Here is a 288,358-nt window from a genome sequence, read left to right on the forward strand (position 1 = left end):
ATGGAGGATACCTTACAACTTTATTTCCTAATGATCCTACAAACTACAAAATCATATTAAAATAAAAGGAGAAGGGGTTACCTCCTCAATTGAAGAATTTTTTCAAGATAAGGCCATTAACAGGGAGAGAATCTCTCAAACCTGATAAATCTTGAAAAATAAAGGTCGAATGGCCTACCTTCTCGCAGATCTGAAATGGTCCAAGCCACATCTTCTGAAACTTGGTGTGTTTTCCCTTGTCCTCATGGGCTTTGTCCCATTTCAGAACTAAATCACCGACTTGAAATTGTTTTGAACCGGATGAGAATGAATCAAAAGCTACCTTGATGATTTGCTGATGTTTGGCATGAGTAACCCTGGCTTTTTCTCTTTCCTCTTCTAGTTTTAGAATTTGATCATGTCTAAGCTGAATAGAAGAAGAAGGACTTTCCTCAATGAACTGAACTAGGGCTAAAGAAGGAAGAACAAGATTTGTGGGTAGTACTGCTTCTTTTCCATACACAAGGTTGAACGGAGAAGATCCTATAGAAGCTTTCTGTGTTACCCTATCAGCCCATAATGAAAACATTAAAGATTTGTGCCAGTTTTTATGATTCTGTTCGATAGTTCGCTTAATGATTTTGATCAGATTTTTATTAGTAGACTCTGCTAAACCATTACCCTGGGGATAGTAATTAGCAGAAAATTTAAATTTAAATCCTCTTTTAATAGCGAAATCCAACATAGCATTACCTGAAAAGTAAGATGCATTATAAAAAACAAGAGCATTTGGGACACCAAACCTGGTAATGATGAATTGATCTATGAATTCAATGATTGCTTTAGAATTTGCTGTCTTCAAAGGAATTGCTTCAACCCACTTAGTAAAATAATCTGTAGTAGTAAGGATATACTTATGCTCTTTGGAAGAAGGTGGAGTAATTTCCCCAATGATATCGAAACCCCATTGCTCAAATGGTTGTTCAATGTTGACTGGTTGCAGTGGGAAAGCTGGTTTTCATTGTCCTCCACTAGAAGTTTGACAACTGCGGCATTTCCTTACATACTCGTGGGCATCTCTAAACATAGTAGGCCAATAGTATCCAACATGAATAATTTTGTGAGCTGTTGTGTCAGCTCCAAAATGTCCTCCTGCTGGTCCATCATGTAACTCCTGCAAAACCTTTCGTGCTTAAAGTTTCTCAAGGCATCTTAATAATATTGAATCATAATTCTGCTTGAAAAGCACATCATCAAAAATTGTAAAATTCTTCGCTTTTAACCTAATGGCCCTTTTGTTTTTATAAGACAGGTTAGGAGGTGCATAACCATTTTTCAAATAAAAGATTAAATATGCATATCGAGACTCAGAATCAGTAACACTTATCTGGTTGATTTCTTCGGTTTGATCTGTATCACCTGGTTCTGATATGTTGGATGCTCCTACCAATAACCTGCAAAAACCTTAGCCTCTAACAATCTTTGCTGGCTTAATTTCTAGGTCATATTCTTGAAGTGCTGTGACCCAGTTTGCCCTTTTTTCACCCAGTTCTCTTTGGATTAATAGTAGCCTAACCTCAGGGAAAGGAACTACAACTTTTGTGTGGGTTTAAAAAGGAAGGGTCTATAATGTTTGACCACTTTGAATACAGCAAAGGCTTGTTTTTCTACTTCAGAGTAATTCAACTCAGCACCCTGAAGATTTGAACTAAAAAATGAAATGGGTGCTTCCAAATTGTGATCGTTGAGCTGCGTGAGTACTGCTGCATAAGAGGAAGTGGATGTGATAGTGTATAATGTAAAATGATTAGAAAAATTGGGAGTATTTAAGGCTGGGGCATTGATTATTGATTTCTTGATTAAATCAAAGGCTTCTTTTTCTGCTGATCCCCACTTAAAGACTGAATTTTTCTTGATCATAGTTTGAAGTGGCAAAATAATTTGAGAAAAAACTGGAACAAATCTTTTAACAAAATTTATCTGGCCTAAAAATGACTGCATGGATTTCTTATTATGTGGAAAAGGGATTTCAAAGATTTCTTTGATCCGATCAGGATCAATATAAATGTCATCTTTAGACACGATAAAGCCTAAGAGCTTCCCTTGGTAAAGCGCAAAGAAATATTTTTAGGATTAAGAGAAATACCATATCTTTTGCAGCGTTGAAAGATTTGATTTAGGTCATGCAAATGATTGGACCTCTCTTTAGAGAATACAGTAATATCGTCTAGATAGACGACTATTGTTCTATTAATCATCCCTTTAAAAGTTGTATCCATTGCTCTTTGGAATGTCGCTCCTGCATTAATAAGTCCGAAAGGCATTTTCTGATATGCATATGTTCCCCATTTTGTCTTGAATGTGGTTTTAAGCTGGTCATCAGGATGAACCAGAACTTGGTTATATCCTGAGAAACCGTCTAGAAAGGACATTAATTTAGAGCCTGCTACTGCTTGGAGTATTTGCTCCATGGTAGGTAATGGGAAATTATCTTTTAAGCTTCCTTTGTTTAAATCTCTGAAATCAATACAAATCTGAATGTCGCCATTTTTCTTTCTGACTGGCACCATATTGGAGACCCAGTTTGAGTGTCGGACTGGAAAAATAATCTTGGCTTTCAAGAGTTTGTTAAGTTCAATCTTTATTTGACTCTCTAAACTTGGATGTATTTTTCTTAACTTCTGCTGAATTGGTTTCTGATCGGGAAGCACTGGAATGGTATGCCTGATAATAGATGTATCATATGTCTTCAAATCATCATATTTCCAAGCAAAAACCTGTTTATTTTTCCTTAACAGTTTAATGAATGCCTCTTTTTCTTCCAAGGAAAGTCCTAATCCTAAATTAATGTTTTGAGGAGTTTGCTTAGTGCCAAGATTTATCAACTCAAACCTTAGGGTAGAACTTTGGAGCTTTGTATTAGTCACAGGTTTAAACCTATCTTTAATATCATAAAGATCCTCCAGCTTTACCACAGGTTTAGGGATTGAATTTTCCTGAGGTGTTTCTCTCATTTGAAAGTCATGCTCATTTTCCTCAATAATTTGATTATCATAGGACTTTTCAGAAGTTAAGAATTGTAAAATATCCTCATCATGGTTAAATACTCTCCAATTAGTGATATTGTCAGGAATTGATGGCCTAAAAAGCATTTCTACTGAAAATCTATCTGCGCTGTAGTCTTCAGAAGGTAGGAGCTTGGAAGCTACATTGGCTAGCAGATCGGCTGTTGAGTTTTGAGACCTCGGGATGGAGGAAATATTGAATGCCCAAAAGTGTGAGGTGAGTTGTTCTACTAGCGATTGATAATGTTTAAGATGGTTTGAAAGACAATGAATTGTATTTCTCACCTGCTTGATAATAATTTCAGAATTGTCGAATACTTTTAAATATTGCACTTTAAGACCGATTTCTTTATACAGTCCTTGGATTAAGGCTTCATATTCGGCTGTATTGTTAGTGCATTCAAATTCTAGCCTACAAGACAGCATTGTTTTTTCTCCTAGTGGGCTAATCAAAATACATCCTGCTCCTGAGCCCTCACTAGATTTGGACCCATCGAAATATAATGACCAAAATAAAGAAGTATTAACAATTTTATTTACAGATTTCTCAGTATCATTGAAACATCTAGACCTATCTGTCTGTGAAAAATTCTCAATCTGAGATGTAAAATGGTTTACTGAGAAAGGGGATGGCTGGGCAGTAAAGTTGCCAAAGAATGACTCAGATGAGTAATTTCCCAAAATGTTATTATTAAATGCTACCGATTAGTTTTCTTGCTCAAATTTAGTAACTGTATGGGTCATATGTTTTTCTCGATCAATCCTTATTTGATTTGGCTTACCCTTATAGGGAAGCCACATATGTGACCAATCAGTAGAAATATACCCATGTAGTTTTTCAGACGAATCCCTACTCAAGATTAAACCGTAAAATTCAGGTATATCGGCTATTATGATATCAATTCTTTGTACTACTTTGGGGTCAGCAGATAACCTGCTAGTTACGGAATTAATCTCTCCCATAACCTATACTTTGGTCCTGTCCAACTGTACAATATGAATAGGAGACTTCTGGGGTTCAATGTTCAGTTTGGAACAAACTGAAGCTGGAATTATGTTAGAAGATGCCCCTAAGTCAATCAAACAGTTGTGCAGGTTTCTGTTGTAGATCTCATAAGTTAGAAGGAAAGGTGGAGTATGAGAGTTTGATCTATCTCCAATCAAAACTGCATCGGTAGCTTCAACCATACCGGGAGGAGGTTGCCCTGAATCATTAGCAGCTTTAGCACTGGGAAGAGGTGAAGAAGGAACATCATTCAATTCTTTGAGAAGCAATTTCTGTTGATGTTTTAATTTACTAATTTCAAACATAGTAATGTTTTCTTCAGTTGTCTTCATGTCATCAACAATATTGTACTCCATTGAATCGGATACCACTAATGTTTTAGAGGTTGAAGGAATATTAGAAGTTGACGGCTGGCCTTGGAGAACTGTTGCAGGTGATTTCTTTGCAGGTATTTTTTCCTTTGTTGTAGCAGCTCCTGCACTCCTTTTCTTTGATGTTGCCTGAACAGGTTCGGAAGTACTTTTACTCCTAGTAGTGATCGGGAATGCTTCTTCTTCATTATCGGTATCGGAATTGGGGAGTATAAAATCCCACATTCCATGACATTCAACTACTTCTTCTTCATCATCAGTTGGTGAGATTGTTTCCTCTTCCTCTTCTTCTTGCTCTGAATCTGCATTAGATATGACATTGGGTGGCTTTGATTCGGTTTTATTATAAGTCCTAAAGGGTCATTTGGTTGAAGCTTCGGCTACCTGTTTCTTTATTTCAACCATCTCATTTGACAAAGTTTTTAGGACTTTTTGCAAAACCCTCCATGTCATATGGGTCTTTTGGGGTTTTCTTCCTTGAGTCATCTTTAAAAGAGATTTTTTTGGCTTTTCTGTCTTCCAGAGCGGCTTTTTTTTCTAGAGCATTGATACGTTTCTCCACAACAGGTACTTCTCTCATGTTTTCAGCTAAGGTAGGTTTCCCAGTCCTATCTACAGAAATGGCTATATTGGCAGGTAGGGCGTTTATATACCATTCGCTTCGAATCTGTTCACTTGGTTTGGAGGCCGTCGAGATTTTATTCAGGAGTTTATTAAATCGAGCATTAAATTCCTTAATTGGTTCCCTATGCTCTATCCTAAGATTGGAGAGATCGTTTATTAGGGTAGCCAAAGACCTATCATCTCCATATTTGGCAAGAAACTGCTCTTGGCAAGTGTTCCAACTCGTAATGGAACCAGAGGGTAAAGAAAAATACCAGGATCCTGCTGATCCTTGCAAGGTGTAAGGGAAAAGTCTAACAACAACATCTTGTTCTGTTACTCCTTTCAAGTTGACTGCCTACATGAAATTATTAATGTGTTCCTTAGCCTGGGTCCCATCATCTGGGTTAAACTTGGGTAGCCATTTTTCAGGAGCATCTGGTAATGGATGCAATGGCGCACGCATGTTGACTGCACCAGGCCTGGTCCATGAATCTGCCATTATAATAACAGTAGTAGTTGATACTACTGTTGGAATTCCAGATGTCTGGGAAGGAAATAATGTTTAGGAGTGAACAGGTTGGGATGTTACAATACCTAATCCCTGATGAACAACAATATGTAATGGGGGAGTGGATGGTTGACTTTGCAGAGAGGAAGATGCAATGGAGGATGTGGATGAAAGGTCTTCACTATCAGATCCTTCAGTATATTTCTTCGCCTTTTTCCTTTTGGGTAAAGGGAACTCAGTGGGTTCAATACCGAGCTTTTCGCTCTGAAGTCTAGTGATAGGGTGAGGTAAATTGAACTGCGAAGTCGCACTGCTTTGTGATACCTCAGATTTCTGTGGTGAAATCGAGAAGCTCTGAAGTTTGTGGATAATAGACTGGACTTCAGGGGATTCAAGACTTAATTGTTCTGGAGTATGATGGGTTTCAGCAGTTGTAGTTGATTCCTCTTCTTCTTGTTTGGATACTGGAGAACCAGCATGCAAATGGGAAGTTCGAGGGGATACATAGGGAGAATTACTCTTAGAATGGCTTGCAGATTTTGGTTTGTGTGCCATTCACAGTTGAGGCCCTCCTTCTAGCGCCAAAAATGTTGATGCCTCGAAAATCATTGAAACAAAATTGGGGGATAACCACCCGGTCCGGACCTTAGTACAACTCCTTTTCCGTTTGGAATGGAGGCTCCGACTGGGGATAATGGGACCAGTTTCCCAGCAATGAACAAACAGGATGAATGGATAATTGATTAACTAATCTAATGACAGGCAAATAGGTAAATCTACCATCAAAATAAAAGAACTATTATTTATCCCGGGAACTTATTGAGCTTTGAAGCGTAGCGCTTGATGGTCTGTGTTTATAGACAGGCATATAGATGACTCCATCTAACAGACATGGACATTATTCCATTCAGGATTACTGTGCTTAAATATTTAAGCAAAGCGATTAAAGAGATATTACTACACTTATCATTTATATCATCGACACATACATGATTAAAAGAAAAGCACACCATAAACATCCAATAGTGGAAGGAATATAGAACTACTGTTAAAGCATATGCATATAATCGATAATAGCAAGGATAATCAAATAACAATTCATATGAAAGGAATGGATTCAGACATAGATAGAAGTACCATATGAGCTGCTTAACACTCCCAATATATCAATCGCTACTTGTGATTCTTCCTTCAACCCAGAAACACTTTCAAACAAAGACAATAGTGCACAGTTGCATAAAAAGCTTCCTTGTCAAATTTAGAATAACTGGTCCAGTTTCATAAAAGAATATGGCTGAAGCACAATAGTGCAACTTCAGTCTTTAAGTCAGGTACAAAACTTTACGACCCTTTCCAAAACAATGAAAGGGTCTATAAATACTTAATTAATCTAACTATCTAAAAACTAAAATCCTACTTAATTGGTATCAATAAATTTTGATCCTATTTTCTTCAACAATCTTGCAGTCGGCGGCATGAATCATCAAGTAGGCTCCTTGCTTTTGAATCTGAGCTGACTTATCGCAAGCATCGGCTCCACTTCAGGTGGTTTGTTGAGGCGCAAGCTGAGCTAGGCAGCATAGGTGGCATCCTGAATATCAGGGATAATATACCCAATCGCATCCATAAGGCACTTGAGGGTGACTCTCTGTGTGTGCGGCTTTACCAAGAAGAACCAATAGGTGTCCCAGGTTAAACTGTTAATCCCAACGATTAATCTCCCCTTTTCCTCCAGATCTGGATAACATGATTGCTCCAATGTTTTCATTGTTGTTAATTTTCCTCGTGTACATTGGGAGATCATGTTTGATAAGTAGAGAGTGTTATTGACTAATTCAACTAAATTGCTCGAAGTTGATTTGCATCTTGACACTGCCCTCTCTGCTTTCATTAACTGGGACTGCCATTCTGTAAAGAGTATATCTTTATGTGACTCTAAGATTCTTGGTAAATTTGCCAATTGTCCTTGATCAGAATCTTGCCAGTCGAGAAATGCAGCTATTGTTTCTGCAACCTGATCCAATTCAGTCCTAGCCTTGTCTACATTATTAGTTATGGATGCCGCTAATTCGCACAGTGGCTTTGCTTGGGTGATTTGTTGGCATAGAAGCTTAATTTGGGCTAGCAATGCAGTATTTATCTGTAACGCTTCTACTCTGAATTCAGCTACTTGTGGAACGCCCTTTGTTTTCTCGAGCTGTGATGATAATTGAGCAATTTGCTCATCTTTTGTTTTCACCATTTTCTCATTCGCTGCCTTCAATTGTGCCAATGCCTCTGATAATTCTTTCTGCTTCTGGATTGCGCTTTGGTCAATCCTTTGTTTTTTTGCCTGCAATTGTTGAGTTAGTTGACTGTTTAATTGCTGTTGCGTTTACAATTGCTACTCTACCTGCTCTGCCTTCTGCTTTGCTTCAGTTAGTTGTGCCTGTAACGCGAAAATCTCATGATCCTTTGTTTTCAGTAAAAGGCTTACCTCTGATGCCTTATCTAGTGTCGCTGTTGAATAAGCTCCACCATATTGTGACAGTTTTGTCAGGTCATCGGAGGGGTCAAATTCCTCCTTCCAAACCACATTGCCCATGACTGTCTGTTCTAGGAAAAGGGGACGTTGATCAGTCCTTCTTCTTTTCCTTTGTCGTTTAACTACAGCTTTATGCCTTGGGCTGTAGAAGAGATCCAGGGGAGGAATCTCTTCTACCTGCAAAATGATTTGGTCGGAGGGGTCCTTTGGTATTATCTCTACCTCTTTAGAAATGGGTGGGCCGGTGGTTCCACTTAGAACCCGTGATGAAGTGGTTTACTGTGTGTCTGTTGCCTTTGAAGTGTCAGTGTCCTTTGAACATTCCAGACCACTGATAATTGAATCAAATTGCTTCCATTCCTGGAGCAATTTAGGATCGATATGAGTATCCACATTGACTTCAGTGGTGGTCTGTTTTTCTTTTTCAGTTTGGGTCTCTTCCCGCATTTTTTCTTGTTCTTTCCTCTGCTGATTCTCAGGCTCCTTCTTCTGATTTTCCTCCTGTGGCTTCTCTGGTTCTTTTTTTGTAACTAGAAGTTCCTTTGACTATTGCCGATCAGGCTCGCTTGACGATGTCACAGGGGTTGTTGCTAATAGATTTAGAGGCAGAGTTTGCAACCTCTGTTCTCTAAGTTTATTAAATTCAGTCAATCCTTCATCATGATATTTCATTTTGGCCAATGCTTTAACCTGCATTATTGTCTCAGCTGAGGAGAACAGGTCGTCAAACATATCTTCTTTATGATCAAATTTTGACAATTTGGCCTGTTCTAGTGCATTATAGGCAACTTTATTTGGATCAAATTGCCTATTTGGAAGAGTTGCTAGAGTTAATGATTTAATCTTTGTAGCTTCTTTTTCTGCATGTTTGAGATCATGCAAGGTATAGACACCGCATCTCAAAGGAAAAGAGGGCCAGCCCTGCTTCTTATTTTTCTTGAGAGTCTGTGTAACACTCTCAGCAAGAATCTGGTAAGAGATTTCCCTTGCCATCAGTTTATTAGGTATGTATAAAGGGAGGACATGGGGTTCGGCTTGGCTACCGAAAACTCTTATATAAGTGAACTTCTCTTCTCCAAACCATCTTCCTACCGCTGTTAAGTCGATCCCATCTTGGTAGGAAACCTTGGGAATGGGTTTATCAAAAATAGAATAATAATTAGGCAACACAAAGCCATTGCAGACTTGGTACAGATGGTGTTTGTAAGAGGATTTCCACAGTTTTTGATGGTATATGTGGATAGCCGTGGGGTCTTGTGGCGTCCACCTCCAGCCGAGCACGGGAAATTCAGAATTGAAACACAAGGTATCTAAAATATAGGCACTGTAATAGAATGGGGGAATTATCCTTTCAGAGATGCGAGTCTTATTCCTAAACTCAAGGACAGCTTTAGCTAGTTTATCTGAGAGAATAGTGGCCCAATCCATTATTATACTATTGCATGCCGCTTCCATTAAGGGGGCCATTTCTATAGTAAAATTAGAAGAGTCGTGCAATCCCCACAATCTACACATCATTATTCTAGCATAGCAATAAGGAGAAGCCAGGGAATCAACCGAGTACTTACCGGAAGACTCATGTTTGTGCTTTGCCGGATTTTGTCCCTAATCCCGGATGGGTTCGGATTCAACTTCGTTCTCGTTTGAGAACTTTTCCAGGAACGCCTTATTGTATATCTTCTCTGGCTCAGGCAAATGATACATTTTCCTCAGATCATCAGCTTTGAATGACCCGAAAATTCTCCCGTCTCTGGTGCTGAAGGTTCTATCCAGGATTGGGATTTCCTCAATTGCCCACCGCACTACATCTGTGTATGGGAGAATTTGTTCCCTGGCTGCTATCCGGTGAAGGAAGGAGTCAGCTAAGTCCTTAAGAGTACCATCAGATTTCTGAGTTGAATCTGCAGTAGCTTCTATTGTTGTCACTTTAGGTTCTTCGATTTCGATGAAGTTGTAGCTACTTTTCCAAGTAGTTCTGCCGAGACCAGAACATGTAGTATCCGAGATCAATCCTTTCTTTTTGCTTGAAGGATCAGTGACAGCTTATCCTGTGGCTAGCGCAACGGAAGCACCTGTTGTCTTCTTATATTTCTTCCCCATTTTGCTTGAGTTTTCTTCTTTGGATGAATTCTGCACAGAAGCGAAAATAAACGTAACACAGAGAATTGGCAATGAAACTTCAATGTGATGAGATATATTGACCAATGCATGTTAAGAGATTAACTTTTAAAATGGCCGCGGATACAATCCATGGGAGGATTTCAGGACTTACAATTTCATTAAATGGCCGTTTAAAACCTGCCAATCCTTAAATGCCCATTATATCATTAATCGACCGAATGATTCATTTAAGCGTGCAGTATATGTTTTGACGGTTGAGCGCAGGCGAATCATTCTTGGACAGATTAAGATTTTAATATGAATTGATCGTAATATCCCTCCATTTAAATGGCTTTCTTGAAATTCGTGCTTTATTGCAATCGGCCATCGGGGAAAGCTTGACCTCTTATATTAACACTTCTTGAAACCCCGATCGCCGATAGCGATATCGCATCGCATCGGGAGTATTCGCACTACATGAGACATGAATGGTAAATCACCGATCACCGATAGCGATATTGCATCGCATCGGGGCGAATGGCATGGGGACGCTTTAAAAATGCGCATAGAGTATTGCCGATAGCCGATAGCGATATCGCATCGGCGGAAACCAATGTGCCACTTATTTATGTACCTTATGTCATTGCGATATGCGATCTTGCGATCGCTTTATCGTAATGATAAAGATTTATTTATTTGATGAAAATGGGTTTTTCAAAAGGGTTTTTAATAATGTTTTCATTTGTTTTTCGGACCTTTTTTTCTAAACAATACGATATTGGTACCAATTAAAATCTAAAGGGACCCATTTCATAGGATAGTTTTGGGAATAAAAATGATATGAAATGGGGGGTTGTTGTAAGCACAACAATTGGCAATTCGCTGGAAGAAACAATTATCTCTGAAAAGTATAGAAATACTTAAACTTTTTCAAAATAGAGATCCAATCAAAGGGGAAAAGTCTAATATATCTAGGTATATATGCATTCCGAGTAAAATGAAACTATTTTACTAACTTCCTCTCTCTTTTTTTTTTTAAGAAAATAGATACATTCTATGTTTTAAATAGGCCTTTATTGGTTTATAATGATAAAACAGAAAACCTTTCCAAATTAGCTTTAATAGTGAACTCATCTGTCATAGGCAGAGCCTCTGCTGCCAGCAAACATTCATAGTTTCGACAGGGATACCTTTTAACCATGTTATTGTCCATTCTCCCATCCAACTTAAGAGTGTGATTAACAGAATGAATTCAGAATATGTTTTCATATTTTGTATTTCTTTCTTTTGCTGTTATTGATAATATAAAAAGCCATTGTCCTGGTTTGGTAGCCAGCTATTGATAATGCCATTCACTGGTAATAATCTAATCGAACAAGCTGGCTCGTGATGAGACCCCTTGTCTTATAATTCTTAAGCCATTACCCTGTTATGGTATGCAGTATTGGTAATGTCGGTTAAACTATTTTCCTATGATCATGGTAAGCAGGCTTGTAATAAGACCTCTTATCTTTTATATCAAAATTTTAGAATTACACTCTGAGTAATCATACACTTTGGTGAATGGGATGGACAATTTTCTCCTTAAGAGTAGATGGATGACAGGTTAAGAGTTCAGGATGCTGAAGTTGGATTAGCTTCTACCTTGATATTGATAACCTTTTATGACCAATTTGAAAACAGAAAATGATTTACAATACTTTTAAACTTTGAGAGGGGTTCACAAAACTTGAAGTGTGGTTTCAGAATACAATGATACCTAGTTTCCTAGAAATTATCCCTTTGGTTAATACTTCTATTATTTTAAAAGCAAATAATATATTACTTCTGTGGATCAAGTTTCCAAACATAGCAAAGGTCAATGGAGGATACCTTACAACTTTATTTCCTAATGATCCTACAAACTACAAAATCATATTAAAATAAAAGGAGAAGGGGTTACCTCCTCAATTGAAGAATTTTTTCAAGATAAGGCCATTAACAGGGAGAGAATCTCTCAAACCTGATAAATCTTGAAAAATAAAGGTCGAATGGCCTACCTTCTCGCAGATCTGAAATGGTCCAAGCCACATCTTCTGAAACTTGGTTTGTTTTCCCTTGTCCTCATGGGCTTTGTCCCATTTCAGAACTAAATCACCGACTTGAAATTGTTTTGAACCGGATGAGACTGAATCAAAAGCTGCCTTGATGATTTGCTAATGTTTGGCATGAGTAACCCTGGCTTTTTCTCTTTCCTCTTCTAGTTTTAGAATTTGATCATGTCTAAGCTGAATAGAAGAAGAAGGACTTTCCTCAATGAACTGAACTAGGGCTAAAGAAGGAAGAACAAGATTTGTGGGTAGTACTGCTTCTTTTCCATACACAAGGTTGAACGGAGAAGATCCTATAGAAGCTTTCTGTGTTACCCTATCAGCCCATAATGAAAACATTAAAGATTTGTGCCAGTTTTTATGATTCTGTTCGATAGTTCGCTTAATGATTTTGATCAGATTTTTATTAGTAGACTCTGCTAAACCATTACCCTGGGGATAGTAATTAGCAGAAAATTTCAATTTAATTCCTCTTTTAATAGCGAAATCAAACATAGCATTACCTGAAAAGTAAGATGCATTATAAAAAACAAGAGCATTTGGGACACCAAACCTGGTAATGATGAATTGATCTATGAATTCAATGATTGCTTTAGAATTTGCTGTCTTCAAAGGAATTGCTTCAACCCACTTAGTAAAATAATCTGTAGCAGTAAGGATATACTTATGCTGTTTGGAAGAAGGTGGAGTAATTTCCCCAATGATATCGAATCCCCATTGCTCAAATGGTTGTTCAATGTTGACTGGTTGCAGTGGGAAAGCTGGTTTTCGTTGTCTTCCACTAGAAGTTTGACAACTGTGGCATTTCCTTACATACTCGTGGGCATCTCTAAACATAGTAGGCCAATAGTATCCAACATGAATAATTTTGTGAGCTGTTGTGTCAGCTCCAAAATGTCCTCCTGCTGGTCCATCATGTAACTCCTGCAAAACCTTTCGTGCTTAAAGTTTCTCAAGGCATCTTAATAAGATTGAATCATAATTCTGCCTGAAAAGCACATCATCAATAATTGTAAAATTCTTCGCTTTTAACCTAATGGCCCTTTTGTTTTTATAAGACAGGTTAGGAGGTGCATAACCATTTTTCAAATAAAAGATTAAATCTGCATATCGAGACTCAGAATCAGTAACACTTATCTGGTTGATTTCTTCAGTTTGATCTGTATCACCGGGTTCTGGTATGTTGGATGCTCCTACCAATAACCTGCAAAAACCTTAGCCTCTAACAATCTTTGCTGGCTTAATTTCTAGGTCATATTCTTGAAGTGCTGTGACCCAGTTTGCCCTTTTTTCACCCAGTTCTCTTTGGATTAATAGTAGCCTAACCTCAGGGAAAGGAACTACAACTTTTGTGTGGGTTTAAAAAGGAAGGGTCTATAATGTTTGACCACTTTGAATACAACAAAGGCTTGTTTTTCTACTTCAGAGTAATTCAACTCAGCACCGTGAAGATTTGAACTAAAAAATGAAATGGGTGCTTCCAAATTGTGATCGTTGAGTTGCGTGATTACTGCTGCATAAGAGGAAGTGGATGCGATATTGTATAATGTAAAATGATTAGAAAAATTGGGAGTATTTAAGGCTGGGGCATTGATTATTGATTGCTTGATTAAATCAAAGGCTTCTTTTTCTGCTGATCCCCACTTAAAGACTGAATTTTTCTTGATCATAGTTTGAAGTGGCAAAATAATTTGAGAAAAATCTGGAACAAATCTTTTAACAAAATTTATCTGGCCTAAAAATGACTGCATGGATTTCTTATTATGTGGAAAAGGGATTTCAGAGATTTCTTTGATCCGATCAGGATCAATATAAATGTCATCTTTAGACACGATAAAGCCTAAGAGCTTCCCTTGGTCAAGAGCAAAGAAATATTTTTAGGATTAAGAGAAATACCATATCTTTTGCAGCGTTGAAAGATTTGATTTAGGTCATGCAAATGATTGGACCTCTCTTTAGAGAATACAGTAATATCGTCTAGATAGACGACTACTGTTCTATTAATCATCCCTTTAAAAGTTGTATCCATTGCTCTTTGGAATGTCGCTCCTGCATTAATAAGTCCGAAAGGCATTTTCTGATATGCATATGTTCCCCATTTTGTCCTGAATGTGGTTTTAAGCTGGTCATCAGGATGAACCAGAACTTGGTTATATCCTGAGAAACCGTCTAGAAAGGACATTAATTCAGAGCCTGCTACTGCTTGGAGTATTTGCTCCATGGTAGGTAATGGGAAATTATCTTTTAAGCTTCCTTTGTTTAAATCTCTGAAATCAATACAAATCCGAATGTCGCCATTTTTCTTTCTGACTGGCACCATATTGGAGACCCAGTTTGAGTGTCGGACTGGAAAAATAATCTTGGCTTTCAAGAGTTTGTTAAGTTCAGTCTTTATTTGACTCTCTAAACTTGGATGTATTTTTCTTAACTTCTGCTGAATTGGTTTCTGATCGAGAAGCACTGGAATGGTATGCCTGATAATAGATGTATCATATGTCTTCAAATCATCATATTTCCAAGCAAAAACCTGTTTATTTTTCCTTAACAGTTTAATGAATGCCTCTTTTTCTTCCAAGGAAAGTCCTAATCCTAAATTAATGTTTTGAGGAGTTTGCTTAGTGCCAAGATTTATCAACTCAAACCTTAGGGTAGAACTTTGGAGCTTTGTATTAGTCACAGGTTTAAACCTATCTTTAATATCATAAAGATCCTCCAGCTTTACCACAGGTTTAGGGATTGAATTTTCCTGAGGTGTTTCTCTCATTTGAAAGTCATGCTCATTTTCCTCAATAATTTGATTATCATAGGACTTTTCAGAAGTTAAGAATTGTAAAATATCCTCATCATGGTTAAATACTCTCCAATTAGTGATATTGTCAGGAATTGATGGCCTAAAAAGCATTTCTACTAAAAATCTATCTGCGATGTAGTCTTCAGAAGGTAGGAGCTTGGAAGCTACATTGGCTAGCAGATCGGCTGTCGAGTTTTGAGACCTCGGGATGGAGGAAATATTAAATGCCCAAAAGTGTGAGGTGAGTTCTTCTACTAGCGATTGATAATGTTTAAGATGGTTTGAAAGACAATGAATTGTATTTCTCACCTGCTTGATAATAATTTTAGAATTGTCGAATACTTTTAAATATTGCACTTTAAGACCGATTGCTTTATACAGTCCTTGGATTAAGGCTTCATATTCGGCTGTATTGTTAGTGCATTCAAATTCCAGCCTACAAGACAACATTGTTTTTTCTCCTAGTGGGCTAATCAAAATACATCTTGCTCCTGAGCCCTCACTAGATTTGGACCCATCGAAATATAATGACCAAAATAAAGAAGTATTAACAATTTTATTTACAGATTTCTCAGTATCATTGAAACATCTAGACCTATCTGTCTGTGAAAAATTCTCAATCTGAGATGTAAAATGGTTTACTGAGAAAGGGGATGGCTGGGCAGTAAAGTTGCCAAAGAATGACTCAGATGAGTAATTTCCCAAAATGTTATTATTGAATGCTACCAGTTGGTTTTCTTGCTCAAATTCAGTAATTGTATGGGTCATATGTTTTTCTCGATCAATCCTTATTTGATTTGGCTTACCCTTATAGGGAAGCCACATATGTGACCAATCAGTAGAAATATACCCATGTAGTTTTTCAGACCAATCCCTACTCAAGAATAAACCGTAAAATTCAGGTATATCGGCTATTAGGATATCAATTCTTTGTACTACTCTAGGGTCACCATATAACCTGATAGTTACAGAATTAATCTCTCCCATAACCTGTACTTTGGTCCTGTCCAACTGTACAATATGAATAGCAGACTTCTGGGGTTCAATGTTCAGTTTGGAACAAACTGAAGCTGGCATTATGTTAGAAGATGCCCCTGAGTCAATCAAACAGTTGTGCAGGTTTCTGTTGTAGATCTCATAGGTTAGAAGGAAAGGTGGAGTATGAGAGTTTGATCTATCTCCAATCAAAACTGCATCGGTAGCTTCAACCATGCCGGGAGGAGGTTGCCCTGAATCATTAGCAGCTTTAGCACTGGGAAGAGGTGAAGAAGGAACAACATTCAATTCTTTGAGAAGCAATTTCTGCTGATGTTTTAATTTACTAAGTACAAACATAGTAATGTTTGCTTTAGTTTTCTTCATGTCATCAACAATATTGTACTCCATTGAATCGGATACCACTAATGTTTTAGATGTTGACGGAGTATTAGAAGTTGAGGGTTGGTCTTGGGGAACTGCTGCAGGTGATTTCTTTGCAGGTATTTTTTCCTTTGTTGTAGCAGCTCCTGCACAGGTTCGGAAGTACTTCTACTCCTAGTAGTGACTGGGAATGCTTCTTCTTCATTATCGGTATCGGAATTGGGGAGTATAAAATCCCACATTCCATGACATTCAACTACTTCTTCTTCATCATCAATTGGTGAGCTTGTTTCCTCTTCCTCTTCTTCTTGCTCTGAATCTGCATTAGATATGACATTGGGTGGCTTTCATTTGGTTTTCTTATAAGTCCTAAAGGGTCTTTTGGCTGAAGTTTCGGCTACCTGTTTCTTTATTTCAACCATCTCATTTGACAAAGTTTTTAGGACTTTTTGCAAACCGTCCATGTCATATGGGTCTTTTGGGGTTTTATTCCTTGAGTCATCTCTAAAAGAGACTTTTTTGGCTTTTCTGTCTTACAGAGCGGATTTTTTTTCTAGAGCATTGATACGTTTCTCCACATCAAGTACTTCTCTCATGTTTTTGGCTAAGGTAGGTTTCCCAACCCTATCTACAAAAATGGCTATATTGGCAGGTAGGGCGGTTATATACCATTCGCTTCGAATCTGTTCACTTGGTTTGGAGGTCGTCGGGATTTTATTCAGGAGTTTATTAAATCGAGCATTAGATTCCTTAATTGGTTCCCTATGCTCTATCCTAAGATTGGAGAGATTGTTTATTAGGGTAGCCAAAGACCTATCATCTCCATATTTTGTAAGAAACTACTCTTGGCAAGTGTTCCAACTGGTAATGGAACCAGAGGGTAAAGAAAAATACCAGGATCCTGCTGATCTTTGCAAGGTGTAAGGGGAAATTCTAACAACAACATCTTGTTCTGTTACTCCTTTCAAGTTGACTGCCAACATGAAATTATTAATGTGTTCCTCAGCCTGGATCCCATCATCTGGGGTAAACGTGGGTAGCCATTTTCCAGGAGCATCTGGTAATGGATGCAATGGTGCAGGCATGTTGACTGCACCAGGCCTGGTCCATGGATCTGCCATTATAATAGCAGTAGTAGTTGATACTACTATTGGAATTCCAGATGTCTTGGAAGGAAATAATGTTGAGGAGTGAACAGGTTGGGATGTTACAGTACCTAATCCCTGATGAACAACAATATGTAATGGGGGAGTGGATGGTTGACTTTGCAGAGAGGAAGATGCAATGGAGGATGTGGATGAAAGGTCTTCACTATCAGATCCTTCAGTATATTTCTTCGCCGTTTTCCTTTTAGGTAAAGGGAACTCAGTGGGTTTAATACCGAGCTTTTCGCTCTGAAGTCTAGTGAGAGGGTGAGGTAAATTGAACTATGAAGTCGCACTGCTTTGTGATACCTCAGATTTCTGTGGTGAAATCGAGAAGCTCTGAAGTTTGTGGAGAATAGACTGGACTTGAGGGGATTCAAGACTTAATTGTTCTGGAGTATGATGGGTTTGAGCAGTGGTAGTTGATTCCTCTTCTTCTTGTTTGGATACTGGAGAACCAACATGCAAATGGGAAGTTCGAGGGGATACGGAGGGAGAATTACTCTTAGAATGGCTTGCAGATTTTGGTTTGTGTGCCATTCACAGTTGAGGCCGTCCTTCTAGCGCCAAAAATGTTGATGCATCGAAAATCATTGCAACAACATTGGGGGATAACCACCCGGTCCGGACCTTAGTACAACTCCTTTTTCGTTTGGAATGGTGGCTCCGACTGGGGATAATGGGACCAGTTTCCCAGCAATGAACAAACAGGATGAATGGATAATTGATTAACTAATCTAATGACAGGCAAATAGCTAAATCTACCAGCAAAATAAAAGAACTATTATTTATCCCGGGAACTTATTGAGCTTTGAAGCGTAGCGCTTGATGGTCTGTGTCCATAGATAGGCATATATATGACTCCATCTAACAGACATGGACATTATTTCATTCAGGATTACTGTGCTTAAATAGTTAAGCAAAGTGATTAAAGCAATATTACTACACTTATCATTTATATCATTGACACATACATGATTAAAAAAAAATCACACCATAAACATCCAATAGTGGAAGGAATACAGAACTGTTGTTAAAGCATATGCATATAATCGATAATAGCAAGGATAATCAAATAACAATTCATATTAAAGGAATGAATTCAGACATAGATAGAAGTACCATATGAGCTACTTAACACTCCCAATATATCAATCGCTACTTGTGATTCTTCCTTGAATGTAGAAACACTTTCAAACAAAGACAATAGTGCACAGTTGCATAAAAAGCTTCCTTGTCAAATTTAGAATAACTGGTCCAGTTTCATAAAAGAATATGGCTGAAGCACAATAGTGCAACTTCAGTCTTTAAGTCATGTACAAAAATTTACGACCCTTTCCAAAACAATGAAAGGGTCTATAAATACTTAATTAATCTAACTATCTAAAAACTAAAATCCTACTTAATTGGTATCAATAAATTTTGATCCTATTTTCTTCAGCAATCTGGCAGTCGGTGGCATGAATCATCAAGTAGGCTACTTGCCTTTGAATCTGAGCTGACTTATCGCAAGCATCAGCTCCACTTCAGGTGCTTTGTTGAGGCGCGAGTTGAGCTGGGCGGCATAGGTGGCATCTTGAATATCGGGGATAATATACCCAATTGCATCCGTAAGGCACTTGAGGGCGGCTCTCTGTGTGTGCGGCTTTACCAAGAAGAACCAATAGGTGTCCCAGGTTAAACCGTTAATCCCAACGATTAATCTCCCTTTTCCTCCAGATCTGGATAACATGATTGCTTCAATGTTTTCATTGTTGTTAATTTTCCTCGTGTACATTGGGAGATCATGTTTGATAAGTAGAGAGTGTTATTGACTAATTCAACTAAATTGCTCGAAGTTGATTTGCATCTTGACACTGCCCTCTCTGCTTTCATTAACTGGGACTGCCATTCTGTAAAGAGTATATCTTTATGTGACTCTAAGATTCTTGGTAAATTTGCCGATTGTCCTTGATCAGAATCTTGCCAGTCGAGAAATGCAGCTATTGTTTCTTCATCCTGATCCAATTCAGTCCTAGCCTTGTCTACTTTATTACTTATGGATGCCGCTAATTCGCACAGTGGTTCTGCTTGGGTGATTTGTTGGCATAGAAGCTTAATTCGGGCTAGCAATGCAGTATTTATCTATAGCGCTTCTGCTCTGAATTCAGCTACTTGTGGAACGCCCTTTGTTTTCTCGAGCTGTGATGATAATTGAGCAATTTGCTCATCTTTTGTTTTCACCATTTGCTCATTCGCTGCCTTCAATTGTGCCAATGTCTCTGATAATTCTTTCTGCTTCTGGATTGCGCTTTGGTCAATCCTTTGTTTTTCTGCCTGCAATTGTTGAGTTAGTTGACTGTTTAATTGCTGTTGCGTCAACAATTGTTGCTCTGCCTGCTCTGGTTTCTGCTTTGCTTTAGTTAGTTGTGCCTGTAACGAGAAAATCTCCTGATCCTTTGTTTTCAGTAAAAGGCTTAGCTCCGATGCCTTATCTATTGTCGCTTCCGAATAAGCTCCAGCATATTGTGACAGTTTTGTTAGGTCATCGGAGGGGTCAAATTCCTCCTTCCAAACCACATTGCCCGTGAGTGTCTGTTCTGGGAAAAGGGGAGATTGATCGGTCCTCCCTCTTTTCCTTTGTCGTTTAACTACAGCTTTATGCCTTGGGCTGTAGAAGACATCCAGGGGAGGAATCTCTTCTACCTGCAAAATGATTTGGTCGGAGGGGTCCTTTGGTATTATCTCTACCTCTTTAGAAATGCGTGGGCCGCTGGTTCCACTTAGAACCTGTGATGAAGTGGTTTCGTGTGTGTCTGTTGCCTTTGAAGTGTCAGTGTCCTTTGAACATTATAGACCACTGATAATTGAATCAAATTGCTTCCATTCCTGGAGCAATTTAGGATCGATATGAGTATCCACATTGACTTCAGTGGTGGTCTGTTTTTCCTTTTCAGTTTGGGTCTCTTCCCACACTATTTCTTGTTCTTTCGTCTACTGATTCTCATGCTCTTTCTTCTGATTTTCCTCCTGTGGCTTCTCTGGTTATTTTGTTGTGACTGGAGGTTCCTTTGATTGTTGCCGATCAGGCTCACTTGACGATGTCGCAGGGGTTGTTGCTAATAGATCTAGAGGCAGAGTTTGCAGCCTCTGTTCTCTAAGTTTATTAAATTCAGTCAACCCTTCATCATGATATTTCATTTTGGCCAATGCTTTAACCTGCATTATTGTCTCAACTGAAGAGAACAGGTCGTCAAACATATCTTCTTTATGATCAAATTTTGACAATTTGGCCTGTTCTAGTGCATTATAAGAAACTTTATTTGGATCAAATTTCCTATTTGGAAGAGTTGCTAGAGTTAATGATTTAATCTTTGTAGCTTCTTTTTCTGCATGTTTGAGATCATGCAAGGTATAGACACCGCATCTCAAATGAAAAGAGGGCCAGCGCTGCTTCTTATTTTTCTTGAGAGTCTCTGTAACACTCTCAGCAATAATCTGGTAAGAGATTTCCCTTGCCAGCAGTTTATCAGGTATGTATAAAGGGAGGACATGGGGTTCGGCTTGGCTACTGAAAACTCTTATATACGTGAACTTCTCTTCTCCAAACCATCTTCCTACTGCTGTTAAGTCAATCCCAGCTTGGTAGGAAATCTTGGGAATGGGTTTATCAAAAATAGAATAATAAATAGGCAACATAAAGCCATTGCAGACTTGGTACAGATGGTGCTTGTAAGAGGATTTCCACAATTTCTGATGGTATATGTGGATAGCCGTGGGGTCTTGTGGCGTCCACCTCCAGCCGAGCACGGGAAATTTAGAATTGAAACATAAGGTATCTAAAATATAGGCACTATAATAGAATGGGGGAATTATCCTTTCAGAGATGTGAGTCTTATTCCTAAACTCAAGGACATCTTTAGCTAGTTTATCTGAGAGAATAGTGGCCCAATCCATTATTATACTGCTGCATGCCGCTTCCATTAAGGGGACCATTTCTATAGTAAAATTAGAAGAGTCGTGCAATCCCCACAATCTACACATCATTATTTTAGCGTAGCAATAAGGAGAAGCTAGGGAATCAACTGAGTACTTACCGGAAGACTCATGTTTGTGCTTTGCTGGATTTTGTCTCCAATCTCGGATGGGTTTGGATTCAACTTCGTTCTCGTTTGAGAACTTTTCCAGGAACGTCTTATTGTATATCTTCTCTGGCTCAAGAAAATGATACATTTGCCTCAGATCATCAGCTTTGAATGACCCGAAAATTCTCCCGTCTCTGGTGCTGAAGGTTCTATCCAGGATTAGGATTTCCTCAATTGCCCACCGCACTACATTTGTGTATGGGAGAATTTGTTCCCTAGCTGCTATCCGGTGAAGGAAGGAGTCAGCTAAGTCCTTAAGAGTACCATCATATTTCCAAGTTGAATCTGCAGTAGCTTCTATTGTTGTCACTTTAGGTTCTTCGATTTCGATCAAGTTGTAGGTACTTTGCCAAGTAGTTCTGCCGAGACCAGAACATGTAGTATCTGAGATCAATCCTTTCTTTTTGCTTGAAGGATCAGTGACAACTTGTCCTATGGCTGGCGCAACGGAAGCACCTGTTGTCTTCTTAGATTTCTTCCCCATTTTGCTTGAGTTTTCTTCTTTGGATGAATTATGCACAGAAGCGAAAATAAACGTAACACAGAGAATTGGCAATGAAACTTCAATGTGATGATATATATTGACCGATGCGTGTTAAGAGATTAACTTTTAAAATGGTCGCGGATACAATCCATGGGAAGATTTCAGGACTTACAATTTCATTAAATGGCTGTTTAAAACCTGCCAATCCTTGAATGCCCATTATATCATTAATCGGCCGAATGATTCATTTAAGCGTGCAGTAGATGTTTTGACGGTTGAGTGCAGGCGAATCATTGTTGGACAGATTAAGCTTATAATATGAATTGATCGTAATATCCCTCCATTTAAACGGCTTTCTTGAAATTTGCGCTTTATCGCAATCGGCCATCGGGGAAATCTTGACCTCTTATATTAACACTTCTTGAAACCCCGATCGCCGATAGCGATATCACATCGCATCGGGAGTATTGGCACTACATGAGACTTGAATGGTAAATCGCCGATCGCCGATAGCGATATCGCATCGCATCGGGGTGAATGGCATGAGGACGCTTTAAAAATGTGCATAGATTATTGCTGATAGCCGATAGTGATATCGCATCGGCGGAAACCGATGTGCCACTTATTTATGTACCTTATGTCACTGCGATATGCGATCTTGCGATCGCTTTATTGCAATGATAAAGATTGATTTATTTGATGAAAATGGGTTTTTTAAAAAGGTTTTTAATAATGTTTTCATTTGTTTTTCGGACCTTTTTTTTTAAACAATACGATATTGATACCAATTAAAATCTAAAGGGACCCATTTCATAGGATAGTTTTGGGAATAAAAATGATATGAAATGGGGGGTTGTTGTAGAGCACAACAGTACCCAGATCTACCACGATCCGCTTATCTTTATCCACCAATAGATCCTCCATCTTAAGTTTCCACAACTCAAAACTCTAACCATTAAATTTCTCAATCTATATCTTTCCACTGCTCACCATCTTCTTTTGCCACCAGAATTGATCTCGCAGATCTCCCATCGAATAGGATCTATCACAGGCCTGAGTGAAACCCCTCAGCAATAAAGGCATCCCCTTGAAGAGAAAACATCTTTGATACCAAATGTAGGTTTTAATCCCGTACAAAAATTACCTGCATACGAATTCTAAAACATAGAAAGTAAACAATCTGAGAGAATAACACATAAAACACACATACACAGAGCTTTTCCCCTAGATCCCAAAATCAGGATTACCAACTTGATTTTTCATTATTTTCCTTTCAATGTTACAATACATATTTATACATGCTGAAGCATCTAATACCATCGACAGAAAACCATCGCATCCAAAACCATGGACCAAAAACCATCGCATCCAGAACAATGTATGAAAATCATGCACAAAACCATATGTATGTCCGCCCAACCTAACATAGGGTCAAAAACCAAAATTTCTTGGGGCGCTACCCCAGACCTCATAGAGTGGGGTTACTTGCAACCCTCAAACACCCTATGACTTGCCCCGTTACGAAATTGGTGCAACGATGGAGGCGCTCTGCCACCCTTCTAACCCACTAGTTAACTACATGGGCTAGTCGCGGAAAGAATATAACACAACCCAACATTGATGTCAAAGGGGGAGAGTATTTTGGTGTTGCTTGATATCTCTAATGGTTTCTACAGCTTGCAGTAATCAGCACCAATATGGTTGCCATCAAGTCCAAAGGGGTAGATTGTTGGCATTATGATACAGGTGTTGTCCTTGATGGAAACTCACTCACAGGTGACCTCAGATTTGATAAAAGGAAACTCAGAGTGTAATAAGTTAATTCAGAGTTCACAGGGCATTGGTATAGAAGAACACGAACTTGGAATAAAGGTCTACTGATCAGAATCAAGAAGTTGAAGGAAAAGGATGTTCTTAGATTTTTTAAGTTGTATACAAAGGTTCATATTGAAAAAGTGGCGTATACACGTTGTTTCATGGAACAAAAAGAGCATATACATATGCACACACTTTCAAAAGAGGAAAAGCCTCTATGGGTTGGAAAATCAAGAAAATTCAAGGCTAAGGAATACTAAGGATCAGACCATGGTATTAGCCTACAAGTTTGAGTGAAGTAATGACTATTTGATCCCATCCAAGAATACCATAGGTTCTATGTGTTTTTTCTCTGAGGTACTGAGAAAGGATAAAAATATACAAAGTGGAGAAGATAAAATGGCCAGGAGTGAAAGTGAAAAGGGTATCCTAGGAATACTTCAATCTGAATTATATTTTATGTTGCAGGGGTTATGATTATGATATAATTTGAAATATTTTGTGCACCTTGTATACAATGTTGGATCACGATCATGAGACTTGAAATGACTTATCATTGCATGATCAGATATTGGTTGGGCTAGATATAATTACTTCCACATGTTTTATTCTTTAAATATCATGATCTGGGTGTGTCTGAAGTCTGGAATAGCAGTGAAATTTTAAGTTAATATTTTCATATATATACATTAGTTCTCCTTGGTAAAGGTGCGTATACACACAGGTTTGACACTTCCAAGTAGCGTATGCAAAAGAAAATCCTCTTGTTTAGAAATGATTGATCTATCGGATCAGTGTTATTGTTTTACTATTTTCTGTCCATGAAGTCTTCTTAGATCTAAAGGTAAAACTGAATGCATAAGTAGTTTGTGTCTGATTGATTGATTGATTAGGTGAGAAGGTTTATCTTTGTTGCTGACTCACTAGATCTTTGTAAATTTATAGTATTTGTTTAGAATATTACTGGCTAGTACAGATCTGATTCATAAGTTTTTATGATTTAGTATTTTTAGAGGTATACGTAGGTTTTTTTGTAGGATTAGCGTATACAAGCAGGTTGTGGTCATTAAAGTAGCGTATACATTCTGATGTATGCTTCTTAAGGTTGTAGCTAGTTTTGAAGGATGATGCAGGTTTCTGGGTTCAACATAGTGTTCTAGTGAAAATGATCTGACTACTTAGATTAACTGATTATTGGTCAATGCAGTTTGAGCTTCTAAGCTTCTGATGGGTCCAGTGTCAAAATTTGATTAAACAAGGCCTTCATATTGTATTGTTGTGTACGAAGCATCCAGTGTCAAAATTAATGAAAAGTTGTCCCTGGAGGAAGAGAGAAGGTCATAAAGGTCTCTAGGATGACGCCTATGTACTAGTAAACATATCGGCTAGTACAAGAGCTAGGGTGTTGTAGCTCCCTTCCAGTAGAAAATGGAAAATGAAAGAAGGTTGTAGCCTTCTGAAGGTGGGCGCCTGCATATTGGTATGAGTCTGCACTAGTACAAGATTGTAAACATATTTTCCTTATATTAAAAGAAGACAGAAATGACACCAAAACGTGGATTTTCTCTCACATTAGATTTCCACCTTAAATCTTGTTGTTCATGTCTGTTTCTTATGTGTCATGGTTTATTATGTTATTACTGCACATAGCTACTATATAGTAAATTACTGATGCACTCATTAAAAATAAACACATGATAAATTGACTATATCATAAATTCCATGGGTATATGCTGGTTTCTCTAATCACAGTAGCGTGCACATGCAAGTTCACTTCATTGAAGTAGCATATATAAATATGTTTTGGAAATGAAAAATTATTGAATTGCAAATACTGATTCACCCCCCCAAGTATTGTTTCCAAAATTGGTTGGTTTTATTATGAGTATCACATTCATGATTGGAATATGACATGGGGGTGATTGGTTGAAAGAAAGATTTGGTTCATCTGAATCTATGGTCAGGTGGTACGTGGAGGTCCCTCACTTGGTTGAATTTTTCGTATGTTAATAAGAAGTTTTTTTACTCTTATATTTCATGAGTAGTTAAACTTATTATTATGTGGATTTGATGGTTGTTCTATCATGCTTGTTATTCTGGTTATATGTTGGTTATAGGTGTGGTTTCATAATAAGTTCTAGCTATGACTCTCTATATGTTTGATTTTTTTATGAATGGTCGCATTCATAGAACTAGGTGAAACATATTATAGTCACTCTCTTACATGCTTATGCATGTGATTGCAGGGATGTAGGCACATGGATGTAGGCTTATGCATGTTACTAGTAACCTAAGCCAATGAAAAAGTAGTCTATCTTATGGTTTGGGCACCTAGAGTGGTTCTTTAGCTCTTGGGGGTCTTGTAGCTCCTAAGAAAGGTTAGTAAAGTTTTAGTTTGTTGATTCCACTTCCTTAATTTTACTTAATAGGTTGATTCATGTCATAGTATCACTCAAATCATGTTTACCCTAGTATGTTAGTGAAAGTGGGTAGATATGGGAGGGGTGGTTACATTTCAACATTTTTCTTCTCATCATTGAGGTAAGCCACATACCTCAATAAATCCATGAACATGGTCATGTACTCCATTCCTCTCATATATCACATCTTCAACTCATAGAAATCCTTGGACTTTCTTCCATAATAACTATTATAAAAGTACTTCTTTCTGAAGAGTAATTTGAACCCATGCGAACTCAACTCTTTTATCATCATATCTCTGGCACACTTCACATAGTCCCACCAAATGTACACTTTCCCTCTAAGACTAAACGTAATTACCCTAGCTTTCATATTATCTGTAAAATCATGCATCTCAAATAACTTCTTTATTCCAAGAAACCATGTTTCTACATCTTTCGATTTGTTCAAGTCTTCATCGAATGTAGGGGGCTTGTATTTCTTCAACTCATCCGTCAAGTATCCCCTCTAACTCCTCCTATAAGGATGATAAATATGATGACCATGATACCTATCTCACCCAAAGCTAGAATAGAACGTATAGCCACTGCCTCCCATGTTAAGTGTATCCAAGAACCCATTATATATTACTATGTCATCAATGTTTGACATGTACCCTCACTACAATATGCTACCATATGCCCCATTAGTCATGTCCTCCTATCCATATCTGATTCCTAGTTGTCCCTATCTCTAGAAATTTTAAAAAATCTAAAGGATAACTATATTGACTTTTTCTTCCTTTTCTTATGCCCTCGCAAGTATTTTTTACAACTCGATGATTATGTCATTTTCCACCTTGCAACTTCGAATTCCCCCCTTTACACTTCTTAAGGTATCTTCCATGTTAGGACAATACTCATCTCTTGGTTACTCATCTGGTATATAAGGAGGGTTACATGAATTTTAATCCACCATTATGATAGTCATCTCTCGTCCTCTTCTTCTTCCTACAAGCATATGATGTTGAATAAGAAAATATAAATATAATCAACATACCTCAGTGAAGCTTAGAGGAGGCTATCTCATGTGAAAAATCAATCTATATTAACATGATACATATATATACATGACCATATCAATATATCAGCATCATGCATGATAAGGCTAAGTGCATAAAATGACCTCATGCATGATAACCATAACCATGACATTGCATGCATAACAACATGCAACTAGCCCATCAATTCCAAGTATTTTAACCATGCACTTAAACCACCTCTACCCTAAGGATACCATGATCTCACCAAAACTGGTTAAGAGATCACAAAGCCCAAAAAATGTTTGGATGCCTCAGAGTTTCTTCACCATTTCCTTCAGGAATTTTCCTATCTCCACCCACCTATTGAGGGCTTCCTAAATATTAAACCTCCTCCATCCCCAACCCTTAATAATTTTCATGAGAGCACCTCACTTGCTTTTAAAACCTTCTCGCAATCCAAAATTCAATAAAAAAATAATCTTGTCACAACATGGCTATCTCGAAATGGGAATGCAAGGCTAAACCCACTATGAAACCTCATAAAACCCATTCCAATGACAACAAATTAACCAAATACACAAATGCATGTACCATGCATTCACAAATGAACTAGGATATCACACATGCAACCGGTTACCTACAAAGTCCTCTTGTTGAAGCTACTTGATCCAACCTTCCTTTCTTTCCTATTATTCTCCTTCTCCTTCCTTTTCTTTCCTAGTTCTTCTTTTGCTTTCCTTTTTCCAATGATAGAGTGCTCCAAGAGTGTTCTATGTGTGCAAAAGTATGAGAGAATAGAGACAAATCCAAAATTAAACTCACAAAAAATTGTGAACTAATCTGCATAAACATTTTTATCATTGACGCTTCTATTTTCTCCATTTTCTTCTATTTTCATTAAAATTTCCACTCATGCAAATGTGTGACCCTTCATCTCCCTACTGATTTCCTTTATTTTCATAAATAAATGTCAATTAATACTTATTTTTCTTTGCTAATGCCTCTCCTAATTTCCTTAGCCATAATAAACATAAAGTTATACCAACTACTATGTTTTTGCCCAACATTTAACTTGTTCCTTTACTAACTTTATTATATGAACATTATGATTTGGCAAAAAAAAAAAATATGAAAATGATTTCAATTACAAAAAATTAACCTCCAAAATTTAGAAATTTAAAACCACATGAATGTGTCATTCAAAAGCCATATTTATCATGTCATGTTAATTACCATGGAAGTGTACTTTCTGCATGTTTCTCTATCCCTTCCATGCATTTATTCTTTCACCTTTCTTATTTATTCTTCTAGGATGACCATGTATATGAAAGAAACTCATGTTGCAAAATATTTTTTTTAAGTCAACTTTGTACGCAAACAAATTAAAATCTCAGTTAACTTTTACTTATGCAAGAATGAATTCAAAATCTATGGGCAACTATTATTTGTCCATGAATGCTTAGAACTATTGTGCATATTAACCAAGTGCCATGATCATAAATTCTAAAATATATGTACAAATAAAACGTGAAATGCCCAATATTATAACTATATGCAAAATGTCATGCTCTACGTTGGTTTCAATCGATGTATGTGTAACATATACCAAACAACACAATTTGGGTCAATATTATAATGCAAGTTTGCGACAAATCATTAGAACATCATACATTATGAATGAAAATATCAAACACATTTAAAAAATACATGGGAAATTTATAACTTTTACATAGAAGGATGAGTTATGAGGGCTGTCTTCATATTTTATAAACTCTTTCACATATAAAACTAGGTCATTATGTGAATGAGTGTTCGAGGAAGAAGAATAAGGGAGAGGCGTCTGACTCCAAGTAAGCACCAGCGAAGGCGGAAAAAGAGGTAGAGGCAGATGATGATAGTGCCATGACTGATCATGTACATCTAGAAAAGAGGTGGGGAGACATCAAGTTGTAGTCAAAAAGACTATAGGCGATGAGGGGCAGGATCCTTGAGGTACCCAACCTCTTCGAATATACCTTGCTATGGGAGCCCTGAAGAGAGAGTAGCAAGACTGGCGGATGTTGGTAGAAATAGATGTGGATGAAGCAACGAAGAGCCGTACAATGAAATACTCCTTGGTAGTGTAGAGCTAGCAAGCCGCAAAAGGGTGAGAGGCACAAAGAGGGTTTCAATAGTGCAGGATGGCGCAAAGAGGTTTTCAGCGGTGCAAAAGGCACAAAGTTGTTGCAATAGCACAAAGGTAGTAGAGGGAGCACTTGATAGCAGCACAGTTTTCTTCAGCATCAGGAGTGCTTTTAGCCTAATAGCGGTGTAAGTAGTTATTTGGATCAGCTATTTAATTCTTAGTAACTTATTTGCAGTGCAATAGTAGTTAGCAATAGCACAATGCATCATGATGGGAGGCGGTTGCACTACAGATGCAGTGTTGGGAGAAAGGACCAACAATAGCACAGATGCAGAGGGAGTTCTTGTACAGATGCAATAGTGACAGTGGTAGAGCCATGGGTATCAATACACTATGCAATAGTGCAAAGGATGTTGGGTGGGGAGGCCTAGCATCAACACAGGTATTGATGTCATATAATTATAGTGATGATCAGTGTGGAGTATTACTAGAGCACAATCCTTGCTAAGAGGGAGTGTTGATTTTGGGTAGCATATGATGCGCTATAGCAATGAAAAGTGGTGGAGAGGTTAAAGCACTTGAGATATCCGAGAGCCATAAATGGTTTTGGTAGATTCTACTTGGTTTGGGAGATATTAAAATAATTAATATGTTTAATGGAGTTCTGAAGTCTAAAGTTCGGAAAAAAAATATTAATGTGTATTAATATAAAAATGGGTTAGAAGGTTCCAAAAGAAATGGATCAAGCCAAATCTAATCTTAGTCATTAACTAGAGATGTAATCTCAGTCTTCAAAGGACCAACAGGAAAAGTATAAGAGGAGGCTTGAGGGTCAGTTGGAGAACACGCCAGAGTGATCAATTATTCGATTTTCTAAAGCGGGGCTTGCTAAGAAAAGTCAAATCAGTGATCATTTTATAGCAAGGTCAATGAGTACTTGATAGAGACGCAATCTATTGTCGAGAGACCAACGAAGAAGCAGAGAGAGCCACAGAGAGCAAGAAGGGACTGTGCAGAGGCCATAAGGGTCGACGTCATCCACACAGAGGGTAGCGGGAGTGACGCAGAGTGACGTAGATGATGCAGAATGCCTTAGAGGGACGTATAGACTATAGAGTGCCTTGAAGTGATGATTGTGAGGCTAGGTGGGCTGACACTGAGTTTCAGAACTTGCTGGAGAGGGTTTCGTGGGGAATATTTTCTAAATATCTACTTCTGAATAGAGAGGTATTACTACCAAATTATGTTATCTATCGGGTGAGTTGGTTTGGCACCCAATTGTACTCAAGGATGGATTGCATCATAAAATAACCCTCAGAATTGTTGCACTAGTTTTCCCAAGTCAGGTTTTTTTGAGGACCAGTCATCCAAAAATAACTATGTCACTTGTGTGTTTTCTATTTCTTTTAGTTGTTGATCTATAGATGGTTGAGAGTCTATTGTGTTTATTTCAATGTTTATATGTTTAAATAACTTGTTCATAATTCACAAGTAGGAGAAATAAACGAGAGGAATACAGATAAGATTTCTAATGGCATAGGAATTTCCTTAGATGTTCGAGAATTATATAGGAATGCAACAGAATATATATAAAAACATAAACATTGAGATGCAGTACAAATAAAAGTTCATTTCATTAATATCAAAGAACTAAAATATGCTTACATACAAAGTGGAAATAAATTAGAACAAGTGGTGGTAGCTTATCTCTAAGAAGAGCTGTGGTGGCCACATGCCTCTAAATTGTGTTATAATGAGGTTCAGTGGCCTTTTTATCATTGAGAAATAATGAGAAATCCTAAACATCCAAAAACCTAATCCTAGGAGATGAATAGGAAAAATCTTGTGGGCCTCATTGGGGTAAGTTGGAATGTCAACTTCCTAGGGTTGTAACATTGGCATATGATCTCCATTTGGATATCATAATACCTCATTTTGAAGGTCTCATAGACAAGATCAAAAAAGAAGAGGCAAACTAGATTAACACTTTTATGATATCTTTGTGTTGTCCTAAAAGTGTCTTTTAGTTCCTAAAAACAACTTCAGAAGTTTAGGACCTGAAAGACTGCCAAAAATAATATGTTCTTCTACAGTTAAGGGAATCGAAAAGAAGCAATGGTGGGGGTCCAAGTAGAATATGCGGGTGGCCAACAATAACCACTTGAATCATTCACCCCATCTTACGAAGAAATGGTACCCATTGTGTTGACTGCCTCCATGATATGGGAAAACTTCTGATGAACTTGGTTCCTGGTGAGGCACTTGCTTTGGTGTAGGAGTATTCCAGCTTTGACAACCCGATACAGTTGGATCTTCTACTAGTGAGTGTTCTTGATCTACGTGTCGATGATTCTATTAGTTGTTTCCCTTTCCATTTAGTTTGAGTTTAGCTCTGTTGGTGTGGGTTGTTTTGCAATGTTTGATGCATCCAACACTGGTGGAAAGTATGACCAAATGCGGTGCACATTGAACACTGGGTGCAAAGTAAGGAACATGGGAATGCCGACCTTAAGAGATTTGTATGCCACAACCTTAGGGATGGTGTAAGGCCCATATCAGAGGAGGTGGAGCTATTATTGGGGCCTAACAAGATGCTCATTTTGCAAATGTAACTAAACTTTTCCACCCAACTAGAACATGGGTGGCACTCGATGTTCATCATGATGTTTCTTGTACTTAGCATTGGATCTATCTCATATGTCATGGACCTACTGGTAGATGTGATGAATGTACTCAATGAAGTTATTAGCCCTGTCATATTTGGCATAGACATGAGTTGAATCTGCCTTAGTAGCTAAAAATAATATGGCCACATCATTGGGACATAGTGGTCGAAAATCTAATCCCACATGAAAGGGGTTTTGGCTAGTTGATCTAGAGAGAGATCCGTTGTAACTGTACTAGACATAGGGCATGCTTTCATCCCATGTGTATCGATGCTTCGATTTGTACATGTGTAGAATGTGCATGATCATCTTATTGACAACCTCTGTTTGGAAATCAGTTTGAGGGTGTAAGACCACACAATTAATGAGCTTGGTATCCAACATCGACTAGACTTTTTTGGGTCAATTTTATGAATGGTATATCACCACAGATTATATTATCAACCAAGGATTTGTAATCAGTAGAGATAATAAACTATATGTGCTGATAACGAATAAGTTCCTATGCCATATGAGAATAGCCTAGATAAGGAGCATCCAAAACCAATACTTCATGTTACAAGTTTCAATCTAACTTCCTCACACAATTTATAGATCAGAAAACAAAAATCAGAAATAAAATCTCAACAATAATGTGATCTGTTAATTCTTTCCTAAGGTAATAATTTTGTCCATTTATAGGCTCATGAAATAAAAATATGGATCCAACTCTATTTTCCTATAGAAACAAGCTAAAATCAACTTATTTAACTTAAATATCAAGCAAACAAATAATTCCTCATTTAACTAGTTCTTAAGGAAATCACGCATTATTATATAAGAAATATTAGGTATGACAATAGTCTTCAGTTAACAACACGTGCAGGTGAATGGTGATATCCCTTATCTTAACTCTTCCTATTCTTCAAAATAGAAACCAACAATTAAACCTTCATCCTGAGAAATAAAGTTTGCATTCATAAAACCAAGGAATTATCACTCAAAAACTAACATCTCCATACTTACATCACTCACTCTCAAAAGAATTACTTGCATAGAATCAAAACTAAAATCATATCGAAAGCTCTAAATTTGGATTATGTCACTAAGTTACTTTTCACACATAAACCAAACTAAGTTCACAATAAATGGAATAAAAACATGCCTTGATGGGTTTGGTGGGTGCTTACCGAGCTACCAAGGAAAGGTGATAGAACTTACAGAACTAAAGAATGTATTAACACATCAAAATTATCAATAGGTTCTCATATTATTGACCTAAAAAGGAAAAGTTTACAAAACCTATCCAGCATAACAAAAACAATGTTTATCTCTCTTTCACTATGTTTGTAACTCTTTATTCGTGTGTAAGTTCCAAATAACTTCACTAACTCATATCATCTATGAGCCTTCTCTTATAGAGCAATGGTCATTACATACGAGACTTAGAAGATATTAACAAATGACTGTAAAAAAATATTACAACTCGCTTTTATTTACATATTTAGCTTCGTCATCATGACATACAATGCATGAGTGATGAAGGATATCTCGATTTTCTATAACGTAAGGCATTATGTCATCAATTCCCTCGGTATCAATGGATGTAGTTCACTCAAACCATCAATGCTTACGATTCGGGTGTGGTATTAGATGAACGCAGTCAATGCAGGACGGATGTAGGTACCGGACAAGCACAGGAACATGGGTACTGGATGAGTGTAGGTAGCAGATAAACATATGTGCACGGGTACTAGATGAGGCCAAGTATCAGATGAATGCAGTGATCAACATCGGATGAACATAGGAACACGACTATTGGATCAACAGAAACATCAGTACTAGATGGGAAACGTTGGTACTCGATAGATAATACTAGTGTCAGATGAGCATGAACATGATCTAAAAATATATGTGAGCCAATTAAAATAGTTAGAGAGTATAAAGAATCAATTTTTCTATTTCTACTAAGAAGAAATCATAAAAAATCAATCTTTGAATATAAATTATCTCATGGATACACAAGGATACTAAAATTTATGTTCTTGAAGAAGGTGGGCAAGTGGTGAGTAGGTTTCTAGGTAAAACATGTCAAACATAGAGGACAATATGGGGTATTAAAGACGTCAAAAAGGAGACCCAACATTGCCCCATGCCTAAGTCATTGCATGTATTCATGCAAAAAGTCTTGAACCATTCCTCAAAATTTTAAAAATGGTGTCTTCATATAACTTGCCTAAGCATCAACTGTTTGGGTCTAAGGTATTCACACTTGATGCCTCTTCTTTGAGTTCCCTTCTAATAACCCTAGTATAATGTATGAGGTGAAGGACCTTCTGAAGCTTGGTGGGGACCTCATCATACTCATCTTGCAACCTCTATCTATTCTCCTTTAATTGCTCATTCTCTTTCTTGATGTACCTATCCAACAACATATATTCCTTCACTTGTTCCTTGAATTTTTCATTTTCTATTTGAAGTCTCATTTTATTTTTTCACTAGTTATAAAAATAGCGGATTCAATTTTTGCATGTTTAGTGGTTTCATTATTAGCTTCATTGTATTTTTCACTGGCCTTAACTTCTTTTTCACTAGACTTAACTTATTTCCTTAATTGTTTCAATGGTGTTTATAGTTAATTCCTCTATTTCAGTAAGAATTTCAGCCTGTGCATGTTCCTTTTAAGGTGAAGTAGATCGATCTATTTTAATTTTTGGAAGAGAAGGAACATGAGTGGCCATTACTTGTTGTACCATGCTCTTGATAGTTTGTTCTGTAGGTGTTGCTAACTCACCAGATTTATTGTGAGGAGTTAGGATACATCCTTGAAACAATCTCATCTTCTTCCTTTACGTCTGTGACATGGACTCTGATATTACTCCCTTCTGTGTAGGTTTCTCCTTTCTCTTAGAAGTTTGTGCTATGTCACCATTTTCACGTGTTCTTAGATTTTTCATCTTTTTAACCCTCAACTTAGGAGTGTCTTCCTAAGGAAACTCAACATATACCTTTGAAATAGTACCTATGAGTTCTCCTCCATCACTATCACCTCGCTTCCTTTTCTTCTTGTTACTCTTTTGGGTTTTACTTTGAGTGGTTGAATCAAGAGAAGGGATTTTTCCCTTTAATTATCACCTTGTTGGTGCATGAGATTCCTCCCCCTCTATCATTTTACTACTCTCCTTCCTGCTATCTAGGTCCTTATTACTGTCTCCTGGCTTGTTTTTTTCTACCAATTTGGAACTTTCTTCAAGAGAAAAATGTTGTGTACGTATTTCTTTCCAACTGCTACCCTTGTTAGAAAATTATATATTATAGAGTAATGGAACACAAAAATATTGCAAAAATATAAACAAAGAAAACACATAAAACAAGAGAGACATAGATATACGTGGTTCGCCCAATTTGGGCTACATTCATAGACAAACAACGAGACCTTCCTTTTATATTATCCAGCAGAATGAACAGATACAACCTATAGTATATCCGATGTAATTCCCTCTTCAATCTCACACAATCTCCTCCCTCTTCCAGCTCATAATACACCTCTACATAGCCACAATACAATACCCTCATATATAGTTTGGCATTTCCTTCTAGTGCAAAACACCCTAAATTAAGCATAACTTCTACCCTTAGATTTCCACCTAATGAACAACCCAGTTTGACTACAAAATTACAACATTTTACAAGGAACCCCACTTGGACCCCCTTGGCGACAGACGAAAGCAGCAACGTTGCCACCACATTATGAAATGGGGTCCAATGTAGAAATAACTCTAAATAAAGAAAATAATCAGGCTCCACACCCAACAATCTCCAACTTGGAGACTGGTTATAGCAACTCCATCACTACTTAATTTGTTGGACAATGACTCCACTTTGGACCTAGTTGTTTCTCATCTTCATCATCATACTTGAAGACCAATTAAAACCAAGAAAATTCTTAGTTTCTCCATGGTTACAACTTTTGTTAACATATCTGCAGGATTCTGGCTAGTGTGTATCTTTTTGAGCTTCAACTATCCATCTTCCAACACTGATCGTATGAAATGGTACTTGAGATATATATGTTTACGGTTGGAATGAAATGCATACTTCTTTGCAAGATTTATGGAACTCTGGTTGTCACTATATAACCTTCCCAACTCATGCTTCTTAGCTAATTCATCTAGAAACCTTTGTAATGAAATGATTTCTTTACTAGCCTCTATAGCAGCTGATGAGCCCCAAAAATGTACAATTATTTGGGCTGATTCAACCTCCTAATTTGACTTAGTCCACCATTCTCATTTGTTTATTGCATGTTTTTGATTATTTTTATGTTAATAGAGTGAATTTGGTTAGTCATTATGCCAACAAGTCTAATGGGTGCTTTGTGTAGCCTTTTTGGTCAACTTGGAGACAAATTTGAAGGTCTTAATGAGCACTTGGAAGCCAAATTCGTGGGAGAACAAGCTAGAGGATTTGTAGGAAGGTGTCCCCCTCATTTATGGGCCCTTACCTTGAATTCTCCACCATCAGCTCAGAGTTCAAGGGCCACCGAATCAATCAGCTCAAGGGCAGCCAAGCAAGTCAAGTTGGACTGCTGTTAACTACAAGTCTTGGGCAGCCAAGTCCCTAAATTTTAGGAGGATTGTTGGGTCTTCAAATTGTATAAATAAGAGGGCTCAAGACCTCATTTCAGTTAGTCATTTTGGTTAGCTAGTTGGTGGTCATTTTGTAGCTAGTGGTTAGTCAATTTGTGTAGCTAGTAGTTGGCCAGTAGGTAGTCATGTTTTAATTCGATTTGTAAGCCAGTTTTGGCATGACATTAGATTTTTGATTATGAATAAAGGCAAGCAGATTTGGATCTAATTCTGAGTTTTTAAGGGAGCTATAGCTCTCAGGTTAGGGCCCAACCTGAGAGCAATAGACCTCCTCTTCTTTGTATTGCTATTGTCTTTCTTTTCCAGCACTTTGTTTCTTTACCTTGACATGCAATTCGAAAATACAGTCTGCTGATTTAGTCATTTTAATGAGATTAAGTAGGATTAACTTATGGTTACTTTGCTTTCAGTTGCTTAGATTCGATAGGAGGTTTGTAATACACAGGAGCTCCAAGAAAAAGGTTGTTAGAGATCACTGCCATCTATGTTTAGGGATTGGAGTGCAGTCCATATCAACCACCAAAAAGAAACACAGTCTTTTACTTCCATGCAAGCTGCAACATAGTCATTGAAGATCCATCCATGCACTGTTGATATTGAACCATACTTCTACATTTTCCACTCCATGCACAGTTTCTTTTCTCGGTTTTACCTTGCTGTTCATAGGTTTAATGGCACAGGTATCATAGGTTAATAAATTCTCGTTTTTGGTGCAAGACATAAGTCATTTGTTTCATTTACACTGCTCCATATCATTCCACTTCCTTCCTCTTTTTCTTGACCTCTCCTCAAGCCCTACTTGGCCTCTTTCCAGCTCGTTTACCCTACAACTCATCCATTGCCACGTATCTTCATCTTTTTGACCTTTCGTGCTGTCATCCTTCTATCCACCAACCAACTTCATGCACTCATTCTCTGTCCTATTTCTCTGCCCCTGAGCCATCACAAGTTCCATCTCCACCTCACCTATCCACCCAAAACCATTCCATCCCTTCACCATCACCAAACTTCCACTTACAGCACATCCTGTAGAATTGCACAGACTTCCTGTAGAATCCTTGAGTTTCCTGTAGGATCCCCTGCAGACTTCCTATAGAAGCCTGTAAACTCGGTTGCTAAGCATCCGAACGTGGTAGACTTCTGTGGGCTGATGCTAGAGACCCTTTGGGACCTCCCCTAGCCATCCTGACCTTTCCCATGCTTCCCTTCCATTCCAACCGCTCCTGCACAACCAAACCCTAATCAAAAGCATCATTACAATAAATCCAACCACTTAATGAAAAAATACAAAAACATGTCTTTTCAGATGCAAGTAGCTTAGATGCATGGAGTTCAGCTCACTACAAGTAATGGCATTAGTGGTAGTAGTTTCATTCACAATTTTGCATTGTAAGGGTCTAGCTAGTCAAATTAGGGTTTACTAGGGTTTTCATGCTTTATTGGCTTTCAGTTGCTTTCTGCAATTAGACTAGTCTCCTTTGAGTTAGCTTTCGTCCATCATTCATAAAGCTTCTTCTGTGAGCATATAGAAGTTGGCTTGAGCCCTAGCGGACTTGTGCCAGCTGACCAAGTGACAGCTGCGACAAGAGCTAGTACTTGTGCATACAGCACCGTCGCTTCCAAGTTTGTACGAACTACCAGGTTGATAAAATTAGAGATAGGAAGCTCCAGGAGTTGTAGCATTATTGCTACAATACTGGAGCCCACCATCTTTTTGGCGCCGTTGCCGGGGAAGCAACAGAGTATTGGTGATTGTTGCTATTCTTCTATTTTCTACTACAACCTTCTGCTAAGTAGCTTATTTCATTTCCATTGTGCAAAAGTAGGATAGACATTTCCTGCTTTCATAGATTAGCATTTCCTGCTTTCATAGATTAGCATTTCAATTCCGCAATTTCATTTCTGCAAGTGTAGATTAGCATTTCAATTCCGCAAGCGTAGACTAGCATTTCATTCCTGCAATTTCATTTGAGCAAAATAGATTAGTCCTTTCCTGCTTTCATTTCAATTCCACATTTTCATTTTAGCAAGATAGTTAGTTGCAGTCCAATCTATTTCAGTTTTGCAAGTAGAAGTAGAAAAAAGCAAAAATCAACCAAAAAGATTTCATTTCATGCCTTGTAGGAGTAGAGATAAGTTAGAAAAATGATTGCACAACACCCCCATTGCTTCACACGGCCAAGATTCTCTCTTCTTCGATGGCTGTGATTGAAGAACCCCTGGGTGGACATCAAGACATATCTGAAGAACCTCTAGGGGAGAAGAAGAAGAAAACATTCCTCTAGAGCAAATGGCTACAAGTAGAAATGTTGGGAGCAACATCTTGTCCAGAGATGAATTTGAAAATCAGATCAAAGATTTGAAGAGTGATATGAGGCAGTTTCTTGCCATGCAACTGGATACCCTGCGGATCCAAAAGAAGCAAGAAGGAGCCAAGAGGGCTTTGGCCATTTTTTGTCCTAGGTGCACTAGAAAGCATCCTAGGAACGAATGTCCAATGCACTCTCTAGAAGTGTGTTTCATCTGTGAAGAATACCATCCTACAGATCAGTGCCCTTCCTTGCCCAGAATCAAAGCTACATATCAAAGAGCCAAGGGAGCCACTGAATCACTCTATTACATGAACCAAAGTTGGCCGCATGGACCTAGATCTTATCAGCAGGAACTGCAAGGGACACTTGAGACCTATTATGACCCCTATCAAGCCACTTTCATGCCTTCTTGGGGTCCCCCTGCTCATCCTTCCTGGTCTACACCTCCTCCTTGGTCATATCCTCCTTGTTCCTTCACAGATCCATATCATGCCCAACCAGTTGCTCATTCATTTCACTCTTATGCTCAGCCACAGCCTCAGTGGAATGCACCTTATCAGGAGTGGAGGCCCCAGTACAACTGTCATCCCGATCATTTTCCTCCACCACCTGCTCATCCACAACCATCGCCTCCTCCTCCACCAAGGCAACCCCAAATGCCTACCCAACCACAATGCCATCCACTCCCATCTCAATCACACCCCTCCACTCAGTTACCCGTAGCACCATTTCCAAAACCATGCAATGGAGCAGCTCAACCAAATTGCAAAGCTGAGGCACAACATGTGCAAATGACTCCTTTTGAGCTCAATGATGTTCACCAAAGCTCAGGAAGAGTGTTACAAAACAAAGATTATATTGACAACATTGAAGGACCAAAGGAAAAAGAAGATTCAGAAGAGGAAATCAAAGAACCATGGGTTGCACTTGATCAAGTGAAGAGATTAGAATCAAAGATCAAGAAAGCTCCTTCATGGTTACCATCAAACCCTCCATGTAGTCAAGAGAAAGATCAGCAAAAAGAGGAAGAAGAGAAAGTCATGTTGGAAGGTGACATGAAACATGATTCAGATCAGCAAAAGGACCAAGGATATCAAAGCTATATTGAGATATGGTTTCAGAAGGTCACTAAGTTGTAGCAGTACTCTCCTCCTCAGCTATGTTTTGTACTTTCAAAGTCAGATCATTTTGTCTCTGAAAGTTGGATAGTTTTCAAAGCATGCATTCCGAGCCTTTACATCATCTTGTCTCTAATCTCGATGTGCACATGGCTCCATTGGAAGTATTCTTATAATTGAAAATGATTTTGTTTTTCAAGTAGGGTAGGGTAGAGAAAAAAAAAAGAAAAAAGAAAAAAAAAAGCAAAAAGAAAAAGAAAAAAAATGAAAAAAGGAAAATAGAAATCTAAGGTGAAAACCTCCTTGGAGGCACCTTAGATTGGCTCATTGGTTGAAAACCTCCATGAGGCGGTCAATGGGTTGGGAAAAAAAGAGAAAATAAAAATGGAATAAGATCCCTGGGTGAAAACCTTCCTTGGAGGCACTCAGGGCAGGCAATTAGGGTGAAAACCTCCATGAGGCGCCCTAGTTGTTTTTCAAAAAAAAAAAAGAAAAAGAGAGAAAAAGAAAAATAAAAATAAAGCTAATTTCCATTGAATAATTTCATGTTGCAGCAATGACATTGCAGGTCAGGAGGAGCACTCAAATCAAGGTCAAAGTAATTGTTCTTGTGCCTTCTACAGGAAGCTCTGTATTTCTACAGGAAACATCCTGTAGAACCTTTGGACGAGCCAAATCCAATTTCAAAAGTGAATCTGATGGTGGGAATCTGTTGATTAGGCCTACAAGCACTTGTGTGTCCAACCCTTGCCTTTCTCCATCATTTTTTCACCTCCTTGTGCTTCTCGTTGTGCTTCTACAGGAACTTCCTGTAGAAATTGTGGGAAACTAGGCATGCATTTCAAAAAGTGGTTTGGCAAGCATGGTAGCTTCCTCAAAGGTTCAGATGTCCTCCTGCAATCTTCCAACTCCTCCTCCATCATCTCCATACCTGTATCACAGCCAAAATTCATTTTGTCATACCATGCAACCAAAATGCAAAATGCCCTGAAGCAAAAACACATAGAGCAGAATTTGTTTAGGCCATAACTTGAAAACCATGCATCCATTTGACAAACCGTTTTATGGGGAATTGTACAAGGTTGATGAAAACATGCCTGAGCAGTTTCATGCAATTCCGGTGCACGGTTTCCAAGAAATCAGCCTCCATCACCATCAGCCATTTTTGCATTTTCTCCATATCCGTGCATCCATTTTAAAACATGTTTCATGGGGAGATGCACATGGGTGATAGTAGCCTACCCAAGTAGTTTCAGCCGCTTCCGATGCACGGTTTCCGAGAAATCGACCTTTGAAAGCTTCAGCCATTTTCCATTTTTCTCGAAATCCGTCCATCCATTGATCATGAATTTGCTATGGGAGATGCATAATGATGGTAGGAACATGCTCAACGAGTTTTAGATCAGTCCGATCTACCGTTTGGGAGAAATGGAAAAAAGAAGTTTTGGTTTGTGACCATGCAACAGCAGCAGCCTGAACGGGCAGAGTTGAACGTGGAAACGATTGCATGCAGCTCAGATCCGGCCAGAGGACACTTGCACAAGGGAAAGCAATCAAAAATCATTAGCCAAGCCTCATGCAATCAAAGGATCAGAGCATGCAGCAGCAAGAAGCTTCACAGGCAGCCGTTTGACTTCAGGTACGTGACTAAACCTTGTTCATCTGTTTGCATAGATCTAATCTAAAGCATTGCATGAATGAATGAGATGGTGAGATTCAGTTAGAAAGGTAGCAAGTATGATTGCACTCATCCAGGGATCATCAACGCAGCATGCATGGATCGGTCATTTATGTGGAAGTTGGAAACCACAGTTAATGGTATATGCGTTGAACTCCAGTGAACAGGATGTCAATTAATTAACAGAGAGAAGAAGACATGTATCACTGCAGTTTGAAAAATCTAGCGCACATGTTTTTGCCACCACATCAAAAATCACGGAGAAATTAAAGACGGCTTGGCTGAAACTCATGAACTGCTGTTCATCTGCACTCTCCACGTCCTCAACTAAAGTGTGCACAATTAGTTAATTGGTTCTCTATCATCAACTCATTTGATGATTGTTTTATTTCTCCCCGAAATTGTTGCAATGATCATGATGCGAGCATTGAGCCGTGGAAGTTTAATGACAGCTATGCTACCATTATGGGTGTTTATGGGTTTCCTTGCAAGGTATGCATTGTCACGTCTATCTAAGATGTTCAAGAGCACAGAACAGAGGAGGAACACGCTGAAACCACATTCCTTTTTCCAGGCATTGCCTTTTGCATTTTCTTTATTCTCAATGCACCGCTATGGGGAAAGAATCAGCTGGTGTAGTTCCTTTTGATACTATGTTTGCCTCAGTCCTTTTATGGTTTGGAATTTCTGTGCCAGTAGTTACTTTGGCTACAATGAGCCTACAATTGAAGATCCAGTGACAACCAATCAAACCCCCAGGCAGATTCTAGAGCAAGCTTGGTATATGCAGCCCATTTTTTTCAATACCAATTGGAGGCATGCTGCCTTTTGGAGCTGTATTCATTGGACTGTTCTTCAGATTAACTTCAACATGGCTGCATCATTTCTACTGTATATTTGGGTTCCTGTTCATTGTCTTTGTGATCCTCATTGTTACATATGTAGAGATCACCATTATCTTGTGCTACTTCGAATTGTGCAGTAAGAATTACAACTCGTGGTGGAGATCTTATTTGACTGCAGGCTCCTCAGCATTTTACTTGTTTCTCTATGCCACATTCTATTTCTTCACCAAGCTGGAGATGACAAAACTTGTTTCTAGAATTTCATATTTTGGCTACATGCCCATCATGTCATACTCATTTTTTGTTCTGACTGGTATAATAGATTTCTATGCATGCCTTTGGTTTGTGCGGACAATATACTTATCAGTGAAGATTGACTGAGGCTCTGCATGCAGCTACCATTTTTCAGAGGGGCCATTTAAATTTCAAGGTTTGGACATAATTTGATCATGGTTCAGCCTTCTACAGGAATATACTTGTGAACTCATAACAAGGCTGAGGATTCACTAAGAAAAGCAGCAGATAGTAAGGAAGACGAGCAGAAAGGAGGAGAAGATGAAGGCTGCCACAGCCCAGCAAGCAGGATACAGTGGTGTTGTCTGTTTCTACAGGAAGACAGAGACTGTTTCTACAGGAATACAGCGAACTGTTTCTACAGGAAAGTTTGAAAAGAGGGAAGCCAAAGGAGAAATCGGCCGAGATGATTAGCCAAGGAAGCCACCAGGGCTATCAAAGACGAGGAGGGAGATTGGTTGCTCAGAGGATGAGCAACACTTTCAGTAGGGGGGTGATGATGAGCCCCAAAAATGTACAATTATTTGGGCTCATTCAACCTCATAATTTGACTTAGTCCACCATTCTCATTTGTTTATTGCATGTTTTTGATTATTTTTATGTTAATAGAGTGAATTTGGTTAGTCATTATGCCATCAAGTCTAATGGGTACTTTGTGTAGCCTTTTTGGTCAACTTGGAGACAAATTTGAAGGTCTTAATGAGCACTTGGCAGCCAAATTCGTGGGAGAACAAGCTAGAGGATTTGTAGGAAGGTGTCCCCCTCATTTATGGGCCCTTACCTCGAATTCTCCACCATCAGCTCGGAGTTCAAGGGCCACCGAATCAATCAGCTCAAGGGCAGCCAAGCAAGTCAAGTTGGACTGCTGTTAACTACAAGTCTTGGGCAGCCAAGTCCCTAAATTTTAGGAGGACTGTTGGGTCCTCAAATTGTATAAATAAGAGGGCTCAAGACCTCATTTCAGTTAGTCATTTTGGTTAGCTAGTTGGTAGTCATTTTGTAGCTAGTGGTTAGTCAATTTTTGTAGCTAGTAGTTGGCCAGTAGGTAGTCATGTTGTAATTCGATTTGTAAGCCAGTTTTGGCATGACATTAGATTTTTGATTATGAATAAAGGCAAGCAGATTTGGATCTAATTCTGAGTTTTTAAGGGAGCTATAGCTCTCAGGTTAGGGCCCAACTTGAGAGCAATAGACCTCCTCTTCTTTGTATTGCTATTGTCTTTCTTTTCCAGCACTTTGTTTCTTTACCTTGACATGCAATTCGAAAATACAGTCTGCTGATTTAGTATTTTTAATGAGATTAAGTAGGATTAGCTTATGGTTACTTTGCTTTCAGTTGCTTAGATTTGATAGGAGGTTTGTAATACACGGGAGCTCCAAGAAAAAGGTTGTTAGAGATCACTGCCATCTCTGTTTAGGGATTGGAGTGCAGTCCATATCAACCACCAAAAAGAAACACAGTCTTTTACTTCCATGCAAGCTGCAACATAGTCATTGAAGATCCATCCATGCACTGTTGATATTGAACCATACTTCTACATTTTCCATTCCATGCATGGTTTCTTTTCTCGGTTTTACATTGCTGTTCATAGGTTTAATGGCACAGGTATCATAGGTTAATAAATTCTCGTTTTTGGTGCAAGACATAAGTCATTTGTTTCATTTACACTGCTCCATATCATTCCACTTCCTTCCTCTTTTTCTTGACCTCTCATCAAGCCCTACTCAACCTCTGTCCAGTTCGTTTACCCTCCAACTCATCCATTGCCACATATCTTCATCTTTTTGACCTTTCGTGCTGCCATCCTTCTATCCACCAACCAACTTCGTGCACTCATTCTCTGTCCTATTTCTCTGCCCCTGAGCCATCACAAGTTCCATCTCCACCTCACCTATCCACCCAAAACCATTCCATCCCTTCACCATCACCAAACTTCCACTTACAACACATCCTGTAGAATTGCACAGACTTCCTGTAGAATCCCTGAGTTTCCTGTAGGATCCCCTGCAGACTTCCTGTAGAAGCCTGCAAACTCGGTTGCTGAGCATCCGAACGTGGTAGACTTCTGTGGGCTGATGCTAGAGACCCTCTGGGACCTCCCCTAGCCATCCTGACCTTTCCCATGCTTCCCTTCCATTCCAACCGCTCCTGCACAACCAAACCCTAATCAAAAGCATCATTACAATAATTCCAACCACTTAATGAAAAAATACAAAAACATGTCTTTTCAGATCCAAGTAGCTTAGATGCATGGATTTCAGCTCACTACAAGTAATGGCATTAGTGGTAGTAGTTTCATTCACAATTTTGCATTGTAAGGGTCTAGCTAGTCAAATTAGGGTTTACTAGGGTTTTCATGCTTTATTGGCTTTCAGTTGCTTTCTGCAATTAGACTAGTCTCCTTTGAGTTAGCTTTCGTCCATCATTCATAAAGCTTCTTCTGTGAGCATATAGAAGTTGGCTTGAGCCCTAGAGGACTTGTGCCAGCTGACCAAGTGACAGCTGCGACAAGAGCTAGTACTTGTGCATACAACACTGTCGCTTCCAAGTTTGTACGAACTACCGGGTTGATAAAATTAGAGATAGGAAGCTCCAGGAGTTGTAGCATTATTGCTACAATACTGGAGCCCACCAGCAGCAACATACTATGTGTCCCTTGTTGAGAGCGCAAAAACACTTTGTAGTTTTGAAACCAACCTGACAGTTGTTCCACCTATAGTAAACACATACCCTATGGTGATCCTCCTGCTATCTCTATCACCCACCGTCATGCCCCCTAGACCCCCCTTGTGAAGCACATAAATGGGCAGTGTTGCCTCCACATTACGAAATGGGGTCCAATGCGGTGATACCTCTGAATAAAGAAGATAATCATGCTCCACACCCAAAAACACTACTTCCTTATCTCATGAGTAAGTAATAGTTTTATCAATCCATGATGATAAATACTAGTCTCAACCTTCATTGAAATTGTTTTAACCCCTCTTACGATCTTGTTCAAACTCATTCATAGGAAATAAGGAAATTTTATTTGTGGTCCTCCTTAAAAATGTAACAAAAGTATTAAATGATAAATAAAAGTAATTGCATACCTTCCTTCACATGTTAAAAATATTTGCAAGTTATTCATCATGAACCTATATTCTTATTTGATCCCATTTCTAGGAATACGCTTCAACTAGTCAAGGTTCAAATGTTCAGGTTCTAAGAAATTTTGAGAGAGCTCTTTGTTAATATTTACACCTTTGAAGTATTTCTTCCCCAGATTCGGTAGCCTTATAGCCTCTGCTCTGGTAGTTTATGTGATCTACAATTGGAGACCTCCTAGCTAAACATATTCACCATCATGGTATCCCCTAAACTTTCTTAGGAACAAAATCCAAACAACTTGCTCGAATTTTTCTTTGCACAATTGATACTCCTCCATTTCTTGATAATCCAAGAACATTGGTTCATGTCAGTTTACCCCTGTGCTAGATTTAAGAATATGTCTCACAACATACAGGGTACTCAAAGTGACAGAGTACCAGAAATTGAGTTATGGCAGTAATGCGATGGAGCTAGCGCTGGATGGCTGAATAGAATGAAGGTCGAATGGTGTGCAAGAGAAATGACACTTATGTGGATGGTGAAAGCATGCGGAAGAGAATTTATAATTTGAAATGGGATGGTAACGGTCAAATGGTTTCCATAATCACAAGGTGAGTGCATACATGATGATGGTGATAAGTCATATGAAGAGATTATTTAAACATTCATCTCCTATGATGATGTCACATTTCATTCAAATGTAGGTTAGACAAGATGGATAGATTTTCGTTGATTGTATGAGTACATCACTATAGGACAGTCAATGTCATGGTTTTGTGAATCGTTCATCACAATCATTCAGCTTATGATTATGGAGTAGTGGTAAAACCATTGTTTAAACAACCCACAAATATAGAGCTCTATCATGAGATATGAAACCTATAATTCATTTTCCGAAATTATGATTGGCATCTATCCAATCACACCCATGATTAACCCATTCAATCATATGATAAAAATGATTTTTTTCTTAGAAAAATAGGGGAATAAAGGTCAGTACTTTAGGATTTAAGATAGGGGTTTAACAACCGATGGTAATACATGTTTATCAGAGAAATATATTCATTACATGATTAATTATGAATCTTAATAGAAGAAAATAAAATAGTGATCTCATACCTCCATTACAAGATCAATACAAAAGAGTTTTTTTTTTTTTTTTTTTTTTTTTTTTTTTTTTTGTACTGGATGAATACAGGAAGTTTGTATGTAGTGCCAGATGAAATTTTGATAAGGTATCGAATACATAGTCTTCAAATTTGAATCTTCTAGGCTTCTCTTTGTATCTCCGTATGTTCTAAAGGTCAATCTACAAAAAGTTCTAGTGATTGATGATGTTGCATGTGAATTTGTTCTACTAGAAGCATTACATTGAAAAAAATACAAACAACAAACTAGTATAGGAATTTTTAAATTGCACTAAAAGTGTCAGTTAATGAGGCCAAACAATTCAATGATCGGGACCGAAGATCTGTAACAGGAAGACATTATGTAGCTCGAAAACCTAGTCTTTTTGGAACCAAACTAACCACTGATTATGCGGCCACTTACATTTTATTGGCAAATAAACCTAAATACTATTGTTCTGTGGATTTTTCTCAAGCCTAGATGAGTTAATGCTTGGCAATATTTTCAATTTTTATGAGTATGAAAAACTTAAAGAAAACTCCATTTTACTTACCCATGGATTTTTATTGAGCCCATGCTAGTTAGTTCTCTCTAATGTTTTTAATTTTTAGGAGTCCAAAAAAATTAAAGAAAACTCCATAGGTTCCTTTTCCGTAAATAATTTACCAAGGTTGGTTAAAGGAATAAACTTACACTTGGTAAATGTCCTTATTTATTGTCTATCTACAGGGAAGGAAACACAATTAGTAATACCAAAATCATTATCCAACAACACACCTATATACATATATGTAGAAAGCTTAATTAAATTATACAACAAAACTTACAGTGGTGGATCAACAACAGGAGAAATCTCCTTTATAACCAACTGCATTTTAGAATTTTGAAGAAAAGTTTTGGTAAAAGCCTCTTTAGATAGTGGCTTATGATAAAATTTCTATTGATGTCCATTCATGACAAAAGACGTCTAATATACATCGATAGTTTTTATCTTCACCAAGACATTATGATATACTGTATCTACCTCATAAGGTCCAAGCCACTGTTTTGTCAATTTTCCTTTCAAATCCCTAAACCTGTTGTCATACAACAAAGCCCTGTCACCTGGATGAAAATGTTTCTTCTTAATAAAATTATCATTCCAATTCGTTATGTGATCCTGAACAAGCATCGTCCTTTGAAGATTCCCTTGTCTAATCTTATCCAATGCATTTAATTCCATTAGCCTTTGTTTATGTGCCTCATATAATTCCATTCCTAGGTGCATGGAAGTTATGAAGGTTCTACCTTGGAATACTATAGGAAGAAGTACCTATTTCTCGTAAACCAAATCATAAGGAGAATGTCCTTTTGTGTTTCTATAGGTTTTCCTATAGGCCTACAAAGCCTCTAGTAACCTATCATCCCAATATTTATGATGCAGTTGTATTGTCTTGGTGAAAAATGGCCTTGATTACTTTATTGGTAGATTCTACCTGTCCATTCGCTGGGGGTTGGTAAGGTGTATATTTCTAGTGTCTGATTTTATACTGCTTTGTAATAGATTTAACCAATTTGGAAGTGAATTGACTACCTTGAATAGTTACTATTTCCATTGTTACACCAAAACGGGTAAATATCTCTTTAAATAAGAAATCAACAATAGATTGTTATGTAGTAGAATATAGTGATTTTTCCTCTACCCACTTGGTTACATAATCTCTACATACCATAATATATTTTTTCTTTCTGGAAATAAATCTAATTCCCATTTATCAAAAGGATTGATGACTACCTCTGCTTGAAGAAGCATTTCATTTGCTAGGATAGGTTTCCCCATCCTTTGAAAATCACAGTTGGCCACATATTTCTTTGCATCCCTAAAGATGGTGGGCCAATAATACCCAGATTGTAAAACTTCATATGCAATTCTTTTGTTGGAAAATTTTCTACCACACAGGTCATTATGGAAAGATTTTAGAATGTATTCAATCTGATCTCCTCATACACATATTAATATTACTAGACATGGTCTAGTGCAGTTTAAACAATCCTTATGCCACATATAATTAGCACTAAGTTGTATGATTCTATGTTTTTCCCTTGAAGACAATTTTTGTGGAAACTTTGTTGTAACCAGGTAATGAGCTATATCTTCATACCAAGGAGTATAAGTAGAAATAGAAAATAAATTCTCATACGGAAAATCATTAGTAACTCGTGCACTATCACCTGTGTGGACCAGCTTAGACATAAAACTTTTGACAAGATTATATTTTCCTGATCTATCAATTAGAGTAATATTAAATTCTTGTAGTATTAACAACCATATAGTAATACGGGCATTGGTGATAGGTTTATTCATTAAAAATATAATAGTTGAATGATCTATGTGTACGAAAACTTCATTCTCGGTTATATAATGTCTAAATTTATTAATGGCATGAACTACCAATAAGAGTTCTCTTTCAGTGATTGCGTAATTTAGTCCTATAGGAGAGAGATTTTTTCTAACAAAATAGATGGCATAGGGAATTTGATTCTCTCTTTGGAACAAAACAGCTACCAAAGTTGTGTCTATGGCATAAGCGTAGATGTCAAAAGGGAGGACCCAATTTGGTCCTCTTAGAATTGGAGGAGTTGAGATTTTCTATTTAAGAGTTTCAAGTGCAATTTGACACTAAGAATCCCACTGGAATTCCACATCTTTGGTTAAAATTTTTAACATAGTAGAGGGTATTGTTGTAAATCTTTGAAAAAATATTCTATAATATCTCACACACCGTAGAAAAATTTTGACTTCTTTCTGGGAGCTGGGAGTTTTCATCTGAGTGATTACTTCAAACTTAGTAGAATCTACTCTTATCCTAGTCCCAGAAATATGATGGCCTAACATAATTCCCTCTAGAAGAACCATTCTATATTTTTCATTGCTAAGGGCAAGTTTGGTCTCTTGCAATCTAATTAAAACATTCTCTAGGTTGTCTAATGCTTGTGAAAATTTTCCCCATATATTGTAAAGTCGTCCATATAGACTTCCACATAGCCTTGGGTTAGATAAAAAAAAATAGCAAGGACATCCTTTTGAAAGGTGGAAGGGGCATTGTATAACCCAAAAGGAAGCACCTTGTAGGCACAAGTACCCCATGGACAGGTTAATGTAGTCTTTTCTTGGTCTTCGAGTGCAATTTCAATCTGATTATAACAACTAAATCCATCCAAGAAAGGGAAATACTTCTTCCTGGACAAAGAATCTAATACATTATTAATGAAAAGCAAGGGAAAGTAGTCTCTAAAGGTAGCCTTATTGAGTTTTATAAAATCCACACAAATCCTCCATTTAAAGTTTTTCTTAGGTACAATGACTAGTGGTGATACCCACTTACTATCAGAAAAATAGTAAATGAAGTTAGCATTTAAGAGCTTTTGAAGTTCTTATTTTACTATATCTTCTAAGGTTGGGTTCATCTTTCTTTGATGCTGCCTTATGAGTCTACTTTCATCATTTGTATAGATGTGATGCATGCAGATGTCGAGGTGGATCCCTTTCATATGAAATTAATCCCTTACAAAAGCACCACATTGTCTTTTAATCATTTGAATCCATCATTCTTGTTGCTCTTGTTCCAGACTAAAGTTAACATATAGGCATTTCCTAGGGTTAATTTCAACAACATGCACAAAGGACTCTTTACCTTCACCTTTTTCTATTATGGAAAAGAATGTCGAGGTAGAGGAATGACATGCTTCCTAAAATTGAGAACTGAAAATGTTCTCATAATCTTGAAAGTATTGTGGATATTACATACATCTCATTGTATTTAAGAACAAGTTCAAAACATGATATTTTGTTTATTCTTGAAGACTCTTAGATTTTTCAATCGTTAAAAATGGTGCAATACATTGCTCCTCTCCATATGTGCTCTCTATCCATAAGGAGATTTCTGTAGCAAGTTGAGCAGGAGGAAATAAGGTAACTTTTTGGATTTGAAATCCATTGGAAATTGTCATCTCTCTAGTCCTGTACCCAATAAAGGCATCATCAATGGTTACCCAAGGTCGGCGCAATACTATTGCATGTCTAAGTTTGGAGGATTTTGGATGGATCATAAAGAAGTGTACAGGATATTGCAAGGAAGCTAGTACGACTCTTATGTCATCCAACCTTCGTACATGTTTAGGAATGGATTTGTATGCTAACTCCAATAGTGTCTGGGTTGGTCTCAAGCCTTCTAACTAAATCTTTTGCATAATATCCATATTCACGAAATTTATTGTTGCACCCAGGTCGAAAAGAATTTGTGGTAGAGATATACCGTTCATTTGTATCGTCACTCTTGGATTTCGAGGATGAGTGTATTTCAAAGGCATCTCTCACATGGTTTTTTGATAATTGGCCAACTACTTTTATAATAGGGGGATCTCCCTCTCTCTTCCTGAATTTTTAATTCAAATATCTTTTACAATATTGGCATAGATCGGAACATCTTTGATAGCTTTAAGCATGGTTATATTTACACAAATATTTCGTAGTTCAACCTTTAAATCATATTCTAGCGGGACCTCAAGATTTTTGACAAGAAATATTTCTTGATAGGGTGGTTCGGTGGCCACCTCAGATGGTTTAGGTTGTATGGTAGAATTGATTGGTTCTTAGGGAGAGTTTTCCTCTTCATCAGGAGGAGAATCTTCCTCTTGGCTACATATTTTCTTGTCTTCAAGAGGTGATTATGTTGGTTGTCCTTCTTGAATGATTGCTATTGGTCTTGTTTTATTTAAGATGTTATCAGATCTTAGTCAAATTTAACTGATTGGAACTGAAGTGATAATGTAGGTAGGGAAGGTTTTTAGCTCTATATTCTTTACAGATTAACCTAACATACTATCATATTGAAATTTCGTAAGAAGTTACAAAAAGAGGACGAACTTTTTTTTTTCTGTGTTTTTTTCAGATGTGAAGGTAGAAATAGTGACACATGGCACTTCATACAAGTTCTCTCTTCTGGAAAGGTATATAATTAGGTCATCTATGGAGATTGTGCATATATCTTTCTTGGAGAATCCAATTTCAATTAGACTAGTGTCATTGAAAAGAGGACAGAGAGGGCTACTACTCGTCGTGATTTCGGAACTGGGAGATCTGAAATTACAGAGTTATGGTCGTTTCAAGATTGAAGTCCTAAAATCGAGAAAGGGCGATATGAGGTAGTTTGATGGCAAGGATCTAGTACATTGAATACTACATATGGAGAAATATTTTAATATACATGAGGTGAAACTGTTAGAAATGGTATGTATTGCATCTTCATATATAGAACCGGATCAATTTTTATGGTATAAAGGGATTTTTTCTCATAAACCACTTATTACGTGGTGAATTTTCATGGAGGAAATGATAGCATGTTATGAGGATACAAAGAGAAACACCTTCTTTATGCAATTGATAAATATCAAACAAAAGTGTTCAATGGCAGAGCACATTGAGGACTTTAAAAAATTGAATATAAGGGAAATTGATATTCCACAGAACCATAGAATTGATGTATCCATAGGGACTTTAAAGGATAACATTCAATATGAGGTTCATATTCAGGAACCTGATTCATTGGAGAAGGCATTCAGGTTGGCAAGAAAAGTGAAAAAAAAAATTATGGTGACAAGGAAGTCTACCACTCACAACTATAAAGACATAAGTGTTGTTTCTCGTAACCTTCCACAACCTACAAGGTTGACACCACAACAATTGGAAGAAAAAAGAGAAAAAGGGCTTTGTTACAATTGTGATGACAAGTCCATTAACAGTCATAAGTGTGTTGAGAATAAATTATTTTACATTGATTGTGAAGAGGAGGAAGAAAATGATCAAGGAATGTCAAAAGAAGAGGATATAGACTAGGAACCAACCAGAGAGAAAGAATAAATGAATCTGACCATATCTTGTAAATAATTTTCAACAATCACTACTCCTCAAAATCTCAATATATATATCAAGAAGAAAAAGGTTCAAGAAATAAAATATCATATCGAGAAAGAAGAAATCAATCCGATCATATCTTTTAATGCATTGGACAGAATTACCACTCCTCAAACTATCAAGATAGAAGGACATATCGAGAAAAAAAATGTTCAAGAAGTGAATGATCACATCGAGCATCAAGAATTGAATCCGACCATATCATGTAATGCATTGGAAGAAATTACCACTCCTAAAACTCTCAATATAGAAGGGCATATCAAGAAGAAAAAGATTCAAGCACTGAAATATCACATTGAGCATCAACAACAATCTCTCCAACTTTTAAAGGATAACTCCATTTTGTTCTAGAATTAAATGAAACAACAGGCATATCAACGTTGCAATGAAAGAAGTTTTGATGTAGGTGATTGGGTATTTTTACAGATACATCTCAAGCAAGCTATTTATGAGAAGGAAATGTTGGCGACACTACATGCACTTAAGAAATCTCTACCTTACCTAATGGAAAGAAACTTCAAGGTTAAAATGGATCAGGTTAGCCTTAAATACTTTTTCGAACAAAGATTACATTTAGATGAACAAAAAAAAATTGTCACAAATATGTTGGGTTATGACTTTGAAATCATACACAAAAAAAGGGAAGAAAAATGGTTTTGAAGATGCAGTCTCAGGAAAGGATGAGGATGTGGAAGCATTGTTTTGTTCTATTTCTATTATCCAACCAAATTGAATAAATGAAGCCAGGGATGAGTGGAAGAAGGATGAAGAAGTGTGGCCACTCATTCAAAAGTTGCAGAAGATCCAAGTTCAAACAATATTTCTAGAACTTGACGAGGAAGAGAAAAATCATATTGGAACTTAGAGGAGTCACAGAAGCAAGAACCTGACAGCTACAAAATCGATCAATTTCATAGTATCTCATCAAGTGGAAGAACTTACCCGCTAAATATTCCACATGGGATGACGAGAATTTTATACAGAAGCATCAAGAAATACTCAAGCGTTGAGGACAACACTTTTTGAAGGATGGGAGCATGTTAGGTCCTTATACTACTAGTGTAACCCCTTATTGTTATTAGTACAACCCCCTTATTATATTGTTGTGCCCATGTAGTCCCTATATTGTTATTATTGTGCCCGATAGAATCCCACTATTGTTATTATTGTGCCCTTACATTATTATTGTTATGTCAGCTTTGATTATATTATGACCCCTTAGGCTCCTATATATAGAAAGGAGACCTTTTCATTTGTATCATCCAAGAATTTTTCATTTGTGTAATGTAAAGGAGGTTTCCCCTGAAGAGGCTTATTTCTAAGGGGTTGATCTATCTTTTATATATTTTCTGAGCTGGTTTCATAACATAGTGCATGCATGTATGGTATGTTGGCAGCCAAATAAATGGGACAACTAGGCATGGTGCTTGGTGCAACAAATAGTAGGACAAAAAGCAATCAGAGAAGCAATAATGGATGGCTAACATGGCAGCAAATGCATAATTGGAATAGCTTCAATTATGGTAGCAAAACTACAATTGGGAGAGCAGCTAGGACATGGTAGCAAAGGCACAATTGGAATAGCTACAATTGTGGTAGAAAGGCTACAATTTTGAAAACAGCTAAGACATGGCAACAATTGCACAATATGACAACAACTATGACATGGTAGCAAAGGATGCAATAGGACAACAACTAAGGCATGGTGCTGCAACTCATTGGATAGTAGCAAGGTGCATTTATGGCACATGGGACAACTGTGGTAGCATGGTGCATCTATGACACATGGGATAACTATGGTAGCATGGTGCATCTATGGCACATGGGATAGTTTCTGTAGCATGGTGCAACAATGGCACATGGGACAACAGTGGAAGAATAAGGTTCAACAATATGATGAGTGCAGCATGGCCATGAGGTTCAACATTGTCATTATGGTTGTAGCATGGTGCAACAAGGTGAGGTGCATCATGATGATGAGATGAAACACAATGATAGGTGAAGGAGTCACCTTGGAAAATCAGTTGAATCACCATATCTTCAACTCATGTCATGTATCATCTTCTTAGAGATGATCTATGCTCTTATCTAGATAAGTCAAAGTTTTGAATTTTGTTGTAAATTTACTCTCTCTATCTCTCTCTTTTTGTCGAACTATTGAAGAACATCTAAGAAGAATTGATCAAGGGTTTCCCCACATTGGGGTTTGTCCCTCGCTAGCACCACGTCTTATGTCCTCTTGTCTTGGCTTTCCTTCTTCTATTTATGTTTATGTTCTATCTACAGTTTACTTGAATACTAATGTGATTTCTAATCTGGAAAAGGTATTGAGCTAACTGTGAAAATTGAAATAAACTGTGCTAAGCATAGAGCATACCTAAAATTAACATGGTATCAGAGCTGAGGTGAAGACAAAATCCAAGAAGGAGTGAAAGAGCAATCATCAAAGATAGTTGGGAAATGATAAAAGGATCAATGGATCCCTCATCCCTCTTCAAATGCACCAAGGGTGAAGTCGAAGCACAAAATGTTATCAAAATGACGCAGTGGAAGGTTGTGATAGACTACGTAAAGATCACTTCATTGGGACGTCCGAATTTAAGGACGGAAGGAAAGGAAGATGTCTTGGTTGTAATAAGTCCTATCATTATACGAAGGAGTGTCCGAATGGAGGGACACATCACTTGATGATAACAATCATTCTACAAAGATCTTCAATGATCAAAGGAACGACATGTAATGCAGGTCATCAACGAAATGACTAAATCTTAAAGAAAGCAAGGAACCCCAGGTATGAAGAATCAAATGTTGTTTCTGATATGATAAAGAAGAGTTATCTTGTATTGACCATCTCCTTTAAACTCTTTGGTAATCTGGCTTATTGATTGTAGTTATTCAAGGCACCTCAACAGATGGAAGGGTGGACTCTCTAATTTGGTGGAGATGGAAACAATCGTGGGATTATACTTGGAGTTAATGCCCATTATCCTGGAAAGGGTGTAGGGAGTGTTACCCCTTAATTGAATGAGGGTAAATCAATTCATTTACAAGAATCTCTTTTATGTACCTAATTTCAAGAAGAACCTCGTGTCCATTCCAGCAATGGAAATCAAAGGTTTCTTTGTGGAATTCATAAATGGAAAGGTACTTTCCTGAAAATAGAATTTTCAAAGATGCTTTTACTCATGGGCTTAAGATTGGTAGTTTGTATCAAGTTGCAAGATGGTCCATTGGGGAACATGTGAGTTCACATCTCATCTATAGCACCAGAGGTCTACTTTATGGGGCCGCACTCGATGCGAGTGAGATGGTGACAAGGATGCCTGAATTCAAGAAGAGCATGAAGGTAAATGTGTGAGATGTACCGAAGGAAAATCTTACAAGGGGACCATTCCCCTCATGTAGCGGGTCCACACGTTTGGAACAACTCGAGGGGTTTGGGATTCAATATCGGGAATCTCATGTATGTAGGTGGAAGAAACTCCTCTATGGGTTGAAGCTATCACCTCGATCTTAATATCAGAGGATTGTTAGTTGTCTAATGAAGCTGAAATTCACTAGGAGTGAAGTCAATCCAAACCATTTCTTGAAGGTTGTGGATGACAGACCTCTCATATTGGCACCTTATGAGGACGGTCTCTTTCTGATAGGTGGAAAGCCTCCCATTTTCAAAAATAAGAGGGAGTTAGATTCCGTATTTGGAATGTAGTGAACTGTAAGCCTGTGACTACCTCGATCGAGATTAGGTTTCAAAAGTTATGTGGTAGTGATGCCAGACTAGATTTGGGAAATGCCTCTCGGTTCCATAAACTCATTCACATTGATTTTCCTCATGAATGTTTGTTAAGCTATACTTTTTGCAGTTAGCATGTTGGGATCATATTTTGGTTGAGCCTTAATAGATTGGTACCAAGAATTTTCTCAAATATCTTTGAGGAACAATCTCTCATGGATTGAGATACACTTCCAGAAATATGAAGCTGCATGATTATTCAAATGATGACTCGGGAGGCAATGTGGAGAACATTTCTGAGTGCTAATTCTCTTTGGGTTTTTCTCAATATCCCGGATGAGCAGGAAGAAGAAGATGATTTCTTTGAGCACCACTGATACCGAATATATAGCTACGAGTGTGATCTCGTGTGAAGCTACCTAGTTGTGGAAGCTCTTCAATGAGCTATTTATACACATGATGGATACCACCATGATCTTCTGCGTCAAACAGGGGGGGATTCAATTGTTGAGGAATCTCATATTCTATTATTTCTCTAGTATATAGACATTAGCTATTACTTTATTTGGGATATGATACGTCGATCAGTGAGGAGGCTCTATTACATTGATATTGATGTACAGGTTGTAGACATTTTATCAAAGCCCCCGGCTAAGGTCAAATTTGTGACCTTCTTGAACGACTTGGAGTCATTGAGAGGCCTTCGTATGAGGCTCTTGCATGATGCATGCATTAAGCTTTGGGAGCTCCAGGGGGCTTGACGTACTTCTTGGAGCAACAAGTGACCATAGGGCAACTCACCGTCCCCTAATGGTGTGATGTGTATAAGGTAAATGGCTTAGTCTCCTTTTTGATACCCCGTGGTGACTTAGGGACACGATGAATGATTCTCCTGTCGAGGCATCCCACCCATGCAGTTAGGGATTCATTGGGAATACGTCTCATCTGGCCAATGAGAAGGGAAATGGGGTTAGGGACCATAGTATTACTATCGATGGATGCATCATTGTATCTACCATACTCCCTATGCTTGGATGACCTCCATTAATCTGGGATCAATATGAGTGGTTTGAGACACTCTCTTGTGATATTGATCTAGGATCAATCAAATTGACTTTTGGTGAGTAAGAGTAATATGACTCACTCTCTTGGAACTGATCTAGGATAAGTAAGAGTGGTATGACACACTCTCTTCATATGGAACTGACTTCAGGTCAATAGAGAATGGTATGATACATTCTTTATCAGTTATTCTTTTTCATGGTTCAACAAAGCAAAGCATAGCAGAGCTTAGTGGAGCAGAGTAGAGCAAAGCAGTACATAGCGCTGATGGCAGAGATAGTACAGTCGGACAAATAGATCATCGGATGGAGTTCTCCCTAGTTGAGAGGGAGTGTTAAAATTTCCAAATAGGGCCAAACTCCATGTGGGTCATCTTATTTATGGTAGCTGATATTTTTCTTGTATCCCTCTCATTAAGAGGTGTACAATTGATCTTAATTTCATCCGATTCCAATAAGTATTCATGGAGTTATGAATTTATTTGTGTTAATAGACAATTCATCAAGGTCAGCCAACAACCAAAAAAACCACACATGTGCTCAACATTTTAGTATAAAAGGAGGTGACTTGATAGTCATTTCCACACATACCTCTCTCTTGATTTCTCTCCACTTGTCTTGGGTTTTAGTGGAAGATAGATCTAGTCTAGAAGGAGACCTATAGCCCTATACGATGGTCCCTAGTGAGATATAGTCAAGGAGGATAACAAATTGCCCTAGACACAACATAAGGAGTCTGGAACAACGTGGAATAGGAGGATTTATTTTGGGTTTTGGTTACCCTAATGGAGGCTAAGAATGTGATGTGTTAAGCCAAGCCCTTAAGGGCTAAACACTGTTAGTTTAGGTCTTATTTCAGGGTGAAGAAGGTCCATGTTCCCTTGCTGGAAGAGCCACAGTCATAGGACTGATTTGAGGGTACTTTGGAAGGGTGGAGATCCATGGAAGGGCAACTCCAACCCTACACAGTATTTTTGTAGGGTTCCATTGTAATTATAGGCAGGTTGAAGTTGGCAAAGAAGCTTAGACTAACCAAAACCACAAAAATAAGAGTCAACCTCCTAACAAAGGGAAACCACACTTCTTAATAGCATATCTAGGTAGAATTGAAGGTAGGATATGGGACTGTAATGATGCCCTAACGAGGCCTACGTGGCAGCATAGGAGTGGACCTTGAACAATGAACCAGTACATATGTGTGTGGTATGTTGGAAGCTAGATAAGTGGGACAACTAAGCATGCTTCTTGGTACAACAATCAGTGCGACATCAAGCAATCAGAGAGCAACAATGGATCGCTGACATGGTAGAAGAGGCACAATTGGAATAGACGCAATTGTGGGAGCAAGGCTACAATTGGGAAAACACCTAAGACATGGTAGCAAAGGCACAATTGGAACAACTGCAATTGTGGCAGCAAGGCTACAAGTACAACATCAACTAAGACATGGCAGCAAAGGCACAGTAGGACAATAGCTATGACATGGAAGCAAATGATACAATAGGAAAACAATAAAGTCATTGTTCTGCAAACTCATTGGACAATAACAAGGTGCGAATATGACACATGAAACAACTATGGTAGAATGGTGCTTCTATGTCACACGAGATAGTTGTGGTAGCATGGTGCAGCAATGCAACATTTGACAACACTCTCAGCTTGAGGTACATCTATATGATGAGTGTAGCATGGTCATGAGGTCCAGCATTGTGATGATGGCTGCAGCATGGTGCACGACAGTGAGGTGCAACATGATTACAAGATGCAGCACAATGATAGGTGAAGGAGTCACCTTGGAGAATAAGTTGAAGCAACATGTCTTCAACTAATATCATGTATCATCTTCGTAGAGATGATCTATGCTCTTATCTAGATAATTTAAATTGTTGACTTATGTTGTAAATTTATTATCTCTCTCTCCCTCTCTCTCTCTATTGAACTATTGAAGAACATATAAGAAGAATTGATTAAGGGTTTCGCCACATTGGGGTTTGTCCCTCACTAACGCCACATTTTGTGTCCTCTTGTCTTGGCTTGTTTTCTATGATTTATGTTTATATTCTATCTGTAGTTTACTTTAATATTGATGTGATTGCTAATCTAGAAAAGATATTGATCTAAATATGAAAATTGAAAAAAATTGCTCTAAGCATAAAACATAACTAAAATTAAAAACTTTTGTATATATGTAGCATCATTTGCCTATTTAACTTCAACTTGAGTTTTAACATAAATCATTTAACCCTCAATATCAAGACTCAAAGTCCTAGTTCTACATGTCCTCCTAAACCCAACACTCACACAACTAATTTGACAAACTTTAACCCTATATACACCTCTCTAATCCATGAATAAGCTATTAAAAGGCTATTAAGAGAGGATAAACCTCTATTTCTAGAAGTCCACCTTTATAATTATTAATAATGATTATGTTTACTCTATTTTATTATTAAAACTTATTATTATTATTATTATCATCATCATCATCAATAATTTATATGTAATTAAATTTTACTAATGTAATTGGATTTTGAAGGGTATTTTTTGCTATGTGAAGTAAGGTTGGGTAAAATTAATTTTTATGTATGAATTTTTAATTACAATTAATTTTATAGAGTACTGTTTAAGGGCAACCTTGTGGAAAATTTTCCCGCTTATTTTCTAATATAATTTGTCTACATCCAATAGCTATTCATTGAAATCACAAGTTTGATAGGTGAACTCTTCACCTTTGAAGTGTCTCGAGGGTTTTTGGGGTGATGAATACATATATGCAGTCCAAAATCTAGTTTAAACAACACAAATCAAGATTTGGCCACAATTGTTTTGCCAGATAGATAAATCTATCCAAAACTCCAAAAAATCACACTTAAACCTACTCCTAATTTTATTAATTAAAAAAACAATAATCTACATCTGTAAATAGGAACAATAACTATAATTTGTTGTATCTTATTAATAAAAGCTATTAATTATTTTTCAATTATAAATAATAAAATGTAATTTGTAAATATTTAGGTGCAATAATTTTTATTTTTGTTTACTAACTAGTTTTTTTTTTTAAAGTATTTCACATTTTGATATATCTTCATACATGTTAGTAGACTTCTATAATCATGGAAACTTTTATCTCATCATACATTTCACATTGTCAAAAATAAAAGACAAGTACAAAAATTAACTAAAACATAACTTTATTTTAAATTATTATTATTCTTAATCATGGGGATTGACCAAAACTTTACCATGTAAATCCTTAATTTGTAAATGGGCTTTGTTATAATGCCATGGGCCAATTCCATGGCTTAGTAATGTCAAACATTTATGTCATGATACATTTCACATTGTCAAGAAAAACAAGGATAAAAAATAACTACATTATAACTATATTTTAAATTATTATTATTCTTAACAATGGGGATTGACAAACACTTTACCATCTAAATCCTTAATTTGTGAATAGACATTGTTATAATGTCATGGGCCAATTCCATGGCTTATGATCACTTTACTATGAAACACATAATTTGTAAACAGTGTTTATTACAATAACATAGACTACTATAATGACTTAGTAATACCACATACCTAAAAAACCAAAACTAATATTCACACTACATTTTTTAATTAATTAATTTAATTAAAAAGGAATAATTATATTTAAAATAATTATCATGAATCATTAAACTAATATTCTAAAAACAATTTTTCAATTACCATGAAAAATCGATGTTGATCACCAGATTCAGCATGGCCATCCATTTTTCTTTGTAATTGACGCCTCTAGCATTAGCGGCTCTAATGCTTCCTGCACCACGGGCAAACCTGCAGGTATCAGGATTAAAGATTAGAAATCGAATGGGCAAACCTGCAGGTATCAGGATTAAAGATTTGGCTCATTGCAAAATTAATACTTATTTTTATATATGGATACTTATTTTTATATAGAGTAATCGGAATTTTTTTTCTTTATTTTTTCATTTTTTTTTGTTGGATTGCATTTTTTTATTCAGTGGTTTTAATAATAAAAGAAATAAATTATTCTATTAATTTACTTATGTAATTTAGAGATATAAAACACAAATATCTAAATAATTTTCATAGTAAAACTTGATATTCATAAATTTTATTATTATTATTATTATTTCTAAAAATTATGTAAAAATATAAAAACCAAAATTATATAATTTATATTTAATTTAAAATATGAAATAAAAACATTTTTTAATATTATATAAAAATTTTCACTATGAAATTATATGAATTAATAATTTAGAAATACTTTATATTATAAATTATTTTACATCTAAAAATCCAGTAGGCATCAAGGTTAATTAGATATTTATATATTCTAAAAAGGTATTTTTATGATATTATAATTTGAGATCATTGAAATTTCAAATAGATGTTTTTATCTTAAATTCAATCAAAAGTTTGTAAATCTTTATGAGATGTCTTTATTATTAAAACTTCAATATATTCAAGGTTTTTATTTCTAAAATCTTTTTATTATACTTGTGATGTGATTAATATATTTTGATATTAATTTTGAAATTAATATTATAGTCATTGAAAAACATAAATTAAATTATAAAAAATAAATAATTATAATTACTTGATACTATAAAAAATAAATTAGAATTTTAAAAATATTATTAACTATTCTTTAAAATGCTATTAGAAATCTTTAAAAAGTTATTAATACTTGAAAATATCAGATCAACTCTTTGTGAAATCTTCTTTGCTTTAAATATGATATTTATATATTTAACTTAAAGATTAGTAATTATAAATATATTGAACTTTGTTAACCTAGAATCAGTTTCTATTGATCAAGGAATATATGCCTAGTATTGAAATAAATGGAAACTAAAATCAGATGAACTCTTTGTAAAATCATCTCTGCTTTAAGTATGATATTTATATATTTAACATAAAGATTAGTAATTATAAATATAAAAAAGTTTGTTAACATAGAATCAGCTTCTATTGATTAAGACATATATGCCTAACATTGAAATAAATACTGATAAATATACAAAATTTATATTAATAATAAATTACCATAAAAAAAAATACAAACTATAACTCAATTAAATAAAAAATAAAAAATAACAATAATGTGAAAAATAAAAAATAACAATAATATAAAAAAATGCACATCAACCACATTTCTTTTTCAACGGAAGAAACCAGGTTGGGAGTAACTAACAAGCAAATATCTAAACTATAATAACCGTGGCATCTACCACATCTTTGAGACTTAAACAGATCAGCCAAATCAGGTTATGGGTGAGCCTCGAGCGAGATGTGGTCCGGGCCAAGTATTATTGGGTTCATCGGACTATCAAGTCGGATGGTCGCAGTGCAGTATACGCGCACTATGACAGATGGCTGCCATTCAGGTGGGGGCTTTAACGGTTTGAAAGGTAGAATGATCGATTATGCTTTCGATGTGAGCAGAATACTGAGGAAAGTTAAAACGATTAGCAGATGAGTCTCCTTTCAGGAGCAGGACGACTGAAAGGAGCAGGACGACTGCGACAAACGCAATTGCAGCCATCTCTGCTGTGGGAAACGTTCCAAGATGGGGCCGGTTTTTCAACCCGGCAGGATTTCTTTTATTACATACCGGCGCCATCCACTTGCTACCAATACTCGTTACACCTATGTATTTCCTTAATCCTCCTCTCATAATGTTGGCACTAGGATCTTCAACACTGTTATATATATCTCATCATATGTGAGACTAGCTATAACCTTACAGTCGTCCTCTTCAGTTGAGGACCCTCTGCTCAATCATTCTGGTCCACATAGAAGCTACTTTCCTTACATCAATGATCCTCGGATTCTTGTGACTGTTGCATTATCCAAGTCTTCCACTTCGCGTACATATACCCTGTTGTCTATTTTCTAGGTTTTTCTGCTTCACAGGTTTTGTACGCTCTAGGTTCATGGATAACTAGCGCAGAGATTCGAACCTCGCTTAGTAGATATGCCGCATAACATTTTGAAATCTGCCGGTGGAGATATGCCGCATAACATTTTGAAATCTGCCTGTGGAGAGATATGCCGCATAGTGGTAATAACGGAGGTTCATGTGTTGAACACACAAACACTGAAGAAACCCAGTGGCTATTGATTGTGGTGGGAGCTCTCTTATTCCACAGGCTTATCACACAGCAGGTCGTCACGACACGACCTTCTGTGTGACAGGCCTGTGGAATAAAAGAGGACTTGCTGTGTGACAGGCCTGTGGAATAAGAGAGCTCCCACCACAATGAACAGCCGTAGGGTGTCTTCGTTCTTCAGTGTTTGTGGGTTCAATACCTGATCCTCCGTTATTACTTCTATGCGGCATATCTGAGTTCAAAATGTTATGTATCTACGAAGCAAGGTTCGAATTTCTGGGCTAGTTATCTAGAGTGTATAAAACCTGTGAAACAGAAAAACCTAGAAAAGAGACAACAAGGTATATGGAGGCAAAAGGGAAGACATAGATATGCAAGAGTCACAAGAATCCCTGGACCAGAATGATTGAGAAGAGGGTCCTCAACTAAAAAGGACTATAGCTAGTCTCACATAGGATTATTTATATATATATATATTAGGAACCTAGGTTTCCATCAACAGTTTTCATTTTCCTGGTTTTTGGGATTAAAGATCCATATAAAATGGAGGAGTGAGAACAAGGACTCTAAATACCAGCCTGGCGAGTTAGAGGATCCATGCTATGGATATGGAGCGTTTCATTTAAGAGGGGTCATTGAAAAGAAGGATTTAAATATTGGGTCCCGAGCTGAATGTTTAGGTTTAACATAGTTGACTGTTGTTATTAGTTTGACCTAGGAAGTAATGTAAATGATTCCATTTCATGTTCCTTAATTAATGATGAAGTAACCGGTCATATTTTTTTATTAATAATTAGTTAAGAGTTATAATTATAGTTTTTAATGGTTAAGTTTGTCCTAGGAAGTAATGTAAATGATTCCATTTCATGTTCCTTAATTAATGATGAAGTAACCAGTCATATTTTTTTATTAATAATTCGTTAAGAGTTATAATTATAGTTTTTAATTAACGATTAAGGAACTACTCTTTTTATTAATAGCTTGTTAAGAGTTATAATTATAGTTACTACTCTTTTTTATTAATAGCTTGTTAAGAGTTATAATTATAGTTTTTTTAACGTTATACTAGATTTAAGGGATTGATCTTTAATTTAAAAATAAGTGATAATAAAAAATATTGATTTTTTGAAAGTAAGATAAAGGTTTTTATTTATTTTATCTAGTAATTAGTTAATTAATCAGGTGTTTTTATTTTGGAATGGGGTTTTTACAATTTTAGTTTAGTTATGACTGATTATTAAGTAGATGACTTTCAATGATATTCTAAAACATATTTTATAGTATTCACAAATAAAAGGTTGAGATTTATTTTAAAAGTAATTATTTCATTTTAATTAAATTAATTAATTTACAAAAATTAATCTCAAAATCAATTATGGTTTTTCAGTGTGGTATTACTAAGTTATGGTAGTTCTTTATGTTATTGTAATAAATATTGTTTACAAATTAAGAATTTCATAGTAAAGTGAGGTGAATATTGTTATAGATCAACTGGTCACATTTATTTTAAATGTAATTGTGCCCTTTATATCTTTTTAATTAAATATATTTTTTTCAAAAAAATGTCATGTGCACAAGAGTTATGGTTTCTTGGACATGTGGCATTACTAATCCATGACATTGACCTATGATATTGTAACAAACAACTATTCACAAATTAAGGGTTTACACGATAAAGTGTTGGTCAATCCCCATGGTTAAGAATAATAATAATTTCAAATTGACTTGTTTGTAGTTAGAATTTCTCTAAGCTTTTCTAGTGTGTTTTTCATGTATACTTTCTCTAAAATCCCATGGAATTTATTGAACTCACAAGCTTGATGGGTAATCCTTGCACCACTTTAAATAACACAAATCAAGATTTCGTGAAAATCCAAAAAATCCCTCTAAAGACAAGTACATTTAAAATAAAATTATGATTTAGTCAATGTGAAATTTATCATGAGATAAATGTTTCCATTCTTATCAAAATCTACCAACATGCCTAATATATTTGAAAATTTGAAATACTTAAGATTTGAAAATTGCAATTTATTACTTATGATTGAAGAATAATTAATATATTTTATTCATAAGGTACAACAAATTATCATTATAGTTATTTCTATTTATAAATTATAGAATAATTTTAACCCAACCTTAACTAATGTACAAGTTAGCCTAATTGCACAAGTTCCCATTGCTGAGTACCTCTATTTGGATGTCACATTCAATTCTGTGTGATGCCCTCATTGTTAGGCTTTGCTAATTTAGCACTTGTCTTGGGATGTGATCCAATGGGGAGGAAAATAAAAGTAAAAAAATACTTTATTTTAACAATGAAAAACATCAAAATCAAATTAAATTGATAAAGTTTAATTAAAGATAAATTATTGATAGTAAAAGTAAAAATAACGATATTTTTCATTAATAGAATAAAAAAATTATACTTAATAATTATCAAGGTAGAATGTGAGGAATATATATTTAGTTTTTTTTAAAAGCTTATTCATGGGTTAGAAAGGTGTATATAGAGTTAACGTTTTTCAACTTATTAGTGTGAGTGTTGAATTTAGGACGATATGAAAAACTAGGATTTTGAGTCCCGAAATAGAGGGTTAAATGCTTTATGTTAAAATTAAGGTTCAACTTATTATGGAACTTATTAATAGTTTCAATGAAACATACTCCCTTCTATTGTCGCCAGCAACAACCCCCCTTCTTATTTAGTGTTATTCCTAATACTAAAGAAGTGGGGACCCTTAGCTAAAATTTTAAAAATCAATTAGTGCTTAAAATTCCTTTCCGAATAAAAGCTTACCAACATAAACTTAGGAAACTCCCTTGAAAAATCTAAAAAATCTAACTTTTATGATAAGGTAACACAAAATCTTTCCTTAGGAAATATCGCATCGAGAAAAGATGACACGATACCACTTTACATGCCGAATTCCAACATTGCGAGATCGCGATACGCGATAATAAACAAATATCACATCGCATACATCAAGCACAACTTACATTGAAACACCAAATATCACATCGCATACATCAAGCACAACTTACATTGAAACACTTTAATTTGCCGATATGTAATGACGTGGATCGCAAATCACATTTAGCAGAAAACAGGTTAACAAAGATTATCATATATTACATTCCTGCGATGTGTGATATTGTGATATTGAGATTTCACGATACAGGGAAAATGTGATAATGCGAAGTCACGAGCCATCAACTCTGTGATGTTACGATTCTACGACATTGTGATTTCCCGATATTGCGATCTGTGATATTGCGAAGCAAATCGTAAAATCACTTCATAGTAGATCTTTGAGGCTCGTTACTCAAAAAAAAGTATTTTCCATAAACTCACACCTCATTATGTGCTTTAATGCTAATAAATGAGTTAGTTTCCAGTTATTAATGGAATATGGTTTTGCACTTATCGAAAAATAATCTCACTTAAGGTGGTATATTTGATGCGTCTTCGGCCTTTAAAACTTTCCCATCACCCTGCCTTACCATTATTTTTACTTCTCTTGTGAATTGTAGGAACGGACAATAGAAAATGATACAAAGCAATACGCAAGATATTATGAGAAAGAAAAGTAAAGCTCCGAGCTTTGAAGAAAAAGAAATGGCGCCCTTGTATATAGACACGGCCTGTAAGAGAGACGCAGGAATTGCTACATGAGAAGGCATGTATAATCTGCTTGAAGAAGAAAATCGTAGGGTACTGGAAGTTACTGCTACTCCAGGCTCACATAGTTCTTCTGAGGCATCCATCACAGAGCTAGCTTGCTCATTCTTGCATCGGATAGTAGCAAGGCCCAAAATTCTCCCATATACGAACATGGTGAAGTGGATACCGGACAGCGTTGATATTAGAAATAGATAGTTTAAGACTTAGGGTCAAGAGCTTACAGAATCATTATTTTCACAAAATTTGAACTTTATATCACCTAAAAGGAAAAAGCGCAAAAGGTGAAAAATGCATCAAGGAAACCCAGATCAAGAAACGGAGGCAGTTTCCGATGTGCGATCGCGGTAGGCTGAGAAAAATTTCTCGAAATGGAAAGCTTCTTATTTCTCAGTCACCTGCAAGCTACGAAAATTGCAAGAAAGCAATGATATAGACAAACTGGAAACAAAAAGCTCAAGAAAAGGCAGAAGCAATCCAAGGGTTAACCAAGTTGAATTGGGATTATTACTAGCCATACTTAGTAAAGCCAGATAGCCAATGGATGACTCCCAAGTGCATCATCAATTCTGCCGAGAAGATCGCGCCACCTCTCACCAATTCTGTTTTCTCAGCTCAGCTAAAGTCAGAAGTCGGCCAACCAACTCTTCTCAAACAAATGTTGAATGCATGCAATTTTACGGAGCAGATATAGAAGTAGTTTTAATTTTAGATTTAATTTTAGTTTTAATTTTGTTTTATTTTTCTTGAAATGAGGACGGTAATTTAAACCGCATCCTATATTTTTGTGATAATTTATTTTTAGATTTAGTTAGAAGTATTTAAACCCTTCTCATGCATTTAGAGAAGGGTCCTAAAATTTGTCAAAAACTTATCCCCGGAACATGCACTTCTATACCCTCTTAGGAGGTTTCGATGAATGAATGGAACATGATATATTGATATTTTCATTTGATATCTACTACTGATGTTGCACTTTTGTACTCTTAGTGGATGTTAGATCAAGAAGAGATAAATCATTATCGTTGGAATCTCATGAGTAGGACTAGTTATAAATGGTACTTCTATCTCTTAACTATTTCTGTCTTTTGTGTTAAAGTGATTTTCATGTTCAGTTGTTTATATATTGATGTATGAATGCGTCAGTTATCATTTGGCACTTTTGTATGGTGATAGCTATTTATTTATGCTTAATGTATGAATAGCTTATTAGGCGATATGTTTTTCACAACTCTTTCGTCTAACTTGTTATACGAAGTGGTTCATCTTTATTGAATTCTTTTCTCATAATAGTTGAATGATCTTTATTACGAGTTTTTATTTGAAATCATTTTAGATCGCATAAAAGAAATATTACACTCCGGGTTAGTGTAGACTTAGATATTTTTTCTTATTAGAATACAATTTCTATATTATTAGATTAGAGTTAGAGTATAAGTATTCCATTTAGAAACTGTTAGAAAGAGAAATATCCGTCCATCACACACACATACACAAATTGGGAAACTGGTCCCATATCCCTAGTCGGACCCACCATACCAAATGGAAAAGGAGCTGCCAACCAATGTCCGGACTGGGTGGGTATCCCCCTTGTTGTAGACCCATTTTTCGGGGCTTCAACATATTTGGCGCTAGAAGGAGGGCCTCAAACGGGGAATGACAAGTAAATCTAAATCTAAATACAATTCTAAGAGTAAATCGCCCTCACCATCTCCCCTGAATTCTCTGTTGCATTTAAATCTAGAGTGAGAAGTTGCTGGAGTAACAGTCGCTGCTACAAACCCTGACATTTTAGAACAATCTACTATTGAACCTCCTGAAGTTGAATCTTTGATTCACAAACTTCAGCGATTTTCTATATCTCATCAACAATCTGATAAATCTCAAGGCAACGTGACTTCACAATATAACCCCACTCATCCTTTTACTAGGTTAAAAAGTGAAAAGTTTGGCGTTCAGCCAACCGAATTACCTCTACCTACTACGAAGAGAGCAATAAAGTCTCCTAACAGATCTGATAGCGAGACTCTTTCATCATCATTATCCATCTCCACCTCTTCACCGCGAAGTCAACCATCCATGCCTCCACTTCAGATCATTGTCCATCAGCCTACTAGAACTTCCACAACTACTTCTCAACCATCCGGAGTGATAATATCCTCGTCTTCTCAACCGCAGGGATCATCTTCTGCACTTTCCTTTGTTAGTAGTTCAGCGATGGCCCAATCTCCATGGAATAGCCCAGGGGCAGTCTTAATTCCTGCACCCTTGAGTCAGTTACCAGCCCATCGTGAAAAATGGCTGCCTAAGTTTAATCCCGAGGCAGGCATGCTAGCGGAAGAACATATAAATAACTTTATGCTATCCATAAATATCAATGTAGTTGTTAACGAAGATGTTGTTGTTCGACTTTTTCCTTATACTCTGCAAGGAACAACCAGATCATGGTATTTCTCATTACCATCTAGATCTATTACTCGTTGGGACATCTTCCAAGAACAATTCCTGACCAAGTTTGGTGATGACAGGTCTACAGCGACACTAATCAATGACTTGTCTTACCTTAAGGCCGAGTCAAGAGACCCTATCAAAGATTTCAATTTACGTTTCAATAAAATCTTAAACAAAATTCCTACTGCTTCTCAGCCTAATGAAGAAGTGTGAAGTGAATGGTACATTACTACTTTACCATCAAACTTAGCAGTCTTTGTTGATAGGGCTAACAAAACAACATTAGTTGAAAATATGAAAGAAGCAATAGTAGTAGAGAAACATATTATGGCCCTAGAAAAGAAAAACACGATAGAGGAAAGAAAATCTACGAAGGTTTCTTTCAAAGAAGATCCCAAGAAAAAACAATCGAAAAATCCACTCGATTTAGAAGGATTACAAAAAGTTTTCAAGACCATGTCTAACGAGATGGTCGACATTAAGAAACAAGTGGCAGAAGCTTCTTCTAACAAGCCATACAGGCCTCCTAAAGGAAATTCTTCAATTGATTCCAAAACCCCTAACGCTATTACAAATGCTGAATCAGAAGAAGAAGAAGAGGAAAACGCTACTGAAGAACATACCGATGAAGAAGAAGTTGTAGAGTTACAAGGTATGTGGGATTTCATCCTCCCCGATGAAGAGGATCAAGAGGCATTCCTCGTTAGTAGTCGCAACAGAAATCAACTTGATCCTCCTCAACCTACACCTAAGCCAAAGAGTGCAAGCTCGAATACTAAGGATAAAGTTGCATCCAAGAAAACATCACCTAAAGAAACTCAAACCAGCCCAGTCCAAACAGACACATTAACTCCATCTAAAACGCTAATCATTTCGGATGAAATGGAGTATAAAATTATAGAAGACATGAAAAATACTAGGGCCAATATTACTCTTTTTGAATTGAGCAAATTAAAACACCAGCAAAAAGTACTTTTGAAAGAATTACATGATATACCAGTTGCACCTTTACCAGCCACTGTAATCTCTCAAGCTTCCCATGATATGGACAGACCTCCAACTAATGAGATTAATAAAGTTGATCCAAATGATATCGCATTAATTGGAGGAAGACCAAGATCGCATACTCCCCCATTTCTCCTTAGTTATGAAATTTTCAATAAAAACGTGCATAATTTCTTAGTGGATTTTGGAGCTTCATCGAATATTTTAACAAGATCAATATGTGCAAAATTGAACGTTCAACAACAAAAATCCATTGTGCGCATAGTTCAGCTACATCAATCACAAGTCAAAGTGATTGGCGAATTAAATCAGGTTACCATAAGGCTGTCATCCAACCTAAAGGTATGTCAAGTTATTGAAATTTTAGTTGCTAATATTCCAGAATTTGATGGCTTAATTCTTAGCCGAGATTGGTAAGAAAAACTCCATGGATACTTTGCAACTGATTGGTCGCACATGTGGCTCCCTTACAATGGTAAACCAAATCAGATAAAAGTTGAACGGAAAAAACATCAAAAATACATAGTAACAGAACTTGAGGGAGAAAATGAACTAGTAGCATATAATTCTAACATCATTGGCAACTATTCAATAGATTCTTTCCAAGGAAATTTTAATGCTCATACTTCACCTTACTTAGAACATTCTGTTTTATCTCAAGTAGAAAATTTCTCTCAAACAGATAGTTGTAAACGCATTAATTTTATAGATAGTCCTGTAAATAAATCTTTGTTTTGGAAACTATTCTTTGATGGTTATAAGTCTAATGAAGGAGTAGGAGCAGGATGTGTGTTAGTGAGCCCAGAGGGAGATAAAACCATGCTAACTTGCAGACTCGAATTTGAGTGCACCAACAATACCACAGAATATGAGGCTCTAATCCAAGGGTTATGCAAAGCAATCAGATTAGACGTCAAATACCTGCAAGTTTTCGGAGATTCTGAAATTGTAATCAGATAGGTACGTAATATTATACATTTTTTATCAGGTCACTTAAAGCATTACTGATCTTTAGTTCAATATCTGACTGAACACTTTATAGCATTTAATATTTCATCAATTCGTAGACTCCGGAATGCTAGCACAGACCTCTTAGCCAACGTAGCTTCCAAGCTCATCCCTTCAGAAGATTTTAGCCCTCACCGATTTTGAATTGAGTTAATTTTTAGACCATCTATTCCTTATAACATTACAAATTGGAGGATTTTCAATGATGATCCTCATATCGTGAGTTTCCTCACATCTGAAGGATCCTACACCAATCAAATAATTGACGAAGACCAACATGACCAACAATTGCAACCGGTTAGTACTAACAATGTTATACCTAAATCAGTAGTCAAATTAGAAGACCTTTATGATTTGAAAGATCGATTCAAAAGATCTACCAATTCAAAACTCCAAAGTTCAACTTTGAATTATGAATTAGTAAATCTAGGAACTGATGCCAAACCACAGAATATCAACCTAGGCCTTGGCCTGGCCCTTGAAGAAAAATTAGCATATTTCCGTCTCTTGAAACAATAAAAAAGTGTCTTTGCTTGGAATTACGATGAACTCAAAATATACGACACCTCCATTATCCAACATACTATCCCAATGATTGATAATGAAAAACCTATCCAAAAAAAGTTGAGAAAAATCCATCCAAATTTAGAAAATCAGATTAAAACTGAACTCAATAAGTTATTGAAATCCAAAATAATCTTTCCCATTAGAAATTCTAAATGGGTCTCCAATATGGCACCTGTTAGATAGAAAACCGGAGATATTAGAATCTACATTGACTTTCAAAACCTTAACAAGGCCTTCCAAAAGGAAAATTTTCCTTTGCCCCCCATGGAACAAATACTGCAGGTAGTTGCGGGCTCAGAATTAATGTCACTCTTGGATGGATTCTCAGGATACAATCAAGTGTTGGTACATCCTCACGATCAATTAAAAACTACATTCAGAACTAAATGGGGCACATACGCATATCAAAAGATGCCATTTGGTTTGATTAATGCATGTGCCACATTTTAGAGAGCCATGGACATCACATTCAATGGGTTAGTTAATAAATCAGTGGTAATCTATTTGGATGATATAACTGTTTATTCCAAGAAATGAAACAACCATCTCAGAGATTTAAAACAAATCTTCCAACGTTGTTTAAGGTATGGGATTATCCTTAACCAAAAAAAATCCTTGTCCACATTAAGTGAAGGAAAACTTCTAAGATTCATAGTGTCAAAATCTGGAATTCACATAGATCCTGACAGAATCAAGGAAATTTCCGCAGCACCCCTACCTCACAATAAAAAGCCATCAAGTCTTTCCTTGGCCAGATTAACTTTGTAAACAGATTTGTTCGAGACATTTCAAGAATCGTATCTCCTTTACAAGTAATGATTAAAAAGAATGCAAATTTTAAATGGGGCCAAGACGAACATGAGGCATTCAATCTAATCAAACAAGCAATTATCAATGCTCCATCTTTACCAACTCAAAATTTTTCTGATCCTTTTATATTGTATACATTTTCGTCGGATAGATCATATGCTGCTATACTCACTCAAGAAAATCAAGAAAAAGTGGAAGCCCCAAGTGCTTTTTTCAATTCCAATTTACAAGGAGCTGAATTGAGTTATTCAGATGTGGAGAAACAAGCTTATGTTGCTTTCAAAGCAATTAAATATTTCAGACCTTTTTTACTCAAAACACATATCAAGATCATAGTACCCTTTCCAGCAGTAAGAAATCTTCTAGTACAGAAGGATGTGGGTGAGAAAAGGGCTAATTGGGTTACTGCCTTACAGGAATATGATGTAGAAATTAAACCAGCAAATATTGTAAAAGGTCAAGGCTTTTGCAAAATGATGGCCGGAGCATCGCTAATGTCCGGAAATCCATCTGCAGAGGTACATGTGTATGAGGTAAGCTTAAATGATGTTGAGTCATTATACGCTGGTATTATTTTTTATCTAAAGAATGGATATGCTTCGTCAAACCTCGATCATACCAAGAAAAGAGCTCTAAGGTTAAAAGCCAAACAATATCAGCACATGAATGATGTTCTTTTTAGAATAAATTATGATTATGTTCTCCTTAGATGTCTTGAGAAAGCTGAAGCTAAAAAAGTCTTGCAGGAACTCCATGATGGGCTAGCAGGCGGACACTACGCTCGAGATGCTACTACTCATAAAATTTTATGCGCATGCTATTACTGGCCCACATTATTCAAAGACTCACATACCTACGTAAGGAAATGTCAAGTCTGTCAAACCGCTGGTGGGAGACAAAAGAAACCATCCTTGCCATTGCAACGAGTTACCATTGAACAACCTTTCGATGAGTGGGGATTGGAAATAATAGGTGAGATCGTTCCTCACTCTTCTAAATAGCATAGATATATCCTTACTGCGACATATTACTTTACTAAATGGGTAGAAGTGGTTCCACTCAAGAGGGTTAATGCTAAAAATATCATCGAATTCATAGATCAGTTCATAATCACGAGGTTTGGGTTGCCTTCCGCTTTAATGTTTGATAATGCATCATATTTCTCTAGTAATGCAATGATTGAATTTGCACTCAAAAGGGGTTTCAAGCTTAAATACTCTACCAATTATTACCCACAAGGGAATGGGTTAGCTGAATTTATAAATAAGAACTTAATCAGAATCATTAAGTGAACCATTGACCAAAATCATAAAAATTGGCATAAGTCTTTAATATATGCTTTATAGGCAGATCGAATAATGCAGAAAGCCTCTATCGGCACTTCTCCCTTTAATTTAGTTTATGGGAAAGATGTGGTTCTTCCAACACATCTCGCAATTCCCTATTTAGCCTTGGTTCAATATATTGATGAAGCACCAAATTCTTCCCTACAACTAAGGCAGATGGAATTAATTAAGTTAGAAGAACAATGAGAGCATGCTAAGATTACTCATGCTCATCATCGAGCATTGGTGAAAGCCTCTTTTGATTCCAATATGATATCCAAAAAAGATTTTCAGATGGGAGATCTAGTTTTAAAATGCGACAAGGCTCATGAGGAAAAAGGGAAACATAGAAAATTTCAAAGAATGTGGCTTGGTCCTTTTCAAGTCATAGAAGTCATAGGTCCTTCTACTTTCATGTTACAAGATTTAACAGGGAAAATAGATTCTTTACCTATTAATGGTCAGATCCTTAAAAAATATTTTCCATAGAAGATCATTCTTCTATTTTTGTAGAAGTAATTGTTTTTCTTTTCCATAATAAAACCGGTTGTATATGGTTACATTTGAGATTCACGAAAAAGACACAAATTCTCTTCTAGATTTTGTTTTTTCACTTGTATAAATATAATTCTTTCTAAACTTTTGATCATTACTATTGAAAGATAAAGTTAAAAACTCTAGACCTAGAAATGATACTAGTTTCAACTGTATAAACTTTGAAAAAAAACACCTTTAGTTAGAAATTGTTTTATTTCAGTCTAATGAAAGGTATTAATAACAAAATGAAGATTCTCTGTAGAAAGACTCTTTCCAAAAAACTCTATCATTGTCACCCAGAGATGTCTTAAGGAAATAATGACTTCCTCCCCACCTAGGAAACTACAATATTCGGAGAATGATCCAAAGATACACTTTAACCGAAAGATTAAGAGGTCTCATCACGAGCCAACTTATCATGATCATAGATGTTATAGCTTGCTGACTTTGCCAAATAATGCATACCACAATAGGGCAATGACTTAAGATTGTTAAAATCAAAAGACAAGGGGTCTCATCATGAGCCAGCTTGTTCAGCAAGGTTATAAATTAGTTCAAAACTCTTCAACAGGTAATTCCTCCTCTATCTAAAACCATCCTCACCTCTATGGATTCCCTATTTAACAATTAGTGAATGACTATGTCATGAATTGGCTACCAAACCAAGACATTGTTCTTTAATAATAAAAATAAAATGAAGGCAAAAAGTGTGGAAATGGATTTTTCTTTGAAAAGTTGTAAATTTCTCTAAGTAGGATATAGGATCATTACTCGATAATAGGTAACCCTGTCGAAGCTATAAACGCTTGCTGGTAGCATAGGCTCTACCTACGACAACTGAGCATATTTAAAATTGATTTACAGAGAAGACTTTGTTTTTATCTTTATAAACAAAGCAAGGACTAATGTAGATACAAGGACTAGCTTGAGGGAGTAAATAGTCAAATTTGGGAAAAAGAAGAAACGAAATATCATTGATAGGTAAAAGCATAATGTACTTAGTCTTTATATAGTAAAGTTTAACTTTCTGGAAAATTTTCTGTTTTGGAAGTTTTGAAAATTCAAAAGAATAGTAGAGATAACTGGTTCTCCCAAGTGAATCACCAATTGTTGTGGCCAACAACAACCCCCTTCTTATTTAGTGTTATTCCTAATACTAAATAAGTGGGGACCCTTAGCTAAACATTTAAAAATCAATTAGTTCTTAAAATTACTTTTCGAATAAAAGCTTACCAACATAAACTTAGGAAACTCCCTTGCAAAATCTAAAAAATCTAAGTTTTATGATAAGGTAAGACAAAATCTTTCCTTAGGAAATATCACATTGCAAAACTATGATAGGATACTACCTTACAAGCCGAATTCCAACATTGCGAGATCGTGATATGCAATAATAAACAAATATCGCATCGCATACATCAAGCACAACTTACATTGAAACACTTTAATTTGCCGATATGCGATGACACCGATCGCCAATCGCGTTTCACAGAAAACAGGTTAATAAAGATTGTCATATATTACGTTCCTGCAATCTGCGATATTGCGATATTGCGATTTTGTGATACAGCAACAATACAACAATGCGATGTCACAAGTGATCAACTCTGCGATATTACGATTCTGCGACGTTGTGATTTCACGATATTGCAAGGAAAATCGCAAAATCACTTCATAGCAAATATTTCGGGCTCGTCATTCAAAAAAACGTATTTTCCATAAACTGACACTTGGTTATGCGCTTTAATGCTAATAAATGAGTTAGTTTCTAGTTATTAATGGAGTATGGTTTCGTACTTATAGAAAAATCATCTCACGTAAGGTGGTATATTTGATGCGTCTTCGGCCTTTAAAACTTTCCCATCACCCTGCCTTACCATTATTTTCACTTCACTTGTGAATTGCAGGAATGGAGAATAGAAAATGATACAAAGAAATATGCACGATATTATGGGAAAGAAAAGCAAAGCTTCGAGCTCTAAAGAAAAAGAAATGGCGCCCTTGTATATAGACACGGCCTGTCATAGAGACGTAGGAATTGCTATGTGAGAAGGCATGTATAATCTGCTTGAAGAAGAAAATCCTAGAGTAATGGAAGTTACTGCTACTACGAGCTCACATAGTTCTTCTTAGGCATCCATCACAGAGCTAGCTTGCTCATTCTTGCACCCGATAGCAGCAAGGCCCAAAATTCTCCCATATACGAACATGGTGAAGTGGATACTGGACAGTGTTGATATCAAAAATAGACAGTTTAATACTCAGTGTCAAGAGCTTATGGAATCATTATTTTCACAAAATTTGAACTTTATATCACCTAAAATGAAAAAGCACAAAAGGCGAAAAACTCATCAAGGAAACCCGGATCAAGAAACGGAGGCAGTTTCCGATGTGCAATTAGTGCCTAATCGCGCATCACTCAGAAAAATTTCTCGAAAAGGAAAGCTTCTTATTTCTCAGTCACCTGCAAGCTACGAAAATTGCAATAAAGCAACGATACAAATAGACTAGAAACAAAAAGCTCAAGAAAAGGCAGAAGCAATCAAAGGGTTAACCAATTTGAACTGGGATTATTACTCGACATATATAGTAAAGCCACATAGCCAATGGATGACTCTCAAGTGCATCATCAATTCTGCCGAGAAGATGGCGCCAACTCTCGTCGATTCTATTTTCTCGGCTCAGCTAAAGTCAGAAGTCGGCCAACCAACTCTTCTCAAAGAGATGCTAAATGCATGCGATTTTAAGTAGAAGATACATAAGTAGTTTTAATTTTAGATTTAATTTTAGTTTTAATTTTGTTTTATTTTGCCTAAAATGAGGATGGTCATTTAAACTGCATCATATATTTTTGTAATAATTTATTGTTAGATTTAGTTAGTAGTATTTAAGCCCTTCTCATGCATTCAGAGAAGGGTCCTGAAATTTGTCAAAAACATATCCCCAGAACATGCACTTATATACCCCCTGAGGAGGTTTTGATGAATGAATGGAACATGATTTATTGATATTTGCATTTGATATCTACTACTGATGTCACACTTTTGTACTCTTAGTGGATGTTAGATCAAGAAGAGATAAATTGTTATTGCTTGAAGCTCATGAGTAGGACTAGTTATAAATGCTACTTCTATCTCTTAACTATTTATACCTTTTTTGTTAAAGTGATTTTCGTGTTCAATTGTTTATATATTGATGTATGAATGCCTGAGTTATCATTTGACACTTTTGTACAATGATAGCTATTTATTTATGCTTAATGTATGAATAGCTTATTATGCGATATGTTTTTCACAACTGTTTTGTCTAGCTTTTTATACGAAGTGGTTCATCTTTATTGAATTCTTTTCTCATAATAGTTGAATGATTTTTATTACTAGTTGTTATTTGAAATCATTTTAGATCGCATAAAAGAAATATTACACCCCGGGTTAGTGTAGACTTAGATATTTCTGCTTATTACAATAAAATTTCTATATTACTAGATTAGAGTTAGAGTAAAAGTATTCCATTCATAAATTGTTAGAAAGAGAAATATCAGTCCATCACACACACATACACAAATTTGGAAACTGGTCCCATATCCCCAGTCGGACCCACCATACCAAACGGAAAAGGAGCTCCCAACCAAGGTCTAGACCGGGTGGGTATCCCCCTTGTTGTAGACCCAATTTTCGGGGCTTCAACACCTTCCTTTACTACTATTTAATCCATTAAGGAAGTTTGGGGTCTGCTTTTTGTAGTTATTTGAGAATTCTTCATTTTCATGATCATCTCTCAAATATGTCTTTCTGAATATTTTTTCACAAGCTTCCTCTGCACATCCACACTCCCTACTCAGTACAATAAAATTCACCTCCCCCCACACATCCTTTGCACATCCACTCTCTGCATTATACACAATGAAAGCCACCTCCACATAGCATTATAGTGTCAATTTGTTAAAGAAATCACTAATGAAATTCCTCCTCACTAATTAAATTCTCCCACCCCTCGCTTATGTAAATGACATTGTTTGGTGTCTCATATCAACCTCCCATGAAGAACTTTAATATTTTACACTATTTAGTAATGACTAATAATTTTCATTGAATAAAAGTAATAGACAAGGCAATGATGTTTGATTAATTTTAGCACACTCCTGTAATTTTTTATTAATTTTGTCAAAGTGAAATATTTAATAAATTAGCTTTACCAAAATGTGTTTCTTTGGATCTAGAAGAAATAACATCTTAGTGTTGAGGGAATTTAATAGTTTCAAGAGCCCCATTCTAAATGCAAGTTGTAAAAGAAGCTTTCTTCACACATTGAAAGCTTTCATCTAAATCTCCACACAATAATAAAGCTCTTTGTCTCGTCACTGTTAGATCAATCTTTTACTTTAGCAAGTGTCTCAACAATTTTCACTTAAATGTGAGAGATGTGAAATCCAAACATCAACATTGAATAAATAATCTTATAAGATTATGTTAGTGCTATATTAATATGTGTATCGCAAATCAATATGTGTTTCGATATGAATATGATTGTCCAATATTTATGTATGTCTCTTCATAAGAGTTCGTCCTTTCGAGATATTTGTATGCTAAAAATAGATATATATATGTAATTTCTTTTATGTTTGGAGGAGATAAAAAATTACGATTCCTAGTTTGAAGGAAGTTTATTGTGCCAGAGTGCGAAGAAGTGTGAAAAAATCACCATTCTTCACATTTTCACACTGGTTTAACATATCCATCAAACAATCTGATAGCTTCCATTAGGCCAATTACAAACATTGTTGGCCATCTCTATATCATTCAAAGCTCAAAAAACCCATAATATTCATAACCCTACTAATCATTCATTGAAATTCCAAATCTCAAAAAACCCGTAATATTCATACAACTACTAATCATTCATTGAAATTCCAAAGAATTAACTTGTGGAATTAGTATTAAATGAGCAAACTTGCATGACTCAAAGGATTTGGCATTTTGTAAATATTTGTTTGTAGAAAGAGATGGTGTATAATACTTTCATTTGGAGAAAAACCCAACGAAGAATTGAAGTTGGAGCTCATTTCAACTTCATAAGAGGACGAGGTTAACATCTATGTTGAACCCATAAGCTTGTCTCCAATATACATTAATGCCTTTGGTCAAAATTGAATTTTGGAAGGCAGATAATCTTAATTGGTTCCCCATATTGTCGAAAGTGACATCGGTGAGGATGTCTCACACATGTAGGCATTGACGTTGTATTTGTGCAATCATATCTAGTTGGCATCAAACATTTTCAACCAACAATGAACTTGGAATAAGTGATTCATTCAATTTTCGTTTCATTTTACTCCTAGCATAAAATGACAATTAAATTATACTTCGTGTCTATTTACAAATGTCTTGGGTGGATACGAATTAATGTTTATTTCTTATGAACGAAACTAAGAATAAGTAAGATACCGATAGAAGTTCTTGTAGAATTGTCGAATGTTCATAAAACACTTTCGCAATTATACAAGCACCCTTCACACTCCCATATACCAATGGATTTAGAGAATTAATTTTGAGGTGTGTTTCTTTTGTCTTCCATGTCATGTTACATAAATTTGGAATTTTTTCAACCCATTACATTGGCAGAGTTTCCTTTTCCTCATACCTATTCAATTTCCTAGATATTTTGGAATCTCCAATAAGATATAAGGTTGATGGTAATTCACAAAATTCTTTACAATTCCAAAAATATTTGAGAATTATAAAAGGTGCAAATATATCCTTGAAATTTAATATACATGAGAAAATTTAATAGTTGATTGAAATAACTACATCGACTTGCGTCTAATTCATAAATTTATGGCTATGTAAATTCATGCCTTTCACTCTCTTAGTTGTATGGGTCTTTTCACTCTCTCTCTCTCTTTATAGTAGGAGACAACATTTGGAGAGAAGGAAAGTTATTTGAAGTTGATGAAATCATGGTAAGAGTTTGGAGGAAGGTTATTTCATTGCCCAGAGGAAGCTTCCTCTACACCTCCACACAATCTCCTCCATCTTCTAGCTCAGAATACATAGCCCCAATACAATACCCTCATATATAGTTAGGCATTTCCTTCTAGCGCAAAACACCCTAAATTAAGCATAACTTCTACCCTCAGATTTCCACCTAATGAACAGCCATGATTGACTACAAAATTACAAGATTTTACAACGAACCCCACTTGGACCCCCTTGGTGACACACGGAAACAACAACATTGTCACCACATTATGAAATGGGGTCCAATGGAGCAATAACTCTAAATAAAGAAAATAATCAGGCTCCACACCCAACAATCTCTGACTTGGAGACTGATTGTAACAACTCCATCACTACTTCATTTGTTGGACAATGACTCCACTTTGGACCTAGTTGTTTCTCATCTTCATCATCATACATGAAGACTAATTAAAACCAAGAAAAATCTTAGTTTCTCCATGGTTACTACTTTTGTTAACATATCTGCAGGATTCTGGCTAGTGTGTATCTTTTTGAGCTTCAACTGTCCATCTTCCAACACTGATCATATGAAATGGTACTTGAGATCTATATGTTTACACTTGGAATGAAATGCATACTTCTTTGCAAGATGTATGGAACTTTGGTTGTCATTATATAACCTTCCCAACTTGTGCTTCTTCCCTAATTCATATAGAAACCTTTGTAACCAAATGATTTCTTTACTAACCTCTGTAGCAGCAACATACTATGTGTCCCTCGTTGAGAGTGCAAAACCACTTTTCTGTTTTGAAACCAACCTGATAGTTGTTCCAGCTGCAGTAAATACATACCCTATGGTGATCCTCCTGCTATCTCTATCACCTACCGTCATGCCCCCTAGACTCCCCTTGCGGAGCACATAAATGAGAAGTGTTACCTCCATGTTACGAAATTGGGTCCAATGCGGTGATACCTTTGAATAAAGAACATAATCATGCTCCACACCCAAAAACCCTACTTTCTTATCTCATGAGTAAGTAATAGTTTATCAATCCATGATGATAAATACTAGTCTCAACCTTCTTCGAAGTTGATTTAACCCCTCTTACGATCTTGTGCAAACTCATCCATAGGAAATAAGGAGAGTTTATTTGTGGTCCTCCTTCGAAATGTAACAAAATTCTTAAATGATAAAGAAAAGTAATTTCATACCTTCCTTCACATGTTAAAAATATCTGCAAGTTATTCATCATGAAGCTATATTCTTCTTTGATCCAATTTCTAGTAATACCCTTCAACTAGTCAAGGTTCAAATGTTCAGGTTCTAATAAATTTTGACAGAGCTCTTAGTTAATATTTACACCTTTGAATTATTTCTCCCCCAGTTTCGGTAGCCTTATAGCCTCCGCTATGGTAGTTTATGTGATCTATAATTGGAAACCTCCTAGCTAAACATATTCACCATCATGGTATCCCCTAAACTTTCTTAGGAACAAAATCCAACCAACTTGCTCGAATTTTTCTTTGCACAACTGATACTCCTCCATTTCTTGATAATCCAAGAACACTCGTTCATGTCAGTTTACCCCTGTGCTAGATTTAAGAATATGTCTCACAACATACAAGGTACTCAAAGTGACAGAGTACCAGAAATTGAGTTATGGTAGTAATGCGATGGAGCTAGCGCTGGATGGCTTAATAAAATGAAATTCGAATGATATGCAAGAGAAATGACACTTATGTGTATGGTGAAGCCATGCATAAGAGAATTTATAATTTGAAAAGGGATGGTAACGGTCAAATGGTTTCCATAATCACAAGGTGAGCGCATACATGATGATGGTGATAAGTCGTATGAAGATATTATTTAAACATTCATCTCCTATGATGATGTCAAATTTCATTCAAATGCAGGTTAGACAGATGGATAGATTGTCGTTGATTGTATGAGTAGATCACTATAGGATGGTCAATGTCATGGTTTTCGTAATCGTTCATCACAATGATTCAACGTATGTTTATGGAGTATTGGTAAAACCATTGTTTAAACAACCCACAAATATAAAGCTCTATAATGAGATATGAAACCTATAATTCATTTTCTCGAATTATGATTGGCATCTATCCAATCAAACCCATGATTAACCTATTCAATCATATGATAAAAAAGATTTTTTTTCTTAGAAAAACAAGGGAATAAAGGTGAGTACTTTAGGATTTAAGATAGGGGTTTAACAACTAATGGCAATACATGTTTATGAGAGAAATTATATATTTATTACATGATTAATTATGAATCTTAATAGAAGAAAATAAAATAGTGATCTCATACCTCCATTACAAGGTCAATACAAAAGAGGTTTTTTTTTTTTTTTTGTGCTCGATTAATACATGAAGTTTGTATGTAGTGCCGGATGAAATTTTGATAAGATACCGAATACATAGTCTTCAAATTTGAATCTTCTAGGCTTCTCTTTGTATCTCAGTATGTTCTAAAGGTCAATCAACAATAAGTTCTAGTGATTGATGATGTTGCATGTGAATTTGTTCTACTCGAAGGATTACACTAAAACAAAATACAAACAACACACTGGTATAGGAATTTTTAAATTACACTAGAAGTGTCAGTTAATGAGGCCAAAGAATTCAATGATCGGGACCCAAGCTCTGTAACAAGAAGACATTATATAGCTCAAAAACCTCATCTTTTTGGAACCAAACTAACCACTCATTATGTGGCCACTTCCATTTTACTGGCAAATAAACCTAAAACCTATTGTTCTGTGGATTTTTCTTGAGCCTAGACGAGTTAATGCTCAACAATATTTTCAATTTTTAGGAGTATGAAAAGCTTAAAGAAAACTCCATTTTACTTACCCATGGATTTTTATCAAGCCCATGCTAGTTAGTGCTCTCTAATGTTTTCAATTTTTAGGAGTCTAAAAATATTAAAGAAAACTCCATAGGTTCCTTTCCCATAAATAATTTACCAAGGTTGGTTAAAGGAATAAACTTACACTTGGTAGATGTCCTTGTTTATTGTCTATCTACAGGGAAGGAAACACAATTAGTAATACCAAAACCATTATCCAACAACACACCTATATACATATATGTAGAAAGATTAATTATGTTATACAACAAAACTTACAGTGGTGGATCAACAACAGGACAACTCCCCTTTATAACCAACTACATTTCAGAATTTTGAAGAAAATGTTTGGTAAAATCCTCTTTAGATAGTGGCTTACGATAAAATTTATATTGATCTCCATTCATGACAACATACGTCTAATATACATCAATAGTTTTTATCTTCACCAAGACATTATGATATATTGTATCTACCTCATAAGGTCCAAGCCATTGTTTCGTTAATTTTCCTTTCAAATCCCTAAACCTATTGTCATACAACAAAGCCGTGTCACCTAGATGAAAACATTTCTTCTTAATAAAATTATCGTTTCATTTGGTTCTGTGATCCTGAACAAGCATTTTCCTTTGAAGAGTCCATTGTCTAATCTTATCCAATGCATTTAATTCCTTTAGCCTTTGTTTATGTGCCTCATATAAATCCATTCCTAGGTGCATGGAAGTTATGAAGGTTTTAACTTGGAACACTATAGGAAGAAGTACCTATTTCTTGTAAACCAAATCATAAGGAGAATGTCCATTTGTGTTTCTATAGGTTTTCCTATAGGCCTACAAAGCCCCTAGTAACCTATCATCCCAATATTTATGATGCAGTTGTATTGTCTTGGTGAAAAATGGCCTTGATTACTTTATTGGTAGATTCTACCTGTCCATTCGTTGGGGGGTGGTAAGGTGTATATTTATAGTGTCTGATTTTATACTACTTTGTAATAGATTTGACCAATTTGGAATTGAATTGAATACCTTAAATAGTTACTATTTCCGTTGTTACACCAAAACAGGTAAATATCTCTTTAAATAAGAAATCAACAATAGATTGTTAAGTAGTAGAATATAGTGATTTTTCCCCTACCCACTTGGTTACGTAATCTCTACATACCATAATATATTTTTGCTTTCTGGATATAAATATAATTCCCATTTATCAAAAGGATTGATGACTACCTCTGCTTGAAGAAGCATTTCATCTGCTAGGATACGTTTCCCCATCCTTTAACAATCATTATAGTTGGCCACATATTTCTTTGCATCCTTAAAGATGGTGGGCCAATAATACCCAGATTGTAAAACTTCATATTTAGTTCTTTGGTCGGAAAATTTTCTGCCAAATAGGTCATTACGGAAATATTTTAGAATGTATTCAATCTGATCCCCTCATACACATATTAATATTACCAGATATGGTCGAGTGCAGTTTAAACAATCCTCATGCCATATATAATTAGCACTAAGTTGTATGATTCTATGTTTTTCCCTTGAAGACAATTTTTGTGGAAACTTTGTTGTAACCAAGTATTGAGCTACATCTTCATACCAAGGAGTATAAGTAGAAATAGAAAATAAATTCTCATATGGAAAATCATTAGTAACTGGTGCACTATTGCTTGTGTGGACCAGCTTAGGCATAAAATTTTTGACAAGATTATATTTTCCTAGTCTATCAATTATAGTAATATTAAATTCTAGTAGTAGTAACAACCATATATTAATACGGGCATTAGTGATAGGTTTATTCATTAAAAATATAATAGTTGAATGATCAGTGTGTACAAAAACTTCATTCTTGGCTATATAATGTCTAAATTTATTAATGGCATTAACTACCAATAAGAGTTCTCTTTCAGTGATTATGTAATTTAGTTCTATAGGAGAGAGATTTTTTCTAACAAAATAGACGGCATAGGGAATTTGATTCTCTCTTTGGCCCAAAACAACTACCAAAGTTGTGTCTATGGCATAAGTGCAGATGTCAAAAGGGAGGTCCCAATTTGGTCCTTTTAGAATTGGAGGAGTTGAGATTTTATGTTTAAGAGTTTCAAGTGCAATTTGACACTAAGAATCCGAGTGGAATTCCACATCTTTGGTTAAAATTTTTAACATAGGAGAGGCTATTCTTGTAAATCTTTGAAAAATTATTCTATAATACCTCGCGTGCCGTAGAAAAATTTTGACTTCTTTTTGGGAGCTCAGAGTTTTCATCTGAGTGATTATTTCGATCTTAGTAGACTCTTCTCTTATCCTAGTCCCAGAAATATGATGGCCTAAGACAATTGCCTCTAGAAGAACAATTCTATATTTTTCATTCCTAAGGGCAAGTTTGGTCTCTTGACATCTGATTAAAACATTCTCTAGGTTGCCTAAAGCTTGTTGGAAATTTTCCCCATATATTGTCAAGTCATCGATATAGAGTTCCACATAGTCTTGGGTTAGGTCAGAAAAAATAGCAAGGACATCCCTTTGAAAGGTGGAAGGGGCATTGTATAACCCAAAAGGAAGCACCTTGTAGGAATAAGTACCCCATGGACAGGTTAATGTAGTCTTTTCTTGGTCTTCGAGTGCAATTTCAATCTGATTATAACAGTTAAATCCATCCAAGAAAGAGAAATACTTCTTCCTAGACAAAGAATCTAATACATTATTAATGAAAGGCAAGGGAATGTAGTCTCTAAAGGTAGCCTTATTGAGTCCATAAAATCCACACAAATCCTCCATTTAATGTTTTTCTTAGGTACAATGACTAGTGGTGATACCCACTTACTATCAGAAAAACAGTAAATGAACTTAGCATTTAAGAGCTTTTGATGTTCTTATTTTACTATATCTTTTAAGGTTGGGTTCATCTTTCTTTGAGGGTGCCTTACTAGTCTAGTTTCATCATTTGTATAGATGTGATGCATGCAGATGTTGGGGTGGATCCCTTTCATATGAAATTAATCCCTTACAAAAGCACCACATTGTCTTTTAATCATTTGAATCCATCGTTCTTGTTGCTCTTGTTCCAGACTAAAGTTAAGATATAGACATTTCCTAGGGTTAATTTCAACGACATGCACAAAGGACTCTTTACCTTCACCTTTTTCTATTATGGAAAACAATGGAAAACAATGTCGAGGTAGAGGAATGACATGCTTCCTCAAATTGAAAACTGAAAATGTTCTCATAATCTTGAAAGGATTGTGGATAATACATACATCTCATTGTATTTAAGAAAAAGTTCAAAACATGATATTTTGTTTATTCTTGAAGACCTTTAGATTGTTCAATCGTTAACAATGGTGCAATACATTTCTCCTCTCCATATGTGCTCTCTATCCATAAGGAGATTTCTGTGGCAAGTTGAGCAGGAGGAAATAAGGTAATTTTTTGGACTTGAAATCCATTGGAAATTGTCATCTCTCTAGTCTTGTACCCAAAAAAGGCATCATCAATGGTTACCGAAGGTTGGCGCAATACTATTGCATGTCTATGTTTGGAGGATTTTGGATGGATCATAAAGAAGTGTACAGGATATTGCAAGGAAGCTAGTACGACTCTTATGTCATCCAAGATTTGTACATGTTTAGGAATGGATTTGGATGCTAGCTCTAATAGTGTTTGGGTTGGTCTCAAGCCTTCTAACTACATCTTTTGCATAATATCCATATTCATGAAATTTATTGTTGCACCTAGGTCGAAAAGAATTTGTGGTAGAGATATATCATTCATTTGTATCGTCACTCTTGGATTTCAAGGATGAGTGTATTTCAAAGGCGTATCTGACATGGTTTTTGATAATTGGCCAACTACTTTTATAATAGGGTATCTTCCTTTTTCTTCCTGAATTTTTGATTCAAATATCTTTTACAATATTGGCATAGATTGGAACATCTTTGATAGCTTTAAGAGAGGGTATATTTACACAAATATTTCATAGTTCAACCTCTAAATCATATTCTAGCAGGACCTCAAGATTTTTGACAAGCAATATTTCTCAATATGGTGGTTCGGTGGCCACCTCAGATGGTTTAGGTTGTATGGTAGAATTGATTCGTTCTTAGGGAGATTTTTCCTCTTCATTGGGAGGAGAATATTCCTCTTGGCTACATATGTTCTTATCTCCAAGAGGTGATTATGTTGGTTGTCCTTCTTGAATGATTTCTATTGGTCTTGTTTTATTTAATATGTTATGAGATCTTAGTCAAATTTAACTGATTGGAACTAAAGGGATAATGTAGGTAGGGAAGGGTTTTAGCTCTATATTCTTTACATATTAAGCTAACATACTATCATATTGAAATTTCGTAAGAAGTTACAAAAAGAGGACGAACTTTATTTTTTTGTGTGTATTTTTCAGATCCAAAGGTAGAAATAGTGACACATGGCACTTCATACAAGTTCTCTCTTCTGGAAAGGTATATAATTAGGTCATCTGGGGATATTCTGCATATATCTTTCTTGGAGAATCCAATTTCAATTAGACTGGTGGAATTGGAAAGAGGACGGAGAGGGATACTACAGGCCACGATTTCGGAACTCAGAGATCTAAAATTACAGAGTTATGGTCATTTCAAGATTGAGGTACTAAAATCAAGAAAGGGCGATATGAGGAAGTTTGATAGCATGGATTCGGTAAATTGGATACTACATATGGAGAAATATTTTAATATGCATGAGGTGAAACTATTAGAAAAGGTATGTATTTCATCTTCATATATAGAAACGGATGATTTTTTATGGTATAAAGGGATTTGTTCTCATAAACCACTTATTATGTGGTCAATTTTCATGGAGGAAATGATAGCATGTTATGAGGATACAAAGAGAAACATCTTCTTTAGCCAATTGATAAATCTCAAACAAAAGTCTTCAATGGCAGAGCACATTGAGGACTTTAAAAAATTGAATATAAGGGAAAATGGTATTCCAGAGAAGTAGAGAATTGATGTCTCCATAGGGACTTTAAGGGATAACATTCAACATGAGGTTTGTCTTTGGGAACCTGATTCATTGGAGAAGGCATTCAGGTTGGCAAAAAAAGTGAAAAAAAAAATTATGGCAACATGGAAGTCTACCACTCCCAACTATAAAGACATAAGTGTTGTTTCTCCTAACCTTCCACAACCTACAAGGTCGACACCACAACAATTGGAAGAAAAGAGTGAAAAAGGGCTTTGTTACAATTGTGATGGCAAGTCCATTAAACATCATAAGTGTGTTGAGAATAAATTATTTTACAATTATTGTGAGGAGGAGGAAGAAAATGATGAAGGAATGTCAAAAGAAGAGGATATAGACCAGGAACCAGCCTGAGATAAAGAATAAATGAATCTGACCATATCTTGTAAATAATTTTCAACAATTACTACTCCTCAAAATCTCAATATAGATATGAAGAAGAAAAAGGTTCAAGAAATAAAATATCACATCGAGAAAGAAGAAATCAATCTGATCATATCTTGTAATGCGTTGGATGGAATTACCACTCCTCAAACTATCAAGATAGAAGGACATATCAAGAAAAAAATGTTCAAGAAGTGAATGATCACATCGAGCATCAAGAACTGAATCCAACCATATCTTGTAATGCATTGGAAGAAATTACCACTCCTAAAACTCTCAAGATAGAAGGACATATCAAGAAGAAAAAGATTCAAGCACTGAAAGATCACATTGAGCATCAACAACAAGCTCTCCAACTTTTAAGGGATAACTCCATTTTGGTCTAGAATCGAATGAAACAACAGGCATATCAACATTTCAGTGAAAGAAGTTTTGATGTAGGTGATTAGGTATTTTTACGGATACATCTGAAGCAATCTATTTATGAGAAGGAAATGTTGGAAATACTACATGCACTTAAGAAATGTCGACCTTACCTAATAGGAAGACACTTCAAAGTAAAAATGGATCACGATAGCCTTAAATACTTTTTCAAACAAAAATTACATTTAGAGGAACAAAAAAAATGTGTCACAAATATGTTGGGTTATGACTTTGAAATCATTCACAAAAAAGGGAAGAAAAATGGTTTTGAAGATGCACTCTTAGGAAAGGATGAGGATGTAGAAGCATTGTTTTGTGTTATTTCTATTACCCAACCAAATTGGATAAATGAAGCCCGGGATGAGTAGAATAAGGATGAAGAAGTGTGGCCACTCATTCAAAAGTTGCAGAAGATCCCAGTTCAAACAATATTGCTATAACATGACGAGGAAGAGAAAAATCATATTGGAACTTGGAGCAGTCATAGAAACAATAACCCAACAGCTACGAAATCGATCAATTTCATAGTATCTCATCAAGTGGAAGAACTTACCTACTAAATATTCCACATGGGAGGACAATAATTTTATACAGAAGCATCAAAATACTCAAGCATTAAGGACAACACTTTTTGAAGGATAGGAGCATGTTAGGTCCTTATACTACTAGTGTAACCCCTTATTCTTATTAGTACAACCCCCTTATTATATTGTTGTGCCCATGTAGTCCCCATATTGTTATTATTATGCCCGATAGAATCCCACTATTGTTATTATTGTGCCCTTACATTATTATTGTTCTGTCAACTTTGATTATATTATGACCCCTTAGACTTCTATATATAGAAAGGAGATCTTTTCATTTGTATCATCCAAGAATTGTTCATTTGTGTAACATAAAGGAGGTTTCCCTCGAAGAGGCCTATTTCTAAGGGGTTGAGCTATCTTTTCTATATATTTCTGAGCTGGTTTCATAACATAGTACATGCGTGCATGGTATGTTGGCAGCCAGATAAATGGGACAACTAGGCATGGTGCTTGGTGTAGCAAATAGTAGGACAAAAAGCAATCAGAGGAGAAACAATGGATGGCTAACATGGCAAAAAATGCATAATTGGAACAACTTCAATTATTGCAGCAAAACTACAATTGGTAGAGCAACTAGGACATGGTAGCAAAGGCACAATTGGAATAGCTACAATTGTGGTAGGAAGGCTATAATTGAAACAACAACTAAGACGTGGCAACAAAGGCACAATAGGACAACAGCTAGGACATGGTAGGAAAGGATGCAATAGGACAACAACTAAGGCATGGTGTTTCAAACTCATTGGATAGTAGCAAGGTGCATCTATGGCACATGGGACAATTGTGCTAGCATGCTGCATCTATGACACATGGGACAACTATGGTAGCATGGTGCATCTATGGCGCATGGGACAGTTGTGGTAGCATGGTGCAACAATGGCATGTGGGACAATAGTGGAAGCATAAGGTGCAACGATATGATGAGTGTAGCATTGTCATGAGGTCTAGCATTGTGATTATGGTTGTAGCATGGTGCAACACCGTGAGGTGCATCATGATGATGAGATGAAACAAAATGATAGGTGAAGGAGTCACCTTGGAGAATTAGTGGAATCACCATATCTTCAACTGATCTCATGTATCATCTTCTTAGAGATGATCTATGCTCTTATCTCGATAAGTCAAAGTTTTCAATTTTGTTGTAAATGTACTCTCTCTATCCCTCTCTCTTTTTGTCGAACGATTGAAGAACATATAAGAAGAATTGATCAAGCTTTTCCCCACATTGGGGTTTGTCCCTCGCTAGCACCACATCTTATTTCCTCTTGTCTTGGCTTGCCTTCTTTGATTTATGTTTATGTTCTATTTGAAGTTTACTTTAATACTAATGTGATTTCTAATGTGGAAAAGGTATTGAGATAACTGTGAAAATTGAAATAAATTCTGCTAAGCATAGAGCACACCTAAAATTAACATGGTATCAAAGCTGAGGTCAAGACAAAACCCAAGAAGAAGTGAAAGAGAAATCATCGAAGACAGTTGGGAAAGGATAAAAGGATCAATGGATCTCTCATCCCTCCTTAAATGCACCAAGGGTGAAGTCGAAAAGGAGGTGACTTGATAGTCATTTCCACACATACCTCTCTCTTGATTTCTCTCCACTTGTCTTGGGTTTCTAGGAGGAGGATTCCCTAACCATAGTTTTCCATAACTAAGAGGATGCAATCAAGTTAGGAATAAGGAGACCTAACTTATATGTTGGTCTCTACATAGTCTAGAAGGAGACCTATAACCCTATATGATGGTCCCTACTGAGATGTCGTCAAGGAGGATAACAACTTGCCCTAGCCACAACATAAGGAGTTTGGAACAATGTGGAATAGGAGGATTTATTTGGGGTTTGAGTTACCCTAATGGAGGCTTAGTATGTGATGTGTCAAGCCAAGCCCTTAAGGGCTAAACACTCTTAGTTTAGGTCCTATTTCATGGTAAAGGAGGTCCATGTTCCATTGTTGGAAGAGCCGCAGTCATACGACTAATTTGAGGGCACTTTGGAAGGGTGGAGATCCATGGAAGGGCAGTTGCAACCCTACAGAGTCTTGCTATAGGGTTCCATTGTAAGTACAGGCAGGTCGAAGTTGGCAAAGAAGGTTAGACTACCCAAAACCACAACAATAAGGGTCAGCCTCCTAACAAAAAGCAACCACACTTCTTAATAGCAGATCTAGGTAGAATTGAAGGTAGGATATGGGACTCTAATGCTGCCCTAACGAGGCCTACGTGGCATCATAGGAGTGGACCTCGAGCAATGAACTAGTACATACATGTCTGGTATGTTGGAGGCTAGATAAATAGGACAGCTAGGCATGCGACTTGGTACAACAATCAGTGGTACATCAAGCAATCACATAACAACAATGGATCGCTCACATGGAAGAAAAGGCACAATTGGAACAGACACAATTGTGGGAGCAAGGCTACAATGGGGAAAACACCTAAGACAAAGTAGCAAAGGCATAATTGGAACAACTGCAATTGTGGCAGCAAAGCTACAATTACAACATCAACTAAGACATGGTAGCAAAGGCACAATAGGACAATAACTATGACATGGAATGGTACAATAGGACAACAATAAAGGCATTGTTCTGCAAACTCATTGGACAATAGCAAGGTGCAAATATGACACATGAGACAACTGTGGTAGAATGGTGCTTCTATGGCACATGGGACAACTCTCGTAGCAAGGTAGCATGGTGCAACGATGCAACATTTGACAACACTTGCAGGATAAGGTACATGTGTATGATGAGTGTAGCATGGTCATGAGGTCCAGCATTGTGATGATGGTTGTAGCATGGTGTAGCACAGTGAGGTGCAGCATGATGATGAGATGAAACACAATGATAGGTGAAGGAGTCACCTTGGAGAATAAGTTCAAGCAGCATGTCTTCAACTAATATCATTTATCATCTTCGTAAAGATGATCTATGCTATTATCTAGATAATTTAAAGTGTTGACTTATGTTGTCAATGTATTATCTCTCTCTCCCTCTCTCTCTCTATTGAAATACTGAAGAACATATAACAAGAATTGATTAAGAGTTTCCCCACATTGGGGTTTGTCCCTCACTAGCACCACATTTTGTGTCCTCTTGTCTTGGCTTTCTCTCTACGATTTAAGTTTATGTTCTAGCTCCAATTTACTTTAATATTGATGTGATTTCCAATATGGAAAAGATATTGATCTAAATGTGAAAATTGAAATAAATTGCTCTAAGCATAGAACATAACTGAAGTTAACAATTTTTGTATATATGGAGCATCATTTGCCTCTTTAACTTCAACTTGAGTTTTAACATAAATCATTTAACCCTCAAAATCAAGACTCAAAGTCCTAGTTCCACATGTCCTCCTAAACTCAACACTCACACAACTAATTTGATAAACTTTAACCCTACATACACCTCTCTCATCCATGAATAAATTAAAAGGCTATTAAGAGACGATAAACCTCTATTTCTATAAGTCCACCTTGATAATTATTAATAATGATTCTATTTATTCTATTTTATTAAAACTTATCATTATTATTATTATTATAATCAATAATTTATATATAATTAAATTTTATTAATGTAATTGGATTTTAAAGGGTTTTTTTGCTATGTGAAGTGTGGTTGGGTAAAATTAATTTTAAGGTATGATTTTTTAATTACAATTAATTTTATCTAGTAGTGTTTAAGGGAAACCTTCTAGAAAATTTTGCGGCTTACTTACTAATATAATTTGTCTAGATCCAATAGCGATCCATTGAAATCACAAGTTTGATACGTGAAATCTTCACCTTTGAAGTGCCTCTAGGGTTTTTGGGGGTGATGAATACATCTATGCAGTCCAAAATCTAGTTTAAATAACACAAATCAAGATTTGGCCACAATTGTTTTGAGACATAGATAATTATATCCAAAACTCCAAAAAATCACACTTTAAACCTACTCCTAATTTTATTAATTAAAAAAACAATAATCTACATCTGTAAATAGGAACAATAATTATAATTTGTGGTATCTTATTAATAAAAACTATTCATTATTCTTCAATGAGTTAATGTTGATTCAATTCTTTTTATGGCCATAAGTGAGAAATAGATAGAAAAACAAAAGAAAAAATAATTGCAAAATTAATACTTATTTTTATATATGGATACTTATTTCATATAGAGTAATGAGAATTTTTTTTCTAATTTTTTCATTTTTATATTTTTTTGGTTGGATTGAATTTTTTTATTCAGTTGTTTTAATAATAAAAGAAATAAATTATAATAGTGGGTTTTATTAATTTATTTATGTAACTTAGAGATATTGAAACACAAATATTTAAATAATTTTAAATGGTATAATAAAACTTAATATTCATAAATTTTATTATTATTATTATTATTATTTCGAAAAATTATGTAAAAACTTAAAAACCAAAATTACATAATTTATATTTAATTTAAAATATGAAATATAAACATTTTTTAGTATTATATAAAATTTTTCAGTATGAAATTATATGAATTAATAATTTAAAAATATCTTATATTATAAATTATTTTACATGTAAAAATCCAATACATGATGTATTTAAAGTTAATTAGATATTTATATATTTTAAAAAGGTATTTTTATGATATTATAATTTGAGATCATTGAAATTTCAAATAGATGTTTTTGATCTCAACTTCAATTAAAAAAATTTATAAATCTCTATGAGATGTCTTTATCATTAAAACTTCAATATATTCGAGGTTTTTATTTCTAAAAGCTTTTCAGAAACGCAATTGCAGCCATCTCTGCTGTGGGAAGCGTTCCAAGATGAACCCAGCTTTTATAAATCTCTATGAGATGTCTTTATCATTAAAACTTCAATATATTCGAGGTTTTTATTTCTAAAATCTTTTCAGAAACGCAATTGCAGCCATCTCTGCTGTGGGAAGCGTTCCAAGATGAACCCATCTTTTCGACCTGTCAGGATTTCTTTTATTACGGACTGGTGCCATATGTATTTCCTTTATCCTCCTCTCATAATGTTGGCATTAGGATCTTCAAACACTGTTATATATATCTCATCATAGGTGCGACTAGCTATAACCTTACAGTCGTCCCCTTGAGGACCATCTGCTCAATCATTCTGGTCCACATAGAAGCTACTTACCTTACCTCAATGATCCACGGATTCTTATGACTCTTGCATTATCTAAGTCTTCCACTTCGCCTACATATAACATGTTGTCTCTTTTCTAGGTTTTTCTGCTTCACAGGTTTTGTACGCTCTAGTTTCCTGGATAACTAGCGCGTAGATTCGAACCTAGCTTCGTAGATATGCCGCATAGTGGTAATAACGGAGGCTCATGTGTTGAACCCACAAACACTGAAGCATGAAGAAACCTAGTGGCTGTTGATTGTGGTGGGAGCTCTCTTATTCCACAGGCCTATCACACAGCAGGTCGTCACGACACGACCTTCTGTGTGACAGGCCTGTGGAATAAAAGACGACCTGCTGTGTGACAGGCGTGTGGAATAAAAGAGCTCCCACCACAATGAACAGCAATAGGGTGTCTTTGTTCTTCAGTGTTTGAACGAGCTCCCACCACAATGAACAGCCGTAGGTGTCTTTGTTCTTCAGTGTTTGAACGAGCTCCCACCACAATGAACAGCCGTAGGTGTCTTTGTTCTTCAGTGTTTGTGGGTTCAATACCTGATACTCTATTATTACTTCTATGTGGCATATCTGATTTCAAAATGTTATGTATCTAAGAAGCGAGGTTCGAATCTCTGGGCTAGTTATCTAGAGTGTACAAAACCTGTGAAATAGAAAAACCTAGAAAGGAGACAACAAGGTAGATGGAGGCTAAAGGGAAGACATAGATATGCAAGAGTCACAAGAATCCCTGGACCAGAATGATTGAGAAGAGGGTCCCCAACTAAAGGACTACTGTAAGGATATATATATATATATATATATATATATATATATTACGGACTTAAGTTTCCATCAAAGGTTTTCATTTTCCTGGTTTTTTGGGATCAAAGATCCATATAAAATGGAGAGTGAAAAAAAGGACTCTAAATACCAGCCTGGTGAGTTAGAGGCTCACTGCTATAGATATGGAGAGTTTCATTTAAGAGGGGTCATTGAAAAGAAGGATTTAAATATTTGTGTCCCGAGCTGGAGGTTTAGGTTTAACATAGTTGATTGTTGCTATTAGTTGGACCAAGGAAGTAATGTGAATGATTCCATTTCATGTTCCTTAATTAATTAATGATAAAGTAACCAGTGATATTTTTTTATTAATAATCTGTTAAGAGTTATAATTATAGTTTTTAATTAACGATTAAGGAATTACTCATTTTTTTATTAATAACTTGTTAAGAGTTATAATTATATTTTTTTAGGTTGTACTAGATTCAAGGGAATGATCTTTAATTTAAAAATAAGTGATAATAAAAATTATTGATTTTTTAGAAAGTATGATAAAGGTTATTATTTATTTTATCGACTAATTAATTGATTAGGTGTTTTTATTTTGGAATGGGGTTTTTACAATTTGAGTTTAATTATGATGATTATTAGGTAGATGACTTTCAATGTATTCCAGAGCATATTTTATAGTATTCACAAATAAAAGGTTGAGAGTTATTTTAAAAGTAATTATTTCATTGTAATTAAATTAATTAATTTTAAAAAATTAATATCAATATCAATTATGGTTTTATGGGTGTGGTATTACTGAGTTATCATAGTTCTTTATGTTTTTGTAATAAATATTGTTTACAAATTAAGAATTTCATAGTGAGGTGAATATTGTTATAGATCAACGGCTCACATTTATTTTAAATGTAATTGTGCCTTTTATATCTTTTTAATTAAGTATATTGGTTTCAAAAAAATGTCATGTGAACAAAAGTTATGGTTTCTTGGACATGTGGCATTACTAATCCATGACATTGACCTATGATATTGTAACAAACCCCTATTCACAAATTAAGGGTTTACACTGTAAGGTGTTGGTCAATCCCCATGGTTAAGAATAATAATAATTTCAAATTGAGTTTTTTGTAGTTAGACTTTTCTGAAGCTTTTCTAGGGGGTTTTTCGTGTATAATTGCTCTAAAATCCAAGAGAATTTATTAAACTCACTAGCTTGATGGGTAAGCCCTTTCCGGTCTAATTTCTCTAAAATCCTGTAGGAATTTATTGAACTCACAAGCTTGATGGGTAATCTTATTGAACTCACAAGCTTGATGGGTAATCCTTGCACATTTAGGAAACCACATTAAATAACACAAATCAAGATTTCACCTGACATTTTTCTATCCGATTCCAACACACCTGAAAATCCAAAAAATCCCTCTAAAGACAAGTACATTTAAAATAAAATTATGATTTAGTTAATTTTTGTAGTTGTTTTTATATTTGAGAATGTGATATTTATCATGAGATAAATGTTTTGATGCTTATCAAAGTCTACCAGCATGCCTAATATATTTGAAAATGTGAAAAACTCGAACTTTTTATAATCATGATAAAAAGTTACATATCATATGCCCAAGCATTCCTTTGCTATATAATTGAGCATCATAAAGTTCTGCAAGAAAGACTATTCTTCCTACCTTTAGCTAAGAGAGAGATATCTTCCTGAGCATATCGTGAGCCACCTCTAATGAGGAAAACAACTCCCTTCCTCAGCATCATCAAAAAAGAACCAACAATTTTCCATATGTTTAAAATTCATGGTAAAAAAACAGCAACAAGCAGCTTTTTCCGTGGTCTCCTCTATCGAGGAAAAACAACCCAAATAGAAAGAAAAGATCCACAAGTTATGCATGAAACTCAAAACAGATTTACCAAAAAGAAACCCTTTTAGCTATATACAAAAAGAAACTGCGTTGACCAATTTGCTAAGACTTGAGAGGTATGCAATATATACATAAGGAGGCTGGTCCGAGACATGGATTTCTCCATTGATTTCCTCCACTATTCTCCAACTGCCCAGATTTTGTTGTAGACCTTCTTTAGAAAGCCGTTGTGCTCCCTCTAAATGTGGCAAATAGAGAAAACATTAAAAGACAACTTTAAATTATGAATTTCTTCTAATAAAGGATACAAGATATAATTTTGACATCTGCTTTGGTCATTTACCCATTTGATAACTTTTAAAGAATCCCCAAAAATCTGAACTGTGAAGATGTTCCTGTGTATGAGCTAACATAAGAGTAGCTTTAGAGCAGATAATTCTATGAAGTTATTTGAGCCATTGCGTAAACCCGCGGATGCTTTTAGAGTATGTCTTTCATTTAAATGGATGATTAATCCTGCTCCTACTTTTTTATTCTCAGAAGCCCCATCAAAATAAGCCCATGGCACTCCTTCCTTAATTTGTTCCTCTCTAACCTGCATGGGTATCCTTTCTTCCTCTCAATAGGGAATTTTTGAGTAAATAGAGGTACATTGTATGGAAATTGAGTCAACACAGGTTTCCTTGTCTAGAAAGATGCTTCTGTTCCTCGCAATCCAAATGCCCCAAGAAATAATTGGAGGCAAATTCCGCAATTTCCCATTTGAATATAACTGCCACGATTTGTGCCATACATCAAAGATGTTTTCCCCTTCCGAGGCTACCAGTTTTTGAATAATCTTCTCAAGCTCCACCCATACTTTTTTCACTACAAGACAGTCAATAAAAAGGTGTGTTATAGTTTCAGAGTCATTTCTGCACAGAGAGCATCTTCTTGGTCCTGACTTATACCTGGCTTAGAGGATGTCCCATGTAGGGACTTTTCCTTTTAGAAGACACCAGAAGAAGAGTCTAGCTTTCAGAGGGCATTTTGACTTCCATAATGACTTTTCCCACCATTCCGGATCTCCCCAACCTTTCTTTGACATGAGGAACTTGTATCCAAATTTTGGGGAATAAGATCCAGAATCTGCGTGAACCCACACCAAATGATCTAATCTATCTTTAAGCCTTACATTTGATCAAGAGAGTTCTTGTATGTAGACCTTCCAATCGTTCCACCAATGGGGCTGAAGGTCCCATTCCTTTCCTGATTTCCATGCTTGTCCCCAGATGGATGACTGACCAATTTTCTCTACCTGATTAAGGAAAAGAATTCCTTTGGATTTTAGGTGCCTAATGTGGCTTGGGGGCAAAGTAAAATTCCCATTACACCCCACCCAAGGGTCCCTTCCTATTTGAAGATTATCTCCATTTCCAATCTTCCATGATAAGCCTTGCTCAATAATCTTGAAGGCCTCTATAGTCGCCTTCCAGACTACCGACACATTTCCTCCTTCTTATTGGGGTTCCAAATCCAACCTTCTAGATGGGTGGGGTTGATGTATTTCCACTTTACCGCTTTTGTCTAGAGATTTTACATGTTGATAATTCTCCGCCTTCATTTAGCCATTTGGGAGGTTCCGAAAGAAGTGAGGTCTTTTATACCACACCCTCCCCATTCGTTCGGTCTTGCCACTTTTTCCCAGTTAACCCCGGGGAGTACTAAATCCTTGCTTGGTCTAGCCCAGAGGAATCTACTAAGAATTCTTCTTATCCTTTCCATAATTCCTTTATGGACCGAAGTCAGCGCAACCCAGTAGACTCGAATTGCTAATAGGAATGATTTGATTAAAATTAGCCTTCCTGCTCTGGAAAGCCACTTGAAGCTCCAATGAGAAATTTTGGCTTCAATCTTTGCTAACAGCCAATTCCAGTTTAGTTTCCTATATTTATCCGGCTTCAACTAAAACCGTAGGTATTTGAAAGGATCTTTGAGCTAATAAACATCAAAGGGAAGAATTGAGGTAATTTGGCTTTTCTCGTGCCTGTTAACGCCTTCCAGAATGAGCTGAGATTTTCTATAGTTCACTTGCATCCCTGTAGCTTTCATGAAAATCTCAAGAATCTTCTTGAGCTCCTTCATTTCTCATTGATTCCCATTACTGAAAAGTAATATGTCATCGACAAAGACAAGGTGCGAAATGTACAAGTTGACTGCTACCTCGAGACATTTTAAAATTCCTTCCCTTTTGGCTTTTAGTATTAACTGACTTAATACTTATGCTAGCAAAAGGAAGAGAAAAGGGGACAAAGGGCATCCTTTTCTTAACCTTCTTTGCCCTTTGAAGAAAGGAGAGGCCGCTCCATTAATAAGGACTGCATAACTGACACTGGTTATACATCCCATGATCCAACTGATAAAGTCAACTTTAAAACCAACATGTGTTAACAACATTGAGAGATAGGTCTAGCTGATTCTGTCATAGGCTTTTGACAGGTCAATTTTCACCAATGCTCCTTTTCTTTTCATCTGTTTAACACTGTGAATTGTCTCTTAAGGCACCTCAATGGCTTCATGAATTTTGCGTCCATCCAAAAATCCAAACTGTTTATTTGAAATGCATCTAGACAGAATTGGCTTTAGACGAACAACAATCACTTTTGCTATAATTTTATATATGCTATTACAAAGCGATATAGGCGTGAAATCCTAAAAAGATTATTGATCTTCTTTCTTAGGAATAAGGGTTATAAAGTTGAGTTAAGTTGAGAATAGACCATTCCTTTTCTCGTAGATTCCTCAACCACCTCTGTTAATTCTGATCCAATCAAATTGAAGAAATGTTGGAAGAGTTCTATAGGCCAGCCATCTCACCCAGGGCTTTTTTCATTGGCCATAGATTTTATAGTACTCTCCACTTCCTCTTTTGTGATCTCTCCCATCAAACTCTCAGCTTCTTCCTCCTCCACATACCGAGGAAAACATTGGGTTGTTCTGATAACCTCTGCTAATGTTGACTCGCCTTGATCAAAAAGTAAATTTTGGAAATGGTTTCTCCCCATGTTTGAGAGAGATTCAAAAGAATTGGCCTCTCTACCTTCCTCGTCCTTTAACTTCCAGATGGTATTCGTTATCTTCCTCTCTTTTCCATAATTGTGAAAGAAAATTATGTTTTCATCTCCAGCCTTCAGCAAGATCACCCTGCTTTTCAACCTCTATTCCTCTTCTCTGTCCATAAGTATTTTACTTCTATGTTTTTCTAACAGCAAGATCCTGTCCTTCGACTCCTGAGATTCATGGCCATATAATTCAGGTTTTTCCAATTCCCCAAGCTCCAAGTTGATATCGATTAAATCTTCATTTTGTTTCTTCTTCCTCTTCTTAGCCCAATCCACAGTGACCTTCTTCAATCTTTCCAAATTCTCCATGAACAGAAAGCTCTTCTCCTCCAAGGCATTCCTACAAGGAGACTGCCAAGTTTCTTTTAAAAGCTTTTGGTCCTCGTGCATCTAGGATGCGTTGAATTTGAAGGCGGCTGTCAGATTAGGGGGATAACTGGACAGCTCAAGATGGACTGGAAAATGATCCGAGTTCCCCCCCTCTCCCACACATTTCCTGAAAATCGAAATTCTAGAAGCTAGATCTTCACCTAGAAGAAAACGATCTAATATTTTTGCAATTCTAGCTTCACCTATTCTACGGTTCCTCCATGTAGGTTTTAATTTTAACAGGTTTACATCTATGAGGTTATGGGAATCAAGAGCATTCAAGAAGAAATCTGATAGTGGTCTTCTCTGGCTGAAGGTCCCCAGGTCTCGGCATTCCCAATAAAGAAATTTAGATCTCCTCCTATCACCAGATTTTGACTTCTTATCACTAATTTAGATAGGAGATTATTTCAAAAGGAGACTCTCTCCTGGCATGGCTGGTAAATATTTAAAATCGTCATCGAGAAGCTGAAATCACGGGAGATAGCTTCCATCCCCAACACATGATCCATCCCCCAAATGTCTACTAGCTTTAGTCTTCCTTCCCTGAAGCCTATTGCCAAGCCTCCCGAGTGGCCAATGGAATCCAAGGGTTGAAATTCCAACCCAGGAAAGTAGAACAAAGAGATGACGAAACTTCTAAGCTCATGCTTAAAGTCTCTTGTAACATGAGTACATCTGGATTACAATGCTATACCATCTCCTTCAGAGCCAATTTTTTGGGTTTACTGGCTAAACCCCTACAGTTCCAGGAAAGAAAGATCATTTTGTCACTGCTTCACAAGGTTTCATCGTTCTAAGCACCCCAGGAATCGACAATTGTTTACCATCCGCCATGCCAAATTTTTCTTTCACCTGAGCCTTAGACAGGTAAGACTTCCTACCCCTAGGTTTCCTCAAAGAGACCTCGGGTATATACATGCCTAAACCTCTGACCGAATCTCCTGAAACAAGTTTTTTTTCAAGGGAGCACAGGTTATAATGGCATGCCGGTTTGGAAGGAGATATTTTCACTCCACAAATTTCATTCAGAATCTCTTCACAGTTCAGGTTTATTTTGGGAATAGATGAAGTGATGCTCTCAACACGAGTGTGTACATCCGATGAATGACAATGACAATTTGAGTTCAGACATGCATCTTTAACTTCGCATGAAGGAAAACAAGAGTGCATACCCATTGTGTCTTCAAGGAGGGTTGCAGTCGATTCTTTTGGATTTCTGGGGTAGCATTCCCGGTTCTAATAGGTGTCCCTTTTGCATTCTCCAGGCATGGGATCCCTTGATGAGCCTATTTCGAAGACATCTCCTTCTCACTCATATCCACCTCCATCGCATCCTCCTCTTAAGCCTCCTCATGCCTAAAATCTTTATATTTTTCGGCTATTACCACCTCCTCCTTGGTTGTCTTATGTTTCCTTCTGTGACAAAAACCCAATGAGAAGTCCCTTGCTAGATGGCCATACACATGGCATCTGTGACATCTAAATGGCAGATGTTTGTAATCCAATGGCTGGTCAAAAATGAGGTCTCGGTACTGGATTTTGATATTTTCCTAAAGACCCTCTCCGGGGTTAAGACTGACCAATATCCGTGCCATGGCCTTATTCTTTGTTTCAATGAAAGACATATCCACTTCCAAATAAGTGCCGATCATATTCCCTATGGACTTGAAAACTGAATCCACCCAAAGGAAAGGAGGCAGACCAGGAACTCGAACCCAAACCGGGAAAGTTTCAACCTTTTCTCGTTGTGTGTCAAACAGTGGAGTCCATCGCCTGAAGAGTACAGGATGGTTGCCGAATGCCCAATTTTTTCCCATAACCCAATCCGCCATTTCCTTCTTCTCAAATTGCACCATGAACCGTCCTTTTGCCAAAACTGATACCTTGAAATATTTTTCCGGGGCCACCTGCCATTTTTTATCCGCCCAATTTTGGATGAATTGAGATGAATATTTTTTACCCCTCGCTCATCCTACCAAAGTGCATTCGGCCACCCCAATAGCTTCCTCTATTTGAACATCCATCCCCAGCACTAGATTTGCTTCAATCTCCTTTTTCTTGATAAATTTATGTTTCTTCCTTTTCTCCCCATTTTGCCTCTTGCTTGAGACCTCCTCCCTACCTTGTGTGATAGCAGCACCATTTTCCACTTCTGCTTTCTACAAATAATCGTTCTTGTCTACTAGCAGATTTTCTTAGGGGATTTTTGTAGCAATTACTTCCGCAATGCCCCTATTTCTAGTTCCTTTGTCAACACCCTTTGCTAATCCCACCTCTACTGACTACTTAACAGATTCAAAAATCAGACCTTCCTTTCTTAGACCCGATCCCTCTCCAGATCCCGCTTCCACCAATCCAGAAATCACGCTAGGGTTTATCAAATCTCTTGTAGTAGAGGATCTGGTTATGGCCAATGATCTTCCTACCTCAACTGACCCTAGGTCAGTTTTGAGCCCTCCTCCCGCGCTATGCCAAGTCTAGATTTGATCCATGACCGAATACCACATCTTCAAGACCTCGGGGAAAAGAACGAGGAGGAAGGAGGGATTTGGCATTACTTACTTGGAGATAGTTGTGTACATCCACCTCAGGGTAACCCTCCTTCTATATTCTCGATTTCTAGGCCTTGAATTGGCCAAGAGCCTCCTGATTGTTGTGCATGGCCAGCCCCAAGCTTTCTTCTGGCAATCCGATCGAAGCCCTGTTCCTCCACGACTCTTGCAGATCTGGTTCTGGTTTCAAGATCCCATGGTGGTTGCTTGTCCTAATGAACCATTCAATATTCTGTACTATTAAATCCTTCCCCCATACCAACAGGATGTCTTCCAGCTCAGGGTCGAGTTCAATAGCCTCACTAGGGTTGACCATGTTTAATGTAGTAGATTAAACACTAAACCCACAAAACCGACCATTGTGGGCTCCACCAATAGGGAAAATACCCTGGGTAAGTCAAAGAGAGCGATAACTATGGCGACTGGAAGATAGCATCTCACGCAATTTCTTGTTGCCAAAATCGTGAAACCAACAAAAGCGTCCACGTTCCGAGGCAATCCGTTTGTTCCCTACCAAATGTCTTCATCTCATGCCGTGATCTGCCATCTATTCTGCCAAGTCCTACCATTATCCTTCGTTGCTTCTGTCTGCCTTAGTCACTTTAACCTTTTACTAAGATGCCCTAGGCCCTCGGCCCTGTTGGCCGTGACCACCGGTTCAACACCTACGATCATAACCTAAGGCGTGCGGCCATCGTGAAAATCAAATGAATTATCGACCAGACCCCCAAACTGCCAAGTGGTGGTGAGATCTAGAAATGTGAAATACTTAAGATTTGAAAATTACATTTTATCAATTATGATTGAAGAATTATTAATATATTTTATTCATAAGGTACAACAAATTATAATTCTAGTTATTTCTATTTATAAATTATAAAATAATTTTAACCCCACCTTAACTACTATAAAAGTTAGCTTAATTTCTCAAGTTCTGACCCCGATTTGGATGTCAGAGTCAGTGATGCCCTCATGGTTAGGCTTTGCTAATTTAGCACTTGTCTTGGGATGTGATCCAACGTGCCCAGATTTTCAAGGGAGGAAAATAAAACAGAAAAAATACTTTATTTTATCAATGAAAAACATCAAAATCAAATTAAATTGATAATGTTTAATTAAAGATAAATTATTGATAGTAAAAGTGATAATAATAATATTTTTCATTAATAGAATTAAAAAAAATATACTTAATAATTATCAAGGTAAAATTTGAGGAATATATATTTAGTCTTTTTTAATAGATTATTCATGGGTTAGAGAGGTGTATATAGAGTTAAAGTTTGTCAACTTATTAGTGTGAGTGTTGAATTTAGGAGGAGATGAAAAACTAGGATTTGAGTCCCGAAATAGAGCGTTAAATGCTTTATGTTAAAATTGAGGTTCAACTTATTATGTAACTTATTAATAGTTTCAATGCATTACATAGTCCGTTCCTTTACTACTATTTAATTCACTAAGGATGTTTGGGGTTTGCTTTTTGTAGTTATTGGAGAATTCTTCATTTTCACAATCATCTCCCAAATATATCGTTATGACTATTTTTTCACAAGCTTCCTCTACACATCCACACTCCCTACTCAGTACAATAAAATGCACCTCCCCGCACACGTCCTTTTCACATCCATTCTCTGCATTATACACAATGAAAGCCACCTCCACATAACATCATAGTGTGTGTTTGTTAGAGAAATCAGTAATTAAATTCCTCCTCACTAATTAAATTCTCCCACCCTTGGCTTACATAAATGACATTGTTTGGTGTCTCATATCAACCTCCCATGAAGAACTTTAATATTTTACAATATTTAGTAATGACTAATAATTTCATTGAATAAAAGTAATAGACAAGGCAATGATGCTTGAATAATTTTAGCACACTCATGTAATTTTCTTATTAATTTTATCAAAGTGAAATATTTAATTAATTAGCTTTAGCAAAATGTGTTTCTTTGGCTCTAGAAGAAATAACATCTTAGTGTTGAGTGAATTTAATAGTTTCAAGAGCCTCATTCTAAATATGCAAGGTGTAAAAGAAGCTTTCTTCATACATTGAAATCTTTCAATTAAAGCTCCACACAATACTAAAGCTCTTTCTCTCATCACTGTTAGATCAATCTTTTACTTTAACAAGTGTCTCAACATTTTTCACTTAAATGTGAGAGATGTGCAATCCAAACATCAACATTGAATAATTAATATTATAAGATTATATTAGTGCTATATTAATATGTGTATCACCCTATCCTATTAATTGATTTACTCAAAATCAATATGTGTTTCGATATGAATATGATGGTCCAATATTTATGTATGTCTCTTCATAAGAGTTCATCCTTTAGAGATATTTGTATGCTAAAAATAGATATATACGTAATTTCCTTTATGTACGGAGGAGATAAAAAAATTACGATTCGTAGTTTGAAGGAAGTTTACTATGCTGAGTGCGAAGAAGTGTGAATAAATCATCATTCTTCACATTTCACACTAGTTTAACGTATCCATCAAACCATCTAATAACTTCCATGTGGCCAAATACAAACATTGTTGGCCATCTCTATATCATTCAAAGCTCAAAAAACCCATAATATTCGTAACCCTACTAGTCATTCATTGAAATTCCAAAGAATCAACTTGTGGAATTAGCATTAAATGAGTAGCCTTGCATGAGTCAAAGGATTTGGCATTTTGTAAATCTTTGTTTGTGGAAATATATGGTTTATAGTACTTTCATTTGGAGAAAATCCCAACGAAGAATTGAAATTGGAGCTCATTTCAACTTGACAAGAGGAGGAGGTTGACATCTATGTTGAACCCATAAGCTTGTCTCCAATATACATTAATGCCTTTGGTCAAAATTGAATTTTGGAACGTAGATATTCTTAATTGGTCCCCCATATTGTCGAAAGTGACATCGGTGAGGATGTCTCACACACGTAGGGATTGAGGTTGTGTTAGTGCAATCATATCTAGTTGGCATCAAACATTTTCAACCGACAATGAACTTGGAATAAGTGATTCATTCAATTGCCATTTCATTTTACTCGTAGAATAAAATGAAAATTAAAGTATACTCCATGTCTATTTACAAATGTCTTGGGTGGATACGAATTGACATTTATTTATTACGAACAAAAACTAAGAATAAGTAAGATACCGATAGAAGTTCTTGTAGAATTCTCAAATGTTGATAAAACACTTTCGCAATTATACAAGTGCCCTTCACACTCCCATAAATCAATGGTTTTTGGGAATTAATTTTGAGATGTGTTTCTTTTGTTTTCCATGTCATGTTACATAAATTTGGAATTTTTTCAACCCATTACATTGGCAGAGTTTCCTTTTCCTCATGCCTATTCATTTTCCTAGATATTTTGAAATCTCCAATAGATATAAGGATGATGGTAATTCACAAACTTCTTTACATTCCCAAAAATATTTGAGAATTATAAAAGGTGTAAATATATCCTAGAAATTTAATATACATCAGAAAATTTAATAGTTGAAATTGAAATAACTACATCAACTTGAGTGTAATTCATAAATTTATGGATATGTAAATTCATGTCTTTCACTCTCCTGGTTGTATGGGTCTTTTCACTCTCTCTCACTATAGTAGGAGACAACATTTGTAGAGAATGAAAGTTATTTGAAGTTGATGAAATCATGTCAAGAGTTCGGAGGAAGGTTCTTTCATTGCACAGAGGAAGCTTCCTCTACACCTCCACACAACATAACCATGCATCTTTCCTTCCAAATGTCTTTGCTTTATCTATTATGATACCTATGCCTTATCTAACATACAACATGGATGAACGTGGAATTTGGCATTGATCCACCGACACTATTTCGAATATGGTTTCAATAATTTATTGGGTTAAAGGTAATTTGACATCTTTTGAGCAAAAGCAAACCAAATGAAGAAATGCTATAGAGAAATTGGCCACAAAGAGGAAATTCAAAAGAATAAGTCAATGAATTTTATTTTATAGGATAAAATCACACACATATAGTTTCTTTGATAATTTTGACTTGTTATAATTCAATTGTATTTGGATTATACTTTAGACTCTCATTATCATTTTTGTGTTATCACACTAAAAATATTTGATTTGACTATTTAATTTTGTATGAAGAAAATTACAAGATTTGTCTCTTAATCATTTTGTCAATCCAGGTCAATTTGATTTTATAATATTAAAAAATAAATTCCAACCAAGATGTTGCATAACAACATAGATAATTGAAAACCCTATATACTAAATGAAGAAATTATACCTATACTATATATACTTTACTAGGTTTTGGTTTTAAATGAGGAAGGAAGGTTTTGACTTTGCTCATTGCTACTACTTATTATTCATGTAGGAATAATATTACAATGTCAATGGCTTACACTATTGAATATGGTCTCCACGCCTATCTGTACTTATTAAATAGGAAATGGTGTTTATAGAGGAGAAGATCTAAGTGTGTCATCTTATTTGGAGAAAATTAAGACGATGTGTAACACCCCCACCCTACATTTACCCAATTTCACTCGTCTGTGAGGGTAAACATGGGATGAAGAGTACTATGACATGACCCAACATCCAATCTTCACTTATGGAAGTGGGGTTGACTCTTACAACTCTCAAACTTCAATCAAGGCTTACAAGACCCTTGGGGTCCAAGAAACCACCAAAGGTGACCAAGCCCCAAGTTGAAGCTACTTTTTTCTGACTTCACCGCCAATAACATGCACAAGCCTACAAGGGAGTAGTTATAGAGCTCTAACCACATGCATGACACTTCCTTCATGTGGTTACAGCCGAAAACTTCTAGTTAAGAGGGTGTTGTCCTGAAATCTAAGCAATAATTCTAGGCTAGCCTCCAGACCACTGCCAAGAACTTACTGTAACTTTTGTGAATGATAAATGAATTAAAAATGATGTGAAGAACTTAAAAATTGAATAAGAATCTGTTAAAACTAGGTTGAACCTTCATATTTACTCCATCAAACTTATGGTGAACATATAAACTATAGGTCATGAATGTATGCATGATCATATGAGTCAGAAATTTATCTGAGAATAACCAAAAAGGTATAATGACCTATCGTAATAGTTGCAATCATACTTGTTATCCCATGTATTCATTAACCATCAAATACTTATCAAATATTGAATAAGACATAGCTAGAGCACATTACCCACCCATGATTATAACCAACATATAACGAGATTATTGATCATGACATCACAACCATTAAATCATCATAATAAAAAGTATAAGTGCTCATAAATTATAAAAGGCTAATAGCTCTTCTTAAATGATGCAAAATCCAACCAAGACATGGAATTCCACATACCACCTAATCATAGATTGGGATGAACTGAATCTTTCTTTCAGCCAATCACCCTCATTCTATATTCCAAGCATGAATGTGTAATCTCAAGGCATAAACAACCAAGGCTTCTTAGAGATTAAATCACCTCCACCCTTATACTACCGTGATCTATCCAAAACTAGTCAAGAGGTCACGAATCCCAAAACAATCTTGGATGCCTCAGAGTTTCTTCACCATTACCTTGAGTAATTTTCTTGTCTCTACCCATATGTTAAGGGATTCATGGAGATTAAACCTCCTTCACCCCTAACCCTTGGGAATTCTCCTAAGACCATATCACGTATTTCCAAAAACTTCCAACAATCGAAAGATGAAGAATAAAATAATCCTATTACACCACGGTTATCCATAATTGGTAAGGCAAGGCTAAAACCAGTGTCAAATCTAATAAAACCCATGCCAATGATAGAAAATTGCCCAAATATGCAAATACATGTACTAGACATGTGATTTGTTACATGAAAAATCCACCTGTTGATGTTTCTTAATCCACCCTTCCTTGTTTGTCCTTTTATTTCCTTTCTCCAATTCTAGAGTGCTCCAAAAATTGTCTATGTGTGCAAAAGTATGAGAGAATAGAGATAGCTCCAAAAAATAATTGATAAAAGTTGTGACCTAATCCTTAGAAGCCTTTTTATCATTGAGGTCTCTATTTTCAAAGTTTTCTTGTAGATTCCTTGAATTTTCCTCTCAAGAAAATATGTGACCCTTCATCTCCCTTTCCTCCTATTTTCCTTTATTTTCATAAATAAATTCCAATTAACGTCTCTTTTCCTTTCCCAATTCCTTTTTCAATTTACTTCGCCATAATAAACAGAAAGTGACACCATGTAGGATTTTTATGCCCAAAATTCAACTTGGAATATGTGTCCTATGACCTTGGTCTTATTTTTCCTTTATTGTATTTATTACATGAAATTTTAATATGGGACTCTTACAAAACCCTCCCCCTTGGGGGAACACCATCGTGAGTTTTCTATGACACCTATGACCAACAAATTTTTGAGAACCAAAAAATACTACGTGTGGAGCTTTATAACTTAGCTTAATGCAATATTCACAATAAAAACCTCACCAAACCATGCCCAAGATGATAAATATTACAATCATACCACTTATAGGAGCTTTATGCCACCACTCATTATGGTGTTTACAATAACAATCATACATAGATATGTACATATATGAAAAATCGTTTTCCTCAACTCGAGAGCAATGAAGGATATAAAGGTCTCATTTGATCAGTCATCTCCCATCTAGCTTCATAGGGCCTAAAGTGCTTTTGCTGCACTTTAACTTTCTCAGTTCCTCAGTTCGAGAGCATGAGATGGTTCCACTATAATATGCATTGAGGTTCTAGCTAGATTTTTCCTTCTAGTTCCACGTACAATATAGATGATTAAATTACTTGGTCAACATCCTTCATGTATCTTTTAAGCAATGAAACATGGAAAACATCATGGACATTCATTGTTAGTGATAGTGCAAGTTTTTAGGCCATTGGTCCAATCCTCTTAAGGATCTCAAAAGGCATGAAATACTGAGATGCCAACTTGCAACATGACCCAATCCTTAAGGATCTCTTCTTGCACTTGATGCATAAGTACACATGCTCCCCAACATGAAACTTGTTAAATTCTGAGTGTTGATTTTCATAACTCTTTTTTCTGTCCTCTATTGCCTTTAGATTCTTCCTAATAACTTTCATTTCCTTTTCCAGCTCTACGAACATGTATTGTCCAATCAACACCCTATTCATTTGATCACTCCAGCTGATCAAAGATTGTATCTCCTTCCAAAAATAGCCTCAAATTGACTCATCCTCAACAAGTCATGATATCCTGTTTTTTATGCAAACTCTACCACTGGGAGATACCATTCCCACTTCCTCTACTATTGTATAACATACATCGTCAACATATCCTCTAGAATATTTTAGACCCTCTCTGGGTGTCCATTTATTTATAGATGACACATTGTAATAAAATCTAAATATATACCTAGACATGCAAACAACTACTTCCAAATCCTAGAAGTGAAATCGACATCTCCGTGAGATACAATCCTCTTGGGAACATCACGCAATATCACTATCTCCATCGTGAAGACTTGAGCTACCTCAGTAGTTGAATTAGTAGACTTCACTGGAATGAAGTGAGCCACCTTTGTTAACCTTTCAACAACAACCATGATGGAATCATGTTTTCTAGATTTCCTTGGTAAACCTATGGCGAAATCCATGGAAATGAACTCCCATTTACACTTCAGAGTTGAAACCGGTTATAATAAAACACCTAGATTCTTGCACTCTAGTTTTACCTATTGACAATCCAAACACCTTGCGATGAAATCAATGACCTCTTTCTTTATATTCAACCAATCGTGGAACTTCTTCCTGCTGTCAAAGTATTCTGATATCTCGGGTGACTTGAATATGACTTCACATGAAATTCGCTCAACATAAAAAAATTATCTCTTTGTTGTATTGTGCATAGAACCTATCCTAAAATATCACCAAACCATATGTCATGAGATGATAATCGAAAACTTGATGACCTATACCTTATTGTTGTAACATATACTTAAGCTATTGGTACTTGTCATCCTATTGTCTCGAAAGCAAGACTCACTCTTGTAAATCTATCCCATATGAACTCATAGTTGTAATGTGATTTATCTATACTATTTTGCTAATAGCATCTGCAACATTGTTCTCCTTACCCTTAATATAATTAATGTTGAAGTTAAACTCATTGAGAGTATCCAACCATATAGCTTGCCTATAATTCTTATTAGGTTGGTCAAACAAATATCTCAACCCATTGTGATCACTCATAAACACAAACCTCCTTTAGAGAAGGTAGTGCCTCCATATCTTCAATTCATGAATTATCTATGCGAGCTCAAGATCATGAGTCACATAATTCTACTTATGCTCATTCAGTTTCCTTGACTCCTAGCATACCACCTAACCCTATTTCATCAAGACTCCACCAAGTCCTCTCTTGTAAGCATATACACACCATGAACTTTTTATTTGGATAAGTAATATTTATAACTGGAGTGTTTGTAAGAAACTCCTTCAACTACTCAAAATCGGTTGCATGTTCCTATATCTATTCAAAAATATTTCCTTTCATATACAAAGATGTAATATTATAGGTAATTTGTGATAATTTCCTGACGAACCTCTTGCAATAACCTACTAACAGTAAGAATGATCTCACCTCATCCATAGTCTTAGGAGTTTTCCATTCTATGATAGCTCTGATTTTTTCGGGATCCACTAGTGTGGCTTCCTTGGAAACAACATGTACCATGTAATGAACTTTTGTCTGAAAAGACTGCACTTACTATGCTTGGCATACAACTGATGTTGTCTCAATGGACTCAATATTTATTCTTGGTATTCTTCATTCTCTTCCTCATTATCGAAATATATCAATATATCATCAATAAATACATTCACAAGCTTGTCCAAATAAGGACATAACACATTATTGATCAAACACATGAAAGTTTTTGGAGCATTAATCAAGCCAGAAGGAAGCACAAAAAACTCATAATTACCATACATTGTATGGAATGTGTTATTGTAAATGACCTCTTATTTGATACATACCTAATGATATCATGATATCAAATCAATCTTTGAGAACAATACTTTTCCTTTCAAATAATTTAACAAATCATCAATCCTCAATAACAAATATCTATTCTTGTTTGTTACCTTGTCCAACTACTTCAAATTAATGCATAACTTGAGATTGGTATCCTTCTTCTTCACAAACAACATGAGCTCACCCCAAGGTGATATGCTTGGCCTTATGTATCCCTTTTCAAGCATTTCATTCAATTGCAACTTCAGTTCAACTCACTCTAGAGTACTCATCTTATAAGGTGCCTTTAATGTTGGTCTTTCTCCCACTACAAGCTCAATAGAGAAATCCACTTCCCTGTGAAGAGGAAACTTTGAAATATTTTCTAGAAAGACATCTAAAACTACTACAAATATAGATACCTCTTCAAGACTTTTGCATCCTCAAAGTTCTTAACATTTTCACCGGAAACATGCACTACGAACAATATACAACCTTTCCTGTAAATGCACTTTTCCTACATAGTTTTAACCATTCTTACGAATGTGGCCTTCTTCTTTCCCTACAAGATATTCTTCTCTCCATCATCATCCAAACACTAAATAACCTTCTAGTAAAAATCTACCTTCATTCTGTGAAGGTACAACCTATCCATACTCAAAATTTCAGTGTATGTTCCCATTGGAAGCACATTTAGATGCGTTGATGTAGACATATCTTTCATCTCAAATGCTCAAGCTCTCACCCAATCATGAACTATTTTCTTAGTACCTTTAGCCAACTACACCAACCAAGACTCTTCATGCACTTATTTTGTCAAACCACACTTGTCCACTAGGTTAGGATTAACATGTTATGAAGCCAGCTCACAAAAATATAGAAAGGATAGATCAACACCTTAGAATTCAGCTTCTTCGAGGGGAAACCTCCTTTATTTACACAAATGAACAATTCTTAGATGTTACAAATGTCTAAACCTCCCTTCAATATATATCATTCTAAGGGGACATAATATAATCAAGTCCACATAACAATAATCACATAAGGGCACAACAATAACAGTAGTCGGTTTCTATGGCGCACACTAATGACAATATGGGGACAATAGGGGTACAATAATAACAATAAGGGATAAAATGATAATAGTAATGGGGGAATCACTAGTATTATAGGGACCTAACTAGCCCCTCTCCTTATAAAAAGCATTGTCCTCAATGCTTGAGTAGTTTTGGATGCTTCTGTATAAAATTCTCAGCCTCACATGTGAGATATTCAGCGGCTAAGTTCTTCCACTTGATGAGATACTCTAAAATTGATTAATTTCATAGCTGTCGAGTTATTTCTTCTGCAACTGCTTCTGGATCCAATATGATTTTTCCTTCCTCGTCAAGTTCTGGCAATATTGTTTGATCAAGGAGCTTGTCACCTATAACCTTCTGTAAACATGAAACATGGAAAACTCAGTGCACTCAGGAAGCTCAAGGAAGATCCAATTTGTATGCCATAGTACCAAAGTTTTGCAACACCTTGTGTGGACCATAATACTTTGGTGATAATTTATATCCTTCTTAGCTTGCTTGAGGGGCATTTGTTTATATGGTTGTAGTTGTAGGTTTGTTTCTATTCTGTGCCAATGTGATGTTATCCTTTAAGAGTTGGAGAACTTGTTGTTGATGCTCGATGTGATGTTCCACTACTCGAACCTTATAATTTTCTCTCAAATATGATGTGATGGATGGTGGATGATATCCATAAAGTGCCATAAGTGGGGTCGTTTTTGCTATAGTATGGAAGGAAGTCTTATACCACCATTCAACGAGATGTAACCATTTGACCCATTGTGTCTTTTTATCATACAAAGCAATGAAGATATCCTTCCAAACATTTGTTTACTGTCTCAGTTTTCCCATCAAATTGACGATGATAAGATGAGATATGAGCTAACTGAGTACCGAGACAAGAAAATAATTATGTCCAAAAATTTCCATTGAAAATGGGATCTCTGTCACTTACAATAATCTTTGGGCTTCCATGTAGCTTTTGAATTATTTCCATAAATGGAGTAGAAACTCTACTCGATTTAAATGGATGCCATAATGCACAATGGTGTGCATACCTAGTAAGTATGTCAACTACCACCATGATGACACTCTTTCCTTCGGACTTGGGTAAATCCATGATAAAATCCATTGAATCCTCCTCCCAATGTTTTCTTAGAATGGATAAAGGTTGTAATAAACCTAGGGTCTTAATTGTTTCAACTTTATTTTGTTTGTAAACCAAACATTACGCCACAAAATTTTGAATATCTGATTTAAGGCCATCCCAAAAGAGTTCTTCTTAACCCTGTGGTAAGTTTTTAAAAATCTTGAGTTCCCTCCTAAGGGAGAAGTGTGCAATTCCTAATAATCTTTTGTTTGAGTTGGGAATTCTTACATATGTATAAGTGACCTTTGTACCATAATGAATCATTTTTCCAGTTAAATGTATCATATGTACTGGGAACTTGTTGTAACCTTTCAATGATTTCCCATACTTCTTCTATTCTTCCATTCATCCCTTACTTCATTTATCCAATCTGGTTGGATAATATAAATGGCACACAACAATGCTTCCACGTCCTCATCTTTTCTTGACAGTGCATCTAACACAACATTTTGATTCCCCTTTTTTGTAGATGATTTCAAAGTCATGACCCAACATCTTTGTGACCTATTTCTGTTGCTCTTCAAAGGATAATCTTTGTTCTAAAAAGTATTTAAGGGTATCATGGTCTGTTTTTACCTTGAAGTGTCTTCCCATTAGGTAGGGTCGCTATTTCCTGAGTGCATGTAGTATTGTCAACATTTAATTTTCATAAATATCTTTGTGTAAATACTTTCCTATGATTGGATCACTTTCGAAAGAAATGGGTCTTTCATATTGCATTAAAACAACACCAACTCCATTTCTTGAAGCATCACATTCCATAGTAAAGGTTTTTGTGATGTCTGATGTAGCTAAGATCAGTGCTTGGCACATTGCCTCTTTAAGATGTTCGAAGGCCTTTGTTGCTTCTAGAGTCCATGAAAATGCATCTTTCTTCAATAATGTTGTTAGAGCTGATGTTATTCTCCCATAATCCTTAACAAACATATGATAATAGCTTGTCAACCTGAGAAATCCTTGCAGGTGCTTTATGGATGTGTGGATTTTCCATTCCTTAATGGTTTAAAATTTTCTAGGGTCTACCTTAACACCTTCATGAGATGTAATATGATCCAAATATTCCACCTCTTGTACTCCAAAGAAACATTTAGAGATTTTTGCATATAATTGTTTCTTCTCCAATAGTTTGACCACTGTAATATCCCTCCCCTTAATAATAAATAATAAATAATAAATAACAAAAATAAATAATAAATAATAAATAATAATAGAAATAATGAATAAATAATAATTAATAAAATAAATTATAAATAATAATAAATAAATCAATTAAATAATAAGATTAAAAATATATACAAAGAAATCAATAAATAATAAAATAGAAATAACCATACTAAAACTCTAGATAAGAATAAGGAAACTATCAAAAAAAAAAACTATCAACAAAAAGGAAATAAAACAAGAAATGGAAACTATCAAAAAGGAAAGAAATCAAAAGAAAGCGGCATGAGACTTCTATTTAATAGAGGGCAAGGAAGATGAGGGGGGATTATTCTTTCCTGCATTCTATCAGTCTGAGCTTGTATCTTCCATTCTCTTGGAAGAATGTATACCAAGGCTTAGGGGCACTGGCAGTAGTAGTTGATTGAGGCTCGGGGGTGGCCAGTTGTCTTGCACAATTGAGCCTACGGTTGGGTGGAGAGTCGTCCCCACAATCTTGTTGTCATCTGGTAAACTTTGTTAGCAGGTAATATAGATATCAAATTATTTGTCAGCATATATTTCTATCAAGAATTTAATTTATATTTTTGTACTGTTACATATGGTATCAGAGCTTTGGCTCAACCCTTAGGGCCTATGGGCATCTTAAAAATATATATATATATATATATATATTATTTATTGACCATTTGTTTTTGCGGTCCTTGGAGTTTCCATGTATCTAACTTTCTTGCCTTGAATCGCTGCTTAGAATAGGTTTCATTTCGATTCTCACTAGTTTAATAATTATGAGTTGCTAAATGTTTTGAGTTTATAAAATAGGAAATCTATTCATTACAGGCAAACATTCAAGAGAAAAACAAATAGCTTACTGTAGATCCATGCAAATGCCAAAAGCGGGCTAATAATTCACAGTTATGTTGTTGATTCGTAGGTTTAGCTTTCAGAATTTAGTTCAAAAGTAGATATCTGGCAATTAAACAGGGTCGTCCTTGGACTGGGTGTTTGTCAAATTGTTATCTGCCTGATTATTCTATACATTTCATTCTAGCTGGCTAGATAAATATTCACTGTTGTTCTTGTGTGTCTTTCATTAGAAGACGGACAAGAACACTGAAAGTAATTGTTAGTTGAAGGTAATTGTTTTGGCGGAACCACCGAGTTCTACAAATGAAAGGAATTTTTGTCGAAGCATCTTGCCCTTATAGATGGAGAACAGCTTCCAGTTCTCAATAACATCGCAGAACTTGCCCTTTACCTCCCTATTATCAGTTAGCAGGCGTTTCTCGGAAAGCTTGATGAAGTGTTGCTAATCGGCCTCCATCTCTGATATCAAATCGTGCAGAAAAGTATCGAGAAATGCCTCAACTGAGCCGATCCCCTTCTTTTTCCTACCACGCTTTTCTGCAGAGGAGCTTTTCGTTACATTATTCCCAGGGTTTACTTCGCTTGCGTTTAAATCAGTTTTTTTCGTTAGACTTTGTTTTTTTTTCTTCCTTGGCTGGCCTCGCTTCTGTTTGGTAGTGACGGCTGCAGGTTCAGAAGGGTTTAGGGCTTTAAAATTTGAGAAGGTAATCATAATTTTTTGCAAAATTTAATTAAAATTTTTGGGCGTAATTTTAAAGGCTCAATCTGTCATCCTCAACTCAATAGCTGACACTCCAATATTAGAACAAGATATTTAATCACTAAACTCGACTTCACAGGTTTTAATGGAGTGTTCATGCCAGAGTTTGATGCTTTCTTTTTGTAGGCTGTTGAGAGTGGATGAAAAAAAATCATTCCCAATATATTTATCTGCACATGTATACTTCTGATGCAATTCTGGAACTTACAATAACGACCAATAATAAATAATTTTGCCAAGCTGGCTCGCCGATTTAATTTTGTATTTATGATTATTTAATAATCATTAAGAAAAAAAACTTATATTGACGAGGACATGCACTTCAGACCACCATAACGCTGCACACACAAGATAGATTCAAAAATAGACTGGGGTATCTTTGTTTTGGAACATTTGAATAGTTATCAGATCTGATAAAGAGCAGTTAAAGCCTGGAGATTTTGAAATTTTTAGTACATATTGAAATTTTTAATACATACCAGAAATCAACGCAAACTGCGTTTTTCACTGTTTCAAAAAGCCACTATAATGCTGCTTTTCTGGTTTTAAACTTTAATCTGCAGATTTCCCGCAAGCAATGATTTTTGAGGCATTTAACCAAAACAATCTGCAATTCTCACAATTTAATACGTGGAACGACTCAACCCTTTATTTATTTTTCTCCAGAAAATGTATTTAGTTATTTCCAAATTTCTTTATTTTATTACTGAAATTTGGAGTTAATAAATTAGATTTTTTAAACGTATCATTGTAATGATTTTTAAATTTAAATATCAAAGTTTTTTTTTTAATTTATTTAAATTATTATAAAAAGCTTTCATTTATTAACAAAAATGTCATAGGCATGAGATTTTGTGAGCTTGGGTGGACCACCGCCATTGCCAGGACTCTCGATTGTTTGGGGCTTGAAGAGATAAATGTCATTCATTTATTTCTCAAAGATTAAAAAAAAAAAACAACAATTTTTTTTTTGATTATCTCTCTTTTAGAACGACAATGAAGAAATCTGCAAGGACACCAGTCACGTGTTAATTATGAAACCGAATGTTTCCTCGTTCTCTGAATTTAGATTTTCTTTGTATTAGCACTACTATATTTTCTGGTTGCTGTAAAAAGTAAATTGGCAACAACTAATTCGGGTCCTACAATAAGCTATGAACACATACAAGAGCATATAGTAAAAATAATTAAGTACTGCACGTAAAAACATGAGCTAGACCATAACAATTTTGCTTCATTAGAAGATGGTAATTTCAATGATTAATTATGTGTTCCCAAATTTAACTTATCTAGTTTTTGACAACAATTATTACGGTTTTGATTGTCAATGCAACTTCACTTAGAAAATCCCAACTTCAACTTGTCCAATTTTTTTTTTTTTTTTTGGAGCAATTAATTCAGGTTCGACAGTCAATGATGTTTGATTAAGAATAAACTCACCAAATAAGATACAATAAGTCAAATTCACCACATGTAATTCAATATTGCATTAATTAGAATTGAGTAGCAGTTAGAGATAAATTACATTTTGTGTGAATGGGGTAAGTTTTTAAGAAATAAAATTTTGTTGTATTTATTGGAAATTATATAATAAATTGATTGATTGAGAAGTTAGTATAATACTTGTGCAAACGAATATGATTTTCAATTTTATATATTATATATATGACATAATATATAGTTGCATAGTATGTATGTAGATACTATTAATTGTTATTTTAAAGTAATAAAAAAAAATGTGTTGATATATTTAATAGGTGTTTAAAATTTAAATGAATTAACTTATGATATAACTGGAAAATATTTGTAATAATAGAATAATGTATATTGAAATTTTGTCATATAATTTAATGAAATTTATGATGAATATATATATTAATATTATATATGATTTTAAAATATTTGTTTGTGATAAAGGATATTTTGACATATATGATTTATGAAAGATATAAATATATAAAGATGAAGGGTTACTTAATATAGTTTAATATATACTAATTGGGTAGTATGATATTTTATGTAATTCATGAATAGGATAATTGGTTGAAGTGCACACCTATTGTAAAACATAGGGATATAATGATATCTCCAAAACAAAACAAAAGAGAAGATACAAAAAAAAAATGACACCCTTTTTATATGCCCCCTATAGCATGATGATTTTCATAAAGGTGATAACGAAATTATGGTAGTAGACATGTACTAATGAACTTGAATATGTTGATGTAACTAATTGCATATTCTAAAATCAGGGAATATTTTAGATTTATTTTAGCTTTTGGCACATGAGTAAGTATAACATTGGAAGTAATCTAAAATTCAACTGGATTAAAATGTGTGGTGAACTAATTAGGAATGCTTAAATTAGCTAAGACAGATAATTTTATGGAGCATCTAAATCATGTTTTATTGTTTAAACTTTATGATACCTCTAAATCATACATTATGATTTCAGTTTAGTTTAATTCACTGTTATGATGTTGAGTATAATGTTACATAAGGTTTTGTGATTCAAGGTTAATTGCATATATTGGATAAAGTTGTTTAAGGAGAAATGGAAAGGAGAAGCTTGCAAATTTTGTAATGATGATAACTAATGATAGCTCATGTGATTATGGCCAACTTGGATCAGATAAGTTGTGTGCATAACAACATCTATAATAGTTTTTTTTTCCTCTAATGTGATCGCCACATTGTAATTTTTCCATAGGTAACTAACTATATGCATGAATTATGGATAACAAGATGTATGATTGGGCAATTTTGTTATGTTGATGTCTTAAAACGGGAAATGATAAGTGGATTACATTTGGTAGCCATTTTAATGAATTTATTTATAGGGTATTACCCAAGTTGGAAAATAGTAACAACATTTCCAAGTGTATCAATGCTATGCTTCTAAGAGAGGAGGAAAAGAAACCACAATGACTGGAGGTGAGAAATTAAAGTCAATTTAATAAAATAGAATGAAGAGAAGAAGTTTCCATTTTTGAAGCTAGTAAAATTAGGAAATTAAGACTAGGAGAAAAATAAAATATATCTATGAATATCGGGTAGGAAGAAATGAAGGGATGTTCTATCAAGAAGAAAGTTCTTTTAAGGGTATTGATGAGTGGATGTAAAACCAAGGGATTTTAGCTAGTAATATCTTAACAATGAATTTCACCAGAATTTCCTTGGGAAGGAAGAATATATGACGAGAGATTAAGACTCAAGATGATGAGGCTCATGTGAAATTTAACGATGCACTTAGATTATTATACCTATGGTGTAAATGGTAAACTTCCTAGTTGAAAAAAAAAAAGTGGAAATGATTATTGAAAAAGTAGTTGGTATCTTGATGAAAACATAACACTAATAACACTGATGAGATAACATGGATCCTAGATGGATGTTCAATAATCATAATTCATAGTTGAATGTTTGTAAAGTAAATGAAATTGATTTTTTTGATGAGCCATGATAAGAATGCTTATAGAGTATTATTCTAAAGTATTGAGATGTTCTCATATTGACGATGTTCCATGGTAGGAAGATAATGATTTACATATGGTTCTTATAGTGATAATGTATCCATATTCTAATAGCGATATGCATAGGTATTATGTATATTGACACATTCATTTACTAAGTGATGATAGGTATTTGATGTTGAATACTCATGATGGATATGATATGCATAATGTGATGCTATAATATGAGATTTATTGACATGTAATTCATTTATTATGTGAAGTCATGATATGTCTTTGATGCAAATATGTTGATGTGCTAACTTATGAGGGTATTTCATGAGGTGAAGCATGTGATATGCATACAAATTTATGACATGCATGAGCATGCAGTTCGTCATTATCCATAATGTTGCGATTAACAAGGATGAATGTTCTCATGATGACATGCAAGACTTGGCATGTGGATTATTTTTTTATGATACTATGATGGTATAGCTAATCCATTGGTTGCATGTTGAGGTGTGATGATTGACAGGACTCCACAAATGGGCCAAGAGGGCCTGTTTATTTGATGATATGGTTAATGCATTGGATGCATGTGGAGATGTGAGGATTCACAGGACTCCACAAATGGGCCGAGAGGGCCGGTTTATTTGATGATCTCGTGTGAGCCCATATGCACGAGGGAGAATAAGTAACACCATATGGGCTGGGGACAAACTCAATCAACACTACATATGCCAGTGGTTCCTTTGTCTTGTGTATAGCTCTTGATGGATAGCTCTTGAAGAGCTATGAGACCATCTTGAGGAGGCCAAGTGCCTGATGTTCTAGGCTTGGTGCCTAGTATTGGATTGGGATGCCGAAGTCTGGAAGGGTTGTATAAGACTTCGATGCCTGGGGCTGTGCGCCTTAGTAGTTGTGGAGGGAGTGGGCCAGCCTTGCGAGATGCCCGGGGTCATTGAGTACCGGACCGGATGCCTGCCTTGGGGCAGATGAGGTTTGAGTCAGGCGCGAGCCTTGGGGCCAGCCTTGGACTAGGATACAGACCGGGTCAGGCTTAGCCTGGTGCCGAAAGTGGGAAAAAGGACAGAGATCCCTTGAGATTTCCCGGGGTGTTGGGGACTTTCGATGCCTGCTGGTTATACTAGTTCAGCAGAGGGTGTTGGCAACAGGAAGTAAATAAAATAATAAATAATAAATAATAATAAATAATAAATAATACATAATTCAACATAACTTCGGGACGAAGTTCCTTAAAGGGGGAGAGTATGTAATATCCCTCCCCTTAATAATAAATAATAATTAATAAAATAAATTATAAATAATAATAAATAAATCAATTAAATAATAAGATTAAAAATATATACAAAGAAATCAATAAATAATAAAATAATAAAATAGAATAAAATAGAAATAACCATACTAAAACTCTAGATAAGAATAAGGAAACTATCAAAAAAAAAACTATCAACAAAAAGGAAATAAAACAAGAAATGGAAACTATCAAAAAGGAAAGAAATCAAAAGAAAGTGGCATGAGACTTCTATTTAATAGAGGGCAAGGAAGATGAGGGGGGATTATTCTTTCCGGCATTCTATCAGTCTGAGGTTGTATCTTCCATTCTCTTGGAAGAATGTATACCAAGGCTTAGGGGCACTGGCAGTAGTAGTTGATTGAGGCTCGGGGGTGGCCAGTTGTCTTGCACAATTGAGCCTACGGTTGGGTGGAGAGTCGTCCCCACAATCTTGTTGTCATCTGGTAAACTTTGTTAGCAGGTAATATAGATATCAAATTATTTGTCAGCATATATTTCTATCAAGAATTTAATTTATATTTTTGTACTGTTACAACCACCCTGTCAACATGTTGAACATGATCCTTCCAAGACTTGTTGTAGATTAGTATATCATCAGAAAATACTAACACAAATTTTCTAAAGAAGGGTTTGAAAATGGAATTTGTCAAAACATAAAATGTAGAAGGTGCATTGGTAAGGAAAAAAGACATGACCAAAATTTTTTAATGACCCTCATGATTTCTAAATGTTACTTTCAGAATGTCTTCAATATTCATTCTAATTTGATGATATCCTCAGTGAAGATCCGACTTGGTGAATTAAATTGATCCATGCAGTTGATCCAATAATTCATCAGTGATAGGAATGGGAAATTTATCTTTAATAGTGAGCTTGTTGAGCTCCCTATAATCTGAACACATATGCCATGATCCATCCTTCCTATGCACCAACACTACTGGAGCAGTGAAAAATTTTGTGTAAGAAATGCTTTCTAACTACTACCCTCGTTAGAAAATTATATATTACAGAATAATGGAACACATAGAAATATTGTAGAAATATAAACACAGAAAACACATAAAAAAAGAGAGACACAGATATACATGGTTCACCCAATTTGGGATACGCTCATGGACAAACAACCAGTCCTTCCTTTTATATTATCTAGCAAAATGAATAGATACAACCTACAATAGATCCAATGTAATTCCCTATTCGATCTCACACAATCTCCTCTCAATCCTAGCTTAGAATACACCTTTACATCGCCACAATACAATACCTTCATAGATAGTGAGGAGTTTCCTTTTAGGGAAAAACACCCTAAATTAAACATAGCTTATACCCTCAGATTTCTACCTAATAAATGGCCCGGATTGACTACAAAATTACAACATTTTACAAGGACCCCCTGGACCCCCCTGGTGGCACATAGAAACAAGTAGCATTGCCACCACAGTATGAAAAGGGGTCCAATGTAGAAATAACTCTAAATAAAGAAGATAATCAGGCTCCACACACAACAGTCTCCCACTTGGAGACTGATTATAGAAACTCCACCGTTGCTTCATTTGTTGGACAATGTCTCCACTTTGGACCTAGTTGTTTCTCATCTTCATCATCATACTTTAAGACCAATTAAAACAAAGTCGAATCTTAGTTTCTCCATGGTTACAACTTTTGTTAACATATCTGCAAGATTCTAGCTAGTGTGTATATTTTCTAGCTTCAACTGCCCATCTTCCAACATTGATTGTATGGAATGGTACTTGAGCTCTATATGTTTACTCTTGTAATGAGATGAAGAGTTCTTTGCAAGGTGTATGGAACTTCGGTTGTCACTATATAACCTGCCCAACTCCTGCTTCTTACCCAATTCATCTAGAAATCTTTGTACCCAAATCATTTCTTTACTAGCCTCTGTAGTAGCAACATGTTGTACTTCTGTTGTTGAGAGTGCAAAAACACTTTGCAGTTTTGAAATCCAAATGGAATTTGTTCCACCTACAGTAAACACATACTCTGTGCTAATTCTCCTGCTATCTCTATCACCCACCATCGGCCCCCCTGGACCCCCCTAGCAGATCGCATAAATGGGTGGTGTTGCCTCAACATTACAAAATGGGGTCCAATGCGGCAATAACTCTAAATAAAGAAGATAATCATGCTCCACACCCAAAATCCCCGATTCCTTAGCTCATGATTAAGTAATAGTTTTATATATACATGATGATAAATACTAGTCCCAGCCTTCTTTGAAACTGATTTAACCCCTCTTACGATCATGTTCAAACTCATCCATAGGAAATAAGGAAATTTCATTTGCAGTCCTCCTTCAAAATGTAACAAAAGTATTAAAATTAAAGAAAAGTAATTGAATAACTTCCTTTGCATCTTAAAATATCTGCAAGATATTCATCATGAACCTATATTCTTCCTTGATACAATTTCTAGGAATACCCTTCAACCAGTTAAGGTTCAAATGTTTAGGTTCTAAGAACTTTCGAGAGAGCTCTTTGTTAATATTTACACCTTTGAAGTGTTTCTCCCCCCAATTCGGTAGTCTTGTAGCCTTCTCTTTGGTAGCTTATTTGATCTCCAATTTCAGACCTCCTAGCTAAACATATTCACCATCATAGCTTTGAGTGAAGGCATGAGAAACACCCTCATGGTATCCCTTAAACTTTCTTAGGAACAAAATCAAACCAACTTGCTTGAATTTTTCTTTGCACAATTGATACTCCTCCATTTCTTGATAAACCAAGAACATTGTTTCATGTCAGTCTACCCCCATGTTGGATTTAAGAATATGTCTCAGAAATTATAGGGTACTCAAAGTGACAGAGTACTAGAAGTTGAGTTATGGCAGAAATGTGATGGAGCTAGCATTCGGTGGATGAATAAAATGAAGGCCGAATGGTATGCAAGAGAAATTATGCTCATCTAGATGGTGAAAGCCATGCATAAGAGAATTCATAATTTGAAATGGGATGGCAACATTCAAATGGTTGCCATAATTAAAAGGTGAGCGCATACATGATGATGGTGATACGTCGTATATAGAGATTATTTAGAGATTCGTCTCCTATGTTAATGTAAAATGTCATTCAAATGTAGGTTAGACAAGATGGAGAGATCGTGGTTGATTGGGTGAGAAAATTAGTATAGGACGATTCTGGTAATCGTTCATCATAATCATTCAACTTATGATTATGGAGTAGTAGTAAAACAATTGTTTAAACAACCCACAGATATAAAACTCTATCATGAGATATGAAAACTATAATTCATTTTCTTAAATTATGATTGGCCTCTATCCAATCATACCCATGATTACCCCATTCAATCATATGATAAAAATTATTTTTTCTTAGAAAAATAGGGGAATAAAGGTGAGTACTTTAGGATTTAAAATAGGGGTTTAACAACTTATGGTAATAAAGGTTTACGAGAGTAATTATATATTCATTACATGATTAATTATGAATCTTAATAGAATAAATAAAATAATGATCTCATACCTCTATTACAAGATCAATACAAAAGAGTTTTTCTTTTTTTTATTACCAGATGAATACAGGAAGTTTGTATTTAGTGCCAAATTAAATTTTGATAAGATATCGAATACATAGTCTTCAAATTGGAATCCTATAGGCCTCTCTTTGTAGCTCAACATGTTCTAAAGGTCAATATACAATAAGTGCTAGTGATTAATGATGCGGCATGTGAATTTGTTCTACTAGAAGGATTACACTGAAAAAAATACAAATAACACACTAGCATAGGAATTTTTAAATTGCAATAGAAGTGTTAGAAAATGAGGCCAAAGAATTCAATGATTGGGCTCCAAGCTCTGTAACAAGGAGACATTACGTAGCTCAAAAAACTCGTCTTTTTGGAACCAAACTAACCACTCATTATGTGGACACTTCCATTATTGGAAAATAAACCTAACTACTATTGTTCTGTGGATTTTCCTCGATCCTAGATGAGTTAATGCTCCGCAATATTCAATTCTTAGGAGTCTGAAAAACTTAAAGAAAACTCCATTTCACTTACCCATGGATTTTTATCGAGCCCATGCTAGTTCGTGCTCTCTAATTTTTTTAATTTTTAGGAGTCTAAAAACTTAAAGAAAGCTCCATAGGTTCCTTTTCCATGAATAATTTACCAAGGTTGGTTAAAGGAATAAACTTACACTTGGTAAATGTCCTTCTTTATTGTCTATTTACAGGGAAGGAAACACAATTAGTAATACAAAAATCATTATCCAACAACACACCTATATACATATATGTAGAATGTTTAATTATATTATACAACAAAACTTACAAAACTTGGTAAAATCCTCTTTAGATAGTGGCTTATGATAAAATTTCTATCGATGTCCATTCATGAAAAATTAAATTTGATCTACATCGATAGTTTTTATCTTCACCAAGACGTTATCATATAATCTATCTACCTCATAAGGTCTAAGCCACTGTGTTGTCAATTTTCCTCTCAAATCCCTAAACCTGTTTTCACACAACAAAGCACAGTCACCTCGCTGAAAACATTTCTTCCTAATAAAATTATCTTTCCATTTGGTTCTGTGATCCGGAACAAGAATCGTCCTTTGAAGAGTGACTTGTCTAATATTATCCAATGCATTCAATTCCATTAGTCTTTGTTTATGTGCCTCATATAAACCGATTGCTAGGTGCATGAAAGTTATGAAGGTTTTAACTTGGAATTCTATAGGAATAAGTACCTGTTTCTCATAAACGAAATCATAAGGAGAATATTGTTTTATGTTTCTCTAGGTTTCCTATAAGCCCACAAAACCTCTAATAACCTAGCAACCCAGTATTTATAATGCAGTTGTATTGTATTGGTGAAAAATGTCCTCAATTACTTTATTGATAGATTCTACCTGTCCATTTGCCTGGGTGTGGTAAGGTGTATATTTTTGTTGTCTGATTTTCTACTTCTTTGTAATATATCTAACCAAGTTTTAACTCCATACAGAAATTACCTGTATATGAATTCTAAAACATAGAAAATAAACAATGTGAGACCATAACACATAAAACACATATACACATAGATTATTCCCTGGATCCAAAATCAGGACTACCAGCTTGATTTTTCATTATATTCCTTTCAATGTTACAATACATATTTATACCTGTTGAAGCATCCAATACCATGGACTAAAAATTGTCGCTTCCAAAACGATGGACCGAAAACCATCGCATCCAAAACCATGTCCGTAAGCCATTTACAAAACCATAGGTAGGTCTGCCCAACATAATATAGGGTCAAAAAAAAAATCCTGGGGCACTACCCCGAACCCCATAGAGTGGGGCTACCTACCCCCCTCAAACCCCCCTGTGACCCCCCATTACACAATCGACGCAAAGAAGAGGGGGCTCCACCCCCCCCTAAACCGCTAGTTCACTATGTGGGCTAGTCGTGGAAAGAATATAACACAACCCAACATTCTCCCACTTGTTGTTTTATTTCCATAGGGGCCACAGGAGAGCTTAGTCATTTATCCAACCCTGTAATGCCCATTGTTTCTCTACACCAAGAGAACTTCTTAGAGGTCACGGATTTTTTCAATGCATCTGCAGTATTCTTCAATGTGTCCACCTTTATCAACAACACCTTTTTGTCTTATATCATATCCCTCACAAAGTGATACTGAACATCAATGTGTTTTGTCTTTGAATGATAAGCATGGTTCTTTGCAAAGAAAATTGCACTTTGGCTGTCACAGTCTATCCTTATATCTCCATGTACTAACACCATACTTGAACACAATCTCTACAACCAAACTGATTCCTTTCTTCCATGATTGGCTACCATGTATTCTACCTCTATAGTTGATAGTTCCACTACAAATTGTTTTTTACTCATCCAATTGACTACACCTCGAAATAGGTTAAACACATACCAACTTGTAGATATTCTCTGATCCAGATCTCCAGCCTAGTTTGCATCAACAAAGCCATGAATATCCAAAAATATATCCAATCCTGGTTGCCCTTTGTAGCACAAACCATAATCAGTAGTGCCACAAAAATACCTGAAAGCCTGGTTCATTGTTGTCCAATGCTCCTTCCCCAGTTTTGACATAAACCTATTCAATACTCCCATTGTATGTGCAATGTTTGGTCTCTTATAGACCATCGCATACATTAGGCTCCCAATAGGACATGTATATGGAGCACGGGACATGTCCTCTTCCTCTTCTTGTGTCTTAGGACACTGTTTAGCAGATAACTTTACACCTACAAGAATAGAAACCTTCACCATTTTATTATCCTTCATATTAAACCTCTACAATATTGTCTCAAAATACTTCCTCTGGTTTAACTAGAGCTTCCTCTTTGCCCGATCTCTTTTAATTTCGATGTCCAAAATATATTTTATAGCACCAAGATCTTTCATGTCAAATTTGGAGGAAAATTGGGTCTTGAAATATTGGATAATCTATTTGGAATTTCCAACCAACAACATGTCATCCACATACAAGACCAGATAAATAACATGGTCACCAATTAATTCAAAATACACACAGTTATCTGATTTACTTCTGGTGAAGCCAAGTCCCCGTATAAAGGTATCAAATTTCTAATACCACATCCATGGTGACTGTTTTAGCCCATAGATAAGCTCCTTTAACTTTCATACCAACTCTTTCTTACCCTTCACCACAAAGCGTCCTGGTTGTTTCATATAGATCTCTGCTTCCATATCCCTGCGAAGAAATGTTGTCTTCACATTCATCTATTCTACATCAAAATCAAAAGTAGTAATAACAAATAGAAGTAATCTAATAGAAGCTACCTTGGTAGCAGGAGAAAAAAGTATCACCACAATCAATTCGCGGCACCTAGGAATAACCTTTTTCTACCAACCAAGAATTTTATTTCTCCACCTTTCCTTCTGCATTTCTCTTCTTCTTGAACACCCATTTTCTGCCAATGGGTTTTGTTCCAGCTAGAAACCCCACCAGATCCCAATCCTTATTTTTGTTCATAGATGAGATTTCATCAACCATGGCCTCTTTCTAGAGTTTTCCATCCTTTGAATCTATTGCTCCCTTCATAGTACTAGGATCATAATTAGTAACAAATAAAGGAAAATTTGAACAGAGAACAGATGGATTATAACTTTCTAGCTTCCTTCTTTCTCAAACTGATCTTCTCACACCTAGAGTTTGTGGCTCTTCAACATTTGATTACTCCTCTGCTATAGAGTCTGATTCTTCCTCCTTAAGCTCAAACTCTATCTTCTTAGGTTCCTTTGGTTGGACTTCATGTTTAATAACATATTTCACCTCTCTGAACAGAACATCTCAGTTGTACACAAACTTCCTTGTTACTGGGTTCCAAAGCTTATAACCCTTTAAACCATCCTTATACCCAATAAAGGTGCACTTTTCAGATTTACTATCCAACTTGGTTCTTTTCTCCTTTGGAACATGTAGATATGCATCACATCCAAATACCCTTAGATGTGAAAGAGAGGGTTTATTACCAATCCATACCTCTTGTGGAGTCTTATCCTCCAACGCTCATGAAGGTGATTTGTTGACCAGGTAACATGTTGTCTCCACTGCCTCTACCTAGAATTCATATCCTAACCTGCCACCACAAAGAATGCTTCTTTCCCTTTCCATCAATGTTTTGTTGATTCTTTTTGCAACTCCATTTTTCTCAAGTGTGTATGGAGTATTCTTTTGTTGCACTATACCACACTTCTTACATAATTCTTCAAATTCGTTGTTACAAAAATTTCCATCGTTATCTGTCCTCAACACCTTTATCTTCTTATCTATCTAGTTTTCCACTAAAGCCTTAAATTCCTTAAACCTGTCAAAGAATGTAGGTTTCTTCTTAAGGAAATATATCCATGTATTCCTTGAGAAGTCATCTATATGTTGGGTGTGGAACCTGATTATCTTCTATATTCAAAGGTATCACCACATTGGACCCCAGTTCGAAATGGGGGTGGCAACACCGCCCGTAAAATATTCACTGCAGGGGGGGTCCATGGGGGGTGGCTGCGACCTTTGGGAGCCCCCCCTGGTGGGGGGGTTTCGGGGGCAGCGCCCCCGAAGCTAAAAATAGCTGTAAAATTGCCTTGTAAAAGTATAGTAATTTCTATTCAATCTGGGCCGTTCATTAGGCAGATGATCTCATGGTAGAACTTATGTTTAGTTTAGGGTTTTTTGCCCTAGAAGGCAACCCCTCTCTTTGTATGAGGGTATTGTATTTGAGGCTGTGATATAGATGTGTATTCTGTGAGCGATAAATATAGAGGTGAGACTGTGAGAGAAAACAGAGGATATTACAGTGGATTTGCTGTAGGTTGCGTCTCTTCATTTTGCTAGATAATAGAAAGCAAGGACTGGCTGTTCGGGGTGGATGTAGCCCAAACTGGGTGAACCACGTATATCCGTGTCTCTCTTGTTTTGTGCATTTTCTGTGTTTATATTTCTGCAATATTTTATGTGTTCCATTGCTCCGTAATATATAATTTTCTAACACTTTAAATGATACATAGTACATAGACTTACCCAGTCATGGAACTTTCACAGATCCAAACACATCACTATGCACAAGATCTAATATCTTTTTCACCCTCTTACGACCAGAGGGGAAGCTCACTTGATTCTGCTTCCCATATACACAATTTTCAGAGAAATAAAAATCTAGACAACTATTATTCATATCTTCTACCATACCTTTACCATGAAGTATTCGAAGGCCCTTCTCTCCAATATGTCCAAGAATTTGATGCCATAGCATGGCCTTCTCTCCAATGACCACTAGACTTTCTACTCCACTTTCAGGAACCACAAAACTATTGCACCCATCAAAAACAATGCTACCTTGCATCTTGTACAGAGTTCCAATCTAAACTCCCTGCATCAACACCAATGCTCCCTGAACCATCTTGCAGATATCCTTATCGAACATTGTTTTTACACCTGCATCATCCAACTTTCTTACAGAAAGAAGATCTCTAGCCAATGTGGGAATATGTAGACACTCGAAAGTGTTTTAACCCTTCCACCTTACAACTTCAACTTTACTTTTTCACGGCCAATGATTTTAGCCTTCCTATCATCCCCTAATAAGACATAACCACCATCATATTTGCCATACTCACAGAACCACTCTCTATGGGGAGTTAAGTGAAAGGATGCACCTGAGTCAATCAACTATTCCTCATGATCTACATGTGTAATTGAAGAAGCCAAGTAAAACTCCCCACCTTCATCTGACGTGGTTATCACCTCTATAGAAGTAGCATCATCAGATCCCTTTCCTTTTTCCAAAGCTTTAGATTTACAATCCCTTTTGTAGTGTCATTTCATTACGCATTTCCAGCACACCACCTTTATAGGTTTTCCTAGAGATTTAGATCTCCCTCTAGTTTTAGATCTCCCACTCAATGACTTATTTTTGTTTCTGTACTAGGACCTTCCTCGTATAGACAAGGAATCACCATTCTGGCTCCCGATATTTTTCCGTCTCATCTCCTCCTTCAGCAAGGATGAGACTATTTCATCAAACTAAAAGGAAATTGCATTGCTACCTATTGCAATAACGAGACTATCCCACGAATCTCGTAGATAAAACAACAAAATGATGTACTTATCTTCATCTGAAATTTTAATATCAATAGATAATAGCTCACTTACTATAGTATTAAATGCATTCAGATGCTCTGCCACTGAGTCTCCATCTTTCATCCTCAGGTTATACAGTTCTTTCTGTAGGAACAGTTTATTCACCAGAGACTTAGATTGGTACAAAGTCCCTAACTTGTCCCACAAAGCTTTAGTCATAGCTTCCTCTGATATATTCAACAATACTGAATGTGAGACACACAATCGTATTGTGCTCTTTTCCTTCTTATACAACTTCTTCCATTCTTCATCGGACAATCTTGTTGGTTTAGTACCTGGATCTACCGCGATCCACTAATACTTATCCACCAACAAATCCTCCATCTTGAGTTTCCACAAATCAAAACTCTGACCATTAAATTTCTCGATCTCTATCTTTCCACTCCTCGCCATCTTCTTTCACCACCAGAATCGATCCCATAGATCTCCCACTGAACAGGGTCTACCACAAGCCCGAGAGAAACCCCTCAGAAACAAAGGTGTTCCCTTGAAACCAAAAGAGCTCTAATACCGAATGTAGGTTTTAACCTCATACAGAAATTACCTTCATACAAATTATAAAACACAAAAAATAAACAATGCGAGAGCATAACACATAAAACACATCTACACGTAGATTTTCCCCTCGATCCCAAAACTACGACTACCAGCTTGATTTTTCATTATATTCCTTTCATTGTTACAATACATATTTATACATGCCGAAGTTTCCAATACCATGGACCGAAAACCATCACGTCCAAAACCATGGACCGAAAACCATTGCGTCCAAAACCATGTGAATAAACCATGCACAAAGCAATAGGTAGGTCCCCCAATCCTACTATAGGGTCCAAAACAAATTTTTCGGGGCGTTGTCCCATACCTCATAAAGGAGGGCTTCCCACCCCCCTCAAACCCCCCTATCACCCTAGTTCACTACGTGAGCTAGTCGTGCAAAGAAAATAACACAACTCAACAAATTGAACGCCTTCAACAATTACTCTTTTCCTTGCTACACCAAAATGGGTAAATATCTCTTCAAATATGAAATCAACAATAGTTTGTTCAGTAGTAGAATATAGCCATTTATCCTCTACCCACTTGGCTACATAATCTCTACATACGATAATATATTTCTTATTTATGGATATAAATCTAATTCAAATTTATCAAAAAGATTGATGACTACCTTTGCTTGAAGAGGCATTTCATATGCTAGGATAGGTTTCCCCATCCTTTAACAATCATTATAGTTGGCCACATGTTTCTTTTCATCCTTAAGGATGGTGGGCCAGTAATACCCGTATTATAAAACTTCATATGCAATTCTTTTGTGAGAAAAAAATTTTCCACACAGGTGTTGATGCCTCGAAAATCGCTGCAACAACATTGGGGATAACCACCTGGTCCGGACCTTAGTACAGCTCCTTTTCCGTTTGGAATAGTGGCTCCGACTGGGGATAATGGGACCAATTTCCCAAAAGTGGATACACGGGATGAATGGATGATTTATAGACTAAGCTAGCGATGAGCGAATAACTAAATCTATTGACAAGAATACAAAAACTATGAACTATCCCGGGAATCTATTGAGCTTTAAAGTGTAGCGTTTGATGGTCTATGTCTAAAGACAGGCATATAGATGACTCCATCTAACAGACATAGATATTAATTCATTCAAGGTTACTATGCCTAAATAGTTAAGAAAAGCGATTGAAGCGATATTACCACACTCATCATTTATATTATCGACATATACATGATTAAAAGGAAAGCATATCATAAAACATCCAATAGTGGAAAGAATGTAGAATTGTTGTTAAAGCGCATGCATATAATCAACAATAGCAAGGATAATCAAATAACAATTCACATAACAGGAATGAATTCAGACATAGATAGAAATACCATATGAGCTGCTTTGACACTCCCGATATCAATCGCTACTTGTAATTCTTTCTTCAACGCAGAAACATTCTCAACAAAGACAATAGTGCACAATTGCATAAAAAGCCTCCTTGTTGAATTAAGAACAACTGGTCCAGTTTCATAAAAAAAATATTGACTGAAGCACAATAGTGCAAACTTCAGTCTTTAAGTCTGGTACAAAACTTTACGACCCTTTCCAAAACAATGAAAGGGTCTATAAATACTAAATTAATCTAAATATCTATTAAACTGAAATGCAACTAAATCGGTATCAATAAATTTTGATCCTATTTTTCTCAACGATGTGGCAATCGGCAGCATGATTCATCAGGTAGGTTTCTTGCCTTTAAATCTGAGCTGACTTATCGCAAGCATTGACTCTACTTCAGGAGGTTTGTTGACGCGTGAACTGAGCTGGGCGGCATAGGTGGCATCCTGAATATCGGGAATTATATACCCGATTGCATCTGTTAGGCACTTAAGAGTGGCTCTCTGTGTATGCGGCTTTACCAGGAAGAGCCAATATGCTTCCATGGTTAAACTATTAATCCCAGCGATTAATCTCCCCTTTTCCTCTAAATCGGGATAACACGATTGCTCCAATGTGTTTGTTATTGTCAACCTTCCTGGTGTACATTGGGAAATTATATTTGACAAGTAGAGAGTGTTGTTAACTAGTTCAACCAGGTTGCTGGAAGTTGATTTACATCTCGAAGCTGCCCTCTCTGCTTTCATCATCTGAGATTGCCATTCTGTGAAGAGTATATCTTTATGTGTTTCTAAGATTCTGGGCAAATTTGCTGCTTTCCCTTGTTCAGAATCTTGCCAGTCAAGAAATGCAGCTATGATTTCTTCGGCTTGATCCAATTCATTCCTTCCCTTCTCTACCTGCTGATTTATTGATGTCGTTAATGCACAGAGTGGCTCTGCCTGAGTGATTTGTTGACACAGAAGCCTAATTTGAGATATTAATGCATTGTTTATTTGTAATGCTTCTGCTCTGAATTCAGCCACTTGTGGAGCGCCCTTTATTATTTTGAGTTGTGATGACAATTGAGCGATTTTCTCATCCTTTGTTTTCATCATTTGCTCGTTTGTTGCCTTCAGTTGTGCCAGTGCCTCTAATAATTCCTTCATTTTATGGATCGCGTTTTGGTCGATCCTTTGCTTTTCTTCCTGTAATTGCTGAGTTAGTTGACTGTTCATTTGCTGTTGGGTCAACAATTGCTGCTCTGCCTGCTCTGCCTTCTACTTTGTCTCAGCTAATTCTGCCTGTAATGCGAAAATTTCTTGATCCTTGGTTTTCAGTAGAAGACTTACCTCTGATGCCTTATCAATTGTCGATGTCGAATAAGCTCCCGCATACTGCGACAGTTTTGTCCGGTCATCGGAGGGGTCGAATTCCTCTTTCCAAACCACGCTACCCGTAACAGTTTGTTCTGGGAAAAGGGGAGGTTGATCAATCTTCCTTCTTTTCCTTTGTTGTTTTACCACTGCTTTATGCCTCGGGCTGTAGAAAACATCCAGGGGAGGAATATCTTCTACTTGGAGAATGATTTGGTTGGAGGGGTCTTTTGGTATTACCTCAACATCCTTAGAAATGGGTGGGCCGCTGGTTGCACTTAGAACCAGAGGTGAAGTGATGTCCTTTGTGTCGTTTGTCTTGGAAGTGTCTGTATCCTTGGAGCATTCCAACCCACTGATGATCGAGTCAAATTGCTTCCATTCCTGGAGCAATTTAGGGTCAATATGAGTATCTATATTGACATCAATGGTGGTTTGTTTTTGCTTTTCGGCTTGGGACTCCTTCCGCACTTTTTCCTGCTCTTTCTTCTGTTGCTCCTCTTGTTCCTTCTTTTCTCTTTCCTCCTGCTCTTTCATTCGCTGTTCCTCTTTCTCTTTCTTCTGTTTCTCCTCCTGTGCTCTCTTCTGCCTTTCTTCTTGTTCTTTTCTCTGCCTTTCCTCCTGTTCCTTCTTATGATCCTTTGTTATAACCGAAGGTTCCTTTGACTGTTGCCGACCAGGCTCGCTTGATGATGTCACAGGGGTTGTTGCTAGTAAATCTAGAGGCAGAGTTTGCAACCTCTGTTCTCTAAGTTTATTAAACTCAGTCAACCCTTCATCATTGTATTTCATTCTAGCAAATTCTCTAGCCTGACCTATTGATTCGGCTGCAATGAACAGGTCGTCAAACATATCTTCCTTATGCTCAAATTTTGTCAATTTGGCCTGTTCTAGTGCATTATAGGCAACCTTCCTTGGATCAAATGGCCTATTTGGGATAGTCGCCAGAGTTAAAGATTGAATCTTTGTGGCTTCCTTTTCTGCATGTTTGAGATCATGCAGAGTATAAACACCACATCGCAGGGGAAAAGAGGGCCAGCCCCTCTTCTTTTCTTTCTTGAGAGTTTGTGTAACACTCTCAACCGTAATCTGATAAGCGATTTCTCTTGCTAGTAGTTTATCTGGTATGTACAAAGGGAGAACATGTGGCTTGGCTTGGCTGCCGAAAACTCTTATGTAGGTAAATCTCTCCTCTCCAAACCAACTCCCTACTGCTGTTAAATCAAACGAGCCTTGATAGGAAATCTTGGGAATGGGTTTATCAAAAATAGAATAATAAATAGGCACCATAAAGCCATTGCAGATTTGGTACAGATGGTGCTTGTAAGAGGACTTCCATAATTTCTGATGGTATATGTGGATAGCTGTGGGGTCTTATGGCATCCATCTCCAGCCAAGCACGGGAAATTCAGAATTGAAACATAATGTATCTAAAATATATGCACTGTAATAGAATGGGGGAATTTTCCTTTCAGAGACGACAGTCTGATTTCTAAAATCAAGAACAGCTATGGCTAGTTTATCTGAGAGAATAGTGACCCAATCCATTATTTGACTGTTTACTGCAGCTTCCATTAAAGGAACCATCTCTATGGTGAAATTAGAGGAGTCATGCAATCCCCATAATCTACACATCATTATTCCAGTGTAGCAATAAGGAGAAGCCACGGAATCAACTGAGTACTTATCGGAAGATTCGTGTTTGTGTTTGGCCGGATTTTGTCTCCAATCCCGAATGGGTTCGGATTCAACTTTGTTTTCACTTGCGAATTTCTCCAGGAAGGCCTTATTTTATATCTTCTCTGGTTTAGGCAAATGGTACATTTGCCTCAAGTCCTCAGCTTTGAACGACCCGAAAATTCTTCCGTCTCTGGTGTTGAAGGTTCTATCCAAGATTGGGATTTCTTCAATCGCCCAACGTACTACATCTATGTATGGGAGAATTTTCTCCCTGGCTGCTATCCTGTGAAGGAAGGAGTCAGCTAAATCCTTAAGAGTGCACTAAGATTTCCGAGTGGAATCAGCAGTGGCTTCTACTATTGTCACCGAAGGCTCCTCAATCTCGATTAAGTTGTAGGTACCCTGCCAAGTAGTTTTGCCGAGACCTGAACATGTTGTATCCGAAATTAATCCTTTCTTCTTGTCAGTGAGAACCTGTCCTGCAGCTGGCGTAGTTGAAGCGCCTGTGGTCTTCTTGGATTTCTTCCCCATTTTGCTTGAGCTTTCTCCTTTGGATGAATTCTGCACAGGGGCGCAGATATACGTAATACAGAGAAATAGCAATGAAAACTTACAAGTGATGAGCAATATTGATAGATGCGTAATAAGGATTAGTTGTTAAAATGGGCGCAGACACAAACCATGGGAGGATTTTAGGACTTACGATCACATTAAATGGCCGTTTAAAACCTGCCAATCTTAAATGCCCATTATATCATTAATCGGCCGAATGATTCGTTTAAGCGTGCTGTGGCCGTTTTGGTGGTTGTGCGTAGGTGAATCATTGCTTTAAAAGATCAAGCTTTAAATATGAATGATTCCTAATATCCCTCCATTTAACGGTTTTTTTAAATCCGTGCTATATCGTAATCAGGCGTCGGGAACACTTAAATCCTTACGTTGATAATTTTGAAATCTCGATCACCGATAGCGAAATCGCATCGCATCGGGGTGAATGGGCATCATAATGTGCATAAATAGTGTATTGTCGATTATCGATTGCGATATCGCATCGCATCGGGGGTAAGACCTGGGCTCCTTATTATTGTGCATGGGATACTACCGATTTCTGATTGCCGATTGCGCATCGCGTCGGGGCTAATGGCATGGGGTGCTTTAAAATGTGTGTAGAATGTTGCTGATAGCCGATAGCGATATCGCATCGGCGGAGAACAATGTGCCACTTATTTGGGTTTTCTAGGCCATTGCGATATGCGACCTTGCGATCGCTTTATCGCAATGATAAAAGATTGTTTTATTTGACCGAAAATGGGTTTTTAAAAGGTTTTATATAATGTATTCATTTGATTTTCGGACCATTTTGAAAGATACAATGTTGATACCAATTAAACTCTAAGGGACCCATTTCATATAATAATTTTGGGAATAAAGATATTATGAAATGGGGGGTTGTTGTGGAGCACAACAATTGGTGATTCGCTGGTAGAACCAGTTATCTCTGGGAAGCATAGAAATACTTAAACTTTTTTACAATAGAGTTCTAATCAAAGGGGAAAATTCTAATATAACTAGGTATATATGCATTCCGAGTAAAATGAAACTATTTTGCTAACTTCCTTTCTTTTTTAAGAAAATAAATACATTCTAAGTTTTAAATGGGCCTTTATTGATTTATAATGATAAAACAGAAAACCTTTCCAAATCAGCTTTTATAGTAACCTCATCTGTCATAGGTAGAGCCTCTGTTGCCAGCAAACGTTTATAGTTTCGATAGGGATACCTTTTAACCATGCTATTGTCCATTGTCCCATTCAATTAAGAGTGTAATTAACAGAATGAATTCAAAACATGTTTTCATATTTTTGTTTTCGATTTTATTTTCTATTATTAATAAGATAAAAAGCCATTGTCCTAGTTTGGTGGCCAGCTATTGACAATGCCATTCACTAGGTAGTAATCTAATTGAACAAGCCGGCTCGTGATGAGACCCATTGTCCTATAATTCTAAGCCATTACCTTGTTATGGTATGCAGTATTGGTAATGTCGGTTAAACTATTTCCCTATGAACATGGTAAATAGGCTTGTAATAAGACCTCTTATCTTTTCTATCAAATATTTTAGAATTACACTTTGAGTAATCATAAACTTTAGTGAATGGGATGAACAATTTTCTCCTTAAGAGTAAATGGATGACAGGGTAAGAGTTGAAGATGCTGAAATTGGATTAGTTTCTATCTTAATATGGATAACCTTTTGAGACCAATTTGAAAACAAAAAATGATTTACAATACTTTTAAAATTTGAAAGGAGTTCGCAAAACTTGAAGTATTCTTTCAGAATACAATGATACCTAATTTCCTTGAAATTATTCCTTTTGGTTAAGAGTTCTATTATTTAAAAGAAAATATCCATACTAATTCTGTGGGACAACTTTTCAAACACAGCAAAAGGTCAATGGAAGTTACCTTACAACTTTATTTCCTAAAATTCTACAAACTACAAAATCCTATTAAAATAAAAGGAGAAGGGGTTACCTCCTCAATTGAAGAATTTTTTCAAGATCAGGCCATTAACAGGGAGAGAATCTCTCGAACCTGATAAATCTTGCAATATAAAGGTCGAATGGCCTATCTTTTCACAGATCTGAAATGGTCCAAGCCACATCTTCTGGAACTTGGTGTGTTTACCCTTGTCCTCATGGGCTTTGTCCCATTTCAGAACTAAATCACTGACTTGGAATTGTTTTGAACCGGATGAGACTGAATCGAAAGCTCCCTTGATGACTTGCTGATGTTTGGCATGAATGACCTTGGCTTTTTCTCTTTCCTCTTCTAATTTTAGAATTTGGTCATGTCTAAACTGAATAGAAGAGGAAGGATATTCCTCAATGAATTGAACTAGGGCTAGTGAAGGAAGAACAAGATTTGTGGGCAGCACTGCTTCTTTTCCATACACAAGATTGAACGGAGAAGATCCTATAGAAGCTTTCTGTGTTATCCTATCACCCCATAATGCAAACATTAAGGATTTGTTCCAGTTTTTATGATTCTGTTCGATAGTTCGCTTAATGATCTTGATCAGATTCTTATTAGTAGACTCTGCTAAACCATTACCTTGGGGATAGTAATTAGCAGAATATTTTAATTTAAATCCTCTTTTAATAGCGAAATAAAACATAGCATTGCCTGAAAAGTAAGATGCATTATCAAAAACAAGAGAATTTGGGACACCAAACCTGGTAATGATGAATTGATCTATGAATTCAATGATTGCTTCAGAATTTGCTGTCTTTAAAGGCATTGCCTCAACCCACTTAGTAAAACGGTAGTGGTAAGGATATACTTATGTTGTTTGGAAGACGGTGGAGTAATCTCTCCAATGATATCCAATCCCCATTGCTCAAATGGTTCTTCAATGTTGACTGGTTGCAGAGGGAAAGCTGGTTTACGTTGTCTTCCACTCGAAGTTTGACAATTGAGGCATTTCCTTACATACTCGTGGGAATCTTTAAACAAAGTGGGCCAATAGTAACCAGCGCGAATAATTTTGTGAACTGTTGCATCCGCTCCAAAATGTCCTCCTGCTGGTCCATCATGTCACTCCTGCAAAACCTTTTGTGCTTCATTTTTCTCAAGGCATCTCAATAAGATGGAATCATAATTTTTCTTGAAAAGCACATCATTAATAATTGTAAAATTCTTTGATTTCAACCTAATGGCCCTTTTGTTTTTGTAAGACAGGTTTGGAGGTGCATAACCATTCTTTAAATAAAAGATTAAATCTGCATATTGAGATTCGGAATCAGTGATACTTATCTGATTGATTTCTTCAGTTTGATCTGTATCTCTTGATTCTGGAACGTTGGATGCTCCTGCCAATATCCTGCAAAAACCTTGACCTCTAACAATCTTTGCTGGTTTAATTTCTAAGTCATACTCTTGAAGCATTGTGACCCAATTTTCCCTTTTTTCACCCAGTTCTTTCTGGATTAAAAGTTGCCTAACTGCTGGGAAAGGAACTATAACTTTTGTGTGAGTTTTCAAAAGGAAGGGCCTATAATGCTTGACTGCTTTAAATACAGCAAAGGCTTGTTTTTCTACATCGGAATAATTCAATTCAGCACCCTGAATATTTGAGCTAAAAAATGAAATGGGTGCTTCCAGATTGTGCTCATTTAGCTGTGTGAGTACTGCAGCATATGATGAGTTGGATGCGATGGTATACAATGTAAAATGATTAGAAAAATTTGGAGTATTTAAAGTTGGGGCATTGATTATTGATTGCTTGATTAGATCAAAAGCTTCTTTTTCTGTTGATCCCCACTTAAAGACTGAATTCTTCTTAATCATTGTTTGAAGTGGTAAAATAATTTGAGAAAAATCGCGAACAAATCTTTTAACAAAATTGATCTGGCCTAAAAACGACTGCACCAATTTTTTATTGTGTGGAAAAGGGATTTCAGAGATTTCTTTGATCCGATCAGGATCAATATAAATGCCATTTTTGGACACAATAAAACCCAAGAGCTTCCCTTGATCAAGAGAAAAGAAAGACTTTTTAGGGTTAAGAGAAATACCATATCTTTTGCAACGTTGAGAAATTTGATTTAGATCATGCAAATGATTATACCTCTCCTTAGAAAATATAGTAATATCATCTAGATAGACGACTACTGTTCTATTGATCAACCCTCTAAAAGCTATATCCATAGCTCTTTGGAATGTTGCCCCTGCATTTATAAGTCCGAAAGGCATTTTCTGATATGCATATGTTCCCCATTTTGTTCTGAATGTGGTTTTAAGCTGGTCATCAGGATGAACCAGAACTTGGTTATATCCTGAGAAACCATCAAGAAAGGACATCGATTTAGATCCTGCTACTGATTGGAGTATTTGTTCCATAGTAGGTAATGGGAAATTTTCTTTCAATCTTGCTTTGTTCAAATTTATGAAATCAATACAAATTCGGATGTCACCATTTTTCTTTCTGACTGGCACCATATTAGAGACCCAGTTTGAGTGTCGGACAGGAAAAATAATTTTGGCTTTCAAGAGCTTGTTCAGTTCCAATTTTATCTGGCTCTCTAAGTTTGGATGTATTTTTCTTAACTTCTGCTTAATTGGTTTCTAATCGGGTAGCATAGGAATGGTATGCTGGATAATGGACGTATCATAAGTCTTTAAATCATCATATTTCCAAGCAAAAACCTGTTTATTTTTCCTTAACAGTCTTATGAATGTCTCCTTCTCTTCTAAGGAAAGTCCTAATCCTAAATTAATATTTTGAGGAGCATGCTCAGTACCTAGATTTATCAATTCAAACCTAAGGGTAGAACTTTGGAGCTTTGTATTAGTTACAGGTTTAAACCTGTCTTTGATATCATAAAGATCTTCGAGCTTTACCACTGGCTTAGGAATTGCATTTTCCTGAGGTGTTTCTCTCATTTGGGAGTCATGCTCATCTTCCTCAATGATTTGATTATCATAGGACTTTTCAGAAGTTAAGAATTGTAAAATATCCTCATCATGGTTGAATACTCTCCAATTAGTGACATTGTCAGGAATTGAAGGCCTAAAAAGCAATTCTACGGAAAATCTATCTGGGTTGTAGTCTTCAGAAGGTAGAAGCTTGGAAGCTACATTGGCTAGGAGATCGGCTGCCGAGTTTTGAGACCTGGGGATGGAGGAAATGTTGAATGCGGAAAAGTGCGAAGTAAGTTCTTGTACTAGCGATTGATAATGCTTGAGGTGATTTGAAAGACAATGGATTGCATTCCTCACCTGTTTAACAATAATTTCAGAATCGCCGAATACTTTCAAATATTGCACTTTAATACTGATCGCTTTATACAGTCCCTGGACTAAGGCTTCATATTCGGCTGTATTGTTAGTGCATTCAAATTCCAGCCTACAGGACAGCATTGTCTTTTCTCCTTGTGGACTAACCAAAATGCAACCTGCTCCTGAGCCCTCGTTAGACTTAGAGCCATCAAAATATAAAGACCAAAATAAAGAGGTATTAACAAATGTATTTACAGTTTTCTCAGCATCATTGAAACATCTAGACCTATCAGTTTGTGAAAAATTCTCAATCTGAGATGTAAAATGATTGACTGAAAAAGGAGATGGTTGGGCAACAAAGTTGCCAAAGAATGACTCTGATGAATAATTCCCTAAAATGTTGTTGTTGAATGCTACGGGTTGGTTTTCTTGCTCAAATTCAGTCACTGTATGGGTCATATGTTTCTCTCGATCGATCCTTATTTGATTTGGCTTGCCCTTGTAGGGAAGCCACATATGTGACCAATCAGTGGAAATATACCCATGCAATTTTTCGGACCAATCCCTACTCAGAATTAAACCGTAAAATTCAGGTATATCGGCTATTAGGATATCAATCCTTTGTACTACTCTGGGATCAGCAAACAACCTGATAGTTACGGAATTAATTTCTCCCACAACCTGCACTTCGGTCCTGTCCAACTGTACAATATGGATAGTAGACTTCTGGGGTTCAATGTTCAGTTTTGAGCAAACTGAAGCTGGCATTATCTTAGATGACGCCCCTGAGTCAATTAAACAGTTATGCAGGTTTATGTTGTAAATCTCATAGGTTAGAAGGAAAGGTGGAGTATGAGAATTTGATCTATCGCCAATCAGAACTGAATCAGTAGCTTCAACCATATCGGGAGGAGGTTGTCCTGAATCATTAGCAGCTTTTGCACTGGGAAGAGGTGTAGAAGGAACAACATTCAATTCCTTAAGAAGTAATTTTTGCTGATGCTTTAATTTACTAAGCTCAAACATAGTAATGTTGGCTTTAGTTTTCTTCATATCATCAACAATGTTATATTCCATTGAATCGGATACCACTAATGCTTTAGATGTTGAAGGAGTATTAGAAGTTGAAGGCAGGTTTTGGGGAACTGCTGCAGGTGATTTCTTTGCAGGTGTTTTTTCTTTGGTTGTAGCAGCACCAGCACTCCTCTTCTTTGATGTTACCTGAACAGGTTCAGAAGCACTTTTGCTCCTAGTAGTGACCGGGAACGCTTCTTCTTCATTATCAGTATCGGAGCTGGGGAGTATAAAATCCCACATTCCATGACATTCTACTACTTCTTCTTCATCATCAGTGGGTGTGGTTGCTTCCTCTTCCTCTTCTTCTTCTTGCTCTGAATCTGCATTAGATATGACATTTGGGGGCTTTGACTCATTTCTCTTAAAAGTTCTAAAGGGCCTTTTGGTTGAGGTTTCTGCTACCTGCTTCTTTATTTCAACCATTTCATTTGATAAAGTTTTTAGGACCTTTTGCAAACCTTCCATGTCATATGGGTCTTTTGGGGTCTTCTTCCTTGAGTCATCTTTGAAAGAGACTTTTTTGGCTTTTCTGTCTTCCAGAGCAGCTTTCTTCTCTAGAGCATTGATGCGTTTTTCCACAGCAAGTGCTCCTCTCATGTTTTCGGCTAAGGGAGGTTTCTGAGCCCTGTCTACAAAAATGGCTATATTGGCAGGTAGGGCAGTGATATACCATTCGCTTCGAATTTGTTCACTTGGTTTGGAAGCTGTAGGGATTTTATTGAGGAGCTTATTGAAGCGAGCATTAAATTCCTTGATTGGTTCCCTATGCTCTATTCTCAGATTGGAGAGATCGTTTATTAGGGTAGCCAAAGACCTATCATCTCCATATTTGGTAAGAAACTGCTCTTGGCAAGTGTTCCAACTAGTAATGGGACCGGAGGGTAAAGAGAAATACCAGGATCCTGCTGATCCTTGCAAGGTGTAAGGGAAAAGTCTAACAACAACATCTTGTTCTGTTACCCCTTTCAAGTTGACTACTAACATGAAATTATTGATGTGTTCCTCAGCCTGGATTCCATCATCTGGATTAAACTTGGGTAGCCATTTTTCAGCATAATCTGGTAATGGATGCAATGGCGCAGGCATATTGACTGCACCAGGTCTGGTCCATGGATCTGCAATTGTAATAGCAACAGTGGTTGATACTACTGTTGGAATTCCAGATGTATGGGAAGGAAATAATGCTGAGGAGTGAGCTGGTTGGGATGTTGAAGCTTGTAATCCCTGGTGAACAACAATATGTAATGGGGGAGTGGATGGTTGACTTTGCAGAGGGGAAGATGCAATGGAAGATATGGATGAAAGCTCTTCACTGTTAGATCCTTCAGTATTTTTCTTCGCCTTTTTCCTTTTGGGTAAAGGGAACTCAGTGGGTTCAATACTGAGCTTTCTCCTCTGAAGTTTGGTGAGAGGGTGAGGTAAATTGAACTGCGAAGTCGCACTGCTTTGTGATACCTCAGATTTCTGTGGTGAAATCGAGAAGCTCTGAAGTTTATGGATAAGAGACTGGACTTCAGGTGATTCAAGACTTAATTGTTCTGGAGTATGATGGGTTTGAGCAGTGGTAGTTGATTCCTCTTCTTCTTGTTTGGACACTGGAGAACCAGCATGCGAATGAGAACTTCGAGGGGATTCGGAGGGAGAATTACTCTTAGAATGGCTTGCAGATTTGAGTTTGTTTGCCATTCACAGTCAGGCCCTCCTTCTAGCGCCAAAAATGTTGATGCCTCGAAAATCGCTGCAACAACATCGGGGATAACCACCCGGTCCGGACCTTAGTATAGCTCCTTTTCCGTTTGGAATAGTGGCTCCGACTGGGGATAATGGGACCAGTTTCCCAAAAGTGGATACACGGGATGAATGGATGATTTATAGACTAAGCTAGCGGTGAGCGAATAACTAAATCTATTGACAAGAATACAAAAACTATGAACTATCCCGGGAATCTATTGAGCTTTAAAGTGTAGCGTTTGATGGTCTATGTCTAAAGACAGGCATATAAATGACTCCATCTAACAGACATAGATATTAATTCATTCAATATTACTGTGCCTAAATAGTTAAGCAAAGCGATTGAAGCGATATTACCACACTCATCATTTATATTATCGACATATACATGATTAAAAGGAAAGCATATCATAAAACATCCAATAGTGGAAAGAATGTAGAATTGTTGTTAAAGCGCATGCATATAATCAACAATAGCAAGGATAATCAAATAACAATTCACATAACAGGAATGAATTCAGACATAGATAGAAATACCATATGAGCTGCTTTAACACTCCCGATATCAATCGCTACTTGTAATTCTTTCTTCAACGCAGAAACATTCTCAACAAAGAAAATAGTGCACAATTGCATAAAAAGCCTCGTTGAATTAAGAACAACTGGTCCAGTTTCATAAAAAAAATATTGACTGAAGCACAATAGTGCAAACTTTAGTCTTTAACTCTGGTACAAAACTTTACGACCCTTTCCAAAACAATGAAAGGGTCTATAAATACTAAATTAATCTAAATATCTATTAAAATGAAATGCAACGGTATCAATAAATTTTGATCCTATTTTTCTCAGCGATGTGGCAATCGGCGGCATGATTCATCATGTAGGCTGCCTGCCTTTAAATCTGAGCTAACTTATCGCAAGCATTGGCTCTACTTCAGGAGGTTTGTTGAGGCGCGGACTGAGCTGGGCGGCATAGGTGGCATCCTGAATATCGGGAATTATATACCTGATTGCATCTGTTAGGCACTTAAGGGCGGCTCTGTGTGTATGCGGCTTTACCAGGAAGAGCCAATATGCTTCCATGGTTAAACTGTTAATCCCAGCGATTAATCTCCCCTTTTCCTCTAAATCAGGATAACACGATTGGTCCAATGTGTTTTTTGTTGTCAACCTTCCTGGTGTACATTGGGAAATCATATTTGACAAGTAGAGAGTGTTGTTAACTAGTTCAAACAGGTTGCTGGAAGTTGATTTACATCTCGAAGCTGCCCTCTCTGCTTTCATCATCTGAGATTGCCATTCTGTGAAGAGTATATCATTATGTGTTTCTAAGATTCTGGGCAAATTTGCTGCTTTCCCTTGTTCAGAATATTGCTAGTCAAGAAATGCAGCTATGATTTCTTCGGCTTGATCCAATTCATTCCTTGCCTTCTCTACCTGCTGATTTATTGATGTCGTTAATTCATAGAGTGGCTCTGCCTGAGCGATTTGTTGACACATAAGCCTAATTTGAGATATTAATGCATTGTTTATTTGTAACGCTTCTGCTCTGAATTCAACCAGTTGTGGAGCACCCTTTATTATTTCGAGCTGTGATGACAATTGAGTGATTTGCTCATCCTTTGTTTTCATCATTTGCTCGTTTGTTGCCTTCAGTTGTGCCAGTGCCTCTGATAATTCCTTTTGTTTCTGGATCGCGTTTTGGTCGATCCTTTGCTTTTCTTCCTGCAATTGTTGAGTTAGTTGACTGTTCATTTGCTGTTGTGTCAACAATTGCTGCTCTGCCTGCTCTACCTTCTGCTTTGTCTCAGCCAATTCTTCCTGTAATGCGAAAATTTCTTGATCCTTGGTTTTCAGTAGAAGACTTACCTCTGATGCCTTATCAATTGTCGCTGCCGAATAGGCTCCCGCATACTGCGAAAATTTTGTCAGGTCATCGGAGGGGTCGAATTCCTCTTTCCAAACCACGCTGCCCATAACAGTTTGTTCTGGGAAAAGGGGAGGTTGATCAATCTTCCTTCTTTTCCTTTGTCGTTTTACCTCTGCTTTATGCCTCGGGCTATAGAAAACATCCAGGGGAGGAATATCTTGTACTTGGAGAATAATTTGGTCGGAGGGGTCTTTTGGTATTACCTCAACATCCTTAGAAATGGGTGGGCCACTAGTTCCACTTAGAACCTGAGGTGAAGTGATGTCCTTTGTGTCGTTTGTCTTGGAAGTGTCTGTATCCTTGGAGCATTCCAACCCACTGATGATAGAGTCAAATTGCTTCCATTCCTGGAGCAATTTAGGGTCAATATGAGTATCTATATTGACATCAATGGTGGTTTGTTTTTGCTTTTCGGCTTGGGACTCCTTCCGCACTTTTTCCTGCTCTTTCTTCTGTTGCTCCTCTTGTTCCTTCTTTTGTCTTTCCTCCTGCTCTTTCATTCGCTGTTCCTCTTTCTCTTTCTTCTGTTTCTCCTCCTGTGCTCTCTTCTGCCTTTATTCTTGTTCTTTTCTCTGCCTTTCCTCCTGTTCCTTCTTATGATCCTTTGTTATAACCGGAGGTTCCTTTGACTGTTTCCAACCAGGCTCGCTTGATGATGTCGCCGGGGTTGTTGCTAGTAAATCTAGAGGCAGATTTTGCAACCTCTATTCTCTAAGTTTATTAAACTCAGTCAACCCTTCATCATTGTATTTCATTCTAGCGAATTCTCTAGCCTGACCTATTGATTCGGCTACAATGAACAGGTCGTCAAACATATCTTCCTTATGCTCAAATTTTGTCAATTTGGCCTGTTCTAGCGCATTATAGGCAACCTTCCTTGGATCAAATGGCCTATTTGGGATAGTCGCCAGAGTTAAAGATTGAATCTTTGTGGCTTCCTTTTCTGCATGTTTGAGATCATGCAGAGTATAGACACCACATCTCAGGGGAAAAGAGGGCTAGCCCTCTTCTTTTCTTTCTTGAGAGTTTGTGTAACACTCTCAGCCGTAATCTGATAAGCGATTTCTCTTGCTAGTAGTTTATCTGGTATGTACAAAGGGAGAACATGTGGCTTGGCTTGGCTGCCGCAAACTCTTATGTAGGTAAATCTCTCCTCTCCAAACTAACTCCCTACTGTTGTTAAATCAAACGAGGCTTGATAGGAAATCTTGGGAATGGGTTTATCAAAAATAGAATAATAAATATGCACCATAAAGCCATTGCAGATTTGGTACAGATGGTGCTTGTAAGAGGACTTCCATAATTTCTGATGGTATATGTGGATAGCTGTGGGGTCTTGTGGTGTCCATCTCCAGCTGAGCACAGGAAATTCAGAATTGAAACATAATGTATCTAAAATATATGCAATGTAATAGAATGGGGGAATTTTCCTTTCAGAGACAACAATCTGATTTCTAAAATCTAGAACAGCTATGGCTAGCTTATCTGAGAGAATAGTGGCCCAATCCATTATTTGACTGTTTACTGTAGCTTCCATTAAAGGAACCATCTCTATGGTGAAATTAGAGGAGTCATGCAATCCCCATAATCTACACATCATTATTCCAGCGTAGCAATAAGGAGAAGCCAGGGAATCAACTGAGTACTTACCGGAATATTCGTGTTTGTGTTCGGCCGGATTTTGTCTCCAATCCCGAATGGGTTCGGATTCAACTTCGTTTTCACTTGCGAATTTCTCCAGGAAGGCCTTATTGTATATCTTCTCTGGTTTAGGCAAATGGTACATTTGCCTCAAGTCCTCAGCTTTGAACGACCCGAAAATTCTTCCATCTCTGGTGTTGAAGGTTCTATCCAAGATTGGGATTTCTTCAATCGCCCAACGTACTACATCTGTGTATGGGAGAATTTGCTCCCTGGCTGCTATCCTTTGAAGGAAGGAGTCAGCTAAATCCTTAAGAGTGCACTTAGATTTCCGAGTGGAATCAGCAGTGGCTTCTACTATTGTCACCGAAGGCTCCTCAATCTCGATTAAGTTGTAGGTACCCTGCCAAGTAGTTTTTCCGAGACCTGAACATGTTGTATCCGAAATTAATCCTTTCTTCTTGTCAGTGAGAACCTGTACTGCAGCTGGCGTAGTGGAAGCGCCTGTGGTCTTCTTGGATTTCTTCCCCATTTTGCTTGAGCTTTCTCCTTTGGATGAATTCTGAACAGGGGCGCATATATACGTAATACAGAGAAATAGAAACAAAAACTTACAAGTGATGAGCAATATTGATAGATGTGTAATAAGGGATTAGCTATAAAAATGGGCGCAGACACAATCCATGGGAGGATTTTAGGACTTACGATCACATTAAATGGCCGTTTAAAACCTACCAATCTTAAATGCCCATTATATCGTTAATCGGCCGAATGATTCGTTTAAGCGTGCTGTGGGCGTTTTGGCGGTTGTGCGTAGGCGAATCATTGCTTTAAAAGATCAAGCTTTAAATATGAATGAATCATAATATCCCTCCATTTAACGGCTTTTTTGAAATCCGAGCTATATCGTAATCGGGCGTCGGGAACACTTAAATCCTTACGTTGATAATTTTGAAATGTCGATCGCCGATAGTGAAATCGCATCGCATCGGGGTGAATGGGCATCATAATGTGCATAAATAGTGTATCGCCGATTACCGATTGCGATATCGCATCTCATCGGGGGTAAGACCTGGGCGCCTTATTATTGTGCATGGGATACTGCCGATTGCCGATTGCCGATTGCGCATTGCGTCGGGGCTAATGGCATGGGGTGCTTTAAAATGTGTGTAGAATGTTGCCGATAGCCGATAGCGATATCGCATTGGCAGAGAACAATGTGCCACTTATTTGGGTTTTCCAGGCCATTGCGATATGCGATCTTGCGATCGATTTATCGCAATGATAAAAGATTGTTTTATTTGACCGAAAATGGGTTTTTAAAAGGTTTTATATAATGTATTCATTTGATTTTCGGACCATTTTGAAAGATACAATGTTGATACCAATCAAACTCTAAGGGACCCATTTCATATAATAATTTTGGGAATAAAGATATTATGAAATGGGGGGTTGTTGTTGAGCACAACAACAGGTCATTATGGAAATATTTTAGAATGTATTGAATCTCATCTCCTTGTACACATTAATATTACTAGATGTGGTCTAGTGTGGTATAAACAATCGTCATGTTGCATATAATTAGCACTAAGTTGTATGATTCTATGTTTTATCCTTGAAGACAATTTGTATGGAAACTTTCTTGTAACTAGGTAATTAGCTACATCTTCATACCAAGGAGTATAAGTAGAAATAGAAAATAAATTATCATCCAGAAAATCATCAGTAACTGGTGCACTATCACCTGTGTGGCCAATCTAGACATAAAATCAGTGACAAGATTGTATTTTCCTAGTCCATCAATTATAGTAATATTAATTTTTTGTAGTAGTAACAACCATATAGTAACACAGGCATTGGTGATAGGTCTATTCATTAAAAGCATAATAGTTGAATGATATATGTGTACAAAAACTTCATTTTCAGATATATAATGTCTAAATTTATTAATGGCATGAATTACCAATAAGAATTCTTTTTCAGTGACTATGTAATTTATTTCTATAGGAGAGATATTTTTTCTATCAAAATAGATGGCATAGGGAATTTGATTCTCTCTTTGGCCCAAAACAACTACCAAAGTTGTGTCTAAGGCATAAGTGCAGATGTCTAAAGGGAGGTCCCAATTTGATCCTCTTAGAATTAGAGGAGTTTAGAGTTTTTGTTTAAGAGTTTCAAGTGCAATTTGACATTAAGAATCCCAATGGAATTCTGCATCTTTGGTTAAACTTCTTAACATAGGAGAGGCTATTGTTGTAAATTTTTGAATAAATCTTCTATGATATCTGGCATGCCTTGGAAAGATTTTGACTTCTTTATGGGAGCTTGGAGTTTTCATCTAAGTGTTTATTTCGATCTTACTAGAATCTACTCTTATCAGAGTCCCATAAATATGATGGCCTAACACAATTCCCTCTAGAACAATCATTCTATATTTTTCAATGCTAAGGGAAAGTTTGGTCTCTTAACATCTGATTGAAACATTCTCTAGGTTGTCTAAAGCTTGTTGGAAATCTTTTCCATACATTTTGAAGTCACAAATATAGACTTCCACATAGTCTTGGGTTAGTTCAAAAAAAGAAAAAGCAAGGACAACCCTTTGAAAGGTGGAACAGGTGTTGCATAACCCAAAAGTAAGAACCTTGTAGGCATATGTACCCAATGGATACGTAAATGTAGTCTTTTCTTGGTCATCAAGTGCAATTTCAATCTGATTATAACAGCTAAATCCATCCAAGAAGGAGAAATACTTCTTGATGGAAAAAGTATCCAATACATTATTGATGAAAGGAAAGGGAAATTAGTCACTAAATGTAGCATTATTGAGTTCCGTAAAATCCACACAAATCCTCCATTTGAATTTTTTCTTAGGTATAATGACTAGTGGTGATACCCACTTACTATGCGAAAAAAGGTAAATGAAGTTAGCATTTAAGAGATTTTGAAGTTCTTATTTTACTATATCTTTTAAGGTTGGGCTCATCTTTCTTTGAGGCTGCCTTACTAGTCTAGTTTCACCATTTGTATAGATGTGATGCATGTAGGTGTCGGGGTCGATCCCTTTCATATGAAAGTAATCCCTTGCAAAAGCACCACATTGTCTTCTAATCATTTGAATCCATTGTTCTTGTTGCTCTACTTCTAGACTAGAGTTAAAATATAGACATTTCCTAGGGTTAATTTCAACAACATGCACAATGGACTCTTTGCCTTCACCTTTTTCTATTATGGCAAACAATGTGGAGGTAGAGGAATGACCCGCTTCTTGAAATTGAGAACTGAAAATGTTCTGATATCCTTGAAAGGATTGTGGATAATAAATACATCTCATTGTAGTTAACAACAGGTTGAAAACTTGATATTTGGTTTGTTCTTGAAGACCTTTAGACCATTCAATTGTTAACAATGGTGCAGTACATTCCTCCTCTCCATATGTTCTCTCTATCCATAAGGGGATTTATGTAGCAGGTTAAGCAGGAGGAAATAAGGTAAATTTTTGGCTTTGACATCCATTGTAAATTGTCATCTCTCTAGTCCTACACCCAATAAAGGCATCGTCAATTTTTAGCCAAGGTCGGCGCAATACTACTGCATGTCCATGTTTTGATGATTCTGGATGCATCATAAAGAAGTCTACATGATATTGCGAGGAAGCTGGTATGACTCTTATGTCATACAAGCTTCCTACATGTTTAAGAATGGATTTGTCTACTAACTCCAATAGTGTTTGGTTTTGTCTCAAGCCTTCTAACTACATCTTTTGCATAATATCCATATTCATGAAATTTATTGTTGCACCCAGGTCGATAAGAATGTGTGGTAGAGATATACAATTAATTTGTATCGTCACTCCTGGATTCCCAAGATGAGTGTATTTTGAAGGCATCCATGACATGGTTTCTGATAATTGGCTAACTACTGTTATAATAGGGGGATCCTTCCCTTTTCTCCCTTACTTTTTAATTCAAATATATTTTACAATCTTGGAATATATAGCAATATCTTTGATAGCTTTAAGCAAGGGTATATTTAGACAAATATTTCATAGTTCAACCTCTAAATCATATCCCAACGGGACCTCCCAATTTTTGACAAGCAATATTTCTGGATAGGGTGGTTAGGTGGACACCTGAGATGGTTTAGGTTGTATGGTAGAATTGATTGGTGCTTAGGGAGATTTTTCCTCTTCATCAGGAGGAGAATCTTCCTCTTGGATACAAATGTTCTTATCTTCAAGAAGTGATTATGTTGGTTGTTCTTCTTGAATGATCACTGCGGGTCTTCTTTTATTTAAGATGTTACTAGATCTTAGTCAAATTTAACTTTTTGGAACTGAAGTGATAATATAGGTAGGGAAGGTTTTTAGCTCTATATTCTATATAGATTAACCTAACATATTATCAACATTTGGGATGGTTTGTGCGGGTAATTGTGCAGTTCAAGGAGGATTTGGATTTGGTAGCATTTATTGTTGGCTTAGATTCATTGGCAGAGTAATTTGTTGTAAATTTGGGTTCATAGGAATTTATTGTTGAGGAAATGAAGGTGGGATAAACTGTGGCAATAACTTAGAAATATTTGGAGGGTATTGTTTTTAAATTAGGTAAAAATTTGTTTGGTATGGTTGTGGAGGAATATTTCCATAGAGAATTCCCCTCCAACCTTGTTCACAAGAATTTCCTTACGATGGTTGAGGCCCACATTGGGAGTAAGGAATTTGAGGGGTCCACTGTGGTTGTGTAAACTAGATCGAAGGGTCTTGGAACATGGAGGGGTTTTGTTGCCTTCATGTTCTCCTAAGAGGGTAAGATGGCTCTTATGGTTCTGTTTCCCCTTTTTCAATGGATTACAATCTAGGTAATGAATGACATTTATTATTTGGGAGTTTATCCATGCAAATCCCGCAAATCTCTATGGCATTAACTTGACATTCTTTTTCACGATGCTTGTGCCTACAGTGAGGAAAAAATACAGCTAAAGAAATGTTTTCATCTTCTTGTTTCCTTTTACTATTGAGGGTATGTAGGTGATTACTAATTATACTAAGGATACCAGTTTTAAGAGTTTCCAACAGATTTCCAAATTCTATCCTAGGTACACCACTTGTAGTGGGTTTTCCAACTCGACTTGTAACTTCTCTTCGACTTTTCCAAAATTTAGCTTGACTACAAGAGTACTTCTAGAAGTATTCAACAATTTCAGCAAATGGTTTTTAATAAACGTCATAAAATCTCATGATATTAAGTATTTCCATGCAATCACCCAGTACTTGTTTTAGAAAAATGCTTATAACTGTGGTTAGGTTGAGAGGAACTTGGTTGGTTTTTTGGTAGCTGTAAAGGAACCTTTCTAATTAGTCTTCTAGGATTTCTTCTTCGGTATATTGTATTTTAAAGACGTCATTCTTGGCATGCCTAGGCCTACAGTCATCCTTGTATTTCTATTGAAAGGTTTTTTTCATACCATCGCAAGATGTAATGGTGTGTTCCCCTAGACTCATGAACCATCTCAATGTTCATTTTCTTAAGGTTGTTAGAAAAAGTTTTAACTTTTGAGAATTATCTCTATAATTATAAATTCTATATAGTATATCAAATTGGAATAGAGACAAATCAGTATCTTCAAATGACATATCATTGAAGTGAGGTAATGACGATAAAGGAATGTTGGGTTGTGTTATATTTTTTCCACGACTAACCCATGTAGTGAACTAGGGGATTAGAAGGGGGGAAAAGGCCCCATTTCGTTGAACCGATTGCGCAGTGGGGGGCTCACAGGGGTTTGAGGGGGGCGGGTAGCCCCCTTCTACGGGGTCCATGGCAGTACCTTAGGGAAAAAAATTGGACACTATATTAGGTTGGGCAAACCTACCTATGGTTTTCGGTCCATGGTTTTGGATGCGATGGTTTTCGGTCCATGGTATTGGATGCTTCGACATGTACAAATATGTATTGTAACATTGAAAGGGATATAATCGAAAATCAAGCTGGTAGTCTTGGTTTTAGGATCCAAGGGAAAATCTTTGTGTATGTGTGTTTTATGTGTTATGCTCTCGCATTGTTTATTTTATGTGTTTTAGAATTCATATGTAGGTAATTTCTATAGGGGGTTAAAACCTACATTTGGTATCGGAGTTGTTTTGGCTTCAAGGGGACGCCTTTGTTGCTGAGGGGTTTCACTTAGGCCTGTGGTAGACTCTGTTCAGTGGGAGATTTTCGGGATCAATTCTGGTGGTGAAAGAAGATGGCAAGCAATGGAAAGATAGAGATCGAGAAATTTAATGGTCAGAGTTTTGAGTTGTGGAAACTCAAGATGGAGGATCTGTTGGTGGATAAAGATCATTGGATCACAGTAGATCTAGGTACTAAACCAATGGGAGTGTCTGATGAAGAATGGAAGAAGTTGGATCAAAAGGAAAAGACCACAATACGATTGTGTGTCTCAGATTCAATATTGTTGAATGTACCAGGGGAAGCTATGGTAAAGGATTTGTGGGACAAGTTAGGGACTTTGTACCAATATAAGTCTTTAGTGAATAAATTGTTCCTACGAAAAAGTCTATATAACATGAGGATGAAAGATGGAGACTCAGTGATAGAGCGTATAAATGCAATTAATATTGTGGTAAGTTAGTGATATTAAAATTTCAGATGAAGATAAGTGCATTAGTTTGTTGTGTTCTCTACTAGATTCATGGGATAGTCTGGTTATTGCAATAGGTAGCAATGCAACTGCCTTGTAGTTTGATGAAATAGTCTCTTTCTTACTGATGGAGGAGATGAGATGGAAAAATATGGAGAGCCAGAATGGTGATTCCTTGTCTATACGAGGATGGTCCCAGAACATAAACAAAAATAATTCATCGAGTGGGAGATCTAAATCTAGAGGGAGATCTAAATCTTCAGGAAAACCTGTAAAGAAGGTGTGCTGGAAATGTGGAAAGGAAGGGCACTACAAAAGGGACTGTAAATCTAAAGCTCTTGATAAAGGAAAGGGATCTTATGATGCTCCTTCTACAGAGGTGAAAACCACCTCAGATAAAGGTGGCGATGTTTAGTTGGCTTCTTCAAGTACACATGTAGATCATGAGGCATGGTTGATTGACTCAGGTGCATCCGTTCACTTCACTCCGCATAGAGAGTAGTTTTGTGAGTATGATAAATATGATGGCAGTGATTTCTTCTTAGGGGATGATAGTAAGGCTAGAATCATTGCTCATGGAAAAGTAAAGTTGAAGTTTCAAGGTGGAAGGGTTAGAACATTTATGGGTGTTCTACATATTCCCGCATTAGCTAAAAATCTGATTTTGTAAGCAAGCTAGATGATGCAAGTGCAAAAATAGTGTTCGAGAAGGATACTTGCAAGATGGTTCGAGGAGCACTAGAATTGATGCGGGGAGTTCAGACTAGAAATCTGTACAAGCTGCAAGGTAGCACTATTGTTGATGGGTGCAATAGTTCTATAGTTCCTGAAAGTGGAGCAGAAAATCTAGTGGTCTCTGGAGAGAAGACCATGTTGTGGCATGAAAGGCTTGGTCATATTGGAGAGAAGGGCCTTCAAATATTTAATGGTAAAGGTATGGTAGAAGGTATGAGTAATAGCTCTCTGGATTTTGATTTCTGTGAAAATCATGTATATTGGAAGCAGAATCGGGTGAGTTTCCCCTCTGGTGGTAAGAGTGCGAAACATATATTAGAGGTTGTGCACAGTTATGTGTTTGGACATATGAAGGTTCCATCACTAGGTAAGTCTATGTACTATGTATCATTTATAGATGACTTATCAAGGAATACATGGATATATTTCCTTGAGAAGAAATTTGAAGTCTTTGAGAGGTTTAAAGAATTTAAGGCTCTGGTGGAAAGCCAAATGGAGAAGAACATAAAGTTGTTGAGGTCAAATAACGGCGGAGAGTTTTGCAGCAAGGAATTTGAAGAATTATGTAAGAAGTGTGGTATAGCATGACAAAAGACTACTCCATATACACCTCAATAAAATGGGGTTTCAGAGAGAATGTACAAGACGTTGATGGAAAGGGCAAGAAGCATGCTCAGTGGTGCCAAGTTAGGATAGGAATTCTTAGCAGAGGTGGTGGAGATAGCATGTTACTTGGTCAACAGATCACCTTCATCAACATTGGAGGATAAGACTCCATAAGAGGTATGGACTGGTAAGAAACCCTTTGTTTCTCATCTGAGGGTATTTGGATGTGATACATATGTACATGTTCCAAAGGAGAAATGAACCAAGTTAGATAGTAAATCTGAAAAGTACATCTTTATTGGGTATAGGGATGGTTTAAAGGGTTATAAGCTTTGGAACCCAACAAAAAGGAAGGTTGTGTATCACTGAGATGTGGTGTTCAGAGAGGTGAAATATGTTATTAAACATGAATTCCAACCAAAGGAACCTGAGATGATAGAGTTTGAGCTAAAGGAGAAAGAATCAGACTCTATAGTAGAGGAGGACTTAGAAGATGTAGAGCCGCAAACTCTGGGCATAAGAAGATCAGTTCGAGAAGGAAGGCAGCCAGAAAGGTATAGTCCATCTGCTTTTTGTTCAAAATTTTCTTTATCTATCTGATGATGGTCCCAGAACTGTGAAGGAAGTAGTAGATTTGGAGGATGAAAAATTCTGGAAAGAGGCCATGGTTGATGAAATGGCATATTTGCACAAAAAAGAGGCTTGGGATTTGGTGGAGCTACCGGCTGGATGGAAACCCATTCACAGTAAATGGGTGTTCAAGAAGAAGACAAATGTAGAAGGAAAGGTGGAAAAATACAAAGCTCAGTTGGTAGCAAAAGGTTATTCCCAAGTATCGGGAATTGATTTTGGTGATATTTTTTCTGTTGTTGCCAAGGTAAGTTCTATTATGTTATTTTATCAGCTGCTGCTGATTTTTATTTTGAGGTAGAATAGATGGATGTGAAGACAACATTTCTTGATGGGGATCTAAGAGAGGAGATCTACATCAAGCAACCTGAAGACTTTGTGGTGAAGGGTAAGAAATAAATGGTATGCAAGTTAAAGAAGTCTTTGTATGGGTTAAAATAGTCACCAAGGATGTGGTATCAGAAATTTTATACATTTATATGGGGACTTGGCTTCACTAGAAGAAAACCAGATCACTGTGTGTATTTTAAATTAATTGGTGACCATGTTATTTATCTGGTCTTGTATGTGGATGATATGCTGCTGGTTCGAAATGACAAAGAGATTATCCAGGATTTAGAGACCCAATTGTCCTCGAAATTCGACATGAAAGTTCTCGGCGCTGCAAACTATATTTTGGGCATGGAAATTAAAAGAGATCGGGAAAAGAGGAAGCTCTGGTTAAACCAAAGAAAGTATGTAGAGACAATACTGCAGAGGTTTAATATGCAAGATAGTAAATCGGTGAAGGTTCCTATTCTTGTAGCTGTAAAGTTATTTGCTCAACAGTGTCCCAAGACACAGGAACAGGAAGAGGATATGTCCCGTGTTCCATATGCAAGTGTATTCGGTAGCTTGATGTATGTGATGGTCTATACTAGACTAGACATTGCACATGCAGTGGGAGTATTGAGCAGGTTTATGTGAAAACCAGGGAAGGAGCACTAGACAATAGTGAAGCGGGTTTTCAATTATTTGTGTGGTACTAGTGATTATGGTTTGTGCTACCAAGCAAGACCAGGATTGGATAGAGTGTTGGATAATCATGGCTTTGTTGATGCAAACTGGGTTGCAGATTTGGATCAGAGAAGATATACGAGTGGGTATGTGTTTAACCTATTTGGAGTTACAGTCAGTTGGATGAGTAAGAAGTAATCTATAGTGGCACTATCATGTACATAGGTAGAATACATGGCAGCCACTCATGCAAGCAAGGAAGCCGTTTGGTCGCAAAGATTGTGTTCAAGTATGGGGTTAGTACAGGGAGCTATAAGGATAGACTGTGATAGAAAAAGTGAAATTTTCTTGTTAAAGAACCTTTCTTATTATTCAAAGACAAAGCACATTGATGTTCAGTATCACTTTGTGAGGGATATGATAGAAAACAAAAAGGTGTTGCTGGTAAAGGTGGACAGATTGAAGAATACTGCAGATGCATTGAAAAAATCTATGAGCTCCAAGAAGTTCTCCTGGTGTAGAGAAACAATGGACATTTCAAGGCTGGAAAAATGACTAAGCTCTCCTATGGTCCCTTGTGGAAAGAAAACAACAAGTGGGAGAATGTTGGGTTCTGTTATATTCTTTCCACGACTAACCCACGTAGTGAACCAGGGGGGTAGAGGGGGGCCCGAGCCCCCCCTTCATTGTGGTGATTGCGTAGCTAGCGTGTCACAAAGGGGTTGGTAGCCCCCCTTGTCCATGGGGCTTGAGGGGGGTAGGTAGCCCCCCTCTACGGGGTCTGGGGCAACGGCCCGAGAATTTTTTTTTAGACCCGATATTAGTTTGGGTGAACCTACCTATGGTTTTCGGTCCATGGTTTTGGATGCAATGGTTTTTGGTCCATGGTATTGGATGCTTCGATATGTATAAATATGCATTATAACATTGAAATCCATATAATGGAAAATCAAGCTAGTAGTCTCAGTTTTGGGATCCTGGGGAAAATCTCTCTATATATGTGTTTTATGTGTTATGCTCTTGCATTTTTTATTTTATGTATTTATAATTCGCATGCAGGTAATTTCTATATGGGTTAAAAACTACAAGGAATTTTATTCATGGTGACATTACTAGTAATATTAAGAATTCAAAATCCAAACATTTCTAGCTCATTGTTGGGTTCATTGTTTTCTGGATGGTCTACTCTTCCTACTTCTACTTTCATTCTTTCTTCCCACAATTTTAAATTTGTGGAAGTAGGAGATGTCTCTTCTTTAGAAGATGATGGTTTAGATGATAGGTTATATGCAATGTTCCAAGGCACTATCTCCAATGTATTTTTAACTTCCTCTACCACTATCTTTGGTTCTACTACAAGCTTCTTTACTGATGTCCCCTCCACTGCTGCCACAAAACTTTTCTCCTTTAGATTTTTCCTTGCATAGTGATTAATAGAATTAGTTGGGTTAACAATTTTGGGGACCAACTGAAATTTTTTATGAAACAAACATATCTTTGTTATATCTGATTATTTTCATGAAATGAACGCATCAATACTTAACTAGTTATGAAAATAGAGGACAACTTAACTTTGGAGGAACCCCACTATTGGGTCTTGAAATTGTCATTCATTTCCATTACACTTTCACTATTATGTCCATTATATCACTTCCATTTCACTACTATGTCAGTACATTCATCCCACTTTCATTATCATTGTGCCACATTTATGTTTTCCCAAAATTTATTAATTCTTAGCCTTTTTAAGTGAATTTGTGGTTAAAAATTAGGAAACAATGTGCATATGCTTATACCTAACAAGAGGGTTGAGATTGTTGACATGTGTAGGTTAAAAGGAGGCTTCTAGAAGACCTTTATGTGGCACTTTAAGGCCAAATTCGAATTTGAGTGGAGAGAATCATGGGATCATGAGGATATGTGTCACATCTACTAATTGTATTGAAACTCCAAGAAGACATGTGTCTTATTAGTTCGTATTTTGATTAGGACTCTAGAGGTAGAGGGAGCGATTCATGGACTCTCATTAATGAGATGGCTTCTCATATTTTGTATAAATAGGAGATCCCTCTCCTTCATTTGGGACCTTGGATTTTTAGTTCTTAAGCTTGTAGTTCTTCTTTGATGGCTTTGGAAAGCTTTAGAGAGCTTTGTTGTACTTTGTGATTTTGAATAATTTGAATAAAGATTTGATGTCCCAAACATAGAAGGAGATGTGAAGTAGATGTCATGGAGCACAATAGAATGTAAGGTAGAGTAGATTTTGTTTTGAAGTTTTGTTTTTATTTCATTCAAGTATGTCATTTTATTGCTTTCAAGTTGATAGTTTAGATTTTCCATTCATGCAATCTTAATTCATGCAAGTGTGTTTAACCGGTTGATTGTAGATTTATCTATGTAATTTATGCTTGACAAAATATTCCAAGAAATTAGTCTTCCTATTTTCGGATTGGTGAATTGGAGCATAGAGAACATAGTAGATTAGTTTTTCTTTACATGTTCTTGCTTTTTTCTTAGTAGGATACTCATTACATAAGTTCACGTCTCATTGAGTCTTTTGAGTTCCTTCAGAATGAAATTGGCGATATGTGAAGTTATGAGTTGGAATTGATTTGATTTTGTTTCTTTCTTCTTATTGTATTCTTTCATTCTCTCATGATTATATGATGATGTTTCTAAAGCCAACATTGGAAAAATGTTATGATTATGAATGAGATGACTTGCTTTCCATTAGTATAGCATTAGATAGGTTAGTGTGATTCTCTCATCCCATATAATGATGTTTTTAGAACCAACATTGACAGAATGTTGTGATTATGAATGAGATTATTGACTTGCCCTTCATTAGTTTAAGAGCAGTTTCAAGTTTTACTTTTTCCTTTAGTTTAAATTGCAACAACATTATTTTTCTTGCTTTATTTTCTTAGATATTTTGCCAGCTTAGATTAATCTAACTGTTCAAAGTTTTGATTTGTTACATTTTCTCTTTTCTTTAGAAATTAGATTCTAACATAAGAAACAAAACCCCTAGAAAACAACATAAACTATAAAACAATGAAGTAAGAAAAGGGTTAACTAAGCACATATGGTGCACCGCACTTCATTAGTTTATGATACCCGAATCGATCATTTATGTAGAGTAATTTAGGACACTAGATTGACTAAACATCCACTATAGTGGATGTGTGGCTCTCCACTCATGTCTTAGTGTCCTCTCTCTGCCCTTAGGTTTTCCTAAATATTACTCAAAATTTGTCGAAAGAAAAAACATACCATTACCCATTACTATTTTCATCTCGTAAATAGGGTTTCATAATCAATAGATTTGATACACTATAGGTGTCGATAATGGATAAGTTCATATTTCACATGAGTATAGCATAGATATGAAGAATTCAAAACCAATACTTCATCCTAGAAGTTTCAATATAACTTCCTCACACAATTCAAAGTTCAAAAATTAAAAATCAGAAATAGAATCTCAACAAGCATGTGATCTATTGGTGTTTTTGTCAAGTAATAAGCATGTCCATTTATAGGCTCATGAAGTAAAAAGATGGATCCAAATCTGTTTTCCTATAGAGAGTGGCTAAAATCAACTTACTGCTCTTAAATATCAAGAAAAGAAATCATTCCTCATTTAACTAGTTTTGAAGGAAATCATACATTCTTATATAAGAAATGTTAGGTATGACAAGAGTCTTCACTTCATAGCATATGCAGGTGAATGATGAGATCCCTTATCTTAACTCTTCCTATTCTTCAAAATAGAAACCAACAATTAAACATGCATCCTGAGAAATAAAGTTTGCATTCATAAATCCGAGGAATTATCACTCAAAAACTAATATCTCCAGACTTACATCACATACTCTCGAACAAATTACTTGCATAGAATCAAAACTAAAATGATATCCAAAGCTCTAAAATTAGATTATGTGTTATAGCTCCAAATCTCACTCTTATGGTTTGTGACGCTGCACTCATGGCCTAGGGCAACCCCTCCTTCCATACCTGGTCCTAAAATTTAAAAAACAGTGTTTTATCCCTTATACGCGACATTGCCTTGAGTTAAACGCGTGTACACGAGGGTATGTGTATACCCAACCCGCGTGTATGTATTAAAACACTTAAAAAAATAAATAATTCCTTATTTTTGGGCGGAGATTGCGGGTTTTACCTGCTGATCACCTATTAGTGCTCGTGGCCTAACTCTTCCCAACCAACTCCTAACTAAAAAACTACTTTGGAGATGGTATAAAAAGACATCAAAGGGAAGGCCTAAGGAGAGAGAAAAAAGAGAGCAAGATTATTATGCTGAGATTTTCCCCTTAGACCAGGTCTGAAGTCCTTGGTGCTTTCTGCACTTCCCCCACTTTGCATAGGAAACCCTTGTTTCCATGTGTATTGGTGATCATTCATCCTTTATATCACCATTGAGTAAGACTTGGAAGGAACTCTTGTTGGAGGCTTGAGGCTGGAACAAATTCGGGAGGAAGCTTTGCTTGGAGCCTGCTGAAGGTGTTTCAAGTGAAAATTTTCTGTTATATGTACTTTATTTGCCTTTATATAAAGAAACACGTATTGGTTCCCGAAACAATCTTTCTTTGTGCTTATGAGATTCATGTTTTGAATTATTATGCAAGTAGTTACTTAAAGATTTTTATAACTAACTTTATAGCATGAAGATGGTTTATGTATAAGTATTTGTCCATGTAGTGTTGTGTCCTTTGATTTGTTTGTTTTACAGGTCAAAGGAGAAGAAGGGAACTCCAAGAAGGGTTTGGACCCTAAAGGCCTTCTTGAATGTAGGACCTTAGGTACGTACCCTCAACATTAGAATTTGCTTACAGTAAAGATAATGGTTGTGTGTGTGTTTCTTTGAATAAGCAATTTTCAGTCTGGTAGAGTCTTAACCAAAAGGACCCTAGGGGTACTTTCCCCTCAACCAGAATTGGCGACTCCACTGGGGAATAACACTCTTGTTGTTCCTAGTTTGGGTAGTCTTCAAGCCAATCAAGGCTCAGCCCCTCTGTTTGCTGGCTCTGACTGTCTGATCTATTCTTGAACTCTAAGCTTTTCCAGTTTTTTCAGTCTGTATTTTTTATTTTTCTTGAAAATCTTCAGATACGCAGTTTTTCTAGATTACAGAAGCGTATATACGCAAGTTGAACTAAGTGAACCCGCGTATACGCAGGTTTCCTCAGTTACAATCGCGTGTACACGCATTTGCACATCACTGTAGGCGCGTATATTATATAATTTTCAAGATTTATAAATTTTCTTTTTGTTGAATGTTTATCTGGTGATTTGGGTCAGTTTGAAGCAGTCATTTTCCAGTAACAGTCCTCTATTTAACAGGGGGCATCTTGTTCTAAACTCTCTCTAGTTATAAGGAGTATTAGTCTTGTTTTCGTTGATTGCAAGCGTCATTGTTTTTGACACACAAGATTTCTGGTTAAGAATCTTGACTGCTCTGTTTTGGCAGAGTAGGAAGATTGGATTCAATCTTTGTGTTCATTTTGTTCGGTGACCCTTTTGTTTGCTTAACGAAACCATTTTTGTGACAATTTGCTCCTTCGTTTCGGGAGAGTTGTTTGTTACCATTTTCTTGAAACTTGTCTTTTGATCTTTGGACTTTCATTGCTACTTTTGATTGTCAAGAGCGATTTCAAACACATTTATTTTTGTTGGGTTTTCATCATTTGAAAGGTGTCAATTCACAAAAGTGTTTGGTTGCCTATTCATCAATCATTGGTGTCAGTATTTCTTAGAGCATCCTTTGAAAAATACTTCTTGGCTTGATTGAAAGAAAATCTTTTGAAAGTTTTGAGTTTCGCTTTCTTAAACTTGCTTTTCATTTGATTTCCTTTTTTGCGAAGAGAAAGTGCTTTGTGTTTATCTTAGAACTTGTTTTTATTGTTTGGACGAAATGATTGGTAACACATCATCTTCTATCTAAGCATTTTAGTGGCAAGACAAATTTGATAAGCAGCAACTTTCCTTCTTTGTTTTTAGAGTAGTCTTTAAATCTTGCATCCACATATAGTTCTTGCATTAGGATAGATTTGTATCTCTTTTTAGGCATATATAGTTTTGTTAGTTTTTGTGAGTGTGGAGTCTGAAAAGAAAAGGAAAATTTGTTTATATTAGAAGTACCTCTGAACCTCATAGAAATTGTTCTTCATCGAAAACAAAAAGTGCATGTGCATGTAGCTAAGTTTTATTAATTTCTTTTGCGTCCATAAAAACACCACAAGTTTCATCTCCATTACCTTGTGACTTAAAGAACAGCCTAATAAAATCAAGCGCTAATTAAAATACACTAGAACTTTTTGTTTTAGTCAGTTACACCAACAAGTTTAGGATTTTAGGGCCTTGGATTAGGCAAGTGGAGAGTTAACTCTCCAAGGCCACATAAAACGTCAAACATAAGAGTCTGAATAACGAGAGAAAATCCAATAGCATTAGGAAGACCAGGAAAGATCCGGATCTGGGAGTTAAGCACGAGGGTCTGTGAAGACAGGGAAGAGAGATACCCCCTCTCCTACTTGTCCGAACTTACCTCACGACTAATCTGCCTGGCTTCTGCGACGAGTTGGTACCCATAGTTGCCTCTCCTAAGGATCTACACAGGTGGCTGCGGAGGGGAATCCCGTGGCACCTGAGGTCGACGTTGCATCACTCTCGACAGTACTACTGGAGGGAACCCTTGCGAAGCTTGGGGGCTTGCACCGGCGCAGGCTATTGTTAGGAGGTCAGCGTAACTTCCTTTGATACCTTCGCTGATAGGACTAGGCCCTCATCATCCTAGACTATCTTCGGAAGGCACCTTACTCCACTTTCTTGTATTTTGGTGTCCGGTCCACACCACCCGGAGCGGAAATACTTGAAAGTTGTTTGACTGGCTGATGTCTTTAGGGAATTTTTAGTGGGTGCTCTTTGCTCCTTGTATATAGTTGGCTTTAGGTATTTTTGTCTAGTCACATTTGGACTTTGTGGTCTGAGTGACTAGCATTACCACTCTACTAATCTTGAAAGGCTTTTGGTTGTTCTTTCAGAATTTGTGGAGTTGCCTCTTCAAGGGCAAAGGTTTTGATTGCTTATCCATATTCCTTGAAAAGTAATTTCTACATTCCCGTAAGGGAAGGGTCTTTGGATCAGTTAGATATGGCCAATATTCCTATGGAAACAAACCAAGGTACCCTCCCAAAAGGGGATCCTTGTGCTTTTCCTTTCTTTGGAAACGTTGGTACTCCCTTGATGGCCACTTTGAATATTCCTGGGTTGAATGTTGGACTACCTGTTTTGTTGTGGTCCACTCAGAATATTCCAAATGCTCTTGAAGCTTCTCAGTTGATTGCTTTATTTCAAGGGCATCACATGGCCTGAGCCCTGCAAGGGGTTTGTTCAGGAAAACTATTATGCGTAAGTCGCAAGGATGCGTGTTTCCCTGTACCATATTGTATATATGAGGTACACATTTTCAAGTTTTGTATTCTATAACACAAGTTTTTATATGAAGTTTATATGTGGAATGCATTAACTTCTCCTCTAGTGTTCCTATTTATGTTTATAGAACATGGAAGATTTCTCCTTTGGAAGTTTATGGTTGGTCTGTTCTGATAGGTATTGGTTCTCGAAACTGGCATATAGGTTACGTTTTTCCGCCTGCATTGTGCACTTATCAGTTTCCTTTCCCATTTTGCCTTAGGATCGACCCCACCAACTTATGGTGCGGAACCTTCTCATTGCTTAGAAGTATCATGACTTGTGTGGTAGAGCCTACCTTATAATGGGTGCCCTAGTTAGTACCTCGTTGTTGCTTGGCACTCATGCTGATTTTTTGTCCATAGGTTCAGGAGTCCTCTATAGTTCCGCCATGACTTATGCGTTGAAGACTCATTCCTCTTTGCTTCTTCGTTTCGTTCTGGCCTTATACCCTAGAGGCTCCTATGTGTGTCAAGTTGTACTTCTGCATTGCATGTTGACCATTTGCACGTTTTGGCCTAGAGCCGGCTTCACTTGGACTCGTGTTTAAGCCAACTTTTGACCATGACATCTGCAAAATCAACCTTGCATACCTTTGACTTCTGCAGCTTGACATACCCTGATCCGTGGAAGGAACATACCTCTAAGTGTCACTGACCAGTTTTCACCTCCCTGCATTGAGCATAGGAACGTTCCTTTCCCAGGAACTAGATCATCTGTTTCACTGACACTCGTTCTTTCCACTGTACCATAGCATTATTTTATTATTTTTCCGGCTTAACAGAAAAAGACAAAAAAAATTAAATATTCCGAAAAAGAGCAGGAATGGGACATTATTTCCATTTATTGTTGGCAGCTAGAGTCAGTCGTGTCGCCCTTGAACAAAGCACTCAAAACAAAGTCTCCTTCGCATGGGTGGGATTTAGTTTGACTTAGGTATGCCATAACCTTGTTATTGAGTCAGTTCTCCCCTGATTGGTTATCTCTTCCAATCATATGGAGGTTTCGTTCGTGCCTTCTGCATGGCGAACTTATACAGAGTCATCATATGCTGCCACATAGTCACATTGAGTCGTGCTTTTGTTCAAGGGAAGTTAGCCTGAGTCGGCCTTTCTGCAGTGTCTCTTGACTCATTTTCAGTCGGCCATCCCTGGTTGTCAGTGTCATGTCTATCATCACATCAGCTATATTGGTCCTTTACTCGTGCCGGTTTGAGAAGGTCCCCATTGACTTCTTGCTGGCAGGTCTTGTCCTTATCGACGACGACACCTTGCTCTGAGGACAGGCCTAGAGCCGCACCCTGGCCCTATTTTCATTATTGATAGGTCGCCTTGTGCTCAGCATCAATCAGTATCATGAGTCTTTGACTGAGTGGTTTCCCTTGTGTTCGACATCAGCATACATTATCACACATTGGGATTCGTGCAGTACCTTGGTTTCCATTTGACCCTATTGGTGGATACCTCGCCTCTGTGTCAGCTTTCATTATTGGTTGGTTCAGAGGGTTTCTGCCGTGCGCTAGCCACATCTTGTGTACACCGGAAATGTACTTCAGTTGGGTTACTACATCTTTTTCGTCCGATTCCTTCCACATTATTGGCCTACGGGTTACAATCGTGCTAGATTGATGGAGGATGCCTTAATGCCTTCCTTCTAGCAGATCTTTCCCTATCGACTCCGACTCATTGCTCTGGGGCAAAGATCTAGAGTCCATTTGGCAGTACCTTGGGGTTTGCAGTCATTAGTGGCAGATCCTTCGCTATCGACAGTGGGAAACCATCATTGTCTCCTGATCGATAGATTCTTACAGGTGTTCGACTTCAGCTCATCTATTCACACTTGTTAGATTGTACTGGGTACCTTGACGCTCATTGTCATTATTAGTGAGTAGTCTCGCGTTTGTTAACGGTATACATCAATGACCGGTAATCAAACGATTTCTCACATGGTCGACTTCAGATCATTTATTCCCATGGTGTAGAAATGTACCACAGCGGTCGGTCAAGACCTCACGTTGTATCAGCATTCATTGGTTCACTTGACAGTTACTCCTCTTGCTGCTAGTTGATACCACTCCACCTTATATGTTGCAGTCAGTCATGGCGACATTCTATATGCTGGCACCTGAGTTTGCAGTGTAGTACCATCCTATTCCATCATGTTCAGTTGGTATCTTTTGGGATCAGTCTTTGATTTCAGTGATCCGTTGCATCTTTCACCATCATTGACAGTCTTATATGTGATATTCAGACATGTACTTGCTCCTTATGATCAGATGATCCATTATGTATCTTCCAGTTATTTATACTTGTATACTTAGTGGATCCGCTTGTACTTGATATGCGGACATGCTTTACTTATTCTGAGCATGGGTATGCCCGCCTCAGACAGTGTTTCTTTCTGATCTCCTTTTGGTGACTTGGCAGGCTGAATTCTGGTGCAGTCCTCCTCGGTTTCTCGACAGACTTCCTTTCCATGTACTTACATAATATATTTCAGCCATCATGTTCCCCTTCTGACCTCATATATTAGGGGGCATCTGTTATAGCTCCAAATCTCACTCTTATGGTTTGTGATGCTGCACTCATGGCCTAGGGCAAGCCCTCCTTCCAGACCTGGTCCTAAAATTTAAAAAACAGTGTTTGATCCCTTATACGCGACATTTCCCTGAGTTAAACGCGTGTACACGCGGGTCTGTGTATACCCAACCCGCGTGTATGTATTAAAACACTTAAAAAAATAAATAATTCCTTATTTTCGGGCGGAGATCGCGGGTTTTACCTGCTGATCACCTGTTAGTGCCCGTGGCCTAACTGTTCCCAACCAACTCCTAACTAAAAAACTACTTTGGAGATGGTATAAAAAGACATCAAAGGGAAGGCCTAAGGAGAGAGAAAAAAGAGAGCAAGATTATTATGCTGAGATTTTCCCCTTAGACCAGGTCTGATGTCCTTGGTGCTTTCTGCACTTCCCCCACTTTGCATAGGAAACCCTTGTTTCCATGTGTATTGGTGATCATTCATCCTTTATATCACCATTGAGTAAGACTTGGAAGGAACTCTTGTTGGAGGCTTGAGGCTGGAACGAATCCGGGAGGAAGCTTTGCTTGGAGCCTGCTGAAGGTGTTTCAGGTGAAATCTTTCCGTTATATGTACTTTATTTTCCTTTATATAAAGAAACACGTCTTGGTTCCCGAAACAATCTTTCTTTGTGCTTATGACATTCATGTTTTGAATCTTATGCAAGTAGTTACTTAAAGATTTTTATAACTAACTTTATAGCATGAAGATGGTTTATGTATAAGTATTTGTCCATGTACTGTTGTGTCCTTTGATTTGTTTGTTTTACAGGTCAAAGGAGAAGAAGGGAACTCCAAGAAGGGTTTGGACCCTAAAGGCCTTCTCGAACGTAGGAACTTAGGTACGTACCCTCAACATTAGAATTTTCTTACGGTAAAGATAATGGCTGTGTGTGTGTTTCCTTGAATAAGCAATTTTCAGTCTGGTAGAGTCTTAACCCAAAGGACCCTAGGGGTACTTTCCCCTCAACCACTATGACACTAAGTTACTTTTCACACATAAACTAAAACAAACTTACATTAACTGTAATAAAATATTGTCTTGATGGGTTTGGTGGGCCCTTTCTGAGTTACCGAGGAAAGATAAAAGAAGTTACAAAACTAAGGAATCTATTAACACATAAAACTTATCAACAACTACTCATATTATTGACTCCAAAAGGAAAAGTTTGCAAAACTTAATCAAACCTCCAACATAACAAAAGTTTTGTTTCTCTATCTTTCACTATGTCTGTAACTCTTTCTCTGTGTCTAACTTAAGTAAAGCTAAAAGACGTTAAAAAACTAAGGAATCTACTAACACATCAAAGTTATCAAAAAATACTCATATTATTGACTTCAAAAGGAAAAGTTTGCAAAACTTAATCAAACCTCCAACTTAACAAAATCTTTGCTTCTCTATCTTTCACTATGTCTGTAACTCTTTCTCTGTGTCTAACTTAAAACTAAATTCACTAACTCTTATCATATACAAGCCTTACCTTATAGAGGAATGGTTGTTACATATGAAGCTTAGAAGATAATATCAAATCACCATAAAAAATATTACAGTTAGCTTCTATTTACATATTTGGCTTCATCCTTATGACAGACAGTGCATGAGTGATGAATTATATCTCAATTTTCCGGGAAAAGGTAAGGCATTTGGCCATCATTTCCCTCCATCTAATTAAATGTAGTTCACTCGAACCATCAATGGTGAAGAGTTGGGTTTGGTATAGGATGAACACAACTAGTGTAGGACAGATGCAAGTATTAGACGAGCATAGGTACACGGCTACCAGACCAGCATAGGTATTGGATAGACACAGGTGCACATGTACTCGATGAGCGTAGGTACTAACATAGGTACTAGATAAGCAAGAACACAAGTACAAGATGAGCAATGTTAGTACCTGATGGATAATACTGGTGCTAGATGGGCAGGAACAAGGTCTGAAAATCTATGTGATCTAATCCAAATATTTAGATAGCATACATAATCGATTATTCTATTTATACTTATAAGAAATAATAAAAAAATCAAGCTTTGAATATAAATATCCTCATAGATACACAAGGATGCTAAAACTTCTGTTCTTGAAGAAGGTAGGAAAGTGGTGAGTAGGTTTCAAGGTAAAATTGGTCAAAAATAGAGGACACTATGGGGTATTAAAGGCATAAAAAAGGAGACCCAACAGGCTTGACCAAAATTTACACGAGAACCTGTTGTCCCAATCTAAGATAATGCATTGTGGGATTGTAAAGTTTACCCACACTCGTTCAAAGAAGAGCTTAGTAGTGCCTTACGTGGTGATAGTTTTTCTTGCAGGCTTCGAGAATGACCATATTAGAGAATATATCGATGATTTTTGGGATGGGGTCCCTTGGGGTTAGTTTTGCGTTAAGATAACCCAAATTTTGGTACAAATTTGTAAATAATGTAAAGTCTCCATGATTTGCAGATGTAGAGTGCATAGATGAATAAGAGTCAAAGGGGCTTATCCCCTTGTTTTCGATAGGTTTTGAGTTGGTTTTTAGATTCACCCATTGTCTGCAGACCATGGGATTATATGAAAGGTCTATAAATAGTGAGTCTTAGTGAAGAGACAAGAAGAAGAGATAGAGACATAGATAGAGAAGAAGAAGAAAAGGAAGGAAAGAGATTTAGGTCCAGGATAGGAGTTATGGAAGGAAGGATCTACTTCCTTCACTTAGATAGGGAAAAAAAGGCTCCACAACTGAGTGTTCGGAGGCCTAGGTAGAGTCTACAACTAAGTGTACGGACCCCTGTAACTGTGTGCGCAAGGCAGTCTTGATTTTGCTCTTTGATGAACGTAGGTAGGTGAATTGAATGTTAGAGGCATGCAAGGACCGATCATAGACTTTTGTGAAGGTCTGAAGGCTATTTTAACAGAGTTTCAACAATGTGCCCTAAGATTTTATCAATCTGCATGAACACAAACCTGAGGCACTAGAAGACATCACACTAGTATCTGGATGAAGAAACCTAGTTCTTGCATACCCCCACACTGCTTTGGGTGAGACTACAGCCTATGCTATGCAGCTTGTTGCCGAAAGGGCTAGTATTGTAGGGTTTTGCTGGTTGGCACAACTAACTCAGAAAATGGGTCAGGACCCCACAAACCAAAAATGTTTCCATTGCGAGGACTAGTATTTGCTTGAAAGAGGTGTGATGTCTCATCATTGGAATATGACCAAGAAAGAAATTCAAAAGAGGTTGGATCAGAAGATTCATGAGTTTGTGGAACAAGAAAACAGGAATCCGTGTCTATCGAAGGAAGAGTGTTTGAACAAGTACCTATATACAGAGATACATGATATCTTCTTCTGCACTTTTCCAATTGATTTGTATGAGTGGTTAGCTAAATTAACAGACAATTAAAGAAGATGGAAGCTTGATCTTCCTATAGTGTGGACTATAAAATTAGAGAAAATATTAGAATCATTTGAAAACAAGATCGTGCGAGCTATTGATCATTGGCTTGACCAGCTTTGGGAGGATTTGTTACAAAATTAGTAGCTGATACATCGGTTAGTTATAGCGAAGAGGAGCAACGATTTTTCAAATTACCACAAGGTAAGTACCTAAGATCATTGAATATTTGGATTAAAATGTTGTTATGTTAAAACCTGGTGATGCCATTACATTGATGTTCAGAGCTATGTGAAGTGGATGATTCTTCAGAAATCACGAAGGATCAAGACTGGAGTATAGTCCATTGATTTGACCTCCTTTAAGTGATAATGAAGGGGAGGAATAGACTCTGTGATGAAGCATTGTCAATATAATCACTCAGGGGATTCCTCAAGTAAATCATCTGTCCACTACACCTCTGCCTCCACCTCCATCGCATACACCTTTTCCCACACCTCCAACACCACCAACCACATTCAACATGGAAAATGTGATGAAGATACTGATTTTCAAGGGCAGACAGAGTGAATATGTAGAGAAATTTTGGTTTGTTGTGAATGCTATATGGATAGCACAATATATTACTGATGACAATATAAAGAAGGCAATGTTGGTTACCACTTTGTAGGATCATGCACTAACTTGGTATCTTAAGTATTATTATGGTAATCCTCTTTGGATATTGGTAGAGACTAAGGCGGCTTTAAACATGGAGTTTAGTAGGCCTAAGTTTGACTCACATTTAGTAATTGGATCCAAAGAAACTATGATGAGGGTCGATAAGCATCCTTAGGAATTAGATCAAAGGTTGAAGTGTCAGATTCAAGAAGCTAACATGTAGCTCATACATAATGAGCACCACGAGTGGTTTATAGCTTCGCTTCTACCCCACCTAAAAATTATTCTGTCACAACAGAATATAGGAACATAGGCAAAAGCCTTTGAAATTGCAACGAGGTTGAATGCCTCACATATTCAGGATACGAGCTTAGGGGTACAACAGATCCACTCACAATTATCAAGCTTACACCTATAGTTATAGAGTTGGAATAAATAAAAGGAGACTAAAGTAGAAGTTCACGTGGAAATCTAGTGTTTGATGTGAAAGAGCCAGGGGCACGATAAAGGCCATTGTCCCTTGTATGAGAATTATATTACAGGAGGGGGGAAAATTACCCTAAAGGGAGAAGCCCCAACAGGGTCAAGCATGGGGACTACACTATGGTATGATATTTGTCAAGCTACTGGACAACATGCAACTGGTAATTTCTATTTATTTCAAAAGTTCATCCACACAGCCCAATAGTTTTTTATAACTTCTACAAATCCGTGGGAAACGATGAATGCCATTGTCAAAACTATGAGTTGATGGAAATAATACATACATACCGGATGAAATAAGAAACACAACCTCTAGATCAGGGCAGTGGAGGAGCGCGCGGAGGTTATCAGGGTTGAGGGCGAGGCTATCGAGGAGGAGGACCTGGTAGAGGCCGAGGTCAAATTATCTGCTACAACTGTGGACAACTAGGGTACTACGCACAAGAGTGCCTTTATCATACACACATGTCATGTCAATATTACATATAATTTGACCACACTATAGAAGAATTCCTAGTGCTAATAGCCAAAATTCAAGAGAAGGAAACATAGCCCCAATAGCCTAAACAAAATATACAGATGATGAGGGTTGAGCCCCACGAAGAAGACCAGAGCATTCAAATTGTGCTAAGAAGTGGAATGACAACTGGCATTAATAAGGGTAAACAACCTGAAGAAGAAGGATGGGTTTGTAAAGTTCCAGACAAAGAAGGCAGCTTTGATCTAGGTCCCATTAAGGAAATGTTTATGGAAGCCAATAGCGTCTTCATTGAGGCCTCCACCTTAGGAATCTAGGACAAGGTGCAAGAAACCATCATGCCTGCATAGGTTGATCCCTCTATACTCACTACATTTTTGGAGACATGCATAAAACTGTTGCACAATAGAAAAGTTGTGGAAGGCCTACAAGAATTAATAAATAAATGTGACATAAAATAGAAAGCCCCTAATAAACACTGGTTGGTCAGAAAAATTGGCCAACGGAAGGCATGAACAAGGCATGAAATGAGGCTCATCGCACAGATAGGTGATTATGAGATGGGCCAAGTCATTTTGTATTTGGGGTTCGATTTGGATGTATTATCGAAACAAACATGGGAGAGGATGGGAAGACCTACACTGCAGTGGTCTCTGATTCATCTTAGGATGGAGAACTAGCAAAAAATCATCCCCATGGGATGACTATATGGAGTAACATTTGATATAGAAGGTGTGAGCATGATGGCCGACTTTGAAGTTATAGAAATTGTTGACAACTGTGATCCCTACCTCATGCTCCTAGGAATTGACCGGGCTATCGATATGAATGAAGTCATCAATTTGAAGAAGAGGACAATGTTGTTTGAGAGAAGGTCGCTCTAGGTTACAATGCCACTACATCCTATGGAATGGCATGCTATACAAAACCAGACTGCGATTATGACGAAAGTGATGATGAATTGGATCTGATTTACAAGATAAGAGGGTGAGATCAAGATTGTATCAATCCAATGGATAATGGGTGGATTTCATGGGACCGAGAGAGCTCCTACACCTCTGATTCAGATGAAGAGTTAGAGCATTAGCATAATTGCTTGAATAAAGTGTCGACATTGTGATGCAACATGATGACAAAGTCTCTGTGTTGTGTTTCATCGGAGATAAGGAAATTACCCTATTATGATGGTTTAGCTGACGTAGATATGTTTTTGGATGAATTTGAGCATGAAGTCCCTGAGTATCACTGCTTCCAAGCATTATATTTCTCACTACATGCTACACCCACACGATGGTGGGGTAGCATAAGGATATGTTGATGGTTCTAGACTGATGGGCCTATAAATTAGACATAAATTAAGGCCCACGCCTCTAGACTAAACATAAATTAAGTCCTATTACCATGATTCAGCACATTAAACCTCTATTTTTGCATTAGGTAATGTATTTTTAACTTTAATATATTCATTAGGAACTTTTATGAATAATTTCATATTTGTGGCTAATATTATTTATTTTTGTCGAATATCATGAGAATATTCGGTAGATAATGAAGATTTGGAGGAGGAGATAATGTAGGGGCTTTCTCCTTTTCATAGGAGGATTAATATTAAATAATAAATAAAAAAGACATTATGGAATTATGGCACAAATTGTGGAACTCCAATGATTGAGAAAATCTAGGAATGTGTTATCTTCCATTTAATGCAAATTCCTAGTATTGGGTATGAGATCCACTAATAGATGGATTTTGGTGGGGAAAGCTTCTTCCTTCCATGGGGAATGATTCCTAATCATTTGGTATAAGGACCAAGTTGAATTTTCCTCTAGGGACAAATTTTTATTAGCCTTCTTGTGGAGAGATCTCGTATTTTTGTACCTCCATTGTATTTTCTTGCAGGGATGTAATTTTATTGATGAAATAATGAAGATTGGTGTCATATTCATCTTATAGATATTATTGTCCTCAATAGGTCTCTGATTTTCCTTGGGTTTGGCCATCCTAGGATCCTCAGATCCCTTTTGTATCATTTTATTTTCTTCTTTTCACTTCTTATTCACATGCATCTCTTGTTCTTATTTCTTTCCACTTCTGCATTTAGTATTAATGATTTCTTGTTGTAGGATTGGGTTACATTTTTTATGTAAGTTCTTTTGAATGATCACAAGTATCATTTCATCCTTCGAAAATCTTTGTAAGGTCATAGTAATCACTCAGCTACTTGGATTAGTCTTCTTATTCCCAAATCTAGATTTCTGGAACTCCTTTTTAGCAAAGAACGTTAATTTTTTGTTATTTTTTAGCACATAATAGCAAGATTCAATTGAGTTGGTTCCACTTCCATTAGATCATAGAAAAATTCTATTTAATAACAAAATTTTATCCATTTCATTTTCACTTTATTTGGTTAGGCATTTGATAGATTTATCAGCTCACTAGTTATCAAATGTCTGATTTTTAGACCAAGTAGTTTTCCGTTATTTAATAAATCTTTCCCATGTATATACGAATTTGTGGATAGATGTATAAAATAATGTGTGTCTTTGTAAGATATTATACATTGCCTCATCCAACCCTCATCCACCCATGTCGCCAAAGAAAAAAATTTCATTTCCGTTAAGAAAATCTACCCATCTTGAAGCCTCTGCATGCGTTTTGGGTAGTGTCCACCACCTCAATGCATTATTATTCCATTATCCACATTTCCCGAGTTCCATTCCACCTTCTAGACCAGTTCGTAAGCTTTCGGCCTGTTTTTGTAATAAAATAGGGGATCTTGTAGGAACTAGTACTTCCTACAAACATCCTGTAGGAAAACCTGTAGTGGCCTGTTTTGAGCCCAAATTGAGAAAAATCGTCACTAGAAGCTAGGATTATGTCCCTACTTGCCCTCCAAGCCATCTAAACCATTTTACTCCTTTTTCTCCACAGCTATCTCCCCTTCCAAAGAACCAAACAAGATTAGCAAAAAGGTAAAAAGGAAAAAGTTATTTTATATTTATTCATGCACACAACAGTTAGCACTCTATAGATAAAATTCCATGCTCAGTTAGTTTAAATCATCACATGTGATAAATAGGATTAAGTTAGGTTTCTTTTACATTTAGTTCATGATCTTTATGCAATCAGAATATGTTTCTTTCCTTGTACTTTATTTCTTATAAGGTTATGGTTTCCATTTTAGTTCATTTTCTGCAAATAGTTTAAGGTTTGATTTCAGTACATGCACTCCATTACATCATAACAACACAAGAATGACACATTGTGTGTTGAACATATAGTGTTGATACCTCTTAACTTTGTATCAACCCCTGGTTGATAAATAAATATGGTAGCCTTGGGAGTTACAACATTCTTGTTGCAATACTGAGGCTCATCACTTTTTGGCATTGTTGCCAAGGAGCTGTCAAAGTATGCATTACTTTCTTCCCTAGTTGATTCATTTCCTTTTACATTATGAAAAAAAATAAAAAATATTTGAACTAGGCATATTTAATTTCCAAATTAGAAAACTACATCGTAGTATAGTTTTCATTCAGTCAGAAAAACAAAAACAAAATTTATCCAGCAACAACCCACCCCCCATTTGATCACATGGTGCAGTAAGAGACACATCACCATTCACTCTTACAAGTTGAATAAGAAGAGATGGAAAAGAGTGTATAAAAAATGAATGGGGATTATGACATTGAGGAAGATATTCTCGGATTTCCCATTCAAGATAATTATGGTAGTATGCAAATGAAGAACATCCCTCCATATTTTCTTCCAAAATTTCATGGTCTAAGTTTAGAGGATCCAAAAACCTTTCGCTTTAAATTTGAAATTGTTTTTAGATCTTATGGTTACTTATTCAAAAATCAAAAACTAAGATTGTTTCCGGCAACATTGAAGGATAGAGCTCTTAAAAGGTGCATGAATTTAGGGAGTAATTCAATAAGATCGTGGAAGAATATGTAAAACATATTTCTAGAAAAATATAAAGATCGTGATCTTAAAGGAGAAACATTTAGAATGAATCAAAGAGAATATGAGAGCCTTAAGGATCTAGTAGAGAGGTTCATGTATAATGTTAAGAGGGAAAAACAACATCATTTAGGATCCGACACACTAAAAAGCCTCTTACTTATAACAATTAGGGATGAATGGATTAATGTTCTTAATCTCATGAGTAGAGGTGATGTATACCAATTATCATTTGAAGAAATTTGTGAAACATATAAACACATATCAAGATTAAGGGTAGGAGTAATTCAATTAGCTTCAAGATTTGTAAGTCAAGCTAAACTTGGGAATTTTCTTGATAACACTAACATAGAAATTCTTAGAAATATAACCAAACAAGTAGAAATGTTAAGAATTCAAAATGACCAAAAAGTTGTTGATATTTGTGTTGTCCATGCATAATCACATGATGTTAGAAATTTCCCCTCATTACCAAGGTTGAAGGAAGTTTACAAAGAGGAAAATGGAGCAAGTCAATTTCCAATGCAACTATGTTATGTAGCTCCAAGAGGACCATGGTAGCCTATTCAACCTAGTATGATGGAAGAAACTAATTCACAATTTCAAGCTTATGCACATCCATCTCAAAGTAATTGGAATACACATTTTCCTTGGAAACATTGGCCATCTCAACCCCAAAACCAATGTTGGAAACAAGGTTGGTGAGGAACTTAGGGGGCCATCCACAATATCCTCCATACCCAACTCCATGATATCCCTACCATCCACCTCCACCACAACCACATCCATCTCAAATATCCACTCCCACTAAAATACTTGTATCACTATTTCCAAACCCACACATTGAAGTATCTAATCCCACTTACAATGTTGAGGTACAACACTTCCAAACATTGCCTCTTGAAATAAATGATATTCACCATAGCTCAGGAAGAGTATTTCAAAAAAGAGATTCTCTTAATATCATTTAAGGAATACATCCATAAGAAGAAGATTCAAATGAGAATATCAAAGGATCATTGACTACATTTGATGAAGAGCAGACAACCAAATTACAAATCAAGAAATCTCCCTCATGGTTACCATCAAATCCTCCATGTATTCAAGAGAACAATCAGCAAAAAGGGGAAGATTTTAATTTCATGGAAGAAGAAGACATCCAAGATGGTCTAAATCAACAAGAAAACCAAGGGCATCAAAGTTATATTGAGGTTTGGTTCGAGAAAATAAACAAGGTGCAACAATACTCTCTTATTCAATTGTGCTTGATATCATCAAAGTCAAAGCATTTGATCACTCAAATTCAGGTACATGTCAAAGCATACATTTCAAGCTTACACATCAGTTTTTTTGTCATATTGATGTGAAAATGGCTCCATTGGAAGTATTCTTATACTTGAAAGTGATTTTTTTAAGTAGGGTAGGATAGAAAAACAAAAACAAAAACAAAAAATAAAAAATAAGAGAAAAAATAAATAAAAAACTCAGGTGAAGTCCTCTTTTGAGGTGCCTTAGATTGTCTCAATGATTGAAACCTCCATGAGGCATTCAATGGGTTGGAAAAAAGAAAATGAGAGAAATAAAGAAAATATCCTAGGTGAAAACCTTCTTTGAGGCTCCTAGGCAAACCTACTAGTTGAAAACCTCCTTGAGGAAGCTAGTATGCCTAGAAGAAAAAATAAAAGAATAAATATTTTCTCCATGCATCTCTCTAATGAATTCATGTACTGTCCAACTTCTTCGAGCAACAAAAAAAAGTTGGTACCCAAATAAAAATTGGTCAAGCTTAGTCAAATGAAGTCAAATTTTGTGTTTCTCCTCCTTTGCTCGAATGCTCCAACAAGGCCAAGGCCATGCCAATCCATCAACCTCATATATTTCCACCATCCACCCATGATTTTCAAGATTGTTGCATTCAATTTGCTTGTTGTCCTAAAAAACTACATGAATGATTTGTTTTACTATAAGAAACAAAATTACATAAAGCATAAAATTAATTTTGCCATAAATTGAAAACCATGCATCCATTTGCCAATATGTTTCATGGGGAGATGCATATGGATGATGGCAACATGTACAAGCAATTTCAGAAAATTCCATTACACAGTTTCTAAGAAATCATCCTCCATCACCTATGATGGAAATGAGAAATTGGGGGTTAACCAAAATCCCTTTTCCTTAACAATTATCAATCCTGAGGCTTGTGGGTTATGTCCCACTAAGGCTATTGGAAGCATTTCTTTAGGCTCTAAGACTTTTAAATCATGGACTACAACACTTATCAGAATCTTTACTATAGGTGTTTAAGCCTTAAAAAACCAGCAACATACATATCGCAAACATATGGGAACACAAAGGAAAACCCCGCTCAGAACCCATTGGTCGGACCTCAAATATTATAGGCCCACCTTTATAACTATCGGTGGTTCTTCTCTTTATCCTTTTCTATTGTAGCGATCTCTCTCTTCTCCGAAACTCCGACTACCCGATAGCCGATTGCGCTATCGGCAACACCGCCATATTGCACATCGGCATATCGGCCATCACTCCTTCACTGCTCTTTGTTCTCTCTGACATGCAATCACCGATTGCATCTGCACCATCGATCTGGACCCTTGATCCGATAGTCTAGGGCCATCACTTTATCGCTGGTTTCTCTACGATGATGGTCAGGTCCGATAATGCCCGAAGGGCTCCGCGGATGTGGTAAAGGATCTGGACCATTGATCTTCCAGATCCAACGACTCCTATGTATTCTTGTCGTTTCCTCCTTAACTTAATATTCTGCACCTTCGATGGATTTTTACATTAAATGTAGTTCTTCCACAGTCTGTCAAGCATGCACAAGTTCCATTAATATCGTTGGGTCGCCATCAATCCTTTCCGTGATCGATGGTCGATCAACCTGCAACATTTGAGCACACTTATAAATGGATTTAAACCATTCACATATATATACAGCATAAATAAAACATACAGGGACGTGGAAACCCACAAACACACATGTATTATACTATAAATATCACGGTTACAATTCTAAGGCCTTTCAGCCTGAGGACAACTACATCTTGACTACTTTTGGCTTACTAATCTATCTCTATTGACACATATTCTAACTATATCACTCTATGTCCCTCTGTTGAACGTGCAGGTTCATGCATATGCATATATATATATATATATATATATATAAGAAGTGTTAGATCGGATCATGGATGGATCCGATCAATCCTTTAACAAAAGCACTAAAGCTCTCGGTACCCATACATGCATATGAATGCATGGCAGATTATATTAATAAGTCTCCCTAAGACTTTATCCATTCCATCTTTTTCTCCGTTTTAAAACAGAAAGTCCCTGTTTTGCTTCCTATTCCACGTCCTCCTCTTTGCTCCGCTTTGGATTCCTCCATTAATTAAGGGTATTGGATGCTCTTGCACTAGACTCTCAAGGCATAAAAGTTTATGACCTCCTGGTCATATGCTTCTCGTTGTCCTTAGCAATTCAACCCACTGATCTTTCACTTCTTCAGTGGAACTGCCTTCATGGTCTTCTATGAGCTGCAACCAAGCCGCTGCAGTAACAATCTCCTTCTGCTACATGATACCTCACCAAGCTCTCCTCACTCATTTTTTTGGCATCCTTCAGGTTCTCTCCTCTGGAACCATATGATCACTCCATGCTATAGGTTTTGTTGCAACCTTCTCACCCTCTACTGTTGTTCTCTGTGTGACAGTAAGACCATAACTCTCCAGCTCTATCAACAATACCTCATTCTTCTCTGCTTGCACTCCTTCTTCCTTCTCTTAGGAAATTCTTTAATATTCATTTTCACGCAGAATCTTCGTCTCCTCTGATACCAAATGATGGAAATGAGAAATTGTGACTTAACAAAATCCCTTTTCCTTAACAATTATCGATCCTAACGCCTATGGGTTATGGCCCACTAAGCCCATTAGAAGCATTTCTTTAGGCTCTAAGACTTTTAAATCATGGACCACAACACTTATTGGAAGCTTTACTATAAGCATTTAAGCCTTAAAAACCTAATAGCACAGATATCGCAAACACATGGGAACACAAAGGAAAACCCTACTTAGAACCCATGGGCCGGACCTCAAATATTATAAGCCTGCATTTATAACTATCTGTGGTTCCACTCCTTATCCTTTTCCGCTGTACCAATCTCTATCTTCTCCGAAACTCTGACTACCCGATCACCGATTGATCTATTAGCAACATTGCCATACCACTCATTGGCATATCGACCATCACTCATTCACTACTCTTTGTCCTCTTAGAAATGCAATCGTTGATTACATCTGTACCTTCAATCTGGAGTCTTGATCCGATGGTCCAAGACCATCGATTTATCACTGGTCGCTCTACAATGATGGTCGGGTCTGATAGCACCCAAAGCGCTTTGTCAATGCGATAAAGGATCTGGACCGTTGATATTCCAAATCCAACGGCTCCTGTGTATTCTTACCATTTCCTCCTTAACTTAATCTTCTTCACCTTTGATGGATTTTTGCATTAAACGTAGTCCTACCATAGTCTATCAAGCATGCATAAGTTGCATTAATATCTTTGGGTCGCCATCGATCCTTTCCGTGATCGATGGTCAATCAACCTACAAAATTTGACCACACTTATAAACAGATTTAAACCATTCATGGAAATATACAACATAACTGAAACATACAGGCATGTGAAAACCCACAAACACATGTACTATATTAAACATAACACGGTTACAATTCTATGGAATTTCAGCATCAGGAACAGACTCCCTCTCAACTACATCTTAACTACTTTTGGCTTAGTACTCTATCTCTATTTACACCAGTTCTATCTATATCATTATGTGTCCATCTGTTGAATGCAAAGGTTCATATATATATATATATGTATATATGTATATACATATATATATATATGTATATATGTATATATATATATATATGTATATATATATATACATATATATATATATATATATATACATATATATATATATATATATATATACATATATATATATATATATATATACATATATATATATATATATATATATACATATATATATATATATATATATATATATATATATATATATATATATAAGAAGTGTTGGATAAGATCATGAAAGGATCTGAACAATCCTTTAACAAAAGCCCTAAGGCTCTTGGTATGCATACGTTCATACGAACACATGGTAGATTATATTAATAAGTCTCCTCGAGACTTTATCCATTCCATCCTTTTCTCTGTTTTAAAACATAAAAGTCCCTGTTTTGCTCCCTGGTCCATGTCCTCCTCTTCGCTCTGCCTTGGATTCCTCCATTAATTAAGGGCGATGGATGCTCCTACATCAACCTACAACCATTTTTTATTTTTCTAGATATCCATGCATCCATTTAAAATGAAGTTTCATGGGGATATGCATATGGATGTTGGTAACATGCCCAAGAAATTTCAACAAATTCTAGTGCACAGTTTCCAAGAAGATGACGTCCATCACCTTCATCCATTTTTATTTTTTCTCTTGATTTGGGCATCCATTGGCCAATTTGGTTTATGGGAAGGTGCATAATGATGGTGGCAACATTCTCAGAAAATTTCAGGTCAATCCATTCTACCGTTTGGGATATATAAATAAAAGAAGTTTGCAACAATGGGTTGTCCTAAATTACTACAGGATCTCTACACGAAGTTCTGAATTACTACAGGATCTCTTTAGGAAGGCCGAGAAGAAGCTACAAGAGGTAATATGATTGATAAATGGGGCAAAAGGTCAGGTATTATTTAGGGAAGGTTGATATAGGTCCCCCCACCACCTTCACATCAACAAGAAGACAATCCATTAGAAAATTGAGATTGAAAAAATAAAAAGGCAGTCAAGAAGATGTGCCTGAGTCATTAGCAACACATCAATGTCAACTCGACAGTAGCATGCACATCTCTCCAACAACCATCAGGTAGGTACAAGTATGCAATATTCTTGACCTCTTCTCTTGAGCATATTATATCTAGAAATTTGTTGTTGATGCATGAGAGATGAGGTTTTATAAGCTAAGGATGGGTCAGAAGTCTCTGTCGCCTTCAACTATTTAATTGAAACTCATTCCTTCACCCATGTAATTTCGAAAAGTGAAATTATAAAGGGTTATTGTTGGTGAGGTAAATCCCCTCTACGGATAGAGGCGATCCCACTAGCCTATCACAAAACTAGCCACAAACAAACCACGCTGCTACGCAAGTTCCTAGTTATGCATCAAAGGTGAATCAAGAAGACTAACCTGGAGTCGAACGCTATGATTGAAGCAGAGTTGATATCCTCGCTCCCTTGCTCCAACATATCATAACGAATACCTGCACATGCAAAGGAAGAGACAGATGCCAACATAAAAACTACCAAGGCACAACTATATTTCAGTCAGAAAGGAAATAAATCAACATATCACCATGATAGATAATGAGATTGGAACTATAATAGCAGTCGCTCATCAATTAATAAATAGGAAAAGTTACAACCATTGTTCTGACGTCGACCCTTCTCCTGGCTAGGTGAGTAACTATATGTGTCTTGACATGCATCTCTTCTCCGGCAGCATAACCTCTCTAGCACTCCTCCAAGAACTCAACATCTAACACTCCATGACCAATAATCATCACTACTATCACTCAATCACCAAATCACTAGCATAACACTAACACCAACACTCTCTCCCCCTAGCCCTAGCTTGTCCAATGCATAATGACAAGCTTATATAGATGGAGAAGGGAGGAGGATACGATGAACTGGGACACCTTTCGCGGATTTAGCAAAAGCCATAAAGATGGATAAAGCTCGACAAAAAACTGATTTTCTATCCTCAGAAAAGCTCCATGTAATGAAGGAAACAACAGTCGGACGTGCATTAAGGCAAAAAGCACGACTAAATTTGGTTGGCGTGACTGTTGCTCTAAGATAGAGCGCCAATGGTCGCGCCCTCTTTTGAGGATCTCCATCATTGGCGCGGGTAGGATACTGTGGACTTGCGCCAATGGAAAAAGAGCACTTTTTAGGGATGATCTACAGAAGGTGTCTTCAGGGAACATGGAGTACATACTCAGGGGAACATAATGCAAGTGTTTTTAGCCCTTGTCACTTCTTATAACTCCTGGAATGAGTCCTCCAAGGTATGACAAGAGGAGTAACAGGGATGGTGACAAATTACTGTGTAACAGATGCCCCCTAAAGCATGAAGTCCGAGAGGTGGAGAGGGGTGAAATGCTTTACCAGAACGCACATAAGAGCACACAAGAGCACATATAGTTACTGCCGCCGAGGAGCTATATTAAGAGACATGACTGATAGTTCAATTACATGATGTACGTGGCATGGTCGTAGCCATCCATAAGAGAGTACATAAATAATCTGGATCCATAGTATGGACGTAGCCATCTGGTTAGGATCAATAAACTGACTCAGGTATGGTCGCAGCCATCCAGTGAATGAGTCAAGTACCAAGAATCACACCTGGATTACAACAGACACAATCCAGGGTCTTGCGCTCCATCTCGACCCGAACAAGAGTACAAGTCCAAGCATGTGAATATATGAGCTGAAGTCGAACATGCATGAACATCGCCTGATTACCAGTCAATAATGGAAACTGTTAACAGACGCGAGAGGTACCACCAATAATGACAATGGCCCTCAAGGTACTATAGGTACAATCTACGGCATGTGAATTAATGAGCTGAAGTCGAACACCCATAGAATCATTCGATCGAAGGCCAATGATGAAAACCTCACGTCGAACATGAAGAACCTGCCATTGAGGCATGCAGGCTCCAAGGTACCAGAACGGAGTCTCTAGGTCAACTTCCTAGATAAGGAGCTGAAGTCGACAGGGAGTGACCTTGATTGAAGGTGGGCCATAATGTTTCCCACATCATCGACACGAGACAGAGAGATAATGTCGTGAATCAAGATTGTGCGAACTATCAGAGGGAGGTTGTTTATTTGCAGAGGTCAACTTCTCTTGAACATATCGGTGACACATTAACGGAATTGGCAGTATTTGACATCAATGTATCAAAGGTCATTATGACGAGGCAATGAGTGAATGAGAGGTCAAATAGGGTACCCAAATCCATGGAAGCAAGTGAAAGATATGAGATCAAATATCCCCACCCTGGACACGAAAGCAAAAAGTGCCATGTTCAAGAGCGACATACTGCCGTTACGGTAACAATTATGGTTCAAAAAAATTTTATTTTCCCCCACCATTTCTGGCAAGTACCCCAGTTATTTTTAACAAGCTTGATGGGGATAGCATATGCTTGTGTTGTGACAAAATCCGATGTCATTAAGTTTTAACGAGTCTGACAAAGGAAGAACTCGGTGTCTTTTCTTGTTTAGAGAGTTTGAAAAGACAGCAGAAAAGGAAACTCCAGGGATGTCCTTTTTCGTAAAGTTGTGTCTCTCGGGCCCGAAAAAGTATAAAATAATACCCGAAAGAACCGCCCGATCATTACGATCGAGGAGTACTTTTCATGATTAGTGACTTCGACCTGAAAAAGTAAAAAGCGGTCAAAACCACGTCGTTTCGTAACCACTAATGAGTTTGAAACGACAAAAACCCGGTAATCTTTTTATGTTTTAACGGTCGACAAAAAGAACTTAAAACGACCGCCCCTTATCACCATTTAACGAGTCAAGAGGAGGGACTCGGCAATCTTTTCCTCTTTAAATGGTCAGAAAAGAGCTGAAAGCGGACCTCCATTTTTATTTTCTTTAACGAGTCAAAAAGGGAAAAATACTCGGCAATCTTTTCATATTTTATGAGTCAGAAAAGAGCGTAAAGGCGACTCGTCCTGAAGGAACGAGTGGTATAAGGGATAGCAACTGGTTCCGGTAATGGTGGAACTTTACTTGAAACACGTAAAGGTTAAGAGGCTGGCTAACAAGACCACTCATTGCTGCGGTTCCTCAAGAAAGGAGAAACAACCAAGTGAAATCATATGATCGGCAAAAAAGATGGTAGCGATGGAATGAAACAACCAAGGCTCATCTAGCAGAATTTTAGCGGATAAAAGGCAATCACGGGATGTAAATGGGGTATGGGTTCATTTTTACACAAGCTTGAACCATAGAGAACTTTGCTTGGATTCGGTTTCATGTTTACACAAGCTTGAAACGAAAAACTATGCTTGGGTTCGGTTTCATGTTTACACAAGCTTGAAACGAAAAACTATGCTTGGGTTCGGTTTCATGTTTACACAAGCTTGAAACGAAAAACTATGCTTGGGTTCGGTTTCATGTTTACACAAGCTTGAAACGAAAAACTATGCTTGTAAAAAAAATTTGTTGCATGCCCCCAGCATGATTATACCAATCGAGATACATGCCCCCCAAGCTTCATGGCATTCACGGAGTGGATGGAATGAAGGTTTACTTGGAAAGACTCGATTGGAGGATGCCCCCGGGCTTCAGTCACGCGCCCGGGTGAGCTGCCGTCATCAGAATGACGGGGTGGGTGCTGGGGCATTTCCTGTGGAAATAAGACCATTTAGGAATGGCAAATGGCTATATGTGAAGTGTGAACCGGGGAATGAAAGTTGGTCTACGACTTTGATCGTTCTTCCTTCATGCGGAAAACACATCACTCTGAAGAGTGAGGACACAATAGCACGTATGCGATAAATATAGTCTCGTCCAAGGAGTAAATTGTAATCTAACGGACCTTGGACTACCATGAGACCCATTTGGATAGTCTTCCCTTCTAACGTGATAGGTACATTGGGAAGAATTCCTAAAGGTCGAGTGACTTCTCGATGGAAACCTATAAGGCTTCGCATCTCAGGCAGAAGCAGTGGGGAACCAAGTGCTTCCCAGGCTGTTGAAGAAAGGATACTCACAGGAGATCCTTCATCAATAATTGTACCAGCCATAACCATGCGATAGACTTGAACTATAATTCGAAATGGTATGGAGGCTGGTAACCGAGGATTGACTAGTTGATCCCAATTAAAGGAAATAACTAGGTTGCTCGGAGGTGGGACTGGATAGACAGTCGGATATGCCTCTAATGGACTTTCTTCCTATTGTGAATAAATGAGAGGGATGCTCACTTGATCATTAACATCTACGTCAATGAATAGAATTTGGACGGTGGGTTCGTCATTCTTGGCAGTGATAACATCATCTGAGGAGGTAACTTCTGAAGGCGAAACCGGGTCACTTGTAATCCGGACCGTTTGACTGTTGTCTGGTTTGGATTCAGATGTAGGATCATCTAGGGGTGGAAGTTCTGAAAGCAAAACCGGGTCACTTGTAAGCCGGACCTTTTGACTTTCGTCTGGTTTAGATTCAGATGTAAGAGCAGCTAAAGATGGAACCTCTGTAGGCAAAACCGGGTCACTTGTAAGCTGGACCTTTTGAAAGACCGGGTTACTTGTAAGCTTGAACTGTGGACTTTCGGTTGGTTTGGATTCAGGGGGTTCATCTTTGATGATCAAGTAGTGCGTAGATGATGAATATAAATCACTTGTTCTGACCAGGGACTGGTCTGGAGCAGGATGAGCACAGGTAGGTTCAGGAAGAGAAAGCTGGACCAAAGAGGAATCATGTTTGATCACTTGGTTAGCGGGGAGACGCTCTGCAGGTGTAACAAGACACTGATATCCAGCGGGTAGTTGGGGTAAGGAATCCGACAAACTTGCCAAAAGACGGGAAGCTTCATCCATCAGTGGACAAAGGCGAAGGAGATGATTACCTTCACAAAGTCGACAAGGGAAACGAACCTTCCCTTTTCTGTTACCAACTAGTAAGGTATCGTCAATTTGCGACAGCAAGGGGCGAGTCAGGTCACGGGACCATATATCTAGGATCCTGCGAATGCCAGGGCAATCAGAAAGAAAATGGTCCCCTTTGCATAATCGACAAGGAGACTGGAGCTTCCGCGGAAGAGCAGAAGGTGGTTCCACTTCTGATAGCTTTGTGGTAGATACGACCTTTCCCTTAGGAGACTTCTTCTTTTTGGTCTTCTTCTTCTTCTTCTTAGCCACCTGGTTAGTGAAATCCAAGGTTTCACCAGGCGAAGTAGAAGATGAGGACGCAGCAATAGGCGAAGAAGGGAAGGGGTCCACCTTAGAATCAACATGGTGTTGTTTGGGTGGAGGAGGTGGTGGTGGGACATGAGTCATCACACTTGAGACCACCGAGTTTGAAAACAACCATACGGGTAAACCAATGGTCAACCCAGGCAAAGACAATGTTGCGATATACTGAACACCAACATTTCCAACAGAAGGAAATGGGCGAGGGTACCCATCAGGAGGAACACCTTAGCCGGTGGGCACCGGAAAGGCTGCCATTGAACGAGGAATAACCCTACTCAAGCTAACGCAAACAAAATCTAATTGGGAAGATGTTATCGTGGCCAATAAATTTTAAGACACTGAACTTAACCTTTTCATTTTTTAAGAGTCGAGAAAAGGGTAAAAGATGACTCTAGTCTCCTTCAAATATTTAATGAGCACGAAGTGACAAGACGCTCATAGGCACCTTTTCATTTAGGGAGTCCGAAAAGGATCAAAAGTGACTGCTCTGGAATTCTAGGTAGAGGGTGTGCCAAACTTTTCGCAAAACCACAGAATACTTTTTAGGGTACGGGTGGTCGATCTTCGTGAATGCTGTGTCCACTGCATTGCGAATCGTAGGGCGGCTGACATGGATTCCTATGGATAAAGGCTTTATTCCTATAGGGGTCTCCCAATATATACTCGACGGTACGTGGGAGCACAGTCCGTATTGGCAGCTACCATTTCACCGTGGAGGAATCACCCAACCACTCGACGATAAACTACCAGGTTTAACGACGCCGAAACACATCTCTAACCTAGACCTCTAGAGTGTTTGCGTTATGCTCCAATGCGTTGTTATGTTCATTGAGTTCATTTTAAAGTTTATCTTTGGTTATGTTTCAGTTTTTTGGTCCTACCGTATGTGATATCTCGAAAACTTCTTACATGCAAACTATATGCCGAAATTAAATCATTTGATTCGATGAATTCTATCTACAGGAGGGTTGAGATCTTTTTTCACAAATGAAATGATCACTTCAACAAAGAACAAAGATCCTAATGCAGCTAATAACAAGAAACGAAATTTTGTCTTTTTCTTTTCAATAGCAACAAATAACAATAAATGCTAACTACTATAATGCAAGAGATTTTTTGTTTTTCTTTCCTTTAAGATGGCATGATGCATGTAAACAAATTCTAAGAGATATGCACAATCCAAGTTCAGTCAATGAAATAGAACCAATTCTAAGACACAAAATGAACCATGCAAGCAAGGAAAAACACAAAGACTAGTGAACTTCAAAGAGGCTAGAAGTGAAGTATTCAGAGTATAGAAGATCAAGCTTTAACAAAGCACTGGATAAGTGTAGAACAATCAAGAAGCTGACTGGATGATCAAGAGACCGAAACTTCCCACAGAAGGCTAGACATGCAAAGTCACTGGAAATAAGCAAACAACTGAGGGATACAGGCTAAAACCAGTCAAGCAGAGGTTCAACACAGTTCCAGAGGCTGAAAGAGATATATAAAGAGACTGAATGAGCTTTCCACCCACACACAGGCAAAATTTACAGAGCTGGTGCGACTGTCAGCCTGCAACTTGCGCTACCACAGAATTGGCGCGAGTTGCTTTTGAGCAACGTGCGCCAACTGGCGCGACTGTCAGAGAAATAACCGCGCCAATTAAGCTTGCCAACTAAACAGATAAAAGATACGACCTCAGGTCGGGTTGACAGTGCTCAGATGGGTCAAACAGTTAAGAATCAACTCAAAACTGACTCAGGAAGCTCATGCACTCAAGCAAGCAGAAGAAAATTAACATGCAAGACAGAAATCAAAGAGTTACTCCCCAATGGAGTCACCAATTTGTTGGTAAGGTAAATCCCCTCTGCAGACAGAGGCGATCCCACTAGCCTATCACAGAACTAGCCACAAACAAACCACGCTGCTACGCAAGTTCCTAGTTATGCATCAAAGGTGAATGAAGAAGACTAACCTGGAGTCCAACGCTATGATTGAAGCAGAGTTGATATCCTCGCTCCCTTGCTCCAACAGATGATAACGAATACCTACACATGCAAAGGAAGAGACAGATGCCAACATAAAAACTACCAAGGCACAACTATATTTCAGTCAGAAAGGAAATAAATCAACATATCACCATGATAGATAATGAGATTGGAACTATAATAGCAGTCGCTCATCAATTAATAAACAGGAAAAGTTACAACCACTGTTCTGACGTCGACCCTTCTCCTGGCTGGGTGAGTAACTATATGTGTCTTGACATGCATCTCTTCTCCGGCAGCATAACCTCTCTAGCACTCCTCCAAGAACTCAACATCTAACACTCCATGACCAATAATCATCACTACTATCACTCAATCACCAAATCACTAGCATAACACTAACACCAACACTCTCTCCCCCTAGCCCTAGCTTGTCCAATGCATAATGACAAGCTTATATAGATGGAGAAGGGAGGAGGATGCGATGAACCAGGACACCTTTCGCGGATTTAGTAAAAACCATAAAGATGGATAAAGCTCGACAAAAAACTGATTTTCTATCCTCAGAAAAGCTCCATGTAATGAAGGAAACAACAGTCGGACGTGCATTAAGGCAAAAAGCACGACTAAATTTGGTTGGCGCGATTGTTGCTCTAAGATAGAGCGCCAATGGTCGCGCCCTCTTTTGAGGATCTCCATCATTGGCGCGGGTAGGATACTGTGGACTTGCGCCAATGGAAAAAGAGCACTTTTTAGGGATGATCTGCAGAAGGTGTCTTCAGGGAACATGGAGTACATACTCAGGGGAACATAATGCAAGTGTTTTTAGCCCTTGTCACTTCTTATAACTCCCAGAATGAGTCCTCCAAGGTACGACAAGAGGAGTAACAGGGATGGTGACAAATTATTGTGTAACAGTGATGATTTCAAGGAATGAGGACAATAGTTAAAAGAGGAAATTTTTGCAAGGGTCAAGTAACCACAACACTCCAAGCCCTCCATCCATTTCATATTCACTATCTATCCATCATTCATGCATCCCATTTCATAATTTCAATAACAAACCCTACACCTTTCTCATCCTAAAATTTTCTTGAGAAACACAAATAGAGAACCATATCCATTTTCACAAACCTACACTACTCCCTCTAAGCCCTAGCATCATCCTCCACACCCTCTATATCATTTTTCATCAGTACCATATAGTTAAAACACTCTGAAAGAGGAGCAATGGCTGCTATAGGAAGAGAAAATGTTGCTACAAGAAGGAAGAAAGGAAAAAATGGTGCTAAAATCAGAAAATACAGTGCCTAAGACATATCTAATCAAAATAGGAAACTCCAAGGGCATTAGGAAATCATCTAGGCCACAAGAAAGAATAAGGAGGCAACAAAAGGAAATGAGGCATTCACCACCAAAATAGAACTCAAACTGCTTTGATAAAAGGATACTTTCCAAGAGGTCTCTAATATCTTTCTAACTTTTGTCCAATGCCTAAAAGATGCTATAGAAATGGGAGAAGGGCATGAAAGTCAAGTGAAGGGCATGATCTTACCTGAGACTATCATTTATGCTCAAATCGAGTTTCATGTAGTTTTAACAGGGTTCCTTTAAGTAACTTGTAGTTTTGATAGGAATTACTACAGGATGTCCTAGTTATCATCTGAAGAAATTTTGAAGCTTTTAGAGCTATCCGAATGGTGGAACAAGGTAGCATAAGGTTGATAAGGATGTGTAAGACCTCGCCAAATAGAAAAATACTGAAGAACCCATCTTGAATAAGGGGAAGAAAGAAAGCTAATGATCTCAAGAAACAATGATTTTTCTATGCACAAATAGATTTTTGGGCTTGTCCTTCCAAAACTTGCAGGCAACATTATTAAGAGAAATGATTGAGGGGTGCACAAGAGAGAGGCCACTAGGGCCTTGAATGAGGCACAATGAGGTCACTAAGTTTCTCATTGGATGAGAAACACTTTGAGCAAGGGGGTATGATGGGCCTCTAAACTAGACATAAATTAAGGCCCATGCCTCTAAATTAAACATAAATTAAGTCCTATGACCATCCTTCAGCACATTAAACCTCTCTCTTTTCATTAGATAATGTGTTTTTAACCTTAATATATTCATTAGGAAGGTTTACTAATAATTGCATATTTGTGTCGAATATTATTTATTTTTGTGGAATATTACAATAATATTCGATAAATTATGAAGATTTGGAGGAGACAATTTAGGGGCTTTGTCACTACTAGAGGAGGATCAATATTAAATAATAAACAAACAAGATATTATGGAATTATGGCACAAATTATGGAACTCCAATGATTGAAAAAAACTAGGAATGCATTACCTAGCATTTAATGCAAATTCCTAGTATTGGGTACGAGATCCACTAATGAAGGGATTTTGGTGGGGAAAGATTTCTCCTTTCATGGGAGTTAGCATTTCATAATTTCAATGCTGAAGAAAAAACCCTGGAGGTAACTTCAAAACTACTTTCGAGTTTAGGATCTAGCCCTCCTAAACTCAGAGAAGGATCTCTCTATGAGATTTAGCTTTGTTGACTCAGAATTTTGGGCTAGTTATTGGGCTTAGAGTTTGATTTTGAAAATGGTTTGGTTGGAAGATCAAGAGGAATCCATTGGGAAATTCAACAAAATAAAGTTTGATGCATCATCAAATATTCAAAAGAGTAATCATAGGGCAAGCTAGTTAGATTTACTCAATCTTTAAATTGAATTATGAAATGGAGAAAAAGTGTGTTTCAGTAGTGATTGAAAATAATTTAAGAAATTTTCAATCAGACTTCAGAAGAAAACATAAAGATTGTAAAAGAAGTCCAAATAAGGCATTCAAAAACACATCTTATTTTTTTCATTGTTGGGTTGTGTTATATTCTTTCCACAACTAGCCTGCGTAGTTAACTGGGGGGTTAGAGGGTTGGTGAAGGCCCCCTTTCATTGCGCCGACTACGCAGTGGGAGTGTCACAGGGCAGGTGGCAGCCCCCATAATCGAGGGGGGTTGATGGGGGCAGGTAGCCCCCCTCTATGAGGTCCAGGATAGTGCCCCGGGAAATTTTCTTTTGGATGCTGAATAATTTCTATTTTAGTGAGAATATCCTATAAAAAAATATCAATTTACATTATATATGATATATGCATGAAGCTTTGGAAATGGCGCAAGAAGCCCAGGATCTTATGTACTTCCTGACATTCTATGTAAGGTTTGGACAATAAAAATACTTACGTTTTATTTCCATTGTCTTTTCTATCCAAAAATTTTCAAAAACTCAACTATATCGCTCCTCCCAAATTATCTTGGTATCGGTTAAATGTACAAAAAGGTGTCCTAGGTTGCATAATAACACATCCTCGAGGTGAAAGTGTGGAAAATTCTTACCTTTTAGGAGCATATGGTGTGTGGTGTTGAATTATGGATCAATGTTGTAAAGATAAGGCCATTTTGAAGTCTCGTGTCTAAAAGAGTCGAGCATAGTGGTCAGCACCATGACCAGTTGGTGGCTAAGGACATCTGCAACATTATTTTTGCTCCCCTTCTTATACTTAATGTTCAAATGGAACTATTACATGTATGTGGACTATTTCTAATGGTGATTAGTCTACAACTTTCCTTATGTCTATATGAACTGCAATGGTCGGTGGTTTATGTGGATGATTGTTTCCTTCCACATAATATAATGCTTCCATTTTTTGGTAGAGTTACACAATGGAATACATCTCTTTGTCATAGGTGGGATACTGGCATACTATGTATGAAAACATGTCACCATGATATGCCACTAGATTCCCCAGGTGGGTAAGAAATACAACAATACAATAGTGAGAGGCATTAATCTCAATCTCAAATGGTTGTTGCAGGTTTGGTAATGTGAGCACTGGTGCAGAGGTAAGGTGATGCTTCAACCTCATAAATGTGTTTTTCTTGGATTTAGACCAAAATAATTTTGGTTTTCCTTCAACCTTAGTGAATTGACTCAAAGGGATAGTGATATGAGTGAGATCGAATATGAACATGTAGTAGAAGTTGGCAAGACCCAGAAATTTGTGAAGCTCTGTTAGAGTGGTTGGGGCTTTCCAATCCCAAATAAATTTTATCTTGGATGGGCTCACATGCACACCCTCATCATCAGTAATGTACCCCAAATATTTAACCTCGATCATATCAAAAGTGAACTTCTCCATATTGGCACACGATTTTTGTTGACGTAGGGTTTAGATGACCTATCGAATATGGTTAAGGTGCTCTTCACAAGTCTAGCTAAAGATCACGATATTGTCCAAATACACTATTGTTAATGAGTTGGTGAAGGGCAGAAAGATTTCTTATATTAGTCTCATGATGGCTGAAAGGGAATTTGTCAACACAAAAGGTGTGACCAACCATTTGAAGAGGCCCTCCTTGGGTTTGAAAGTAGTCTTCCACACATCGAAGGGTTCAATTGGTATTTGGTGATAATTGGAATTTAGGTCAATCCTACTGAAATATTTCCCCCCTTGAGCTATTCGAGAAGGTCATCAATCTATGGGATTGGATACCTATCTTTGACTTGGACAATAATATTATTCAGCACTCGATAGTCAATACCGAGTATCCATGTCTCATCCTTATTTTGTACCAACATGATCGACCTCCAGAGGATGATGAATTTGGCATGATTTTCCTTTTCTTCAATAGCTCTTGAATCTATCTCTTGATTTCATCATTCTCTAGAATAGAGCATCGATACATCAGTCTTCTAGGTAGCAACGTGTTTGGGTTCAGATCAATGGAATGATTGACCTCACAGTGTAGGAGTACCCCTATGGGTGAGGTCAGGATGTCCGTGTACTCCTCCATGACCTTGTCCATATGTTGTCGCCATGTGGAGGAGCCTTGTCTAGAGGTTGTGGATTTGGGCACAATATTCTTCTTTCCTTGAGGGGGAATCATGAGGAAGATAAATTTCCTAGTCAGGGAAATGGTATTACGACATTATTTTGGAGAGATTTTGGTAGGTGATGCTACCTCTGGTATCCTATATAAATTATTGCCCAAATTAATAATAATAGTGCAAGGCCTAGACGCATACACAACATGGTGCTTCCACACTTATTGTTGGCCTAATAATACTTTAAAAAAGTCAAGAGGAGCAACATAAAACATTACCTCACCTATGAAGGGCTTGATCTTGTAGGGAAGGTGACACTAGTAGTTGACATAGATATCTCATCCTTGGTGAAGCCACTCAATGGTATACAACTATGGGTTTGGATGGTCGGTATGCCAAACTCCTTCTGAGCCTTTAGTGAAATTAGGCTCTTTTGGCTCCTAATGTCGACAATGAACTACAACAGAGGAACCTTCACCCACATTTGTGAGTGCAAGAGACACTCCCCCTCCTCTACATATTCGAGCTCAATATTTTGGATCTTGGTGGTGGAAATTCTGGTACTAGGCTCCACAACAATAGTATTACTCCCTTTGTCATCCCCCCTTTTCATTCCCCTTTTTTGGTTCTAACATAGAGTGAGAACATGCACCTGATTTAGAAGCCTTAAGCTCAACCACTAGTGACTTGTTAGCTCGACACTCACTTGTGATGTGAGTGAGGTTTTTATGGAAATCACATAATTTTCATGTGGTCTTCTTTATTGTCATGGTGTTCTCCCTTGCTTTCAGCCTCAGTGTGGTGTCCTCAATCATCAAACCTTAACTTTGTCCTTTGTTCTGTGGTTTGGCGACACCTTTCCCTTGCTTCAAATTCACATATCTAAAGTGTCTCCTCTTCTCATTAATTTATGCTCAATCTTGAGACTATATGGATTGGTGGCACTAAGTGAGGAGATGTCAAAGAACTGCATCTCATCATCGATGTACTTGTGTAGAAAAATGTCATAACTGAGTACCAAATTCTACTCATAAACCCTGATACCCAACTTTGTGCGAAGAGTGTCAAGAATATTTGTGAACTCCGACACATCTTGGTTCCTTCTATGCCACAACGTGGTCCACTATATTTATTTATATTCACACATAAAGTGACGGTTATCAGTCATCTTTTTGTTCATAGTAGATTTCCCGCTAGTCCTTGACATCGGGGGTAGCTTTGAGGAGTACCAAAGTAATCTCATCCCAATTGGAAAAATGATGACTTGAAAAATATCCTTGCAACCTATTTAACCATCTATCTACGAAGTGTGCTTCTATCTAGCCTTTAAATATCAAAATGTCAAAGTTGACTTATAATTTAAAGGGAGTGGTGCCTCTAGAGTGGTTGTTGGATGAATATGTGTCGCATGTGGGTAGGTGCGGAAGGATCTAGGAAAAATTTTCCATTGTCACATTCCTTTGTCACTCGAGGGATCCTTTGAGGAATATTTTTAAAGGATCTCCTTCTCCCTTATACTTCTTTTCTTCTTACATAGGAGGTTGTCTGAGTTTGCAAGGCTGGTCTTGCAAAGGTTCAATGAGTTTGAGCCCTAACTCCTTATACATTGACCTTGTTGGGGACATGCAAAGCAAAAAAATAAGACGAGACTCATCTAATACCACTAATCTGGACTTATGTAGGAATGCAACCCAACACATGTATAAACATAAAAATAGAGATGCAACATAAATAAAACTTCATTTTATTAACATGAGAGGATTGAAATATGCTTACATACAGATTGGAAATAAACTAGCTCGGGTGATGGTACCTTATATATCAGAAGAGATGTGATGGATACTTGCATATGAACTATGTTATAGTTAGGCTCAAGGGAATTTTTATTATTGAACAACAAAGGGAAAACCTAAAAAGCCAAAAACCTAATGCTAGGAGATGGAAAAGCTTGTGGTTGTTGGCCTTGTTGGAGTTAATTAGGGAACCAATTTCTTGTGGTCATAACTTGGTCATATGATCTTTGTTTGGTGTGTACAATACCCTGTTAGTAAGATCTTTCTCAGTAATACACAATTATAGCACGCCCTTGCCTACAGGTAGGAGCTTGTAGTGGACCTTGTAAAAAGATCATTTAGAGGGTCAAAACAACTCGATAATTTCACAATGTGAAAAAATGCTAAAAATAATAAATGTAGGTATAATCAAGGAAATTAATGAAACGAGCTAGAGGTCTAGGTGGAATAGGCACGTGGCCACCAATATCCACCTCGATCATGCGAGTGAATAAGGAAAACCACATGATATTAATGCATTATCCATATAAAAATTGATAGCAAAATTTAGTCCATTTGAACCATATAACCATGCCATATGACATGCTCTCTATGATCATTAGTGATTTTCATTGTGAGCTCAACATGGTGTCATCATGCCATGTGATGACCTATGAGGGGTTCCACATCTCACCCATTTTTGAAATTTTAATTAATGCAAATGCACCAAATCTACCTAGTATGTGGAAGTCCATGGAAACACCACATTACCTTCTTAATGTCATTTGGTGGCATCTAATGCTATGTTTGTGCCATGTTCTATGTGCTAGACGTCATTTTTTGTAATAACCTACCATGTGGAAAATATGATCACTATATAGGAGAGAAACATGCTATTCAATTGAGGGGTCCATGTCATCACTTCCAACCGATAACTCATTGCCACTTGTATCAAAGATCCTAATTTCATTTTCGAGTTGTACCTCGAATGAAGGTCTACCATGTGCCAACATTTTATTAGATCAAATAGATCAATTAAATGTCACACACTTTTATAATGATCTCATGATTACGTCTTGTGATAATAATTGGAGTAACAAAAAGCTACATAGTATTTGACTACATTAAATAGTGTGTAAGTTGGTGCACCCAAAGTTATCGATTGACATGTGAGTGTTGTATCCATTGAGAAGATGCACACACTTTAATAAATTTGATAGTGGAGTTTTGCCTATAATTTAGTTTCTTTTCTTAATGTTGATCATCAAATGGACATAACTTCTCATACGAAAGGATTTACTTAGAGCGTGTTATGTAGTTTAAATGGTCTCGATAAGGAATACCTAACCACACTATCCATAGGCTCATTATGACATTATAGCTCCATCACAAGGTCATTAACTTCAAACTTCTTTGACTTCACTTCACGAGAGGATGCGAGAGATCCAACTGTCATACTTTGTATAGGGTGTTGATGCTTCCTTAGGCACCCCCTTTGACATGAATGGCACATGTTGTAGTCAATAACAACAACACTATGTACACCATTTTCTCTATGTTAAGTCCATTATCTCACGCACAAAGAGATAGAGAACGAAAATACTCCATTATTTATACTTCTTTAAACAAACATAAATCAAATTTTATGTTAAAAATATCTTTTTATGAGGAAGTAGTGTTCATATATTCCATCATTATGTATTGTGGATATGGAGTTACCCCATTGTTCATGTATTCATGGATACACTTTTCTATATCTTCCAAATTAATGCCACTTTAAAATGGTGACAAATTTTCAATTTAGATTGTTTCTAGTATAATTATATAATATATTTTATAGTAAATATTATTTGGGAAGATTTATTTTTCCGAGTGGTGGGATATTTTAGGGAATGTAGATATAATTGTTTCGCTCAAAATACCTTCTTCACCAAATAGACAATGGTATACACTTATTTAAATGCACTTCCTTTTTAAAGATACACATACATATACCATTTTTAATTTATTTATGTATTACTTATTTCATTAAATAAGTAATTAAGTAATTGTAAGGTATAATTCAAAAAATAAATGGTTATTTTTCCATTTTGAAAATATCATTATTATTCTTTCTAAATTGGAAAATTGGATTCTATAAGTGTGAATCGAATCTTTTCTTTCAATGTGTTAACTTTGATTCCAAGAATTAGAATTTCTTCACTTCATTATATACTTATTATATCATATATTTTTAGAAATAGAATACAATGAGACATAATAACTTGTGGAAAAATATTTAAGCTAGATTATCTATTAAAATATTCAGAATATGATGTTATAGTACATGAGTAAAAGAAACTCATAAGCTATATTTAATATAACATAGTTAACAAGTCATTATTTTACTAAATTTAAAAAATAAAATAAGAAGAAACAAAATATGATATAATACACTCATAAAATTAAAAAGTATGTCTAACATTATAAAATACAAAAAGTTAATGTACAAACTCATAATTGTATATACAGTCACATTCTAACAATCCCCTTCAATCATAAATCCAAACCATAATAATTTCAAAAAACATAAAATTATATCATCTCCAAATCCTCCATTCCAAAGACCTAATCTAAACCTTGAAAATAATCTCCCTCTAAGAAACTAAATTTGTATGGCCAAAAACTCATGCACTCTAGAGCATGTGAATTGAACACCTATAATCCCTTCACTATCCCTTTGTTGTTATGAAATCTAATGTGTAATGAGAGTGTACATCAACCAGACCTCCAGGCAGGGGTAGTCCCTGCCGATTCAGTTTTTTTTTTTTTAAATTTCTTGTTTACAAAACGCCATATTTTGAAGCACGCTCTAAAACTCCTCCGTCAAAACATGGGCGCTTCCCTCTATGAATGAAGTTCAAATTTCTATAGATGATTATATTTATAAAGATAGTTCTTTAGATCAAATGCATCGAAACGGTAGATCAATGCCGAATCAACCAATCGGGAGGCATAATGAAATCCCACCCTATCCCATTTATTGGTCGTATGCTTTCCAATTCTGTCTCTACAGAACATTGACTTGGGTCCTGTTGAAGCCCTGAAAATCGGGTCGACAACAAGGGGGATACCCACCCGGTCTGGACCTTGGTTGGCAGCTCCTTATCCATTTGGTATATCAGGTCCGACTGGGGATAATGGGACCAGTTTCCCAATCTAAGGGTGTATGTGTGTGTGTGCACAGTTGGATGTTGCTGATCTAAGAATACTTAAAGCTAATTTAATTCAAACTTTTAAACTAATTCTATGCTATTGTAATCTAATGTGAAACAACACATCTAATCTACGCTAACCCAGGGGGAATTTCTTCTATTATGCGATCTAAAGAGATTTCAAACAATAACTGGTAATAAAGATCATTCAGCTATCATAAGAATAGAAATCAATTAAGATAAACCACTTTGCATAAAAAGTTGGGCAAAATAGTTGTGAACAGCGTATCGCATAATAAGTTATTCATATATCGAACGTAAATTAATGACTCCACCGTACAGAAGTGCCAAATGGTAACTCATACATTCATGCAGTAACATATAAACAACTGAAAACTGTATATCACTTTAAGAATATAAGCAGAAATGGCCAAGAGATAAAAGTACCATTTATGACTAATCCTACTCATAAGCTTCAAGCAACAAAACGATTTATCTCTACTTGTTCTAACATCTACTAAGAGTACAAAAGTGCAACATCAGTAACAGACATCAAATGCAAACATTAATAAACCTTGATCCATCCATTCATCAAAACCCCCTCCGAGGGTGCAAAAGTGCATGTTCCGAGGACAAGTTTTTGACAAATTTCTGGACCCTTCTCTAAATGCATGAGAAGGGTTAAAATACTACTTCTTAATTCTAATAATAGTGTATTTACAAAATTTAGGATGCGGTTTTCAAATGACCGTCCCTTTTCTAATCTAATTTTAAAGAAAAAACAACATTCTAAAATAAGGCTACTTCTGAATTTGGTCTTTAAAGCTGCAAGTGTTCATCATGGGCTTAAGGAGAGTCGGCTGGCTGACTTCTGCGCTGAGCTGGGCTGCGAAAACAGAATCTATGAGAGCTGGCACAACTTTTTCGGCCGCGTTTATGATGCATTTCATAGTCATCCATTAACTATGCGGCTTGACCAAGTATGCCCAGTAACACTCCCAATTTAACCTGTTTAATGCCTAGATCGCTTTTCCCTTTTCTTGCGCCTTCTCCTTCCATTCTGCTTCCAGTCGTAGTTTATTTGGTAGGTACCCCGGGGTGGTCTCTTCAATTAAATTGGCCCTGTGTAAATTCTCATTTACAAATTCGATAAGATTGTTTTCTTGCGTGGCCACTGTCTCCGCTGCTTGTTCCACATGCCTGATTTGATCGTCCCATTTATTAAAGAGCAATTCTTTATGATTCTCATTTATTCTAGGTGCACTTGCTCTTTTCCCTTCATCTTCATCTTGCGAAGCTAAGTATTTCATCACTCGTCTGTCACTCTGATCATAGTCACTCCGCAAGTCCACCACTTGATTGGTGATTTTATCGCTCAGCTCGCAATAGTGACTCCACTGTGATATCTTACGTCCCAACTCTTCCTATTGCTGCAGTAGTTGCTCATTTAAGCCAATAGATTCTAAAATAAATTCCGCAAGCTTAGGCTCATATTTATGCATTTCTTGTAAAATTTTCAATTGTTTTCATTTCTCGTCGAGACTTCTTTGATAGCCTATCTGCATCTGCTGAAAGTCTTCCTGCAACTTCTCGAGCTGTTTGGAAGCTTCAATATTAGCATTGGTTTGTTGCAACTGTCGTTGTAGTAGCTGTATTTGATCTTCTTGTTCTTTCAACAATTGCTGAACTTCCGATGCCTTGTCAATAGTTGCAGAAGCATATGCTCCTGCGATCTGAGACAGCTTAGTGAGATTTTCAGTTGGGTTATTGTTGGGGTCTTTCCATAAGACGTCCAAATGTTCAGCATCTTGTGACAGTGTATTTTCTAGTTTTCTTTTCTTCCTCTGTCTCCTTACAACTGCTTTATGTTGGGGACTATAGAATACATCTAGTGGGGGAATTTCTTCTACATTAAGTAGAAGCTTAGAAGGTGGAGCGATAGGAATGTGCTCCGTTTTTGTGACACTGCTGACTATGGTCGAAACCACTTCTTGCGCTACCTGTGTATTGTTCACAGGTGTTCTTGGGGCTTGCCCTTCAAGATTGATCAGCTCATTGAAGGTTTCCCATTCTTTGTCCAGTTTTGTTGTGACGGGTGGCACTTCAATGACAAGAGGGGGAACATCTCTTGGCGGGGAGGCGATAACCTCCTGTTGTGACATTGCACTTGACTGAGCCATATCCTTAGCTGTTTCTTCGTTCTTTCCTTGGTCGCTTCTAGATCATTTAGAATGTTCAGACACTCCTTGCGTAGTGTTAGATTTAGATCTGGAAGTGCTAGAGTTTCCACTGAGGCTAACGCTTTGAGTTGGTTCTCTGGCAGGCAGTCGCAGCTTCTCTAGAGGAACACTGGCCAGCCTTCTTTCCCTGTATAACATGAATCTTTGGAGGTCATCTGGAGACAACTTCGACTGAGCTTCCCACAAAATTTCCTGGAGTGAGCTTCTACTCTGAAATAAATCATCAAACAAATCTTTCTTTCCAACGGATACTTTTATTTTGACGTTCATTGTGAAATCTTGGGCAACATCATTTGGGTCGAATGGCCTTGCTGGGAATTTAAATAATTGTAGACACGTCACATTCTCCACTTCGGTGAAAGCGTGTCCAACATCGAACAATGAAAAGGCCCCACAAGCTACATGAAACTAAGGCCATATGGCCTTCTTTTTGTCTTTTAGGTCTTTGGTCAGGCCGCCTTCTGAACAGGTTTAATAAGCAATTTCCCGAGCCAAAATTTTATCAGGGATATATAGAGGCAGGACATGAGGAGGTACAGTGCTTCCAAACACTCTAATATAGGTTAACCATTCTTCCCCGAACCATCTTGCGATGGGGATGATATCTATCTGTGCCTCGGGTGAGCACCTCAGGGGGTCTTCATCATACATCATTCTATACAAGGGTAAGATAAGCCCGTGACAAATCTGGTAGAAGTGTGGGACAAACTGAGAATCCCATAACATCTTATGATAAACATGGATAGGTAATGGGTCCTGGGTAGTCCACTTCCAACCCATAGTGGGAAATTTAGACACATAAAAAATAGAATCCATAACATATGCGGACAGATAAAAAGGAGGATAGATCCTTTGAGACAAGGATATTTTAGACCGGTAATTGATAATAGCCATGTATAGATTATCAGAAAAGATCTTGGCCCAATCCATAATATCGGCATTTGTGGCAGCATCTATTAATGGTATCCATTCAGACAAAAACTTATTGATATCCGGCATCCCAAATAATCTACAAAGCATGGCCGCATCAAAACAATACAGAGAGGTGAGGGAACCAGTGCTGTACATACCGTTTTTGTCTTTTTTGAGCGGCTCCTCTTTTCTGGACCAATCTTTGGTGGTCTCAGCTAGGTTTGGGTTCTCTGCCACAAATTTCTTAATGAATTGTGCATTGTAAGTCACCTGCGGCTCAGGAAGATGATACATAAGCTTTAAATCTTGCACAGCGAATGATCCAATGAGCCAATGTCCTTGAACCTTGAATTGTCTGTTGTTCATCTCTGCATTGTCAAGTATCCATTTGATCATATCCGTATATGGTATAATTTTGGGCCTTGCTGCTATCCGGTGAAGAAATGAACATGATAGCTCCTCTAAGGACGCCTCAGAAGACCGTTGTGAGCCCGCAACAGTAGAAACCTTCATTATTCTGGGATTCTCTTCTTCAAGCAGTTTGTACATGCTTTCCCATGTCGATATCCCTGCGTCTCTGTTACAGGCTGTGTCTGTATACAAAGGCGCCATCTCCTTCGTCTTTTCCTTCGCCTCAGAGCCTTGAGCTTTATTTTTCTTTCCCATTTCTTCGTGCGTTTGGCTTTGAATCATCTTTAGTTCTTCGTTCCTACAGATTACGAGTGAAATGGAAATGACTAATCAAGAAAGGTGATGGGAGAGTTTCAAATGCAACAGATATATCAAATATGCCACCTTACGTGAAGTAATTCTTTACAAAAGCACGCATCTTCATTTCATTTAATAGCTGACAACTAATTCCTTTACTATCATTAAAAGCACATGATCTTGAGTCAGATTATGGTAAGTGGCTTTTCTTTGAATGGTGTGCCCGAAGGATTCGTGATGAAGTGATTTATGATTTTCTTACGTAACATCGCAGATCGCGCCATCGCAAATCGCACCATCGCAGTTCACACCATCGCAGACCGCGCGAATATAATATCGCAATGATCGCAACATCGCAGGTCGCAGAAGTTTAATGTTTTCCGAACCTTGCTAGCTCATTTCTGCGATATGCGATCTTGCAATCGGTGTTATCGCAGATCGGTAAATCTTGAAATTTTTTCCTTATGAGTATTACTTTATTGTGATGCGATATTATGCTTAACACGAGAGTCTTGCGCATACCAATATTATAGAGAAATGGAGGCATTTCCTATCTTTTTTGCAACGCGGCTTTGAAGATATTTCCCTTATCGTAGACTTAGGTTAAAAATATTCAAAAGACCTTTCTAAGCTTACGATGGTAACCTTATTTTGAAGAAAGGAAACTCTTGCTTTTTTCTTTAAAATTTAACTAATGGTCCCCATTCATTTAGTATTTTGGACAACACTTAAATGAACAAGGGGGGGTGTTGCTGGCTACAACAGGTCCTTATGGATGAATAAGGGACTTGGTCAAACTAAAAGTTTATTCAAGGGCATTTAGATCAACTCTTCCTTCAACCAGAGAACCCCTGTAGGCCTTCTTCAGTCGAATCTCTCTCTCCCGACCATGATGAATGAAGGATGGCTGAGTGAGGAAATATGATGCAACCTTATGAATGAGCCCTTTGTCTTAACCATATGTTCTTGTCTTTGAATTGATGAATTCGTAAGAGAAGCCTTAGCGAGGACAAGCGAAGTGATCATTGTTAATGGTTGATAAAGTGATAAAGGACAGTTCATATATCTTCCTTTTTGAAAATGAGTCCATGGTAAATGGGACAGATAGAAACACAAGAAAATATTATTAAACATGAGGACCAAAAAAAATAATAAGCCTTTCATGCATAATCAGAAATTTGTTGGAAGCGATGTCAATACGAGTCCACAATAAATGCCATAGATAGAAACACAAGAAAATATTATAATTAAACATGAGGACCAAAAAAAAATAATAAGTCTTCTGGTGCATAATAGAAATCCGTTGGAAGTGATGACAATAAGAAAGATGGGAAATAGGAAATAAAGAGAAAATGATACATCTATCAAGAATTTACACTCATCTGTTGGGGATTTTTCTGTTAAAATCCAAAAAACAAAATAAACTGAACACAGAGACAATGCTCTGTTTTTCTCCAGGATCTTAGCACAGGGAAGCTTTAATTGATTTCTGACAACAGAGTATTACACACCCATAAAAAACTTTGTATTCATTAAAACAAAATTCCTGATACAAGATTCATCCTCTCTCACTCAGAGGGATTCACCAAAAAACATTTTAACATATTACTCAGTCTCCTTTATAAAAAAATTTACACATCTGTGTGTAAATTTTGTTTACATTTACTGCTGTAAAAACCTTTTGCATATACTGCTGTAAAAATAATGTGCTCCTCCACATTACAAAATACACTGTTCTTCTTTGCTCGCACTGCTGTGCATTCATTTCACATTGCATTACAAAAGTCAACCGAACAAAAAAACGTATCATACGATGCATATACAATCCAAATAAAAACTTACATGCCTTTACTACCCCCATACTTCCGTAAGTAAAAGAAATATTAAAATGTAAAGTTTTACCAATCAAGTTATGAACCAACGTAAATACCATTTATTACCCTACTGGAGTAAACGACGGTCAAACAAAACTTTGTTTTACTCCATGCAATCTTAACTGCATGCTTGTATGAAACTTGGGTTAATCGATGGTGGACAACCTCCCTTGCGATCGGATTGTCCAGACCGATATTAGATGCCCCTTACTTGCTGAATGTTATGTCCATATGGAATGGTTGTTTTGGAGAAGGTACATTTTACGCGTGGCAAAATCTTATTGCATCGGGCGCGTTTGTACGAAAACTGCTTGCTAACCAAAAGTGGTCCGATAAGGTAGCGGTTTTCTAGAGCTGTTTTGGGCGCAGTTGAAATTACGTTCTCAACATTCCCCTTTAATTTCAACTGCTGCGTTTTCGGTCATACCCAAACATTTTCTCAAAAATTCAAATCTTTTCTCATCCAACCGCTTTGTCAAAATGTCTGCAAGTTGTTCCTAAGTCTTGCAATGTTGTAATGTGATTTCTCCACTGCCTACCAATTCTCTGATGTAGTGAAACCTTGTGTCAATGTGTTTCGTTCTCTTATGAAACACAAAATTCTTTGATAATGCAATAGCTGAGCTATTGTCACAAAAAATCACCGTTGCTTTTGCTTGCTCCTGGCCTAAGCTCCTTAACATCCTTCTCATCCAAACTCCTTGACATGTTGTTGTTGTAGCTGCCACATATTAAGCCTCTATTGTAGACAATGCTACAATAGGCTGCTTCTTAGAAGCCCATGAAATGGCTCCTGAACCCATGTGAAAAACATAACCGGAAGTGCTTTTCCGATCATCTACACTTCTAACCCAATCACTATCAGTGTATCCAATTAAATCTAAATGTTCTGAGACAGTATATAAAATGCCAAACATTTTTGTACCTTTAACATACCTTAGAATTCTTTTTGATGCCTGCCAATGTGCCTCTTTTTTCCTCTCCATGAATCTGGAAATTAAGCTAACAACAAACATTATATCCGGTCTAGTTGCAGTTAAATACATAAGGCTACCAACTATTCTCTTGTACAAGCTAGGATCAAAATCCTTGCTGCTGTCCTCTTTGCTGAGTTTTAATTCCATTACTGTGGGAGTGATTGTTGCCTTGCACTCTTGCATATTAAATCTGCCCAACTCTTCATTTACATATTTAGCTTGTGAGATGAAAATTCCATCTTCATTTTGATCTACTTCTATTCCTAATAAGTATCTAAGCAAGCCCATGTCAGTCATTTCAAATTCTTCCTTCATGTCTGATTTGAATTTCTCAATGAGATAAACATCATTGCGTGTGAAAATAACATAATCAACATACAACACAACAATTAGAATTTTACCATATTTTTCTTTGATGTAGAGGGTGGGTTCTCCCTCACACTTTTCAAATTCTTTTTCCAGTAGATAGGAATTTATCCTAGTGTACCATGCTCTTGGTGCTTGCTTCAGCCCATAAAGATATTTCTTCAATCTGCACACTTTGTGCGCTTGGACTTTCTTTTCATAGCCTAGAGGTTATTCAATGTAAACTTGTTCCGTTAACACTCCATTTAGGAATGTTGATTTCACGTCCATCTAGTAAACTTTCCACTTGTTTTGAGCTGCTATGTCTAGCACGACTCTCACGGTTTCCATTCTTGCAACCAGTGTGAAAGTTTCCTCATAGTCTCTCTCATACTGCTACTTATATCCTTTGACAACAAGTCTAGCCTTGTGTCTTTCTATTTTTCCTTCAGCATTACTTTTGGTCTTGTAGACACATTTAACTCCAATGACTTCTTTACCTTTTGGTAGCTCAACCAAATCCCATGTCTTGTTTCTCTCTATGGAATTCATCTCTTCATCCATAGCTTCTATCCATTTCTTATCTTTAATTGCATCTTTGAAATGAATAGGATCATCAACATGACAATACAAAGCAAACAATGAATTCATACCTTCATCATAAAAGTCACTTAGATTTCTAAACTTCTTACCTCATTCATTTGGTGTGCAAGTGCTTGAAGATGCACTTGAATTTCCTTCTTGTGGTGTGCTTGGAGAAGAACTTTCATTTATCCTCAAGGGTGTTCCTTACTGTCCTTGTGTTGGCGCTGCTATTTGGGGATGCATTGCAGCCAACTCCTCATCATCTTCATCATGAGACAAACAATTTTTAACATTCACTGTTTTCTCTATGCTTCCATCCCAAGCTTCCTCTTCAATGAACTGAACATCTGTGCTCACAAAAAACTTCTTGGTAGATGGGATATACAACCTGTAAGCTTTGGATTCCTCACTGTATCTAATGAAAATACATTTATCCCCTTTGTTGTCTAACTTCTTCCTTAGCTGATCTGGAATGTGTGCATAGGCCACACATCCAAAATTTTTCATGTGGGTGACTCCTTGCTTTTTCCCACTCCATGATTCTTCTGACACTTTATTCATGACTGCTTTTGTAGGAAACCTAATCAAAATATATACTGCACAGTGTAAAACTTCAGCTGAGTAATCATTTGGAAAATGCTTTGCCTTCAACATGCTCCTCGCCATATCCATGATGGTCCTATTTTTCCTTTCAGCTACTCCTTTTTGCTGCGGGGTGTACCTAGATGTGAATTGCTTATGTATTCCATTTTCTCTACAAAACCGTAGGAATTCCTTGGATATATACTCACCTCCTCTATCAGTTCTTAAAACTTTGATGCGCAGCCCACTTTGATTTTCCACAAGTGCTTTGAAATTTCAGAATTTTTCAAACACTTCACTTTTGTTCTTCAAGAAATAAACCCAATTATTTTTGGTGAAATCATCAATGAATGTTATAAAATATTGGTTGCCTACTAATGATGGAGTTTGCATTGGTCCACATAGGTATGAGTGGACAATTTCTAAGTGTGCCTTTGTCCTTATGCTTTTCCCTAATGGAAAACTTTCTCTGTGTTGTTTCCCCAAGATACAACCTTCACAAAGGTTGTCTGGTTTCTCTATCAATGATAATCCTCTTACCATTCCTTTTCTACTCATCAAGTTAAGACCTCCAAAATTAAGATGCCCAAATCTCAAATGCCACAACCAATTTTCATCCTTTGGCACACTATGGAAAGCCTCTTGGGTAACTGCTCCAATTACTTCTTTATTTTTCAAATCTGCCCTTATCCTAGGAGGGAACATCCTGTTCCTTGTCATCTTTACTTCAGAAATATATCATTTGCTGGGTACTGTATCCATGATGGTGCATACATCATTCACAAAGAAAACATTGTACCCATTTTGAACAAGTTGTCCAATACTCAAGAGGTTACATCTCATTTCAAGAACATAGTAGACATCATCTGTGGTTTTCTTCTCACCTTTCTTTGTAAATATTTTAACTTCCCCTTTTCCCATAACAGAAATTTTTCTATCAGTTCCAAGTGTGACTTGTGACTTCACACTCTGATCTAAAGGAGAAAACAAGGCTATGTTTCCTATCATATGTTTACTACAACTGGAATCTAGAAACCATATATCATCACTGTTTGTTTTAGCCATATTACAAGCTAACAACACATTATCTTTTCTCATATTTTCTCTAGTAATATTTGCAATAGATCTATTATTAATATCATGTTGTTTCTTCCTATATTCACTGGCACAATGCCCATATTTTTTACACTAATAACATTGGACATTGGATTTTTCATACCTTTGTCCTTGAGCATGATGTTGTCCACTTTGTTGGTTGTTGCCTTGGCCTTGGTTCTGATTTGGATTGCTGCCTCTTCCTCGAGCATTTGCTGAACTGTTCCTTCCACCTCTATTTTGGCTTCTGCCTCTTCCTCTCTTGCTTCCTCTCCCTTGACCTCTTCCTCTTCCAAAGGACATCTGGGTCTTGAAGGCTTGCTCTAGAGATGAGTTCTCATTTCTACTCAACCTCTACTCATGTGTTATCAGTGATGCATGAAGTTCATCAACTAAAAATTTTGAGAGATCCTTTGTCTCTTGTATGGTGGTGACAATCACATCAAACTTTGAGGGTAGGACCCTCAATATTTTCTCCACAATCCTCCTTTCTTAAAGAGTCTCTCCATGAGTCCTTATCTATGTGACCAGACAAATTACATGTGTGAAGAATGAGTCAATATTGTCTAACTCCTTCATGCACAGATTCTCAAAATCTTTCCTCAGCAATTGTAGTTTTGTTGTCTTCACTTTCTCCATGCCTTGATAGGTTGTCTTGAGAGTTTGCCATGCTTCTTTGGATGTCTTAGCTGCTGCTATCCTTCAAAACACACTCTGGTCCACTGCTTGATACAAAAATACAAGGGCTTCTGAATCCTTCTTCCTATTGCTCTTCAATAGATCTCTCCTTGCATCAGTTAACCTATTAAACTCATTTTCATCTACTGGTTCTTCAAAGCCATCTTCAACTAATTCCCATAAATCTTGAGAGACAAACAGGGCTCTCATGGTTATGGCCCAATAGTCATAGTTTTTCCCATTAAACTGTGGGATCTGGGTATTAAAAATACCTATGCTAGTGATGGAGCTGGCCATTCCTTGCATTCTCAGTTATGCTTCAAATATTGGACTGTGTATTTAAAATAACTGACAGTTTCTTCAGGAGTAACAAAAAAAACTTTGAGGAATACCTAGATTCTTTTCCCTCAGACTTCACTTTGCTGGAGAATATTTACTGCTGCAACAAAAAACTCCTCCCTTCATCTTCTTTAACACCTTTAAATAGCCTAAACCAGCTCCGATACCACTGTTGGGGATTTTTCTGTTACAATCCAAAAAACAAAATAAACTGAACACAGAGACAATGCTCTGTTTTTCTCCAGGATCTTAGCAGAGGGAAGCTTTAATTCATTTCTGAGAACAGAGTATTACACACCCATAAAAAGCTTTGTATTAATTAAAACAAAATTCCTGATACAAGATTCATCCTCTTTCACTCAAAGGGATTCACCAAAAAACATTTTAACAAAATTACTCTCTCTCCTTTATAAAAACATTTACACAGCTGTGTGTAAATTTTGTTTACATTTACTGTTGTAAAAACCTTTTTCATATATCACTGTAAAAATTATGTGCTCCTCCACATTACAAAATCCCCTGTTCTTCTTTGCTCGCACTGTTGTGTGTTCATTTCACATTGCATTACAAAATTCAACCGAACAAAAAAAACATATCATACGATGCATATATAATCAAAATAAAAACTTACATGCCTTTACTACCCCCATACTTCCGTAAGTAAAAAAAAAATATTAAAATTTAAATTTCTACCAATCAAATTATGAACCAATGTAAATACTATTTATTACCCTACTGCAGAAAACAACAGTCAAACAAAACTTTGTTTTACTCAACACAATCTTAACTGCAAGCTTGTACGCAGCTTGGGTTAATTCACGACGAACAACCTCCCTTGCGATCAGATGGTCCGGAACGATATCAGATGCCCCTTACTTGCTGAACGTTATGTCTCGATGGAATGGTTGTTTTGGAGAAGGTACATTTTACGAGTGGAAAAATCTTATTGCATCGGGCGCGTTTGTACGAAAACGGCATGCTAACCAAAAGTGGTCCGATAAGGTAGCGGTTTTCTGAAGCTGTTTTGGGCGCAGTTGAAATTACGTTCTCAACATCATCTTCTAATGCGTTAGATACTTCTCAAGTCAATTAACTTCTAATGGTTTAGATACTTCTCAAGTCAATCAACTTACACCGTCTATTTATTCCCATAGCACCACAAGTAGCAGCTCTTTAGTCCAATTGAATAATAGCGAGTTGTATGCTTCACATCACAATCATAAGTATCATGGTCTGGATCACCAAGAAGGTCAGACTCTGGATCACGCTCTCGAAATACAGAAAATGGGTCTCGATCTAGAGTTGCTGGCCTTTAGGTATAATAAGGTTGCCCTTCTGCATCCGGATCTACTCCTAGTGCAATGTGAAAGTATGCTTATATATGGATCTACTCCTGTTAGGATGTGAAAGTATGCTTTTATATGGATCTCTAACTTGATCAAAAGAATTCACAAGAGCTCGTAGCTACCTGAATGCAAGAGTAAAGCTATTGGTATTCATTTTTCTTAATATATGTAAATAAAAATAAATAAATAAATAAATATAATAGTGAATAAATAATTTTAAATAAAATATAAAAGGAACTGCCAAGTGGGCTTGCATGCACCCACTCTCCACAACTGTGTTTTCAACCACACCATGTTTTCTTAATTGCTTCTATATGCCTCCATTGTTGCCCAGATGTCTATGTGCATGTTTCCACTATGCCAATCTCCCACATCATGAAGAATAGCACAGATAAAATAGGAAGACGCTGAGAGAAAATGACAATCTATTGTTCTGAACGCAAGGAAACAAAGTATACAATGGCACTGAAATGGTTGCATTATCTAATTTTATTTGAGGAAAATGTCTCCCCTCGAATCCTCGCTCCAAAATGTTCAGCCACAAAGCCTCAATCTACAGTATCAGATCAGGGTTGGCAACAGATTTCTTATTTTTCTTGAAGAGGCAGCCTAAAGTTATTAAACCCATTTTTCTCTACCCCATTTTTCTGTTGAGCTTTTTATTTTATTCTTTCTGGACACTAAAAGAATGTTAGAAGCTAGCTGTTTTTAATAGTCCAATACGGCACTAAGCTATGCTCCTCCTCCTCCTGTACATGCTTAGGTCTACAGCGGGTCACTTACCTACTTCTGTCTACCAGCATGGGGATCGTGCAAGCTCCTCCTCCTTCTGTACCTGCTTTTCGTTACCACGAGGTCGAGTACCTGCTTCTGTCTACCACCATGGATGTTCTGCTTTTGTGTACCACTAGGTCGAGTACCTGCTTCTGCCTACTATCATGGATGTTCTATCTACCAGCATCGGTGTGGGATACGAACATGGGGTGGGTGACGCCCCTCCTTCTCCTGTACATGCTTCTGGCTACCAGTAGGTCGTGTACCCTGCCCATTTATTCCATTAAAACCAAAAAAAATAAGTTAAAAATAAGTTTACACTCGGAGGACTGTGAAGAAGCCACATGACCATCACTACAAGCCGAGGCCCCTACATGATGACGCAGAAGCCACATGTCCACCAATAGAAGCTGAGGCCCCTACATGATGAGGCAGAGGATTGCTCATCGTAGCATCAAAGGCAGAGGAGGCCCCTACATGATGAGGCACATGATTGCTCTTCGTGGCATCGAAGGAAGAGAATTTTGGTGGCATCGATGCATTGATGCACAATAATAAATAAAGAATTTGCCTAAATATTTTAAACACAACATTAAATAATGACTTTGGATAAATAAGCGAGACACAAACATTAAACAATAACTTTAAACAAGAGAAGCTGCGAGGCAGCAAGTCAATGAACAATAACTTGTTTACTTTAAGCAAAAGAATTTGGGAGGCAGTAAGTTCCTGCATTGAGTGGGGTAGTTATGGACTTGGAGCAAGAAGTTTAATAACAAGTGAGAGAGTAAGCTTGTGTTTGACATAGATACCTGAAAATTAATCTAGATGCTTTCAACAGATCCATGTAAAATTGAAATTGACTGCTCCCGAGTGAGAGAGCAAGTTTTTCAATAGATCCATGTAAAATTTAAATTGTCTACGCCTAGTGAGAGAGCAAGCTTGTGTTTGACATAAATACCTAAAAACTAACCTAGATGTTTTCAACAGATCCATGTAAAATTGAAATTGATTGGAGTTGAATGTTTTAGCAAATATGTTTTGTTTTAGCAAATATGTTTGTTGTAAGTCGAATTGTTTACTGTATGATTGTAATATGTATACCCTAATAGTATTATTAGATCATGGTGAAACCTCACTATGCTTGGATCTTTTAGACCATTTATTGTGCAATATAGTGACCATTTCTTGTGTAAAAACTATGATTGGGAAAGCATATAGACAGAAGGAAAATTATAAACAATTGAATGAGCACATTTTCTGAAAAAAATTGAAACATCGGCATTAGAGCCTCAGAGAGCCTACAATGAATCTTCAAAACTCTTACTACCAATCTTTGCGTGCATGTGTTTGAGCATAAAGAATGAGACCTCACTGATAATGGATCATAGTAAATCAATGACAAGGGCACCAACAGAAAGTGTCTTATCATTTCAGTGTACATGCTTGAATGTGTTATTAACTCACCGGCCATCTTGGTGATTTCGGGATAAAGAAGAGTCCAAGTACCAAAATGGCACAAGAAATTATGCCTGCCTAGCTAAAGATGTCATTATATGGCTATTATTTGGAAAATGATAAAAGATCTCCATAAACTATCCCCAACAAAATGAATTCAAGGTATACCTATAATTGCAAGAGGCCTCCAAGAAATGAATAGCCTAAACAAGTATGCCAACATAATACCAACTCCCACTGAGCACTGTTAAAAAAATCAATAGTTATGATCAAACATATTATTTGTATGGATTTTCAGTAAATCACCATTAATGAGTCTGAATATTTAAATTTATGCACAATCATATTTACTCTCGCACTTAAAAAGACAATAACAAGACTAAATGTTACTAAAATTACCAATACAACAAAATCTCACCTCATTTACTGCCCTAAGACCTCCTCGAAGATGCCTTGGTGCTATCTCAGATATGTATACATGTACCTAAAAGAACCATATCAAATAATCTATGTTAGAATCATACTTGTCCATTTGTAGTTTTATATACACAATCTTCATTCACATATTTTACACCTAAATATAGAAAACATTTAAAATACTACTAGCCCTTTCCCAACCTTGCAAGAAAGGTTTTACTTATAGCAAATCACATGACCCCAACTCCCAAAACAATCTTTATAAAAACAAAGAATCCTGCGGCCATAGCAGGATCAAATAAAGAATTGGCTTCCAATTTAAAATCCAAATGAACCAGAAACTTTCCAATTTCTATTCAAGGCCCTTCTCTAAGATAGTTTAACCTGCCTTTGCAAAGAAAATGACAAGCCACCCAATAATATTTGGAATGGTAGCCACTAATAATGCCTTCATACAAACATAGAATATTAAAGGTACTTATGCCTTTCAGTCCAATATAATCAGCAACCTGTCCACTGACTATTGCACCCACCATGGCTCCTACGTTCGACAAGGATCCAAATAAAGAGAACTGACACATAATTCAACATGTTTTAGGTCACAATGGTAAAGAGAACTCATAGAGAATTCAACATGTTTTAGGTCACAATGGGCTTTTCTGTAGCCCTGTTGGGAAAGATCAACTACCATAACTCAGTAGGAAACAATTGAAATCTTTTATGGGAGCATTCAGAACTTATGGACTCATTGTGTTGGACAATAGTAAATACACCTAAATAGATATTAAATAGGTCCATGAATTTGTGAGGAGATGTAGTATATTTTTCATAAAAGTCTCACTGAAAGGCATGCCCCTTAAAAATATTCTAATAGTGAAAGCGTACCTGAGACAAGGTTAAACCTAGATCATCAATAGGCCCTAAGGAAACAACAGATGTACAAAGTCTTACAACAAGAGAATTCCCTTGGAGGGCTTGAAAATCTGCACTTTTAGCTCCTTTACCACTAGCACGACTAGATTTTGATCAGCTACACGGGCTATTACTTTTTTCTAAAAGAGGCTTCTTTACCTCTCTACTGTCAGCCCCTTTCCCTCTCTCCAAATCATCTTTGTATGCCATCTAGTCTTAGAGGGTAAAAGTCCCAGAGACCAAATTTCTTACCGATTTAATGCTACTTTACTAAACCCCCACACATTTCAGCACATGAAAACCTTTAATAGTAGCACATGATAATAGGCATCAATGCTAGTAAAGAAAATGGCTTTGTTGTGTTTGATCACCCTACAACATGATTGCAAAGATAGTCACCATGAAATATGACACATAATAGAGACTTCAGGAGCAATATTCCGCTTAATTATATGCATGTCTTCTTCTCTATATAGAAAATGTCAAGACTACTACAAGAACAAAGTGGCCATGTGGGAGGTCAAGAATGCTACAAGAAAAGAGTGGCCACGTCGGAAAGACAAGTCTGTTAGCTTTTGAAGAATCTAAGCAACAATGAAGTTGATTAGGTTAGGTCACCAACACAATGTGTGGGGTGCAGCGTGATTGAAAGATTAAACATACAAGCTACCTCTCAATGTATCCTTTGCATGGCAAGAAAGATAAGACCCTATAGACAAAACGACCCAACTTTAGCATAATCACTCTGCTATAGCTAACCCTTTGGGATAGATATTTCCCAAGATATTGCCTTACATAGGGGAGATATTGTTCTACTTTAAACAATTTGCTTCCTCCCCACACAAAACAATTGTCTTTTCATTTATAAAATGTGATGAATAATTCATAATAAGATGGGGAAACCATAAATTAGTGAATAGCTATAAGTTAACTAGTGACAAAGGTAAATTAAACTTTACACATTGAAACAATTTGATAACTATATTTTTAAACTAGCTCTAAGCTTTCTATAATGGCAATGTTTCTGCATTCTTTATTTAAAAAAAAAAAAAAAAAGGGAAGTTGTTCTGTCAAAAACTAGAATTGATTTTTTTTACCAAATGTAGAAAGCTTGTTTTGACAACATGACACAAAGGGAACATTATTTCATAATAAATGTGGTAAAAGTAAGTTTTCCTATCAGTGACAAAACAAAATATCCAAATAAAGCAGAAAAATCATTTTGCATATAACAATAAAATTGGGAAAAGCAAAATTTTGGAACACTACGTTATGGTATTTAGGGTAAAAGTTAAGATTTTCAATTGAGTACAATTGCAAAAAAAAAAATTAGCAACAACTTGTTCATAAATGACTTAGTACTCATTGTGTGAATATGATATCAAATAAATGTTAGTGACAAGGGTTAGTTCAAGTAGTCATTGGGCAAGCATAAGATCAGGGTAGACTTTCTTGATCCCTTTGAAGTTAAGTTCCAACTCACCACAATTGTAAAAGAAAAAATTAGTTACAATTTGTTCATAAATGACTTACTACTTACTTTGTAGTTAAGTTCCCATGGACAACAATTGTAAAAGAAAAAATTAGCAACAATTTGTTCATAAATGACTTACTACTTACAGTGTGAATATGATATCAAATACATGTTAATGTCAAGAGTTAGTTCAAGTAGTCATTGGGCAAGCATAAGATCAGGTTAGACTCTCTTGATTCCTCTGTAGTTAAGTGCTTGGAACTTAGGCATTGGCTATTTACCTTGGTTACCCTCCATCTCCAAAGGTTTCTTATACATGGTTATATAGTCCCCCAAAAGAATATTAAATAAAATATAGAACATAAATTCTATTATGGAAAAATAATCCATATACAGTGGGGCCTATATTTTTCATCATCCTATTGAATTACTTGGAAAATGAAGGAATAAATTATTAGCCACATAGAAGGGGCAAAAGAAGTGGCCATGAATCAAATTAAATTTTATTTCAACAATTTGTTAAATAGAGTACCGGCAAGGAATTCACATCTTCAGATAAAACTCTTCTTTGGACATGGTCTTGGGTAAATTTTATGTTTTTCTTTTCAACTAAAGAAATAGGTAACTAGGTACATCGTGTAATGGTATAAAACAGGGTCAAGTTCCACCCCACTATAATTTCTAAATTTTAAATCAATAACTATTAAATAAAAAGTGCCTAAACAATGTACTCATTCACTCTTTATTTAATTACGTCTTTCTTTCTCCTCTAACGGTTTACAAATTGCGTTGGAGTTTCTTTTATACTCCGTGACGTGTCACTTAACTCCTGTAGAAAATGCCAAGGAAATTTCAAATCTCGGCCATTATAAATAATCGGGCTTGTAAATGTGTTAGAAAACCTGCACAGATGAATCTAGCTAGTAAAGGTTGAACACACAGCTTTGCAGAGCAAAAACACTAAAAGGAAATCGAAAGAAGAAAAGAATGATGCATTCAAAAATATGTTACAATGCTCATGATATAGCATCACTGGGTGAAGATCCCAAGGTAATGCACTATAGTGGTGATCAATGAGAAGACTCAACACCTACACCGAGTTCCAAAGATAACTAGTGAGTTGTGGAGTTAAAGAAGGAGAAAATCAAGGAGTAAATCATGCAAAAGGAATCTTGCATGCAATCCCATGCTCTAACTAAGAGTCCGCATGTAGGTGTGTAGTAGTTCCAACATGCAAAAGGAATCTTGCATGTAGTCCTACGCTCTAACTAAGAGTCTGCATGTAGGTGTGTAGTAGTTCCAACACCCCCCCTGAACACCACTATGGGGAAAAGTAGAAAATGGGCCCGGGCAACTAAGGCCAAAGGTCACCCAAAATACAGTGCAACTTGTACTAAAATTGAGGAAAGAGGGAAAACCTCGTGGGAAAACCCCCCCCTCAAAATACAATGTAATCAAAAGAAAAGAGGAAGAAAAATACAGTTGCTAAGCAATCATGTCCTTCACTCCAAGACGATCGCACAAAGAGCGAAAATTCTGCTCAGTGAATGTCTTGGTGAAGATGTCTGGAGTCTGTTCTGCTGAAGGACAGAACTACAAATCAATGACCTGATCATGTACTAAGTCTCTGATGTAGTGCATATGGATCTCTATGTGCTTCGTCCGCTGCCACTGTACTCGATCCCTGCAGAATTTGAGAGTGCTCTGGTTGTCACACCAGATGACAATGGGCTAGTGGAACTGGACGCCCAACTCAGTGAGGAAGTGCTATAGCCACAGAGCCTAAATGTTGATGTTGACTACTCCTCGGTACTCAGCCTCAGCTGAAGAGAGAGAAATAGCAGCCTGCTTCTTGCTCGACCAACAGATAGGGCCAGATCCTAGACTGAGTGAATATCCGGAGGTGGAATTGTGATCAATGTTGTCTCCCGCCCAATCAGAATCTGTGAAGCCAAGGAGATTCAATGCAGTGCATGCTTCATAGTGAATCCCGAAGGTGATGGTTCCCTGCACATATCAGAGGATGCGCTTGGCAGTATTCCAGTGTAGCTCATGCGGCTCCTGCATGTATCTCGAAACTGCCCCTACTGCATATGAGAGATCTGGTCTAGAGTGGGTGAGGTACAATAAGCTCCCCACTAGCTGTCGGTAGAGAGTGATGTCAACTAATGGAGTGTCACCTCCATCCTCAAGGCGGAACCCAGACAGAAAAGGAGTCGGTGCTGCCTTGCAGTCAGTCATGCGAAATCTCTCGAGGAGATCCCGTGCATACTTAGCCCGAGAGAGTTTGATTCCTGTGGCATTCTGGCTGATATCAAGACCAAGAAAGAAGTGTAATGGACCCATGTCCATCATCAAGAACCTATCATGTAAGGCCCTCTTGACTGTAGCAATGGATGAAGCCGAGCTGCCAGTGATTAGGAGATCATCTACATACAAAACTAAGATAAGAAGAGAATCATGTGTCCTAAGCATGTAAACATTCGGATCAGACTTACATATTTCAAAGTTTTGTGATAAGAGAAAAGAATCCATCTTCACGTACCAAGCTCTCGGGGCTTGCTTAAGGCCGTAGAGAGATTTCTTCAATCCGCAGACCAAAGATGAATCCTAAATGAAACCATGTGGTTGCTCCATGTAGATCTCCTCAGATAGGTCTCCGTGAAGAAACGCATTCTTCACATCCATCTGATGTACTTCCCACCGTTGGGCAGCCGCAATGGCAAGTGTAAGGCGTATGGAGTCCATCTTTGCTACTGGAGCAAAGGTCTCGTCATAATCAATGTCGTGCACTTGTTGGAAGCCATTGGCTACTAACCTTGCTTTCTGTCTGGTGATTTGCCCATCTGCAGCACTCTTGGTCCTGTAGACCCATTTGCATTGGACAAGTTTCCTTCCTGAAGGAAGGGGGACCAGATCCCAAGTCTGGTTCTCGAGGAGGGAGTTATACTCCTCCTCCATGGCGGACTCCCAAGATGGATGCCCAGCAGCCTCAGAGTAAGACTGTGGATGAGAAGACTGAACCAAATGACAATGCGAGGAGGGCGATGGTTCAGTGGCAGTGAGGACAAGAGGAGGCTCAATAAACTCTGAGCTAGTCCTCTGCAGATCAGAATTATCCCCCACAAGACCATTTCTAGCAGGTGGTTGGTCGTGTGCATATATCTCACGCAAACTCCTTGTTCTCTGATTTATGACAGAGGAATATGATTCACTGCTGGAAGCCCGATCTGGGCTTGGATGTGGATCATCATTTGCATGCACTAGATTTGTATCTGAAGACTTTGTCTTTGCATCTGCATGCTCTTCCTCAGCATCTGCATGATCTGAATCTACATCTGAGTGCACTAAGTCATCATCTCTGACATGAGGTAGATAAAAAGTGTCTGCATGCGGCGCTTGAGGTGCATGCAAGAGACTTTCCTCAAATTTGACACTTCGCTCAATGATGAGCTTGTTCGTAGAGGGAATCACGAGTCGATATCCCTTCACACCATCAGGGTATCCAACAAATATGTACTCAATGCTCTGTGGATCAAGAGATTTCCTCTTTTCAGAGGAGATCTAGGCCCATGCTCGAGAGCCGAAAACACGGAGGTGAGTGACCTCTGGTTTAGTGCTGCTCCAAGCCTGAAAGGAGGTCTGATCCTTGATAGACCTATGAGGAGATCTATTTTGGATGTAGTTAGCACAATTAAGTGCTTCGGCCCAGAGCTTATGAGGCAGTGACTTGGCATGCAACATGGAGGAAGCCATCTCTTTGAGAGATCGGTTCTTTCTTTGAGCAACTCCGCTCTGCTGCGGAGTGTATGGAACTGTCTACTGCAACTGTATGCCAGACTGAAGGCAAAGGTTCTGAAGTGTTGTGTTAACATATTCCCCCCCATTGTTTGTACGAAGGGCTTTGATCTTTCTCTGTGACTGTGTCTCAACTAGTGCTTTGAAATCTTCAAAGTGCTCAAAAACTTTAGATTTGTTCCTGAGAAGATACACCCAAGTATACCGTGAGAAATCATCAATAAATGTGAGCACATACCTTGCATTGTTGATGGAAGGATGAGGAAAATGCCCCATGAGATCACTATGGATCAGATCTAGAGGAGAGGATGCTCTATGAGTCTTTCCGGTGTCAAACTTTTCTCTGGGATGTTTGCCAAAAACACACCCTTCACAAACTCCTTTAGAGAAAATGACATTTGGCAAGCCTTCCACCATCTCATTCTTGTTTAGCTACTGCATATACCTGTAATTTAAGTGACCAAACCTCTCGTGCCAAAGCCTACTACTATCATGAGCATGTGTAAGCAATAAGGAGGATTCAGATTCAATAAATTTAGAAAATGTATACAGTCTGGCTCCATTGTTTACCTCACCAGTTGCAATTTTGGCATTGCTATGTAGATCATATATGTTCACTGCATCTGGAGTGAATTCCACTCTCTTTCCGGTGCCGGAATGAGTGATCTGATAAACTGAAAGCAGGTTTACTGAAAGTTTGGAACATGAAGCACATCTTCAAAGCTTCCATGTAAAAGTTCCACTCTACCTTTTCCGGTGACCTCAATAGGTGAGTCATCTCCCATGAGGATGGGAGGTCCTTTGCATGCATCCAAAGAGGAATAGACTTCCTTTGCACTATCCATATGATGTGATGCACCAAAATCTATAATCCATGCATGAGGAGAATAATTAATTGCAACTAAAGCATGAAAATTGTTACCTTTCCCGTGTGGCAGATCCTCAGTTTTCTTCTTGCCGCCCTGAGGGATGTGGTCCCCAAGGTTGTGCTTCTGAAGGATTTTTGCCATTTGGTCAATTTGTTTCTTCATGCAAGAGGATTCTGGATGGAATCCTCTTTGACAGTAGGTGCATCTGTTTCCTTTCTTCCCTTTCTCATTTCTCGAGCCGGAGGAGTCATTGAAGGGCTTGGTGTACCCTTCCTTATTTGGATGGGAATGTGCTTTTCCTTTGTCTTTTTGCTGCTGATTTTTCTGATTTGAATCAGATCTGTGATTTTTATTGTGGTTGCCATCATGCACAGCAAGTGCATGTGCTTTTGGAGGTTTGATTTTCCCCATGCCAATGAGTTTATCTTGCTAAAAAATTAGGGACTCCATAAATTCTTTGAGAGAAGGCATAGTGTAGGATTTACCTGTTGCGATCCTTAGTGAATGAAATGTAGACACAAAGACGGAGTATTCCGGTCCGAGCTTTGACATAATAGAGAGAACTTGGCGACTCTCCTCCTTGGATTTGTCAATTCCACAACCCTTCAGTTGCAGCAATAGATCATTATATTTGGTGAAGAAGTCTTGAATTCTGTCATAGTTCCGTGGATCCAATGATAGCAGCTCCACTTCGAGCAGATGTCCTTTCATCTCATCCTGTTTCCCGTAGAGATCTTCAACCTTTTTCCAAATCTCATTGGGAGTATTGCAGGCAGGTAGATGAAACTGCAACTCTGGAGAGATGCACATGCATATGGATCCGTGGGCCTCATCCATACGGTTGAGGTACTTGGATTTCTCTATGGCTGAAGTGGGTTCCACTTCTGTAGCCATGGTAATCCTGTACAACCCTTTATGACGAAGGTATCGAGCCATTTGCTCCTTCCATTCATGATAGTTGTACGGTGTTAGGATCGATGCTTTGGGAAAATCCATTCTCTCAATCTTCGATCTCCAAGATGTAATACTTGCAAAATAAAGTATTGGTGCGCCTTTTATCTAGCAACCTGTGGGCTCTGATACCATGTAAATGTGTTAGAAAACCTGCACAGATGAATCTAGCTAGTAAAGGTTGAACACAGAGCTTTGCAGAGCAAAACACTAAAAGAAAATCGAAAGAAGAAAGGAATGACGCATTCAAAAATATGTTACAATGCTCATGATATAGCATCACTCAGTGAAGATCCCAAGGTAATGCACTATAGTGGTGATCAATGAGAAGACTCAACACCTACAACAAGTTCCCGAGATAACTAGTTAGTTGCGGAGTTAAAGAAGGAGCAAATCAAGGAGTAAATCATGCAAAAGGAATCTTGCATGCAATCCCATGCTCTAACTAAGAGTCCGCATGTAGGTGTGTAGTAGTTCCAACATGCAAAAGGAATCTTGCATGCAGTCCTATGCTCTAACTAAGAGTCTGCAGGTAGGTGTGCAGTAGTTCCAACACGGCTTTCTTCCCCTCAGTGTGTAATTGCAGCGAAAATATTCAAATTCTCTACACACGAAGGAAAAATTTAAGTTTAAAAGGTTTATTAGAACGTGAATTTATCTATTAGTGCATGCAATTGAGTGAAATTCACTCTTCAAAAGGTTTAAAACATAAAGACTTCCGAGCAAAGAAATTGTAGTCACGAGAATTTTGAGAAGCATCATCTTTTGAAAATGTTATCTCGTGAATTTTCATGTGAATTCTTTGGGAAAGAAAATATTGTTGCCATTACATTTGTGATAGAAAGCAGAATTTTGTAGCTCTCCAATTTTCAATCATGGCAGTTCGAAGTCCATACCCCACTTAGCATGAAGATGACCAGAAGCAAGGCCATGCGAGAAGAAGAAGCCATAAGCAAGCTCCATGAAGATTGAACCAAGCCCTTAGAGATGAGAATGTTAAAAAATAAAAATAATAAAGTGAATTAAATTAAATTAAAAAGAGACGTTCCCATATGGAGATCTTTGGCCTTCACGACCCTAACATACAAATATTGCATATGCTCTACCAGATCATAAGTGCTTCCTGTCTCATCTTGAATGGTGGTTCGTACACCACCACCACCAAGTTGAGGATAAGTTAAGTTTGCTTCAGTGCAAACTCCATTGGTGGATTGTGCCAAGGTCCTACATAGACTTGCTAGTGTGTGAGCCAAGATGGGTTGCTGTCCCTGATGGTGTTGCTGTTACCATTGTCATTGTCTGCGCCACCACCACCATCACTGCCTCTATCTTTTTCATTGACAATATAATCTATCAACTCAATGTTCCCCTTTACGAGCTAGAACAAACTCCATTTCTCGAGTAGGAACCTCTCCAAACTCTCCTCCCTTGATAACTCTCACATAATCCTCCTACTAGTATGACGAGTAATCCCTTTGAGATGCATACGGCTTAAGTTAGCCATTCATTCCAAATGCCTTCCTTCCCTTCGTGGTTGTTCAAATGATGAGTGTGCAGCTATTAATGAAAGCCTGAGGAGATAAGAAGCACATGCGAAGCATATGCGGGTTCTTGTCGGTAGAAGTGGTTCTAGGTTGAAGGCAGAAGGTGAAAGGCTCCCTATAAAGGCTTATTCCTTCCTTATCCTTTTGTGGTGGGCTTTCCTTCACTATTGATGACTGAAGGAAGAGTTTGAGAGCCAACCCTGTACTAGTCAAAGTTGTAGAGCTTGAGAAGGATGACGCAATTAAATGAACCCAAAGTTGTAGAGCTTTAGAAGGATGACGCAATTAAATGAACCCTTATTGGAGGGCCGAAGGCTCGATAATACAACAATACTGTAAAAGCATTCAACAGTTGAGTAGGGTTGTAGAGTGCTTGGAAAAATTGTATTTAGTAGTTGAACATGGTCAGAGTGCTCCGTAGAAGCAGGAGCTCTGTCTTTACTATTAGGTAACTTCCTTATTTTTTCTTTATGAATCAATCCCTCATACCCTATATTCCCTTCATGAATCATTCCCTCATTTCCTTGTATGCAGAGGGTAATTTCTGTATTTTTACCTTTGTATTTTTTCTTCATGATTCATTCATTTCCCTTTCTTCATGAATCATTCCCCCTTATGGCCAGTTTCCAGGGCTGCGAGTCCTGAAATAAGATTTGCAATAAGATTGTTACATAGTAGGTGTTTTGTTACATAGGAGGTGTTTGTGCCTACTTCGAAGTAAACACTATTCATCCATTCAATGGACACCTTGTTATATGCAAACATAAGAGTTTGCCCCTCGAAGTTGTGGCAGGTAAGAGTGGCAGGGGTACAAAGGGGTGATAAGTAGTGATGGCAAGCATACCTTGAGTCCAAAGGGTTGATGTTTCCTCTATTATACCATTGAGTCCATGGAAATCCAAAAGAGTGAAGCTAACATTTAATTCCATCAACTAATACCAACATTAGATTAGATAGTATTTTTAAGAGTTTCAAAATATATAACTTATGCTTTAGCTTAGGATTAGCTTTGGTCCTACTGAAGAGGCATGATTTATCAATATGTGTCCTCAAACTTGGTTTATAGTTGTTAATCTAGGTAAACTAAGCAATAATAATGCTAAAGTGCTCATTTCTTATTACTATAGTGCATGCAAAAACAACAGGAAATAATAAATAAATGATACCTACAATCAGAAGTGTTTTTTTCCTGCTAAAAACTTTGCTTAAATTTTAGATGGATAAACTTTAGATAAACCATGACAACCCTCAAGAAACATTGTCCGACAATTAAATTAATATTAAGTCAAGGATCTCAGGATAACCATAGACCTGCTGACAACAGGGACTAGTAATAAGTATAACATACGACTAAAATTTTCCAATGAATAAATGAAATTCCAATCTACGATGTATATGGACAATTAAATTAATACTAAGTCAAGGATCTCACGATAACCATAGTCCTGCTCACAACAGGGACTAATAATAAGTATAACATATGACTAAAATTTTCCAATGAATAAATGAAATTCCAATCTACGATGTATATGGATCAAGATTTCCTATACGATTTCAAAGGACCCTCGAAGTGAACGAAATTTCCACAAACGTACTATGATAAAACAAAAAAATAGTGTTGTTTATTTTCCCAATCCTGTATATATGTTACGTATTAGTTTTCTGCATTATATTAAGCAATAATTTTTCTAAAATAACCACAAGTCATAAATAAATTAGTTGTTGTATTTGAGATGATAAAATCCTAAACCAATCATGCTAAGGTGAACTCAATAAAATTAATTCATGTCACATAAAAATAAAACATGTGATAGAAACATCAATGTTCACAAATGTCAACGATATATTTTCATTTACAACTTGACTTTGAATGAAAATGTCACTCATGGTTTTCTACTTCACAGGACTATAAATCTGAGAGAACTTAAATATTTTTAATGGATATATGTAGAGTTGTCAAGTATCTAGTTCATGAGAGCTTAATCATATTAATTTATATTTTTGTGTTGTTTCCCCACATAAATATTATAGCATCACACACAATGTACCACCAAACATACAAATTTATGGAGTTTTATATAAAAATGGTGGAATTTATAATTTTTTTTTCAATTTTCAGATAATTCTAGGACAATATCCACCACGTTACAATTAAAATTCCAGCATTAATGAGTACAATGAACAATTTTTTTTAATAATGAAAATTTCACCTTTACCTTGTGAAATATTTATTTTTAAATAAAATATCTTTAAAAAAACCATTGTTTTGATTTTCAAATAAATCTAAAAACAGATCCACCACTAGTAAGACAAGACAAAAATTCTATGTTTCTTATAATTTATTTTTCAATGCTAATAAATATAATGACAAATTTTAGTTAACAATGAAAATTATAGCTTTATCAACAAACCTTATTGTAAACTTGTGAAACATGCATTCTTAAATAGAACCTTCAAGGGAATTTACAAATCTTTTACTAACTAATCCTTGAACTATACTTCTATTCTTAGTTCTTAATCTAATAAGTGGTTTACCTTATATGAAAATAAACTCACTTGTTAGTTTCTTTATATTTAATAGAAAATTTGAAACAATTTTTTTTTGTTTTAAAACCATATTTATTTATATTATATATTTTTTTTAGATTTAAGAGAATCAAGTTAAACATGTGACTTCTACAATGATGTGATTTGGTGGCTTACTTTAAGTTTTTATTTAAATCTAGGTAATTCTTTCTTTTGGAACAAATTGTCAATTAAATTAAGAAACACCTTTATAAATATTTACCAAATGGTTAAGAAACTTTTTATTTGAAGATAAATTTTCATTACAACTTGAAAATGAATAAAAACTTCTCCAAACCGTTTCTTTATGAAACTATACAAAATGAAGAAATCTTAAATATTTTTAATATTCAAATGTCAAATTGTCATGTATGTAGCTCATGAAAGGATGATTATTTTAATTTTTCAGGTTTTTTTATATTGTTTTCCAACATATATATTATAACATTGGACAACATAGAAATTCATGGATCATAAAACAGGTGCAATGCAATTTATATCTCCATATATCAATTTTATGATAGGTATAAGAAACTATCCACCACCAAAACAGAAACAATTCCATTGTTGTTACCATAACTCAATTTTCAGCACTATTTAATTTAATGAAGAATTTTGTTCAAAAATGAGAATTCCACCTTTATCTTCAAATATCAATGTGAACTTGTAGAATATGAATAAAATATTTTTGTTTATTATGGTTCACAATTCAATTTTAAAAGTTAATGAATATAATGAATATTCTTTAATGTTGAGAATTCCACCTCTATCTTCAAATCCCTTTACAACCTTAGAACATCCATTCTAAGATTAAAGGATTGTAAAAATACCTTTAGCAACTAAACCTTGAACTATATTGTTATTAACCTTGTTTTATAAGGACACAAAGGGAGAAAGCAACCCTTTTGGTTTTTATTAACCTTGTTTTATAAGGACACAAAGGGAGAAAGCAACCCTTTTGCTTAAATCCAAGGGTTGGATTCAACTTTTCAAGAAAATAAATTTCCTTACTTTTAGTCTTTCTTTTTTAATGAAAGAATTGAAATTACAATTTACAATTAAAAATTCTAAGAGGGATATTTTATGATTTAAGAAAATTTCCATTTATATTACATTTACTAAATTTATTGGGTTCAATAAATAACTAACCCAAATTTGTAACTTCTAGTATCATTCAATTATGGTTTCTCACTAGACTTCTTTATTCAACTCTAAGAAAATTCCTTCTTTTGCACAAGTCGTGAATTAAGTTACCAATGACCAATATCAATATTTAGCAAATTACTCAAAATTCTTGATACAAATAAAAACTTTCATTCAAACTTTACACAATGAAAATGCCACTAAATTATTTTCAATTTGATCAAAACTATAAAATTGAGAGAAAATAAATATTTTTTATGTTTTGACTTAAAATTATCATGAATGTAGCTAGTGAGAGGATGATCATTTTATTTTATTTTATTTTTATTCAACATGAATATTACCAAATTTAACACAATGCACAATCAAACATAAAAATTCATGGACCATTACACAAGTACAATGGACCTTATACCCTCTTGTTCTTATTTTAAGATAGGTTTACCACAGGATCCACCATTAAAAATGAAGAAATTTGTTTATATTTGTTACAAATCAATTTTCAAGACTAATGTGTATGAGTAATTTTATTTCCAAAGAAAATTCTAATGGTAGGTTGTGATTGTGTAATTCTAGATGAATTTGTATCTATGATTTTGTATTGTGTTCAATGTGGTAACATTTATATTAGATAACAAGGAAAACATAAAAATTAAAATGATCATGCTCTCATTACCAACATACATGAAAAATCTACATTAAACACTATTTTTAATTTTTACATTTCAATTGGTAAGACTAATGAGTATAACAAACAGTTTTCTTTTAGAATGAGAATTCCACTTCTATCTTCAAATCACATTGTAAACTTGTAAAACATTCAATCTTATGTAAAACATACTTGTCCCTATTTTAAGATAAATCTAGAACAAAATCCACCATATAAAATCAAACAATTTTATTACAATTTTTACAATTCAGCTTTCAAAAATAATGAGTACAATGAAAATTTCTCTTTGACAATAATAAATTAAGAAAATAATCATTCTTCAGTAAAATATCCAAAAAAATGTACAAATACTTTTACCAAATAAACCTTCAAGGCGCTTGTGTATACACACACTTTCAACATTTTATTTTATGGTCTTTTTATTCAGCATGAATATTACCACATTTAACACAATGCACAATCAAACATAAAAATTCATGGACCATTACACAAGTACAATGCAACTTATGCCCTCTTGTTCTTATTTTAAGATAGGTTTACCACAGGATCCACCATTAAAAATGATGAAATTTGTTTATATTTCTTACAAGTCAATTTTCAAGAGTAATGTGTATGAGTAATTTTATTTCCAAAGAAAATTCTAATGGTAGGTTGTGATTGTGTAATTCTAGATGAATTTGTATTTATGATTGTGCATTGTGTTCAATGTGGTAACATTTATATTAGATAACAAGGAAAACATAAAAATGAAAATGATCATGCTCTCATTACCTACATACATGAAAAATCTACATTAAACACTATTTTCAATTCTTACAATTCAATTGGTAAGACTAATGAGTATAACAAACAATTTTCTTTTAGAATGAGAATTCCACTTCTATCGTCAAATCACATTGTAAACTTGTAAAACATTCAATCTTATGTAAAACATACTTGTCCCTATTTTAAGATAAATCTAGAACAAAATCCACCATCTAAAATCAAACAATTTTATTACAATTTTTACAATTCATCTTTCAAAAATAATGAGTACAATGAAAATTTCTCTTTGACAATAATAAATTAAGAGAATAATCATTCTTAAGTAAAATATCCAAAAAAATGTACAAATACTTGGCATTATGGCACAGGTTTGGAGCTATGGCAGAGGTGTTGTCCTTGATGGCAAATCTCTTTGGTAACACATCTCAGTTCAGGCTTTTAGAATGAAGGAAAAGACATATACGCATGTTCATCTAGACGAAGACGCGTATACACGCGGGTTAGACGTTTCAAAGGCGCGTGTGTGTATACACGCACTTTCATGCAAGGAAAAGCGTGTATATGTTGAAGATCTTACCTTTGGTCTGTGGTAGTTAGTCCTTGGTATTTGAACCTATGGTTTTGGACCATGGTACCTCGTTAGACGTGTTGATCCCAAGTATTGGGTCCATGGTATTGGTTTATTATGGTTTTGGACAGTGGTATTGTGGAAGGCCTAAGACTATAAAAGAGGAAGGAGATCATTTGGCAAAGAATAATCGGAATTATTGTTGAATATATGATAAAGTGCTAGATCTGGAATACTGGTAATTGGGTTATGGTGCAGATCTAGATCTGAATGAAGGAAGAAACCTTAGTGCAAAGACAAGGATAAGTTCTATTGATGGGTCATAATATTTAAGCTTGATTGATAGTATCTTTGTATGATTTTGATTTGCTATATGTGGCACTTGCTTGATATACAAATCTGATAATCTAGGTTAATTAGTGTTTGAATATCTGAAAGAGCGAATTATCCTTTATAGATCTGTATGCAGGTTCAGTGAAGTAAAAGCACGTATACACGCTTGTTCAATGAAGTGAAGGAGGGTATATGCAGTTTGTTCCATACGCAAAAGCGTATGCACGTAAGTTTGAGGCTATTAAAGTGTAGGAATTTACAGGGTAAATTCCTCGGAAAGAACACCAAAAGGACACTGCTCACAACCAGATCACAGATCAATACACCAGTATTTTTGACGTGGTTAAAACCCTCAAAGAGGGAAACAGTCCACGGCCTGAGCCAACGCGGCCACTTCAGGCAATTTATTAATCAAAGAATGAAAATTTACATAAGCTTCTCTCATGCACGGATTACCCTACAAATGACTCTCCATGCGCTTTAAATAGAATTCATGGACCAATTGGGTGTCAAGCCACGGATCAAGTGTCGGTAATACTGAGGAGAGAATGGACCGTCGGATCACTACATATCGTGACCGTCGGATTGTAAGTTACAAAATGTACAACGGTAAAGAAACACACTTTACCTAACTCTATACCTAACTCTACACTAGACCAAGTTGTACTTAACTATTTCCTATGTGTCGGAATATCCTAACATCCCCCCTTAAGAACAACTTGGGATAGGATTGAAGGATTTACAAATATGACACAATAGGAGAAGGAAGGAGGCACTAGAGCCTATCCCCCCTTAGTGACAACTTCCTGAACTCCAACCATAAATCGAAGTTTAGTGAACTTCGCCTCTGTGAGAGCCTTTGTGAAGATGTCTGCAACTTGATCATCTGTTGAACAATATTGCACTTCAAGAACATGGTCATGAATGAGCTTTCTGATGAATTGCATGTGCAGTTTAATGTGTTTGCGGCGCTGATGTTGAACTGGATATTTGCATAGCTAAATGGCACTTTGATTATCACACCAAAGTGTAGTCGGATGCTGCTGCTGAAAGCCAAATTCTGACAGGATCTGACGAAGCCATAAGGCTTCCTTACTAGCTTCTACAGAACCACGATACTCTGCTTCCGCTGATGAAAGAGAAATGGCAGCTTGTTTATTACAAGCCCATGTAATAGGTCCTGAACCAAGAGTGAACACATAACCGGCAGTAGATTTCCGATCATCAGGGTCACCAGCCCAATCGGAATCAGTGAAACCAACCAATAGAGGAGATGCTTTGGCACTGTAATGAATCCCAAACTGAACTGTACCTCGAACATAACGAAGTATTCTTTTAGATGCTTTCCAATTACTTTCACGGGGGTTTTGCATGAACCGAGCAACAAGGCCAACAGCAAAGGAAAGGTCAGGACGAGTATCGGTTAGATACAAAAGTTTTCCTACAAGTTGACGGTATAAGGTAGCATCAACTTCAGGAGAAGTACAAGTGACTGAGACTCGCATGGAAAATTTTAGGGGCTAATGTTTGCCCAGTGGGCTAATTTTCCATGATTTTTCCACAAAAAAGATTCGCCAATTTCCAATTTTATAAAAGACGATTCGCCCAAATTTTAGAATATAAAATTGTTTTACCTTAAAAATCGCCAACATTATATAGAGACTATATATAAAATAATTATAAATTTGATTAATTTTACAAATATATCAATAAACATTTATAATTTGCATATTAGGGATTAGTGAGATTCGCCAATATTTTAAACTTCAAGAAAATTTTCCGTCCTTAAAATTTTCCTTGACTGAGAGTTTGACTCCAGACTAAAAGGGAGAAGGGGGTGGCTTAGAGTCTTCCATGTGAAAATGACATAGAATATCACAAGCATACTTGGACTGGGAAAGGAAAATACCCTCCTTGGATTGCAAGACTTGAAAACTGAGAAAATAATGTAAGTGTCCTAAGTCTGTCATTTCAAATTTCCTTTTGAGGCTAGACTTCACATGGTTTATAAGGTTGGGATCACTACCAGTAAGGATAAGATCATCAACATAAAGAACAAGGATGATAAGGGAGTTTCCCACTTTCTTGGTGTAGACAGTATTGTCAGAATGACACCTAGAAAAGCCAAATTCTAAAAGAAAGCTATCCATTTTGGCATACCAAGCCCGAGGAGCTTGCTTGAGACCATAAAGGGATTTCTTAAGTTGACAAACAAGGCTGGAGTTTGTTTGTATGAAGCCAATGGGTTGTTCCATATAGATTACTTCATGCAAGTCCCCATGCAAGAAGGCAGATTTAACATCCATCTGATGGACTTCCCATTTGAAAGAGGCAGCAAGGGAAAGAACAAGGCGGATAGAGTTCATTTTGGCAACAGGGGAGAAGGTTTCAGTGTAGTCAATGCCTTCAACCTGTGAAAAGCCCTTAGCAACAAGACGAGCTTTATGTTTATCAACTTTTCCATCTGGTCCATACTTGGTTCTGTAAACCCATTTGCATCTAACAAGTTTTCGTCCCTTTGGTAAAGGAACAAGATCCCATGTATCATTTGCCAATAATGAATGATATTCTTCATTCATAGCTGCTTCCCAATCTGGATGGCCTGAAGCTTCTGCAAAGGTGTTAGGATCATAATTTACTGGAGCTTGAGCCAGTAAAGAAGAGGCTCTCTCGAACTGAGAACGTGTGCGTCGCTCATCTGTAGGATCACCGGTAAGATCACCTGCTGCATCTCGAGTAGCACGAACCCATTTTGGAAGCTCAGGAGCTGAAGGAGGATCCTGAGATGGAGGGGGAGGATTGTCATCCTCACTTTCATCATCTGAAGAAGAAATTTTTTCAAAGGTAGAAGAGATAGGGAGAGGTGGCACATCCGCCAGACTAGGCTCGCAGGACGATATATTTTCATCAAATTTTACATCTCTTCTAATGATAACATTTTTGGACTTAAATGGAATAAGTATATAGCCTTTTACATCTTCAGAATATCCAACAAAAGTACATTTTTCACTCTTAGGTTCTAAAGCTTTATGCTTTTCATCTGGAATATGGGCCCACACTTCACTTCCAAAAACATGAAAGTGACTTACATCTGGTTTGATTGAGCTCCATGCTTCTTCTGGAGTGATATTCTTTAAAGCCTTAGTAGGAGTGCGATTTATTATGTAATTTGCACAGTTAATTGCTTCTGCCCAAAAACTAAGACCAAGTCCTTTAGATTGTAGCATACAATTAGCCATTTCCTTTAAGGTGCGATTCTTCCTTTCAGCTAAACCATTTTGTTGTGGAGTATATGGAATAGTATGTTGCATTTGAATTCCATTCTCAGTGCAATGGTTGATGAATGTGTTTTTAACATATTCTCCGCCATTATCATATCTTAACTTAAGAATTTGATGTCGAGATTGTTTTTCAACAAAGGCCTTGAAGGCCAAAAAAGTGTTAAATACTTCACTCTTGAGTTTTAAGAAGTATACCCAAGTGCGTCTGGAGAAATCATCAATGAAAGTTAAGAAATACTTGCAACCAGAGAATGATACAACTGGAAGTGGACCACATAAATCACTATGCACAAGCTGTAAAGGGGCTGAGGCGTGCCAAGAGGCACGTTTTTCAAAACTGTCCCGATGATGTTTTCCGAGTACACATCCGGAACAAACACCATCTCTGCAAGATACCATAGGAAGACCTGTCACCATATTTTCTTTACATAGATGCTGAAGGGAGCGATAGTTTAAGTGACCAAATCGCTCATGCCAAAATTTGCTCACTTCATCGTTATGAGCAACAAATACTGAAGGTCGATTTGATGACCCAAAGTTGTGAAACTTATACAACCTTGTAGAATCATCAGCAATGCCAGTAGCCAAAATCTGTTTAGGATCTTTTAAGTCCTTGATTACAACATCATGAGGTGAAAATTCAACATTTTTACCTTCACCTGAATGAGTTATCTGATATACAGATAGAAGGTTGCAGGATAAGGTTGGAACACATAATACATCATTAAACTGACCATTGTCTAGATGAACAGTTCCAGTCCCTACAACATTAAGAGATCTATCATCACCAACATATATATTTTTGGTGTTACAATCATTTAAAAAAGAAAACATGACTTTGTTTTTGGCCACATGATAAGAAGCACCAGAATCAATGAGCCACTCATGAGAATGAGAAGAAGAAGATACATTTAATGCATAGCCAGACCGAGATGCTTGACAACCACATGCAGAAAGTGCCATTCCTGAAGATGAAGTTGAAGTTGAAGATTGCCCCAAATGGATGTTATGCTTCTTCATTGCTGCTTCCAAGGCTTCCATCTTTTTAAAGCATTTTGATTCTAAGTGGCCATCTCGATTACAAAAATTGCAATGTCTATCAGTCTTCTTCCGTTTGTTTTTATTTGTCTTATCATTTTATTGAAATGATCTTTCATTTTGGGGCTGAAATTGCTTAGGACCCTTGTTTGGTTTAGGACCATTCTTTTTAGGATATGACTTTTTCGGATTCTTTGAATTTGGTTGTTGTTGGGCGGCTAACGCTTTATTGGAAGAGTTTCCAAGATTAAGAAGACCAAGGTGTAAGAGTTTTTCTTGTTCTCTTATTAAAGAATCACAAAAAGAGTCAAAGGAAGGGGGCTTGTAGTCTTTTCCTTAAGAAATGAAGGCTTCTCTTGTAGAATGGAAGGTGGAAACAAATACAAAGTAGGCTGGTCCTAACTTAGTAAGGATGGAATAAATAAGGTTGCTATCTTCTTTCTTAACCTTAACACCTTCCAAAAGATATCTAAGGGTCTTGAAATTAGACAAGAAATCTTCAATGCAAGAAAAATTATTAGGGTCCAATGTAAGCAACTCATTTTCAAGTTGATGGGCTCTAATTTCATTTTTAATCCCAAAAACTTTATTGATTTGTTCCATTGCTTCATGAGGAGTATCAAGTTCTGCAATATGGAATCTAAGATCAGGAGAAATAGACATCCATATCAAACCACGTGCTTGATCTTGTCTATTTTCCCATTTAGCAGCCTTGTCTTCATCTTTCGGTTTCTTTTCTTGGCCTGTGGCTATTCGGTAGAGACCTTTACTTCTAAGTAAATCCTCCATGTAGGACAACCATTGGAAGTAGTTGGTGCTATCAAGGGTAACTTGGTATTGACTTTCCATTTCAACAGAAACTGAAGCTGAAGATGCAGAAAGTAAGTGTTCCAATGGATAGATCTCGAAAAATTAGGCTGGTTTAAAAAAACGGCTCTGAAAAAGGCTTACGGATGAAGAAGTTATGGCTTTTTGAAAAAAAGTTGTTGAAGTTGCCGACGAAGTGCGGGAATGTGCGGAAATGAAAAAGTCCGCCCCCACAAAATGGAGACTTGAACCCAAGACCTCTACTCTCTTAAAATAGCTTTGAACCAATTGATCTATACAAAAAATTTGAGAGAGAGAGAGAGAGAGAGAGAGAGAGAGAGAGAGGGGGGGGGGGCTTTGGTTTGTGTTCTTGCCTTGAGGAAGCTCTTTTTCCCTACAGAACACAAAACACAAAACCCAACACGGACATGCAAAGAAAACGAACCTTATGGCTCGAAGTTAGCTTTACCCAAAAAACTAAATATTTTCAAAAATTGAACCTTGCGGCTCAAAGTTAGCTTTTGCCGAAAAACTAAATATTTTTCTCAATGTTTCTGATTTTCCGAGATCACACTAAGGTGCAGGGAAAAGAGCATACGCATGAGAAAAATCCTTCCTTTCTGTTTCTGATTTGCCCAGATCGCACAGAGTCGTAGGGCAAAGAGCATACGCAGAAATCAAAGGTGTAGATCTGGTTAAAAAAAAAGCTAAATAAACCGAAACCGAAATAAGCAGAGAGAAAATAACAGCAAACTGTAAATAAACATTGTATACCTCGAGATCTTAAAAATGATGCAGCTAGGGCTACTGGAAACCTTTTCGTGTGAAATGAAAGGGGTTCCTCAGTGAACAAATGCTCTGAACACAACAGAGCAGTCCTCTCGGCCCGAAAGCAGTCAGAAACAGCAGATCTAGGAAACGGCAGTCGGATGCAGTTCTACTGGCTTCAGATTTGGATCACCAATGGACGCGGCCCTCAAATGGCTCTGATACCATGTAGGAATTTACAGGGTAAGTTCCTCAGAAAGAAAACCAAAAGGACACCGCTCACAACCAGATCACAGATCAATACACCAGTATTTTTGACGTGGTTAAAACCCTCAAAGAAGGAAACAGTCCACGGCCTGAGCCAACGTGGCCACTTCAGGAAATTTATTAATCAAAGAATGAAAATTTGCATAAGCTTCTCTCATGCACGGATTACCCTACAAATGACCCCCCATGCGCTTTAAATAGAATTCATGGACCAATCGGGTGTCAAGCCATGGATCAAGTGTCGGTAATACCGAGGAGAGAATGGACCGTCGGATCACTACATATCGTGACCATCGGATTGTAAGTTACAAAATGTACAACGGTAAAGAAACACACTTTACCTAACTCTATACCTAACTCTACACTAGACCAAGTTGTACTTAACTATTTCCTATGTGTCGGAATATCCTAACATAAAGTAACGTAAATATTTTGAGTTGTGATCTTGCTGCTTCTGTTTATTGCTGCAGGGTTTTGGGTTCAGTTTTGGTGTGTGGTTACTGTTACTGTCATCTAGGTACATTCGTGAGAGAAGTGTTTATTTTGATTCAGTTTTGATTGGTGAAAAGGTGATTGGTTGATACAGAAATTCTTGATGTTTGATTGATGCTAATTGTGGATCGAGTCTGAAAATTCATGAAATGTGGTCCCTGCAAGAAAGAGAAGGTTGTAGCCTTCTGTAGGCCAGCACCTACGTACTAGTATCTTAGCTAGTGTAAGAGCTAAGGGGGTTGTACCTCCCTTCTAGGAGAAGTTGGAAAACGAGAGAGGGTTGTAGCTCTCTGCAGGTTACAGCCTGCGTACTCGTAAAGGAATGCACCAATACAATTGTAAAAAGAAGTTTCTAATTAAAGACAAGATAGAGACGAATTGCAGCAGGTGGTTTTCACCCACATTGGGTTTCCACCTTATATCTTGTGTTCTTTTGTGCGATTGTCTTTTTGATCTGTTTTACTGTTTCTGGTTACTCGTTATTTACTTCGGAAACACAGATTAACAATCAACATGAGAAAGATAAAGTAAATTAAAAAGTTTGCATTATATATGCGGGTTTCCTTCTTCATAGTTGCATATATACACAGGTTTAATTAACTGAAGTAGAATATATCATTTGATTTTGAAAAAGGAATATTTGACTTGATAATATTGATTCACCCCGCCTCTCAGTATTATTTTCAACAATTGGTATGAGAGCAGGTTCTTCAGAAGAAGCTTGATCGCTTGAAGAAAGATCTTTCACCATGAGCAACTACGAGAGGGAAGCATCAATTAGGCTAACGATTTTTGATGGGACAAACTTCGTTTATTGGAAGGTAAGAGTTACTGCCTATCTTCAATCTCTTGGTACAGAAGTCTGGGATATCATAGACACATGGTATACTTTTCCCTCAGCAACTCCTACAGATCCGGCTGAGAAGAAGAAATATGAAACAAATGCAAAGGCGGTCAATACTCTATTAGGATGCCTATCTCAATCAGAATTTGTCAAGGTAATGTAGTTTAAATTCGCGAAAGAGATATGGGACAAGATTGTTCTGAGCTATGAAGGAGATGATCAGGTAAAACGAGCAAAAATTCAGGCCCTCAGGATTTAGTATGAAAATATCAGGATGTATAATGCTGAAAGTGTGGCTAACTATTTTCTTCGTGTAGATGAGATTGTTAATTGTATGAAAATTTTGGGTGAAGAAATAGAAGAGGCTGTTGTGGTTGAAACAGTTCTAAGATCTTTGTCCCCTAGGTTTGAATCTAAAGTTTCTGCAATAGAAGAAAAAGAGAATCTACAAAATCTTAAAATGTCACAGCTGCATGGAATTCTAACTGCTTATGAAATGAGGAAAGGAGGTCCATCAGACAGGAGAGAATTTACCTTCAAGGCTTCAGGCAAAGGAGAGTACTATGAGTGAGGACACATGTCAAAAGAAGAAGAAGAATCAAATTTTGTGAGAAATCTTCAACGGGGTACTGGAAGATTCAGAGGTAAGTTACCTTTCAAATGCTTTGCTTGTGGAAGAGTAGGTCACTATGCTGCCAAATGTCCTCATAAGGATAAGATTGACAAGGGAAAGGAACCTATTAGATGGAAAAAGAAACAGAATGCAAATAAGAAAAGTTATTACACTCATGAAGACAGTGATGGACTATCAAATAGTGATGAAGATGAATGAGGTAATGACTATAAACTTTTAACGGCTTTTGAAGATGATGATTACATGGATTCTATAGATGTGGATAGATTTTATGAAGAGATTTCTAGACTCAAGACATGTTTAGAAGAAAAGAATGTGATCATTGATACTCTGTAATTTCAACTTGATGAAAAAGAAAAATTTCTTGAGAAGTTAGAATGTGAAATTGTTGGCCTTAGAAAATAAATTTAGAAAACAAAGGCTCTTAATCTTAAATTTGTTAAAGGATCTGAAACTCTAGATGAGATTATCAATGTACAATGTTCTCCACTAATCAAGACAGGTCTGGGTTATAATGGAGAAACATCTCAAGCATCCACCTCAAAGAGTTATCTTGATGCAGCAAGGAGGAATGAGCAAAAGCCCAATGGAGATCACCATGTAAAGCAGGGATGAATTACATCAAGAACAAACAAAGACTACCAGGTAAACCAGGGGAAATCCATCTTAAAGTGAACAAAAGCTACAACCAACCACAGGTAAAAGCTTCTCAATTTGCTTCAAGAATGGATGACAATAGAAATTAGAATCATTTGGCTGGTAGATTTGATAATCACACAAGTTTCTTCAATGGCAAATGTTTCTCTTGCCATAACTTTGGTCACAAAGTAGCTCAATGTGTTTCATATAAGACAATCATGACTAAAGAAGCTCAAAAACAAAGAAGTATGACTCGGATTATGAAAAGGACCTATAAGAACTTTTCAGCACTTGAAAATGAAATTGAATGTTCTATTTGTAATGACTTTGATTATGAAGATTCTGAATGTACGAGCAGGTTTCGGCAGACAAAGGAACAAGACTCAAGCACCAGAACATGGAGAATAAAGGAGCCACAACCAGAAAGATGTGGGATAGCTTTTTATGTAGAAGGACAGGAAAATCTATGGCACATCGACAGTGGATGTTCGAAGCATATTATAGGTGATAAAGAAAAACTTGAATCATATACTGCTTTAGAAAAGGGAAAGAAAGTTTCTTTTGGAAATGATACCCCTGTAGCCATAAAAGGAAAAAGCACTACTCAGTTGAAAGAAAAGGTAAAAGTTGGAAATGTTTTGTATGTTGATGGCTTGAAGCATAATCTACTGAGGGTCAGTCAGATGTGCGATCAAGGAACCGAGGTAATATTTCGATCAAATGGATGTAGTGCTCGTGATCTTGATACAGGAAAAACAGTGATCAAAGATAGAAGAACTCCAAATAATTTATACATATTTGAAGAAGGACAACAACAATGCTATTTGAGCAAGGATGATGAACACTAGTTATGGCACCGGAGGTTAGGGCATCTAAGCTTTTCAAAAATAAGGAAATCATGCAAATACCAGGCACTTCGTGGTCTTTGAGATATCAAAATTCCAGACAACACAATATGCAAATCATGTTAGTTTGGTAAACAAACCAAAACTAACTTCCCTGAGAAGGAAGGTTCAGCTAGCAGGCCTCTTGAGCTAGTCCATACAGATGTATGTGGTCCATTTAGGACAAGGTCACCTCGAGGAGAAGAATACTTTATATTATTCATTGATGACTTCTCTAGGATGGTCTGGTTAGGACTTATGAAGCACAAAGACAAAGCATTCGAAAAATTAAAATCCTTCAAAGCCTTGGATGAAAATGAATCAGATCACAAAATTAAGTGCCTCAGGTCAGATAGAGGGGGGGAGTTTACCTCAAATGAATTTTTTGATTTCTATGAAGAACATGGAATAAGAAGGGAATTCTCTACAACTAGGACTCCTCAGCAAAATGGAGTGGTGGAAAGGATGAACAAAACGGTCCAACAAATGGCTCGTGCTATGCTTGATGAATCAGGAACTCCCACAACCTTATGGGGTCAAGCTGCATTTGTTGTGGTTGTTATTCTCAACAAAACAAATGTCCGAGTGAACAACACTCAAACTCCTCATGAGCTCTGGTATGGTGAGACTCCTTCGGTAAAGCATTTCAAAATTTTTGGAAGCAAATGCTATATTAAGAACAATGATGAACAGCTTGGGAAACTTGAACCTAGAGTAGATGAAGGCATTCTCCTTGGTTATTCTCCCCACAACAAGGCATATAAGTGCTATAATAAAAGACTTGGAAGAGTTTTTGACACCATTGATGTAGTGGCTGATGAAAAAGGATACATTCCTAGGCAAGTAAATTATGAAAATATCGAAGAGGATGAAGACTACTCTCCAAATCAGACTGATGATGAAGAAGAACCCCAAGAGGCACCAGAGGAACAGATAAGGATAGAAGAGAAGACTCCATCTAGGTACGTTCAGAAGAATCATCCAAAATCTCAAATTTTGGGGCAGAAGAGGCAGGTGTACAAACAAGAAGAACAATTGCAAAAGCCTCAAGCTCTTTGGCATTTCTCTCCAGTCCAAAATGTAAAAGAGGCATGCAAAGATGAATGTTGGGTCAAGGCAATGGATGAAGAACTTGAGCAAATCGAAAAGAACAACACTTGGGAGTTTGTTCCTAGACCAAAAGATAAGAATGTCATAGGGACAAAATGGATCTTTAAAAATAAGTTGAATGAAAATGGGGAAGTAATCGGAAACAAGGCCAGACTTGTGTGTAAAGGGTATGCTCAACAAGAAGGAATAGACTTTGAGGCCATCCGAATGTTCCTTTCTCTCTCAAGCTTTCAAAAGTTCAAAGTATTTCAAATGGATGTCAAATCAGCCTTTCTGAATGGAGACTTAGAAGAAGAAGTGTACATTGAGCAACGAGATGGTTTCATTCTTCAGAATGATCCAAATCTTGTATGAAGACTAAAAAAGGTTCTCTATGGTCTTAAATAGGCTCTAAGGGCTTGGTACTACCATTTGGACAAATATCTTCATCAACAAGGTTTTTCAAAAGGATCAGCAGATAGCAATCTCTATATAAAAATTGAAAATGACAAATTGCTAATACTTGTTGTGTATGTAGATGATATTATATTTGGAAGCAATGAAGAAGCTATGAGTCAAAGCTTTTCCTTGGTGATGCAGAAAGAATTTGAAATGTCCTTGCTTGGAGAACTGACATAATTTCTTGGATTGCAAATCCAACAAAATGAAGGCGGTATCTTCTTGTCTCAAACCAAGTACCTCATGCAGATTCTGAAGAAGTATGGCATGGAAGATTCGAAACCAGTATGTACCCCCATGGTTGCAGGATGTAGCCTTAGTGAAAATGATGAATCAGCAACAGTGCATCAACCAACCTATACATCTATAATTGGAAGTCTACATTATTTGACAGGTACCTGACTAGACATCATGCATGCAGTGGGAATAGTTGGAAGATTTCAGGAAAATCCAAAGGAAACTCATCTTCAGGGAGTGAATAGAGTTTTCGAGTATCTTCAAGGAACTCAAAACTATGGCTTATGGTATCCTAGAGATACAGATCTCACTCTTCATGTTTATACAGATGTAGATTGGGCTGGAAGCGTGGATGCCAGGAAGAGCACAAGTGGTGGTTCATTCTTTATGGGTTCCATATTAGTATCTTGGTTCAACAAGAAACAGAGTTCAATTGCTTTATCTACAACTGAAGCGGAATATGTGGTTGTTGCATCTTGTTGCACTCAAATTCTTTGGATGATGCAAACCTTGCAGGACTTTGAAATCACTTGTACACCACCTATCTCCATCTTATGTGATAATACAAGTGCAATCAGCATTTCAAAGAACCCAATCATGCATTCAAAGACCAAGCACATACTGATCAAGTATCACTTTCACTGGGAACAAGTATTGGAACAAAAGGTCAAATTGGAGTATGTTCCTTCTAAGGAACAAGTTGCTGATATTCTCACCAAACCACTGCCCAGGGAGACATTGGAATACCTCAGACAGAAGCTCGGAGTAGTTGATGCATCATCTTGCTGTTAAAACTTGTCCTTTTCAGAGAAAAATGGGTGTACACGAGTTGCCTGAGGAGGATCCACGTACATACGCCGATTTGTGCAGAGACAGTCGCGTATATGGAGGTTTGATGGATATAAGTAGGAAGAGGCTCTGGTTGAATATATTCTGATATGGGTTTGACAGGGACCATCCGGCATAGATTTAGGGAGAGTAGATAGATCTTCTAACAATGCATTGTTGGCATTATCTTAGAAGCTATTGGTTCTAGTTCTCAGTTGTTGCTGGTTTCAGGTGGAACAGAGGAAGAGGGAGAACAAAACGAAATCTTGGTTGCTGATCTGAATGGTGATTGTCAGATGTTGCTGCTATCAGTTATTGGTGACTTTCATAAGTCTTGTTCTAGATATTTCGTCTCTATGTCATGTATCTCTTTTGTGGTATCTCTTTTATGGTGTCAAGGTCATGTAACAACCTATTTTGGTTTCCCCACTATGCCTGGGATGAACATGTAATGAACTTGCTTGTCATATGTAAATTTCTGATGTATCCCCAGATGGTTGGGTGGATGATCCCCACTTGGTTGGCTGATGGATGTATGTATTGAGTCTTTTGGTGATAGGAAGGTCTTTTATGATGTATAAGTCATGGTTCTTCTTGAAGATCATCTTTTGCAGATCTTGCCTATAGTGAGGGGCAGCATGGTCAGCACAGCAGGGCATAAATTTTAGCATGTACTCAGGGGGAGCACAACCCTTTGCCCTTGATGACAAAGGGGGAGAATGACTTCGAGGATGTTGGGTTGCCATCAAGTCCAAAGGGGGAGATTGTTGGCATTATGGCACAGGTTTGGAGCTATGGCAGAGGTGTTGTCCTTGATGGCAACTCTCTTTGGTAACAGATCTCAGTTCAGGCTCTCATAATGAAGGAAAAGACATATACGCATGTTCATCTAGATGAAGACGCATATACACACGGGTTAGACGTTTCAAAGGTGCGTGTGCGTATACATGCACTTTCATGCAAGGAAAATCGCGTATATGTTGAAGATCTTACCTTTGGTCCGTGGTAGTTAGTCCTTGGTATTTGAACCTATTGTTTTGGACCATGGTACCTCGTCAGACGTGTTGATCCCAAGTATTGGGTCCGTGGTATTAGTTTATTATGTTTTTGGACTGTGGTATTGTGGAAGGCCTGAGACTATAAAAGAGGAAGGAGATCATTTGGCAAAGAATAATCGGAATTATTGTTGAATATGTGATAAATTGCTAGTTCTGGAATACTGGTAATTAGGTTATCGTTCAGATCTGGATCTGAATGAAGGAAGGAACCTTAGCGCAAAGAGAAGGATAAGTTCTATTGATGGGTCATAATATTTATGCTTGAATGATAGTATATTTGTATGATTTTGATCCGCTATATGTGGCGCTTGCTTGATATATAACTCTGATAATCTGGGTTAATTAGTGTTTGAATATCTGAAAGAGCGAATTATCCTTTATAGATCTGTACGTAGGTTCAGTGAAGTAAAGGCGTGTATACACGCTTGTTCAGTGAAGCGAAGGAGCGTATACGCAGTTTGTTCCATACACAGAAGTGTATGCACGCAAGTTTCAGGCTATTAAAGTAGTGCATATATTTTGAGTTGTGATCTTGCTGCTTCTGTTTATTGCTGCAGTGTTTTGGGTTTAGTTTTGGTGTGTGGTTACTGTTACTGTGATCTGGGTACAATCATTAGAGAAGTGTTTATTTTGATTCAGTTTTCATTGATGAAAAGGTGATTGGTTGATACATAAATTCTTGATGTTTGATTGATGCTAATTGTGGATCAAGTCTAAAAATTCATGAAACATGGTCCCTGAAAGAAAGTGAAGGTTGTAGCCTTCTGTAGGCTAGCACCTACGTACTAGTATCTTGGCTAGTGCAAGAGCTAAGGGGGTTGTAGCTCCCTTCCATGTGAAGTTGGAAAATGAGAGAGGGTTGTAGCTCTCTACAGGTTGCAGCCTGCGTACTCGTAAAGGACTGCACCAGTACAGTTGTAAAAGGAAGTTCCTAATTAAAGAGAAGATAGAGACGAATTGCACCAGGTGGTTTTCACCCACATTGGGTTTCCACCTTATATCTTGTGTTATTGTGTGCGATTGTCTTTCTGCTCTGTTTTATTGTTTCTGGTTACTGGTTATTTACTTCTGAAACACATAAACAATCAACATCAGAAAGATAAAGTAAATTAAAAAGTTTGCATTATATACGCAGGTTTCCTTGTGCATAGTTGCGTATATACACGGGTTTAATTAACTGAAGTAGCGTATATCATTTGATTTTGAAAAAGGAATATTTGACTTGATAATACTGATTCACCCCCCCCTCTCAGTATTATTTTCAACACTACATACATGAAAAATCTACATTAAACACTATTTTCAATTCTTACAATTCAATTGGTAAGACTAATGAGTATAACAAACAGTTTTCTTTTAGAATGAGAATTCCACTTCTATCTTCAAATTACATTGTAAACTTGTAAAACATTCAATCTTATGTACAACATACTTGTCCCTATTTTAAGATAAATCTAGAACAAAATCCACCATCTAAAATCAAACAATTTTATTACAATTTTTACAATTCAGCTTTCAAAAATAATTAGTACAATGAAAATTTCTCTTTGACAATAATAAAATAAGAAAATAATCATTCTTAAGTAAAATATCCAAAAAAATGTACAAATGCTTTTACCAAATAAACCTTCAAACATGCTTTTATTTTTTGTTTTTAAAAGGGAATTAGAAGAAAAAAATGATCTTTTAACTAGTACTAGGGCAAAAGTTTGAAATTACATTTTACAATTACAAAGAGGAAATGAATATTTATGTTTAGAGAAATTATTTATTTCTATTACTTTACTAAATTATGTTTTCAAATTACACCATCCATTATCAAACATGAAACACATTTAGTCATTTAAAGTTTTAAATATTTTATTTTTATATTATTCTTCCTTTTTAATTCATTTTTCTATTAATTTTATAACAAATTATATTTTACTCTTCACTACATGTTATGGTTATATCTTAGCTTATTTACCTAAATACTCTATCAATGCATGAAATCATTTTCTTTGAATAACCAACATTAAATAGTTATTCAATATTTAACATTCTAGAAAGTGTCTTATTATTAATATCAATCTACTTCGTTATTTAACCATAACTACAGGTTACCCTATAGGTAGTTAAGATTTATTTTACACATCTATATATTTTGTATAATTTTATGCCATGTTTGTCAATAATTCATATTGTAATTGCAGATTTGGTTTAGGAGGTTTCCCTTAACGAAGAAAGGAAACATAACTATGTATTTTTTAATTATGAGAACAAATTTTCCATAGTTTATTTATGTTTTCTTACCTTTTGTATTTTAACCCACATTTGACATGATTCTAAAGTATTTTTTATATGATTTCATGGATTCACATCCCCTTTTAGAGAGGGTTTTCCATCCATCTAGCTATTGAGGCTTGTATTTCCCATTTCTCCACCCTCCAATAGATTGAAACTTTCTCAACACATAGATATATTCTTCAACTATTGTAAGGGGGAGTCCAAAAACATATGGCCATATTCATGGCAACAATCACATTTGAAAGGGATATGCTAGCATCTCCTTTAAAAGAGGGGTTATTTGAAAGGGATATACTAGCATCTCCTTTAAGAGAGGGGTTTCCATACATCTAGGGAGAAGATTGAGGCGATTTCATGTTCCTAGACTTTCTAATAAATTGAAAACCTTGCACCTCATTATCAAGGTTGTAGCATTCCTCCCAATATTTGAGGAAGAGCCTGAAGGTATTCATGAAATAATGCTCATTTTCAAAAATATGTGTTTTATCCTCAAGATTAGTGAAGATCATAGTGAAGAAACCCTTGGATCTCATGTTAAGTTCAATTTGACCTCTAGGGCCATTTATACTCCATCCATTGTATAATGTCTTGCTGGCTATTGGAGATCCCTAGAAACTTGCAAATCAAGGCAGAGCTATTTCTAAAACATATTAGTGTTTTTTTCATATTTTGGGAGGCAACGATTACAACACCTGGTCTTCCATTATGCTCCCATAACAGGGGCTTCAGCGGCAATGGAATTGAAAGCCCATAACACAACATTACGTTCTTGCACAAAGGGAGTTATGTTAAAAAGGAAGACTAACCCCCTCTCGAGTGAGGGGCCACTCATTGGAGGATTTCTTACACCCAGTCAGAAGGGATCTACTAAATCAACCATGTAGAGGAGCCGGCCTCGCCAGCGACATGCAAAGATTACTTGTCCAACTGGGCCAAATAATGATTCAGGCATAGCAAAACCCTAGCACGCGAAAACGCGTTCTGCAGATCTCCAACTCAACCATTTTCATTTTGCAAATGTTGTTATTGCTATAGTTTTTTTACTTATTAATCTGCATAAAATGTTGGTCATAGCTATTGGATGAACAATGTAACATTTTTTAGTTTACGGAAGGAAGTGCAAATTAGTATTAAAAAATATATTTTAATTTACTTAAAATTTTGATTTTATCAAGAATTGTTCTATCAATTTCTAGAAAAAAGGTTGAGATTAATGTGTCTAGTGTTTTTTGTTGCTAAAGACATTGAAAATTTTAAGGATACAAATTTAATTTAAAGTTTAGAAGTTTTGATGAATCTTACTCCTGTAATTTGAAAATTATAAAATGTCTTATAAAAGTTTTCTAAATTGCTTAAATTTATAATCATTTTATATACTTTTAAACATAATAGTGAAGTTATGTCTAACTTTATTACATTGATTCCTAAGGCTTCACATGCACAAAATTTTGTTGACTACATGCCTATCTCTCTTTGCAACACCTTATACAAATGATTTCCAAAATTGTTGCTAATAGGATGAAAGCTACACTATGGGATGGTATAGCCCACGAAAAATTGAGGTTTCTTCATCAAATACAAATTCAAGATGTGGTTGCTATTGCATAGGAGACTGTACATACTATCAAATATAAGAAGCTCGAGGTGATTATTTTGGAGTTGCACCTACAAAAATATTTTGATTGTATAGATTGGGCCTTTCTTCGATTGATCCTACACATCATCCTAAATATTTAGATTGTGTGGAGAGAGATCAAGCGCTCTTACCTTAATCTCCTCAAAGGAAGGGATGAGTGTTTAATTCTAAGTTTCCCACTACAATATTGGATCAACACTTCATCTCCTCTTAAATTTTTTGTCAATTGTGTAATATGCTATTTATGTACAAAAAACCTAGCCCATGAGACTTAATTAATAATCTCAAATAATATGTCATAACATATATTAACCAAACTTCATTACTTATAGTTGTGAATATAGGAGCCAGATTGTTAGTAATGTAGTGTGTAGCATTATATACCTTTTACGTGTTGCAATGCAAAGGTGGGATATCTTCTTTGTCATTGGAGTTGAGTGGGTGCTTCTTAGAGAACATTGGAGCTATTCATTTGTCACATTGTTCAATTTAAACATGAATTATATAGTGAGATGTGCTTTTCATCGCCTAGAATAGTTGGCCTTGTGGACAAAATTCATTTAAAATGCTGACCAACCTATTGATAGATTAATTTTTCCCAAAGCCCCATTTTTTTCTTTAGATGTTGTTTTGGATTTTTCTTCTTACATTGATTGCCTTTTGGGACATAAATGGAGGGTGAGATTCCTCTATACATTTTTTTATTTAACAACATGCAATAGTGTCTTCATCTGTTAGGTAGTTTCATTTTTTTAACCTAAATTCATTCTCATGTTTAACCTATTTTTTCCCTTTTCACCTTCGAACATTAGTCTATGCCATTGAAGTATCCACCCTAGCACTAGCTGGTTCAATGACTCCATTACCTTGAAGTACTTCTAGTGCCATGGAATCAACTATGTTTGTCGTTTCCTTACACTATGAGATATGTGTGACTCATGGGTTATTTTGTGCCCACTTGTTGTTGCCACAATTATGGTTGAAGCTACTTCTTGCTCCTTCCTTAGGTGATTCACCCTTGTTGGGGAATGAGACAGTGCCCTTGGAGATCCAATGAAATATAGAGGGGACGATTCCTTACAAAGGAACTATGGATGTTGTGGATTATCTCTTATTTGTTCGGTTGAAACTTTGGATCATTTTTTCTCCTTAGGACCACCCCAACCATGACTAGAATTCTTAGTCGTCTCTGATGAGGAAGACCCTTTTGGAAAGGGACATACATTCTGAAGGTAGCTGGTCTATTGAAAATTCTGACATGAGAAATCTACATTTCCATAGTCAAGGGCTTGGAGATACACATTTTCCAACCACTTGAGCTCCATTTTATCTCGTAGAGCTCTGTTGACATCTACCTCAAAACACACAAACATAGGTGAAAATGCCTTTTAAAAGTCTTTCATCATTACTTGAAGTAGTTTTCTAATTAAATTGCCCTCTTTTCCCGAGAGATATGGATGCAAAAAGTGAATGGGAAAATTAGGAAATATTACCCATACCGGAGTAGACATTGCCGACATAGTGAGAGGATTTAATTCTTGAAACCACGGTTGAATGAATAGACCAACACATCCCCAAAACCATGGAGCTTGTTAAAAAACGTTATGATGATCCTTGTGGCATTTTAATACCACCACAAGAAACCCTTTGAGAAAAATATCAATCATAAATTCTCAGTCTAGTTTTGATATATTTAGTCCCTGAGGGAAGATGATTAGGACCAAAACCCATTGAAGAAACATATTATTCCCTGACTTAAAAATTATGCTACCCTCATAATATTTGTTGGGCCTTTGTTTTTAGATTTTGCAGAGAAAGAAGCCTATGAGAAGTGGCAAAGATGATTGTTGGGGAGTTGCAAAGTTGACATCCGGGGGAAGATTGTTAACTGAAGAAATAATAACACATGTGGAGGAGTGACAGGAAGAATAAGGGACAATAGAGCAAGGAAAGAGTAGAGGAAACAAAGGATGAAGGCAGTCGAGTAAAAGGAAAGAGGAACTGATATTATAGGTGGATGACAGGGGATAAAAACCAGAAGAAAGAGTGAAGGAGGGGTTGCTTCTAGTCAATGTAGCAAATATGTAATAGTTATAGTATTCCTATGTTGCAGAGTGATGTGAAAGACTCCATTATCCTGTGTGTATAAATTTATATTAGATGTATGATTTCTTCTATTAATGGTCATGCCTTGAGCATTATGTACTGAATTATGTTATGTTAATGGAGAATATTGTTATGGAATAACCTTGTGTCCTTGAGTATTATGTTAACTATTTTGAATTTTACAAAGGAATATGGGTATATAGTTTCTTGATATAACATCAGTAGATTGTTGTGATATGGTTAGTTTGTATGTTAAGCTACCAAAGTTTACTCTCTTCCAGTTGATATGATTCCCTTGGTAACTAATTCCACCCTCATCTAACTTCATTCGCGACATGTCTTGAGTGAGACTCCTTAACCTCCCCGCGTAAGGTGAAAATGTTGGTGTTGCTCTAGACTACGATAGAGCCTTATTGACCTCTTGTGGCTGAACCTAGACTCTCAACCCTAGTGTAATTTTCGTGCCAACAATACTGTCAATATCCATCACTTCAAGGGTAGGGGTGTCTAGTGAGTGCTCAACCACAAAGCCTGGACTTGAAAGATCCTTAAAATTTGAAGAGTTGGGACCAGGCTTGAGGGCTTCCTTAAAAGACTTGGATGTAGTAATAGAAGGATACCCCCCTCCCTTGGCTCCACCTTTCAACTTTATGATGAGGGAGATTGAAGCCTCATTTGTGATTCCATAATCACATAGAAGGCATTCCTTTCTTAGTACCCTGTCTTTGTACAAAAGTCTCAAAAGCATAGCAAGAATCCTGTATGTTCTTGGATTTTGGTAGAAAGCTTTGCTACTAAGTCAACTGCTGACATCGTAATACAAAGAGTCCCTTTTGACAGATGTTTTACAAATATGGTGAAAAGGGGCGGGTCTGAAATTAAAGATCCTTGCTTTACAAGTTCTATCTATGGGGAGAGAGGGACAAATGCATGTCTACCCTCTTCATTCTAGTGGAAATTTCTTACAAACATATTTTAGACATCCACCTTTCATTCAGGCATCCTTCCAAACACTTTGCATACAACTAAAGATCCCTTACCTACAAGACACTCTAACATCTGTTAAGGGAAATGTTCCCCTAGGGCTTTTGGGTTGAAACCCTAGCAGAATGAAAGTTGTCTATACAGAGAAACAAACATTCACACAGCCATTAAGCTATTATGAGAAAATTCTATGATAAGGCGGCGTACCTTAGGTCCTACATTTGAGAAGGTCCTTTAGGGTCCAAACCCTTTTTCAAGTTCCTTTTGCTTCTTTGTCCTGCAAAACAACCAATTCCAAAGAACACAACAGTATATGGAAAAAACCTTGCAAAGAAACCATCTTCATGTTATAAAGAAAAGGTAGTTAGTTATGAACTTTAAACAACCATTCTCATATTAATTCTAACATGAATATCATAAACATAAAGAAGATTTATATCAGGAACCAAGACATGTGTTTCTTTTATTATAGACAAATAAAGTACAGAAAAGGAATAATTTCACCTGAGTTGCCTTTCGCAGGCTCCAAGAAAAGCTTCCATATGGATTCGTCCAGCCTCAAGCCTTTACCAAACTCCTTCCATGACTTACTCCATGATGTCACAAGTAGTGGATGAACATCAACGCACAAGGAAACAAGGGTTTCCTATACAAATGGGGGAAGTGTAGAAGGCACAAGGGTCTTCAGAGCTGGTCAGGGGAAAAATCTCAGCATAATAACCTTTCTCTCTCTTCTCTCCTCCCTTAGGCCTTCCCATTGAGGTCTTTTTATACCTCTCCCAAAGTAGTTTTTTAATTGGGAGTTGGTTGGGAACAGTTGGACCACGGGAACTAACAAGTGATCTGCAGGTAAAACCCACGATCTCCACCCAAAATTAAGGAGTTTTATATATTTTTAAGTGTTTTAATAGATATAAGCGCGTTGGGTATATGCCTACCCACGTATACACCCATTTAACTCAGGGCAATGTCACGTATAAGGGATAAAGCACTTTTTTTAAAATTTTGGGACTAGGTCTGGAAGGAGGGGTTGCCCTAGGCCATGAGTGCAGCATCACAAACCATAAAAGTGAGATTTGGAGCTATAACAGATGCCCCCTAAAATATGAGGTTAGAAGGGGTACATGATGGCCGAAATGTATTAAGCAAGTACATGGAAAGGAAATCTGTCAAAAACCGAGGAGGACTTCACCAGAATTCAGTCTGCCAAGCCACAAAAGAAGATCAGAAAGAAACACTGTCTCAGGTGGGCATACCCATGCTCAGAAAAAGTAAAGCATGTCCGCATATCAAGTACAAGCGGATCCACTACGTATACAAGTATAAATGACTGGAAAATACATAATGGATCATCTGATCATGATGAACAAGTACATGTCTGAATATCACATATAATACTGTCAATGATGCTGAAAGATGTAACGGATCATTGATATCAAAGACTGATCCCAAAAGGTACCAACTGAACATGATGGAATAGGATGGTACTACACTGAAAACTCAGGTGTGAGCATATAGAATGTCACCATGACTGACTGCAACATATAAGGTGGAGTGGTATCAACTAGCAGTAATAGGAGCAACTTTCAAGCGAACCAATGAATGTTGAGACATCTTGAGGTCTTCACCGACCGCCATGGTACATTTCTACACCATGGGAATAAATTATCTGTAGTCGACCATGTGAGAAATCGTTTGATTACCAGTCATTGATGTATACCGTTAACAAACATGAGACTACTCACCGATAATGATAATGAGCGTCAAGGTACCCAATACAATCTAACAAGTGTGAATAGATGAGCTAGAGTCGAACACTTGTAAGAATCTATCGATCAGGATACAATGACAGTTTTCCACTATTGATAGAAAAGGATCTGTCACTAATGACTACAAACCCAAAGGTACTGCCAAATGGACTCTAGATCTTTTCCCAGAGTAATGAGTCGGAGTCGATAGAGAAAGATCCACTAGAAGGAAGGCATTAAGGCATCCTTCATCAATCTAGCGCGAGTGTAACCCGTAGGCCAATAATGTGGAAGGAATTGGATGAAAGAGATGTAGTAACCCAACTGAAGTACGTTTCCGGCGTACACAAGATGTGGCTAGTGCACGATAGAAACCCTTTGAACCAACCAATAATGAAAGCTGACATAGAGGCTAGGTATCCACAAATATGGTCAAATGGAAACCAAGGTACTGCATGAATCCCAATGTGTGATAATGTAAGTTATAGTCGAACACAAGGGAAACCACTCAGCCAAAGACCCATGATACTGATCGATGCTGAGCACAAGGTGACCTATCAATAATGAGTATAGGGTCACGGTGCAGCTTTAGGCCTGTCCTCAGAGCAATGTGTCGTCATCGATAAGAACAAGACCCACCGGCAAGAAGTCAATGGGGACCTTCTCAAACTGGCACGAGTAGAGGACCAATATAGTTGATGTGATGATAGACATGATACTGACAACCAGGGATGGCCGACTGAAAAATGACTCAAGAGACACTGCAGAGAGGCTGACTCAGGCTAACTTCCCTTGAACAAAAGCATGACTCAATGTTACTATGTGGCAGCATATGATGACTCTGTATAAGTTCGTCATGCAGGAGGCATGAACGAACCCTCCATATTATTGGAAGAGATAACCAATCGGGGGAGAACTGACTCAATAACAAGGTTATGACATACCTAAGTCAAACTAAATCCCGCCCAAATGGAGGATACTTTGCTTTGAGTGCTTTGTTAAAGGGCGACACGACTGACTCTAGCTGCCAACAATAAATGGAAATACTGTCCCGTTCCTGCTCTTTTTGGAATATTTAATTTTTTTTGTCTTTTTCTATTAATCTTGAAAAAGAATAAAAAATTGCTATGGTATAGTGGAAAGAACGAGTGTCGGTGAAACAGATGATCTAGTTCCTGGGAATGGAACGTTCCTATGCTCAATGCAGGGAGGTGAAAACTGGTCAGTGACACTCAAAGGTGTGTTCCTTCCACTGGTCAAGGTGCGTCAAGTTGCAGAAGTCAAAGTTATGCAAGGTTGATTTTGCAGTCGTCATGGTCAAAATTTGGCTTAAACACGAGTCCAAGTGAAACCGGCTCTAGGCCAAAAGGTGCAAGTGGTCAACATGCAATGCGGTAGTACAACTCAACACAAAGGATTCTCTAGGGTATAAGGCTAGAACAAAGCGAAGAAGCTAAGAGGAATGAGTCTTCAACGCATAAGTTATGGCGGGACTACAGAGGACTCTCAAGCCTACTCAAATCAGAGTAGCATGGGCAACAAATGTCAGTGACGTGCTAACTACGATGCCCATGTAAAGGATGGCTCTATCATCATGTCATGATTTAAAGAATCGATGAGTGAAGATGGCTTATGAACCATAACACAATAGGGTCGACCCTATGGCAAATGTATCGGAAAATGGAGGCTAGTATGCATAATGCAACGTAAAAATGGTGTCCCTAACCTATATGCCAGTGAGAAAACGATACCTGCCATGACGGGTCAGCAGTGATGGAACCGTCTCAACACTGTCGAAAAGAAATCCAAAATGTCCTGAAAAACAAACCATTCTTGACATTCCAAGCTCCCAAGTTAAAAGTCACATGAGGGCAAACAAAATAAAATTTTGAAAATTTTTTGCATTTTCAAAACTTATAAAAGGGATTTTGGACTCACCATTTTTACCATTTGAGTTTGAGAGCAAAGAGTTGGAGCAAAAGGAGCAAACTTTCCGTACGCTAAATTCAACTGTTCAGATTCTTCAAAAACCTCTAGGTAACTCTTATACCTAGCTTGCAATTGATTGTGACTGGTTTTAAGATTTTTAATTGATGTTTCACAGTTGAATTTTTTGCCGAAAATTTCGCCATGGTGTATACGCGGGTTGGTAATATGAAACGCATGTACATGCGGGCCCTACACGCGACTGTGTGCATAGGGACCTGCGTATACGCTGCGAACATTTTTAACCAAAAAACTAATGGTTTAAAATCATTTTTTGCTCAGAATTCCAATCACGTGGTGAGAAAGAGAGCATGCAGCGATGGATAATGAAGTCATTAAAGATCCTGATGCTTTGGAAGCCCTACGGGGATGTGGTTTGCTTAAATTCTTCAAACTTCTGAATATGAAAGCAAACACACGTCTGCTTGAGACGCTCATTAATTATTGGGATGTCAAGGAGGATGCCTTTATGATTGACTAGATGCCACTCAATGTAGAAGTGGAGGATATCTATTTCATCATGAGTGTTCCCAGAAGGGGAGAGGTAGTACATTCCCGGGGCAGGACACGGAGCAGTCTCACGATAGAGGACTATGTACAAATATATTGCCCGGGACATCCCAAGAAGGTTGGGAGCCATATTTCCATCACACATGTGGCGAGTTTATCACTGAGGATAATCATGTTCACCATAGCTCGAGGGAACGGATCAGCCTCTCTGCATCAGGCATCACGGCTAACCATGAGTTTTGCAGTTGACTGTCTCACCACAGTACTTGACTGGTGTACTCCTCTTCTGGCCAACATGAAGAGCCAGCTCACTTCTATCAATAGGGGATGGACCAAAAACTTTGGATATGGGACTATCCTGTGTTCTTTCTTTTTTGAGAAGGTTCCCGCACTCTGCCCCAGAGTAGCAGTTTCCATCAGCACCCCATGAGATCCACGCATGGGCCGGTGGGCTGACCTGATGAAACGTCTGGGTGGTGGGGAGGTCCCATGGACTGCCTTTGAAGATGACTTCTTCACCTGGTGGGATCAGCAGATCATCGCCGTAGATGACTACCCCTATGCTGGGTTGGATTTCCGAGGAGATCCTGATCTAGCATTACCACCGAACGCAGCATGGGGCAAGATTGGTAAGAATTTTTTGATTTTATGATTTTTTTGGATTTTTCAAATATAATGATGCATTTTGAAAAATATTTTTGATGGGATTCAAATGACTAATATGATTATCATCTTCCAGATATTGGGCCGGTACGACCAGACCGGTTCCCGCGGCATGGACAGCGCGGCCGAGGAGCCGAAGAGGTGGCTGCTGATACAGAATGAACTCTAAATAACCTCCAGCGACACTTGGCGAGACTGAGCTACCGAGTACCGATGGCTGCCATAGAGGACCTTCCTGAGGATATGCAGCGTCAAGTGGTTGGCATGCCACATGACTGGGTTCACACTTTTCGGCATATGGCCAATGTGATAGTTACCTACTTGGCCGCTCATCCTGAGCCAGGGCATTAGATATGCCGAACATGATTATGGGCATTTGAGTCCCAATTTTGTATATTTTTGGACAAACATATGTACACTCGAGATGCTTTATGATATATATATGTATACGTATATGTATATGTATATGTATATGTATATGTATATGTATATATATATATATATATATATATATATATATATATCTATATAGTTCGACTTTTTGATGCTTGATTTTATTGTGATGAATGATTGATGTGCCAGTCTAATGCTTGATTAGCGATAGAATCAGCTAACCAATTATGAGATCTTGGAATGTGCAAATAATTAGTATAAGTAAATGATCTTTGCAACAACCTCACCATTAAATACTAGCGATATAAACATGGATCCCTTACCCGATCAATGTTGTTTAATTATGACACTATCAATTGAGAATCAAGATAAACTACCAATGAGTCAATTCCATAAGAAGTTGCCTCGGATAGTAAATTAATGATGGTGGTATACTCAGCCATATTGTTTGAAGTGGGGTCGATGCATACGCCTCTTGATGCCATCAACTGACCAGTTTGATAATAGAGTACCCAAGCTGCGGAAGCAAGACTCCGAGTGTGCCGACTAGCACCATCGACGAACCCAAAATAGACCAAGTCATCCATCAACACCTGCCAAAGCAGACCAAAAAGTGTTGATATCAAAAGACTCTCGATGATATATGTACAAATATACATAATGTACAAAGAAGCCATTGCCTAACTCCTACTTAAGAAAACTACTTCTTTAGGTAGAGCCCATTTCGGGGCTCCGCCAGCATGTTTCCCTCAAAATCGATTAGCTCATACAACCCTTTTTCGAAAAATCGTTTAATAAATGAAAGGATCGTACCACATAGGCTTAAACTTGCCTACCCCCAAGGTGTCTTTATCTTGGTCATAGACCAAGACAAGGTCACCTTCAGAAAAAAACTCGAGGATGGACAGATTTATCATACTGTGTTTTAACCCTTTTCTTATGAGCCTCATTCATTGTAGCGGCATCTCGACGCTGCTCATCGAGATGTTCCAAGTGAAGGAGGTGCTCTTCAAGACTTGAAGTCTTAGGAAGGAGCTCAAAAACTAACTTAAGAGATGGAATTTCACATTCAATCAGAAAGATAGATTCCATCCCATAAACCAACTGAAAGGGCATGAAACTAGTAGCATTCTTTACAGAGGTTCGGTATGCGCAAAGAGCCGAATACAACATAACGTGCCAATTGGACCGATTTTTATCGATTGTCCATTGCAGGATCGTCTTAAGAGCTTTATTGACCGCCTCGACCTATCCATTGGCCTGAGGATAATAAGGAGATGAATGCTCATGCCGAAAACCCAATTTGAGTGCCAATTTAGACATGATTTGATTCTGTAAATGACTGCCATGATCAGTGACAATCTCTCTCGAGATACAGAATATTGAGATAACCTGATTAAAAAGGAACATTGATGTCATGTCACTATTGTTTTTATAAGTGGGCATGGCCTCGGCCCACTTCGTAAAGTAGTCTACAACCACGATAATGTACCTGTGATTCGTCGTTGAAGGTGGATTACAAGTTGTAAAATCAATACCCCACTTAGTAAAGGGACCGACAGTGACAACGGGAAAAATAGAAGTTGGATGCCCACGCATCTTCCGAGTAAAAATTTGATGGGGGAGATAGTGTTTGACCGCTTCCACACAGTCTTTAAAGAGTGAAGGCCAAAAATAACTGGCACATAAGATGTGCTGGGATATAGCAAGCCCTGATCGATGACCACCAAAAGCTCCACTGTGGCAGTCATTTAATACTGATTCTGCTTCCTCTAAGGCCAAATAGTGCCGAAGGATTGAATCAACCCCTCGACGGTATAAGGTATCACCAATGATAACATAATTTTTAGCCAGCTGACATAATTCCCGATGTTCATCCTTGGAGAAATTAGAGGGACACTTCGAAGTCTGGAGATAAAAAATGATATCTCCATACCAAGGGTCGAGTGAAGAGATGAGGAATAAATGTTTGTCGGGAAAACTTTCCTCATAAACAGTATCCTCTCCACAAGGCAGCTTAGAAATTAGCTCAGCGAAAACCATGGATTTCTTAGACTTGGCAGAAAAGAACTCGAGATCAAATTCTTGTAAAATGACTATCCATAGATTATATTTGCCCCCAATCACTCGCCTACTGAGGACAAACTGAAATGGATTGACCGCCACTAAGATAAAAGTTTTATGTAGCAAGATATAATGACGGAGCCGCTGGACAGCATGGACAGCTGCCAAGGCCAACTTCTCAACCAGAGAATAGCAAAGTTCAGTACCTATTAAGCCTTGGCTCAAATAATAAATCACATGCGCGGTGAGAGCATCATCCTCCTGAATGAGAACCATACCAATGGTTGATTCTGCTGCAGCGAGATATAAAAGGAAGTCTCTACCATAATCCAGTGGACTCAAAATTGGGGCAGAGACTAATGCCTTTTTCAAAGCATCGAACGACCGCTATGAAAAGTCGTCCCACACAAATGGAACTCCTTTCCGTAGCAGACGCATGAACCCTTTAGTAATCTCGGCATAGTTCGCTATAAACCATCTTAAGAAATTCGCCTTCCCTTGAAGACTTTGAAGTTATCGAAATGAGGATGGGGGAGGCAACTGAACTATTGCCTCAACCTTGAAGGGATCAACCCAAATCCCTTCATTTGACACAATGAACCCTAACAACCATCCGGACGTAACCGCGAAAATGCACTTGTTGGGAGTCAACCGGATTTTATAAAAACGACATCGCTAAAAAACCATTCGAAGATGACTAGGGTGATTAGTTCTCTTTCAAGAACGAGCAACGAGATTGTCCAAGTATGCTTCGATGACATGTTTGATGTCATGGAAAGCATATGACATGGCTTGCTGAAAAGTGGCTCCAGCATTTTTAAGACCAAAAGGCATCTTTCTATATGCAAAGTTACCCCAAGAACATATAAAGGTTGTCTTATGTTGATCTTCAGGAGGGATAGAAATTTGATTATAACCTGAAAAACCATCCATGAAGGAAAAAATCTCATTACCTTCACACTCGTTGATAATCTAATCAATGAATGGCATGGGGTAGTTATCTTTTGGACAAGCCTTATTTAGGTCCCTAAAATCGATGCATACTCAGTTTGTTCCTTGATTTTTATCCATAGGGACTGGATTAGAAACCTAATCAGTAAGAGGAACAGGGTATATGAAACCCGCCTTTAGTAGCTTCTCAACTTCAGCTTTGATAGATGCTGCTTTCCTAGGGTTTACCGGCCGAAGCCTTTGACGAACCGGTTTGGTGTTTTCATATGTCTTGATCTCATGTTGAACTATAGAAGGATCAATGCCAGGAATTTCTTCATAAGACCAAGCAAATACATCTCGAAATTCCTTAAAAAGGTTGGTGTAAATTTGAATTTCTTTAGGGGAACATTCAACTCTGATGAAGATATTCTCGATCACGTTAGGTTCCCTAGAGATGTTTATAGGTATCATTTTTGAAATCACTGACATATTACCTTCGGCACGAACGTGTGCTGGAGCCAAAGGATTTGACACTATACAAACATCACTAGTAAAGAGCTCGGAGAATCTAGATTCTACTTCCTGCAATGGAGGAAGAAAGTATGAACGATGGTGTAAGTCTTCCCAAGGTCGATCTATACCCATAATTGCTTTGAGGATTTCTTCTTCTGAAGGTAAAACCGAATCTAAGCAGTCCAAGGCAGAGGTAGAATCAAGGCTCCAGGCCGGGGCCACATCACCATCTAACTCCTCTTCGGAAAAAGGAGTAGAGTGGTCATCTGCAGAGTTGACGATAGAATGATATCTAAGCTCAGTTGCAGATATAGGGAATGCCATTCCATTTAGTTGTCCTTCAACTAATGTGGTCATAGGTGAAGGCAAGGTCCAAGGGTCTGAAAAATAACGAGTTCGGAAGAACGCTTCGCAAGGAGACTCCTCAGATGATGAAACGACATTGATTCTAGTGAAAGGAGAGGGAAGATCAAAGGTAACCATCAATGAGGAATACATACCCACTCCTAAATTCTCAGTAGGTGGATGACGGTTATCCACTAAATGAATAGTAGAGTCAGAGCTTGCTTGAGGATTGACTGGACAATAATCCAATTGATCAACCATAATGATTTTCCCCTCATGAGGAAAGAAAATGACATGAAACAGAGTTGAAACAATGGCGTCCATTTTGTATACCCAGTTCCTTCCTAAGAGGCGATTGTACTCTAGGTTAGCATCTATGACTTCTACTTCAATATTGATGACCTTCCCCCAACACATATAGGAAAGGCCGAGATAATCCCATGCGGCTTATGAGAATGAACATCAAATGCAGTCAAGACGGTAGGTGAAGGAGCAGCCGAAGGCGATCCAATAGCCTTCCAACATGACATCGACATGACGCACGTGGAAGCTCCTTCATCGATAACAATACTAAAAATGTTAATTTTCTGGTATGTAGACTTTATTTGGAAAGCCATATGATGAGGGAGTCGCTTTTTGACATTTAACATGTCAAAAGTGAGCACTAAAGAGTTAGTTGGATCGACTACCCCAATCCCAGAAAGTAAAGCACTTCGCTGAGCCAAACATGATTGGAGAACCTCTAAAGTAGACAAGGCACACAGACTCTAAGCGAGATCCTCAATGATGGAGTAATTCTGGGTGCCCTGGCATTGGGATTAATAGTCACGCGTTTAGCGGAACCTTTTGGTATCTGTGGTATAGTCTCGATAGGGGGTCGCTCAATATGAAGGTTGGTATTTCCAGGAACAGTCTTGTCCTTGGAAGTTTTGGCTTCACCATAATCACGTGACCGAGTAGCCACATGGACGTTAGAGCCCATCATGAAAACATTTGATGATTTTTCCCCTTCCTGGTTGCCCAGCAAGAAGTTGTTGCCCTTGGGGAAAAGGGTTAGTTAACACAGCCTGAGAACTAGAAGTCCCTTGCTGCCCTAACAAGTGTTGAGCATCTTCTATCTTCGGGCAGAGGTGAGTTAAATGGTCTCCACTGCACAACTTGCATAGAAACTTGACTTTCTTTCTAGACCATTTCTACCACCACCAGCATTATTGCCGGATTTATTTGCCTCAGCCTTCCCATCCTGGTTCTTTTTCTTACCTCGTCCTTTCTTTTTTCCATTGGAATTTTTATTTCCTTTGGGGTTATTAGATTGGACGGCATTAATCGAAGAGGTTTGGGAAGCCAGAGGGTTAGACAATGTGACTTGGTTGTTAGAAGCAGTTTGTAAAGACAACTACCGCAATTGGTTCAACAAGTTCACTGCATTTGTGTCTACCGACACAACGATACCATCCACGTGGGGACTTGGATTCGACTTCGCTATGTCAACCTTAGACGCAGGAGCATCCAGCAAGTATTTTTGTAGGATCCCAGACTAAGAGTAGATCAATTCTAATTTTTGGGCCCTAAAAATGGCTTGCTCCTCAGAATAGACTCCAAATGTGGAGACATCTTTAGATATCTCGGGTTGTAAAGATTTAAAAAACCATTCGAGACGGTATGCCGAAGGGATTTCGGCTTTAATGAGCCTCTTTCTCTGTCTCCATTCCTGAATATGGTTAGAAATGTGAGTTGCCTTATCTTGACGAAAAGTGGCCAGAAGTTCAGTTCCGGCATCATAATGGACAGGCAACTGGAAATGATTTAAGAAAATATTAGCTAAGTCATCGAAAGATGTAAAGCTACCCCTGGCAACTCTGTATACCATTTGGTCGCATTACCAGTCAAGGTGCATTGAAAAAGTCTCAACCTAATCGAGTCATCGATAAGGGAGTTCAATGAGCACCAAAAGTGGAATGTGGTTACATGATCGCCTAGGTCTTCACCACTCTTCCCTTCGAATTTTGGAATGTCTGAAGGGAGTTTGGTTGGGACCGGAGGCCAGGCCGGATTATACATGATTGGATCGTTTGTTAGCTTAGTGAGATCTAGCAAGTTCAAAGTTGCCAGAAACAGAAGCCTATGAGGATCGTGGAGATTCCACCAATACTGGGTGGAGCTCCCAAAGTTCTGAAAAGATTGGCCTAGATTTTGGAAGGCACTAGGCTACCCAAAGTAACCAGGAGAACTAGTTGAACCAAAATGCAAGCCTTGTGATCTAGCAAAATTCGGAGTTTGACCAACTCCGGCCACAAAGCCTCCATAACCAGCAAAGTTTCCTCCTAAAGGATTATAAGGAGTTGATAACCCCTGATATGGATTCCAAGTCGAAGCTAAGGGATGAATACTTTGAAACGAACTAACTGTGGAGTATGGCCTATTCCCTTGTTCACCGAAAAACGGATTCCTAGTTCCCACACCACTAACCCCAGGGTTAGTCCAACCTTGGAAAGGATTGCTGCTTTGTCCTATAGAAGAAAAAGTCATGGATCCTATCGTCGGGTTGGAATGTGGTATATGACCACTTCCAAAATGAAAACCCTAGAATGAAGCCGATCTGCCCATCATGGACATGGCGGCACAAAATGGAACTGATGGAATACCCTGTGAATGGGTGCCAAATGGGAAGAATCCGGAACCAAAAGCATTGGTTTGGGAATTTCCACTCGTAGACGGAATGGAGGTAGACCCAGCTAAAGATGTGCTAGCAAAAGATCCAATCAAAGAAGCAGAGGAGATGGAAATTGTTCCTCCCCCTTGTACCGATGTTGGAGTGTGCATAGTTGTAGCACTTGTAGTAGAAGCCATGCTTCCAGTAGTGGTCATCGATGGTAAGCGCGTAGCGTAACCTAGACTTGAAGGTATATGCATCGTAGTCCGAACATATTGTAATACATCCAGATGGCTAGATGGTAGGGGAGAATTTGGAGCCGCTAACGACTCTGAGAGTTCTTCTACCTCTACGTTATTCTCCGCTTGAAAGAGAACTCGAGAAAGAACTGGAGTGTTCCTCTCTTGTTCCGTGGAAGTGCCAGGCCTTGCTTGAATACTAATGCCCCCGAGAGGAGGATCAATCCCCAATGCATCAACTGTTGTGGGACTCAACCCACCAGCAATATTACCTTTGTGCCTTCTAGGAGAAGGCTCTAAAATTGGTGGTGAAAGACCATGAAGTCTTCGAGACCGTCTAGGTGATTGGTCAGCCACTTTGAATTTCTTGTTAAGATCTGACTAAACACTCAAAAAAAATTGAAATCTAGGCCAACTAAGAGCACAGAGCACACACTATAAAGTCCCTGAAGATATCATCCAGTCAAACAACTTCTGAGTATTTCCACTCCATGTGATTAGGACCAGACACCAAAATACAAGAAAGTGAATTAAGGGGCCTTCTGAAGATAGTCTGGGATGATGAGGGTCCAATCCCATTACCGAAGGTAACAGAGGAAGTTAAGCTGACCTCCTAACAATAGCCTGCACTGGTGCAAGCCCCCAAGCTTTGCAAGGGTCCCCTCCAGTAGTACCGTTGAGAGTGATGCAACATTGACCTCGGGTGCCACCGGATTCCCCTCTGTAGCCACCTGTGTAGATCCCTAGGAGGAACTATGGATACCAACTCGTCACAAAAGCCAAGCGGAACAGTCGTGAGGTAAGTTCAGACAAGTAGGAGAGGGGGTATCTCTCTTCCCTGTCCTCACATACCCTCGTGGTTAACTCCCAGATCCAGAGCTTTCCTGGTCTTCCTAATGCTATTGGATTTTCACTCACTACTGAGACTCCTACATTTGACGTTTAAATGGCCTTGGAGAGTTAACTCTCCACTTGCCTAATCCAAGGCCCTAAAATCCTAAGTCTTATTGGTGTATCTAACTTAAAAAAAAAGTTTTAGTGAATTTTAATTAGTGCTTGATTTTAAAATAGGTTGTTCTTTAAGTCACAGGATAACAGAAGTGAAACTAGTGGTGTTTTTGACGCAAAAGAAATTAATAAAAACCTAACTACATGCACATGCACTTGTTTTCATTTTTCGATTAAACGCAATTTCTATAGGGTTCAGAGGAACTTCTAAAAAAAAAAAAACTTTTCCTTTCTTTAATTCACGCTTAACACTCACAGAAGTTAACAAAGCTATGGATGCCTAAAAGTATATGCAAATCTATCCTAATGCAACAAATATATGCTGATGCAAGATTCAAAACTACTCTAAAAACAAGAAATGAAAGTTGCTTGCTTATCAATTTTTATTTTTCCACTTAAAATGTCTATATGGAATATGAGATGCTACCATTCATTTCGTCTAAACACTAAAAACAAGTTTCAAGAAAAACATAAAACACTTTCATTAACTAAAAGGAAACCAAATGAAAACAAAGTTCAAGAAAGAAAAACTAAGTTTTTCAAAAAGTTTTCTTCAAAAGTAACAACAAAAACGTCTTTTTAGAAATTCTCTCAACAAGACTGAAACTTTGTGATTTAAGAATATGAAACAAATACTTTTGCAAGGTTGCACCACACAATGGATGAAAACTCAACAAAAAGAAATGTGTTTAAAGATGCTCTTAACAATCAAAAGCAGTGATGAAAGATTTGGCAACAAAGACCAAAAAGATCAAAAAGACAAATTTCAAGAAAGCATCAATCAACAACTTTCATGAAACAAAGAAGTGGATGGTCACAAAAAGCGGTTTTGTCAAGCAAACAAAAAGTCACCAAAAGCAAGATTTAGCACAAAGATTGAGATCGATCCTCCTGCCCTGATGAATCATAGTAGCCAAGATTCCTAGCAAGAAATCTTGCATGTTTTAAAAAATGATGACGCTTGCAACAACAAAAACAATACCAATACTCCTTACAATCAGAGAGAATTTGGAACAAGATGCTTGCTGTAAAACAAACAACTGATACTGGAAAATGATTGTTTCAGACTGAATCAAACCACTAGAAACACCTTCAAAGACAAAGATTTAAAAATCTTGAAAATTGCAAGATATACGCGACTGTACTTATGTACGGATTGCGTGTATACACGACTTTGTCTAAGGAAACCTACATATACACGGGTTCACTTAAGGAAACATGCATATATACGCTTCTGCAACTAAGAAAAACAACGTATATAAAAGATTTCAAGAAAAATAAAAAAAAAACTGAAGAAACTGGCAAAACTTAGAATTCAAGAACAGACCACCCAGCAACAGCAAGAAAACAGGTAGTTGAGCCCTGATTGGTTTGGAAACAGCCAAACTAGGAACAACAAGAGTGTTTTCCTGAGTAGAGTCACCAATTCTGTTAAGGGAAGTGTTCCCCTAGGGCTTTTGGGGTTAAAACCCTAGCAGACTGAAAGTTGTCTATACAGAGAAACACACATTCACATAGCTATTAAGCTATTATAAACAAATTCTATGATAAGGGGGCATACCTTAGGTCCTATGTTTGAGAAGGTCCTTTAGGGTCCAAACCCTTCTTCAAGTTCCTTTTGCTCCTTTGTTCTGCAAAACAACCAATTCCAAAGAACACAGTAGTATATGGGCAAAACCTTACAAAGAAACCATCTTCATGTTATAAAGAAAAGGTAGTTAGTTATGAACTTTAAACAACCATTCTAATATGAATTCCAACATGAATATCATAAACATAAAGAAGATTTATATCAGGAACCAAGACATGTGTTTCTTTTGTTATAGACAAATAAAGTACAGAAAAGGAATCATTTCACCTGAGTCACCTTTCGCAGTCTCCAAGAAAAGCTTCCTTCGGAATCCGTCCGGCTTCAAGACTTTACCAAATTCCTTCCATGACTTACTCCATGATGTCATAAGCAGTGGATGAACATCAACACACAAGGAAACAAGGGTTTCTTGTACAAATTGGGGAAGTGAAGAAGGCACAAGGGTCTTCAGACCTGGTCATGGGAAAATTCTCATCATAATAACCTTTCTCTCTCTTCTCTCCTCCCTTAGGCCTTCCCATTGAGTTCTTTTTATACCACTCCCAAAGTAGTTTTTTAGTTGGGAGTTAGCTGGGAACAGTTGGGCCACGGGCACTAACAGGTGATCAGCAGGTAAAACCCGCGATCTCCGCCTGAAATTATGGAGTTTTATATTTTTTTAAGTGTTTTAATACATATACGCGGGTTGGGTATATGCCTACCTTCGTATACACGCATTTAACTCAGGGAAATGTTGCATATAAGGGATAAAACATTGTTTTTTAAATTTTGGGACCAGGCCTAGAAGGAGGGGTTGCCCTAGGCCATGAGTGCAGCATCACAAACCATAAAAGTGAGATTTGGAGCTATGAAAACATCAACCTTGCCATAATAGAGGAGTCGCTAGTGTAGAATGGTAAGATGCTTTTATAATAGAGATGTGACTTATAGCATGGAAAAACCATGGGATCTCCCATAAAGTCGATACCCCATGTGCCAGCGTGTTTCTTTGACCCACTATGATGGAAAAACGAGCGTTCTGCTGCATACAAAGACCAAAGGCATCTATTCCTACAAAAAAAGATGAAGCAAAGCCTAAACACCTTGTGGCGCAAAATGCTCGGAGTACTGAGACCTAAAAACCTAAATTCCTCACTATAAAATCTAAAAACCCTAGTGTTTTCCATCATGTAGCCTGTCACAATTATTGATTCCCTCTCAATCCCAACCAAGAATATATTTATTATCACTATCCTACATATACTGCTACTATTGAGGGTTTTAGGGATTTTGAGGCATTTTCCAATTCTTTGGAGACTTTGGGAAATGTTAGAGAAGTTCCATGGGGTTGATCATCCTACATATGCTGCCACTATTGAGGGTTTTATGAAGGGGGAAGCAATGCAACAAGTGGAGGAACTATACCTAGAGATGAGGAGACAAGGTTCAAACTTCAGGGAGCCGACATTTTGTAATTTGATTTAGGGATTTTTCAAGGCAGGAGAGGTTCAAAAGGCATTGGATGTGTTTTCCTTTATTCTGGAGAAGTTTGAACTGACTGTCATGTCGTATAATGTTGTGATCATGGGTTCTACAAGGCTGCCCAGATGCAAGAGGGCTTAAAGTATTTGGAGAAGATGGTAGAGAGGAATATAATCCCTAATGGTGTTGATGAATGGGCTTATTTTTTATAATTATTTTTCTAAAACATGAAATAATGAGAGAATATCTTCTTATGTATTGTTCCTTATGTCAATGCACAAAAGATTCAACAATGATAATTTATTATTATTCTCCATAATCATCGAAATAATACAAGATAAAAAAATTCAAGCACTCTCATGCCAAATCACCTAAGAATTCTTAATTTTCTATTTTCACCTAAGAGATAGACCTAATATTGATCCTTCTTATCACCTCTAGAACACCTCTTAGAATCCATGCTAATGACATCTAATAGATAGGGTTTTCCTCTAAAACCAACTTTACTAGGACAATATTGATAACTAGTGATGACACACAAATCTATTCTCTTTTTCAACCTTTGTGATCAACTATCTCTAATCTATTTTTTGATAACTAATTAGTGTGGAGCACCTGGAAGGTATGCTTTTTGATAAGTAATCTAGCGGTTTTTCAATACTATTTCTAATCTTTTCTGCATATTGAGCCTAAAAACATAAGGGTTTTGGTAAATTGTGTGAAAATGGACAAACGAAGCTCAATCACTAATAATCGATGTTTTCTATGCAGAAGGTCGCGGAAATAGGGGATTATCGAGTAAAAACGAGAAGCGCAAGGAAAGTAACTGCTGCCCTGTCGACAGGGAACCGGATGCGGACAAGATCAAGTAAAATTGGAGCCGAATAATCCAGGAAAAGAGCGCAGGATACCGTGACGGAGAACGCAAGAGACCTGAATGATTAGCGAATCCCTCAGGATCTTCGATCCTGAGGGATCGCTGCTTTAAAGCTTATCTTTTGTATCTAGACATCTCCGTCATTTATGTTATATAAAGGTAACACACCATCGAGCGTGGGGGGATGACTGTTATTATAATTAAAAACTCAGAACGATTTTGATCACTGAGCTTTTGTAAGATCTGATTTTGTATACTTTTGTTAATGCAATCAATATAAAGGACTTGGTGTTCACTTCGTTTCTACATCTGAAGTAACTCTAAGCAGTGTACCATCGTAGCCAAGGGCCCATTTCCGACGGTCACTCGCTGTTGTATCATACGGTGATTTGTGTGGTTTGCTTATTTCTTTCATTACAGTAATCCGATATATCTTTGCTATGATAGACTATGCTTCTTAATTAATATTTGAATCTGAATAAGTTCTTTAATTCACGTCTCTGTATTACACAAACTGAATCTATTCGAATTGCATTCATTTCTACAGCAAGTTATGGGTATGAATGTTATCATTCTTGGATTCATATGAAATAAGTACTTGTGAGACTTGAAGATAATATCACTTTGTTCAGAAACATAGTCGCATCATACATTGCTCTCGGATCGCTACAGTAGTATAGACCGTGTACATACTTCGGGGTTGCTGTTCCATTTGGATTTGCTGTTCCATTTGGAGTTGCTGTTCCATTTGGATTTGCTGTTCCTTTTGGGTTTGCTGTTCCATTTGGGTTTGCTGTTCCATTTGGGTTGCTGTTCCATTTGGGTTTGCTGTTCCATTTTATATGATTGACGTTTCCTGTTTATGATAGTTTGCTGTTCCATTTCTTTACTGCTGTTCCATTTCATTACTGTTGTTCCATTTTAAGAATTGTTGTTCCAGTTTACTTTCGCTAATCTGCCTTTATTGCTTTCGCGTGATAGCAGGCCTAAGGCTGTCGTGAGCCCAGCAAGACGCTGCCTAGCTCCCTGACCTATAAGCCCATGCTTTGGTTTTCTTTCTATATCAGTTTCTAAAGGGAATGGTTATTGGTTCCGTACCCTTGACTGATCATTTGCCTTGTGTGATTTCATTTCCTGAATTGGTTTAGTTACAGCTTAGTGTTTGTTTCCTTTCAAGCCATTAGAACGCTATACTACCGAGCACTACTTGGACAGAACAGCCTCGGATTGAGTTACTCCTTGAAAGAACAAAACGATCCCGGATTGACTTAATAATGTGGAATAATTGGTGGTGTGAGAGACCCTAGTTATAGCTCTACATTTTGGCGCCGTTGCCGGGGAAGGGGTAATAGCCATTTGTCCTTTATAGATTAGTGCGCAAATCTGCTAGGAGGGAGTTGGATTTTAAAAACGGAAGGTAAGAACCTACGTACGGAGCATGTAAAAGCCCTGCTCCACCGTCCACTCTCTTAGTAGAATTGCCAGTTAAATAGGATTTAGCAGTTTAATTGGAGTGCATGACTAAGCAGAAAAAGTTAGAAAAAGATCAAAAGCCTCCATCCAAAGCCAAGGGGCCGGGGACCCTTGGACGAACGACCTTTATAGACGAAATCTTCAAGAAAGCCGACTCTCAGCCATCAGTAGGATATAAGAAAGCTAATTCTAAACAGCCTACTAGTTCCCTTCAGGCCTCGGGATCACCATCTGAAGCCTTTGCTGAGGTGCACAGTCGAACAGAGGAGCAGGATTTTCAAGAGATTGAAAATTTGACTCCTGGACCATTGCACGAAGGGACCCAAAGTAACCTTTGTGAAGGAGAAGGAGAAACAGGGGAAATTGAGGAACCTAGATCTCCTATTGTATTAAACCAGCCTTTGAATAGCCCGGACAAGGGAAGTGCTGTGAAAATCCTTGTTGAAGGAATTCATTCACCGCAGACAGTTGGGACCATTATCATCCCTGATCAAGGGAGTGGTGTCAAGACAATCCCTGTTAAGACTACCCCTCCTCAACCAAGGAATACTCTCTTGGAAATTCCTGAAGATTACTGGCATATATTTGATCCCATGGCGCAGAATCAGCGAAACACCCAGACCTCCACATTGCAATATCCGATAGTAGATTCTGCAGCAAATGCGCCCATGAAAGCCATCCCTCTCCAGCATATTCCCACATTTCATGGCCTCACATCAGAAGATCCGGACGCCTTCTTGTTCGAATTTGATGTATTATGTAGAGGATACGACTACACCACCGATCCCCAGAAACTGAAACTGTTCCCCTCTACATTAAAAGGGGCTGCGTTGAGATGGTTTATGGGCTTAGGTGGTGGGGTTATTAACAATTGGGATCAAATGAAAGAAGCCTTTTTAAAGAAATACCAAGATTACTGTAGATCGAGGGAACTAAAAGATGAAATCTTTCAAATGTCAGCCAGACCAAACGAAACCTTAGAAGAATATGTGGAATGTTTCCAATATAACTTGCAAAGATCCCCTTATGCATCACTACCTCTGCCAGATAACGTGTTGAAAACTGCATTAATTAGAGGTATGAGAGAGCAATGGATCGAAATGTTAAACATCATGGGGAAAGGAGACATTTATCAGGAAAATTTTGCTGATATCATTGATCTGTGTATCAGGAGCTCAAGAGGCAGCACGAGGATAAAACCAGCGGAATATGATCGCTTCCCCAGAGATAACAGAACATTAACAGAGGGAGTAACACGGGTGGAACTTGGAAATTTGCTAGAAAATTTTAAAACTGATATCCTGGCAACACTAACTACACAACTTGACATTGTGCAGGCCAAACAGAAGCAAGCCGAGGCAGAGCAGAATCTAGCCATTTTTTGCCCACGATACAGGAAGAAACACAGCCACAAGGAATGCCCACTGGATACAGTCCAAATATGTGCTATCTGCACCAAGGACCACCTGACCGAAAGCTACCCTTCACTTCCTGGTTTGAAGGCAGTATACAAAGAAGCAGAAGAGGAGTCAGAACCAGCATATTTTGTTAACCAGCATCGTCAATGGCAGCCTAGGCAACCAGGTAAGTTTTCAGACCCCTCCTCTTCTTTTCAACCCCCGCAGTTCAACACTCAGCAACAGAACATGTGGCAAAATCAGTCCCAACCCCCGTTTTCAAATTGGTCACCTCAAATGTTTCCTACTCCGAATCCTTGGATGTCCCAATTTGGTTGGCCAAACTGCCCTTATCCTCCACCATATTGGCAGAATAGTTCCTATCCTCCACAGTGGACCCCTTCCACTTCGCAAGGCTCATCCTGGCAGACAAGCTGGCCAAGACCGACATATCAGCCAGCAGGATCAGTCCCACTCCCTCAACCAACTCTGCCAGCCTTACCACAAAATTCCCAGTCTAATCTGAGACCGCAACTCCCAGCCCAACCCAACCCCAATCCTAATAATAGGCCAGTCCAATCCATTCAAATCATAGACACATCAGAGATTGAGTCTGACCTAAGGGAGTGCAACGATCTTCAGTTGAGATCGGGACGAATAGTAGAAACAGAGGGAGACAAAATGGTTCATATTGAAAATCAGTTACCTGTAGAACAACCCCCACAACAGGAGGATGAAAACAAAGAGCAAAACAATAAGCAAGCAAGCACATCCTCTCCTCCTTTCCCAGAACGATTAGTCATATCTCGACCTATACAACCTCCAGACTTTGACATTCTGGGAGAATTACAAAATTTGTATATAAAGATTCCATTCCTCCAAGCTATACAAGATATTCCTATATATGCGAAAACCATAAAGGAATTATGCATCAAAAAATCAAGGAGGAATACAAATACTAAACCTAGAGTCCAAGTAGTTGGTACTTTATCCGACCTATTATCAGGAAAGGAGACACCTATCAAATATGAAGATCCCGGAAACCCGATTGTAACCGTTCAAATCTATGGCCAAACCCTGACTAACGCTCTAGTCGACCTGGGAGCTACAATCAACATTTTGACAACCTCGACCTGCCAAAAGCTTGGCATTACGTCAGTAGAACCTACCTCTACTCTGTTAGAATTGGCAAATCGATCTGTGGTTCGACCAGAAGGTACTCTGAATGATGTCATGGTTTCCGTAGATTCATGGGAGTATCCCACAGATTTCCTGGTAATTAATCCTAAAACCCGACTAGATGGACATCCGTTAATCCTAGGCAGACCCTGGCTTGCTACTGCCGATGCCTACATTGGCTGTCGGCAGGGAAACATGACTATAGCTAAAGGACCCGATGTCAAAAATTTAATTTTGTACCCTCCAGCTCAGCCAAGCCTGCCAATGATTAAAACTAACTCTTATCCTGTATCATATCTCGCTAACAATATTAGATCTCCATTAACTATACAGAAGGCGTTAGATTTCAAAGATCAAACAGAAGACGACGCCATTAACAATTTTATTAGTCAAACTGAAGCTAGAAAACATATGCAGTGTCTTATGATAGAGGCAGCATTTGACAGTGAGCTAGAAGAAGATCCCTTAAAAGATCCGCATGATAAGACAATACCAGTAACTGTTGTTGCTAATACTAAAGTAGTGGAAATTGAACCTGGTAAAACTTTGAATATTAACGCCAATCTTACACCAGATCAAGAGATAAAACTTGTTAATCTGTTACAAAAATACAAAGATGCATTTGCGTGGGATTACCCCGACATGAAGGGGATTGATCCTCAATTATGCACCCATCACATCTATATAGAGAAAGACGCAAGACCTGTCCGTCAGCCACAAAGGAGACTCAACCCTCACCTAAAACAGATAGTGAAAGATGAACTTCAGAAGCTCTTAGATGTTAACTTTATTTACCCTATCTCTGACAGTAAATGGGTCTCTCCCCTTGTGGTGGTACCAAAGAAAAACGGAAAATGGAGGATTTGCGTCGATTACAGGGAGTTAAACAAGGCTACACAAAAGGATCACTTTCCCCTCCCATTTATAGATCAAGTATTGGACACGTTAGCAGGGAAGAAATTTTTCTCCTTCTTGGATGGCTTCAGTGGATATAACCAAATCCAAATTTCCCCTGAAGACCAGGATAACACTACCTTTACGTGCCCTTGGGGAACGTTTGCCTATCGTGTATTACCCTTCGGCCTATGTAACGCCCCTGCTACATTTCAAAGGGCTATTCTTAGTATTTTTGCAGATCTAATAAACGATGGACTTGAGGTGTATATGGACGACTTCACACCGTATGGGGATGAATTTGATCCAACTCTGGATACCCTGGAAAAAGTTCTACAACGCTGCATTGCTACCAGACTCTGCCTGAGCCACGAGAAGTGCTACATGATGATGACGGAAGGAATCATCCTAGGGCACTACATTTCAGCAGCTGGCATCGAGGTAGACCCTGCTAAAATTCAGATTCTTTTGCTCATCCCTACCCCCACTACTCAAACAGAGGTACGTAGTTTCCTTGGATTTTCCGGATATTACAGACGTTTTATAGAACATTATTCATGAATTGCAGCACCTCTGTATGCTCTGACAGGTAATGTCGATTTTTTGTGGACAGATAAATGCGACCAGGCTTTTAGAGAATTGAAAAAGTTGCTGTCAATTGCTCCAGTCCTTCGAGGACCAAACTGGAATCTGCCATTCCAGATCTCATCGGATGCCTCGGATACAGCAATCGGTGCAGTCCTAGGACAAGAAGAGGATAAGAAGCCATACGCTATTTACTATATTAGCAAAAATTTATCCTCTGCCGAACTCAATTATACTGTTACTGAAAAGGAATTTTTGGCTGTAATCCATGTTGTTAATAAATTTAGGCATTATATTACAGGTTACCATGTTGTGTTATATACAGATCACTCTGCTATTAAATATCTAGCAAACAAACCTATCACGAATGCTAGAGTAACTCGATGGTTGATCCTGTTGCAGGAGTTTGACATCACAATTAAGGATCGACCCGGCAAGCAGAACCCTGTAGCCGACTTCCTCTCAAGAATACCCAAATCAAGCGAAGCAGCAGCCGTGGAAGATCAATTCCCTGACGAACATCTGTTTGCCATTGCCATTCGAACACCCTGGTATGCTGACATCGCCAATTACCTTGCAGTGGGTAAGTTACCAAAACACCTAACCCCTCAGGAACGAAAGCAAATTGTTCAAAAAAGCACACGATTTTCGTGGATTGGAGACCATTTATTCCATACAGGGGCACACATGCAAATCAGAAGGTGTATTCGAGAGGATGAGATCCTAGACATCTTAAAGGCTTGTCACAGTGGACCATGCGGTGGGCACTTTGCCGACAAGAGAACAGCACATAAGATACTACAGGCAGGGTACTATTGGCCTACAATCTTTAAGGACGCGAAAAAATTTGTGCAGGTCTGTGATAGCTGCCAGCGAGCAGGAAAACCTGGTCAAGCTGATGAAATGCCTCTGAGACCACAAGTGGTCATTGAGCCATTCGAACGATGGGCTCTCGATTTCGTCGGACCCATTAATCCACCATCAAACCAAAGGACATACATCCTGTTCGCAACAGACTATGTTACTAAATGGGTTGAGGCTGAATCATTAGCTAGGGCTACAGAAGACTCGGTAATAAAATTTTTGTTCCATTTGTTTGTACGTTATGGACTTCCAAGAGAAGTAATTACAGATGGTGGATCACAATTTGTTGGAAACAAACTAGCTGCAACATTTAACAATTATCATATCCAACATAAGATTACTACCCCCTACCATCCGCAGGCAAATGGACAAGTAGAAAACAGTAACAAGATAATTGAGTCAATCTTAACAAAGACCATCGCATCACACAGGCGTGATTGGGCTGCTCGGCTACCTGAAGCTCTGTGGGCTTATAGAACTACATGGAGAAGTACGACAGGCTATTCACCTTATCAATTGGTGTTTGGGAAACAACCAATCTTTCCTATCGAATTTGAGATCCAAACACTACGAACTGCACAAGAAGTCGTCCTAGATCTGAATGAGGCACAGATCAATCGACTACGACAAATCAACGAATTGGATGAGATTAGGCTCTCTGCATTACAAAACACAGCATTAATCCAACAGCAGCGAGCTAAGTGGCATGATGCACTTATAAAGAATAAAGTCTTCCATGAAGGAGACTGGGCTCTGTTATACGATTCTCGGTTCCAGGACTTCCCGGGGAAACTCCAGACTCGCTGGCTAGGACCATATGAGATCCAGAAGGTGAACGACAATGGGACCCTCACTCTGATCACGATTGACGGTTCTGGACATACGTTCAAAGTAAATGGCCACTGAGTTCGTCTCTATCGAAGACCCCTTACTCGGGAATCCTTTTGTCAACAGCTTCAGCAAGATACTGATTTGGAGATCCTAGGAGAGGAAGTGAAATCTTCCTCACCCATAACTTAAGCAATTTTTTTTTCGTAATTTGTACATAACATCCTGTACATATGTTCTTTTCATCTTTTGTTTGCAGTATTTTGATTACCTTATTTCGTACAGCACTAGTTTGATTTTGCTGTTCCTTTTTAAAAGGAACAGCACTTGTTGTTCGCAAAGGAACAGCACTTTTTGCTTTGTTGTTCCTTTGCGAAAAGGAACAACACTTTTTATTTTGTCGTTCCTTTGCGAAAAGGAACAGCACGTTTGTCTTTTCGAATTTTTGTTGTTCCTTTGTGAAAAGGAACAACACGTTTGTGTTTTGGAATTTTTGTTGTTCCTTTGCAAAAAGGAACAGCACTTTGGCGTTTTGGAATTTTTTGTTGTTCCTTTGCGAAAAGGAACAACACTTTTTGTTCTGCTGTTCCTTTGCGAAAAGGAACAACACTTTTTGGCTTTGCTGTTCCTTTGCGAAAAGGAACAGCCCGTGTGGATTGTTGCTGTTCCTTTGCGAAAAGGAACAACCCGTGTGAATTTTTGTTGTTCCTTTGCGAAAAGGAACAGCCCGTGTGGATTTTTCTGTTCCTTTGCGAAAAGGAACAACACTCTTTGTGCTTTGATGTTCCTTTGCGAAAAGGAACAGCACTCGCATATTTCTTTTTTCAAGATGTAGAATGTGGTTAATTCTGCTATTTTCCGCAAGACGAGTCATCCACATGCTCAGTGTAGAGAAGACACCATCAGAACCTTTCTGCTTCTATTTGGACGTTTTGCGATTATGCTCTCCTAAATCCTTTAGATATAGCAATGACATTATGCAATGAACATAAAAGCATGTTATACCGAAACCTGCATATCATAAATCACTATTGTTTTAACAGTCAGCAGATATAAGAAGACAAGAGGAGCGACATTAACTTTCGTCTTTACTGTCATTATCTTGTTCCCGAACCATGGTTTGGCAATTTTTATCATGTCGATTTCCCTAAAAACTTCCTTGATCATCATTGAGGAATATGAGCAAACATTTATATCTGTCTGTTGGGATTGTAAGACTTCTTCCACCATTCCCCGCTCTTAAGGAGTGCGGAACCACCCTTATGTGTAATTGAACAAAGAAAAAAAGAAGTGTGCTGCAAAAGAAGAACAAAAGAAAAAAATAAAAATAAAGATATGAAATCGTCAAATGCAGGATAGGGGGTCTCATTCAGAGCCAGCCTACCATGATCATAAGGATGGAAGCGAAGTGGCATACCCATTACGGCCACCACACCAGGGATATGGTCCAAAGGTAAAATAACAAGAAAACCTTGGAACAGGAGGTCTCATCACGAGCCGGCCTGACCACGTTTCGTGCCTACCTTGTGAATGGCATTATGGTTATCTAGTCACCAAGCCAGCATAATGGCCTGCATTTTGACAAAGCACTCTTCAGTAGATACACAAAGGATAATGGTTCCGGAGGGTGAGATAAACAACTTTGCCAAGGTTATGAACACCTGTTGGCAGCAGAGCTCTGTTAATGGCATTGGAGTCGTAATATTTACACCAACAGGTATGATATTAAGTCTGTTTGTCTTTTATTTCCTTCGCATGTATCATATGTCACACCCTGATATAATTATCGCATGAGCATTATCACCAATCATGGCAACGGAATTGACAATGACTACTGGAGACTTGGTACAGTTGACAAACGTCCAACCCTCGGTTACTCATTATATCACACTGGCTTATCTTAAAAGCGATCCATTTTTCTGCCTCGGTTTCGGTACTTCATTGTCCTTTACAACATGGCATAATTTCTACCTGCTGTACTTTATGATTTGACTCCCGACTGGCTGCTGCTCCTCTCTTTGACGGCAGGGGGCATCCTATCAGATCGCGGGGGGGCAGGTGACCTCATTACTCCAATGGTTACGTGGGTGCACATCATTCGGGCAAAATAATAACACGATTTAACGGTATGATGATCTCATTCTACGGACTGCCATCCATGATCTTTCTCTTTGCTGCATGCTCTGCGAAAATCCTTCCTAAAATAGCATCGAGTATCCTCTTTGTTCGGTAAATACTACGGACAGTTGTTGTTCCATTCCCGAGTTCATTTCTGAGAGTAAGCTATGGGCGGGAAAACAATCCGAAGTGAACCGCACAAGCTGATCGCGTCTGATGCTGCCCGCGAAATTCTGGAAAATGCAGGATGGTTGAATTACTTCAACCACCTGCAAGAATCGAACGAGGCTATAGCGTTGGAATTCCTGCAAAATCTGCAGGAAAACCACTCTATAGTCGGAGGGAAGCGGATAGAAGTCACGGAGGATATCATTGCAGAAACCTCAGGATTACCAGCTGTTGGACCCAGATGGGAGCTGAAGAAGGAAAGACTGCAGAAAGCAATGGAAATTTTCTAAAGCGAAGGCCAAAGTCTGACAGTCAAAGGGAAAGGAGTTCTGCCGACGACACTGGGGGAACCCTGGACCGAGCTGGCGAAAATAGTGCAGAGCTATATCACCTGCGAGGGGAGAAAAGATGTGGTAAGGGCTCGTCACTTAAAACTTCTAGCTGTTTTGAAGGGAAAATGCTCTGTAAATCTCCCTGCCTTTTTAAATTCATTATTACATGATGCGGCCCGAAGTTTGAAGAAAGCTCAGCACACAGAGACGGTTGTTAGCCACCACGGACTGATTCGGCTAATAATAAGCCACAGTCTTGCCCAACAGCAAGACACTTGGGAGGAATTGGTTGAAACAGTCAAAATGGGACTGGCTTTACCTCGAACCTCCAGCACACTGGAACGTTCAGAAGAACACAAGGAGCCAGCAACAGAAAAGCATGTTGTTTCAAAACGAAAGTAGTCCTCTAGCACGCCGGAACAATCAGAGAAACGTAAGAAGTCGGCGGCAGAAAAACATGCTGTGTCGAAACGGAAGCAATCCTCCGATACGCCGGAACGACCAGAGGAACCTAGAGAACCTGTTGGCACTCCCAACCTGCATGAAAGACCCAGGAAGTCAGCTCGATTGGTTCGAATAAGGGGAAGGTTGGAAAAGATTCAGAAAACTGCGACCCAACCAATCGAAATCGAGGACGAACCTTCGGAAGAGGAAGGTGAATTACCCGAAGGAAATGCTGAGCAATTAGAGGCTGGAACTAACCAGCCAGAAGAAGGAATTGAGGAAGAAAATGCACAATCCATGGGTAACCCGTTGCAAGACCATCCAGGAGAAGAGGAATTGGCAGCAGTTCTGGCCAACATGGGAGAATACGGCCAAGCCTCCAGTCCAGGAGGCATCCCTGATGGTCCCGCAAAAGAAGAGTTACCTGAAGAAGGGCATGCAGAAGAAGCAGGGGAAGAAAACCTGCCCGATAAAGAACGAGAAGACATCAATTCGGGACAATCTGTCCCCAGGGCACCGGAAGATGTTCCGGGAGAGGAAGAAGAAGTAAAATTAAAGGCCAAACCCTCTGCCGAGGCTAGGGAAATTGCAAAATTGAAGAAGAAGCACTAGAGGATGCTGGGCACGATAGCCAAACTTCGGCAACAAATCAGAATGTTGAAAGCCAGTCTGAGAATACAAAAAACTGCAAGGCAAAAGAAAAGGACCACGGCAGCGAGGACCCCGAGGGTTAGGGTTCGTTTTGAAGGACGAAACCCCATCAGGAGACCTACTGTTGAGGAACAGTCCGCTGTTCCGGATGTTAATGAGGAACAGGGTGCTGTTCCAATGGAAACTGCTGTTCCATTTGGCCCGGAGGAACGAATGGACATTCCAATGGAACAACAAGAGGCTCCGGTGGTAGGAAGACCACACCAACCCTTTGTTCGCATCAAAAAGGAGATGGATAGCAAAGAGGTTCAAATGGAAACACCCCCCTCGGGTGTAATTCGGGTCCTAAATTCCAAGCAACGCAATAGGAAGGTCCAGGTTAAACTCCCAGCTTCTACGGCTCTGTGGAAGAAAGACCCGAAGACCAGGACCTTGCATAAAATGATGAAGGAAGCCCAGCAGGAGGTCGAGCAGTTGCGAGAACAGACGGTCCCCAAGGAAAGATACGAGGAGCTCCAACAGCAACTTCGAAACATCAGTCAGTCTCAGAGCCAGGCCTTTGAAGGATGGCAGAAGGAGCAGGAAAAGGTTGCTAAGGTAACTCGTCGACTAGATAGTGTTGTTAAGCAGATGGACACCTTGTGTTCCTTGTATACTGATGTTTTGACTTGTAGAGCCCCTGCTAAAAATTATGCTTTGTTTTTGCTTGAACGTTATTTGAGATTAAAAATAAAAGCTGTTAGGGCAGGAGCACCCATCCATATCAACACTGTTAATGATTTTATAGATTGCTGCAAGCACTATGGAGTTAAAGTTCAAAGATTGTTATGTGAATTCTACTTGCACAATCTTGTCTTAGACTAGGAAACTGATTTGAATTCTGGCCCTTTCGTTGGCGATATACAATTTCAAGCCTTTATCTCATTTGGGGTGAATCAGTTAAAATGGTTTAAAGCTTACAACATATTTCAGAGGCAAGAAAATAGTTTAGACCTTTGGGTACGAGCTGAACCTAAGGACCCAGCAGCATTATGGAGAGAGCATAGGAGTATGATGAGGATCCCAGGTGTCATGAAGATATTAGGTCCCATGCATGGAGACATGATCCGAAATGGTCTGGAGTATTTCCTGACTATTAAAGACCAGGCCTTCCATGCTGCAAAGTTTCGATATCGAACCTCTAACCCAAACATCCAGCTCAGGGAACCCTTTAACTTTGAGAATTTTGAATTGGCTGCCAGTCGATTGAGTCTCTATGGGGAACGGATTCTGCGAGCAGACCCATTTTGGTTGGGGTATCGGTTTCGCAGCCCAATTGTTTGGCATCCTGCACCTGGATATCAGGCTCTATATGAGATGCTTGCAGATCAGTTAGACCAGTTCTTTGACCATCTAGTTGCTAATCATGGTTGTCGGCCTCTTCGAGAGATCCCTTCTCCGGCCTACTCTCTCACAACCCTGCATGTCAATTACAACGTTTTCATGAGGACATGAAACAGGGTAAGCAGGGGGGTGTGTGGAGCACCTGGAAGGTATGCTTTTTGATAAGTAATCTAGTGGTTTTTCAATACTATTTCTAATCTTTTCTGCATATTGAGCCTAAAAACATAAGGGTTTTGGTAAATTGTGTGAAAATGGACAAACGAAGCTCAATCACTAATAATTGATGTTTTCTATGCAGAAGGACGCGGAAATAGGGGATTATCGAGTAAAAACGAGAAGCGCAAGGAAAGTAACTGCTGCCCCGTCGACAGGGAACCGGATGCGGACAAGATCAAGTAAAATTGGAGCCGAATAATCCAGGAAAAGAGCGCAGGATACCGTGACGGAGAACGCAAGAGACCTGAATGATTAGCGAATCGCTCAGGATCTTCGATCCTCAGGGATCACTGCTTTAAAGCTTATCTTTTGTATCTAGACATCTCCGTCATTTATGTTATATAAAGGTACCACGCCATCGAGCCTGGGGGGGATGACTGTTATTATAATTAAAAACTCAGAACGATTTTGATCACTAAGCTTTTGTAAGATCTGATTTTGTATACTTTTGTTAATGCAATCAATATAAAGGACTTGGTGTTCACTTCATTTCTACATCTGAAGTAACTCTAAGCAGTGTACCATCGTAGCCAAGGGCCCAGTTCCGATGGTCACTCGCTGTTGTATCATACGGTGATTTGTGTGGTTTGCTTATTTCTTTCATTACAGTAATCCGATATATCTTTGCTATCATAGACTATGCTTCTTAATTAATATTTGAATCTGAATAAGTTCTTTAATTCACGTCTCTGTATTACACAAACTGAATCTATTCGAATTGCATTCATTTCTACAGCAAGTTATGGGTATGAATGTTACCATTATTGGATTCATATGAAATAAGTACTTGTGAGACTTGAAGATAATATCACTTTGTTCAGAAACATAGTCGCATCATACATTGCTCTCGGATCGCTACAGTAGTATAGACCGTGTACATACTTCGGGGTTGCTGTTCCATTTGGATTTGTTGTTCCATTTGGAGTTGCTGTTCCATTTGGATTTGTTGTTCCTTTTGGGTTTGTTGTTCCATTTGGGTTTACTGTTCCATTTGGGTTGCTGTTCCATTTGGGTTTGTTGTTCCATTTTATATGATTGACGTTTCCTGTTTATGATAGTTTGTTGTTCCATTTCTTCACTGCTGTTCCATTTCATTACTGCTGTTCCATTTTAAGAATTGTTGTTCCAGTTTACTTTCGCTAATCTGCCTTTATTGCTTTTGCGTGATAGCAGGCCTAAGGCTGTCGTGAGCCCAGCAAGACGCTGCTTAGCTCCCTGACCTATAAGCCCATGCTTTGGTTTTCTTTCTTTATCAGTTTCTAAAGGGAAGGGTTATTGGTTCCGTACCCTTGACTGATCATTTGCCTTGTGTGATTTCATTTCCTGAATTGGTTTAGTTACAACTTAGTGTTTGTTTCCTTTCAAGTCATTAGAATGCTATACTACCGAGCACTACTTGGACAGAACAACCTCGGATTGAGTTACTCCTTGAAAGAACAAAACGATCCCGGATTGACTTAATAATGTGGAATAATTGGTGGTGTGAGAGACCCTAGTTATAGCTCTACAATTAGCTTTAAGATAAATCCTAGACACTTCATGCCCAAATCTGGCTCAACCTCAAAATGTTGTAAAATTCTATTTTACACTGCCCATAAAAGAAATAGTACATTTCCTAACATTTATCATCATACCGATAACTAAATAATACATGTTTAAAATATATTATATATTAACCACATATCTTCTTGTCCCATTACAAAAAAATAGGATGACATCATTGAATGACAAATGGGACAAGTGACCGAGCTACCAATTCTAATATCTTTAAATGCACTAAATCTCTTAGCATCCAATAGGGTCCTAATCAAACCTTCTACTATAATAAGAAAAAGTATGGGAGAAAGAGGACAACTTTGATTTAATCCTCTCTTTGGATCAAAGAAAGCAATAATGCATTCTCTAATCAACACTAAGAAAGAAACTGTAGTAACACAATTCATGACCAATTCACAAATGAAACACATAATCCCAAATGAATAAGCATCAACTCCAATTAAAGCCAATCCTTTGATAAGTCAACCTTTACTACCATAGGTTTTAGCTTTCAAGATTTATTAATGTCCTCCTTTTGCCACTCCAATAACCTTTTGAATCTTCCTCCTTTCTAGAAGCTAAATTGTTCACTCGAAATGGACTTTGAAATAAAACATTTAACCCTTCTTGCAATGACCGTTATAAGAATCCTATAATTGCAACTACATAGATATATAGGTTTGTATTCTTCAAAGGAAACTAGGTTATCGAATTCCATAATAAGGGATATGAAAATCACATTAAATGGTGCTCAAATCCTCTTAAAGGATCTTGATTCATTAACCACTTTCAACATTTCCTCTTCCATAATGTTTAAAATGCCTATTAAAGAAGAAAACCATTGTCTACCCATCTAGATTCCGACCTTTGTCTTTTTGGGAACTTTGTAGCACAAAATGCAAATTTTCCTTTGACACCTCTTCCATTAGATAGGTCATTTTTACTACACTTACAAGCTAAGGGAAAATGAAGTCTTCTTGATTACCTTTTCTATAATATCTCTTCTCTCAACATTATAGATGTTTGTAAAATAGTATATCCCCATCTAAGAAATATTCTCAAAATTAGAAGACACTGACCCATCTCTTCTCACCACCCTCCAAATAGTAATGATGTTTCTCTTTTGGCTTGCATAACAATGGAAAAATTTAGTATTTTCATCCCAACTTAATAGCCAAACAACCCTACTCTCAAGTTTATGAGGTTCTTCCTTTTCCAACAACAACTTTCTTGTCATTTCTTTAAAAATGATGTCTTTAGCTTATGGTTCTTCAGAAAGGTAAGAAACCACTTATTTATTATACAAATCCTCTAATTTAGTTCCACATGATATATAAATTTATCATCTTTAATATTCTTAACATGTGCCAAATTAATAGAATCTTTCTTTATTTTTTCTAGTTTTTTTGCTAATGGATCGAAGGGATCCTAAAATATTTTAAGAATGTGTCATAGTCCTCCTTTACTATCCACAAAAGTTAAATTTATATGGACTAGGAATTTTCATCCTAGTAGAAGCTACTTCAATGAAAATTGAAAAGTGTTTGAATTCCCCTTAAGAACTTACCAATTGTCTAATTTTAATAGGATCATCAAGGCAAGCATTTGACACTATAAATTTATTCAATCCTTTTGCTATTTTCTTTTGATACACCCTTTTCTTCTAAATAGATTTTTAATTTAGCAAGTTCAATATTATATAAATTTATATCATCAAACTTTTTCAAAAAATAGTTTTATGAGATCCCAACTTAAGCCAAACCCTAAGTCTGTATGTTCTTCCATTTAACATTGATATTCTCATATAAGTATATGAATACATAATAAAATTCATAGAAAAATTGATAGTTTGAAATTAAATGTTAACTTTTTAAAATTTGAACTTTTATTAATAAAATTATAATTTATGTATTTAAAGTAAAGATTAAAATAAACCAACATAATAACACAACACAATTTATGATTTATTTTCCAATGAAATTTGGAACTCTCCATTTTCTATCCCTCCGTCCATGCCAAAACAACAAGCATAGAAGATTTGATAAAAAAACACTTGAAATGGTGTAGATTGACTTATAATAATCTACCAAATATAGAAAAATATGTTCATGAGTGTACTTTAGTTCTACTATCCAATACAAAAGCATCTCTCCCACTTGATCCCAAAGAAATAGGTATTTGATAAAATTTTGAGCTTCACAAAGGCAAGGTGCTAGGTTTGAGTTGTTCTCCTCAATTCTCACACATTTGATTAAGTTCCAAATGGCACAAGAACTAAAAAATTAAATCATAGGTGTTTTCTTTGGCCATGCCCCTAGATTTTCTCACGATCTATTATCTAGTCTACATCGATGCCTTTTTCGCACTCTCGGACTTAGGTTTTGGGGAAATTGCCTATATGGTCCTAATATCCCAACAATTATTTATAACATTGGTGGGTTCATGATGTTTTGAATTCTATGGAGTTTCATCATGATGAGTATCTTTGCCAAGCTGGAAAACACTCTCAATTGGGTTGAAGGTATGTATCATTCATAGATATTTCTCATTACATGGTTCTTTTTTCAAACATTTGTTAAAATTTTATTATTTTATAAGCTTCAACGACTGGTCTGATAAAATTATGTAAATTAATTTTCTTTTAGTGTTGAAATTATAAGACATTTGTGTCTAGATGGGTGTTATGCAACCATCTCACAAATAGAAGAAAGTGATAGATCAACAACTTCCAAATTAGACTCTTCGAGGGGGAACCTCCTTTACATTACATAAAATGGACAATTCTTGGATGACGCAAATGACAAGAACTCCTTTCTATATATAGCAGTCTAAGGGGTCACAATATAATAAAAGCTGACATAACAATAATAATATAAGGGCACAACAATAACAATAGTGGGCTTCTATGGGGCACAATAATAAAAATATGGGGACAACATGGGAACAAAAATAACAATAAGGGCTACAATGACAATAATAATAAGCGAATAGACTTGTATTATACGGACCTAAGATGCCCCTCTCCTTCAAAAAAGTGTTTTCCTTAATGCTTGAGTAGTTCTTGATGCTTCTATATAAAATTCTCATCCTCCCATGTGGAATCTTCCACAGATAAGTTCTTCCACTTGATGAGATACTTTCAAATTGATTGCTTTTGTAGCTGTCGAGTTCTTTCTTCTATGACTGCTTCAGGTTCCAATATGATTTTTCCTTCCTCATCAATTTCTAGCAATATTGTTTGAACTGGGAGCTTTTCACCTATAAACTTCTTTAAGCATGAAACATGGAAAACTCAGTGCACTCGGGAAGGTGCACGAAGTTCCAAACTGTTTGCGACAGTACCAATCTTTTGCAACAACTTGTTTGACCCATAATACTTTGTAGATAATTTATTATCCTTCTTAGCTTGCTTGAGCGACATTTGTTTGTATGATTGTAGCCATAAAAATAATAAGTCACCTACATCAAAACGTATTTTGTTGTGATGTTGATCTGCCTGTTGTTTCATTCTATTATGTGCCAAAGTGAGATTATCATTTAAGAGTTGGAGAACCTTTTGTTCATGCTCAATGTGATTCTCCACTCCTTGAACCTTAGAATTTTCTCTTAAATATGATGTGATGGAGAGTGGATGATATCCATAAAGAGTCATAAATGGGGTCATTTTTTTCGTAGTATGGAAGGAAGTGTTATACCACCATTCAGCGAGAGGCAACCATTTGACCCATTGTTTATGTTTATCAGATATAAAGCAACAAAGATATCCTTCCAAACATTTTTTCACTGTCTCAGTTTTCTGATCAGATTGAGGACGATAAGATGAGCCATGAGATAACTGAGTACCCAGACAAGAAAATAATTTTGTCCAAAAATTTCCAGTGAAAATAGGATCCATGTCACTTACAATAATCTTTGGGTTTCCATGTACCTTTTGAATTGTTTACATAGATGCAGTAGCAATTGTATTGGCTTTAAATGGATGAGATAATGCACAAACATGTGCATACTTGGTAAGTATATCAATTACCACCATGACGACACTATTTCCCTTGGACTTGGATAAACTTGTGATAAAATCCATTGAAACCTCCTCCCAACATTGACTTGGAAGGAATAAATGTTGTAATAGACCTCGGGTCTTAATTGTTTCAACTTTATTTTGTTGGAAAGCTAAAAATTATGCCACAAAATTTTGAATATCAGAATTAAGGCAATCCCAAAAAAACTTCTCCTTAACCTTGTGGTAAGTTTTTAAAAATATTGAATGCCCTCCTAAGGGGGATATGTGCAATTCTAGAAGAATATTTTTTTGAGTTGGGAATTCTTGCAGAGGTATAAGAGATCTTTGTAACATAAGAATAATTTTTCCAGCTAAATGTATTAGATGTATTGGGATCTTCCTACAAATTTTGAATGAGTGCCCACACTTCTTCATCATTCTTCCATTCATCCCTTTCTTTGTTTATCCAATCTAGTTGGATAAAATAAATGGCACAAAGAAATGCTTCCACATCCTCATCCTTTCTTGAGAGTGCATCTGCAACAACATTTTGCTTCCATTTTTTGTATATGATTTCAAAGTCATAACCCAACATCTTTGTGACCCATTTTTTCGCTCTTTTGAATATATTCTTTGTTCTAAAAAGTATTTAAGACTATCATGATGTATTTTTACCTTGAAGTGTCTTCCCATTAAGTAAGGTTGTAATTTCTTAACTGCATGTAGTATTTCCAACAATGGGTCTTCCTTCTTGCATTAAAGCAACACCAATTCCATTTCTTGAGACATCACATTCCATAATAAAAAATTTTGTCAAGTGTGGCATAGCTAAGACTGGTGCTTGGCACATTTCCTCTTTAATATTTTCAAAGGCCTTCATTGCTTCTCGAGTCCAAGAAAATGCATCTTTCTTCAGTAATGTTGTTAGAGGTGTTGTTATTCTCCCATAATTATTATCAAACTTGTGATAATACCCTGTCAACCAGAAATCATTGCAGCTTCTTTATGGATGTGGTGATTTTCTATTCCTTAATGGCTTTAATTTTACTAAGGTCTACCTTAACAGCTTCATCAGATACAATATGACCCAAATATTCCACCTCCTATACTCCAAAGAAACAACTCGACATTTTTTCATATAATTGTTTCTCATCCAATAGTTTTAGCACTTTGTGAACATGTTGAACATGATCCTTCCAAGACTTGTTGTAGATTAGTATATCATCAAAAAATACTAACACAATTTTTCTAAGGGTTTGAAAATGGAATTCATCAAACTTTGTAATGTACAAGGTGCATTGGTAAGGCCAAACGGCGTGACAAAAAATTCATATTAACCCTCATGA

The sequence above is a fragment of the Pinus tabuliformis genome, chromosome 6, assembly GCF_031772625.1.
Source record: "Pinus tabuliformis cultivar Carrire ecotype Pingquan chromosome 6, CPIR1, whole genome shotgun sequence".
NCBI classification, from domain to species: Eukaryota; Viridiplantae; Streptophyta; class Pinopsida; order Pinales; family Pinaceae; genus Pinus; species Pinus tabuliformis.